General features: G+C 42.4%; 15 protein-coding genes and 2 long non-coding RNA genes across 20 annotated transcripts; 14 read left to right on the plus strand and 3 right to left on the minus strand.

The window, feature by feature from the left end:
• Positions 1 to 14950: 14950 nt before the first annotated feature.
• Positions 14951 to 23988, minus strand: il13ra1 (interleukin 13 receptor, alpha 1). Its single transcript, XM_029760207.1, has 10 exons — positions 23654 to 23988; positions 23075 to 23205; positions 22665 to 22815; positions 21379 to 21478; positions 20755 to 20930; positions 18368 to 18501; positions 17411 to 17549; positions 17037 to 17127; positions 16725 to 16806; positions 14951 to 16366 (listed from the first exon to the last, which is right to left on the minus strand). Exons 1-10 carry the CDS (start codon positions 23973 to 23975, stop codon positions 16265 to 16267), a joined length of 1428 nt encoding a protein of 475 aa, XP_029616067.1. The 5' UTR covers positions 23976 to 23988; the 3' UTR covers positions 14951 to 16264.
• Positions 23989 to 24197: 209 nt separating this feature from the next.
• Positions 24198 to 139292, minus strand: LOC115198315 (dedicator of cytokinesis protein 11). 3 transcript variants are annotated; one of them, XM_029760205.1, is made up of 55 exons: positions 139037 to 139292; positions 128160 to 128276; positions 127511 to 127600; positions 125701 to 125783; positions 123942 to 124008; positions 118634 to 118729; positions 115422 to 115556; positions 113918 to 114098; positions 105062 to 105141; positions 103318 to 103401; positions 102672 to 102812; positions 101718 to 101981; positions 96811 to 96933; positions 96380 to 96462; positions 96070 to 96192; positions 95594 to 95670; positions 95283 to 95467; positions 94069 to 94134; positions 92081 to 92173; positions 91151 to 91274; positions 90887 to 91008; positions 90641 to 90724; positions 90457 to 90546; positions 90217 to 90338; positions 89907 to 89976; positions 89535 to 89660; positions 88524 to 88595; positions 87655 to 87801; positions 87108 to 87191; positions 86698 to 86809; positions 85861 to 85899; positions 81463 to 81644; positions 79425 to 79535; positions 79151 to 79226; positions 78455 to 78543; positions 76467 to 76590; positions 75780 to 75846; positions 71914 to 71961; positions 67563 to 67705; positions 64795 to 64910; positions 64476 to 64613; positions 64037 to 64219; positions 63338 to 63451; positions 58755 to 58970; positions 47974 to 48031; positions 46262 to 46368; positions 41973 to 42095; positions 38256 to 38369; positions 36862 to 37008; positions 36395 to 36605; positions 29415 to 29605; positions 28482 to 28582; positions 28119 to 28257; positions 27021 to 27036; positions 26069 to 26154 (listed from the first exon to the last, which is right to left on the minus strand). In XM_029760205.1, the coding sequence occupies exons 1-54, from the start codon at positions 139136 to 139138 to the stop codon at positions 27031 to 27033; spliced, it is 6186 nt and encodes a 2061-aa protein (XP_029616065.1). In that variant the 5' UTR covers positions 139139 to 139292; the 3' UTR covers positions 26069 to 26154; positions 27021 to 27030. The 3 variants fall into 3 exon arrangements, with proteins under 3 accessions (XP_029616063.1, XP_029616064.1, XP_029616065.1); XM_029760203.1 differs by lacking the exon at positions 27021 to 27036 and having other exon boundaries at positions 24198 to 26154; XM_029760204.1 differs by lacking the exons at positions 27021 to 27036; positions 85861 to 85899 and having other exon boundaries at positions 24198 to 26154.
• Positions 27503 to 28112, minus strand: LOC115198317 (uncharacterized). The gene is made up of 2 exons (XR_003879207.1): positions 27750 to 28112; positions 27503 to 27615 (listed from the first exon to the last, which is right to left on the minus strand). It is a non-coding gene; the product is annotated as an uncharacterized LOC115198317 (long non-coding RNA).
• A 2324-nt stretch (positions 139293 to 141616) lies between the features above and the next one.
• Positions 141617 to 144785, plus strand: LOC115198336 (uncharacterized). The gene is made up of 6 exons (XM_029760226.1): positions 141617 to 141781; positions 141935 to 142303; positions 143049 to 143399; positions 143598 to 143732; positions 143941 to 143975; positions 144323 to 144785. The coding sequence occupies exons 1-6, from the start codon at positions 141652 to 141654 to the stop codon at positions 144458 to 144460; spliced, it is 1158 nt and encodes a 385-aa protein (XP_029616086.1). The 5' UTR covers positions 141617 to 141651; the 3' UTR covers positions 144461 to 144785.
• An 11308-nt stretch (positions 144786 to 156093) lies between these two features.
• LOC115198329 (immunoglobulin alpha-2 heavy chain-like) lies at positions 156094 to 158733 on the plus strand. The gene is made up of 6 exons (XM_029760221.1): positions 156094 to 156184; positions 156749 to 157117; positions 157269 to 157613; positions 157927 to 158043; positions 158192 to 158241; positions 158402 to 158733. Exons 1-6 carry the CDS (start codon positions 156166 to 156168, stop codon positions 158531 to 158533), a joined length of 1032 nt encoding a protein of 343 aa, XP_029616081.1. The 5' UTR covers positions 156094 to 156165; the 3' UTR covers positions 158534 to 158733.
• An 8105-nt stretch (positions 158734 to 166838) lies between these two features.
• LOC115198319 (uncharacterized) lies at positions 166839 to 169290 on the plus strand. Of its 2 annotated transcripts, XM_029760210.1 has the most exons (6): positions 166839 to 166898; positions 167058 to 167420; positions 167559 to 167909; positions 168106 to 168237; positions 168446 to 168480; positions 168826 to 169290. In XM_029760210.1, the coding sequence occupies exons 1-6, from the start codon at positions 166841 to 166843 to the stop codon at positions 168961 to 168963; spliced, it is 1077 nt and encodes a 358-aa protein (XP_029616070.1). In that variant the 5' UTR covers positions 166839 to 166840; the 3' UTR covers positions 168964 to 169290. The 2 variants fall into 2 exon arrangements, with proteins under 2 accessions (XP_029616070.1, XP_029616069.1); XM_029760209.1 differs by having other exon boundaries at positions 166871 to 167420.
• An 18705-nt stretch (positions 169291 to 187995) lies between these two features.
• LOC115198330 (immunoglobulin alpha-2 heavy chain-like) lies at positions 187996 to 189793 on the plus strand. The gene is made up of 5 exons (XM_029760222.1): positions 187996 to 188491; positions 188643 to 188993; positions 189104 to 189232; positions 189332 to 189381; positions 189514 to 189793. Exons 1-5 carry the CDS (start codon positions 188167 to 188169, stop codon positions 189628 to 189630), a joined length of 972 nt encoding a protein of 323 aa, XP_029616082.1. The 5' UTR covers positions 187996 to 188166; the 3' UTR covers positions 189631 to 189793.
• Positions 189794 to 194322: 4529 nt separating this feature from the next.
• On the plus strand, positions 194323 to 198589 carry LOC115199237 (uncharacterized). Its single transcript, XM_029761862.1, has 4 exons — positions 194323 to 194802; positions 194934 to 195290; positions 195490 to 195621; positions 198480 to 198589. The coding sequence occupies exons 1-4, from the start codon at positions 194436 to 194438 to the stop codon at positions 198587 to 198589; spliced, it is 966 nt and encodes a 321-aa protein (XP_029617722.1). The 5' UTR covers positions 194323 to 194435.
• A 5586-nt stretch (positions 198590 to 204175) lies between these two features.
• On the plus strand, positions 204176 to 206291 carry LOC115198326 (uncharacterized). Its single transcript, XM_029760218.1, has 6 exons — positions 204176 to 204229; positions 204384 to 204746; positions 204874 to 205224; positions 205515 to 205631; positions 205785 to 205834; positions 205995 to 206291. Exons 1-6 carry the CDS (start codon positions 204190 to 204192, stop codon positions 206124 to 206126), a joined length of 1053 nt encoding a protein of 350 aa, XP_029616078.1. The 5' UTR covers positions 204176 to 204189; the 3' UTR covers positions 206127 to 206291.
• Positions 206292 to 213440: 7149 nt separating this feature from the next.
• LOC115198331 (uncharacterized) lies at positions 213441 to 214582 on the plus strand. Its single transcript, XM_029760223.1, has 3 exons — positions 213441 to 213502; positions 213638 to 213979; positions 214192 to 214582. The coding sequence occupies exons 1-3, from the start codon at positions 213460 to 213462 to the stop codon at positions 214548 to 214550; spliced, it is 744 nt and encodes a 247-aa protein (XP_029616083.1). The 5' UTR covers positions 213441 to 213459; the 3' UTR covers positions 214551 to 214582.
• A 71-nt stretch (positions 214583 to 214653) lies between these two features.
• Positions 214654 to 215358, plus strand: LOC115198337 (uncharacterized). The gene is made up of 3 exons (XR_003879208.1): positions 214654 to 214778; positions 214887 to 214936; positions 215051 to 215358. It is a non-coding gene; the product is annotated as an uncharacterized LOC115198337 (long non-coding RNA).
• A 1338-nt stretch (positions 215359 to 216696) lies between these two features.
• On the plus strand, positions 216697 to 219633 carry LOC115198321 (uncharacterized). Its single transcript, XM_029760213.1, has 6 exons — positions 216697 to 216783; positions 216943 to 217305; positions 217443 to 217793; positions 217992 to 218123; positions 218335 to 218369; positions 219236 to 219633. Exons 1-6 carry the CDS (start codon positions 216726 to 216728, stop codon positions 219374 to 219376), a joined length of 1080 nt encoding a protein of 359 aa, XP_029616073.1. The 5' UTR covers positions 216697 to 216725; the 3' UTR covers positions 219377 to 219633.
• Positions 219634 to 225158: 5525 nt separating this feature from the next.
• On the plus strand, positions 225159 to 226045 carry LOC115198335 (T-cell surface glycoprotein CD8 beta chain-like). Its single transcript, XM_029760225.1, has 3 exons — positions 225159 to 225218; positions 225385 to 225729; positions 225896 to 226045. The coding sequence occupies exons 1-3, from the start codon at positions 225176 to 225178 to the stop codon at positions 225964 to 225966; spliced, it is 459 nt and encodes a 152-aa protein (XP_029616085.1). The 5' UTR covers positions 225159 to 225175; the 3' UTR covers positions 225967 to 226045.
• A 4278-nt stretch (positions 226046 to 230323) lies between these two features.
• LOC115198318 (uncharacterized) lies at positions 230324 to 232342 on the plus strand. Its single transcript, XM_029760208.1, has 6 exons — positions 230324 to 230440; positions 230576 to 230917; positions 231126 to 231476; positions 231585 to 231713; positions 231867 to 231916; positions 232032 to 232342. The coding sequence occupies exons 1-6, from the start codon at positions 230344 to 230346 to the stop codon at positions 232146 to 232148; spliced, it is 1086 nt and encodes a 361-aa protein (XP_029616068.1). The 5' UTR covers positions 230324 to 230343; the 3' UTR covers positions 232149 to 232342.
• Positions 232343 to 236224: 3882 nt separating this feature from the next.
• LOC115198323 (uncharacterized) lies at positions 236225 to 239073 on the plus strand. The gene is made up of 6 exons (XM_029760214.1): positions 236225 to 236284; positions 236444 to 236806; positions 236944 to 237294; positions 237876 to 238007; positions 238212 to 238246; positions 238593 to 239073. The coding sequence occupies exons 1-6, from the start codon at positions 236227 to 236229 to the stop codon at positions 238728 to 238730; spliced, it is 1077 nt and encodes a 358-aa protein (XP_029616074.1). The 5' UTR covers positions 236225 to 236226; the 3' UTR covers positions 238731 to 239073.
• A 21430-nt stretch (positions 239074 to 260503) lies between these two features.
• Positions 260504 to 263437, plus strand: LOC115198327 (uncharacterized). Its single transcript, XM_029760219.1, has 6 exons — positions 260504 to 260571; positions 260710 to 261078; positions 261230 to 261580; positions 261691 to 261819; positions 261921 to 261970; positions 262835 to 263437. Exons 1-6 carry the CDS (start codon positions 260532 to 260534, stop codon positions 262940 to 262942), a joined length of 1047 nt encoding a protein of 348 aa, XP_029616079.1. The 5' UTR covers positions 260504 to 260531; the 3' UTR covers positions 262943 to 263437.
• Positions 263438 to 270957: 7520 nt separating this feature from the next.
• LOC115198328 (uncharacterized) lies at positions 270958 to 273812 on the plus strand. Its single transcript, XM_029760220.1, has 6 exons — positions 270958 to 271044; positions 271149 to 271496; positions 272170 to 272520; positions 272710 to 272841; positions 273011 to 273045; positions 273406 to 273812. The coding sequence occupies exons 1-6, from the start codon at positions 271005 to 271007 to the stop codon at positions 273541 to 273543; spliced, it is 1044 nt and encodes a 347-aa protein (XP_029616080.1). The 5' UTR covers positions 270958 to 271004; the 3' UTR covers positions 273544 to 273812.
• Positions 273813 to 288358: the final 14546 nt, after the last annotated feature.

Below are 288358 nucleotides of genomic sequence, written 5' to 3' on the forward strand. Positions count from 1 at the left end.
AAAACTTTGGAGACACCTACTCATTCAAGAGTAGAAAATAATAAAAATAAAGAAAAACCCTACGAATGAGTAGGTGTGTCTAAACTTTTGACTGGTACTGTAAATATATATATATATATATATATTGTCACGTCCTGACCAGTAAAGAGGTTATTTGTTATTGTAGTTTGGTCAGGACGTGGCGGGGTTGTTTGTTTAATGTGTTTCGGGGTTTGTTGGGCAATGTTCTATGTTAGTCTATTTCTATGTCTGTGTCTAGATTATCTATTTCTATGCTTAGTTTATTGATTTGACCTTCAATTGGAGGCAGCTGTATCTCGTTGCCTCTAATTGAAGGTCCTATTTAGTAGGGGTGTTTTTTCATGGGTTTTTGTTGGTAGTTGTTCCAAGTGTAGCTGTGTGCCTCACAGGACTGTTTCTTCATCGTTGTTTTTGTTCAAGTGTTTTGTTTCGTTTCTTTAATAAAGAAGAAGATGAGTTTACACATTCCCGCTGTGCCTTGGTTCCATCTTTACGACGAACGTGACATATATATAATTACTATTATTATACAGTTGAAGTCGGAAGTTTACATATACTTAGGTTGGAGTCATTTAAAACTTGTTTTTCAATCACTCCACAAATATCTTGTTAACAACTATAGTTTTTGCAAGTCGGTTAGGACCTCTACCTTGTACATGACACTATTAATTTTTCCAACAATTGTTTACAGACAGATTGTTTCACTTATAATTCACTGTCACAATTCCAGTGGGTCAGAAGTTTACGTACACTAAGTTGACTGTGCCTTTAAACATCTTGGAAAAAATTATATCATGGCTTTAGAAGCTTCTGATAGGCTAATTGACATCATTTGAGTCAATTGGAGGTGTACCTGTGGATGTATTTCAAGCCCTACCTTCAAACTAAGTGCCTCTTTGCTTGACATTATGGGAAAATCAAAAGAAATCAGCCAAGACCTCAGAAAAATAATTGTAGACCTCCACAAGTCTGGTTCATCCCTGGGAGCAATTTCCAAATGCCTGAATGTACCACGTTCACCTGTACAAACAATAGTACGCAATAATAAATACCATGGGACCACACAGCCGTCATACCGCTCAGGAAGGAGATGCGTTCTGTCTCCTAGAGATTAATGTACTTTGGTGCGAAAAGTACAAAACAATCCCAGAACAACAGCAAAGGACCTTGTGAAGATGCTGGAGGAAGCAGGTACAAAAGTATCTATATCCAGAGTAAAACGAGTCCTATATCGACATAACCTGAAAGGCCGCTCAGCAAGGAAGAAGCCACTGCTCCAAACTGCCATTAAAAAAGCCAGACTTCGGTTTGCAATTGCACATGGAGACAAAGATCGTACTTTTTGGAGAAATGTCCTCTGGTCTGATGAAACAAAAATAGAACTGTTTGGCCATAATCACCATCGTTACGTTTGGAGGAAAAAGGGGGAGGCTTGCAAGCCGAAGAACACCATCCCAACCGTGAAGCACGGGGGTGACAGCATCATGTTGTGGGGGTGCTTTGCTGCAGGAGGGACTGGTGCACTTCACAAAATAGATGGCATCATGAGGGAGGAAAACTATGTGGATATGTTGAAGCAACATCTCAAGACATCAGTCAGGAAGTTAAAGCTTGGTCGCAAATGGGTCTTCCAAATGGACAATGACCCCAAGCATACTTCCAAAGTTGTGGACAGAACTGAAAAAGCATGTGTAAGCAAGGAGGCCTACAAATCTGATTCAGTTACACCAGCTCTGTCAGGAGGAATGGGCCAAAATTCACCCAACTTATTGTGAGAAGCTTGTGGAAGGCTACCTGAAACGTTTGACCCAAGTTAAAGAATTTAAAGGCAATGCTACCAAATACTAATTGAGTGTATGCAAACTTCTGACCCACTGGGAATGTGGTGAAAGAAATAAAAGCTGAAATAAGTAATTCTCTCTACTATTATTCTGACATTTCACATTCTTAAAATAAAGTGGTGATCCTGACTGACCTAAGACAGGTTTTTTTTACAAGGATTAAATATCAGGAATTGTGAAAAACTGAGTTAAAATGTATTTGGCTAAGGTGTATGTAAACTTCCAACTTCAACTGTATATAAAAAAATATTAACCCATCCACCACCCCCTCTTCAGAGGACACATATCTTGTTTGTTTTTTTTACAACTTTTCTGCTACATATACTGTACATACATTTTACATACAGTAGATATTATACATACACATTTTGCATACACATTTTGCATACATGGTACTTTTATATAAAGCAATCACATAATAATAATACATTACCAAACAAAGTCTTTAATCCCACCCCTCAGCCATTCTCAGCCCATCCTCCCTATCGCCATAGACCACCCTTGTTTGGTTTCCATGTGCTATATATTTTTCAATTGTGCTGTGATGTTTTAGACATTTTTGAATCTTTCTAATTGTATAGTATCTAACGATGAAACCTATCCTACAAATATTATTATATTATGTATTGACTGACTATGGCTTTCCAAATCGCCCAACACTGCTAATTGTAAGGTTCATTTTAAGTGAATGTTGTGATTTTTTTTACCATTCCTTTTTTACCGTGACCAGAAACAAGCTATATAGGGGCAATAACATAGTCTCTAATCAGAGGCAACGAGATACAGCTGCTTACAATTAGAGACCAATCCCAAACACTTCCAACCTAGACATAGACAACCTAGAATAAACATAGAAATAGACTAACATAGAACATAACCCAAAAACCCCAAAACACACACACCCTGCCACGCCCTGACCAAACTACAATGACAAATAACCCCTCTTACTGGTCAGGACGTGACAGGATGCACATAACTCTGCAATGTTGGGTTGAATTGGAGAGAGTCTCAGTCTTAAATCCTTTTCCACACACAGTCTGTGCCTGTATTTAGTTTTCATGCTAGTGAGGGCCGAGAAGCCACTCTCACATAGGTACACCCAGATAGGCTAGTCATGTGAGAAACTCGTCATCATGCAAGCGGTAAGACAAGTGAAAACTATGGTCAATAAAGAAAACGTTAAGCTCGTCTCTCAATTTTATAAAAACGTGTCAATACTTTGCCCTTTGATAACCAGCGCACTTCTGGATGTTGTAAAAGCGTTACATGATTGCTGCCCATATCATTGCATAATGCAGAAAATACACAAGAGTTCAGGGGCCTTGCTTTAACAAAGTTAACCATTTTCACTGTAGTGTCCAAAACGTATTTCAAGCTGTCAGGCATTCCTTTGGCAGCAAGAGCCTCTCGGTGGATGCTGCAGTGTACCCAAGCGGCGTCGGGAGCAACTGCTTACACGTATGTTACCACTCCACTATGTCTCTCTGTCATGGCTTTAGCACCATCAGTACAGATACCAACACATCTTGACCACCAAAGTCCATTTGATGTCACAAAGCTGTCCAGTACTTAAAAAATATCCTCTCCTGTTGTCTTGGTTTCCAGTGGTTTGCAGAAAACGATGTCTTCCTTAATTGACCCCCCATAAACGTAACAGACATATTGTCACGTCCTGACCAGTAAAAGGGGTTATTTGTTATTGTAGTTTGGTCAGGGCGTGGCAGGGGGTGTTTGTTTTGTAAGTTTCGGGGTTTTTGGTTTATGTTCTATGTTTTCTATTTCTATGTGGTTTTTCTAGTTTTCTATTTCTATGTTGGATTTGTTTGGGGTTGGTCTCTAATTGGAGGCAGCTGTATCTCGTTGCCTCTGATTAGAGACCATATTTAAGTAGGGTTTTTTTTCATTGTGTTTGTGGGTGGTTGTTTTCTGTTTAGTGTTTCATGTACCTGACAGAACTGTTTGGCTGTCGTTCGTTTCTTGTTTTGTTTAGTGTTCTAAAAATAAAGTTAATTATGAGCACTCAACCCGCTGCGCCTTGGTCTACTCCCTTCGACGGCTGTGACTGAACCACCCACCAAAGAAGGACCAAGCAGCGTGCCCAGGAGGAGCAAGGATCCTGGGCCAGGGAAAGAAAGGAGTGGAGGACGTCCTGGACATGGGAAGAGTTAATGGTAGGGGACAAGACCCTGCCATGGAAACAGGTGGAGACAGCGAGGGAGGAACGGCGACAGTACGAGGAGCGAGCCCAACGATGGAGGCACGAGAGGCACACGGGGAGTTGGGCAGAGTCAGGAGGGAGACCTGAGCCAACTCCCCGTGCTTATTATGGGGAGCGACGGATCAAGCAAGCACCCTGTTATGCTGAGTTACGCACCGTGTTGCCAGTGCGCAGCTATGGCCCGGTGCGGTCGATACGGGCTCCTCAGCGTTGATGTGCTAGAGTTGATATTCAGCCAGGGAGAAGTGCGCCGGCGTAGCACATCTGGCCACCAATACGTCTTCTAGTTCCAGCCTACCCTGCGCCTGCTCTACGCACGGCAGCCATCATTCCCCAGCACAGCCCAGTTCGCCCTGTGCCGGGCTATATTGACCATCCAGCCAGGACGGGTTGTGCAGGCTGTGCGCTCCAGACCTCCAGTGCGTACTCAAGACCCAGTGTATCCTGTTCCTGCTTCTCGCACTAGCCCTGCACTAGCCCTTCCGGCGACAGTTCCCCGTCCAGAGCTTCCGGCGACAGTTCCCCGTCCAGAGCTTCCGGCGACAGTTCCCCGTCCAGCGCTCCCGGCGACAGTTCCTCGTCCAGAGCTCCCGGCGACAGTTTCCCGTCCAGAGCTCCTGGCGACAGTTCCCCGTCCAGAGCTTCCAGCGACAGTTCCCACGTCCAGTGCTTCCGGCGACGTCCTACAGTCCGGAACCGACAGAGACGGCCCACAGTCCGGAACCGACAGAGACGGCCACAGTCCGGAACCGACAGAGACGGCCACAGTCCGGAACCGGCAGAGACGGCCCACAGTCCGGAACCGGCAGAGACGGCCCACAGTCCGGAACCGGCAGAGACGGCCCACAGTCCGGAACCGGCAGAGACGGCCCACAGTCCGGAACCGGCAGAGACGGCCCACAGTCCGGAACCGGCAGAGACGGCCCACAGTCCGGAGCCGGCAGAGACGGCCCACAGTCCGGGGGCCTGCTGAGACGGCCCACAGTCCGGAACCGCCAGAGACGGCCCACAGTCCGGAGCCGCCAGAGACGGCCCACAGTCCGGAGCCGCCAGAGACGGCCCACAGTCCGGAGCCGCCAGAGACGGCCCACAGTCCGGAACCGCCGGAGACGCTCCTCAGCCCTGAGTCTCCGGCGACGCACCTCAGCCCGAGGTCTCCGGCGACGCACCTCAGCCAGAGGTCTCCGGCGACGCACCTCAGCCAGAGGTCTCCGGCGACGCACCTCAGCCAGAGGTCTCCTGCGATGCACCTCAGCCAGAGGTCTCCTGCGATGCACTTCAGCCCGAGGTCTCCAGCGACGCACCTCAGCCCGAGGTGTCCGGCTCAGCCCAGATCCTTCAGCTATGGTCTACAGTCATGAGCCTTCAGCGGGGGTGAGCAGGTTAAAATGGGGACTAAGGCCGGAGCCAGAGCCCCCTCTGGGGTTGGAGGATTGGGGAGGGGGGGTGTAGCACGGGAGCCGTCGTTGACGGTGGCCACCCTCCCTTCTCTCCCTTTAAGTTTGGGGTTATTTTTGTACTTAGGTGCATTCGGGGTCTGCACCTTTGGGGGAGGGGGGTACTGTCACGTCCTGACCAGTAAAAGGGGTTATTTGTTATTGTAGTTTGGTCAGGGCGTGGCAGGGGGTGTTTGTTTTGTGTGTTTCGGGGTTTTTGGTTTATGTTCTATGTTTTCTATTTCAATGTGGTTTTTCTAGTTTTCTATTTCTATGTTGGATTTGTTTGGGGTTGGGCTTTAATTGGAGGCAGCTGAATCTCGTTGCCTCTGATTAGAGACCATATTTAAGTAGGGTTTTTCTTTCATTGTGTTTGTGGGTGGTTGTTTTTCTGTTTAGTGTTTCGTGTACATGACATAACTGTTTGGCTGTCGTTCGTTTCTTGTTTTGTTTAGTGTTCTAAAAATAAAGTTAATTATGAGCACTCAACCCGCTGCGCCTTGGTCTACTCCTTTCGACGGCTGTGACACATACCAGGAGCTGTGCCAGGCCCGCCACGTCTGTTGACTCTTCCAGCTGTAACGCATAGAATTCACTGGCTTGTATGCGAAGCAGTAATTTTTTCAAAACATATCCTGCCATGTCAACGATGCGCCGTGAAGCAGCGTTGTTTGATGAAGACATTGTCTGTATAGTTTTTGTGGGCCTTTTCCCCCAGCATTGTCCAAGCCATATCAATGGCAGCAGGAAGAATTAAGTCCTCCACAATAGTACGGGGCTTGCCTGTCTTAGCCACTCGGTAGCTCACCATATAAGACTCTTCCAGACCCTTCTTATTAATGGCATCTGTTGCTTTTATACATGTCTTACTACTCAATTCTCTTCATTTGCGGCTATGGAACCCTGACCTGTTCACTGTGATTGCTATTATTTGACCATGCTGGTAATTTATGAACATTTGAACATCTTGGCCATGTTCTGTTATAATCTCCACCCGGCACAGCCAGAAGAGGACTGGCCACCCCTCATAGCCTCGTTCCTCTCTAGGTTTCTTCCTAGGTTTTGGCCTTTCCAGGGAGCTTTTCCTAGCCACCGTGCTTCTACACCTGCATTGTTTGAGGTTTTAAGCTGGGTTTCTGTACAGCACTTTGATATATCAGCTGATGTAAGAAGGGCTATATAAATACATTTGATTTTGATTGAATTCTCACTCAAACAACTCCCGTGACTTATTTTTCAAATTGGCATGTTTTGTTTCTAAATGTCTGCGCAAGAGTGAAGGTTTCATTGAGTTGTGAGATAGTACTTTTGCACATGTAACACACTGTGGCTGAGGAAAAGCACTACTCCCAATATAAGTGAACCCCAAATCAATGTAGTTCTCATCATATTTGCGCCTCTTTGATGGTCCAACGTCCCTGTCGGTTGTTCGGTGCTTTCCCGGGTAACGGGGCAGTAGCTCTTCGGCTGCATCAGATTCACAACTGTCAGTGTCCATGCTAGCTGGGCTAACAGCAAATGTAGAATTACAGCAAATGTAGAATTACTGATGCTAGCATTGGATGTGCTCGTGGAGGCAGAACAACTTGTCGTCTACAGGTGCAGGTGTAGTAATGCTGGTAGTAGCAGTACTACCAGTAGAGCGGGTATGTGTCTCTATGGACGCGGGCCTTACTTTTATTTAACCATTTATCGGTTACTGTGATTGGATGTTAATTACTTGACTAGTCTACCTGTATTTGATAGGTAGACTAACGTTAAATGGTTTAATTAAATTTTTGGCAGTGAAACGAGGCTACTCAGGCGACAAAAAAAACTCACCCAAATGTATAGCCCCGTTGGAAAATATAAATGGACAGCTTGAAAATGTGAAGATTTGTATTTTTACAAAAAATTATATATATATATATTTAAAAAAAAAAATGTGAATAACATTTTTATTTGGCGTACCCCCGACGGCATTGCGCGTACCCCCGTTTGGGAATACTTGATGTAGAAGATTGTGATCTGCATTTTTCAGTTCTTGCTCCGACAGGCCTGTGTTCGTACCGATGTTGTTTTTGAAAATGACCCAGGAAACGTAGTGCAAGTGCGGTACAAAGTTTGTTGCACGACTGAAGGATGAGATTAAATTCTTGAGGAAATCAAAACCGATGATTACACATCACCCTCAGCAGATAAGAAGATCGCTTACTGGATTAGGCAGACAGAACAATGTAAGTCTGTGAGTATTTCTGTTTTTAGTTCACATTTCTGTTGGGATAATGGGATGCTATTCCTTTCAAATGCAATGGGATGTCATCACATATGAACAGGTCTCTCACATGAAATAGATTTGACCGATTTCAATTGGATCGTCTGTATAAATCAAGGATACTTGGATCAATTAATGATGCATGACTTATTACCACCCAATGAAGACTTGGACATGGAATAGGTTAGTAGTAGTTGAAGAATATCTACATAAGGACTTTATAACACATTAATTAAGCCCATGCACTATTTGGCAACAGTGTGAGATTTGCATACTGGCATGAGGCTTGGCTAACATATCCATGACTCACAGGCCTGCTTCCTTTTCCCCAGCAGAGTGCAGTCTTATAGTGACACACAGGAAGACTTCATGAGTCAATCTATGTGTTAACAGGGTGTACAATGTGTGTTCATGTAGGTGTGCAAGTGAGAGAGGCTAGTGATTATACAGTTCTCTGACACCGTGTTTTATAAACATCATTTCTCACATATTGCAGTACTGTTACTTACTGACATGCTCCAACATCAAATGATAAGCAGTAGATGAGTGTGTGTCTGTGTGTGTGTGTGCATCTGTGTGTGTGTGTGTGTGTGTGTGTGACCACTACAGCTGGTTTATGTGGACTCTGCCAGGAAGGAATGAATGGGAGTGAGATCCGGAAATCCAACATCAACTCAGACTGACTGCCAATAAAGACAATTTTGTGAGGTCCACAGTAGCGAGATTGGAGACAGACAATCTAACATGTGGGTGAAATGTAAGCAGTGTATAGTAAAAATTATAGTATTATAATTGTAAGATAGCAATGTATCAAACTCGCAAGATAGCAATGTATCAAACTTGCAGGCAAGAACACACAGGAATAAAACACAATGGTATGCAGCTTTCAAATAGGGGCTTAATGTCTCAATTCCCCTATTTGACTTCTGTTACGAATCCCTTTGGCCCAGCAGTCTAGGGCGGATGGATACGAGACCCGTAACATAAATCATGCAAATTATAATAGTGATAAAGAACACTGAGAACCAAAAACCACAGACAACTGAAATCTACCGTCAAACTCAAAAGGTTTATTTTAAACACACGGTAATGGGGTGTGAGAAAAGGGGCTGAGCTGGACCCAAGCAAAGAAACAATAACCAAAAACACCCCTAAGCTAGACTAGCCTATTTCCACAACAGCTAGCTAACTAACCAAAAATACAGTGGGTGGTCCGCCCAGTTCTAACTAGGGTACTTAGACAAAGTATTCCTACGGGTAATGTATGCCCATGGGCGACTTGTCTTAGTACCCCCTTTTCCCAACAAACAAACAGTCAACACTTTAACAAAATAATACTCACAGGTGGGATGGACAAAGTGACATGTAGTTGCAAAACGAGAGAGAGAGAGAGAGAGAGAGAGAGAGAGAGAGAGAGAGAGAGAGAGAGAGAGAGAGAGAGAGAGAGAGAGAGAGAGAGAGAGAGAGAGAGAGAGAGAGAGAGAGAGAGAGAGAGAGAGAGAGAGAGAGAGAGAGAGAGAGAGAGAGAGAGAGAGAGAGATTGAACACAAAGATTGATCTGGGGAGAAAACAACTGACTGGGTTTTTAAACCAAGGGAAAGGGGATGTGATTGGTTGAGGGAAAAGGAACAGGTGTCTTCTGATTGGGGACTGATTGATGACTGATTGGGGGAGTGATGATTGTCACCTGTTAGGGGAGAAGGAGAGAGAAACGAAACACACAAAGGATACATACAGGATACTCACACAGGATACCTGTATCCGTAACAACTTCCTTTAGTGTTTACCAGTTCTTCATAGTACACATTCTCTTAAGATATAATTATTTGAATCAAGAGTATCAAGCATCGACACGTCACTCACTCAGCTTGAGGGAGGATTTCATCACAGCATCCGTTTTGGGATTTCTCAATTCAATTCCAAATACAGCTACACCCTTCCAACTTTCTCCCATCATATCAGCCACTGTGCTTCTGCCTCTGCATTGCTTGCTCTTTGGGGTTTCACACTGGGTATCTTTTAAGCACTTTGTTGATGACTGCTGATGTAAAATGGGCCTCATTTACATTTGATGGATTGATATCATACTGACTATCTGTCTAAGGAATGGAACTAGATCCCCATGTAAATTCTTACTTCCGGATGCTGGAGTGAGTGGTCATGCTGCACCTCGCTCCGCGGGTAATATTACATTACATTGGAACGATTTGATTAGTGTATTGTTAGCTAGCTACATAGTTGTATCTGCCTTCTTTGTATCAAGGATAAAGGTGTAGCTCTGAGGAACTAACAAGGTTAGCTAGCCAGCTGTATTTGTTCGTTCGCGCCATTTTCGAAACGGCGTCAACACCATAACACCACAGCCACGGCTAGCTAGCCAACTTTACCAATTAGCAGTACTGTGGAAACTATATACATTACAACGGAACGATTTGACTAGTGTAATGTTAGCTAGCTACATAGTTGTCTTTGTATCAAGATAAAGGCGTAGTACAGAGTAACTATCGAGGTTAGCTAGCCAGCTACATTTTCTAACATAGTCTACAATGCGCCCACTGCTAGCTAGCTAACCCTACCAGCTAGCTGTATCATTTTTAGTCAATAAGATTTTTGCAACGTAAGCTTAACTTTCTGAACATTCGAGATGTGTAGTCCACTTGTGTAGCTAGCAGGACTGACTTTGTGTTAGCTAGCCAACGTTTAATTACTTCTGCGTTATGAACTAGACACGGACACGAATGATCCATTGGTAGCTTGTTGTTACCAAGTATTGGTGCTAACCGTGTGTTATAGGATGCTTGCATGCTAGTTAGCTAGTTAGCTACGGCGTCATAGGACACGGTGCACTAGGTGGGTTTTCACGGAAGAATACTGTACCAATATATCTAGCGGAATAAACTAAGTTTGAGCCTATTCCTGGAAACATTGAACCACTGTAGTTTACATCAATTTTAATTTCTAGTGGTAGCTAGAAAAGTTATATTTTAGCGTTTTAGTGTTTCAGTGAATTGTTAGTGAGAGAGGCCCTGCTCTCTCGCTTCCCCAGTTGTTTAGTTAATTTTTCATGCCAATCTCCTTTGCATTAGCGTAGTCTCTCCTGTAGCCTATCAACTATGTGTCTGCCTCTAACCCTAGGAAGCTCTTTGCCACCTTCTCCTCCCTCCTGAATCCCCCCCCCCCTCCCTCTCTGCGGATGACTTCGTCAACCATTTTGAAAAGAAGGTCGACGACATCCGATCCTCGTTTGTTAAGTCAAACGAGGATCACTGTTTACACTTCCGGTCCGGAGCGTGCAGTCGCACTTCGCTTCGCTCCACAGGTAATATTACAGTTCTTTACATTACAACGGTTTGGTTTGTTTGATCTGAGCAATTTTTTCTTAGCTATCAAAGATAATTGTGTAGTTTAGAGTAATTAGAGTAATTATCGAGGCCAGCTATTTTTTTGTCCTCCTAACGTAGTCAACACTGCTAGCTGCTAGCTGCTAGCTAGTCAACACCGCTAGCTAGCCAACCGTTACCGACTAGCAGCGCTGTAGATACTAATACATTACAACGGAACGATTTGACTAGTGCAGTGTTAGCTAGCTAGCTACATAGCTGTCTTTGTCATAGCTTGATAATTGTGTAGTTTAGTAATTATCGAGGTTAGCTAGGTTAGCTAGCCAGCTATTTCCGTCCCCCGCGACGCCATCGTTCCATACCTAGCCAACTATTACCGACGAGCAGCATTGTAGAAACTAAATACATTACAAAGGAACGTCTTGATGAGTGTTATGTTATGTTAGCTAGCTACAAAGTTGCTTTTGTATAATAGCCAACCTCTACCGACTAGCAGCACTGTAGAAACTATTACATTACAACGGAACGACTTGATTAGTGTAGTGTTGTGTTAGTTAGCTAGCATTTTCGTCATTTTAGTCAATAAGATTTTCGCAACGTAAGCTTAACTTTCTGAACATTCAAGACGTGTAGTCCTCTTGTCATTCCAATCTCCTTTGCATTAGCGTAGCCTCTTCTGTAGCTTGTCAACTATGTGTCTGTCTATCCCTGTTCTCTCCCCTCTGCACAGGCCATACAAACGCTTCACACCGCGTGGCCGCTGCCACTCTAACCTGGTGGTCCCAGCGCGCACGACCCACGTGGAGTTCCAGGTCTCCGGCAGCCTCTGGAACTGCCGGTCTGCGGCCAACAAGGCAGAGTTCATCTCAGCCTATGCTACCCTCCAGTCCCTAGACTTCCTGGCGCTGACGGAAACATGGATTACCACAGATAACACTGCTACTCCTACTGCTCTCTCCTCGTCTGCCTACGTGTTCTCGCATACCCCTAGAGCATCGAGCCAGCGGGGTGGTGGCACTGGAATCCTCATCTCTCCCAAGTGGACATTCTCTCTTTCTCCCCTGACCCATCTGTCTATCTCCTCATTTGAATTCCATGCTGTCACAGTTACCAGCCCTTTCAAGCTTAACATCCTTATCATTTATCGCCCTCCAGGTTCCCTTGGAGAGTTCATCAATGAGCTTGATGCCTTGATAAGTTCTTTACCTGAGGATGGCTCACCTCTCACAGTTCTGGGTGACTTTAACCTCCCCACGTCTACCTTTGACTCATTCCTCTCTGCCTCCTTCTTTCCACTCCTCTCCTCTTTTGACCTCACCCTCTCACCTTCCCCCCTACTCACAAGGCAGGCAATACGCTTGACCTCATCTTTACTAGATGCTGTTCTTCCACTAATCTCATTGCAACTCCCCTCCAAGTCTCCGACCACTACCTTGTATCCTTTTCCCTCTCGCTCTCATCCAACACTTCTCACTCTGCCCCCTACTCGGATGGTATTGCGCCGTCCCAACCTTCGCTCTCTCTCTCCCGCTACTCTCTCCTCTTCCATCCTATCATCTCTTCCCTCTGCTCAAACCTTCTCCAACCTATCTCCTGATTCTGCCTCCTCAACCCTCCTCTCCTCCCTTTCTGCATCCTTTGATTTTCTCTGTCCCCTATCCTCCAGGCCGGCTCGGTCCTCCACTCCTGCGCCGTGGCTCGACGACTCACTGCGAGCTCACAGAACAGGGCTCCGGGCAGCCGAGCGGAAATGGAGGAAAACTCGCCTCCCTGCGGACCTGGCATCCTTTCACGCCCTCCTCTCTACATTTTCCTCTTCTGTCTCTGCTGCTAAAGCCACTTTCTACCACTCTAAATTCCAAGCATCTGCCTCTAACCCTAGGAAGCTCTTTGCTACCTTCTCCTCCCTCCTGAATCCTCCTCCCCCTCTCCCCCCCCCTCCTCTCTCTCTGCGGATGACTTCGTCAACCATTTTGAAAAGAAGGCTGATGACATCCGATCCTCGTTTGCTAAGCCAAACGACACCGCTGGTCCTGCTCACACTGCCCTACCCTGTGCTTTGACCTCTTTCTCCCCTCTCTCTCCAGATGAAATCTCGCGTCTCGTGACGGCCGGCCGCCCAACAACCTACCCACTTGACCCTATCCCCTCCTCTCTTCTCCAGACCATTTCCGGAGACCTTCTCCCCTACCTCACCTCGCTCATCAACTCATCCTTGACCGCTGGCTACGTCCCTTCCGTCTTCAAGAGAGCGAGAGTTGCACCCCTTCTGAAAAAACCTACACTCGATCCCTCCGATATCAACAACTACAGACCAGTATCCCTTCTTTCTTTTCTCTCCAAAACTCTTGAACGTGCCGTCCTTGGCCAGCTCTCCTGCTATCTCTCTCAGAATGACCTTCTCGATCCAAATCAGTCAGGTTTCAAGGCTGGTCATTCAACTGAGACTGCTCTTCTCTGTGTCACGTAGGCTCTCTGCACTGCTAAAGCTAACTCTCTCTCCTCTGCTCTCATCCTTCTAGACCTATCTGCTGCCTATTGATACTGTGAACCATCAGATCCTCCTCTCCACCCTCTCCGAGTTGGGTATCTCCGGCGCGGCTCACTCTTGGATTGCGTCCTACCTGACAGGTCGCTTCTACCAGGTGGCGTGGCGAGAATCCGTCTCCGCACCACGTGCTCTCACCACTGGTGTCCCCCAGGGCTCTGTTCTAGGCCCTCTCCTATTCTCACTATACACCAAGTCACTTGGCTCGGTCATATCCTCACATGGTCTCTCCTATCATTGCTACGCAGACGACACACAATTAATCTTCTCCTTTCCCCCTTCTGATAACCAGGTGGCGAATCGCATCTCTGCATGTCTGGCAGACATATCAGTGTGGATGACGGCTCACCACCTCAAGCTGAACCTCGGCAAGATGGAGCTGCTCTTCCTCCCGGGGAAGGACTGCCCGTTCCATGATCTCGCCATCACGGTGGACAACTCCATTGTGTCCTCCTCCCAGAGTGCTAAGAGCCTCGGCGTGACCCTGGACAACACCCTGTCGTTCTCCGCTAACATCAAGGCGGTGACCCGATCCTGTAGGTTCATGCTCTACAACATTCACAGAGTACGACCCTGCCTTACACAGGAAGCGGCGCAGGTCCTAATCCAGGCACTTGTCATCTCCCGTCTGGATTACTGCAACTTCCTGTTGGCGGGGCTCACTGCCTGTGCCATTAAACCCCTACAACTCATCCAGAACGCCGCAGCCCGTCTGGTGTTCAACCTTCCCAAGTTCACGTCACCCCGCTCCTCCGCACACTCCACTGGCTTCCAGTTGAAGCTCGCATCTGCTACAAGACCATGGTGCTTGCCTACGGAGCTGTGAGGGGAACGGCACCTCCGTACCTTCAGGCTCTGATCAGGCCCTACACCCAAACAAGGGCACTGCGTTCATCCACCTTTGGCCTGCTGGCCCACCTACCTCTGCGGAAGCACAGTTCCCGCTCAGCCCAGTCAAAACTGTTCGCTGCTCTGGCACCCCAATGGTGGAACAAGCTCCCTCACGACGCCAGGACAGCGGAGTCAATCACCACCTTCCGTAGACACCTGAAACCCCACCTCTTTAAGGAATACCTGGGATAGGATATAGTAATCCTTCTAACCCCCCCCACGCCCCCAAAAATAGATATAGATGTACTATTGTAAAGTGGTTGTTCCACTGGATATCATAAAGTGAATGCACCAATTTGTAAGTCGCTCTGGATAAGAGCGTCTGCTAAATGACGTAAATGTAAATGTTCCAGGAAGAAATCCCTCTGTGAAAATAAAAAGGGAGGTATCACTCACATGATTCAGTAATTTGTTGATGGGTTTATTCTCTCAACGCCCACACTGGATTGATTTTCATCAAAGATTAGCAGGTACACAAGGCCTTGTTTGACATGCCCATTGGTTCATCTGTGAGCACGTTACTCGTATCTCTAGTTCAGAACAGACCAGATAACAGGTTTAAGCTGTTCAGCAGGTTTCTCATTCCAGGTTGTTAAAAAGGACTTGGCGATCTTTTCAAGGAAGAGTCTCTGCATGTATGGAGGTGTGATGTGAATGATACTCAATGAGTGAGTGTGTGTGGTGATATCAATGAATCATTAATGCAGAAGAATAAGGTTCCATAAGACAACATGCGAAAAAAATAAAATAATAATAATAATTTGTGTTGCACAAAACATTTCCTTAACACACAAAACTCAAAATATATATTTCACCAACATTTGTACATACTATAGATACACCTGCACAACCTATTTACACATAGCTATTACGTACAGGGAAGTTATCATTTTAAATAGCAATGCAGATTGATAACAATAGAGTCACAACAATCTAGCTCACATTAGCAGCATATAGCCCTTTATAGGCATTCTGCATTCACACTATACGTGTAGTGAATAGGGAGCCATTTGGGACACAACTACCTGCATGTCAATGCCCTAAAGCCCCTGCCTAGAGGTCTGGCCTTTTATGGCACAGGTAGTGCACTCATTTCACAGAGGGTCACAGCTTCAAGTACCTCTTTGTCCCCTAAATCATTACATGATCAACAGGGTTGATCAGTCAGATAAAGACTGTGGTGCTGCCTGCACATCTCTTCGGGCACTGCCCACCAATGTCCTATTTGGTCGGGGAGTGAGGTTTAGGAGTCCAGCCCCTCCTCGTTTCCTGCACTGGCTTTCTGATAACCTCTGACATTTGACCTAAGACCCCAAGCCTTGGATCGCAAGGGGTAGATGAGAACAGTTCTTGGTATCTGCCTACACACACACACACACACACACACACACACACGCACGCAATCCAGAACAATACAGGAGTCAGTGAGTCGATAAGTCCTGACAGTTCCAGGACAAACACAGGAAAAGGCGTCTCCATAGTCCATAGTCCACATACTCTCAGTCTGTAGCCAACTTGTTAAGGTCGTCCATCGACTGTGGAGCTCCAACTCCTGACACTCTTCAGCAGTACAGTTAGGGTCCACCTTAAGATAGCTTACTTTGAGGGCCGGTCAATGACACTGAAGTCACTTGGCTCGCAGGTCATACCGGGTCAGGTTGTAGCTGTATCTGTCTGTACAGTAGTAATCACTACTGGGTCAGTGTGTAGTCTCTCAGTGATCAGGCTGCATCATGGGAAGAGTATAGTCTTTCTCTAGGCTGATCTTACATTCCACCTCCTCCTCAACCGGGACATAGAGATTGCCTATGGAGCTCTGGAACGCAGAGAGAACAAGTTGGAGTGGCTTAGTGTGTGTTTAGTGTGTGTTTAGGTGTTTAGGTCTGAGAATGTGTGTGTGGAGGTGTGGGTGTGTCTGAGCATGCGTGGGTGTGGGTAAGGATGATGACTAGTAACATCTATTCCATGTTGGTTCAATGTCATTTCATTGAAATGACATGGAAACAACGTTGATTCAACCAGTATGTGCCTGGTGAGAAGTACTGTAAGAGAAGGTTTAGTATCTACTGCATACGCTGACGTTAACATTTCCAGTAAGTGAAGTTCAACAACAGCCCCTTGCTGTTAGAACACTACTAATAATAAAAGAGACCAGAGGATGTTGCTGTTCTAACCTTCAGTTCCTTATTGCTGTTCAGCATGTCCTTGAAAATCAGTGAGGGATGTGGTATCGTGGGGAAAAGCTTCTCTCTGTGCCTGGAAAAGAACCACAAAAGAATTAGCCCAACATTTCAACCCTAATCCCCAAAATGGCAATTCATTAAGTGAAAACACATTTGCTAGATATCTTCTGTCTATTAAGACATTCAGTCAATCTAAACCCAACACACACACACACACACACACACACACACACACACACACACACACACACACACACACACACACACAACGGAGACAAACGGATATAATGTATGTTTACTTACTTCATAAAGCAACAAATGAAAAGAATGAGGAATAAGAAGACTACAGCTGGAATGACGAAATCAAACACAATCGTCGACCAATCATCCACACCTGAAAAGAATACAAGCAAAAATATCAGTGACCCGGTCTAATTCTAATCTTGACAAGTCTGTTACATTTAGCCAACATTCAATACACAAGTCTGTTACAAACGACATATACTATTATACAGACTATAGACTACTGGTATATTAGATATGTTTTATTCTATTTGTCTTCTATTTTATTTGAAGGGGAAAGTTTCAACTATTTCAATGGTAACACAATTACAGTACATCACTGTCTGTGTTCTGAAAGAGGGAGAGAATGTAGAGAAAGAAAGAGGAGAAAGTACCATAGATTTCCTCTTCGCTCCAGTCGCTGCCTCCCTCCCCACACCATCTCGTATAGACTGCTTTAAGCTTGACTCTGTACTGGCATCTCTTGTCATATGAAACCTTCACTGGTACATGTTCCAATTGTATTTCCTTACTCTGGAAGAAACGTACACAGAACCATGAGTGGAACTCAAATAGTGGTACACTTAGAAAAAAAAGGTGCTATCTAGAACCTAAACGGGTTCTCCGGCTGTCCCCATAGGAGAACCCTTTGAAGAACCATTTTAGGTTCCAGGTAGAACTCTTTTGGGTTCCATGTACAACCCTTTCCACAAAGGGTTCTACATGGATACCAAAAGGAGTTCTACCTGGAACCAAAAATGGTTCTCCAATGGGGACAGCCATAGAACCCTTTTGGAACCTTTTTTTCTAAGAGTGTACTATTTGACTGACACACACACACACACATAAACAAACAGCAGATGTCCAATGCCCACTCATCCTAACACATTCAGTAGGTCTGTAAAAACAATGTAAACATCGTCCAGTGACTAAAGCTCTATTTTCATTGGTGTAATTCACATACGTGGCCTGTCTCATGTTGACAATAGCAGAACGGCCAACCCTTCATCTGACCCATATTATGTCTGCAGCCAGCTAAACTTAAGCCTCTTTATCTGGTTATAAATCATCAAAATGTATTTTATATCAGTGAGACTAACCTGTATAACAACGGCGCGACCGAGCGACGTAGGTGCAACCTATAATTAACTAACCTATAATTAATGCAACCTATAATTAACTTTAAATGAAATAGGAAACTATTGAAAACACTCTTCTGGGAAGCATAAAAACGGACGAAGAAATGCACTTGCCAGGTTGTCAATGTAAAATTAATTTGTTATGAACTAGTTTTCCTGGATAAATAAAGGGAGACATAAATAAATCTAAATATCCACACATCCAGGGCTTACCACAGACTCTTTACACTTGTCGTAGTTTAAGATGAAATTCCAGCAGTGGACAGCGCCTATGTCCGGAGGGTCCCAGCTCAGGATGAGATTCTGACCTTCCTCTGTGATCTTCACCTTAGGGGCTGGGGGCTTGACTGAAGAGAATCAGACATACAGTATAACATTAGATAAATTAGAGTATTGGTAATATCAACAATATTACATACTTGAGAGTTTAGTAGTATCGTGTAATTAGTCATTGGTTGTTCAATTGGAATTTACCTCCATAGCCTAGTGAGATGTTAAAACTGCAAGAATTTGAATTGTTGCAAAAAATTTATATTTATATATATTTTTGCAACAAATACAAATTCTTGCAGTTAATGATAATGGGACTGGGGTAGGGGAGAGAGAAAAACATGGGCCCCATTCTGCACGGAGAGCTCTCAGCTTTTGTAAGCGGTACGCTGAATAGGCTCTGATCTATTCAGTTGTGGGGGTTTGGAATCAGACGCGCTCTGCTGTACGATAAACAGTTTACTTTGAGTTAAATCAGGTCTCTCTCTCTCTCGGTCCCTCTCCCCTCTCCCATAGAGTGTGTTTCAAGTTTGGGGAGGTTCATTTTCACCATTAAAATTCTCCCTTATAATAAAGCATTCCATGCATCTATCATCGCATTTGCAGATTTACGCAAGATTGCCTACTATTCATAAGGTGATAAGTTGATTGGATAGTCACAATTTAGGCTATTAATATAATTGAATCACTGTTCACAAAAAAAGACTGCAGTGTTCAATGCATGGCTGAGCGTGTAGAGTAGGCCTAGGCTACAGGATATGTTTAACGCAATTCTACTATACTTTATGTTTTTAATATGACAACAATGACAGGGTAGTGTAGGCTACTGCTGACTCTGACAAACAGATCAATATAAACCACCTTGTCTGCAACCATCTAATCTGGCCTATGAACAGGGGAGACACAAATTGTACATTATGAAGTCCATCTAAGCTGAAGGAGGGAATTATTGTCCAAAAATAAAGTTTCAAGTGGCACTGACCCAATGATAAAGGGTGATGTGCACAGCGCACTCAATGGGGATATGACTGATGCTCTCAGCTGGTGCCAATAAGTTTGTTTACTGTTCGCTCAAATTGCGAATTTTGCTAATTAAAAGACAGATTAGAGTCTTTTCATTGTCTTCTCTTTACAGCAACAGGCATTTACTTTCCAAACTATGTTTTCCCACGATGAAATTGGGGGTAGAAGAAGGAAATACATGGGATATTCAAATATACACCGAGTGTACAAAACATTAAGAACACCTGCTCTTTCCATGACAGACTGACCAGGTAAATCCAGGTGAAAGCTATGATCTCTTATTGATGTCACTTGTTAAATCCACTTCAATCAGTGTAGATGAAGGGGAGGAGACAGGTTAAAGGTTAAAGAAGGATTTTTAAGCCTGGAGACATGGATTGTGTATGTGTTCCATTCAGAGGGTGAATGGGTGAGACAAAATATTGAAGTGCCTTTGAACGGGGTATGATAGTAGGTACCAGGTGCACCGGTTTGTGTCAAGAACTGCAACGCTGGTGGGTTTTTCACACTGAACAGTTTTCTGTGTGTATCAAGAATGGTCCACCACCCAAAAGACATCCAGCCAACTTGACACAACTGTGAAGCATTGGAGTCAACATGTGCCAGCATCCCTGTGGAACGCTTTTGACACCTTGTAGATTCCATGCCCAACAAATTGATGCTGTTCTGATTGCAAAGGGGGAGGTGAATGAAAACGATATTAAATTAGAAACATGGCATTCTCTCGCCTTCGGCTCGCGGGCCTGCTCCTGCTAATGTCAAACATGTAGGCTTACTAGCCCACTAAGCAACACAGTGCTGGGCATGTCCCACCCGTCGGTGCTGGGTTAAAGTTGAGCGCTTTTCTCCGCAATGTCTCGAAATAGCTGTCCATGGACCTGAAACCGTTTTAATATGCACAATCTTGTGTTTACTAATTTAATTACAACACCCCTCTTGTTTTCTCTCTCTCCCCCTCACACAACCGTTGTTATGCAGGAACCTACAAAGATATGCGCATTCTATTCACAATGGTTAATTATGTTTAGCAAACAGTCATGAGTTAAATTAATTTAGGCTGTACCAGTGACTACTGTTAACGAATCTTGTCCCAAATCTTGGCTACTCATCACATTAGGAATTGTATTTTGTTGTTAACCTGCAAATGCTTTGCTATAAAGGTGATTTTTTTTCAACTAACTCTTCCCCTCGCGGCTATGTTTACCTCCTGAGTTAAATTTGTTTGAATGGTTTTCAGATTATACCATGAGGATATCGTAAACATTTGTTATTAACTGTTAAAAAATGTGGTATGGAGTTATTCTTACCATGATATCTAGGAAGCACCAGGAAGTTATTCTGTACAGTTAAGCCATCAAGAGTCCCATTGACCTTGAAGTAGACGTCATATTGACGGAAGGATCCTTTCAGGTGACATCCTGTCCTCTGATCATCTCTGTACTGGTACTCACTGCATGCTGCTATGTGGGAGGGATCAAGGTATCTGAAACATAAGGGATGAGAGGGATGACAATCTGTCACTGCTCAGCTCAACCGACACAGCTCAACCGACACAGCTCAGCCGACACAGCTCAGCCGACACAGCTCAGCCGACACAGCTCAGCCGACACAGCTCAGCCGACACAGCTCAGCCGACACAGCTCAACCGACAGCTCAGCCGACACAGCTCAGCCGAGACAGCTCAACCGACACAGCTCAACCGACACAGCTCAATTGCCACAAATATTCTTTTTTTTAACAGCTGTAACTGGCGTTTCCTGCAATCTAGAGCAAAACATTGCCTTATATGATAACAAATGAAGTAAAAAATATAATATATATATTATTATTATTTACTTTTTACATAGTGGCACAGCCAGTACACAAGGTGCCATATCGCCTCTCTTCCATTCTTTGGGGAGAGCCCTGATTCATTTTAAAATAGTTCTCACCCATAGTAGAGCTGGAGGTCTGAGGCCTGATTGACTGGAAGCCAACTGCAGTTCATGGCCTTAGAGGAGTAGAGGGAACACTGGAAGTTCTTCACCAACTCTGTTATGAGAGAGAGAGAGAGAGAGAGAGAGAGAGAGAGAGGAAGAGAGAGAATTAAACATTGCCACGAGTCTAGACCACAAAAACAGTATCTAACAAAGACTGATGCAGATCTACATATTGTCCTGATAAAAAAGCAGGTTGGTATTTATTGAGATGACGCATGTACTGGAGGCAGCTCTGCAGAGTGGTCACTGGCTGGCACAGCCCCAAAGTCATAAAATCAGATTTTAACCATAACCACACTGCTAACCCTAATGCCTAACCCTAACCTTAATTTAAGACCAAAACGTTCATTTTTGTTTTCAGCTGGCCCACCTAGCGGAAACCGCTTAGTTTTGCCTCCAGGGCAAGAGTCATGACAATAAAAGCCAATCTGCAATAAAACATGTTAACACGAAGAAACGTTTCTATTCTCTATGGGAACACTTCACTGGGAATTGTGTTCAGCTTTAAGGTCATTTTTAAAATTTGCTGTATGCTTAAAACCCTTTGTTCAATACTTTGGATAGGCATATATAAAGTACAAATAAAAACAAGGGCATTTCAAACATGAAAAACAATATTAATTTCAGCACAATGTTTGTATTACAGTAGACACATTGGATAAAGTTCAGGAGTTCACAAGTCCCAATTCATATAGGGGCAAATTTTAACTTCCTCTTTAGTTAAAATGTTCACTTAGGGTGCGTTTGTAAATTCACGCTTGGCTATCTACATCGATTTCACACCACTCTCGTCTGAGTATTACAGAGCACACGACATCTGTTGAATTTGATCAGTTGTCAGTAAATGTCGGCAAAATAACGTAATTAAATTGTTGCCAGTAGCACAGTTACAGTCACCAACGCTCTGGATAACATGAAAACAGAACAACCGCATCTTCTAGGGCAAGTAAAATGGTCGGAGTGAGGCGTTCTCACATTTGTGTCTGGAAGTAGCTAGCAAGCTAGTCAGAACACTTGGATCAACCCTACTCCTCGGCCAGAGCGTCCAGTGTGCGCTCTGAACGCTCCGAGAGCGAAATGCTCTGAATTTACAAAGGGACAATCTGACAACGCTCTGAATTTACAAACGCCCAGAGTCAATGCTCCCTTAGTCATGCATTGATTTCAATGGGAGACTGAGTGAAAATTCGAACTTAGGGTCGGAAGTTAGGATTCGTCTCACAGTAATTGTTACCTACCTGTGGGTTTAGGTTTAAAGACGCTGACAGGTTTGCTTATGGTTCTGCCTGTACAGTTTTTGGGGTTTGTTTTCACTGTGTAATTCACTGCATCATTGGTGACATTATACTCTTTATACAAGTTGAAAGTTGTCATTAATGGAGCCTTCTCCTGTGAAAAAAAATGGAATCACTGTCATTTCACATTCTACAAAGTAGTAGTGTTAGGTATTTAATATGATGCGTATTATTATTGAATAATATAACTTTGTAACAGATGATTTTATAATAGTTTATGATCGTTTTATATGCATGAATAGGCTATGTTTTGCAATTCAGTCTGTGCATAAAAAAACTGTTCGTTTTCTAATTCCAAATGTATTTTTGTTTCATTTTCCCTTTCATGGGCCCGAGTGAAACAGTCGACTCACCTCTCCGATCCTTGTAATGATCATGTAGTTCACCTTGCATGATGCATCTAAATCCTCTGGTGCGTTCCACGACAGCTTTATACGGAATTCAGACTCCAACTTCAACGACAGGTTGAGCGGCTCAGGGAGAGCTGAAGAGGTGACAAAAGACGAGCAGTGTAAACTACTCTGTATGGCTATGTGATGACCAACTGCTATATATGCTATAACTATATACATCATCCTTGGTATGCCTGATCCACAAATCTGTTTGGTGTAGACCCTAGTTACAATTTCTGAACAGTATGACTCACCGGGGCAAAGTAACAAGGCCACACAACAACACTACATCAATAATAATCATAGTAAGTCAATGTCAAATGAAAACACGTTTTAATGTAGGCAGAAGTTACAAGGGAATCTCCAACATGTATTTTAAACAGATACTTTTCTCATTATCTAAACTTCTCATTCTGACGTCGGTTTCGGGAAATGGACAGGAAATCCTAGCTTTCCTAAAGTCTTGCCAACTGAAAATGACTAAACAACTGGTGTCATACGACCATTAAAGGTCATGTAAAGTAAATACAATAGCATTACCTTTCTCCGCTGCAACCTCTAGTGCGACCAAATTAATAAAGTATCGTAGAAACAAGAGAAATTCCAAATGTTTCAAAATCATGTTGTCTGGTGCGTAATTTCTGGCGGACTGCGCCTCCTCAAAATCGCCCGGAATTCCAAAGGTAAGACAAGAATTGTCGAGCAGTTGTCTCCCAAACAGAGCAAACAAATAGAAGTGCCTCACGTTCAGATCAATATAAACAAAAGCAAACACCGGATTTACACCCGCGAGGGAGTTATCAATACATTCATACGGTCTATGATGCCATTTGGTGTGACAGTGACGGCTTCTGTCGCGCATCGGACTGGCAAATAGGGCGGAGTTTGTATGGAGCAATAGCTCAAAGCTACGACAGTACAGAATAGGATATCCTTATCATTTTGACAGCGTCAGTCATTTGTTTTCTTCATTGGATAACATCCCCTATAATGCACCTCCTCCTGCTTATGAGTAGTGTGTGGGCTAGAACATCATAACAATAAAGTGAATAATAACTAAATTAATAAAGTTAATACAACTAACTTTTTCGCAAAACATTGTTTTTTATTGAAAAATGGCTTAACAAAGATATGTTGAACAAGCATCTGTACTTAGATACAGTGTAATTACAATGGCAAATCAAAATCAGACACAATCAGAGAAATACGACTATTCTCAAACCAATGCAACCATGTATTGGTCCAGAAACAGCACAAATATAAATATGTAGCTACACACACGCACGCCTTTCTTCTTTTACAGCAAAACATATTATATACATCTGCATATTATTATCATCTATCTGCTCATTTCAGTGTAGCACTTGTGAAATACTGTACAATCAGCATGTTTTGGAGTTGTATTATTACTTGAAATAGGACAGGAGACTTTTCTGAGGAGAGATGTAGGGACTAGTGGATCAATAGGTCCAGCCAGCTGATAGGTCCAGCCAGCTGATAGATCCCTCATATTCAAATCTGAACCTCAAAGTCAGTTCCACTGCTTTTTTGTTTTTTTTTACATTGTTCCCCTCTAATCAGGGACTGATTTAGACCTGGGATACCAGGTGGGTGCAATGAATGATCAGGCAGAACAGAAAGCCAGTAGTACTCCGGACCTTGTAAGGTAAGATTTGAATACCCCTGTGATAGAGACATCAATCAAAATCAACAGCCTGGTCCCACAATAATTGGTCTTTTGACCAATCAGATCAGAATTACGCTGCCTGTGTAAACGCAGCCTATGAGTTGGCAAGACAGCCCCAACAGATCTGGGACCAGGCTAATCAATCATCATTGACTTAATGTCAGAGAACACACCCCATATCAGAGCATACGACAACCGTTCAACAACTGAAGAAACTGTCTGAGCATTGGGTTATTACAGAGAGACTGACAATTTGACATCATAGAGTATACGGCATTAAACCTTACTGTACAGCTTTCTTATAGAGTAATACAGACAACCGATGGGTTACTGTTTGTTTGTTCCTAAAACATATAAGCCACCTTAGACCATTGCAGAATAGACTCCCAGCACTTAAGTGTAATGCGTTTGCTCTCTTTTGCAACCATTTGATGCAGTGTGCAAGGAAAACAACAGCTTTGCATTGATTATGGACAAAAGGCAGCCACTACCTGGGTCGTGTTCAGCAGGGCACACCGTAGCAAAATGGTTTGCAACGTAACACAATAATCTGTGTTTTTATTGGACAAATTCAGGTAGTAGTACCGCCCTGTTTCAAAACATTCCATCCCTGCTGAACACACCCAGATAATCCACATACCGTACGTGACTTATCTCTTTAGAAGGTAGGTAGGCTAATATCTGCAGTGGTAAAGTGTTAACACTATAGAGACCGTTTCTATTTGAATGGTCAACACTGCCTTTGATTGGAGAGATTAAGTCAATCTGCATAGAGCTTTGAGTTGCAACAGTCCAGAATTTAAACAAATAAAACATTACAAAATAACATCTCCCCCTAGCCATTAAAGAATACAAGTCATTCAATAATCTTGTAGTTGAAGAGAAAAAAGTGCAAGGTCACCTAATACATGACTCAACAGCAAGACCTGACATTTGATCAATTTCGTAATATCGGTAGTACATAATACATTCTCCAAATACTGCTAGCACACGGGTGAGCCAAGATATCAGAATATCTCGGCCGTCGTATCAGACATCTCGGTGAGCTCAGTTACGTAACACTATTCAGGAAGTTTGAGAAGGCAAATGGGAATAGCAAGGCCAATGTGCCAAGTCATACTGAACAGTGCTCATCCCAAAGTACATTATAAACAGGTTTCCAGTTTGTGGTGTGGAGCGAGGGAGTCGACAAGTCCAGTTTGGATCCAACTAGCAGAGGGTGTGTGTGTGTGTGTGTGTGTGTGTGTGTGTGGGGGGGGTCACTTTAGCCCAGGTCTGTAGACGTCCCACTGATGGCACGGAATACGTGTAAGGAGTTCTGGAGCAGTGAACGCATCATATCCTCCTGGAAGATCTAGGGTGACAGAGTCAGATACAACATCATACATCACTACCATCATTGGTCAACCAGTCATGTGATAGCAATACATGCGTCGCAGGAATACGCGCATATAATGGAGTTTTTGAAAATAAATGACAAATCCAGACGTTATTGCTGTCAAAATGGAGCCCAGGGCGTCTTGCCAGAACAGCATGGGGACACAGACCTGCGTTCAAATACATTGAGCGTTTGCTAAAGCCACCTGGAGTGATTGGAGGTTTGATGCGGACACACCCAGACAGACACATCGTTGCCACAAACACTGAGTGTACAAAACATTAAGAACACCTTCCTAATACTGAGTTGCACCCCCCTTTTCCCTACAAGGTGTTGAAAGCGTTCCACAGGGATGCTGGTACATGTTGACTTCAATGCTTCCCACAGTTCTGTCAAGTTGGCTGGATGTTCTTTGGGCGGTGGACCATTCTTGATACACACAGGAAACTGTTGAGCGTGACAAACCCAGCAGCGTTGCAGTTCTTGACACAAACCGGTGCGCCTGGCACCTACTACCATACCCAGCTCAGAGGCACGTAAATATTTTGTCTTGCCCACTCACCCTGTGAATGACACACACATACACAATGCATGTCTCAATTGTCTCAATTGTCTCAAGGCTTAAAAATCTTTCTGTATCCTGTTGCCTCCCCTTCATCTACACTGATTGAAGTGGATTTAACAAAAGACATCAATAAGGGATCATAGCTTTCAGCTGGATTCACCTGGTCAGTCTATGTCATGGAAAGAGCAGGCGTTCCTAATGTTTTGTCCACCCAGTGAATATCAACCCACAAACAGGAAATGAAAATGCAACATAACTCCAGAGGGTATCACATTACCTGGCATTTCTTAAATCTAAGGCGCAGTAAGGGGCAGCATAGACAGAAGAAAGGGACAAGTTAGTGCTATGGAATGAAAACATTAAGACACAAAAACACTTAATTTGCTACCAAAATACAGTCAGGAGAAAGAGATGTGAGAAAAATAGATTCAGGTCATGAGATATGACCTTGGTCAAAGAAAACCATTATTGCGGCAGGTAGCCTAGCAGTTAAGAGTGTTGGGCCTATAACCAACAGGTTGCTGGTTTGAATCCCTGAGCAGTCTAGGTTACAAAAATCTGCCGATGTTCCCTTGAGCAAGGCACTTAACCCTAATTTCTCCCGTAAATTGCTCTGGAGAAGAGAGTCTGCTAAATGACAAAGGGTTTGCTTGAGAGAAAGAGAGGGATGAGCACCTAGGGAGGAGGAGGAGAGGATGAGAGCCTAGGAGTGTGGTCAGGAATATTATGAGAGCCAGAGCCCAAAATAAAGAATTTCTGTTTGTCATCTTGTGTGCATCTGTATGTGTTTGTAAGGCTGACAGGGGCTATGATTATGGGGAGCCCCCCATGTCACCTGTTCATAGAAATCTGACATTCCTCCCCCATGTCACCTGTTCATGGATGTCTGACAGCTCCTCCGCTCCCCCCATGTCACCTGTTCATGGATGATGTCTGACAGCTCCTCCCCTCCCATGTCACCTGTTCATGGATGATGTCTGACAGCTCCTTCCCTCCCCCATGTCACCTGTTCATGGATGTCTGACAGCTCCTCCGCTCCCCCCATGTCACCTGTTCATGGATGATGTCTGACAGCTCCTCCCCTCCCATGTCACCTGTTCATGGATGATGTCTGACAGCTCCTTCCCTCCCCCATGTCACCTGTTCATGGATGATGTCTGACAGCTCCTCCCCTCCCCCCATGTCACCTGTTCATGGATGATGTCTGACAGCTCCTCCCCTCCCACCATGTTACCTGTTCATGGATGATGTCTGACAGCTCCTCCCCTCCCCCCATGTCACCTGTTCATGGATGATGTCTGACAGCTCCTCCCCTCCCCCCATGCCACCTGTTCATGGATGATGTCTGACAGCTCCTCCCCTCCCCCCATGTCACCTGTTCATGGATGATGTCTGACAGCTCCTTCACCATGTCTTTGAAGTTGCCCTTCAGGCCCTCGTGGTACTCAAACTGGTCCTCCTTGATCAGGCGCTCGTTGATGTCCAGCGCCATGCTGCAGACTTCCACAAACCTCCTGCATAGACAGTACAGACAAACAGATACACACACATACACCAACAGTTACATGGGGACAGAGGGTAGTGTTCAGCAAGTCATACTTCATCAAATATCAATACTAGTTATCCATTAAGGGGATGACATATTCAATGATTTGCTCCACAACTTGAGTGTGTGCTTTGCGGAGTAGCTGATATCTTGGCAAGGTAGTGCGTTGTCGGTTGGGTAGTCTACACGTACCTGAATATCTCCTTGAGCTCCATGGCTTTCTTATTGTTGGACTTGCTGGTTTTGGAGTCGTCCAGAAAGGCTCTGGCGTACGCCATCGGACCAGCGTTAACCTGTGGCACACAAGACAAGGGAATAAGTAACAATCTTTAAGAGTAATGAATATCTTGGGTATTCATCTTCACTCTCAGGTAGCGCTGGGTGACCACTATGCTGCCAATGTCGTCTAGAGCAACACGTAGCACAACTATAACATCATTGGCTACCGTCCTGTAGGTTTTAACCACGACCCTGTTCCAGGAGAGCTACCCTCCTGTAGGTTTTAACCCCGACCCTGTTCCAGGAGAGCTACCCGCCTGTAGGTTTTAACCCCGACACTGTTCCAGGAGAGCTACCCTCCTGTAGGTTTTAACCCCGACCCTGTTCCAGGAGAGCTACCCTCCTGTAGGTTTTAACCCCGACCCTGTTCCAGGAGAGCTACCCTCCTGTAGGTTTTAACCCCGACCCTGTTCCAGGAGAGCTACCCTCCTGTAGGTTTTCCATCCAACCCCAGTTGTAACTAACCTCATTCAACTTATCAACCAGCTAATTATTAGAATCAAGTGTGCTAGCTTAGGATTGGAGAGAAAACCTGCAGGACGGCAGCTCTCCAGAAACAGGGTTGGGCAGCCCTGGATTAGCGTGACCAACATACACACAACGAACGGAGTAACGCAAGAGAGGACCAAACCCTAAAATCAACACTACAAGTTCTGGCATGAAAACATGAATACCTGCATAAATGCGAAATGATCTGATAGGGGTTAGAAATAACAAACAGGAAGCACTAGCTGCTTCCTGTTTGGACCCCAGGGAGTGTAGCAGCTGCCTTGGCAGCAGCTAATTGAGATTCTAATGAAATACTAAACGAACACAGTGATGTGGCTACAGTAAGGTCTCGTCTACCTGTACAGAGACACAGCCCTGCAGTTTGAGCTGCAGCTGGATCATGTCCACCTCCTGGGAGGAGCAGAGTTTGGTCAGCTCGGCGGTGCGCGCCCGCATCTCGTCGATGGCCACGTCCACAGGCTTCAGCTCTACCTGCTTCTCCCCCAACACCTCCACACGCTTCTTCACGTACGGAAACGTGTTGGCCGCTGGACAGGAGAAATACACATAAATCAGCATATTCGCCCCCTTTATAACGAAACCGATTATCACAAATGTTTAGATCATTTCTCTAGCCTGGGGGGTCAGTCTGTTCCTGCTCTCTTGAGAACTTGGCTTGAAAAACGACGGCAATGGTGTTGGCAAGAGCACAAAGAGATTTATTCTTCGCTAAGGGCAGCGTGTTGGTCGCTGCCCAGGAGACTCACCACACACAGTCAGTTCTCATATAAACACACGATAAAGTTAATTCATTGTGATAACACCGGGTTATGTTTCCCATTAGTGTTTCCTTTATTCTCCTTGTATGGGAACGTGTTGGCAGGTCAGAGGAGAGTAAATAGCGCAGTTCCAGGTAGCTTTATTCTGGAGTCATTTTTCACCCAACTTTCACCTTCTCTTGGTTTTCTGAGAAACCACATCTTTAGGAAGCTAGAGTCTACTAACTGGCAGTCCGGGGTCAAACATACAAACAGGTCATCTGGTACCATCATTTTATAGCAACAACATTGAGTCAACATCCTTAAACAAACAAACCACACATGATAATGCTTTTACTGCATATTGGTCTATTTGTAACATCCTGTGTGTCAGGTCTGTGGGTAGCAATGTTGACAGATATTTGAGACAGGCAGGCCAGCTGTTGTTTAATGTCAGTGGTGACAGTGGGGTAATCATGAAATGGCCAATGACAATGGTCAATCAAAATGTCCATATCATCATGTGATAAAACAATTGCAGTGGATACAAGCCATTTAAATGGTCCTATAGCGCTTCAGTTATCAAATGTATCGTAATGCTGGTACCCTCATAAGCGGAATTAGCCAGTGGTTAGCTGTAAACGTTCTCTGTCAATTCTAAGGAATAATGTTTACTACTGTTAAAGGAAAAAGCCACTGAAAAACTATATTTTGGTATTTTATTCATTAGTCCTCTGTTGATACAGTCCCAAAATGTTTTGCATCACAGCAGTCAAGTTTTCAAGATATCGAGTCCAGGCCCTGTCGCAGCCGGCCGCGACCGGGAGACCCATGGGGCGGCACACAATGGGTCCAGTGTCGTCCGGGTTAGGGGAGGGTTTGGACGGCAGGGATGTTCTCGTCCCATCGCACACTAGCGACTCCTGTGGTGGGCCGGGCGCAGTGCACGCTGACACAGTCGCCAGGTGCACTGTGTTTCCTCCGACACATTAGTTCGGCTGGCTTCCGGGTTTTATTTTTTTATTTATTTATTTATTTTTTTTTTTTTTTCACCTTTATTTAACCAGGTAGGCAAGTTGAGAACAAGTTCTCATTTACAATTGCGACCTGGCCAAGATAAAGCAAAGCAGTTCGACAACATACAAAAACACAGAGTTACACATGGAGTAAAACAACATACAATCAATGATGCAGTAGAAAAAAGTAAGACTATATACAATGTGAGCAAATGATGTGAGATAATGGAGGTAAAAGCAAAAAAATGCCATGGTGGCAAAGTAAATAAAGTATGGCAAGAAAAAAAAAACACTGGAATGGTAGATTTGTAGTTTGAAGAAAGTTAAAGTTAAAATATAAATATAAATAATATGGTGCAAAGGAGCAAAATAAATAAAATAAATAAATACAGTAGGGGAAAAGGTAGTAGTTTGGGCTCAATTAAAGATGGGCTATGTACAGGTGCAGAGATCTGTGAGCTGCTCTGACAGCTGGTGCTTAAAGCTAGTGAGGGAGATAAGTGTTTCCAGTTTTAGAGATTTTTGTAGTTCGTTCCAATCATTGGCAGCTGAGAACTGGAAGGAGAGACGACCAAAGGAGGAGTTGGCTTTAGGGGTGACCAGAGAGATATACCTGCTGGAGCGCGTGCTACAGGTGGGTGCTGCTATGGTGACCAGTGAGCGGAGATAAGGGGGGACTTTACCTAGCAGGGTCTTGTAGATGACCTGGAGCCAATGTGTTTGGCGACGATGATGAAGTGAAGGCCAGCCAACGAGAGCATACAGGTCGCAGTGGTGGGTTGTATATGGGGCTTTGGTGACAAAACGGATGGCACTGTGATAGACTGCATCCAGCTTGTTGAGTAGGGTATTGGAGGCTATTTTGTAAATGACATCGCCGAAGTCGAGGATTGGTAGGATGGTCAGTTTTACGAGGGTATGTTTGGCAGCATGAGTGAAGGATGCTTTGTTGCGAAATAGGAAGCCAATTCTAGATTTCACTTTGGATTGGAGATGATTGATGTGAGTCTGGAAGGAGAGTTTACAGTCTAACCAGACACCTAGGTATTTGTAGTTGTCCACAAATTCTAAGTTAGAACCGTCCAGAGAAGTGATGCTGGATGGGCGGGCAGGTGCAGGCAGCGATCGGTTGAAGAGCATACATTTAGTTTTACTTGTGTTTAGGAGCAGTTGGAGACCACGGAAGGAGAGTTGAATGGCATTGAAGCTCGTCTGGAGGGTTGTTAACACAGTGTCCAAAGAAGGGCCAGAAGTATACAGAATGGTGTCGTCTGCGTAGAGGTGGATCAGAGATTCACCAGCAGCAAGAGCGACATCATTTATGTATACAGAGAAAAGAGTTGGCCCAAGAATTGAACCCTGTGGTACCCCCATAGAGACTGCCAGAGGTCCAGACAGTAGGCCCTCCGATTTGACACACTGAACTCTGTCAGAGAAGTAGTTGGTGAACCAGGCGACGCAATCGTTTGAGAAACCAAGGCTACTAAGTCTGCCGATGAGGATGTGGTGATTAACAGAGTCAAAAGCTTTGGCCAGGTCAATGAATACGGCAGCACAGTAATGTTTCTTATCGATGGCGGTTACGATGTCGTTTAGGACCTTGAGCGTGGCTGAGGTGCACCCATGACCAGCTCTGAAACCAGATTGCATAGCGGAGAGGGTGCGGTGGGATTCAAAATAGTCGGTAATCTGTTTGTTGACTTGGCTTTCGAAGACCTTAGAAAGGCAGGGTAGGATGGATATAGGTCTGTAGCAACTTGGGTCAAGAGTGTCACCTCCTTTGAAGAGGGGGATGACAGCAGCTGCTTTCCAATCTATGGGAATCTCAGACGACACGAAAGAGAGGTTGAACAGGCTAGTAATAGGGGTTGCAATAATTTCGGCAGATAATTTTAGAAAGAAAGGGTCCAGATTGTCAAGCCCAGCTGATTTGTAGGGGTCCAGATTTTGCAGCTCTTTCAGAACATCAGCTGAATGGATTTGGGAGAAGGAGAAATGGGGGAGGCTTGGGCGAGTAGCTGTGGGGGGTGCAGTGCTGTTGAATGCAGTAGGGGTAGTTAGGTGGAAAGCATGGCCAGCCGTAGAAAAATGCTTATTGAAATTCTCAATTATAGTGGACTTATCGGTGGTGACAGAGTTTCCTATCCTCAGTGCAGTGGGCAGTTGGGAGGAGGTGTTCTTATTCTCCATGGACTTTACAATGTCCCAGAACTTTTTAGAGTTGGAGTTGCACGAAGCAAATTTCTGTTTGAAAAAGCTAGCCTTGGCGTTTCTAACTGCCTGTGTGTATTGGTTTCTAACTTCCCTAAAAAGTTGCATATCGCGGGGGCAGTTCGATGCTAATGCAGAACGCCACAGGATATTTTTGTGTTGGTTAAGGGCAGTCAGGTCTGGGGAGAACCAAGGGCTATATCTGTTCCTGGTTCTAAATTTCTTGAAAGGGGCATGCTTATTTAAGATGGAGAGGAAGGCATTTTTAAAAAATAACCAGGCATCCTCTACTGACGGGATGAGGTCAATATCCTTCCAGGATACCAGGGCCAGGTCGATTAGAAAGGCTTGCTCGTTGAAATGTTTCAGGGAGCGTTTGACAGTGATGAGTGGAGGTCGTTTGACCGCTGACCCATTACGGGTGCAGGCAATGAGGCAGTGATCGCTGAGATCTTGGTTGAAAACAGCAGAGGTGTAATTAGAGGGCACATTGGTTAGGATGATATCTATGAGGGTGCCAGTGTTTGCGGCTTTGGGGTTGTACCTGGTGGGTTCATTAATAATTTGTGTGAGATTGAGGGCATCAAGCTTGGATTGCAGAATGGCTGGGGTGTTAAGCATGTCCCAGTTTAGGTCGCCTAGTAGCACAAGCTCTGAAGATAGATGGGGGGCAATCAGTTCACATATGGTGTCCAGAGCACAGCTAGGGGCCGAGGGGGGTCTATAGCAGGCGGCAACGGTGAGAGACTTGTTTTTGGAGAGGTGGATTTTTAAAAGTAGAAGTTCAAATTGTTTGGGTACAGACCTGGATAGCAGGACAGAACTCTGCAAGCTATCTCTGCAGTAGATTGCAACACCGCCCCCTTTGGTCGTTCTATCTTGTCTGAAAACGTTGTAGTTAGGGATGAAGATTTCACCGTTTTTGGTGGACTTCCTAAGCCAAGATTCAGACACAGCCAGGACATCCGGGTTGGCAGAGTGTGCTAAAGCAGTGAATAAAACAAACTTAGGGAGGAGGCTTCTAATGTTAACATGCATGAAACCAAGGCTATTACGGTTACAGAAGTCATCAAAAGAGAGCGCCTGGGGAGTAGGTGTGGAGCCAGGCATTGAAGGGCCTGGATTCACCTCTACATCCCCAGCGGAGCAGAGAAGGATAAGTATGAGGGTACGGCTAAAAGCTATAAGAATTGGTCGTCTGTGACGTCCAGAATAGAGAGAAAAAGGAGCAGGTATCTGGGGGCGATAAAATAGCTTCAAGGTATAATGTACAGACAAAGGTATGGTGGGATGTGAGTACAGAGGAGGTAAACCTAGGCATTTAGTGATTATGAGAGAGATATTGTCTCTAGAAATATCATTGAAACCAGAAGATGTCATAGCATGTGTGGGTGGAGGAACTGAGAGGTTGGATAAGGTATAATGAGCAGGGCTAGAGGCTCTACAGTGAAATAAGCCAATAAACACTAACCAGAACAGCAATGGACAAGGCATATTGACATTAAGGAGAGGCATGCTTAGCCGAGTGATCAGAGGGTCCAGTGAGATTCAGACAGCTAGCTGGGCCATAGGTAGCAAGCTGGTGGAAGATGGGAGGGAGGTCTGTTTTTAGCCGCCTCGTGCGTTTCCGTCTGTGGGTTAGTGGGGTTCCGTGTGGAAGGGGGGACCTGTCCAAGTTGGCAAAATAGTTAGTTATAGTGGCCCAAGAAAAGTGTCCGACAGACCTATTCAGATCACAGCCGAAAAGACAGCTAACGATTAGCTGGCCGCAGATGGGCGATCAGGTTACGTCGCGACGGAGGGGCCAGTTGGAACAACTCCCTCGGGCAGATAACGTCGGTGATCCAGTCGTGAAGACCCAATGGGGCTCCGCATCGGCAGTAAAACGGGTCAGGATAGGTGAGTTGTAGCCCAGGAGACACTTCAGCTGGCTAGCTCAGGAGTAGCCCACGAGTGGCTGACGGAATTCTTCAGCTGGCTAGCTAGCTAGCTCCGTAATTGTGTGTGTTAATTCCGAGACCGACGTTGCCAATAGTCACTCAGGTAGCAGCTAGTTAGCTGCAAGATCCAGGTGTAAATGTCCAGAGCCTGCGGTAGAAATCGAGGAAAGGAGAGAGAATAGGTCCGATATGCTCTGGTCTGAGTCGCGCTGTACAAAAACTGGCGATAGCTTTTCGAGCTAATGGATAGCTGAGGACAGCTAACCGTAGCTAGCTGAACTTCAACGTTAGCCTGTGAAAATAGCTAACCTCTGGCTAGCTTCTGTCGTGGAATTCAGATGAGGTAAATAATACTTTCTTTTTTTTTTTAAATTGATGAGGCGGGTTGCAGGAGAGTGCTTTGAGGTTGAGTATTTAGAATAAAAAAATGTAAAAAGATAAGTGAAGAAAAAAAATATGTAAATATATATATATATACACGGGACACGACAGGACGTCTGAACTGCTACGCCATCTTGGATTCAAGATGGTTAAGGGGGCATTGTGTCAAGAAGCAGTGCGGCTTGGCTGGGTTGTGTTTCGGAGGACGCACGGCTCTTGACCTTCGCCTCTCCTGAGTCTGTACGGGAGTTGCAGCGATGGGACAAGACTGTAACTACCAATTGGATACCACGAAATTGGGGAGAAAAAGGGGTAAAAAAAGAAAAGAAAAAACTTTCAAGAAGCAAACAAAGTGTCACCGGCCACATCATCATGATGATACAAAATGGACAAAAGAAACTATGGACTAATGAAAAAATGATCAAAAGATAGTTTTTGAGTGTAGTTTTCCTTTAAGGGTAATGTGGAACCGATGTCACCATAATTTCTTGTCTCTAGCCTAGTGCTTTAAAAAGTCGTGGTATGACGTCTGTGGGTTTCTGAACTTGCAGTAATTCTCAAATAGTTTAGATGTTAGTGTAGCTCATCTAATAAGAAATGAAACAAGCTGTGTGCACAGTGGATAAAGGTTTTAATTGAAAAGCTTGTATACTTCTTTGTCTCCAGTGCGCCACACAAACAGTGGTATTCTGTTTGTCTAAACAAGGTTGAAATATAGAGGTTTTGGTCATAGAGGTAATGTTTTTTTAAATAATGGTTTTAAATAGGTTTTACTAGACGGCTTCCACCCGGTTACGTAACCCTGCACCTTAGAGGCTGCTGCCCCATCTACATAGACAAATAACATTTTATTTGAAGAGGTTGTAAAGCTAACTAACTATTTGTAAGCGTTTTATTTGTTGTAAAAGAGGTTCAGTAGTTTTTAAGCTAACTGGTTTTAACTATGTTGGTTGTAATGAAGTTGCAAATCTAACCATTTTTTTTGAATGGTTTTAAAGAGGTTGTAAAAAGAGGTTGTGAAGCTAACTAACTTGTGAGTACGCTCCTCCTCTTGCATTGCTCCTCCACCCCACCATGTTTCTTCCCCGTCAGCGTGTACGGCGTTTCGAACACAAAGCGGTTGATGTTGTGGCACTTCTCAAAGTCTGTCTTCTTCTCTGGACAGTCCTTCTCGTCAAAGTAAGGCTTGACGAAGGTGACCTGGATGTAGGCAAACTTGGTGTCTAGGTCTTTGGGGTTGACCTGTTGGAGATAGGAGATTGGTATGGTTGGGCTTGTTAGATAGAACCGACTCGAGGGTGTTTCCAACTCCAATAAAGGAAGCAAACTATTTGTTTGTACTATTTACCCCTTTTAGGAACCTGTAAGCAGTGTCCTAAATGGCAGCATATGCCCTATATAGTAGACAACTTTTGACCAGGGCCTATGGGACTCTGGTCAAAAGTAGTGTACTAAATAGGGAATATGGTGCCATTTGGGACACCACCATAGTTACTACCTTGTTGGAGTCTTGGATGATCTTGACGCTTTCCGTTCCAAACTTGTCCCCGTAGAGCCCTAGAAGGCGCTGAGAGATCTCTGATAGGCCAGTGAGTTTGGGCTCCTTGTACACATACTCCTTTCCGTCCTCCTCCTCGAAGTAGCCCTGTCAACAACACAAAGTAGCCATTGGAGGCAGTGGGATGTTCATGCTGGTTTCATTACTAAGCAAGGAAAACAACAACAGCTGCAGCCTACTCAGGAGGAAAATACTCAGTCATAATTCAACTAGTCTCCCAAATGTGCAATAAATACATCAAATGTTTTTATATAGCCCTTCTTACATCCACTGATGTCACAAAGTGCTGTACAGAAACCCAGCCTAAAACCCCAAACAGCAAGCAATGCATTATATAACAAATGTATAATGCTCTCTGATATTTCCTGGAATATGTTGTAATATGGCTTTACAGCTGTGCTTTTCTCAAAATGTATAATATATACATTTTTAACAATATCTTTATTGGATTTTTTTTAATGTAGTGTACAGCGTCAGAAAACATTACAATTAAACATGAATTCATAATGTTCTAACATCCATCTATCTGAAACAAGGCTGTTTGTGATACTGTAAAGTAACTGAGACACTGGGCCTTAGGAATCGCCAAACAGCTCAAAATAAAAAGCATCACATATAGACTCAGATACACATCGTCCCTTATATATCTGAAGAGAGAAGTGAAACTTAATCTAAGCCTTCTAGGTGTTTTTTTTCTCTCCGGCGTTTAAGCCCTGTCACAACCGTCCTCCTCAGAGGCCACTAGCCTCTAAGGGATTGGTGTAATTCCACCTTCATCTAATCTCCATCTGTCAGGTAGGGAAGTTACCAAGAGAGAACACCACATTGTAGGGTTCACAGGCACTGGATGTGGACTGATATCAGATATGGTTAAAAGATGACCGCAGGTACCTCGATGATGCTACCAACAACATGACAGACCAGCACTATTGTTGTTATTTTCTCCCCCCCAAAAAAATAGAAGAGAGAGAGGAAGATAACACCTCAAAAATATGCAGCAAAAATGCATGGTCTCTTTTTAATGCGACGAGTTCCCCAAGTAACGGGCACTCCATCCCTGACAAGAGAAGAACCATTGGTTGAGCCAGCATACTAAACAATGATTATCTTATAATCTGATGTCCATACTAGCGTACCGGTTAATGCCCAATCCATTGTTTACTTAGAAGTGGTATGCTAGTGTGGATATCGGAAAGGAGCCAACGACTACAGTTCATCCCCAGTGTCTCTGTCTGAACCAGAATAAGTGTGTTTCACAGCTATAAAAAGAGAATGGGAAGGAAAACACAAGGTGAACTTGCGTCTTTCATCTTTTGTCCATAATGCCGACCCACCTGCCCGTAGAAGGCCACTCTGAAGTAGGTCCCCAGCAGTCTCCGGCCTGTATGCAGGACCTCCAGGATCTTATTGTAGGCTCTGTGCAGCGTGTCATACAGACGGCTCAGTTTCTGAAGGAAACATACACAAAACTGGGTATAAGTGTGTGTGTTTGTATGTGTGTTTGAGTGTATTTACTCATTAGTGTGCACGTCATTGTTGAGTGTATGTATGTGTGTGCATGTACGGTTGAAAAGTTACCAGTAATTTACTTAAGTTACTGGAATCTTCTGTAATGAACATAAAATATATATCGGAACGTTGGTAATTTATAGCTGAATAACTTTTAAAACTTATATCTGTGTCCATATTGTCCATGAGTTTCTAGTAGATAGACCATATGGTTCAAGAGAAAATAGCCTAATTAATTTAAAAAAAGCATTAATCAACAATGGCATTATTTTAAATGAACTCTGCAACTATTCGAGTTTTCTTCACAACTGCCACCAGTTTGGCGCTGAAACATTGACAACAAATACATTTGGACATAGTAAATAAATAAATAAGGATTTAAGAAAAATTGAAATATATTTCCCTGATATTAAACACGGATATTAAACACCAAAGGTATTCACTAAGTTAAAGGTTTATATTTAGGATAATATTTTACAGCTCTGGCATTCTATTTTTTATTATTTCATATACACTGAATAATAATATAAACACAACATATAAAGTGTTGGTCCCATGTTTCATGAGCTGAAATATAAGATCCCTGAAATTTTCCATATGCACAAAATCCTTATAACTCTCAAATTTTGGCTCAAATTTGATTACATCCCTGTTAGTGAGCATTTCTCATTTGTTTTGAGGGAGCGTGTAATTGGCATGCTGACTGCAGGAAAATCCACCAGAGCTGTTGCCAGAGAATTTAATGTTCATTTCTCCAATGTCGTTTTAGAGAATTTGGCAGTAAGTCCAACTGGCCTCACAACCACAGACCTCGCCCATGTACGGCGTCATGTGGGCGAGTGGTTTGCTGATATCAACATTGTGAACAGAGTGCCCCATAGTGGCGGTGGGGTTATGGTATGGGCAGGCATAAGCTACGGACAACGAACACAATTGCATTTTAGCGATCGCAATTTGAATGCACAAAAATACCGTGATGAGATCCTGAGGCACATTGTGAGGCCCATTTTTTGTAGGTATCTGTGACCAACATAGACATATTTGCAGGGGTGGAAAAAGTACCCAATTGTCATACTTGAGTAAAACTGAGATACCTTAATAGAAAATTACTTAAGTAAAAGTGAAAGTCAACCAGCAAAATGCTACTTGAGTAAAAGTTTAAAAGTATTTGGTTTTAAATATACTTAAGTATCAAAAGTTAATGTAATTGCGAAGATATACTTAAGTATCAAAAGTAAAAATATAAATTATTTCAAATTCCTTATATTAAGCAAACCAGACAGCATCTTGTTTTTTAAATTTACGGATAGCCAGAGGCACACTCCAACACTCAGACATAATTTACAAATGAAGCATCTGTGTTAAGTGAGTCTGCCAGATCAGAGGTAGTAGGGATGACCAGGGATGTTCTCTTGATAAGTGTGCGAATTAGACCATTTTCCTGTCCTACTAAGCATTCAAAATGTAACGAGTACTTTTGGGTGACAGGGAAAATGTATGGAGTACAAAGTACATCATTTTCTTTAGGAATATAGTGAAGTAAAAGAAAAAGTTATGAAAAATATTAATAGTAAAGTTACCCTAAAAAACGACTTAAATAGTACTTTCATGCATTTTTACTTAAGCACTTTGCACCACTGCATATCTGTATTTCCAATCATGTGAAATCCATAGATTAGGGCCTGATGAATTTATTTTGATTGACTGATTTCCTTATAGCATGTTGCTTTTATATTTTTGATCAGTATATTTTACATGTGATAAGGCCAGAGAGATGGCTAGAGATTATTTGAATTTCACATTTTTTATTTAACTAGGCAAGAACAAATTCTTATTTACAATGATGGCCGAGGAACAGTGGGTTAACTGCCTTGTTCAGGGGCAGAACGACAGATTTTTATCTTGTCAGCTCAGGGATTCGATCTAGCAACCTTTCAGTTACTGGCCCAACACTAACCACTAGGCTACCTGAAGTACCCAAAACGGTCAATAAATGTCTTAAAATAGATTACATAAAATCCTTGAAAGATACCAACATTTGTGTAGTTTACTGGTAAACTTTGAAAGTTCACAGCAATGTTCCATCTAATTCTTTACAGCACTGAGCAAATGTCAGGTCTGCTGTGTGCAAACTTGAATGTGAAGTTTACTGTGAACACTGAGGCTGTACCCACATTTTATGCTCGTAGGAACCAATCACTCCCCTATTACTGACTACAAATGATCTAGAACTGGGCTAATAACTCACTAACTAGCAAAGGACATGAACAACATGTGCACACGTTGCTACATGCAGCTCTTGCTTTGATCTCAAAACAAGAGCATCTACTCAGGACCACTGCTGTAAACACTGTCCAGTTCAAAGTAAATGGCACAGATCCATATATGGCAATGATCTATTTGCATATAGGCCTACTGCAGCTCTGATTGGTTATGCCACACTGGTCTGTGTAGAGTACGGGCTTAGTCATGCCAATAGAATCCTACTCCGATGCGTTCTGTCTACAACAAAAAGTTTGTTTTGTTATTTTGCATTGAAAGTGGCTAATATCACATTGATTAGATCACAATTGCCACAGTACAGGGAAACATTGATAGTGATCACTTTCAGGGAAAACTCCTCTCTCCCTGGGCTGATATTTCTTCTGCACTCTGTGCAGCAATCCTGGGGAGCTGTTCTGTCTGCGCAATTGCGCAGCTTAGAGGAAACGTTGGTTTCCAGTAATGTACCCTCCCTTTGCAACCCTGTGTGTGTGTGTGTATGAGTGCGTATGTGTGTGTGTGTGTGTGTGTGTGATATTTTCGGGAACTATTACACTGCATGACATGTACAGTAAATCAGCAGGAGGCTTATGTACCACCCTATTAAAACAAAATCTGTGTCTCACTCCTCAGAGTGTGAGTGAGAACAGAAATCGGCCACAGGAATGTGCCACTGGCAACAGACACAACACAGAGTCAGCATTCCAAATGGCACCCTATTCCCTATTTAGCGCACTACTTTTGACCAGGGCCTATAGAGGCTTTGGTCAAAAGTAGTGCACTACTTAAAAAAAAAAAGAAGCCAGATCCAAAGAGAAGACAGTCCTAGCATGAGAAGATGGCGAGTGGAACATGATTAGGGTAAACTTCTCATGGACAGTATTTTAGTTTGAGGACTTATTCCATAAACTGACTGGCTGAGCTTATTTATGCTGTATAAACACAAGGGACAGAGTATTGGAAAGCTTCACAGAGACAAACAGGAAGTAGTCAATATTGTCTGTGCCCTTTAATGTAATTGTCTCAATCTGACAATAGAATCCTTATTGTGGGATTCACAAAGTAGCCCTTTTCCCACGGACAACTGCATTCAATCACAGAATGGTTTTGGGTATTTTAAAAACTACTACTGCTACTACTAATTCAGCCAGATAGACTCCTCTCACAGCTGCTTCCAGTTTACAAAGACACTGCGTAAACATTGTTCTTGATGATTCAATTGACATTTCAGTCTTGTTTATGTGTGTATGGTTGTGTGTGTGTGTGTGTTTGGCTCGTACCTGGAACTCGTGGCGTTTCTCGTAGACAGGGATAATGAGCTTGGCGACGTGTGTAATCAGCTCGTATCTCTCTGCCTTCCACAGCCCCTCTACACAGAGCTCTAGACGCTCCACTAAGACCTCCTGTAGGGCAGACCAGGAAACACAGTCAGTGAAAACAGCCAGGGCCAAGCCAACATCAATAGGCATCAGCGGATTACAAGCTAGAGCCTGCTATATTGGTGTACAGTGACTTCAGAAAGACTTATTCCACATTTTGTTGTGTTACAGTCTGAATTAAAAATAGATTACATAAAACATTCTCACCTATCTAAACACAATACCACATCATGACAAAGTGAAAACATGTTTTTAGACATTTTTATAAATGTATTGAAAATGAAATACAGAAATATGTAATTTACATAAGTATTCACACCCTTGAGTCAATACATGTTAGAATCACTAATGGCAGCGATTACAGCTGTGAGTATTTCTGGGTAAGTCTAAAAGCTTTGCACACCTGGATTGTATAATATTTTCACATTATTCTTTAAAAAAAAATCTTCAAGCTCTGTCAAGTTGATCATTTCTAGACAGACATTTTCAAGCCTTTCCATTGATTTTCAAGCCGATAACAGGCAAAACTGTAACTAGGCCACTCAGGAACATTCAATGCCGTCTTGGTAAGCAACTCCAGTGTATATTTGGCCTTGCGTTTTAAGTTATTGTCCTGCTGAAAGGTGAATTTGCCTCCCAGTGTCTGTTGGAAAGCAGACAACCAGGTTTTCCTCTAGGATTTTGCCTGTGCTTAGCTCTATTTCGTTTATTTTTATCCTAAAAAAACCCCTAGCTCTTGTCGATGACAAGCATACCCATAACATGATGCAGCCACCATCATGCTTGAAAATATGGAGAGTGGTACTCAGTGATGTGTTGTGTTGGATTTGCTCATACATAACGCTTTGTATTCAGGACCTTTTTTGCTGTTTTACTTTAGTGTCTTATTGCAAACAGAATGCATGTTTTGGAATATTTTTTATTCTGTACAGGCTTCCTTCTTTTCACTCCAATTTGCATACCGCCCAAACAGATCCACAGATGATGCAATCTCTCTTGCACTCCACACTGCCCTTTCCCACCTGGACAAAAGGAACACCTATGTGAGAATGCTATTCATTGACTACAGCTCAGCGTTCAAATCAAAATCAAATCTATTTATATAGCCCTTCTTACATCAGCTGATATCTCAAAGTGCTGTACAGAAACCCAGCCTAAAACCCCAAACAGCAAGCAATGCAGGTGTAGAAGCACGGTGGCTAGGAAAAACTCCCTAGAAAGGCCAAAACCTAGGAAGAAACCTAGAGAGGAACCAGGCTATGAGGGGTGGCCAGTCCTCTTCTGGCTGTGCCGGGTGGAGATTATAACAGCACATGGCCAAGATGTTCAAATGTTCATAAATTACCAGCATGGTCAAATAATAATAATCATAGTAGTTGTCGAGGGTGCAACAAGTCAGTAACACAAGAGTAAGTGTCAGTTGGCTTGTTCATAGCCGATCTTTGAGAGTATCTCTACCGCTCCTGCTGTCTCTAGAGAGTTGAAAACAGCAGGTCTGGGACAGGTAGCACGTCCGGTGAACAGGTCAACACCATAGTGTTCAACACTCAAAGCTCATCACTAAGCTAAGGAACCTGGGACTAAACACCTCCCTCTGCAACTGGATCCTGGACTTCCTGACGGGCCGCCCCCAGGTGGTGAGGGTAGGTAGCAACACATCTGCCACGCTGATCCTCAACACTGGAGCTCCCCAGGGGTGCGTGCTCAGTCCCCTCCTGTACTCCCTGTTCACCCACGACTGCATGGCCAGGCACGACTCCAACACCATCATTAAGTTTGCTGACGACACAACAGTGGTAGACCTGATCACCGACAACAACGAGACAGCATATAGGGAGGAGGTCAGAGACCTGGCCGGGTGGTGCCAGAATAACAACCTATCCCTCAACGTAACCAAGACTAGGAGATGATTGTGGACTACAGAAAAAGGAGCACCGAGCATGTCCCCATTCTCATTGACGGGGCTGTAGTGGAGCAGGTTGAGAGCTTCAAATTCCTTGGTGTCCACATCAACAACAAATTAGAATGGTCCAAGCACACCAAGACAGTCGTGAAGAAGGCACGACAAAGCCTATTCCCCCTCAGGAAACTAAAAAGATTTGGCATGGGTCCTGAGATCCTCAAAAGGTTCTACAGCTGCAACATCGAGAGCATCCTGACCGGTTGCATCACTGCCTGGTACGGCAATTGCTCGGCCTCCGACCGCAAGGCACTTCAGAGGGTAGTGTGTACGACCCAGTACAACACTGGGGTAAAGCTGCCTGCCATCCAGGACCTCTACACAAGGCGGTGTCAGAGGAAGGCCCTGAAAATTGTCAAAAACCCCAGCCACCCCAGTCATACCCTGTTCTCTCTACTACCGCATGTCAAGCGGTACCGGAGTGCCAATTCTAGGACAAAAAGGCTTTTCAACAGTTTTTACCCCCAAGCCATAAGACTCCTGAACAAGTAACCAAATGGTTACCCGGACTATTTGCATTGTGTGCCCTCCCCCTGCCCCCCCTCGCTACTCTCTGTTTATCTTATATGCATAGTCACTTTAACTATACATACTACCTCAATAAGCCTGACTAACCGGTGTCTGTAGATAGCCTTGCTACTCTTATTTTCAAATGTCTTTTTACTGTTGTTTTATTTCTTTACCTACCCACACACACACACACACACACACATCTTTTTTTCGCACTATTGGTTAGAGCCTGTAAGTAAGCATTTCACTGTAAGGTCTACACCTGTTGTATTCGGCGCACGTGACAAATAAACTTTGATTTGATTTGACTTAGAGTAACTAGAATGTTGTTGATCTATCCTTAGATTTCTCCTATCACAGCCATTAAACTCTGTTTTAAAGTCACAATTGGCCTCATGGTGAAATCCCTGAGCGGTTTCCTTCCTCTCCAGCAAGTGAGTTAGGAAGGATGCCTGTATCTTTGCAGTGACTGGGTGTATTGATACACCATCCAAAGTGTAATTAATAACTTCACCATGCTCAAAGGGATTTTCAATGTCTGCTTTTTTTTTTACCCATCTACCAATAGGTGCCCTTCTTTGCGAGGTATTGGAAAACCTCCCTGTTTTTTGGGGTTGAATCTGTGTTTGAAAATTGCTGCCTGACTGAGGGACCTTAAAAAAGGTAGTCATTAAAAAAATCATGTTAAACACTATTATTGCACAGAGTGAGTCCATGCAACTTATGTGACTTGTTAAGCACATTTTTACTCCTGAACATATTAAGGCTTGCTATAACAAAGGGGTTGAATACTTACTGACTGAAAACATTTCACCTTTTCATTTCTTATTAATTTGGAAACATTTCTAAAAATATAATTCCACTCTGACATTATGGGGCATTGTGTGTAAGCCAGTAAATCTCAATTTAATCCATTTTAAATTTAGGCTGTAACACAACAAAATGTGGAACAAGTCAAGGGATGTGAATACTTTCTGAAGGCAAGGTAAACAAGATAAGCTAAATACGGCGGTTCTAATATTGAAAGAGAATAATAAAACATGAGCTCACACACAATCATTAGAATGACCATAGGACTTGGCAAGATAGCACAAACAGATCTGGGACCAGATCAGGAGATACAGTCAGGCCAAGCCAAAATAAACAGCTGTTATAATATGAAAAAACTATCAACCATGAACCAGAGATGAATCAACATGCTATATCAACCACCGGAGCCTTCTATTTACAGTTAATTAAAGGTAGAGTCAGCGATATGACGTAGATGCACAAAGTAAACAGCATAGTGGGTTACTGTCCGCAACATCTAAGAGCGTTACATTTACATTTTAGTCACTTAGCAGACGCTCTTATCCAGAGCGACTTACAGTAGTGAATGCATACATTTCATTTCATGCATTTTTTTGGTTTTTGTACTGGCCCCCCGTGGGAATCAAACCCACAACCCAGGCGTTGCACACACCATGCTCTACCAACTGAGCCACAGGGAAGACAGCGTTGGAGCCAGAGGCTAAACTTCTCCTCTGTTCTGATCCCATGGCTACCATGTTGTAAGAGCGTGAAACGAAACCGTGCACATGCACAGATACTGTGTGTGACTGTGAGAGCAAAGTCTTGCTGACTCTGCCGTTAACTATGTGGTTATAACCGTATGAAGATAAGATTGTCATTATATCATCGCACGCACGCACGCACGCACGCACACACACACACACACAACCTCTGTGTAGTAGACATCCTGCATTCCTGTGTCTTCCTTCATGGCGGCCTCCTCTTCGATGTTCAGAGTGATCCTCTTGAAGGCTGCCAGGCCACTGGGGAACATCTCTGAAAGAAAAACAACAGTGACCATAGCAACAAAAGACAGACCTCCAGTCCCTATATTTTACGTCATTCTTTCACCCAATATTGGGTGTAGGAGGGGAGTAGACCGCACTTCAGCCAACATGAGACGAGGCCCAGCACATTATTTAGGAGAGGCATTCTCAGACTGTGTTGCTGCTCCAAGTGACGTTCTTTATTATGGTGCCAGTGGTTGATGTATTAAAGGATTTCCAGTAAATATATGGAGCATGTATTAAATCATGAACAAGAAAAGCAATGACACTGTAGACGTTGTGATTATGATTCAGTTAAAGGTGTGTATTTATTTCGGACCTGTTGCTGGCCAGACTGAAAGATAAGATGTTGTTTTTCGTGCTGTGATATCATGCATCAGTTCCCTGTCGGCTCGCTTTGTTTGGAAATTAGTTAGACAGCTCCCCTCGGACTGCCACACAGAATAAATATGAGCCTGCGCCGAGAAGCACGAGATTAACACCACTCAACTTTCTACAGTTTTCCCCTTTAGTTAACACTATCAACATTTCACTCTACTGTGTAATATACCACAAAAAAACGAACTATGCAAGATTCACAGACTGGTGCGCCATAACCAATCAGAGCTGCAGTAGGCCTATATGCAAATAGCCATTGCCATATATGGATCTTTGCCATTCACTTTGAACTGGACTGTGTTTACAGCATGAGCGATCCTGAGTAGATGCGCTTGTTTTGAGATCAAAGTGAGAGCTGCATGTAGCCACGCGTGCACATTTGTTCATATTCTTTGCTAGTTAGTGAGTTACTAGCCCAGATATAGCTAATTTCTAGTCAGCAATGAGGGAGTGGTCGCTTCCTACAAGAACACAAAATGAGTACATTTCCATCTTTGAAAAGTGAGTCAAGTAAAGAGCTTTTTTATGTCATAAAGGGGCAGTGTTGTATTTTGAGAAGGCTTGAATGAGCTAAGTAGTCAATAGGCAGAGTGTAGCATATTTGTCAGATTCTCTGTAATAATGGTATGGCAATAAAAATAAATTGTATTTTGTAAAGGGGTTTCTTGCATCAAACAACAACATTTTCAGTCACCTCCTTGTCTGAAGGACAAGTGGATAAACAGGTTAATGTCAAGCCCGGCATGTTTTTATTTGTATTTATTTTTTAAATTGAAGTCTCATGGAATGTAGGCCTACATTGAACATGCGGGTACAGCCTCAGTGTTCACAGTAAACGTGCGACGGGAAGTTGCACAGAATATTCACAAAATTCAAGTTTGCGCATCAGCGCACCTGAAATTTGCTCAGTGCGGAAACAAATTTGAGGGAACATTGGGGACAGGGTTGTTAAGTACAAAGGATCCCGGCTGGACAAAAAATAAAGATCTTATAATAGGCTAATACAGGTGCCACGGCTTTAGTCCATTGTGGAGTAAACAGAATGCCAACATGCTGGTGTTTATAAAAAAAAAAATGTAATTAAGTTTTAACAAAAGTAATACCTCTAATAATCTCAAAAGACAATGTGAATTGACAATAATGTAACACTGTAAAGTGTTACACAAGTGGAGCGAAACGAGTTGCATAAATGGGAGGTGAGGAAAGACGGTCTTACTTTTCCTGTTGAGGTATTCTGCCACCAGTGCAGCAACATGGATGTAACACATAGCAGCCTGTGGAGACACACCAAACAGTGGTTACTGGGGTTAGGGTTGTTAAGCACTCAACTGATACAGGCAAAAACCTAGAGTACAACTTTACCCACACCCACATGTGAACACAAGAGAATGCAAAACACACACACACAACCTGTTTCATAACGTGTTGAGTCATCGAGAAGTAGGAAGACTTGGCCTTAACCATGAACCTGCCTGACAACAGAGGCTTTTAGACAAAGTTGACTGTCTGGTTACAGCGGTTCTAAACCCAGACGATTTTAGACCAAATTCACTGTCTGGCTACAGCGGTTCTAAAACCAGACGTTTTTAGACCAAGTTCCAGAAAACCATTACCTTCCTAGACTCTAACAAACACTTGGGAGAATTCCTGGATACTCCAACCCCCCGCCCCCCCATCTGCAATTTTTAAATAAAAAAGAAAGTTATGCTACTGTGGGTAGCGTTAATTAGCACTAGTCGGCTGTACCTTTGCCAAAACGCCGGTATTTTTCATCCTAGAACTTGTTCTCCATCTTCTTTTTAATAGTGAGCCAACAGGTTTTCAGCACTTTTATTTCCATGACTGATCAAAACTCATTTTTTCATGACTCTCTCTTGTCCCTCTGTAGCAGACATACAGTGAGCAATATGTGTGGAACATCAAATCGCAATAAAATTGCAGTACGGAATCTCAATACAATTGTAAGAATCACAATACATATCGAATCGGCACCTAAGTATCATGATAATATTGTATGGTGAGGTCCTTGGCAATTCCCAGCCCTAAAAGTCTGTGGTTGGAACGCTTTGCTACAGACACTTACATAGTGTACATATCAGATTCCTTCTGCACAGCATACAAACTTAAAAAAACAAAGTTCAAGTAGAGTGCTGGAATATTCAGTTCTAACTGCCACATGATGTAAGTCATTGGCGTTAACTCAAGCATACTGTATTTCCTAAGTATTTTCCACTGATACAATTATATGTGCCAATAAAGTGTTATTTCCTGAGCATGTTGAATCCTTTAGTCATATCGGTTGTGATCAACAGGCACCCTATTCTCTATATACAGTAGCTAGTGAACTACTCTTGACTATGGCCCTGGTCAAAAGTAGTGCACTATATAGGGAATAGTCATGTGAGGTCACCATCTTAGCTATGTTTATTTGAAACTAAATTCTAAACCAATATTGACAGTCAGACACTGGCACACAGCCACAGCAGTATGAGTCTTGGTTTACACTAACTGCTTAAGTATTCAGTATATGAAGAAGCCACAAACAGACAGACAGAGAGAGAGAGAGTGAGAGAGCGCAGGCTCCCTGATGGATGAACCTAATGTCAATAGTTCCTCAGGGCTGCAAATAAAAGGCATTGTACAAACCACCTCAGCATACAGCACAGTTACAACTTACAAATATATGCTTAGCAAAAGCTTTTATGCAAAGCGACACACAGTACAGTACAGTAAGCGCATCCATTATTAGTATGTGTATGTGACCCCTGCGGGAATTGAACCCACAATATAAAATGTTGTGCAACAAGAATGGGATTCGAACCAACACGTACAGAGAACAATGGATTAGCAGTGCATCACCTTAACCACTCAGCCACCTCGTCCCCTGAGCACTGTCCTAAAAAAAAGAGTTGGCTCATGCCCCAATGCCCTGCAGGACACAGTGTGGACTTTGTACTGACTCAGAGTCAGATATCTGTATTGTGTTTAGTGTTGCACGGTATAACTTGTGTACTTTTTAGATACTAGAAAATTAAAAACGGTTCAGTACTAGAATTTCTGTTACTTTCGGTACTTCTGTCAAATGTGTCTCACGGATCAACTCTGTCTATCATCACAGCTGATGTCCGCCTTATAGTGCAAAAGCACCGTGACTGCTCCACTTAACCTGTACTGGGTGTCTGGGCTGCATCATGTTAGTGCCCAACTCATGCTGCAGAAGTTAACAAACTTGAATAATGCGACAAGACATGTCGAAATGTTGAAACTGTTAATTACTGTTCGCAAAACAATGTCAAAGCTGATTCAAAGCTGATTGACACTTAAAATTGGTCTCTATCAGCCAAGCTCTACTGACTCAGCGAACTGACTTGCCTCGTATATGACGTCATTACTTGTTAAAGAGACAGCATAAACTTTATATAAAATAAGCTACTTCTATGCAAATGTTGTTGATTAGCACAATAAAATAAGTCTGAAATGGAAGGGAAAGAGATTGTTTGTCATATATTCAGTGTATTTGACAATACAGCATTATTATGATATATATTTGTTCTATAACACAATGCATGCATACACTCCTATTGAATATGCATTTAACCTGTATTGTGACTAGACCTAGTTACCATCTTGATTTACCCAGTTTATCAATAGAGATGTACCATTCAAATACATTATTACCATTATGTTGTTATGTAGTTAGATTGGTAAAAAAATAAAATAAATTGAAATCGAAAGTTTACATACATCTTAGCCAAATACGTTTAAACTCAGTTTTTCACAATTCCCAACGTTTAATCCTAGTAAAAATTACCTGTCTTAGGTCAGTTAGTATCACCACTTTATTTTAAGAATGTGAAATGTCACAATAATAGTAGAGAGAATGATTTATTTCAGCTTTTATTTCTTTAATCAAGTTCCCAGTGGGTCAGAAGTTTACATACACTCAATTAGTATTTGGTAGCATTGCCTTTAAATTGTTTAACTTGGGTCAAATGTTTCTGGTAGCCTTCCACAAGCTTCCCACAATAAATTGGGTGAATTTTGTCCCATTCCTCCTGACAGAGCTGGTGTAACTGAGTCAGATTTGTAGGCCTCCTTGCTCGCACATGCTTTTTTAGTTCTGCCCACAAATTTTCTATAGGATTGAGGTCAGGGCTTTGTGATGGCCACTCCAATACCTTGACTTTTTTGTCCTTAAGCAATTTTGCCACAACTTTGGAAGTATGCTTGAGGTCATTGTTCATTTGGAAGACCCATTTGCGACCAAGCTTCAACTTCCTGACTGATGTCTTGAGATGATGTTGCTTCAATAGTTTTCCTGCCTCATCATGCCATCTATTTTGTGAAGTGCACCAATCCCTCCTGCAGCAAAGCACCCCCACAACATGATGCTGCCACCCCCGCGCTTCACGGTTGGGATGGTGTTCTTCGGCTTGCAAGCCTCCCCTTTTTTCTCCAAACATAATGATGGTCATTATGGCCAAGCAGTTCTAGTTTTGTTTCATCAGACCAAAGGACATTTCTCCAAAAAGTACAATCTTTGTCCCCATGTGCAGTTGCAAACCGTAGTCTGGCTTTTTTATGGCAGTTTGGAGCAGTGGCTTCTTCCTTGCTGAGCAGCCTTTCAGGTTATGCCGATATAGGACTTGTTTTACTGTGGATATAGATACTTTTGTAGCTGTTTCCTCCAGCATCTTCACAAGGTCCTTTGCTGTTGTTCTGGGATTGATTTGCACTTTTCGCACCAAAGTACGTTCATCTCTAGGAGACAGAACGCGCCTCCTTCCTGAGCGGTATGATGGCTGCGTGATCACATGGTGTTTATATTTGCATACTATTGTTTGTACAGATGAACATGGTATCTTCAGGCATTTGGAAATTGCTCCCAAGGATGAACCAGACTTGTGGAGGTCTACAATTATTTTTCTGAGGTCTTGGCTGATTTCTTTTGATTTTCCCATGATGTTTGAAGGTGGGCCTTGAAATACATACACAGGTACACCTCCAATTGACTCAAATTACGTCAATTAGCCTAACAGAAGCTTCTAAAGCTATGACATCATTTTCTGGAATTTCCCAAGCTGTTTAAAGGCACAGTCAACTTAGTGCATGTAAACTTCTGACCCACTGGAATTGTGATACTGTGAACAGTAAACAGTTGTTGGAAACAGTTGTTGTAAAAATGACTTGTGTCATGCACAAAGTAGATGTCCTAACCGACTTGCCAAAACTATAGTTTGTTAACAAGAAATTGGTGGAGTGGTTGAAAAACGAGTTTTAATGACTCCAACCTAAGTGTATGTAAACTTCCGACTTCAACTGTATATACAGTACCAGTCAAAATTTGGACGCAGCTACTCATTCCAGGGGTTTTCTTTATTCATACTATTTTCTACATTATAGAATAATAGTGAAGACATCAAAACTATGTAATAACACATATGGAATCATGTAGTAACCAAAAAAGTGTTAAACAAATAAAAATATATTTTATATTTCAGATAATTCAAAGTAGCCACCCTTTGCCTTGATCACAGCTTTGAACACTCTTGGCATTCTCTCAACCAGCTTTCAATTAACAGGTGTGCCATGTTAAAAGTGAATTTGTGGAATTTCTTTCCTTCTTAATGCGTTTCAGCCAATCAGCTGTGTTGTGACAAGGTAGGGGTGGCATACAGAAGATAGCACAAGAACAGCTCAAATAAGCAAAGAGAATCAACAGTCCATCATTCATTTAAGACATGAAGGTCAGTCAATCTGGAAAAGTTCAACATTTTTGAAAGTTTCTTCAAGTGCAGTCACAAAAACCATCAAGCGCTATGATGAAACTAGCTCTCATGAGGACCGCCATAGGAAAGGAAGACCCAGAGTTATCTCTGCTGCAGAGGATACATTCATTAGAATTACCAGCCTCAGAAATGGCAGGCCAAATAAATGCTTCACAGAGTTCAAGTAACAGACACATCTCAACATCAACTGTTCAGAGGAGACTGCGTGAATCAGGCCTTCATTAGCGAACTGCTGCAAAGAAACCACTACTGAAGGACACCAATAAGAAGAGACTTGCTTGGGCCAAGAAACATGAGCAATGGACATTAGACCGGTGGAAATCTGTCCTTTGGTCTGATGAGTCCAAATTTTTGATTTATGGTTCCAACCGCCGTGTCTTTCTGAGATGCAGAGTAGGTGAACGGATCATCACCGCATGTGTGGTTCCCATCTTGAAGCATGAAGGAGGTGGTGTGATGGTGTGGGGGTGCTTTGCTGGTGACACTGTCCGTGATTTTTTTTTTAATTCAAGGCATACTTGACCAGCATGGCTACCACAGCATTCTGCAGCGATACGCCATCCCATCTGGTTTGCTCTTAGTGGGACTTCTTAGAAACTTTAGCACTGACCCATACACTAACACACACACACCAAACACACATACATACACTGAGTGTAAAAAACATTGAGAATGACTTCCTAATATTGAGTTGCACCCCCTTTTGCCCACAGAACAGCCTCAATTCGTTGGGGCATGGACTCTACAAAAAGCGTTCCGCATGGATGCTGGCCCATGTTCACTCCAATGCTTCCCGCAGTTGTGCCAAGTTGGCTGGATGTCCTTCGGGTGGTGGACCATTCTTAATACACACATGAAACTGTTGAGCGTTGTGGTAGCAGGATTACAAGATTATGTTATATTTATGCACCAAATGGTTGCTTTATGAAATAGAGTAAGGGTCTTAGGACTCTCTCTCTCCCTTTCTGAGTTAACTGAGAGAAGTCTTATGAAGCTTGGGCTGGCAACTATAAAGAGATCAAATCAAATTTTATTAGTCACATGCGCCGAATACAACAGGTATGCGCCGAATACAACAGGTATGCGCCGAATACAACAAGACCTTACAGTGTAATGCTTACTTACGAGCCCCTAACCAACAGCGTAGTTAAAAAAATATATGGATAAGAAAAGAGATAAAAGTAACAAGTAATTAAAGAGCAGCAGTAAAAAATAACAATATATACAGCGGGTGCCGGTACTAAGTCAATGTGCGGGGGCACTGGTTAGTTGAGGTAGTTTGTATACATGTATGTAGAGTTATTAACGTTGACTATGCATAGATGACAACAGAGTGGTGTGGAGAGGGGAGGGGGCAATGAAAATAGTCTGGATAGCCATTTGACTAGATGTTCAGGAGTCTTATGGTCTCTTGGACCTAGACTTGGCGCTCCGGTACCGCTTGCCGTGCGGTAGCAGAGAGAACAGTCTGTGACTAGGGTGGCTGGAGTCTTTGACCATTTTTAGGGCCTTCCTCTGACTGCCTGGTATCAAGGTCCTGGATGGCAGGAAGCTTGGCCCCAGTGATGTACTGGGCCGTTCGCACGACCCTCTGTAGTGCCTTGTGATCGGAGGTCGAGCAGTTGCCATACCAGGCAGTGATGCAACCAGTCAGGATGCTCTGTGCAGCTGTAGAACCTTTTGAGGATCTGAGGACCCATGCCAAATCTTTTCAGTCTCCTGAGACGGAATAGGTTTTGTCGTGCCCGCTTCATGACTGTCTTGGTGTGCTTGGACCATGCTAGTTTGTTGGTGATGTGGACACCATGGAACTTGAAGCTCTCAACCTGCTCCACTGCAGCCTTGTTGCTGAGAATGGGCGTGCTCGGTCATCTTTTTCCTGTAGTCCACAATCATCTCCTTAGTCTTAATCACGTTGAGGAAGAGGTTGTTGTCCGGGCACCACACGGCCAGGTCTCTGACCTCCTCCCTATAGGCTGTCTCGGTGGTCAGTGATCAGGCCTACCACTGTTGTGTCATCGGCAAATTTAATGATGGTGTTGGAGTCGTGCCTGGCCGTGCAGTCATGAGTGAACAGGGAGTACAGGAGGGGGCTGAGCACGCACCCCTGAGGGGCCCCTGTGTTGAGGATCAGTGTGGCGGACGTGTTGTTACCTACCCTTACCACCTGGTGGCGTCCCCTCAGGAAGTCCGGGATCCAGGTGCAGAGGGAGGTGTTTAGTCCCAGGGTCCTTAGCTTCTTGATGAGCTTTGAGGGCACTATGGTGTTGAACGCTGAGCTGTAGTCAATGAATAGCATTCTCACATAGGTGTTCCTTTTGTCCAGGTGGGAAAGGGCAGTGGATCTGTTGGGGCGGTATGCAAATGTGGTATTTGGTATTTTATTAGGATCCCCATTAGCTGTTGCAAAAGCAGCAGATACTCTTCCTGGGGTCCACACAAAACATGAAACATAATACTGAATGACATAACACAGAATATCACTAGACAAGAACAGCTCAAGGACAGAACTACAGTGGGTCTAGGGTTTCTGGGATGATGGTGTTGATGTGAGCCATGACCAGCCATTCAAAGCACTTCATGGCTACAGACGTGACTGCTACGGGTCGGTAGTCATTTAGGCATGTTACCTTAGTGTTCTTGAGCACAGGCACTGTGGTGGTCTGCTTAAAACATGTTGGTATTACAGACTCGGAAAGGGAGAGGTTGAAAATGTCAGTGAAGACACTTGCTAGTTGGTCAGCGCATGTTAGCAGTACACATCCTGGTAATCCTTCTGGCCCTGCGGCCTTGTGAATGTTGACCTGTCTAAAGGTCTTACTCACATCAGCTGCGGAGAGCGTGATCACACAGTCTTCCGGTACAGCTGGTGCTCTCATGCATGTTTCAGTGTTATTTGCCTCAAAGCGAGAAAATAAAGGAAAGCCGCACACTCTAAGAGCTCAGATGCAAAAATTTAATAACCAACGTTTCGACAGCGAAGCTGTCTTCATCAGGGTATCATCACAAACACTGCGAGATGAGTCATTTATATAGTGTCAAGAGACACACAGGTGTTTGTAATCATGGCCAAGTGTGGCCTAATATCATTGGTTAATTCAAATATTAAAAAAAATAATAATTTTTATAAAAAAATGTATTTGCCTCAAAGCGAGCATAGAAGTAGTTTAGCTCATCTGGTAGGCTCGTGTCACTGGGCAGCTCTCCTCTGTGCTTCCCTTTGTAGTCTGTAATGGTTTGCAAGCCCTGCCACATCCGACAATCGTCAGAGCCGGTGTAGTACGACTCGATCTTAGTCCGGTATTGATGCTTTGCCTGTTTGATGGTTTGTTGGCGAGCATAGCGGGATTTCTTATAAGTTTCCGGGTTAGAGTCCCGCTCCTTGAAAGCGGCAGCTCTAGCCTTTAGATCAGTGCGGATGTTGCCTGTAATCCATGGCTTCTGGTTGGGGTATGTACGTACGGTCACTGTGGGGACGACGTCATCGACTTATTGATAAACCCAATGACAGATGTGGTGTACTCCTCAATGCCATTGGAGGAATCCCGGAACATATTCCAGTCTGTGCTAGCAAAATAGTCCTGTAGCTTAGCATCTACTTCATCTGAACACTTTTTTATTGATCTAGTCAATGCTTCCTGCTTTAATTTTTGCTTGTAAGCAGGAATCAGGTGGATGGCAAAATAGCACCGACAGAGATGGTCACCTGGCTTCGTGTTCTAAGGAAACTATGCAGTATTTCGTTTTTTAATGTATTATTTCTTACATTGTTACCCCAGGAAATCTTAAGTCTTATTACATACAGCCTGGAAGAACTATTGGATATAAGAGCAACGTCAACTTACCAACATTATGGCCAAGAATACAACTTTCCCGAAGCAGATCCTCTCTTCGGACCACCACCCAGGACAATGGATCTAATCTTTTCAGCTGACCAAAAACAACGGCGACGCAGAAGGGGCAGACGAAGAGGTCCCTCTGGTCAGGCTTCGTAAACGGGCACATCGCTCACCGCTCCCGAGCATACTACTCGCCAATGTCCAGTCTCTTGACAACAAGGTAGACGAAATTTGAGCAAGGGTTGCCTTCCAGAAAGACATCAGAGATTGTAACATTCTCTGTTTCACAGAAACATGGCTCTCTCGGGATATGTTCGGAATCGGTCCAGCGACTGGGCTTCTCCATGCATCGCGCCGAAAGAGATAATCACCTCTCTGGGAAGAGGAAGGGTGGGGGTGTATGCTTTATGATTAACAACTAATGGTGTGATCATAACAACACACAGGAACTCAAGTGAGAGGCTGGTCAGTTTTGCCAAATGGAGGGTGAAGGAGAGCTTTGTATGCTTCTCTGTGTGGAGTATAGGTGGTCCAGGGTTCTTTTCCCTCTGGTTGCACATTTAACATGCTCAAGAAATTTGGTAAAACTGATTTAAGTTTCCCTGCATTAAAGTCCCCGGCTACTAGGAGCGCCGCCTCTGGGTGAGCATTTTCTTGTTTGCTTATGGTGGAATACAGCTCTTTCAATGCTATCTTAGTGCCAACCTCTGACTAAGGTGGTATGTAAACAGCTATGAATAATACAGATGAGAAATCTCTCGGTAGGTAGTGTGATCTACAGCTTATCATGATATACTCAACCTTAGGCAAGCAATAGCTCAAGACTTCCTTAGATGTAGTGCACCAGCTGTTATTTACAAAAATACATAGTCCGCTGCCCCTTGTCTTACCAGACGCCGCTGTTCTATCCTGTCGGTACATCGTATAACCAGTCAGCTGTATGTTGATATTGTTGTTGTTCAGCCACGACTCAGTGAAGCATAAGATGTTACAGTTTTTAATGTCCCGTTCATAGTTTAATCTTCCCCGTAACTCGTCGATTTTATTGTCCAAAGATTGCAAGTTTGCTAGCAGAATTGAGGGAAGTGGGGGTTTATTTGATCGCCTTCAAATTCTCAGAAGGCAGCCCACTCCCCGGCCTCTCTTTCTCCGCCTCCTCTTCTCGCAGATCACGGGGGTCGGGGCCTATTCTCGAGGGAGCCGTATATCCTCCGCCTCGGGCTCATCAGAGTCGTGAAAGAAGAAAAAGGATTATGCTAGTCCGTGGTGAGTAATCGCAGTCCTGATGTCTAGAAGTTATTTTTGGTCATAAGAGATGGTAGTTGCAACATTATGTACAAAATTTGTTTTAAAAAAAAGTTACAAACAATGCAGATAAATGAACAAAACAACACAATCGGTTGGGGGCACGTAAAATGTCTGCCTTCTGCTCCGGCGCCATCTTTCCACTCTAGCTTCCTACAGTTAGTCTAGGCGTATGGTCAAGAAAATGGGTTTTGCTAGGGATAGCTTGAGCTGACAATGGCTTGGTGATAAAAACCTAAAGTTGGCATTTCATAGACAAGATATGGTGTGTGTGACCCGTGATAGAGATAGCCTGGAAGAATTTAGAACAATGCCTCATTGTCTCATCTTCCTGGCATCTGGGAAACTAAGCCGGGTTGGGGGTAAAACACCATCCTGTGTACATAACCAAGGTGGCTTACGGGAGTTGGAACCAGTCTGACTAAGCATTTTTAGGTCCTATATAACATCAGTTTTTTCATTATCAGTTAAGCACTCGGCAACACACTTCAGAGTGTGGGTTCGACGGTTTCGTTATTGCAATAATTCATCAATATTAAATAAAGATGATTCTTTAAAGAAATGACCAAGTCGCTCTCAGTACTGAATTTCCACGACAGCGTGAAAAACCCAGCAGCGTTGCAGTTCTTGACACGAACCGGTGCCCCTGGCACCTACTACCATACCCTGTTCAAAGGCACTTACATCTTTTATCGCCCATTCACCCTCTGAATGCCACACATACACAATCCATGTCTCAATTGTCTCAAAGCTTAAAAATCCTTCTTTAACTTGTCTCCTCCCCTTCATCTACACTGATTGAAGTGGATTTAACAAGTGACACCAATAAGGGTTCATAGCGTTCACCTGGATTCACCTGGTCAGTCGTTGAAATGTCGTTGAAAGAGCAGGTGTTCTTAATGCTTTATACACTCAGTGCACATAAATACATGTTTATATATTGTACAACATTATTTGGGTAAAAGGTCAAAGGTGTTTGAGAGCATGTAGCACAGTACCCATAGACATACATACATATTCACATACAGATAGTCATACATATTTCCATACATCACTGACTGTACCTCTGAGAGATCTCCATTCTTGATGTGTGCCCGGGCCATGCTGTCCAGCCAGGTGCGTCGTAGCTCGGGGGTGGAGGCGTAGGAGCGTGCCAGGCTGTATTGCAGGTCCAGCAGCATCTCTGGGTCCTTCTCATGCTCCCTCATCTGGGCCGTGGCCATCAGCACCGTCCGGATACGCTTGGTCAGTCCCTTCACCTCCCCAGGGAACGCTGTCGACTGGACACACACACACAGAGTGAAGTAAGTGACATTTAAAAAAGGTCACTCCGTGATAAGTCACTGACTCAAAGCCACAAGAGGGTAGAACACATTTAAAAAGTTGCTTGTTAGGAGCAGGTAGTTGCAGGAATACAGAATGTATGCTATTGTCCCGACTGTTGATCTGGCTGTGTCAAAACTACAGTCAGATTTTATAGGAATACCTTGCTGATTTAAAACTTGTGCTTATTACGGGCAAAAACAGAATACATGTTGTTTTTAAACTCTCGTAAGAATGTTTCAGATGAACTAAATGTTCACTCATTAGATGGTTCTCCAATCGAATGTGTTCCCGCATATATTTACAGTACCAGTCAAAAGTTTGGACTTGTTCAAGAGTTTTTCTTTATTTTACAAATTTCTACATTGTAGAAGAATAGTGAAGACATAAAAACTATGAAATAACACATATGGAATCATGTAGTAACCAAAAAAGTGTTAAAATGTATTTTAGATTTTAGATTCTTCAAAGTAGCCACCCTTTGTTGCCTTGATGACAGCTTTGCACACTCTTGGCATTCTCTCAACCAGCTTCACGAGGAATGCTTTTTCAACTGTCTTGAAGGAGTTCCCTCATATGCTGAGCACTTGTTGGCTGCTTTTCCTTCACTCTGCACTCCAACTCATCCCAAACCATCTCAATTGGGTTGAGAAGGATAACAGGAGGAAATGTGGATGGTGATAGAAGGTTGCCTATAAGTTCTGGAGGAGAGCCACATTCATGGTTCGAAAAGCAAAATTATACTCTAAAGTTGTTTGAACATGATTTGTGTGTATTAGCAGTAGCAATAAGGAGAGAGGTTGGTTTATGCCCTATTGGGGTGGGGAACCGTGACATATTATGTGGAAATAGGAAGACAACTGTGAATAATTTTGCTAATGTGTGTTGTCAACAACAGGGATATTTGAAGCGTGACACTGGTATAAGTGTCACGTCCTGACCAGTGAAAGGGGTCATTTGCCTTAGTAGAATGGTCAGGGAGTGGCAGGGGGGTTGTTTTGTGTGTTTTGGGGTTTTAGGTTCTAGGGGAATTTGTTCTAGTTTTCTATTTCTATGTTTCGTTTTCCATGTTTGGCCGAGTATGATTGGAAACCAGAGGCAGGTGTCTTTCGTTGTCTCTGATTGGAAGCCATACTTAGGCAGCCTGTTTTCCTTAGGGTTTTGTGGGTGGTTATTTTCCGTTTAGTTATTGTACCTGACGGAACTTTTGGTCGTTTGGTTATTTTGTTTAAGTGTTCTCTTAAAATATATTAAGAATGAGCACTATCCACGCTGCGCCTTGGTCTGTTCAATACGACGCTTGTGACGATAAGACATTAGGTCTCCCGTATTCTCCAGTAGTAGATTGGCAGATGCTTCATATTGGTTGTAATACAAGGTATACGGTGCCTTGACCAATTAATAGGCACAAAGACCATAACTACTCCCCGGGGAAGTGGGTATCATTACTTTGGAAAATTGTTAATAGAGGGCGTGTGTTAGAGCCATGAGTGAGGAAATCTAAACACCCTAGACACCATCGAGAGCGGCACAGAAATAACCACCATTGAAATGGCATCCGTGGTTTCTGACACTCCGGTAAAAGGGGGAACAGAATAGGAAAACTATAGCAAAGCCATAGAGGCGCAATTTCAGTTTAATCCACCAGAAAAGACAGAACAAATAATACAACAAATATTGTGGTTAAACTCAAATATACTAATTGATAAAAAAAACGTTATTTTTCGATAACATTTATATAATCTTTGTAAATTATATCATAAATAGGACTGGTGGAGTTTTTAAAATTTATTTTACATTTATTTAACCTTTATTTAACTAGGCAAGTTAGTTAAGAAAAAAATCTTATTTACAATGACGGCCTACCAAAAGGCAAAAGACCTCCAGCGGGGACGGGGGCTGGGATTTAAATTTAAAAAATGTTTTATATACAAATGAATCTAAAAAAAATTGATGGGAGGGGTTGAATGGAGCTGAAGGGTGGGTCTAATAACAACAATATAATTATAAAATATATTGTGTCTGTAAAATGTATATAGGTTCAGAACTTTTGTGAAATAGCACAGTTACAAATATATGGCAAATAGAAATCAAACTGGATGGACATCAGAAATAGAGGAAGGCCAGGACTAAAAACAAACTAAATATAACTATTGTAAAATAGATTGTGTCCGTAAAATGTATATAGTATGTATAAGCTGGAAGTAGAAGCCTAAGTGTTGTTGTTAAATAGTTTACTCCAATTAGAGGAGAGGTGGTAGGGTTTGCGGGAAACAATAAAGGAACATATATTTAAAAATAATATGTATTTATATACACTACCGTTCAAAAGTTTGGGGTCACTTAGAAATGTCCTTGTTTTTGAAAGAAAAGCAACTTGTTTTTGCCCATTAAAATAACATCAAATTGATCAGAAATACAGTGTACACATTGCTAATGTTGTACATGAGTATTGCAGCTGGAAACGGCTGATTTTTAATGGAATATCTACATAGGCGTACAGAGGTCATTATCAGCAACCATCAATCCTGTGTTCCAATGGCACGTTGTGTTAGCTAATCCAAGTTTAGCATTTTAAAAGGCTAATTAATAATTAGAAAACCCTTTTGCAATTATGTTAGCACAGCTGAAAACTGTAGTTCTGATTAAAGAAGCAATAAAACTGGCCTTCTTTAGACGAGTTGAGTATCTGGAGCATCAGCATTTGTGGGTTCGATTATAGGCTCAAAATGGCCAGAAACAAAGCACTTTCTTCTGAAACTCGTCAGGCTATTCTTGTTCTGAGAAATTAAGGCTATTCCATGCGAGAAATTGCCAAGAAACTGAAGATCTAGTACAACGCTGTGTACTACTCCCTTCACAGAGCATCGCAAACTGGCTCTTACCAGAATAGAAAGAGGAGTGGGAGGCCCCGGTGCACAACTGAGCAAGAGGACAAGTACATTAGAGTGTCTAGTTTGAGAAACAGACACCTCACAAGTCCTCAATTGGCAGCTTCATTAAATAGTACCCGCAAAACACCAGTCTCAACGTCAACAGTGAAGAGGCGACTCCGGGATGCTGGCCTTCTAGACAGAGTTCCTCTGTCCAGTGTCTGTGTTCTTTTGCCCATCTTAATCTTTTTATTGGCCAGTCTGAGATATGGCTTTTTCTTTGCAACTCTGCCTAGAAGGCCAGCATCCCAGTTGAGGACTCCTCACAAGTCCTCAACTGGCAGCTTCATTAAATAGTACCCGCAAAACACCAACGTCAACAGTGAAGAGGCGACTCCGGGATGCTGTTTTATTGTTTGCATTATCTTTTACCAGATCTAATGTTATTATCTCCAACATTAATTTCACATTTTCCCAAACTTCAAAGTGTTTCCATTCAAATGGTATCAAGAATATGCATATCCTTGCTTCAGGTCCTGAGCTACAGGCAGTTAGATTTGGGTATGTCATTTTAGGCGAAAATTGAAAAAAAGGGTACAACCCCATTCTTCATAGTGCATTTGCATCGGAGTCATTTAGCAGGTGCTCTCATCCAGTGAGACTAAAATGTGTTCACAGGCAAAATCACAAGGCATCCAACCATGGTCATCTGCTCGACTCAAGACTGCATTAGCCCAATGAGCTAAAGCCTATGGATTAGGCTAGCTCTGGGAGCTAACACGAGTCTTAAACATCTCAGACACATATGCATTTCAACATATTACAGACTGCAGCAAGACTTCGATCATGTACACATCTTATGTTGAAATCTCTCTTTACAAGTCAACAGTAAAATTCATATCTGACAGAGGAACAACCCAAGAAGATAAACAAATTGCAGTATGACTCATGAAAGAACCACAGACAGTGCACTATATCTGTCTCATTGACTCACCTTTGAACCTCATTATGGAGAGTCCCACACGGTTCCTGTGGTTTTGACGCTGCCTACAGCAGGACTGTCTGTACTCTACACTAGGTTAGCTTCATCCCACAGCTGCTTTGTCACTGTTGGAGAACTAGTTGTTGAATGAAGATGGAAGAGGTACAGGGCGAAAAACACACCCAAGGGGATGAAACCCCCACAGTCCGACTCACCACAGTCCGAAGGAAAACAAACTATATTTGCACACAGGTCTGGTAGTTAGAAAGGGCCTAAAGCAGACCTCTGCTTACATATTATAATATCCTATTGTAGGGTTACCTTAAAAGGTTTCGTGACTGCTGTCCCTGTTGTTGACTCAAGACCATGCCTTACGAGATAAAGCCTAGCAATTACGTAACCCTGGGAGATAACTTAAGTCATAACCACCTACAACAAATATACATTCCAAGCTTTTCCTAACTGTTACCTTCATTGCTTTGTCGCTGTTGGCAAAGTTGTTGATGATGGAGAGGGACTCCTGGAAGCGGGAGCTGCCAGTCAGCGCCACGTCTGAGATCAGCTGGCTCACCGCGATGATGATCTGGACCAGGAAATAGGAAGAGTGGAGAGGGGAACAGATGTGAACACAACACCTCCATCAAATGGATGCATTATGGGATGGAAATTGGAATCAGTGACTAACTTCACCATGGATGATGTAGATATGAGTCCCGTGACACTTTGTGAAAGCATGGAGTAGGTCTCTGACACTTAACCGATTGTTAGTGGAGGTTAGGAAACTAAGCAGGCGGTCTGTATTTAATTCACATTCTTTGCTGAGATTATCAAAGCAATCTAAGTACTGTGATGTCAAATCTGCATTGACTTCAGTTTCCAGCTGTTCTATAGCCTTTCCTACTAACTGTTCATAGTAACTGTTTATGTTTGTGTGAACATTAAATATATTTGTGTGAGGGGAGTTTGTGCATGATTAATAGCTGAAACTGCACAGCGAGGACTAATGACCTTGGGGATAGTGTTTAGTTGAAGTGTTTTGATTACATAATCATAACAGTGATGGACTGCTGATGATACAATAACAGAATCAGCATTGCATTGTGCAGTTGACTAAACAATCAATGACAGTTGGCAGTTCCTTGCCGTTCAGGGGGATGTTGTATCTGACCTGTAGGTGAGTGCGTAGGAAGGTCTTCCTCTTGGTGTACTCATAGTTGTTCCTCATCAGCAGGTAGAGCAGAGCGGAGGCCTCGGCCCGCAGCAGACCCATCTTAGACACACAGCACTTCAGAACCTCGTAGCACAGAGCCGCACACAGAGTCACGCGGCCCTTGAACAACGCCGCTGGGAACTGCCAACAACAAAATACCAACGTTACGAGGCAAGCAGTATTTTGGTAATAATATCAATATTTATATACAGTATACATTGTATGTAGTAATGAAGTACATTAAAACAAACATTTAATAAGCCATAGCAAAAATCCATATTTAATCCATTATCAATGAGACTGCAAGTTGAGCACCTGGGGCTATTTTCCATCTATAAATCACCTGATTACTTATGTGATCTCCCGCCTTTAAAGTTATGAGACTTTTTGTTCCCACCTTGTTCATGAAAGCCCTGAGGGAGGCGAAGACGTGTTTGAGGGCAGCCTCTGATTGGCCGACTTTCAGAAAGTTCAGATAGATGTCAAAAACCTTCTTCATCAGGGGATTGTGGCCGTCGCTGTCCAGCAGCTGGTTCTGAGACAATCAATCAGTCAATCAATGGATCCACACAAAAAAATCGATATAGTTTTCAAATACCAACCAATCATTCACATGATCTGATGCTAACATCATTTGAATTTGAACTAGTCCATAACTAGGGCTTGGAATTGTTTTTGGTCAGGTCATGTGGTCAGTAAAGAGGTCTAGTACTGACCTTGAAGCACTGAGTGAAGTGTGAGAGGACGTCCAGTACACTGAGGCAGGCCTCGGTAGAAATATTACCCTCCAACAGAGCCTGGTGGTGGACCTCTGCCTCCGAGGGACCAGTCCCTGGGACCACACACCAGGAAGGAAGGAGGGGGGGAAAAGAAAGAAAAAGAGAGAGAGAGAGAGAGAGAGATAAAAAAAGAGAGAGAGAGAGTCAGAGGACATCTACAGGCCATATACTACAGTGGAATATTGGGATGGCTCAGTATCAAAATTGGGACGGTGAATTGTATATCAGAGTAGCACCTAAATAAGAGTGTAAGAGATGACAGTGGATAGTGAATATCATTATGTAACTAAATGATATTATGTAAACCTATAGCATATGTTTTGGAGGGCTCATAGTCAAGCTATAGCAGCGAGTGAACCACAATCGGGGCTTACAGGAGACGTTGAATATGGTGATTCTCCTTTAAGCCCAGGAAGCAGCCAGTCAACTTGCCATACTTACCAATGAATTCTGCTGAGCAACTATCGTCATTACTGCTGTTGCGCTCGGTATGTAGTTCCAAAAAAGGTCTAAATAAAAAGTTACATGCAACCGGATTTTTTTTTTGCAAGTGTCCATGTGCCAACTCCACCTCTTCTGCACCTCCAATAAAATCACTCATTACTGCCACGCACAGGTCATTGATTTGATCACCTACAACACTGTATGAATGTCATGTCAATCTGTTGTTTCACCCGCGTTACACAAAATGCAATAATAAATAGATTCAGTAGACAATATAGGGTGTTTTACAGTGATTGTATATTTATAGATAGGCTTTATTTAATGTATTTTAATTACATTACTAATATTGCTGGAGGTGCAGAAGAGCTGGCTCATGCACACCTGCTTAAAAAAAAATATTTTTATTCTTTCCAGACAGGCATTTTTTCAACTGCGTGTAACTTTTTATTTAGACCTAATGACGATAGTTGCTTAGCGAAAGTCCATTCTTTGGTAAGTACCGAACGTATTTTTGACATTATTTAGCTTGAAAAGCTGGTGAATGGAAAGTTTAAAGGAGAATCACCATATTCAATGGCTACTTTGCAAGCCCAGATTATGGTTTAAGCAGTAAGTACAGTATACAGTTGAAGTCGGAAGTTTACATACACCTTAGCCAAATACATTTAAACTCAGTTTTTCACAATTCCTGATGTTTAATCCTAGTAAAAATGACCTGTCTTAGGTCTGTCATGATCACCACTTTATTGTAAGAATGTGAAATGTCAGAATAATAGTAGAGAGAATTACTTATTTCAGCTTTTATTTCTTTCATCACATTCCCAGTGGGTCAGAAGTTTACATACACTCCATTAGTATTTGGTAGCATTGCCTTTAAATTGTTTAACTTGGGTCACAGCCTTCCACAAGCTTCCCACAATACATTGGGTGAATTTTGGCCAATTCCTCCTGACAGAGCTGGTGTAACTGAGTCAGGTTTGTATTGGCCTCCTTGCTCGCACAAGCTTTTTCAGTTCTGCCCACAAATTTTCTATAGGATTGAGGTCAGGGCTTTGTGATGGCCACTCCAATACCTTGACTTTGTTGTCCTTAAGCCATTTAGCCACAACTTTGGAAGTATGCTTGGGATCATTGTCCATTTGGAAGACACATTTGCGACCAAGCTTTAACTTCCTGACTGACGTCTTGAGATGTTGCTTCAATATATCCACATAATTTTTCTGCCTCATGATGCCATCTATTTTGTGAAGTGCACCCGTCCCTCCTGCAGCAAAGCACCCCCACAACATGATACTGCCACCTCCGTGCTTCACGGTTGGGATGGTGTTCTTCGGCATGCAAGCCTCCCCCTTTTTTCTCCAAACATAACGATGGTCATTATGGCCAAACAGTTCTATTTTTGTTTCATCAGTCCAGAGGACATTTCTCCAAAAAGTACAATCTTTGTCCCCATGCAAACCGCAGTCTGGCTTTTTTATGGCGGTTTTGGAGCAGTGTCTTCTTCCTTGCTGAGCAGCTTTTCAGGTTATGCCGATAAATGACTTGCTTTACTGTGGATATAGATACTTTTGTACCTGTTTCCTCCAGCATCTTCACAAGGTCCTTTGCTGTTGTTATGGGATTGATTTGCCCTTTACGCACAAAAGTACGTTCATCACTAGGAGACAGAACGCGTCTCCTTCCTGAGCGGTATGATGGCTGTGTGGTCCCATGGTGTTTATATTTGCATACTATTGTTTGTACAGATGAACGTGGTACCTTCTGGCGTTTGGAAATTGCTCCCAAGGATGAACCAGACTTGTGGTCTACAATTTCTTTTCTGAGGTCTTAGCTGATTTCTTTTGATTTTCCCATGATGTCAAGCAAAGAGGCACTGAGTTTGAAGGTAGGCCTTGAAATACATCCACAGGTTCACCTCCAATTGACTCAAATTATGTCAGTTAGCCTATCAGAAGCTTCTAAAGCTATGACATAATCTTCTGGAATTTTCCAAGCTGTTTAAAAGGCACAGTCAACTAAGTGTATGTAAACTTCTGACCCACTGGAATTGTGATACTGTGAATTATAAGTGAAATAATCTGTCTGAAAACAATTGTTGGAAAAATGACTTGTGTCATGCACAAAGTAATTTGTGGAGTGGTTGAAAAAACGAGTTTCAATGACTACAACCTAAGGGTATGTAAACTTCCGACTTGAACTGTATGTGCAAACTTACAGTTTGAGAGAGGGAAGTGGGAAGGGATAGCATCATATTTATGTACCTATGTTGAGTGTGAGAGAGGTATCCATGGTGCTGAACTGCTGAAGCCTGCTCTGCATTAGGCCGGCTCTGCAGCGCATCACAGGCATGGTCTGGGACTTCCTGTCTGAAGAGAACAGCTTGGACACCCAGGCATCCTGACTCCTATACACACACGCCGCCGACACGCACACACACACGCGCACACACACACATCACTATAAGATGGGTGGAGAGAGACAATGACTATGATATAATGTATTGGCAGGGAACCCCCAGGTGTCTTGACTAGGGCTGTGGCGGTATATAAAGAAAATGTAGTCTATTTCAGAAGAACAGAATAGTATACTTTGAGTTGTCCTTATGTTAGGTCCTCATCTGGCTATGCCATATGGCTGTGGGCTACACTAGTTCATTTAGCAGACAAGATTTGCATAGAAGTCCATGGCATTATTTTATAGTATGAAGAATACATTTGAACGAAGCTGAATAAAATTGAAAGGATATTTTCTCCAAACGATCTGAGGGAGTGTGCACATGCGGCTATTCTGTGTTGAGCAGTTAACAAAGAAATAGGTACTCTTAATTTATAGTTATTAATTTAACTTTAGTTATTCTACAAACGTTGGGCTATATGTGTTGATTTTTAATAAATGCATAATGCGACTCTAATGATGATTTGAAGTAAGTCGCATGAAAGACATGAGCTCTGCTTTGTTTTTTTTGCGCAGGCTATACACACTACACCAGTCACTTATTCACAATTTGACAAGCACTTGATAATGCCTCGAATTTCACGGCAGGATCCCCTTTGTGTAGCCGTAATGCCCCTGGAAAAAATCCATGCCTTTTGCGGCCAGTGGCCGTTGTGCCCTTAGGCTGAATATTATAATTAGAATTCCCTTCTCCCTGAGTGCTGCCTGCTCCGAAGCACCTCTCACTCACATGGCTCTCCATCATGTGATCAGGTCTTTCTCACAGGCCACAAGTGAAGACAGACACATCAGGGATGCAACTGCGCTCGTCCTTATCCAATTCCGAAGTGCATATTAAAGATATTGGAAGTACTGTCCACATTTACTTTTCGTCAGCCAACAAGATGAGTAAGCCTAACGAACAGCAAAAGCACGAGCAAAAGTTGACCTATTCTATTCTGTGCGCAGTCTGGGACAGTTGTGGGATGCAATAGATCCCAAATTAATACAACCACTAGCATCAAAAAAACTTTTTTACACAATGAGGCTGACGCAACAGATCGAACATTTAGCTTAAAATGTTGACAGCCTAAGAGTTTATTTCTTCACATTATAAGCGCAGCAATGCGCACACAGCAGGAGGCTATAAGCGCAAACGTTCCATTAGCGGGAAAACACCATTATCAAAAGGGACTGCAAATGCGATTATGCATGTAATGCTTTTATTATAAAGGTGCATTCTTATGGTGAAAATTATCTTCCCCAAACTTGAAACTTTACACGCTGCTTATGTATGCCAGTTAGGCTTTACACCAAATCAAGTCAAATTTCATTGGTCACATACAGTACACATGGTTAGCAGATGTTATTGCGAGTGTAGCGAAATGCTTGTGCTTCTAGTTCCGACAGTGCAGCAATATCTAACAAGTAATATCTAACAATTCCACAACAAATACCTAATACACACAAATCTAAGTAAAATAATGTAATAAAAACATATAAATATATGGATGAGCAATGTCAGAGCGGCATAGACTAAGATGCAATAGATAGTATAGAATAAATATGAGATGAGTAATGCAAGATATGTAAACATTATTAAAGTGGCATTATTAAAGTGACTAGTGTTCCATTTATTAAAGTGGCCAATGATTTCAAGTCTGTATGTAGGCAGCAGCCTCTTTGTGCTAGACATGACTGTTTAACAGTCTGATGGCCTTGAGATAGAAGCTGTTTTTCAGTCTGTTTTTCATTCCCCAACAACTACCTAATGCACACAAATCTAAAGGGGTGAATGAGAATATGTACATATAAGTATATGGATAAGCGATGGCCGGGCGGCATAGGCACGGTGCAGTAGATGGTATAAAATACATTATATACATGTGATATGAGTAATGTAAGATATGTAAACATGATTAAAATTGCATTATTTAAAGTGGCGTTGTTTAAAGTGACTAGTGATCCATTTATTAAAGTGTCCAGTGATTTGGTTTCAATGTATGCAGCAGTCTCTCTGAGTTAGTGTTTGTTGTTTAGCAGTCTGATGGCCTTGAGATAGAAGCTGTTTCTCAATCTCTCGGTCCCAGCTTTGATGCACCTGTACTGACGCCTTCTGGATGGTTGTTGTCCTTGATGATATTTTTGGCCTTCCTGTGACATCGAGTGCTGTAGGTGTCCTGGAGGGCAGTTAGTTTGCCCCGATGATGCATTGCGCAGACTGCACCACCCTAATGGAGAGCCCTGTGGTTGTGGGCGCGGTGCAGTTGCAGTACCAGGCGGTGATACAGCCCGACAGGATGCTCTCAATTGTGCATCTGTAGAAGTCTGTGAGGGTTTTAGGTGACAAGCCAAATTTCTTCAGCCTCCTGAGGTTGAAGAGGCGTTGTTGCGCCTTCTTCACCACACTGTCTGTGTGGGTGGTCCATTTCAGTTTGTCAGTGATATGTACGCAGAGGAACTTAAAACTTTCCATCTTCTCCAATGGTGTCCCGTCGATGTGGATAGGGGGCTGATCCCTCTGCTGTTTCCTGAAGTCCAATGTCATATCCTTTGTTTTGTTGACGTTGAGTGAGAGGTTATTTTCCTGACACCACACTCATCTCCTCCCTGTAGGACGTCTCGTCGTTGTTGTTAATCAAGCCTACTACTGTTGTGTCGTCTGCAAACTTGATGATTGATTTGGAGTGAGTAAAGTGGATTAATGTGCTTAATTAATGTGCTTAACTTATTTCTTATTTGTCCACTTAAGCTGTGATACAAACCTTGTATCACAGCTTAAGTGACTATGATTAGAAAAAGTTGGGAGAGAAAAAAAAGGCATTGTTTCTTGCCTTACGCTGGGCATCATTCACAAGTGATAATATATAATTCACAAGTTATAGGCTAATATTGTCACCCATCGACTATTCTTGATTTAACCTTGTCTTTACATATACTAATTAATATCTGTGTGAAATTTGTTTTGATTTAGAATGGACCATTATCATGCACCTGTCTCGAAACAGGGGAAACCAAACTAAAATTTGTGCAATTATCAAGTGATTACGGTCACCGTAACAGCCCTAGTCTTGACTCCCACAAACAGACGTACAAACAGAGACACAACAATACACTCCTCTGAACTTAAACAACTAGGGAGTTAACTACTCATGTAATGGACTAGCAGGAAACCCAAACCAGACTCAGAAACACACGTACACCTAAAGTGTAGATGCATTAACAATCATTTATTAGGCAAAAAGGATAACGGTGGCCAAATGCCAGAGGGGTTGAATCATACAGAGGAGTTACTATGTGTGTGACGTAAGGTTGTAACCTGTATAAAGAGTGTGTGCCAAGACTGGAAAAGTAGTTTTCATGAACCAGGTCGGTTTTTATTATATTGTAATAAAAGTCTATTTGTACTCACAGGCTCCGGTATTTGAGAAATATTACTGACTGAATATTTCCACGACAGCTGCTGTCCCATACACATAGACTTGAAGTCACCGCAAAAACATCTGCTAAACATGTGTATGTGACATAACATTTGATTTGATTTATAGAAATGTTGCGCAACATGGGCTCTTGGGCTCTCATGAAGTGTTTTGCATTGACGTCAGAATGATTAGAGGGAAAATATAGTGCGGAGTACCAGGCAGTTAGCAGGTTTGCTAGGCTACTAATGACCAGCAGCAGCATCAGAGCTTTGAGAAGACTCAATTTGACTGGCTTAATGACTCGTGACCACCAGTGTGGCGGCAATACAGTCACGGCAACAGCCCTAGTCTTGACTCCCACAAACAGACGTACAAACAGACACACAACAATGCACTCCTCTGAACTTAAACAACTAGGGAGTTAACTACTCATGTAATGGACTAGCAGGAAACCCAAACCAGATAAACCAGACTCAGAAACACTCGTACGCCTAAAGATAAGTGTAGATGCATTAACAATCATTTATTAGCAATAACAAACAAAAAAATAACAACCTTTGACAACCAAGCCTAAAGATGTGTGGGGGACAATAATTATAATACAATCTATTAGACTAGCGAGGAACCTTAGGTTGGACATCCAAGCATTCTTACTCCTACAAATACACACAGAGACACACACGTACCACGTACCTGTTTAGGACAAACTTAGTAGCCCTACCTTTTAGTGCCGCACGTAATCCAAACATCATCCTACCTGCCAATGTTTCTCTTTCCAACGTAACGGAACTGCACCAGGCATGTCCTGAAAGAGATTTACGAGGTCCGGATTAATAACGGTTAAGCTCATAGATGTTATTTGCGAATAATAGTCTTGTACATCACACAGTTGACTAAGTGGTATGCAAATAGGACAACAACGTCAATCCCTTGATAATTGATTGTTATACAGTGGCAAGAAAAAGTATGTGAACCCTTTGGAATTACCTGGACTTCTGCATAAATTGGTCAGAACATTTGATCTGATCTTCATCTAGGTCACAACAATAGACAAACACAGTCTGCTTAAACTAATAACACACAAACAATTATACGTTTTCATGTCTTTATTGAACACACCGTGTAAACATTCACAGTGCAGGGTGGGGAAAGTATGTGAACCCTTGGATTTAATAACTGGTTGACCCTCCTTTGGCAGCAATAACCTCAACCAAACGTTTTCTGTAGTTGCGGATCAGACCTGCACAACGGTCAGGAGGAATTTTTGACCATTCCTCTTTACAAAACTGTTTCAGTTCAGCATTATTCTTGGGATGTCTGGTGTGAACTGCTCTCTTGCCATAACATCTCAATCGGGTTGAGGTCAGGACTGACTTGGCCACTCCAGAAGGTGCATTTTCTTCTGTTGAAGCCATTCTGTTGTTGATTTACTTCTGTGTTTTAGGTCGTTATCCTGTTGCATCACCGAAGTTCTGTTGAGCTTCAATTGGCGGACAGATAACCTAACGTTCCCCTGCAAAATGTCTTGATAAACTTGGGAATTAATTTTTTCGGCGATGATAGCAAGCTGTCCAGGCCCTGAGGTAGCAAAGCAGCCACAAACCATGATGCTCCTTCCACCATAATTTACAGTTGGGATGAGGTTTGATGTTGGTGTGCTGTGCCTTTTTTTCTCCACACATAGTGTTGTGTGTTCCTTCCAAACAACTCAACTGCAGTTTCATCTGTCCACAGAATATTTTGCCAGTAGCGCTGGGGAAAACATCCAGGTGCACTTTAAAACTTCAGACGTGCAGCAATGTTTTTTTTGGACAGCAGTCGCTTCTTCTGTGGTGTCCTCCCATGAACACCATTCTTGTTTAGTGTTTTACGTATCGTAGACTCGTCAACAGAGACGTTAGCATGTTCAGGACATTTCTGTAAGTCTTTAGCTGACACTCTAAGATTCTTCTTATCCTCAGAGCATTCTGCACTGTGCTCTTACAGTCATCTTTGCAGGACGGCCACTCCTAGGGAAAGTAGCAACAGCGCTGAACTTTCTCCATTTATAGACGATTGTCTTACCGTGGACTGATGAACGTTAAGGCTTTTAGAGATACTTTTGTAACTCTTTCCAGCTTCATGCAAGTCAACAATTCTTAATCTTAGGTCTTCTGAGATCTCTTTCGTTTGAGGCATGGTTACTATCAGGCAATGCTTCTTGTGAATAAAAAAACTAAAATTTTGTGAGAGTTTTTTTATCGGGCAAGGCAGCTCTAACCAACATCTCCAATCTCATCTCATTGATTGGACTCCAGGTTAGCTGACTCCTGACTCCAATTAGCTTTTGGAGAAGTCATTAGATCAAATTTGATGAATAATTTATGCAGAAATCCAGTTAATTCCGAAGGGTTCACATACAGTGCCTTGCGAAAGTATTCATCCCCTTGGCGTTTTTCCTATTTTGTTGCATTACAACCTGTAATTAAAATGGATTTTTAATTTGGATTTCATGTAATGGACATACACAAAATAGTCCAAATTGGTGAAGTGAAATGGAAAAAGTTGTTTAAAAAAATTATAAAAAAATTTAAAACAGAAAAGTGGTGCGTGCATATGTGTTCACCCCCTTTGCTATGAAGCCCCTAAATAAGATCTGGTGCAACTAATTACCTTCAGAAGTCACATAACTAGTTAAATAAAGTCCACCTGTGTGACATCTAAGTTTCACATGATCTCAGTATGTATACACCTGTTCTGAAAGGCCCAAGCAAGCGGCACAATGAAGACCAAGGAGGTCTCCAAACAGGTCAGGGACAAAGTTGTGGAGAAGTACAGATTTGGGTTATAAAAAAATATCTGAAACTTTGAACATCCCACGGAGCACCATTAAATCCATTCTAATTTTTTTTTTAAAGAATATGGCACCACAACAAACCTGCCAAGAGAGGGCCGCCCACCAAAACTCACGGACCAGGCAAGGAGGGCATTAATCAGACAGGCAACAAAGAGACCAATGATAACCCTGAAAGAGCTTCAAAGCTCCACAGCGGAGATTGGAGTATCTGTCCATATGACCACTTTAAGCCATTCACTTCACAGATCTGGGCTTTATGGAAGAGTGGCCAGAAAAAAAGCCATTGCTTAAAGAAAAAAATAAGCAAACATGTTTGGTGTTCACCAAAAGGCATGTGGGAGACTCCCCAAACATATGGAAGAAGGTACTCTGGTCAGATGAGACTAAAATTGAGCTTTTTGGCCATCAAGGAAAACGCTATGTCTGGCGCAAACCCAACACCTCTCATCACCCCATCCCCACAGTGAAGCATGCTGGTGGCAGCATCATGCTGTGGGGATGTTTTTCCATCGGCAGGGACTGGGAAACTGGTCAGAATTGAAGGAATGACAGATGGCGCTGAATACAGGGAAATTCTTGAGGGAAACCTGTTTCAGTCTTCCAGAGATTTGAGACTGGGTTGGAGGTTGATCTTCCAGCAGGAAAATGACCCTAAGCACACTGCTAAAGCAACACTTAAGTGGTTTAAGGGGAAACATTTAAATGTCTTGTAATGACCTAGTCAAAGCCCAGACCTCAATCTAATTGAGAATCTGTGGTATGACTTAAAGATTGCTATACACCAGCGGAACCCATCCAACTTGAAGGATCTGGAGCAGTTTTGCCTTGAACAATGGGCAAAAATCCCAGTGGCTAAATGTGCCAAGCTTATAGAGACATACCCCAAGAGACTTGCAGCTGTAATTGCTGCAAAGTGTCTCTACAAAGTATTGACTTTGGGGGGGTGAATAGTTATGCACGCTCAAGTTTTCAGTTTTTTTGTCTTATTTCTTGTTTGTTTCACAATAAAACATATTTTGCATCTTCAAAGTGGTAGGCATGTTGTGTAAATAAAATGATACAAACCCCCCAAAAATGTTTAAGGCAACAAAATAAGAAAATGCCAAGGTGGGTGAATACTTTCGCAAGAAAATGTACTTTTTCTTGCCACTGTAGGTTACAGTAGCCAGATGAAAGGGTAAGGGAGTAAAACCGCTTCAGTATGTGTCAACAACACAACAGAGCATTATGGAAAGTCAGGGTGGAGTTCAAATGAAGGCCAAATACTCCCAAGACTGCAATTCCAAATCAAATTCGATTGGTTGCATACACATATTTAGAAGACATTATTGCGGGTGTAGTGAAATATTTGTGTTCCATCGAATCCACCTAGGAATATTTTACATAGTGGCTGTGTTTAAAAATGATTGCCTGTGCGTGCACACACACACACACACACACACACACACACACACACACACACACACACACACACACACACACACACACACCTTATTCTGACATTAACAACTAGTTTAAGGGCTAGAGCTCAGGGTTTGTCCTGGCTCTAATCCTGCATCCACAGAATATAACCTATTATATTCTAATCCTACATCCACACAAGAGAATATAACCTATTATATTCTAATCCTGCATCCACACAGCGAATATAACCTATTATATTCTAGTCCTACATCCACACAAGAGAATATAACCTATTATATTCTAGTCCTGCATCCACACAGATGTTCTCTGGATTCACTCCAGTAGACTAACTAGAACCTATTTTATTGTGATCTTGTACTCACTCCAGTAGACTGAGGAAGTTGATGATGTCCTGAGGGTTGACCTTGTTCCAGTAGGCCAGCAGGGTGTCTAGAGACAGAGACACAACAGGAGAGTGACAGACACTGAGACAGCTTCTGTAGCAGGCCAACAGGCAGAAACACCCAGAAGATTACACAATGTCCAGGTCTGCGTCCCAAATGACACCATATTGCCTTTGTAGTGCACTACTTTTGAACAGGCCCTGGCCAAAAGTAGTGCACTAAGTAGCACATCGGTGTCTGCTAAAACCGCACAACAGTAAAAAATTCCACGGATGAGGCCAATGAAAATATTGGCCTAAATATGATCCCCAATCAGAGACAATGAAAAACAGCTGCCTCTGATTGGGAACCATACCAGGCCAACAAAGAAATAGACAACCTAGATTACCCACCCTAGTCACACCCCGACCTAACCAACATAGAGAATAAAAGGCTCTCTATGGTCAGGGCGTGACAGTGTCAGGGTTGGGGCCAATTTCATTTAAATTCCAGCCAATTCAGGAAGTACACTGACATTCCAATTCCAGTTCTCTTCAATGCTTTTTAATGAGGAAAATGTAGAATTGGAATTTGGTTTACTTTCTGAAATGACTGGAATTGAAATCAAATTGACCCCAACCCTGGTATGTGTTCTAAATGGATGTAATATTGTGTTGCTGTACTGACCGTCTGAGACGGTCCTGACGATGTGAAGGAAACACAGAAGCAGTCCTTTGATCTCATAGTGGCCCAGTCTGCCTATGGGAGGGAGAGTAGTACTGCTGCTCATAGTGGAGCCCCGCCGGTGGAGCTGGAGGACAATACACCATAGAGGAAGAAAACATGGTGTCAGAAACAGTGGCAGGGAGGGACACGACAGAGTAAGAAAACATGGACGTATGGTCCCTCCCCTCTGTTAAATAAAATCCTAACTATAAACTTTCAACTAAAAACTTATATATGTTATATTTTTGAATAACAAATCTAAATGACCAAACATCAATATCTGACGGGGAACAAAACTCATATGATATCAGGCTCTCCTTGTCTGTCTGTCTGTCTGTCTGTCTCACCTCAGAGCCCCTTCTGTGGAGCTGTGGTGAGAAACACCACAGAAGAAGAAAACAGTGGCATTTATTCATACCACCAAAAAGAAAGACAATTATTTGAAGCAGTGGCACTTAGTCCTACTATATGACAGGGGTTCAAACTTTTTTGTCCCGTGACCTAATTTTGATATCAAAGCAATTTCGCGACCCCCACTGTGCAAAGAAAAAGGTGATATAATCAACAGCCAATGTTAACTTCTTTATTTGGGGCTATGACAGTGTATTACACATCAGTCTGACAGCTTTCATTGACAATGTTCTTTTTCCCCCGGTCTGATTTGTGGCCTGGTCCTGTCCACTCTATTCTAATGAGTCCTGTGGCGGCTTGTGAGCATTGTACGTGTTCCCGAGACTCTTAGCTTTCAGGATTGGGGTCATAACAGCTTATACTGTAGCTCCAACCGTTCAAAAGTTAGATCCACGTTTGTAGGGAGAAAACAGACATTTTTTTTAAACAACCAAGCGGAATTTTTTATTTTTTTGTCTCCGAGTTTCTCTCGCGACCCCACTTTCAAATCAGCTGACCCCACATGAGGTCGCAACACCTAGTTTGGGAAAAGCTACCATCTGAGTAAGAAAAAGGATGATTAAAATGATGTCTTATTACATTATTAATGTAATCAATTATGCTAATCCTCATCTCCATCACAATCCAACGTGTGGTTTCTACACTGATTGTACAAAACATTAAGAACACCTGCTCTTTCCATGACAGACTGACCAGGTAAATCCAGGTGAAAGCTATGATCCCTTATTGATGTCACTTGTTAAATCCACTTCAAATCAGTATAGATGAAGGAGGAGACAGGTTAAAGAAGGATTTTTAAGTCTTGAGACAATTGAGACATGGATTGTGTATGTGTGCCATTCAAAGGGTGAATGGGGAAGACAAAAACTGTAAGGGCCTTTGAACGTTGTATGGCAGTAGGAGCCAGGCGCACCGGTTTTTGTCAAGAACTGCAACAGTGCAGAGTTTTTCCATGGTCAACAATTTCCCGTGTGAACCAAGAATGGTCCACCACCCAAAGGACATTCAACCAACTTGAAACAACTGTGGGAAGCATTGGAGTCAACATGGAGCAGCATCCCTGTGGAACACTTTGACACCTTGTAGAGTCCATGCCCCGACAAATTGAGTCTGTACCGAGGGCAAAACAGGGGGTGCAACTCAATATTAGGAAGGTGTTCCTAATGTTTGGTACACTCAGTGTATATCGCTACAATAAATAATAAAGGCTTGCAAGTGTTGGAGAAATGACCCAAAGGAAAAACAACAAATAAGATTTATCAGTTCATATCATGGTTATTTTTTTATGGAACAGGATGTAGAACGTCATATTCAATTTGACTGTTCCGCTACGATGTGCTCTACTGAACTTGACTCATGGCGTTCCCTCTGGTTCTGTCCCAAATCACACCCTATTCCCTACATAGTACACTACTTTTGACCAGAGCCCTATGTGCCCTGGTCAAAAGTAGTGCACTATATATAGGGAATATGGTGCCATATTCTCTTTTTTTTTATATTTGTATTGGCCCATCCACCACTCTAACTCTGTCTCTTACCTCAGAGCTATCTGGAGTGCTGGGGTCCATGAACAGAGATCCTCTGGAGTCCTCCCTCCTCACCAAGTGGCCGTTCTGAGCTACTGGGCCTGGGGAGTACAGAGACACATGTTCACATAGCTTCTCAGATGTATTTGGGGGAGGGGGTGGGTAACAGTAGTTTAGGTAGCCAAGAGGTTAAAGATGTGGATCAGTAAAGGATTCAGAAAGGTTGCTGGTTCAAGTCCCAGGCCAGGAAATACAGAAGAATGACCACCATTACTGTTGTGGCCTTGAGCATGGCACTTAACCCCCAAAGATATCTATCTAGAGGCGCTAACCCGCGGTTGACACCATGCCTCTCAGTGTGTGTGTGTTGCACAGGTGGCGTCTGAATTGGGGAGGACGGGATGGATGGAATGGTATCAAACACATGGGAACCATGTGTTTAATGTCCTTTGGTTTACTTACTCCATTCCACACGTTCTGCCCTCACCAGCCTCCTGTGGTGTGTGGGTTTGGGAAAATGGCAGACGGAGAATTTCCGTTCTAACCAAATGGACAATAAAACACCTATTTTACCGCCAGTTCCCAAACATCAAAGCAACATTTTGATGGGATATTACAATTCTAACGTCCCTTATTTATCTTTATGAATAATTTCCTGCTCCTACTGTTGGCAGTGGTTAACACATTGAGGACAGACGTCACACTAACCGTGGTCTTTATCGATGGCCGTGCTGGTCCTGCGGCTGTCCATCAAGCCGGTTGATCTCAAGTCATCTCTGGAGCCCTGGAAGAGCACAGAACAATCACAAGGGTAGGGGTCCATTCTATTTCAATTCAGTCAAATCAGGAAATAACTCCAATTCATCATTTCCATCCAAACTCGAAAACGCCAATATATGACTGATTTACTCCTGGTTTACTCTATCTGGTCGATAGAGTAAACCAGGACCTCCGGGGGGTAGAAGGTAGGTGGGGGACTCACGGTGAAGCCCAGGCCAGGGCTGGAGGTGTGATGCTGGGCAGACAGCTGTTTGAGGTTCTGGTAGAGCAGCTCCAGCAGTGGCAGGTACAGTAGACAGATTCGGGCCTGATTCTGACATACGGGGGGGGGGGGGGGGGTGTAACAAGTTAATGTCTTTTTCCAACAATCTTTATTGTTGTTTCATTTGCATACACAGTGTGCCAACGGGATCTGTGTGGTCTATGGAACAGTGGCCCATAACAAACAGTACAACACTACTGTGTGAGACTGTCCCAACCAAAACAACTATTATCTACTGTATCATTAGAGAAGGGCTATTCGAAAGCTGGCCTTTCTATCAATACAATCCTCCGCTGCCAGCGACAATTTGGATCTACAGTGTGGATTTGCATAACCGATTTCTTCTTATCTTGGGTCTGTGGAAACTAGTCTAGTTATTCATTTACTATCCTCTATTTTCCAAAACAGCAACAGCGACTCCGACTGTTTCCCCTGCTGCTGTATGAACACGGTTCATTTCCCTTTATAAACCTATATTAAAAAGTACAGATGTAGGATGTTAATTTGATCACCCGGTTGCAGGAGAACTTTGCTGCAATCCAGGAAATGTTTTACTTGTCGTGTTTGAGGTTTAAAAAGGCTTCTGAATTTTTCCCCTCTCTCTCCCCCTCACCTTTCTGCTTTACTATTAAATATTCCTTTAGAAAAAGCCTATAGCCTTTTATTGTTTTACAGGGTGATGTTTCTTTACCTATAATGAGCTCTCTCTCTCACTCACTCTTTCTGTCACTCACTCTCTCTTTCTGTCACTCACTCACTCACTCTCTCTTTCTGTCACTCACTCACTCTCTTTCTGTCACTCACTCTCTCTTTCTGTCACTCACTCACTCACTCACTCTCTCTCTCTTTCTGTCACTCACTCACTCTCTTTCTGTCACTCACTCACTCACTCACTCACTCTCTCTTTCTGTCACTCACTCACTCACTCACTCACTCTCTCTTTCTGTCACTCACTCACTCACTCACTCACTCACTCACTCACTCACTCACTCACTCACTCACTCTCTCTTTCTGTCACTCACTCACTCTCTTTCTGTCACTCACTCTCTTTCTGTCACTCACTCACTCACTCACTCACTCACTCACTCACTCTTTCTGTCACTCACTCACTCACTCACTCACTCTTTCTGTCACTCACTCACTCACTCTTTCTGTCACTCACTCACTCACTCACTCTCTCTTTCTGTCACTCACTCACTCACTCACTCACTCACTCACTCTTTCTGTCACTCACTCACTCACTCACTCTCTCTTTCTGTCACTCACTCACTCACTCACTCTCTCTTTCTGTCACTCACTCACTCACTCACTCACTCACTCACTCTTTCTGTCACTCACTCACTCACTCACTCTTTCTGTCACTCACTCACTCACTCACTCTTTCTGTCACTCACTCACTCACTCTTTCTGTCACTCACTCACTCACTCATTCTTTCTGTCACTCACTCACTCACTCACTCACTCACTCACTCACTCACTCACTCACTCACTCACTCACTCACTCACTCACTCACTCACGTTGTACTGGTGTAGCAGTCTGTCTGTCTCCCCCCTCCTCATGTTGTAATGGTGTAGCAGTCTGTCTGTCTCCCCCCTCCTCATGTTGTACTGGTGTAGCAGTCTGTCTGTCTCCCCCCTCCTCACGTTGTACTGGTGTAGCAGTCTGTCTGTCTCCCCCCTCCTCATGTTGTACTGGTGTAGCAGTCTGTCTGTCTCCCCCTCTCCTCACGTTGTACTGGAGTAGCAGTCTGTCTGTCTCCCCCCTCCTCACGTTGTACTGGTGTAGCAGTGTCTGTCTGTCTCCCCCCTCCTCACGTTGTACTGGTGTAGCAGTCTGTCTGTCTCCCCCCTCCTCACGTTGTACTGGTGTAGCAGTCTGTCTGTCTCTCCTCCTCATATTCTATTGGTGTAGTGGTCTGTCTGTCTCTCCTCCCTATATTCTATTGGTGTAGTGGTCTGTCTGTCCCCTCCTCCTCACCTTGTACTGGGTGTAACGGTCGTCCATGGCGTGTTTGATGAGCAGGTTCTTCAGGACGGCCACAGCCAGCTGTCTGACCTCTGGTGACCCCTGCAGGGCCTCGGCCACCTCCCTCAGCAGCAGACCAACCAGGAAGTGGTTCTTACAGTAATCCTCCGTCAGCGCAGACTCCAGGCTCTGATCTGGGGTCATAGGTCAACATGGTTAGGTCATGCCCTAAATCACACCCTACCCTATTCACTGGCCAAAAGCAGTGCACTATATAGGGAATAGGGTGCTCCGGTGAAAAGAAGGGCACTACAAAGGGAACACATACGGGTACTAGCAGCAGGTGCAGACTACCCCGCTGTAATATAAAGGGGTGCATCTTTGACTTCAATCTGACTGGTAGCATTCAAGTGACATGGAAGATATCCTGTTGTTTCACTCATGGAACGATGTGTCTGACAAATTCCAGGGAGGAATGCGACAACATCACATGTTGAACACACTGACTCAGCATCCTTTTTCTCCAATGCAAAACACTACCACCTCCAATGAGGGAAATGAGAGAAACACCACCACCTCTAATAAGGGAAATGAGAGAAACACCACCACCTCCAATGAGGGAAATGAGAGAAACACCACCACCTCTAATGAGGGAAATGAGAGAAACACCACCACCTCCAATGAGGGAAATGAGAGAAAGACCACCACCTCCAACGAGGGAAATGAGAGAAACACCACCACCTCTAATAAGGGAAATTAGAGAAACACCACCACCTCCAATGAGGGAAATGAGAGAAACACCACCACCTCTAATAAGGGAAATGAGAGAAACACCACCACCTCCAATGAGGGAAATGAGAGAAACACCACCACCTCTAATGAGGGAAATGAGAGAAAGACCACCACCTCCAATGAGGGAAATGAGAGAAACACCACCACCTCCAATGAGGGAAATGAGAGAAACACCACCACCTCTAATGAGGGAAATGAGAGAAAGACCACCACCTCCAACGAGGGAAATGAGAGAAACACCACCACCTCTAATGAGGGAAATGAGAGAAACACCACCACCTCCAATGAGGGAAATGAGAGAAACACCACCACCTCTAATAAGGGAAATGAGAGAAACACCACCACCTCCAATGAGGGAAATGAGAGAAACACCACCACCTCTAATGAGGGAAATGAGAGAAACACCACCACCTCTAATAAGGGAAATGAGAGAAACACCACCACCTCCAATGAGGGAAATGAGAGAAACACCACCACCTCTAATGAGGGAAATCAGACAAACACCAACCACCTCTAATGAGGGAAATGAGAGAAACACCACCACCTCTAATGAGGGAAATGAGACAAACACCACCACCTCTAATGAGGGAAATGAGAGAAAGACCACCACCTCCAATGAGGGAAATGAGAGAAAGACCACCACCTCCAATGAGGGAAATGAGAGAAACACCACCACCTCTAATGAGGGAAATGAGAGAAAGACCACCACCTCCAACGAGGGAAATGAGAGAAACACCACCACCTCTAATAAGGGAAATTAGAGAAACACCACCACCTCCAATGAGGGAAATGAGAGAAACACCACCACCTCTAATAAGGGAAATGAGAGAAACACCACCACCTCCAATGAGGGAAATGAGAGAAAGACCACCACCTCCAACGAGGGAAATGAGAGAAACACCACCACCTCTAATAAGGGAAATTAGAGAAACACCACCACCTCCAATGAGGGAAATGAGAGAAACACCACCACCTCTAATAAGGGAAATGAGAGAAACACCACCACCTCCAATGAGGGAAATGAGACAAACACCACCACCTCTAATGAGGGAAATGAGAGAAAGACCACCACCTCCAATGAGGGAAATGAGAGAAAGACCACCACCTCCAATGAGGGAAATGAGAGAAACACCACCACCTCTAATGAGGGAAATGAGAGAAACACCACCACCTCTAATGAGGGAAATGAGAGAAACACCACCACCTCTAATGAGGGAAATGAGAGAAACACCACCACCTCTAATGAGGGAAATGAGAGAAACACCACCACCTCTAATGAGGGAAATCAGACAAACACCAACCACCTCTAATGAGGGAAATGAGAGAAACACCACCACCTCTAATGAGGGAAATCAGAGAAAAACCTGTGAGAGCATGAACCCCAAAGAAATAAACCACGAGGCAGAACAGCTTCAAAGCATCTTGGCATAGATTCTACAATTGCCTGGAACTCTATTGGAGGGATGCGACACCATTCTTCCATGAGAAATTCCATAATTTGGTGCTTTGTTGATGGTGTTGGAAAACGCTCCAGAATCTCCCATAAGTGTTCAATTGGGTTGAGATCTGGTGACTGAGACGGCCATGGCATATGGTTTACATCGTTTTCATACTCATCAAACCATTCAGTGACCACTCGTACCTTGTGGATGGGGGCATTGTCATCCTATGGGGGCATAGCCATGGTAGCCAAAATAATGGCCTGCCCAGCATTTTATACATGACCCTGAGCCAGCAGCGGTTCTAGACCATTTCAACTGGGGAGGCCAAGCCGGGGCCAGTTGTACTGTTAGAGGGGCCAGTTACATTAGACGCTATTGTTGTTCTTCACTGCATTAGCAGGCAAAAGACCATGTTCATAATCATCATCGTTGCCACTCTAACAACGGATGTAAAAAAAGAACGATAGCAAAAATGTGTTATGTAAAAATGATTTCATACTCCACATTTAGGGGGGCGACAAGGGGTTCCAAAATTGTTGTCACAGGGGCACTGCCCCCCCCCCAAGAATTGCTAGTCCCCTGAGCATGATGGGATGTTAATTGCTTGATAAACTCAGGAACCACACCTGTGTGGAAGCACCTGCTTTCAATATACTTTGCATTCCTCATTTACTTAAGTGTTTCCATTATTTTGGTAGTTACCTGTGTATATCAAATGTAAAAATGTATATACCACGTTTAGAGATGTAGGCTTTATGTGTAGGTTTAGGCCAAAGATATCTCTCCACTACAGTAAAATATAAGGTATGAGTGTTATTGATTAAATATTGTGTGTTTAAGAACGTTGTTTAAATAATCCCACACAAGTTGTTTTCTGATTTCCCCTCAGGTTCTCTCTGAGCTGTTAATGCTGCTTTACTACAGTCAGACAGGACTAACAAGACTAACAAGAGATGTGGAATGATAGACAGAGAGAGAGAGAGACAGACAGAGAGAGAGAGAGAGGAGAGAAGGCAGAGAGAGAGTGAGAGAAGTGAAGGCAGAGAGAGAGAGAGAAGGCAGAGAGAGTGAGAGAAGTGAAGGCAGAGAGAGAGAGAGAGAGAGAGAAGTGAAAGCAGAGACAGTGAAAGAAAGAGAGAGAGTGAGAGAAATAAAGAGAGAGAGAAGGCAGAGAGAGAGAGAAGTGAAGGCAGAGAGAGAAAGAAAGAGAGAGAGGAGAGGAAAAGGCAGAGAGAGAAGTGAAGGCAGAAAGAGAGAAAGAAAGAGAGAGAGGAGAGGAAAAGGCAGAGAGAGAAGTGAAGGCAGAAAGAGAGAAAGAAAGAGAGAGAGGAGAGGAAAAGGCAGAGAGAGAAGGTAGAGAGAGAGAGAAGTGAAGGCAGAGAGAGAGAGAGAGAGAAGGCAGAGAGAAAAGGCAGAGAGAGAGAAGTGAAAGCAGAGAGAGTGAGAGAAAGAAAGAGAGTGAGAGAAAGAGAGAGAGAGAGAGTGGAGAAGGCAGAGAGAAAAGGCAGAGAGAGAAAGAGAGAGAGGGAGAGAGAGAGGAAAAGGCAGAGAGAGAAAGAAAGAGAGTGAGAGAAAGAAAGAGAGAGAGAAGGCAGAGAGAGAAGTCAGAGAGGGAGAAGTGAAGGCAGAGAGAGAGAGAAGGCAGAGAGAGAGAGAGAAGTGAAAGCAGAGAGAGTGAGAGAAAGAAAGAAAGTGAGAGAAAGAAAGAGAGAGAGAGTGGAGAAGGCAGAGAGAGAGAGAGAGTGTGAGAGAGGAGAAGGCAGAGAGAGAGAGAGAGAGAGAGAGAAGTGAAGGCAGAGAGTGAGAAAGAGAAAGAGAAAGAGAGAGAGGAGTGAAGGCAGAGAGAGAGAAAGAATGCAGTAGTCCCACAGGCAGAGGCAGCATGAAAGACTCTCCCCTCATCTTTCAAGTCTGAAATCATCAATCAAAACATTCAAGAGAAGAAAATTCATTTGATTTCCACGATCCAAGCCAGCAAGAAGTGTGACAAACTCCAGGCCACTACAAAGCATTGGCCAAAGCAGGTAGTATGGAGGATGTTAGCAATCATGAAGAGTGAATTAATGAGTGTCCTGGATAGACGGGGCTAGCAGACATGAGTTGGTTAGTGGCGTGCGGTGTCAGCTGGCGTTCAAACTGCAAACGTGTCAGTTGATGTTGTGGAGGCATCACCTACCTACTGCGCCAAAAATCTCCGTCGCGTACGAAATAAAATCTAACGACCACAAGCAAAACAAAACAAAAGGGAGGAGAAAAATTAGGAAATTAAATGAACATACCATGCATTATTATTATCAGAACACACTATGGCTGTGGTGGGGTGAAAAACATTCATAGAATTCCTTTTTACAACCCTCCTTTTGCTGGACTTCACATGGTCTGCTCTGTAATAGACTTGTGTGAGAACTGGTGAGTGGGCCAAACCATTGAGGCAGATTAGTGGGGGGGGGGGGGGGGGGGTTGTGGTTTGTAGGTGAGGGTGATGTAACAAATCATAGGAGCACAGCTTTGGTCTTCGTAGTGTATACTGGTTTTTGCAATTCAGTTACAATAATTGATACATTAAAGGGAAATTTCACCACTTTTCAAACTCGTACCGGTACCCCCTGTATATATAGCCATGCTATTGTTATTTTACTGCTGCTCTTTAATTATTTGTTACTTTTATTTCTTATTTTTTACTTATCCATATATTTTTTTAACTTAACAGGTATTTCTCTTAAAACGGCATTGTTGGTTAAGGGCTTGTAAGTAAGCATTTCACTGTAAGCTCTTCTTCACCTGTTGTATTCAGCACGTGACAAATAACATTTGATTTGATATCGAGGATGAATATTAGGTTGAAAAGTGGTGAAATGTCCCTTTAAGTGACCAGGACAAAGGAAAACCAGCAGCAATGCAGAACAGGAAGGCCTAATTTGTGCCTCCCAGGTTTACGTGTGTGGCAGTGGCAGGGAGCAAATGCAGGTAGGGAGTTGACAGGACAGAGACGCATGGAGTGAGAGCAGCTTACCCTGAACTCTCTGCAGCTTGGTGCGTCCAAAAGCCATGGGCAGGTTAAGCGGGATGTAGTGCTCGTGGTTACACACCGTCATGAGGAAGTCAAACTTCATCTCGGTCAAGACCTGTCGATCAACAAACAACTCCAGTATTACAAAACGAGATTAAACAAACAAGATATTATTTTCTCATCCTAAAAATAAAAGATTACAGGATTTCCATCGACATTTCCATAAAATGTTGTGTTGATTTTAATCAGTTAGTCAAATACGCTGAAGCATATATTTGACTACCAGTGTCACAAACACCACATGTACTGTCAACAGAGGCCTGTATACAGGGCTGTGTTGTTGTTCCACTGTTGCATTAAGAATACATAATCAGACACGGTAGAGAAGAGGGGTTGTTGCTATTGTCCAGTACCTTGGGGTCTTTAAGGGTGAAGCCACACATGTAGTCGTTGATCAGGCTGAAGCCAAAGCCTCTGTTCATGAAGGTGAGACAGCGCTGTGGAAGGGGACCACAGATTAGGACTAACCAAGACCAGGACTAACCAACTAAGCACACCAAGACCATCTTTCATATACAGTGCTTGACTTGCAGTACGCGGAGTTCAGCACACATTACCGTTGCTATCGGAAGGGAGTTTGGTGTTCGACCGGGACCTTCAATATCAACCCCAGCAGGCCGCCGAGGGGAGGACGGCTCATAATAACGGCTGGAGCGGAGCGAACAAAATGGCATCGAACAACATGGAAACCATGTGTTTGATGTATTTGACACCATTCCACTGATTCCGCTCCAGCCATCACCAGGAGCCCGTCCTCTCCCAATTAAGGTGCCACCAGCCTCCTGTGATATTAACAGTAAATTCCTTTTTTCCCCCGAGCAGCGATAATGTATTTGGTATTATTTCTGTCCTGTGTGGTTCAGGTAATGTATGGGGGCCTGTAGTGTATGGGGGCCTGACCTTGATGAAGCCAGCCAGGCTGAGGTTGACACAGCGGGCCTCCTCGGGAATCTCAACATGGCGGATGGTGATGTGAGGCATGATGGACAGTAGTAGGGACTGTAGGGCCTGGTGGAAACTGTCTGGAAACCTCTGGGCACGGGGCATCTAGTAAAACATATTCAGTTCAATGAGACCAAAGTAAAAGATATATATATATATATTTTATTACCTAATAGGAAGTGTGCTCTTCTACTCATTGAGAAACAGGTTTCTTTCCCAACAGAAGGCTGGCTAAACAGTGAAACTCTCTGAAATGTGTACAGCTTGTAACATCCTCAACTTTGCCAGAGAACGTTCTATCAATTGTATTATTACTGTGCTCTATTTCAGCAACCTTAGCTTATCTTAGAGGTGCTGCAGTAGAGGCCATAGTCTGGATGTTACTGGGACTGCCTAGAAACGGTTGGCAAGATAAGAGTGTGACTAAGAGCCTCCCCATCACCAACTCAACGAAAAGTTAAAAACTTTCCGGGAAAAAAAAAGGAGAACAGAAATACTTGTGTGGGAGTGGAGGCTGGAGGGTTATTTCTGGGAAGGTGTAAGTGTGGTGTGTGTGTGTGTGTGTGTGTGTGTGGTGCACAAGAGACACAAGCATGTCGAATGAGGAAGAATGTGTTGCCACATTTCCACGGTGAGGAAAGAGAGACTGAACTGAAACGCCCTGGCACTCGACAGAGAAATATTTGCATGTACTAGACAGAGAACTCTCGAATCTTCGTAACCACACTTGAGGGAGTGCCGGTGACAGCTGGCGTGCGCCTGCCTGTACACCGTACATCATGGGGGACACAAGATAAACCCTTCATCAGAGTAGAACATTTGCTGACCTTGATCCTGTTGCCCTCCTGCAGGTACTGGACCATGGACTTGGCCATGGTCTCGAAGAAGAACCAGGAATACTGGAAAAGAGGATGAGAGACAGAAGACGTTGGAACTACTCCTCAATTGTGAAGCCTTTAGAATGCGTCCCAATTCGGCCACCATGTTCCCTATATAGTGCACTACTTTTGACCAGAGCCCCGGTCAAAACTAGTGCCCTATAAACGGAACGCGGTGCCATTTGGGACGGACACTTACTAAGAGAGATCATATCAACAGTCTGGCGAAAGTCAAAACACCACTGGGCTCTGTAATATGGGCTTAGTGTCCAATAATCCTGGGTATAATGATAATAGATAGAAAACTGCATTTGAAAAGGTTTGTCAAAACATTTTTAGTGGTGGTGACATAATAATGTTGGGAATTCTCATTCAAAGAACAAGTGGCTGGTGCCACCTGCTGGTCAGTATGGGAATCGCAATTATCTGATTGAGCATGCACACTGGCTTGCACACACACACACACACATATGTTTTACTATCCTTATGGGGAACTAACATTTATTTCCATTCAAAATCCTATTTGTCCTAACCCCTAACCTTAATTCTAAACCTAACCTTAACTGCTAAGATTATTATAGCCTTTTTCCTTGTGGAGAATTTTGGGGGATTTCCAAGTACCCACGCACACCCACAAACACACGCCCAGACACGCCCACACACAGGCCCACACACAGGCCCACACGCCCGCCTACACGCCCGCCCACACACAGGCCCACACGCCCGCCCACACACACACACACACACACACACGTTTTACTATCCTTATAGGGAACTAAAGTTTATTTCCATTCAAAATCCTATTTGCCCTAACCCCTAACCTTAATCCTAATCCTAACCCTAGTTGTAATCCTAACCCTTAAGCTTATAATAGCCGTTGTCCTTGTGGGGACCTGGGAAATGTCCCCATGACAGAGAATTTGGGGGGATTTCCGGTAAAACACACACACACACACACACCTTGAGCAGCTTGTTGCTGGTGTTGAAGTCCGCTGTCTGTTTGAGGATGGCTGTGACGGCGGTGGCCAGTACCTCATGAGTGGTCCCAGAGTTCCCAGACACTGGGCTGTTGTTCACAAACACATACTGGGGACACAACACAAACACAGCCGTTAATACACAACCTTTACATGACCACTTTTCATGGTCTGAAAAAAATAGATCCAAGTTCAACATTATCCCCAAAAAGAAACGCGTGAACTTTGGAATTACTTTCGACTGAAAATGCATCAGCCATCTTAATAATCCTAGCTAAGGCAAGGACCAGACCTTGATCCTAGGCTTGATTCTAGTCACTAGTGACTGTCTTGTGTGTGATGCCTGGCGTTATACCTTGAGGAAAGAGCGCAGGTAGTTTTCCAGTCCCTCCTCGTGGCACCGGGAAACGATGTGTATAATCACACTGAAGGAATAGAACATTATCATTGTAAATAATACATTTGTTCTTAACTGGCTTAGTTAAATAAAGGTTAAATCAAAAATACAATTCTAATAATTACGTAGCGCAGCAAATATCCATTGAATTCATGTTTCCCCCCAAAAATGCAGTTGTAACTCACTTTCACAAACCATGACTATGTCTATGTCACTACGTCATGGGGTCAGACCATGATGATGTCACAGGGTCAGAGGTCAGACTCACCGGGTGGAGTTGACAGCGATTTCGGTGGCCTCTTTGGTTGCTGTGTTGAGGACCTCAAACAGCTGCATCAGCACGGTGGGGAGGAACTTAATAATGACCTTGGTCTCCATGGCATGCAGGCACTGAGAGGGAGGGAGGGAGGGAGGGAGGGAGGGAGGGAGGGAGGGAGGAAAAGTCAGAGAGAGACAGCAATACAAAACGGCGGTGTAAAACACTCCACAGCAGGAGTGTCTCTCTCACCTTCAGATACTTGATGAGTTCTGCTGGGTTGCCCTCTGAGGAGGACCTCATCAGCTGGCAGTGCTGGAAGAACTTGTGGAGGTGCAGATCCTACACAGGGAAACACAGGACACAGCTGTCTGATGGCGTGTTTGTCACAACAGCTTGGCCAAGTGGTTTCAATGTTGGCAGGTAGAAGACATACCTGGGGGTATATTGTTGACGCTACATTGGTCTTCGCTTTGAACAGTGGCTTGTTGTTTTCTACCCATTTTATATCGGGTGCTGACTGTAAGGGTGGCAACACACAAATACAACAATGTGATCGTAGTCGTCTGCATTTTTTTTCTCACTCTTTTCCGCCAAATGTTTTCATATTTTCTATCATTTGTCACTAGAATACAAGCAGGGGATAGCTCTTCCCTGACCCCAAGTGAACAGAGGGTTGTACCTTCTTGACATCCTGGGTCTTGTCATAGAGGTATCCAGGGGGCAGGGTGGCAGACACGGGCAGCTGTAGCTCGATAGACTGCATCCTGCCGTCCTTCAACAGGGGGGCCCAGGAGTAGCCCACTGTTACAGAGGGAGGGATGAACAGGTAAGGTAATGGAGGAAGATGCACGCACACACACACACACACACACACACACACACACACACACACACACACACACACACACACACACACACACACACACACCGCTCTTAGTCTTACCCAGGGACTCCACTCCCTCTCTCTTCTTGGTGCTGGTCTTGGTACTGATCTCACAGCTGATGTGGTAGAAGGTAAAGAGGATGTGGTGTTTCTCATGTACATGGACCGGCAGCTCAATCTTTACCTGCACAGATGGACACACGATCAACATGGACGTTAAGTGTTTTCAAATTCTCATCTCACTTGACCCAAGATTTTAAAGTAAAAAGTCCTTCTTGAACTGCCATTAGAAATACCCCAGAACGAGTCACAAACCTATCATTCTAGATACAACCATACATATTTCTCACTGTCAGAAATAGTACGACGAAGCCAAAGCAAAACGATTCCTATCTTTACAACTAGAGGGCAGCAAGAGTGAGTAGTGGAATGTTCAGCCTGCCTGCACATGTGCTCTGTGTCAGAGGAAATGACACACGGTGAGCCTAGCCAATAACGTTCGCTTCTTTCATTAAACTAATTCCAACCTGGGGTCTAGTATGACTTGGTTATGTGTCACAACGAATAGTGTGCTCCTTTCCCTTAAAATCTTGTTGAAACAGGGCTCCCTGATGAAGTAACTCGTTACCAAAGCAGCAGTCCAGAGAGATCAGAGCAGTGAAGGGGTCTCGGATGGTGTGCGTGGGGTTCTAATCCTTATGCCATAGACCAGACGGCCCCCAGTCCCAGCCAACGTCTCTGTGTCTGTGACAGTGTCCTGATCTCACCTCTCTCTCTCTCTCCCTCCCTCCGGTGGGTATCAGACCAGCCCAGTGTGAGCCAGTCCAGAGCCCCTGCTCTGGGCTAGATTATAGGATTAACGAAGCCCTAATGACTGGACTTTGGCCACTGAGGACTTCAACAGTAACAGTAACAATTGCAGGGAGTAATTGATGTAGCACAGCAAATCAGGGGAAAAGGCCAGGTTTATTACGCAAATTGTTCTCTGACCTCGTTGTAAAACTCAGGGCTCTGGTTGTGGTGGAGGACGGCCGCACAGGCACTGGTGGTGAAGAGTGTCTCTCCTGGCTTTCCGTAGATACACTGAAACACACACACACAAACACACACATTATTATTAATCTACTGCTCATCTGCTGATGTTGCATGGGCATGTCAGTGAGTAAGACGACAGCGATCTGTGAGCAATGCGAAATAATTAGACCGAAATGCTGTTTAAACTGTACGATCACACCTCAAAAACTTGCAACACAAGCAAACCGCGGCTACGAACAACGGGGAAAACGAGCTTGTTCACCAGTGTACGTTAGTTAGAGGTGAGAATGTAGTACGTAGGAGGTGAGAGTTTAAACGGAACTAAACTTAGTGGAGTGGAGACCCCAGGAGAGGGAAGGAGGGGGCCGGGCTGAGCTGCCCAAACCCGGGCGTGTGATGTGGCCCTGACCTAGATAGATCCTCTGACCCTGGGCTGGATGGAAAGGCCTTTTGTGGGGTAAGGTACTGAGGGTAAAACTCAATGCTAGTCCAGGCAGAGGTCTAGATAATTGATCCTGACAGGGCGGACACAGTGAGGAGGAGGAGAAGGGGGGGGAGGGAGGGTCATTAAATGCAGTAATTACAATGTTGATTCCTTGGGCCATTCTCTAATTGACCAAAGTATGAGAATGTGAAGGAGGCCCTTAGAAAGGACAGAGCTCAAATGAGCAGCTTAGTCTGAAGGGGAATGTTTGATCATTCCTAATTATCAGTACTGTCGCAAAAGTAAACTGAGAGGACATGCCGAGTGGCAGAGGTCCTTAGAAAGGACAGAGTGAGCAGAGCTCAAATGACCAGCCCCGGTCTAAGAGATAGTTGGCCTCTTTCCAGAGGAGAATACGCTGTTTCAGATCATGTGATTACGGGTTGTGTACCAAGCATGGAAAAAGTAGAGCCTTCAGAACCCTGTTCCCGCGGCAACAACATGCTGAAGTGTGGTCTGATGATTACACAGTGAGGGTGTAGGCCCCGGTCCCTGGCTAGAAGGGCCGACTGGAATCTTCAGTCTTTTCTGCAGTCTGGGCTGAGAGACATCTCTGCTCCTACATTTTAAGCATAGAAGTCCACGGTGCAAAACTAGAGCGCAACACACAACAAGGCAGACGCTCACTATTGGCGGACCAAAATGAATGAAGCCTTTGGGCTTCAGTGTGTTCATCCTTGACACAGTCGTTTTGAATGCGCTATATGTAATGTCTCCACCTGAAGCAGTTTCTTTGTGTTTTTAATGATCAAATAAATATAGTCATGAATTCATACAGCTCCGGCAACCTACAGCACAGTGTGACATAGGTTATCGCTCCTTCTATTTGAGCCGGTGTAAAGTCCAGGAACTTGCTAGTTGGTTTCCGCCGTGTGCTAAATGGAGAGGGGTGCTGTGACGTTGGCCCGACCCTGCTGTCTGTAAACACTTTCTTATGCCCGAGAAAAGACTTTGTTCCTAGCCAGACTGTGTGATAGATAATCTCTCTCACAGGTTCTGTGGAAGCCTGTTTGAGTGCAGTGAACAGTGAGGGATTCTGTCTGGTGGAAAAAACTATTCCATGGTCGTCGAATGGAGGTTTCCACCCACAAATATTCGACGTGTGCGGATGTTCCTCAACGAGAGAGAGAGAGAGAGAGGGAAAAAGAGAGGGAAAAGAGAGAGCGAAGGAGAAAGAGAGCGTGAGAAAGAGGGAAAAAGAGAAAAAGAAAGAGAGAAAGAGAGAGAGAAAGAGAGAGCACGAGATAAATAGAGTGAGAAAGAAAGGAGAGAGAGAGAGAGAGAGGAGAGAGAGCTCTCATTATCTCCCCTTGCCAGCTGTAATAACTGGCTAAGCTTCAGTAAGAGGCCTTTTCTCTCCTCTGCGACTCCACTGTAGTTTAACTTGAACTTTGTCAACTCCTGGGGATCCCAGTCATTTTCAGTAGATCAGACGTTACAGTATCATCCAAACGCTCACCTTTAGAGGGGCCGCGCCTTCTTCGTCAGAGTCTCTGAACTGTACACACACCGCTACGTTTCTTGCCTGGAAGGATAAAAGACACTTCAGTCAATACAATAACTCAACCCAGGAAGGACGACAGTCGGTGAATTATAATGTGAGCTGTAAACCCAATGACCCACTGAACAAAAATATAAACGCAACATGCAACAATTTCAACGGTTTTATTGAGTTACAGTTCATATAAGGAAATCAGTCAATTGAAATAAATAAATTAGGCCCTGATCTATTGATTTCACATGACTGGGTAGGGGCGCAGCCATGGGTGGGCCTGGGAGGGCATAGGGGCCCCTACTTGGGAGCCAGACCCAGCCAATCAGAATTTAAAAAAAGCCCACAAAAGGGCTTTATTACAGACAGAAATACTCCTCAGTTTCATCAGTTTCATCAGCTGTCTGGGTGGCTGGTCTCAGACAATCCTGCAGGTGAAGAAGCCGGATGTGGCTTCTTCACCTGACCAGAGCAAAAGCTCTGGTCAGCATGCCAATTGCACGCCCCCTTCAAGACTTGAGACATCTGTGGCATTGTTTAGTGTGACAAAACTGCACATTTTAGAGTGGCCTTTTATTATCCCCAGCACAAGGTGCACCTGTGTAATGATCATGCTGTTTAATCAGCTTCTTGATATGCCACACCTTGTTACGCGGAATGACGCTGTTGAGACGAAGCAGGTACGGGGAGTAAAACATTTAATTATAACGGACAGAGACGAGACAGGAACAGCGTCAGAATCAAATACAAAGACAATACAACACAGCAGCAGGGAACAGAGCTAGGGAACTGACAAATATAGGGGAGGAAATAAACAGGTGATGAATGAGTCCAGGTGAGTCCAATATCACTGACGCAAGTGACGAGGGAGGGCAGGTGTGAGTAATGGATGGCAGGAGCGTGTGATGCAGGGTAATCTGGTGCCCTCAAGCGCCAGGGGAAGGGAAGAGCGGGAGCAGACGTGACACACCTGTCAGGTGGATGGATTATCTTGGCAAAGGAGAAATGCCCACTAACAGGGACGTAAACAAATTTGTGCACAACATTTGAGAGAAACTCGTTTTTTGTGCGTATGGAACATTTCTGGGACCTTTAAATCAGCTCATGAAACATGGGACCAACCCTTTACATGTTGCGTTGTTGTTATTTACACACACATCTCCCTCCCTCCTTTCCCCCACCTTTGCGAAGGTCTTCTGGTTGTCGTACTTCAGCTGCAGGGGATAGACATACAGGTGGTTCTTGTAGACAGTGAAGGGGTAGTTGTACTTGGCCTCCTCAGGGAGGAACTCCTCCATCTCCACTGAGACCCTCTCACACTTCTCCTCAAAGGGCTTGACTGGGATGTATGACGAGGTCACCGTGTCTGAGGGAGAACAGTGACACTATCAACCAATGAAATGGGTTATATGGCGCGATTGCCAGTCAGCCGTTCAATATTTTTCAGTCAGATGTAAACAGCGGACGAGGCAAAATAGGGGAAACTACCCACTTGAGAAGTCCGGAGGCACACACTCGATGGTGACATTCAGCTGTCCAGGGATAGTCTGCAGCTTGCTCTTCTCTGGCCTGTAGGGGTGAAAGTGTATGAAACAGTCATAACAGTATAAGTATGTACGCCTGCAGTGCCAACAGACACTAGGATGCCGACTAACATGTACGTAGTGCAGCAAGCACACCAAACCACCTATACTGTACACTCTTAGAAAAAAGGGTTCCAAAAGGGTTCTTCGGCTGTCACAATAGGAAAACCCTTTTTGGCTACAGGTAGAACCCTTTTGGGTTTCATGTAGAACCCTCTGTAGAAAAGGTTCTATGTGGAACCCAAAAGGGTTCTACCTGCAACCAAAAAGGGTTATTCAAAAGGTTCTCCTATGGGGACAGCTGAATAACCCGTTAAGGTTCTAGATAGCACCTTTTTTTCCTAAGAGTGTACAGTCACAACCATCACATGTCTTATTGACTCACTTCCTGATATCAGCCAGCATCTTGATGAGGTCATCGGTGGAGATCTTGCTGCTGTCCTGGCGATAGAGAGGAGAGAACTTCCCGTCCATGTCCAGACTGCCCTGGGCATCTTTAAACACTTGCCTGGTCCAACAGAGACAGGATCATGTGTAAGGAGGATGTACATAGTAAAACGCAGGTGAATATTCAAACGAAGACGCCTGAGGTCGCAAATAAATCATCACCGCACTGCCAGTAAACCGTATTTCCCAAATAGTCAGTGAATTATTCCACAGTTTTCCATCTGATGTGTATGAGAGCTGTGTCTTACTTGGCAGCCCAGGCGAAGGGCATCCTGTACTGGCCCAGGCGCTGACACGTCTGCTTGGCAGCCTTCAGCACCTTCTGGGCTGTCTGGAGGGGAACACACACGTGTAGAATGAGTCCGATGTAACAGTAACAGGTTAATGAAAAGGTAATCACGTGATTTATAACAGTGGCACAGCTACTCAAACAATCATGATGGAAACAAGACCAAAATAGGCAAAACATGGGAGGCAATTCAGTTTTTAAAAAAGTTAAACAAGACACTTTAACATGACATAATACACACAACCCAGACAGACACTCTACTCAAACTTTTAAACAGTGGTTTTGGGGGGGTTATGCTTGTCCTGTGCCTGACTCATGGTCTATTAATAGCAATAGAAGTAAGTGTTGGTAGAAGACCTTGTTGATGTCTGAAGGGACACACACACACACCTTGTTGATGTCTGAAGTCTTGATGTAGGGCTCAGCACAGTGTGTAATGCCGTTCTGTAGGACCTTCTCCACTCTGGCAACCAGGAAAATATCAGCATGGGGGTTGGTCACTGAGAAGATACCCTGGAGGAGAGATGAGGAAGACAGGAAAGATGGAGTAGAAGGAAAATGGAGGGATGAGGAAGAAAGATGGAGAAGACTGATGAAGGAAAAATGACTCTTTGAGACGGCTAGGCCTAATGACTGCTGCTCTTTAATTATTTGTTACTTTTACTTTTTATGTATCTATTTTTTTTTACTTAACACTTCTTTTTCTTAAAACTTCATCGTTGGATAAGTACGCATTTCACTGTAAGGTCTACATCTGTTGTATCCGGCGCATGTGACAAATAACATATGATTTGATTGATTTGAACTTTGCCATTTATTGTTTTTCTGTTTGAAACTGCCATTAGGACTTCAGTAGCTCCTAGTCATTGTATGAGGGAGAGTTTATCAACTGTCTCCTGGACAGGGCCTGCAGCTGGGAAGTGGTTGGCTGTCTGTTAGTGGCTGAAGTTATACAGGAAACCCAAACAGAGCTGGAACTATTTTTGGGTCAGTGAGATGAAGCCAACCGTGGCTCTTACACAGAGCGTCACACACACACACACACACACACACACACACACACACACACACACGCAAAAACATGTTCTTCTGTGAGTGGCAGCAAAGTAAGAATGGAGTTCGTGACACATTTGGAACACATTAAAAACACATCAGCTTCGACATAATCCGGACGACAAGTTGCATTACGTTGCTCTCGCAAGGGGTCTAGCTAAAGATTCTGCTACCAGAAACAGATTTACATGGGAGATACCCATGTAAATCGCAATATAAAGCTGGCACTGAGTGAGATGGAGGGGAGCCTGCTAGCGCCCGTACTAGTGAGACACACCCTGACTTCAGTTGTGCAGTAGAAAGATGAGGACAGGCTGTCCTTGGACTACACCCAAACAGCACCTCAATTACACTGTGATCTGCTGGTGTCCAAGGCTATAATCAGACAGTAATCATAGAGGAAGGCCATTATCTATTTCTCTGTGCCCTGGTGGACATTGCTAGGTTCACACACGGCAAGAGCCTACTTTAAAAAAAAAAAACTTTACTTAACTAGGCAAGTCAGTTAAGAACAAATTCTTACTTACAATGACGGCCTACCAGGGAACAGTGGGTTAACTGCTTTGTTCAGGGGCAGAACGACAGATTTTTACCTTGTCAGGTCAGGGATTCGATCCGGCAACCTTTCGGTTATTGGCCCAACGCCCACTAGGCGACCTGCCACCCCAAATCAAGTTCTGTTTTTTTGTGTCAACGAGAGTGAGAATGACCAATGTCTTGACTGATTCTATTCTGTTTGATACTCTCCGTTTCCACTCTGTTCTTCGCTCTGTTTCTGGGTCCAGATATTTTATTACAGAGTATTTCCATTCCACCTCACAGGACTTTCTGCGTCCAGAGAGAGGGAGAGCTCTGTCGTGTTTCCATGTTGTCTGGGGATGGGAGGTGCAGCACTGTAGGCAGTGGGGAATGGCGCTGTCTCCAACAGAACATTTTAAAAACCCTCCTCTGGTCCACAGAGAAAACACTTTGCTGTTTTAAAGTTTTGACGTTGGGCGGCTAAAAAATGTTACAGTTTTAAAAGCTAGTTTCCTGCAATTCTACACATTTTGCAATGGGGCCGAGAGAAAATGTGCAGTTTTAAAGCTAATCATACACACTTTTCAATTTGCTTTTGCCGTGTTCTTATGCTATCTGAGTGACTCAAGCGTTATAACAAAATCAACGCGGGCCCCATGTCAAGAAATGTTTTGTATTTTAGATTCTCCCTGACCGTCTTTTATTTTGGGGTGATTGTTAGTTCTCAAAGATGATCTTATTAAAAAAGATATTTCTCCATTCTCGTTTTCTACATACTTTATGTCTGGTTTTAGTCGTTTAAGTTCATACTGACAGGGGCATATGTCTACAAGCTAGCTAGCTAATTACCTTAGAGGTTTCCCCGGACGATCTGACGTTGTAACGCCTCACTTTGATCTTAAAAGCGCGTCACGCTGCACCACTGCTAAATAAATATGGGGGAAACACGGGTACTGTGATTTACTGCTGGGTACCACCGCTACTGAGGCCGGGTCATCCTGTAACTGTAAATGGGACCAGCAGCAGTTTGTGTGTGCGTGCGCGGGTGTGTTGGGACATCCCACCGGCTGCGGGAGTTAACACCGCACGCTACAGCTAGCACCCAAGAGAAACACACACCATGCTGAAACTGGACTGTTCTTTTCAAGTCGACTGGCTTCAAACTGTTTAGCAAAACAGTGAGAGTCGGGCAAGGGAAGGGTGGATTTCCCTGCTACTAGAGCAACTTTGATATTGCAGTTTGATATTGCAGTTAGCCTTTGAAACGGCAATACTAGCTATATACAGTGGGGGGAAAAAGTATTTGATCCCCTGCTGATTTTGTACGTTTGCCCACTTACAAAGAAATTATCAGTCTATAATTTTAATAATAGGTTTATTTGAACAGTGAGAGACAGAATAACAACAAAAAAATCCAGAAAAACGCATGTCAAAAATGTTATAAAATGATTTGCATTTTAATGAGGGAAATAAGTATTTGACCCCTCTGCAAAACATGACTTAGTACTTGGTGGCAAAACCCGTGTTGGCAATCAGAGGTCAGACGTTTCTTGTAGTTGGCCACCAGGTTTGCAAACATCTCAGGAGGGATTTTGTCCCACTCCTCTTTGCAGATCTTCTCCAAGTCATTAAGGTTTCGAGGCTGATGTTGGGCAACTCGAACCTTCAGCTCCCTCCACAGATTTTCTATGATATTAAGGTCTGGAGACTGGCTAGGCCACTCCAGGACCTTATTGTGCTTCTTCTTGAGCCACTCCTTTGTTGCCTTGGCCGTGTGTTTTGGGTCATTGTCATGCTGGAATACCCATCCACGACCCATTTTCAATGCCCTGGCTGAGGGAAGGAGGTTCCCACCCAAGATTTGACGGTACATGGCCCCGTCCATCGTCCCTTTGATGCGGTGAAGTTGTCCTGTCCCCTTAGCAGAAAAACACCCCCAAAGCATAATGTTTCCACCTCCATGTTTGACGGTGGAGATGGTGTTCTTGGGGTCATAGGCAGCATTCCTCCTCCTCCAAACACGGCGAGTTGAGTTGATGTCAAAGAGCTCCATTTTGGTCTCATCTGACCACAACACTTTCACCAGTTGTCCTCTGAGTCATTCAGATGTTCATTGGCCAACTTCAGACGGGCATGTATATGTATTCTTGAGCAGGGGGACCTTGCGGGTGCTGCAGGATTTCAGTCCTTCACGGCGTAGTGTGTTACCAATTGTTTTCTTGGTGACTATGGTCCCAGCTGCCTTGAGATCATTGACAAGATCATCCCGTGTAGTTCTGGGCTGATTCCTCACCGTTCTCATTATCATTGAACTCCACGAGGTGAGATCTTGCATGGAGCCCCAGGCCGAGGGATATTGACAGTTCTGTCGTTTCTTCCATTTGCGAATAATCGCACCAAATGTTGTCACCTTCTCACCAAGATGGTTGGCGATGGTCTTGTAGCCCATTCCAGCCTTGTGTAGGTCTACAATCTTGTCCCTGACATCCTTGGAGAGCTCTTTGGTCTTGGCCATGGTGGAGAGTTTGGAATCTGATTGATTGATTGCTTCTGTGGACAGGTGTCTTTTTTATAGGTAACAAGCTGCGGTTAGGAGCACTCCCTTTAAGAGTGTGCTCCTAATCTCAGCTCGTTACCTGTATAAAAGACACCTGGGAGCCAGAAATGTTTCTGATTGAGGGGGTCAAATACTTATTTCCCTCATTAAAATGCAAATCAATTTATAACATTTTTGACATGCGTTTTTCTCAATATTTTTGTTGTTATTCTGTCTCTCACTGTTCAAATAAACCTACCATTAAAATTATAGACTGATACTTTCTTTGTTAGTGGGCAAACATACAAAATCAGCAGGGGATCAAATACTTTTTTCCCCCACTGTACAATACATATAGATTAAAGTGAACATATTTCATAGCTGCTGTTCTCATTTACCCAATTACTGTATAATGAGGAGTTAAGGTTAAGGAGATACACTTTGAAGCGTTGAGATATTCAACAGATTATTAACACGAAAATCCTCTGGTCAAAATCCTACAGCGTTGCATGGTAGTACTGGCTGTAGCACTGGATGGTGGAGTTATGTCGTGTGTTTACGACCACGCGGACAACAGGCTCAGTAAACAGCGTAGCATCAGCCTGAATCTTAACGAGCTTTGAATAAAAAGGGGAAATCAACTGTATCATTCGGACTATGTCCTGGTTCATAGTAGCGCCAGCAGAATCCCCCAGACACCAGAGGTAGTCCAGTGAAATCAGGAGAATCAGTCAATTGCTCTCTCTCACACACACACACGCTGCATTGTGGGTAAATGCATGGATGTGCAGTATTGTGGCACCGCATCGACTAGGGTGTAAGACGAGAGGACAGCCACTGTCGAGCAGCACCGCTGACGACAACACCTTGCAATCCCCGACGGGAGTGTCTCATCTCTGGGTGTCTAATGCCTGCTGACCGGTTCGTTGTGGGTCATCAGGAAAAAAAATGCATTTACAAACAAAACTCAAGCCATCTTCACATCCCTGTCCTAACCAACTGATCATCTTAAGCAATCATGTCAAATAAGGGAGAGACTTAGTTTGCAATCTTAGGATTCTGTGATGCCGCCATCATTTCTACAGACACACAAGCACGATTTTGTCTGCGTGTGTGCTTGTGTGTAAACAAACACAACACAACACACAGAACATACTATATAGGTCAGTTAAGGTCACTATGGTCCTACCTGAGTGGGGTATTGCAGCAGAGACTCAGCCACCCTTTGTAGAACGGGAAGACCATTCCCTTTCCCTGCATCCCCGTTCACTCCTCCATTCACCCCTCCTCCTCCTCCTCCTCCTCCTCCTCCCTCTGATGTAGGGGAGAGTGGAGAGGTGTCGGTCAGCATCTCTCGTACACAGGGAGGGTTGAGGTCCACGTGGAAGTCAGAAGAGATCTTACAGCTCTTAGACACGTCAAACAGGGCCAAGCTGATGAAGAACGGCTCCACCTGGATAACAGAGAGAAGAGAGAGCGTGCGTATGTGCGTGTTTACGAGGTACAAACAAAAGAGAGCGTGTGTGTATACGAATGTATTTCCACTGTAGACATAAGCATATTAGCTTGAATGATGGCGACCCCACTCCTTCCAGGAACCATGACGCCTATGTGAGTTTGAGTGCAACGAGGTCCCTCCATATAAATCTCGGCCAACCTCCCTTATTCCCCTCCCCAGACCCTATAAATGCTCTAGTGGGAATGTAGTTATTTATCACGGTGTTTTATGTCTAGAATAATCCACTCTGAAGGAGGGAGAGAGGGAGGACTCAGTAGTGTGTTCTATACTGCTGGCTCATGCCAAAGAGGCTCTGCATTCGTCTCACACTCCAAACAGGAAGCTAACTTCCTTCATCAGGGAATCTGAATGCGGATAATGACTTAGGTCTCTATACAGCAATTTGGGAATCTATCTTGAGGTATTTCAAACGTGCAATATTTTAGGAAAAAACATAACTCCCGGAAATTCTAACCATAATTCTTTATACTTGAAAGATCAAAAAGTGATCTGAAAATAAGTTGAATATACAACATAAACACAAATTCTGATGTCGTTTTTGGATCTGTTGTGCCCTGTTGTACGTTACTCCTATAGGACTTACGTTGGAGCAGGAGGATAGGGTGTGTGTGTGTGTGAGCTTACGTTGGTGAGGACCCCGTCCCCCCTCTCGTTGGCACAGCCCTGCAGGCTGAAGGTGAGATCATGGCAGCTGACGGCGATGCGCCGGCCAAAACGCTCCTCAAACGGCTTCACATCAGGCTCTATACCCGAGAAGTCCAACCTCTGGAGAGAGGAGGGGTGAGTGGAGACGTGGGGGGAGGGAGGAGGAGAGGAAAGAGGTGGGAGGAGAGGGAGGAGGTGGGAGGGATGGGTGAGGAGAGGAGGGAGGGAAAAAGATGGAGAGAGGGGAAGGAGGAAGAGGGGGAAAGGAGAGTGGAGGAGAGAGGTGGAAGAGGAAGGAGGGGAGAAAAGGGAGGAGGGAGGTGGAGGAAGTAAAGAGGGAGGAGAGGGAGGTCAGGAAGAAAGATGAAGGAGAGAGGAGGGAACGGTGGTTAGCTTCTGGCACCCATCCCCATGGAAACATACAATATGCAAACACAGACATTCTCTAACTGAGAGGTTCACTCGATGCCAGTTGAGCCAGCAGCCCTGGGACTGCCCAGACAGACAGGGTATATCATGCATTGATACACCTATACACTGCATACTACAAGCCTGATCTAATAGACTTAAACAACATTAACAAACATATTGGGAATGAATAGAGTAAAACACAGACGGTTCTAACCTGTGTTTCAGGGTCCAGGGAGAAAAGCTTTTGTCTCCCCTCGTTCCTGTTCATTTTATTGAGCTGGTCTGTTTCCCTGGCATACTGCCGAGAGAGAAAGGAGAAAAACAGACAAAGAACAGCCTCAGGTCACAGTGAGATCTCCATCCTCCCTCTCTCCTCTCACACCATCCAATCCATCCATCCATCTCCAGAGAGAGACTGTAGAGTTAACCAGGAAGAGGAGCGCTGGGACATCTCAGACCAGACTGCTCTCTCTGTTCTCCTTGTGCTGTTCTGGGTTTATAGGCACATTCAAGCAGTTGAGGTGGTCTCTATGGGATAAGCATCAGCTTCATCCCAAATGGCACCCTGTTCCCTCTAACGTGCACTACTTTTGCCATGGGCCCATAGGGCTCTGGGCAAAAGTAGTGCACAATATAGGGATTAGGGTGCCATTAGGGCCGCAGCCATTGACTAGAAACACATTGCTTATCAATAATCTATCTGCTAGAACCTAAAAAGTGTTCTTCAGCTGTCGTCCATAGGAGAACCCTCCTACATGGAACCCAAAATGGTTATACCTGGAACCAAAAAGGGTTCTCTTATGGCAACACTCGAAGAACCCTTTTTTGAATAAAACTTTCCTTTCTCTCCGATCGAAACAGGATACGCTCTGTCTGAATGACCCTATTAAAACCTCTCCACCATGTGGCTAGAATCACTACCACGTGTGTGTGTGTGTGTGAGGAATATCCACACTGCTAGAATAAAGCACCGCTGCTAATGAGGCCAGAGGTGAAGAGAGCAAGTCAGACTGAAACGTACTGCCAACATCCACCAGGCTGGATCAATCAGCAACGGGGTTTACACACTACGCGTAAGAGGAGCGCGCAGACGGCTACATTACGTATCAGATGCTTAGTAAAACCTTTCAAAAATGAACAGTAGGCCTACTTTATGGGATTCCTCTGCAGTGTGTGATCGATGCTGATAACAGTAACACCATGCCCAAACCGCGTGTGCCATCGTGCGCAAATTGATTTTGTCCCCCCACACCAAACGTGATCACGACACGCAGGTTGAAATATCAAAACAAACTCTGAACCAATTATATTAATTTGGGGACAGGTCGAAAAGCATTAAACATTTATGGCAATTTAGCTAGCTAGCTTGCAGTTGCAAGCTAATTTGTCCTATTTAGCTAGCTAGCTTGCTGTTCCTAGCTAATTTGTCCTATTTAGCTAGCTAGCTTGCTGTTCCTAGCTAATTTGTCCTGGGATATAAATATTGGGTTGTTATTTTACCTGAAATGCACAAGGTCCTCTACTCCGACAATTAATCCACACATAAAACAGTCAACCGAATCGTTTCTAGTCATCTCTCCTCCTTCCATGCTTCTTTTTCTTCTTTGGACTTTATATGGCGATTGGCAACGAACTTTCATAATAAGGTGTATTACCATAACCGACCTCAGTTCATTTTTCAATCACCCACGTGGGCACATGTTCCTAAAAAACAATGAGAAGATAGCACGTGGGTAAATGCTTCCAAAAACCAATGAGGAGATGGGAGAGGCAGGACTTGCAGCGCGTTCTGCGTCACAAATAGAATCAACTTCTATTTTAGCGCCTGGCAACGCAGACGCTTGTTGGCGCACGCTAGCAGTGTGGGTGCAATGATTGAATAACATGTATGTGTACATTTATTTTGCAACACTCACGCACGCGACACGACCGGTGTGGTCAGCATGTAACAGCATTACCTTGATGAGTTCAGGGTGAAGGCTCCTCCCCAGACTCTCCAATAGGCTCTCTCCTTTCCCCTGGCTGCTGCTGTCCTCATCTGATTGGACGAGAGAGGAGTCAGTCAAAAAGAGTACTGACCATAGAGCCTCATGTATGATTGGGATGAGTATAACAGCATCTGATATTAGAGCACCTTTTCCTTCCTCTGATCCTCCTAGAGTTGTGTACTTGGATGTTCATCTGCACAAAGCTACTGGATGATTCTACTCAGTTGTGGAAAAAGTACCCCAATTTTCATTCTTGAGTAAAAGTATAGATACCTTAAAAGAAAATGACTCAAGTAAAAGTCACCCAGTAAAATACTACTTGAGTAAAAGTAAAAAAGTATTTGGTTTTAAATGTACGTAAGTATCAAAAGTATAAATAATTTAAAATGTCTTATATTAAGCAAAGCAGATGACACAATTTTCTTGTTATTTTAATTTAAGTATAGCCAGGGTCACAGTTCAACACTCAGACATAATTTACAAATAAAGCATTTGTGTTTAGTGAGTCTGCCAGATCAGAGGCAGTAAGGATGACCAGGGATGTACCCTTAATAAGTGTGTGAATTAGACCATTTTCCTGTCCTACTAAGCATTCAAAACGTAACGAGTACATTTGGGTGTCAGGGAAAATGTAAGGAGTAAAAAGTACATTATTTTCTTTAGGGATGTAGTGGAGTAAAAGTAAAAGTTGTCAAAAAATATAAATAGTAAAGTACAGATACCCCCAATAAACTACTTAAGTAGTACTTAAAAGTATTTTTACTTAAGTACTTTACACCACTGATTCTACTTCATGAGCTTTTCCTACTAACTCTGCTACGTGTCTGACTTCATTTAGTGTGCTGCAGGGGGAACTGGCGACCAGCCAGGCTAACTGACTCCCACAGCTTTCTGCTGTATTAGCCAAATCTCTCAGTATCTCAGAGGCATATGAGAACTTACTGTACTTGTTTTTAGAGGGACATTTGAGGAGAGAGGGTCTACCCTTATGAGAAAATGAATGTCCCCAACTGTCAATTGCTCGAAGGCTGTGCACACAGGCATACATGCAGACACACACACTCGTGCGCGCAAAAACGCACAGACAGACACCTATGCATGCAAAGACACACGTGACCGATTCCAGTGAAGTTTGAAATGGGAACTAAATTCTAGAGGCAGATACCAGTGAAACTAGCAATACAATGCTGCCTTGCTGACCAACTGTTGTATATCATCCTGTAATTGACTATTTAGGCTTTTCAGTGTGCGTTTACAGGTTAGGGGAAAGGATTTGAAACTCCTAGAGGAGAAGACTGTGTTGAAAGACAGGTGCAACTTTTCTTTGGGAAAAAATGGCAGGAGTGGAGTAGCTAAATACAGTTTTTTACAATCACTTTGGCACTAATTTCAGAACCTTCATGTCACTTTTCAAAACTCTAGACACAATACGCACAACCGATGATCAAAATGGACATTTTTCAAAACTCTTAACACTTTTTCCAATTGCTTGGATACAATACACATAAAGCTAAAATCACCTGTTTAAAATGACACAACTTAACATCAAAGTATTACAATTTCAAAATGCAATTCACACATTACATCTGAGATGACTGTCTATTCACTTCATTACAATGATCTAACTATCAATTGATACAACTGCTCAAAATGATAAGTAAAAATGTTTTCGTTTTATGGAAACTGATGAACAATATTCCATGTTTAGATCACGAAAGTTTCAGGATAACGAGATCCATTGACACCAATTACCGTGGAACATGAAACAATTGGACTACATTATCTATGGATGTAATATTTCATCATCATTCTTTATCAGACACTGTTTCTATGGTCTCATGTACCACTTTTCCAGACCATGTTTTCAGATTTGACATTACTTTATTAGGTACACCTATCTAGTACTGGGTAGGACTCCCATTTGCCTACACAACAGCCTGAATTATTCATGGTGTTGTACGTTAAGAGATGCCCTTCTGCACACCACTGTTTTAAACGGCCTTTCTGTTAGCTTGAATAAGTCTGGACATTCTGCTCTGACCTCTCTCATTATTAACAAGGTGTTTTTGCCCGCAGAACTGCCGCTCACTGAATGTGTTTTTTTTTTATCGCACCATTCTCTGTAAACTCTAGAGACTGAAGTCAGGGCAGCTGTTTCTGAGATGCTGGAACCACCATGTGTGGCACCAACAATCATACCACGGTCAAAGTTGCTTAGATTACGCATCTTACCCGTTCTAATGTTTGGTCGAACAACAACTAAAGCTCTCTACTCTATATACTCTATATATTGAGTTGCAGGCATCCACATGATTCGCTGTTCGAAGGAGCAGGCTATTTGCGTTAACATGCAGGTGTACCTAATAAAGTGGTCAGTGAGTGTATGTATGCAGGCCCTTGTAATTGCTTTTCCAATACTGCCAACTCATTACTGATGATTGACTTCACATTGTGGTACGAGTATATAGTGAAATGAGTGGTATCCATCTACAACAACATAGCGATAACATTGGAGCCGGCAGGTGATCCAGGTCACAATAGAGGTCAAGCAGTGGGAGGAGGAAGACGTGGCGGTCAAAGGAATGGCAGGAGACAAGCACCCCTTCTGAGAGGTGGTCGTGGGCCTCGTTTGAGAGATGTGGTGAAACGTGGTAGAGAACAAGGCCACGGACCAAGACAGCGGCAGCAACAGCAAAGAGTGTCCAATGAAATCGGAGCAATCGTTGTAGACCATGTCGTAAATCATGGCATGAAAATGACTGAGGCAGCTACAATGATTCAACCAAACCTCAGTAAATCAACCGTGGCCTCAATCATCAGAACTTTCCGCAATGAGAACCGGTAAGTCTGCAGCATGCACTAAACATTAGGCTACTCTCAATTGTCAAATGATTGTACAGTGGTTCGTTATTTGAAAGTTGCAGCATACTGTAGCACAGCTTGCGTGGTGCCGCAGAATTCTATGGCACGTTATTTAAGTGCCAACCACTGGTACCATTAATGTTAGTTAGTGCTAGTTTGACCACCAGAGGGCATCTTTGAGAAGCATTTGATAGCCTTCAAAAGTGGCTGTACTAGAGAATTTAAAACATTTCTTTGTAAGAACATAGTATATGGGACAGATTTTAAGACATTTTGCTTAATTAATTTGCTTAATATTATGGTGTTTCTATTCCAAGAAAAACTAAAAACCCTCTGGGTTTCCATTAGGATGGAACGGAAAATATGGCGCTGTACAACGTGACGGTCGGGAGTAGGCTACAGTACAGGACTATTTAGCTAAAGAATCCCTGTGTTTTGCGGGCATGCGGGAGACCGGGATTCCATTTCCCAATGGGGAGGAAGGAGTATCCTTGTAAATAAGAATTTGTTCTTAACTGACTTGCCTAGTTAAATAAAGGTTACATAACATTTCTACACCATAATTGTAGTCTAACCAATACCCAAACAGAGATTCAGTCAAAATAAAAATCTCATTGCTTTATCAAGACCAGTCCCCATGCTTGTCTCAGAGCAGCGTGAAACGGTGCTAAAATAGTTGTAGGCTATTGCTTAAAATCCTATTGCTTCTAACTTCAATATGCTCTTTAAATAAATAAGACCTACACCACTTTTAACAGCACATTAATCAACACTTGTGAGACTCATGTCGCCTATGGTAGGCCTACAGGATATCGAAAAATATGACGTGACTCTCTGCCAATAATTACATACAGAGGACTGGAGGATTCTAAATTAAAACCAAAAGCCGTCTCATGGGTCTCATGAGGGGAACGGCACCTCCATACCTTCAGGCTCTGATCAGGCCCTACACCCAAACAAGGGCACTGCGTTCATCCACCTCTGGCCTGCTGGCCCCCCTACCTCTGAGGAAGCACGGTTCCCGCTCAGCCCAGTCTAAACTGTTCGCTGCTCTGGCACCCCAATGGTGGAACAAACTCCCTCACGACGCCAGGACAGCGGAGTCAATCACCACCTTCCGGAGACACCTGAAACCCCACCTCTTTAAGGAATACCTGGGATAGGATAAAGTAATCCTTCTAACCCCCCCCCCCCTTAAAAGATTTAGATGCACTATTGTAAAGTGGTTGTTCCACTGGATATCATAAGGTGAATGCACCAATTTGTAAGTCGCTCTGGATAAGAGCGTCTGCTAAATGACTTAAATGTAAATGTCTCCCGGTGGCGGACTGCACGGGTATCTGTTGCAACGCATTTTGCATTGCGATGCGGTGACTTCGACAGCTGCTCCATTGGGGAGCCCCCATCCACAAAGTATCAAAATACAGAAAGGTGTTGGTAAAAGTACAGTTGATGTCGGAAATTTACATACACCTTAGCCAAATAAATTTAAACTCAGTTTTTCACAATTCCTGACATTTAATCCTAGTAAAAATTGATTTAGAGAATGATTTATTTCAGCTTTCATTTCTTTCATCACATTCCCAATGGGTCAGAAGTTTACATACACTCAATTAGTATTTGGTAGCATTGCCGTTAAATTGTTTAACTTGGGTCAATCGTTTTGGGTAGCCTTCCACAAGCTTCCCACAATAAGTTGGGTGAATTTTGGCCCATTCCTCCTGACTGAGCTGGTGTAACTGAGTCAGGTTTGTAGGCCTCCTTGCTCGCACATGCTTTTTCGGTTCTGCCCACATTTTCGATAGAATTGAGGTCAGGGCTTTGTGATGGCCACTCCAATACCTTGACTTTGTTGTCTTTAAGCCACAACTTTGGCAGTATGCTTGGGATCATTGTCCATTTGGAAGACCCATTTGCGACCAAGCTTTAACTTCCTGACTGATGTCTTGAGATGTTGCTTCAATATATCCACATAATTTGTTTGTTTCCTGCTGTTTCCTCCAGCATCTTCACAAGGTCCTTTGCTGTTCTGCGACTGATTTGCACTTTTCGCACCAAAGTACGTTCATCTCTAGGAGACAGAACGCGTCTCCTTCCTGAGCGTTATGATGACTGCGTGGTCCCATGGTGTTTATACTTCCGTACTATTGTTTGTACATATGTACATATGAACATGGTACCTTCAGGCGTTTGGAAATTGCTCCCAAGGATGAACCAGACTGCACAAAGTAGATGTCCTAACCGACTTTCCAAAACTATAGTTTGTTAACAAGAAATTTGTGGAGTGGTTGAAAAATGAGTTTTAATTACTCCAACCTAAGAGTATGTAAACTTCCGACTTCAATTGTATATTGTCCTGCTAATAGCCCATAATGGGCTGTTATAATACTGTACGTGGTGTCCAGGTCAGGATAACCAAAACATTTATTTATTAAAGACTATCAGAAAGAATGTTGGTACTTATTTATTTTGATCCAAAGCCATGAATGAGTGAGTCACTCAGCTTTATGTAGGTGCTGCTTTATGACTGTGCCATCAACTTGATAATATATAATGATATTTTGGAGGTTATTTTGTTTCCAAAAAAGCGAAAGTGAGAGATTGTAATCTGAATAAAGGTCAAAATAATATTTGTAAAGGCCAAAACATTTATTTCTGTTTAAAGAGGGTGAGAAATGCTGGGCCAATTGTACCGCCCTATGGGACTCCCAATCACGGTCGGATGTGATACATAATACATTTTGTGGTATTATTTGTTGTCTTTTCTGGTGGATTAAACTGAAATTGCAGCCAACCTAACTTCGAAATACAGCTGACGATAGAATTCTCTCCCTACCCTGCTTCTAGGCAAGTCTATTGTCCAGCTACCTGCTAATAGCCATAATGGTGCTGTACAACATGACTGTGTGTGTTTGAAAGAGTATTTTCCAGTAAGCAACAATTTGTTTACCTTCATTAGACAACTTTGTCCCAATATTTCTGCAATTCAGTGATGTTTATTCTCATAGTAACTCGTTATGGAGCCATAACTAAATAAACATTGGCATTTTGAAAGAGTATTTTTATCATTATTTTATTGACGAAAGCATAAAGATGCCATTATTAGTTACATTGTTTTAGTTTGAACGTGCAGACTGGCACTAAGAACAGAGGGAACGTTTCCCTAGTCAGCGCTATTATTAGTGCAATGCCCCTGGAAGTGTTGCTCTGTGCTACCCAGTGGGGTAGCCCAGTGCCCACCTTCCTCCTCCTCCCTTCCCCATGGGCTAGGTCCGTCCCGTGCCCCCCTTCCTCCTCCTCCCTTCCCCATGGGCTAGGTCCGTCCCGTGCCCCCCTTCCTCCTCCTCCCTTCCCCATGGGCTAGGTCCGTCCCGTGCCCCCCTTCCTCCTCCTCCCTCCCCCATGGGCTAGGTCCGTCCCGTGACCCCCTTCCTCCTCCTCCCTTCCCCATGGGCTAGGTCCATCCCGTGCCCCCCTTCCTCCTCCTCCCTTCCCCATGGGCTAGGTCCGTCCCGTGCCCCCCTTCCTCCTCCTCCCTTCCCCATGGGCTAGGTCCGTCCCGTGCCCCCTGCCCTCGTGCCTTGAACCTCACGCGCTTTCAGTGGATACAGCTGGAGAACAATATATATTGTCCTGCTAATAACAGGGTTAATAATATATCAGTGAGAATATCTAAATTAATAAGAATAACTCTAAATTAATAAGAATAATAAGAATAATCGCTTTGTTTAAAAAATAACAATATTTTGGAGATCATTTTGTTTTCAAATAACATCAAATGAGCAACAAAAAGGCCATTCTTGAACACGGGGTGAGACATTGTTACTAATTTGTAAATAAAGCCAGTTTGTTATTTAGAATTATTTATTTCTGTTTTAAGAGGGAGAGAAACCAAAAACCTACAGTTATCTCATGGGTCTCCCAGTCGAAGCCCGGCACAGGTATTGAACCAGCATCCGTAGCAACGCCGCTTGCACTGCTATGCAGTGTCTTAGACCGTTGCACCACTCAAGCACTGTACAACGTGACCGGTCGGGAGTGGGCTACATTACAAAATAAATAATAAAAACCTTAGTGTAACAACAGTTTTAGTAAGTAATACTGAAGTTGTGCACAATTATCAGATCCTATTTAGGTTTATGTCGCCCATTCATTGTCAGTTAGAGACACAGTAGGACCCGAAAGAATAATCAGTGCTCTAACTCCCCCTTGTGGTGGTCTGGAGCAATGAAGTGGTGACGCAGGGTACCGTACTAAATTACCTCTAAGTACTGCAGCATAATCGCAAAACTTTTAGTGGGGCAACCACTGTATACTGCATGCCGATGTGTACCACAGAGTAGGTGATGTGACTAAATGTGTTCTTACTGTCATTTTCCCTGCAGAATTGAGACTAGGCCAAATATGGGAGGCAGAGGCAAAATTCTGACTGACCAACAAGAGCGGGCTGTGGTCAATTTGGTTCGGGCCAGAAATGATATTCGCCTTACAGAAATTCGGCAGCACATCTTGGACACTGACGACATGTACAACAATGTGGAAGCCATACGTTTGCCGACTATTGCACGCATGCTGAAAAGGCACCAGGTGTCTCTAAAACAGCTACACCGTGTGCCTTTAGAAAGAAATGCAGACAGAGTGAAGCAACTGAGGACTGAGTATGTTCAGGTATGTTCAGTTTCAAGATGCCTGTTGTGAAAAATTCCCCCAAAATTCTACATCATTGTAATCAGTAATTCTCTTTCCAAAACGTCTTTTTAGAGGGTGATGAAGCTGGATGCTGACGAAAACCATCACAAATTCCTCTTCTTGGATGAGGCAGGCTTCAACCTGGCCAAGACAAGGAGGAGAGGTCGGAATTTCATTGGCCAACGGGAAACCATCCAAGTACCTGGACAACATCACCATGTGTGCTGCTATATCGGAAGATGGTGTGGTGGGACGCAGACCTCGTATTGGATCATATAACGCAGCTCTCCTTGTAACCTTCCTTGATGAGCTAAATCAGGTCTCTAGAGCTGATGGCGTGACCTATGTCATTGTGTGGGATAATGTCAGGTTCCACCATGCTCAAATGGTTTCAGGCCCATCCACAATTTACCACCCTGTACTTACCCCCATACTCTCCTTCCCTTAACATGATTGAGGATTTTTTTCTCCACATGGAGGTGGAAGGAATATGATAGGCGCCTTCACGAACAAGCCACCCTTCTCCAGGCCATGGATGACGCATGCAATGATTCGCCATGCCCGAAGATTCTTCCCAAGATGTTTGGCTAATGAAAACATCCATTGTGATGTGGCTGAGAACCTGTGGCCAAATCCACAAGACAGGGTTGATAGAAGTACAGTAATCAATCCTTTGGTTTGCTTTTTACAGTAAGCCAGGTGAGGAATACTGCAGTTGACGTTTTACTGTATTTTTTATATTTTTTTGTAGCTAATTATTTTTGCTTTGATTCAAAGAAACCTATGTTGTGATTTTATTGTATTTCATCAATACATTTCAGATTTTGTTCAATGATTCCACTGTGTCTGTAGTATTCTCTCTACTAGTCCTTTTACAGTGATGTATTTACGCGTAGTACCATCATGAAACAATTTTGTACTACAATATTTAATGATTGTACGAACAACTACACAGTATCTTGTGTGTGGGTGATCTAAATGAATGTTCCTATGGTATTTCATGATAAATTAATTATTTGAACCAATGATTCTGCAAGTGCAAGGTTTCTTTAAAGATATGAATGCACAATGCAATGTTTTGAACATTGGACAGCCTGTGTTACAAGTGATGACCGTTTTGAGTTTTGCGTCTAGAGTTTTGAAAAATGACCACAAGGTTCTGAAATTAGTGCCAAAGTGATTGTAAAAAACTGTAAGATGTTGAACTGCAGGTCTAGGAGAGTACACAGTGTGTGTGTGTGTGTGTGTGTGTGTGTGTGTCCAGTCCATCCTCACCCAGGGCACAGTCTAGGCTGTCTCCTCCGTTCCTCCTGTCTCCTCCCTCAGTGCTGCTCTGCAGGGCCTGTTTCAGGGTGACCACCCACTCCTCCATCTCTGCCTCGCTGTCCGCAGACAGGAAATGGCTGTAGCGCTCCTGCATCTTCAGCTCAAAGCCGTTCCGGCGCATCTTAGGACACTGGAGAGAGGGGGGGGGGACAGGGAACAGAGGGTTGGTTGGAGTCATTTAGTAACATCATCTTAAAGCAGTTCCAACCAATCTTAGGGCACCTGGGGTGAAAATATAGACGTTTGGTTGGAGTCATTTAAACATTGTGGCTCAAAGCTCAAAGCTGTTACGGTGCATCTTAGGGCGCTGGGGAGGAGAGAAAGAGAACAGGTCTGGTGGGATCAGCATATAACCTAATAACACTCGGCCCAACACTCAAACGTGCTAGTGAGTAGACAGCTAATATTTACATTTCAAGTTTAGCCAACTTGGATCTAATTGCTAGCTAGATAACGAGGCAGAGCAGTAGAATTGTTATGAACACACCCTTCTGTCTGTCTCCAACTGTTGAAACGGCATGCTAGCCTGTCCACTTTGTTCAAACAATACCTTATTTCTCAGAATGAGAACGAGTTGCCAATTCCCTATATTGTGTTTTATGCTTATTGCACATTTATAAAACACAGACTAGACAGCTAGTATAACAGTCATGGTTAAAATGCTGCTAGGTACCGATTTAGGCCTAAATCTTTATTAGCAACTAATCCCACTGGGCACAGATGTCATTTGAACGTGTAGATTGGTTTACAATTGGTGGAGTTGTCAACTAACGTGAAATCAACAAAAAATGTCACCATATTGGATTTAGGTTAAAAGTTGGGTGAAAAAAAGACTAAATTCCCTTACGTTGATGACTTTTGCAAATCCAATCAGTTTTCCAAGTCGATCCAACGTCATCATATTCTTTGTTGAAAGGACGTGGAAACAACGATGATTCAACCAGTTTTTTCCCATTGGGCTGTTGTGTTAAAAGCCGGATTCTGAGTGTGCTGCTGCTATTTCTGCCTCTTTAGAGTCCAGAGATTGATTACCTATTAATTGTATTAGCATACAATGATCTATTTGATTATCACAGACTTCCTGCCATGGCTGGCAGGAGGAAAGTCTACTGTCTAGGACAGACAAGACAATATATTTAGATTTGTCTGTCTCCATAAAGCCCAGAGCGGATGATGTGCCTCTGTAAGCAAATGGTCAATCTATTCACGGGGCACATTAGGAACAAACATTAACCATATACAAAGATATACTGTACTGTATTATTCACAACAACCACACGACGTCAATGATTTTCAAGTCAAGGTGAAATAAGGGGCCGTATTCAATGAGCATCTCAAGGTAGCTGATCTAAGACGGGGAGTCCATTTAATCTAATTGTGATCTAAAAGACCAAACTGATCATAGATCAGCACTCCTACTCAGAGACTCTTTGTGAATAAGGGCCCAGGTCACCTGAATGACGTCTATACAGGAGTCCAGGTAGATGGATCCTTTGGTGTCCTTGCAGTTCTTCTCATCCTTGTAGGAGTTGAGGATGTAGGAGCCGTCTGGCAGCTGGGACAGGTAGAAATACCTCCTCTTAAACACCTGATAATCAGAAGAAGGGTTCCAATTCAAAATCATCCAATAGCCACGCAGCTTTTATTTCTAATAGTGTCCATCTGCTGTACAGTTTAGTAGATGTGTGGGTACAAAGGTAGATAAGGCTGGTGATCAAACGTATTGTTGTGGCACTCAAATATAGTTGTAGATACTTTTTTTGATTAGCTGAGTCAGGTAGGGCCCTATCAAATCCGCGATGCGGAGAACGCGGACGGAATCACGGAATCCAGACATTCAAACGGAATTCAACAATATTCAAAAATGCATTTAATTTATTTGAAAATTAATTAGCTCAGGATTATCATAAAACAGCTCTGGATTATTATAAAACATGAACAAAATGCATCACTGATTCTTATTTTCCTTCTTTCTTTATTTCTGAAGAGGCAACGTGGGAATGGTCCTGTCCGTGTGTGCGTGTTTGTTTGTCTACCACTTTGTGTAGCCGTTAGCGATGATGCTAATGATAACCGTCTTACGGTAGATGGAAAGGCTTTCCCAAAAAACATCTAAATTAAAATGTTAACGACAAAGTAGCCTATGCCTACCTGCATAATGATATTATGATTATTTGGTGATTTGTGATTAGCAAACTCTACAATCAGAAATAGAGCTAAGCAAACACGTCTCTTGCTGGTGCACACCTGAATAAAAGGTTATGTAAACCCCAAAATAAAAATGTACTCGAAGTCCTCAAGTGGTCTCCTGATGTGGTTTAAGCATTGTTATGGACTCAAAACATCCAATTGTGTTGTTTTCATATTTAAAAAAATTATTTTGAGAGCGAAAACCTGAAAAAAATGGGAAAAAACTGAAACCTGGGAAAACAAAACGGAAGAAAATGAATATTTATATATAACTGATTTTATAGGGCCCTATTCAGGTATGTTAGTGCTGAACAAAAGCCTGCACAGTCCTTTTGTGGTACATGATCTACGTCATTTCTTGTACATCTACAGTGCATTCGGAAAGAATTCAGACCCCTTGACTTTTTACACATTTTATTTCGTTACAGCCTTATTCTAAAATGGATTTAAAAAATGTTTTCCTCATACCCCATAATGACAAAGCAAGACAGGTTTTTAGAAATTTTTGCAAATAAAAAAAGATCACATTTACATAAGTATTCAGACCCTTTGAAGCATTTTTGGCAGCGATTACAGCCTTGAGTCTTCTTGGGTATGACGCTACAAGCTTGGCACACCTGTATTAGGGGTGTTTCTCCCATCCCTCTCTGCAAATCCTCTCAAGCTCTGTCAGGTTGGATGGGGAGCGTCGCTGCACAGCTATTTTCAGGTCCCTCCAGAGATGTTCAATCGGGTTCAAGTCCGGGCTCTGGCTGGGCCATTCAAGGACATTCAGAGACTTGTCCCGAAGCCACTCCTGCGTTGTCTTGGCTGTGTGCTTAGGGTCATTTTCCTGTTGGAAGGTGAACTTTCGCCCCAGTCTGAGGTCCTGAACACTCTGGAGAAGGTTTTCATCAAGGATCACTCTGATCTTTTCTCTGTTCATCATTCCCTAGATCCTGACTAGTCTCCCAGTCCCTGCCGCTGAAAAACATCCCCACAGCATGATGCTACCATCACTATGCTTCACCGTAGGGATGGTGCCAAAGAGTTCAGTCTTGGTTTCATCAGACCAGAGAATCTTGTTTCTCATGGTCTGAGAGTCCTTTAGGTGCCTTTTGGCAAACTCCAAGCGGGCTGTCATGTGTCTTTTACTGAGGAGTGGCTTCTGTCTTCCGGCCACTCTACCACAAAGACCTGATTGGTGGAGTGCTGCAGAGATGATTGTCCTTTTGGAAGGTTCTCCCATCTCCACAGAAGAACTGTCAGAGTGACCATCAGGTTCTTGGTCACCTCCCAGACCAAGGCCCCTCTCCCCCGATTGCTCAGTTTGGCCGGGCGGCCAGCTCTAGGAAGTCTGGGTGGTTCCAAACTTCTTTAATTTAAGAATGATGGAGGCCACTGAGTTCTTGGGGACCTTCAATGCTGCAGAAATGTTTTGGTATCCTCCCCAAGAGCTCTACGGACAATTCCTCCGACCTCATGGCTTGGTTTTCGCTCTGACATGCACTGTCAACTGTGGGACGTTATATAGACAGGTGTGTGCCTTTCCAAATCATTTAGTTATGACATTTGTGTTTCTTTACGTAATATGTAATTGTTGTACTGTATAGTTTTGTTCAATATTTTGTTAGTGTACATAAGTCGTTTTGTCTGAAACTTTGTTCCCCCTGCTGCTGTTGCACCAGGTCTCTCTTGAAAAATAGATTTTATCTCAATGACAAAAACCTGTATAGGTTAAATAAGGTTAAATTAAAGAAAATCATACAAATATCCAATCAATTGAATTTACCACAGGTGGACTCCAATCAAGTTGTAGAAACATCTCAAGGATGATCAATGGAAACAGGTGTCACGCCCTGGCCATAGAGAGGGTTTTGTTCTCTATTTTGGTTAGGCCAGGGTGTGACTGGGGTGGGCGTTCTATGTTCCCTTTTCTATGTTTTTGTATTTCTTTGCTTTGGGCCGAGTATGGTTCCAAATCAGAGGCAGCTGTCTATCGTTGTCTCTGATTAGGAATCATACTTAGGCAGCCTTTTCCCACCTGTGCTTTGTGGGATCTTGTTTTTGTGTAACTGCATGTGAGCAGCCCAGAACGTCACGCTTCGTTTTCGTCTGTATTGTTTTGGTGAGTTTCATATTTATTAAACATGTGGAACTCTAAGTACGCTGCGCCTTGGTCTACTCCTTTAGACGATCGTGACAACAGGATGCACCTGAGCTCAATTTCGAGTCTCATACCAAAGGGTCGGAATACTTACATAAATAAGGTGTTTTTGTTTTTTATTTTTAATAAATGTGCAAACATTTCAAAAACCTGTTTTCGCTTTGTCATTATGTGGTATTGTATGTAGATTGAGATTTTTTTTTTTTAAATCAAATTAAGAATAAGGCTTTAACGTACATTTTTGGGGAAAAAGTCAAGGGGTCTGAGTACTTTCCGAATGCACTGTATAGTCAGTAGACAAGGATGGTGGGTGAGCTGTTCTGACTCACCCTCATGGAGACAGACAGGCTGCTGTTGATGTTGGCTTTCTGCAGCCAGCCCTGCTTCATGATACCCCCTCTCTGAGAGCACAGAGATGACGAGTCCTGGTGACACACACACACACAGGAAGGAGAGATAGTATTGATAATGGGTATGGATATACAATCAATAGGCTAATACACACACATCACACACACCCACAGACAACACACCCACAGACAAACACACAGATACATGTTTGCACAGATACACAGACAAACACAAACCCACGCAATCACACAAACAGAAATAATAACCACACATTCACAAAGAAAATAACTTTTGTCACTGAGTCTAACACACACACACAATGTGCCGAGATATACATCATTCATACAGATATGGAGAGAATTTCTCTGCTTCCCATGAATGGGTCGGAGTCATTTAACCCATTTAATCACAACCATCACTTCACCAACTCAACTAATTTGCAGTGAAAATCTCCATGAGACCATTTATCCCAACATTAATATCCATAACAAGGACATTGCCACTCAAAGGACAGACACTTACAAACACAGTAAATATGTATCCCAATCCAATACCTAATCCTCTTACTGCTGTTGGGATATACAGAGAAACCACATGCATACAGAGAAATGCCATACTGTAGCTAACACACACACACACACACACACACACACACACACACACAGCTCAGTTAACAAATTGAAGTGGCACTATCCTTTGCGCTCGTCTGATCGTAAGTACGCCTCTCTCTAGCTCTGTCCTGTAATCCAATTGGCTGAGGTCTCTCCTCTGTCCTCCCTCATCACTCCCACCCTTCCCATGCTCTGAGTGGTGCTCTGAGAAGCTCCTTCATTCCTCTATCCCCCCCTCTTACTATATCATTTTGTAGTATAAAGTAGAATACTATAGTAAATACTGCAGTATGCTACAGACTGCAAAAACACTACAGTAATTACTACAATAATGTCTCCAAAAACACTATAGTTCGCAAAACATTACAGTAATTGCAATAGTATATTATACTACAGTTTTAATTTGCATATACCCTGCCCATTTTCCTCCCCCAAATCCCAATTTGTGCCACCCATGTGAGAAACCTAAATGTCACGTATAGACTACATATTGTGTTCCCTACAGGTTATAGATCTCAGTCCTACCTAATTTACATACAGGTTATGGAAAATTTGCTCTTTGACTATTTTGTCAAGTAGGTTTCCTCCGGGAGAAACCCCTACTGTTATATTAAAGATAATAAAACTACAGTAATTTCCGCAAAAACACTACAGTAAATACTACTGTATACTACAGTCTGCAAAAACACTACAGTAAATACTACTGTATACTACAGTCTGCAAAAACACTACAGTAATTACTATAGTATATACTACGAAAACAATTACTACGGGATTTATCCTATAATAAATTACAGTCATGTCTGCAACACTACAGTATTCTCTGTAATGTTTTTGAGGACTTCAGTGAATACTCTGAAGTCCGCAAAAAAACTACAGTGAATAATATAGTATTTTTCATGTGGAAATCCTCACCAATCTCCCTGATTGCATTATCATTGATTAATTCTTATGTCTCTCTCTCTCTCTCTCTCTCTCCCTCTCTCTCTCTCTCTCTCTCTCTCTCTCTCTCCCCAGTGGTTATAAAAGTAGGCTGGGATAAAAGGAGTAGGCTACATATAGATCTATAGTATCCTGATTCCTGCTGACAACCAAAAGCAGGAATTACCAGTGACTTGCTCAATAAGGAAGTGGTCAGATGATGCAGATGCTAAGCTACAGGACTGTTTTGCTAGCACAGACTGAAATATGTTCTGGGATTCTACTGATGGCATTGAGGAGTACATCAGTCACTGGCTTCATCAATAAGTGCATCGATGACGGTGTCCCCACAGTGACTGTACGTACATACTCCAACCAGAAGCCATGGATTACAGGCAACATCTGCACTTAGCTAAAGGGTAGGGCTGCCGCTTTAAAGGAGCAGGACTCTAACCCTGACACTTATAAGAAATCCTGCTATGCCCTCTGACGAAACATCAAACAGGCAAAGCGTCAATACAGGACTACACCGGCTCTGACGCTTGTCGGATGTGGCAGGGCTTGCAAACTACTACGGACCACAAAGGGAAGCACAGCCGCGAGCTGCCCAGTGACACGAGCCTACCAGACGAGCTAAATAACTTATATGCTCGGTTCGAGGCAAGCAACACTGAAGCATGCATGAGAGCATTAGCTATCCGGATGACTATGTGATCACCCTCTCCGTAACCGATGTGCGTAAGACCCTTAAACAGGTCAACATTCACAAGGCCGCAGGGCCAGACGGATTACCAGGACATGTACTCTGAGCATGCGCTGACCAACTGGCACGTGTCTTCACTGACATTTTCAACCTGTCCCTGACCGAGTCTGTAATACCAACATGTTTCAAGCAGACAACCATAGTCCCTGTGCCCAAGAACACCAAGGTAACCTGCCTAAATGACTACCAACCACTCACATCTGTAGCCATGAAGTGGCTAACATCAACATCATTATCCCAGAAACCCTAGACCCACTCCAATTTGCATACCGCCCCCAACAGATCCACATATGACGCAATCTCTATTGCACTCCACACTGCCCTTTCACTCCTGGACAAAAATAACACCTACGTGAGAATGCTATTCATTGACTACAGCTCAGTGTTCAACACCATAGTGCAGTCAAAGCTCATCACTAAGCTAAGGACTGTGGGACTAAAGAACTCCCTCTGCAGCTGGATCCTGAACTTCCTGACGGGCCGCCCCCAGGTAGTAAGGGTATGTAACAACACTTCTGCCACGCTGATCCTCAACATGGGGGCCCCTCAGGGGTGCGTGCTCAGTCCCCTCCTGTACTCCCTGTTCACCCACGACTGCATGGCCAGGCACAACTCCAACACCATCATTAAGTTTGCCGATGACACAACGTGGTAGGCCTGATCACCGACAACAATGAGACAGCCTATAGGGAGGAGCTCAGAGACGTGGCAGTGTGGTGCAAGGATAACAACCTCTCCCTCAACGTGATCAAGACAAAGGAGATGATTGTGGACTACAGAAAAAGGAGGACTGAGCACGCCCCCATTCTCATTAACGGGGCTGTAGTGGAACAGGTTGAGGGCTTCAAGTTCCTTGGTGTTTACATTTACATTTTAGTCATTTAGCAGACACTCTTATCCAGAGCAACTTACAGTAGTAAATGCATACATTTCTTCTCCGTACTGGTCCCCCGTGGGAATTGAACCCACAACCCTGGCTTTGCAAATACCATGCTCTACCAACTGAGCCACACATCACCAACAAACTATCATGGTCCAAACACACCAAGGCAGTTGTGAAGTGGGCATGACAACACCTATTCCCCCTCAGGAGTCTGTAAATATTTGGCATGGGTCCTCAGATCCTCAAAAATTTCTACAGCTGCAGCATCGAGAGCATCCTGACTGGTTACATCACCGCCTGGTACTTTGGAACTGCTCGGCCTCCAACCGCAAAGCACTACAGAGGATAGTGCGTACGGCCCAGTACATCAATAAGGCCACGCTTCCTGCCATCCAGGACCTCTGTACCAAGCGGTGTCAGAGGAAGGCCCTAAAAATTGCCAAAGACTCCAACCACCCTAGTCATAAACTGTTCTCTCTGCTACCGCACGGCAAGCAGTACCGGAGCACCAAGTCTTGGACCAAAAGGCTTCTACCCCCAAGCCATAAGACTCCTGAACAGCTAATGAAATGGCTACCCAGACTATTTTATTGTCCCCCCCCCCCACACATTTGTATGCTGCTGCTACTCTCTGTTTATTATCCATGCATAGTCAGTTTACCTCTACCTACATGTACATATGACGTCAATTACCTCAACGAACCTGTGCCCCTGCACATTGACTCTGTACCGGTACCCCTTGTATATAGCCTCGCTATTGTTATTTTATTGTTGCCCCGTAATTATTTCTTATTTTTCAATTTTTCTTCTTTATTTTCATTTTTTTATTTCATTTTTTTTGTATTTTTTACTTCAGTTTATTTGAGCAAATACTTTCGTACACTTCTTTTTCTTAAAACTGCATTGTTGGTTAAGAGCTTTCACTGTAAGGTCTACACCTGTTGTATTCGGCGCATGTGCCAAAACTATTTGATTTGATGCACTATTACTGCTCTCTCCCTCTGAGACAAGATGTCTGGGGTGTAGCAATAAAGGACATTGTAAGACATTAGCCAGCCTCTTTTTGTGCTGCCTGGATTGATAGATGGCCTCTGCTCTGCTCTCTTTCTCCCTCTCTCTTCAGTACTTTGCTGTATTTAAAATGGCAGCCTATTTCCCTGTATAGTGCACTACATTTGGGCCCAGGACCCATAGGGCTCTGGTCAAAGGTAGTGCACTATATAGGGAATAGGGTTCCCTTGTAGCCGCAGCCCTGGAGTGATTCAGTGATAGCCTCTGCTGTCTGCTCTGTGCTCTCAGCAATATGTCTGGCAGCTGTTTATTTTTCCTTCAATCGTTCAATTACAACCCTTTTTAATGTTAAGTTTATCCACATCCGGCCAGGCCGATGAGGGCGGGGGGGGGGGGGGGGGGGTCGATGAGAACTATTTTTAGAAAAGTAGAGTTCTGGTTTCACTGCTAAAGAGGAGTGAGGAGGACTTAGGCTCATTAGGCGAGCGAGCTACTGGCTGGCTGCAGTAGCCTGGTCCCAGATCTGTTTGTGCTGTCTTGCCTACTCCTAATGTGACAATGACCACAGGCGTAGGCAAGATAGCACAAACACATCTGGAAACAGGCTGTGGCTGTAGACCCTACTGAGTACAGCTGCAAATGCTCTCCCGCCACAAAACCACATCATAGTGGCACAGTGGCGGTTAGGGTTTCTGGATGTAAGCTACGGTATCTCTATTGAATTACTGTTATTTGATGCATTGTATTGTATTGTTAGCATCTTTTCTAAAATGCTTTGGGGGGATGCAGCAATGTGTTGATGTTATGCTGAAACTCAAAAGGGTATTTTAAACATGACCCCCACCAAGCCAACCAGGCCTAGAGGACGTGAGTGAACTGGCCACACAAAAGACCCTTGAGCATACCAGACCACTCAACATCGTCTGATAATCAATGTCTCTCTCTCTCGCGCGCGCGCAAACATGTACGTAGGCGCGCAAACATGTACGTAGGCGCGCGTGCACGCACACACACACACACACACACACACACACACACACACACACACACACACACACACACAGGTCCATCACCCCCAGGCCTAACATTCCACTCACCTCATCTTTAGCGTCTTCATCGATCTCAAACACGTGAGCCGGCAGCTTGTCCATCTTCAGGCCTTTACTGTGAAAACACATGTCGTGTGAGAGAGAGGGTTGTTGTGTGAGAGAGAAGGTTGTTGTGTGAGAGAGAGGGTTGTTGTGTGAGAGAGAAGGTTGTTGTGTGAGAGAGAGGGTTGTTGTGTGAGAGAGAAGGTTGTTGTGTGAGAGAGAGGGTTGTTGTGTAGAGAGGGTTGTTGTGTGAGAGAGAGGGTTGTCGTGTGAGAGAGAGGGTTGTCGTGTGAGAGAGAGGGTTGTTGTGTGAGAGAGAGGGAGGGTTGTTGTGTGAGAGAGAGGGTTGTTGTGTGAGAGAGAGGGTTGTTGTGTGAGAGAGAGGGTTGTCGTGTGAGAGAGAGGGTTGTTGTGTAGAGAGGGTTGTTGTGTGAGAGAGAGGGTTGTTGTGTGAGAGGGAGGGTTGTGTAAGAGAGAGGGTTGTTGTGTGAGAGAGAAGGTTGTTGTGTGAGAGAGAGGGTTGTTGTGTGAGAGAGAAGGTTGTTGTGTGAGAGAGAAGGTTGTTGTGTGAGAGAGAAGGTTGTTGTGTGAGAGAGAAGGTTGTTGTGTGAGAGAGAGGGTTGTTGTGAGAGAGAGGGTTGTTGTGTGAGAGGGAGGGTTGTTGTGTGAGAGAGAAGGTTGTTGTGTGAGAGAGAAGGTTGTTGTGTGAGAGAGAAGGTTGTTGTGTGAGAGAGAAGGTTGTTGTGTGAGAGAGAGGGTTGTTGTGTGAGAGGGAGGGTTGTTGTGTGTCAGCAACCCAGAACTATATACTCAATACATCAACTCCTTTCTACTGTATCTTGGTTCTGGTCATTTCAACAGTGTGTATTTGTACAGTATCAAAAGCTAGGCTGTATCCTCAATGGATCAAAAGCTAGTCTCTATCTTCAATGGATCAAAAGCTAGGCTATATCCTCAATGGATCAAAAGCTAGTCTCTATCCTCAATGGATCAAAAGCTAGGCTATATCCTCAATGGATCAAAAGCTAGGCTATATCCTCAATGGATCAAAAGCTAGGCTATATCCTCAATGGATCAAAAGCTAGGCTGTATCCTCAATGGATCAAAAGCTAGGCTATATCCTCAATGGATCAAAAGCTAGGCTGTATCCTCAATGGATCAAAAGCTAGGCTATATCCTCAATGGATCAATAGCTAGTCTATATCCTCAATGGATCAAAAGCTAGGCTATATCCTCAATGGATCAATAGCTAGTCTATATCCTCAATGGATCAAAAGCTAGGCTATATCCTCAATGGATCAAAAGCTAGTCTATATCCTCAATGGATCAAAAGCTAGGCTATATCCTCAATGGATCAAAAGCTAGGCTATATCCTCAATGGATCAAAAGCTAGTCTCTATCCTCAATGGATCAATAGCTAGGCTATATCCTCAATGGATCAATAGCTAGTCTATATCCTCACTGGATCAACAGTTAGTCTAAATCCTTAATGAATCAACAGCTAGGTTATAACCTCAATGGATCAAAAGCTAGTCTATATTATCAATGGATTAACAACTAGTCTAAATCCTCAATGGATCAACAGCTAGTCTAAATCCTCAATGGATCAACAGCTAGCCTATATCGTCAATACATCTACGCCTTGCTTCCTATCTACAATCTGGTCATTTCTATGCTGTTTCTTTCTATCAATGGCTTTTCTTTTCCAGATTTATAGCACCTTGGAAGCATGCGTGTATCAATAGCTTTTCTATTCTAGACTTACGTTGGGAGCATGCGGAAATCTCCCGAGTACGCTTCATATTTGTAGTTGATGACATGCCAGTCCGTGTTGTAAGTCTTGATGCACTGCCAAACAGGTCAACATTAGAGCTCAATTAGTAACATTACAACACCAGGGGACCAGGGTAATAAAGAGGTCACAGTTCACACCATGCCAGAAAAGTGTGATTTATGTCAAGTTTAGAGGTCGACCGGCATGGCCGATTAATTAGGGCCGATTTCAAGTTTTCATAACAATCGGTAATATGGCATTTTTGGACGCAGATTATGGACAATTACATTGCACTCCACGAGGAGACTGTGTGGCAGGCTGACCACTTGTTACCAAGGAGCCAAGGTAAGTTGCTAGCTAGCATTAAACTTATCTTATAAAAAACAATCAATCTTAACATAATCACTAGTTAACTACACATGGTTGATGATATTACTAGTTTATCTAGCTTGCCCTGCGTTGCATATAATCAATGCGGTGCCTGTTAATTTATCATCGAATCACAGCCTACTTCGCCAACGGGTGATGATTTAACAAGCGCATTCGTGAAAAAAGCACTGTCGTTGCACCAATGTGTACCTAACCATAAACATCAATGCTCTTCTTAAAATCAATACACAAATATATTTTTTGAAACCTGCATATTTAGTTAATATTGCCTGCTAACATGAATTTATTTTAACAAGGGAAATTGTGTCACTTCTCTTGCGTTCTGTGCATGCAGAGTCAGGGTATATGCAGCAGTTTGAGCCGCCTGGCTCGTTGCGAACTGTGTGAAGACCATTTCTTCCTAACAAAGACCGTAATTAATTTGCCAGAATTGTACATAATTATGACATAACATTGAAGGTTGTGCAATGTAACAGGAATATTTACACTTAGGGATGCCACCCGTAAGATAAAATACGGAACGGTTCCGTATTTCACTGAAATAATAAAAGTTTTGTTTTCGAAATTATAGTTTCCGGATTTGACCATATTAATGACCTAAGGCTCATATTTCTGTGTGTTTATTATATTATAATTAAGTCTATTATTTGACATTTGATAGAGCAGTCTGACTGAGCGGTGGTAGGCAGCAGCAGGCTCTTATGACTTCAAGCCTATCAACTCCCGAGATTAGGCTGGCAATACTATAGTGCCTATAAGAACATCCAATAGTCAAAGGTATATGAAATACAAATGGTATAGAGAGAAATAGTCCTATAATTCCTACAATAACTACAACCTAAAACTTCTTAACTGGGAATATTGAAGACTCATGTTAAAAGGAACCACCAGCTTTCATATGTTCTCATGTTCTGAGCAAGGAACTTAAACGTTAGCTTTTTTACATGGCACATATTGCACTTTTACTTTCTTCTCCAACACGGTGTTTTGCATTATTTAAACCAAATTGAGCATGTTTCATTATTTATTTGAGACTAAATAGATTTTATTGATGTATTATATTAAGTTAAAATAAAAGCATTCATTCAGTATTGTTGCAACTGTCATTATTACAAATATATATATATAAACATTTATTAATCGGTATCGGCTTTTTTGGTCCTCCAATAATCGGCACCGGCGTTGAAAAATAATAATCGGTCTACCTCTGGTCAAGCTGTCAAGTTTTTGCTTTAGGTATGGTGCTCGCTGAGTAACAGTTAACAGGTCAACATCTCTCCATTGGGACCAACCAGCAGTTTGTTTCTGGTCAGGCATCGAAGTTCCTATTGATTCCTATTACGATATAGGCTTGTCAAGTTTTCTCTACAGGCATTTATTTGTTGTGTACTAGTGTTGACTGAATGAGAACCTCTTTGGCAAACAGGCTCTTGGCGTCCCTCTCTGCATTCTGGGGCACGGAGGGAACCACGGTCCTCCTCTGACGAGAGATCTGAGACTCCTACAGAGAGGGGGGGAGGGGGGGGGTTGGAAAGAGATGAGGGTGAACAGTCGTTTAGGCTTTTACTGCTTTGAGTCTCCTGATCAGAACCACGTGTGTTTGAATAATGTGCATTTGAAAGAGTCCCAATAATCTGTCAGTGACTGAGTTAAACTGGACTGGCTGGGTCGCTTGGTTTTAACTAATAAATATGTCCCTCCTTGCAGGGGAGAACAAGGCTGTGAACTGGTGGCTAATGGGGGAAAGACACCTTTTCGTAGAAACAGAAATCTATAAGAACGCCCTCCCTGAGTCAATTATCACAGAATTTGCTGATCTTGGTATAAAATAAACCACTGTTCCTGCAGTTTTTTCTGGTATTGATATTATATGCTACTGTGGGGATGTATGTCGCAATGCTGTCGCTAGCTTCCCTACAAAATGTGGGCCTGGTTATCCAGTGTTTCTAGCAGCATATTTGAAAGAGTATTGTCACTTTTATAAATATTCTTAAATAAAACATTGAATTTGAACAAACTAAACAAATGTTTCCTGTGTGTGTGTGTGTGTGTGTGTGTACCGAGATGTCGTCGACAGGACACTGCAGCAGGTCTCTGTGAGGGTCACTGTGGATCTGGGCTTTCCTCTGAAACACCACGTTCTCATAGTCCAACGGCTCAATGATCTTAGGCTGCTCCTGTAGAGAAACATAGACGGTCAAGTTACCAAGAGACACACAGATAAGCTAACCACACATTTACATGACATTTACATGACATTTACATGACATTTCGGTCATTTAGCGGACGCTCTTATCCAGAGCAACTTACAATGAGTGCAGGAAGGTAAGCCAATTACAGTCACTGCAAGTAAAAACCTTTGTTCAATAAAGCAGCTATCAGCTAAATCAGTGCTAACGAGAAAAGGCAATGCAAATTCAGACAGACACATAAACACAAAGGCACATACCCTCACCCACTCCTTCACATAAACAGGGGGATACGTTGGATAGATTCGCTTTGTCATTTATGCTATTTATTTCCCATATGTATTTGCCACGTCTTACTTAAAGCACTATGTTGTTTATTGTGACAATATTTGTTAGCAGCAAGCTAAAGTAAGCCTGAGTGTACAAAACATTAAGAACACCTTCCTAATATTGAGTTGTACCCCCGTTTTGCCCAAAGAATAGCCTAAATTCATCGGGGCATGGACTCTGCAAGGTGTCGAAAGCGTTCCACAGGGATACTGGCCCATGTTGACTCTAATGCTTTCCACAGTTGTGTCAATTTGGCGTGATGTCCTTTGGGTGGTGGACCATTCTTGATACACACAGGAAACTGTTGAGTGTGAAAAAAACAGCAGCGTCGCAGTTCTTGACACACTCAAACCGGTGCGCCTGGCACCTACTACCATACCCCATTGAAAACCATATCAAGAAGCTGATTAAACAGCATGATCATTACACAGGTGTCTGTAATAAAGCCCTTTTGTGGGGTAAATCTCATTCTGATTGGCTGGGCCTGGCTCCCAATTGGGTGGGCATATCCAATTGGGAGCCATTTTTTTTTCAGATGTTTTCCATTGGTAGGGCTACCCATGTGTCTCTCCTGACTCAGAAAGCCTGCTCACTGATGTCAATACCAAAGCTGATAATTGTGACTTGATTGAATTGGAATGTGAATAATAATAATGATGATGATGGTGAGAACCCAGTATAACCTAACCTAACCCTTTAATCATTGGCTATTGTTACCTTGTGTCTCTAAAATCACTATGTTTCCATTTTTATGTGACAAAGACTTTATTTTTTAATTAAAACGTACACATTTTCACCTTTTTCCACATTAAATGTTTCATTTTCATAACTGATCAACATTTGGTATGCTATAGTCTATAGATAATATTCTGCCCATATGAACACATTTATTTAGTCCATATAAAGAACAGCTATTCATGATTTCATGAAAATCAGCAAACAGACGCGACATTGTTTCACATTCTTTAATAAAATACTAAAACAGAAACAGGCAACAGGCTATACAGCTGGTTTCACAGTTTCCCTGCCAAACAGGCCTACAGCGAAACTCAACGTATATCAACAACGTTGAGTGCGCCAGGGGGGTCTGTGTGCTGCGTAGTACCTTCCACAAAAAGACACGCGTTTGGGACGATGCCCAAGACTGACCAATAAAGTCCTCCTAGCTACTGAATCCTGAGCTCTCACGGTGGTGTCATTGTGAAAAAGCACAGTGCGTTTCATCTCTCCCCCTCAATATGATCCGTAGAGGGGACAGAGTATCATTGGGGTGGCTGTGGACCGGGTACAAAACAGACCAGAGTCCCAGACGAGTAACACAACGCACTAACAGCATGGTGTAATTCTGAAAAAAAGCACAGTGTGTTTCAGCTTTCCTCTGTCTGGGCAGTTGTTTGAAAGCTGAAACCGAAAAACATCTCTGCTCTTTTCCCACCTGATCTGTTCTGCTCTGCTGGACGAGAGATTTGTCAATGTGACAGAGAGAAGCTACTCTCCCTGAACTAAAGATGTCTGAGGTTAGAGGGCAGAGATCACAGAGAGACACAAAGTTCAGAGGGCGGCTGCAGAGCATGAAAAGAGAGAGACTCGCTCATTTTATTATCAAAATCTAGAAAAGAGACGTTCAATTCTACAACCACCTAAAAGGAAGCGATTCCCAAACCTTCCATAACAAAGCCATCACCTACAGAGAGATTAACCTAGAGAAGAGTCCCCTAAGCAAGCTGGTCCTGGGGCTCTGTTCGCAAACACAAATAGACCCCACAGAACCCCAGGACAGCAACACGATTAGACCCAACCAAATCACCAGAAAACAAAAACATAATCACTTGACACATTGGAAATTATTAACCAAAAAACGGAGCAAAATGGAGCACACAGTGGCAGGATACCTGACCAGAATGTCTGACCACTGTGACTGACCCAAAATGAAGGAAAGCTTTGACTATGTACAGACAGTGAGCTTAACCTTGCTATTGAGAAAGGCCGCTGTAGGCAGACAATTAGGTGGAAACTGAGTTTAGATTACAGACCCACAAATAATTTGAAAACAAATCCAATTCTAATAAACTCCCATATCTATTAGGTGAAATATCACAGTGTGCCATCAAAGCAGCAAGATGTGTGACCTGTTGCCACAAGAAAAGGGCACCCAATGAAGCACAAACACCATTGTAAATACAACCCATATTTATGTGTATTTACTTTCCCTTTTGGACTTTAACTATTTGCCCAACGTTACAACACAGTACATAGCCATAATATGACATTTGAAATGTCTCTATTCCTTTGAAACTTTTGTGAGTGTAATGTTCATTGTTCATTTCTGATTGTTTATTTCACATGTTTCCCATGCCGATAAAGCCCTTTGAATTGAATTTAACTGAATTGAGAGAGAGAGAGAGTGAGTGAGTGAGTGAGTGAGTGAGTGAGTGAGTGAGTGAGTGAGTGAGTGAGTGAGTGAGTGAGTGAGTGAGTGAGAGAGAGAGAGAGAGAGAGAGAGAGAAATAAACAATAACCAGAGAAGGACAGAGAGAGCATGAACAGAGGGAAAGGCAGCTGTGAAAAATATTAGGGTGACTGCTGGACTGGAGGAGATCTTTACAGCAGCTGGAGGATCACTCAAAACATTGAGAGGATTGTGAACACACGGCACAGTAGTCTAGTTCATCAGAATGCCCTTTGAGGGGTTGGAGTCCAACACTGACACCAGAGGTTGGCTGTGTTAAATGGTCCCTTCTGAAGTACTCTGTAGAGGGGTTAGGCACTGCACAGGGTTCTAATAATGCCTTATAACCTTTGACCTTAGGGTCTTAGTTCCTGGCTACTGTTTCTTTTTTTGACGACAGGGTTCAGAGGGGGGTTGCTTGCTGCAGTGAGTGAAAATTAGCGTAGCAGGGCACAAGTTATTGCCGGAGTTCTAACTTCATCAGCCATTGGAGAGTGGCTCAGTCTGACATGTTACCAAGGCAACACAATCACAAAACAAAGATGGCTGCTCCACCACATCGCTGGTGTGATATCACTGCATCCTGTTGAGAGTTTCATAGAGAAGTGAATGATTTCATATCCTATATTCAAAGACATTTTCAGAGAAAACAGGCTAAGTCACGTGAATCAGTCCAGGACAAAGCAAGTCAGCCAAGGAGAAGCAACTAGGAAAAGTTAATAATTATTCATTCCAACAATAGTGCAAGGCTCAGCAGAAGCAGGCGAAAATATGACATAGGATAAGCCTTGCTTGAATACAATGTAATCTGTTCTATGTAAGGTAATAGACTCCTGGGCCTGAGGGCAGTTTCATGCAGCCCAGAATGTGGTAGAGCTCTATCCATATTAGAGGAGACTGTTCTGCAGTGACCACTGAGCAGTGGCCAAGGACTTTGGGAAAAGACTCAAGGGAGAGAGAGAGAGAGACACAGTCAGCTAACATCTCAGAGAACCACCGGGCCCCTCCTCTCTAGGACTCCCGGCTCAAACGCCCTGCCACAGTTCAGTGCACAGCTGTAAGTGTGTCCCACCTGGCACCCCGAGGGTCTGCTGTACTGCTGCCCAGGGAATTAGGGAGTGTGGGGAGAGGACATGCTGGTGCACAGTGATTCTCCCTCTCTTTCGCACTCCTCCCCTCCCCCAGTCATTGTTCTCTGTCTCACACACACACACCCACACGCATGTGTATTCATGTGCAGTTGAAGTCGGAAGTTTACACACACTTAGGTTGGAGTCATTAACTCGTTTTTTAACCACTTAACAAATGTCTTGTTAACAAACTATAGTTTCGGCAAGTCGGTTAGAACATTTACTTTGCGCATGACACAAGTCATTTTTCCAACAATTGTTTACAGAAAGATTATTTCACTTAAAACTCACTGTATCACAATTTCAGTGGGTCAGAAGTTTACATACACTAAGTTGACTGTGCCTTTAAACAGCTTGGGAAATTCCAGAATATTATGTCATGGCTTTAGAAGCTTCTGATAGGCTAATTGACATAATTTGAGTCAATTGGAGGTGTACCTGTGGATGTATTTCAAGGCCTACCTTCAAACTCAGTGCCTCTTTGCTTGACATCATGTGAAAATCAAAAGAAATCAGCCAAGACCTCAGAAAACAAATTGTAGACCTCCACAAGTCTGGTTCATCCTTGGGAGCAATTTCCAAACGCCTGAAGGTACCACGTTCATCTGTACAAACAATAGTTTGCAAGTATAAACACCATGGGACCACGCAGCCATCATCCCACTCAGGAAGGAGACGCGTTCTGTCTCCTAGAGATGAACGTACTTTGGTGCGAAAAGTGAAAATCAATCCAAGAACAACGGCAAAGGACCTTGTGAAGATGCTGGAGGAAACAGGTACAAAGGTATCTATATCCACAGTAAAACGAGTCCTATATAAACATAACCTGATAGGCCGCTCAGCAAGAAAGAAGCCACTGCTCCAAAACCGCCAAAAAAAAGCCAGACTACGGTTTGCAACTGCACATGGGGACGAAGATCGTACTTTTTAGAGAAATGTCCTCTGGTCTTGTCACGCCCTGACGTGAGAGAGACGTTTTATTTCCTCTATTTTGGTTAGGTCAGGGTGTGATGTGGGGTGGGCATTCTATGTCATGTATTTCTTTGTGTTTGGCCGAGTATGGTTCATAATCAGGGGCAGCTGTCTATCGTTGTCTCTGATTGGGAATCATACTTAGGCAGCCTTTTCCCCACCTGTATTTGTGGGTAATTATTATTTTCTGTGTGTGTTTTGTGTGCGCCTCAGTTGCGTCACGTTCAATTCTGTTTACCTGGTTTTTGTTTTGTTCAGTTTCACTTCAATAAAAGAATGTGGAATTACCGGCACGCTGCGCCTTGGTTAATTTACGACAGGGAATTTGAAGATAGCGAACGTGACAGAATTACCCACCACAAGAAGACCAAGCAGCGTGCGCCTACGGGGAAGATGAGGTGGACATGGGAGGACATCCTGGATGGCAAAGGATCCTGGACATGGGAGGAGATCCAGGCCGGAAGGGATCACCTCCCATGGGAACAGGTGGAAGCAGCGAGGGAGGAACAGCGACGAGATCGGGAGGCATGGAAACGACGGAAGCCCGAGAGGCAGCCCCCCCAAATTCACGGGGAGATTGGCTAAGTCAGGGTTCAGACCTGAGCCAACTCCCCGTGCTTACCGTGGGGAGCGTGTGACTGGTCAGGCACCGTGTTATGCGGTGATACGCACGGTGTCGCCGGTACGCCTTCACAGCCCAGTTCGTCCTGTGCCAGCGCCCCGCACTTGCCGGGCTAAACTGAGCATCCAGCCAGGACGGTTGTGCCAGCCATACGCTCCAGACCTCCAGTGCGTCTCTTTGGCACAGGATATCCTGCGCCAGCTCTACGCACGGTGTCGCCAGTACGCCTTCACAGCCCAGTTCGTCCTGTGCCAGCGCCCCGCACTTGCAGGGCTAAAGTAAGCATTCAGCCAGGACGGGTTGTGCCAGCCCTAAGCCCCAGACCTCCAGTGCGCCTCCACGGCCCAGTATACCCTGTGCCTGCTCTACGCACCCGATCTCCAGTGCGTCTCCCCAGTCCGGTGAGACCTGTTCCAGCTCCACGTAAGAAGCCTCCAGTGATGATCTATGGTCCGAAGCCTCCAGTGATGATCCATGGCACGAAGCCTCCAGTGATGATCCATGGCCCGGAGCCTGTAGTGATGATCCATGGCACGAAGCCTCCAGTGATAATCCATGGTCCGGAGCCTCCAGTGATAATCCATGGTCCGGAGCCTCCAGTGATAATCCATGGCACGAAGCCTCTAGTGATGATCCATGGCCCGGAGCCTGTAGGGATGATACATGGCACAAAGCCTCCAGTGATGATCCATGGCCCGGAGCCTGTAGGGATGATCCATGGCACGAAGCCTCCAGTGATAATCCATGGCCCGGAGCCTCCAGTGATAATCCATGGCACGAAGCCTCCAGTGATGATCCATGGCCCGGAGCCTCCAGTGATGATCCATGGCAAGAAGCCTCCAGTGATGATCCATGGCACGGAGCCTACAGCGAAGTCCCCCGGTCCGGAGCCTCCAGCGACGTCCCCCAGTCTGGAGCCTCCAGCGACGTCCCCCAGTCTGGAGCCTCCAGCGACGTCCCCCAGTCTGGAGCCTCCAGCGACGGTCCCCAGTCCGGAGCCTGCAGCGACGGTCCCCAGTCTGGAGCCTCCAGTGAAGGTCTGCAGTCCAGAGTCTTTAGCGGTGGTCTGCAGTCCAGAGTCTTCAGCGACGGTCTGCAGTCCAGAGTCTTCAGCGACGGTCTGCAGTCCAGAGTCTCCAGCGGCGGTCTGCAGTCCAGAGTCTCCAGCGGCGGTCTGCAGTCCAGAGTCTCCAGCGGTGGTCTGCAGTCCAGAGCCTCCGGTGATGATCCACAGTCCGGTAAGACAAAAGCGGAGGGATCAGCGGGCGGAGCAGGGGCTACGCCCCGAACCTGAGCCACCACCATGGGTAGATGCCCACCCGGACCCTCCCCTATAAGTTCAGGTTTGCGGCCAGGAGTCCGCACCTTTGGGGGGGGGGGGGTACTGTCACGCCCTGACCTGAGAGAGACGTTTTATTTCCTCTATTTTGGTTAGGTCAGGGTGTGATGTGGGGTGGGCATTCTATGTCATGTATTTCTTTGTGTTTGGCAAAGTATGGTTCCTAATCAGAGGCAGCTGTCTATCGTTGTCTCTGATTGGGAATCATACTTAGGCAGCCTTTTCCCCACCTGTATTTGTGGGTAATTATTATTTTCTGTGTGTGTTTTGTGTGCGCCTCAGTTGCGTCACGTTCGATTCTGTTTACCTGGTTTTTGTTTTGTTCAGTTTCACTTCAATAAAAGAATGTGGAATTACCGGCACACTGTGCCTTGGTTAATTTACGACAGGGAATTTGAAGATAGCGAACGTGACAGGTCTGATGAAACAAAAATAGAACTGTTTGGCCATAATGACCATCGTTATGTTTGGAGGAAAAAGGGGGAGGCTTGCAAGCCAAAGAACACCATCCCAACCGTAAAGCACGGGGGTGGCAGCATCATTTTGTGAGGGTGCTTTGCTGCAGGAGGGACTGGTGCACTTCACAAAATAGATGGCATCATGAGGGAGGAAAATTATGTAGATATATTGAAGCAACATCTCAAGGCATCAGTCAGGAAGTTAAAGCTTGGTCGTAAATGGTTCTTCCAAATGGACAATGACCCCAAGCGTACTTCCAAAGTTGTGGCAAAATGGCTTAAGGACAACAAAATCAAGGTATTGGAGTGGCCATCACAAAGTCCTATAGAACATTTGTGGGCAGAACTGAAAAAGAGTGTGTGAGCAACGAGGCCTACAAACCTGACTCAGTCACTGAGTCTCTGTCAGGAGGAATGGGCCAAAATTCACCCAACTTATTCTGGGAAGCTTGTGGAATGCTACCCAAAATGTTTGACCCAAGTTAAGCAATTTAAAGGCAATGCTACCAAATACTAATGGAGTGTATGTAAACTTCTGACCCACTGGGAATGTGATGAAAGAAATTAAAGCTGAAATAAATCATTCTCTCTACTATTATTCTGACATTTCACATTCTTAAAATACTGACCTAAGACAGGGAATTTTTACTAGGATTAAATGTTAGGAATTGTGAAAGACTTAGTTTAAATGTATTTGGCTAAGGTGTATGTAAACTTCCGACTTCAACTGTACATGGTAAACAACATAGTCGCTGGGCCTCACAATCAGCTACTGTAGGTAGGCTCTGCTGCCTGCTTAATTCATTACTTCTAGCAGCTCAGAGGAGAGCAGCAGCTTCCTGTCATGTGCAACAGGTTGGGCAGCAGTGGAACCACAGAACCAGAAGATACAGTTCCATTGCGACAGATCGTGTTACAGAGAGAGAGAGAGAGCGAGAGAGAGAGATAGCGAGAGAAGGGGGAGAGAGAGAGAAAGCGAAGAGATAGAGAGAGAAGGTGGGAGAGAGAGAGTCATAGGAGAGATAGAGAGAGAAGGGGGAGATATAGAGAGAGAGGAAAAGAGAGAGAAAGAGAGAGAGAGTTCTGGCTCAGCTCCTTTAGAGAAGAACAGCCTGGGAGAGAAAGAAAACGAAAGAGAGAAGAAGAAACACAGAGGAAGAAAGGAGGAAGAGGGGGTTAGTTCTGGTTGGGGCGTAGCCGCCTGCCTGCTACATTCACCCATATATAGTCACTTTCTCATCTCTTTATGGGACTTTACTGTACGTCACACCGCTTTTTCAACTCAGCGATCAATCTGGCCCCGGACACTCCAAACACCATCACTGGCTTTGGCTATAATGTCAGTGAGAGAAGTACTTTTCCAGATTGCTGTGCGTCTTATACAGTTCAGTGGAAAGACAGAGGAGAAATCTATCTCTAGCAGATGGGCTTTACTACTGCCGTTTATGTGTACACACGCACGCATGCACCAACACACACACACACACACATGCACCAACAATTCCAATGTCCTCCCCCTGACCCCAGTAAGTACTTCAGTCTGTGTGTTTACTGAGAACACAGACTTCCCATGACCCACAACCCTTGACCTGACTTGAATTGAGTAAATACACAATCTTACATGTATATCGTTCCTCTAGATCAAAACAACACCTCTTGTGACTCTTCAGGAGCTTCCTTAAGATCTAAGAGACCCTAGTCAATTACAGTATGTTCATTTCAGCTAACATTCAAAACGTCTCAATGTCTTATGAGCTGAAACTAGGTTAAGGCTTTTAATTGAGCTTTCAGATCACAGAGAATGGAGCCCAGAACAAAGGAAATACCTACTCCTTGAAATGAATGTAGGAAAGGTCATTTCTAGACACACTAACTGAGAGATACAGGAATATGGAAAGAGCAGAAAACTGTTAATTCCAGGAAGGAGAATAAGACAAGCAGCCCCATTGACATAAGTGACACACACACACACACACACACACACACACACACACACACACACACACACACACACGCACACGCACACGCACAAACACACACAGGAAGCATGGTTGGATCATGCCTCCAGGGAATCCCCATGTGAGAATGCCGGCTCTGCAACCTCCACAAAACAGGGCTTGTCCTCCATTACCATGGCGACCATTACCTTGAGGATCATCCGCTCAACCAGACACAACACACTTCGGGACCTGTGTTGCCTAGCACACGTCAGTCAGTGTCAAACCTCATCACAAGATTGCTATGTCTGATTGACTTCACGTGACTGGAGATATTTGGGAATAAAAAGATCTGGCCTAAGAGGTCTGCAAAAGTCCACTGAATGTTTTCTTGGCTGGGATTTTGCATCATATGAGAAAGAGAGAAATGTTTAGCGAATCAGATGACATTGACAGTGTGGGAGAGTTTACAGTGGAGAACTATCATGATGACAAATCATGAGGTCAAACAACCCTAGAGGTCGCACACACACACACACACATACACACACACACACACACACACACACACACACCACATAGAACCAAAAGGAGCCCTGTGTGAGGGATTAAATCGCAGTGCCTCTTCAGCATTATATGCAATTTATCTCAAGCCATACCCTGCATCATCAAAGTGTTTCAGGCCAATACTACACACAGTCCAACTGTAACACAAACCCCGACCAGTACACAAATCATGATCCATGATACAGCACTTACTATTGCCCTTTCAACAAAGAAAAAGGAAATGCTTCTATAGAGACTGAACTCTTACTGTAGGCCTAGCTATAATCAAAGACCACCAGGATAAATAATGATACTTTACATGCCTGGAACATCAAATATTCAGTACTGGGGAAAAGAAAGGACCAGGCTACAGGACAGGGAAAAGGGATAGCTAGGCAAATCATGCAGTCTAGCTGCACATTCAACCTCAGAACTGGCACTGCTCAATTCTCAAGCACACAAAAGCCGCCGCTGGAGCTGAAGCCAAGAGAAATGGAATACCATGTGTTCTCTCTCTTCTGATCTGCCTGAACAATGTCACACCACTATCCACAGGGAAAAGACACAAACACGACACTTCCTTTATATGGACACTATCCCGTTGCAATACGGTCATTTTCTGCTAACCGTCACTGCTTAATTACCAGCGGATTACGACGTAATACGCATTTTTTAATTGAAAGAGGTAGCTTGTGTCCTAATCAAATGTAGCAAGCTCTGCTCAGTGGGTGACGAATAGGAAATGGTGAGACGCTGACACGCTTCTTCGATAATAACTGGGGGGGGAAAAAAATGTCTTTCGACATTCAGACATTCAAGTAACGTTATGAACTAAAAGTACACATAGGCTTTTCTGGATTAAACAGAATAAATGGACCGGACCCTCGGGCTATGGTTTCGTGAGCGGGTTTGGACGGCAAGGCAGGCTACCGTTAGCTAGCTAAAGAAGAGATCATCATACTAACCACAATCACCGATGTCCTCACAGCCTCGGAGACGCTTTGCCTGAGTTCCGCTGCCGTTCCTGGTTTACTCAACCTTTTGGTAAATTTCCGTACCTCCGACATAGCTCTCTTTCTCGTGAAAACCTCCACCTAAATCCCGGTATAACTGAGGGCATGCCACGGAGCTCAAGCAGCTGCAGACAGTTGTGACAGATGCGGATGGACCAGGCAGGCAGCGTTGGCGTAGTGAGGCGGGGCTGGAGCGTGTGAAGAGGACCGAGAAGGATTCTCGAGCATCTCGCGCGCCTCCTGCCTGTTCCCCCTCATTCGATAGGGGATCAGGTACACGCCTCAAATACCTGACCAACCACTGTTAAAAAATAGTAACCTACCAAATTGCATGAACACCTATACTAATATTCATGTGATAAATTCATAGAACAGTTGATTTTTGTAATAATTTTTTTTATTTATGTTTTGTCTCCTATGAATTGGAGATGATAAGTATTTTGTGTAGATTATAGGTGGGAATTCTTATTAGATGGTTTGGTTGTTTAGCAACAAACTATGGGGCAAAACAGATAGAGTTGGTTTAGGTTGTTGCTAACATTTAAACTATATTTCGTCTCCAATGTTTATTGAAAACATAAATAAATGTGCACAATGAGCACTTCTTGTCTCTCAAATACACCCTTGCAGCACATTTTCGCCATATTTGACATGAAACCAGTCAAAACACCTCAAAACAAGACATTGTATCAAGAACAAGATGCAACTAACTGCAAAGGGCGTCTTACGATTCCCCACATGTCAGTTTCTTGTCATTGTTGCTATCTTTCCATCCAGAAAGCACAACAGACAAACTGCTGCCACATTAAAGCGTGCGCATCGTTTTCGTGACGTCGTCAGCAATACCTATCCAAAGGTGAAATATGAGAGAATGCCGCGCTCTAGTGGACAATGATGAGAACCACAGCAGGTCATCAAGTTCAGATTCTGTAGGGATTTGAACAATTTCTATTTTGTCTTTCATACCCCCAAATTATAAATAAACAAGTTTCGTTGATTTGCACTCATAAATTTAAAAATAAGAGTCAATGTTTATATGTAATATAATGATGATAGTAATGATGATGATACAATTGTCATAAGGGGCCAAACCACATGTCTTACTCTCCAGTAAACAGATTAGATTCCAGAACACAGGGCCTGTTGTTCTGAGTTAGCCTGCGTCAGATTAGCCACCATTAAAGTCAAGGAAACCAATACACAAACAGTTTGTTTCTGGATAAAATGATTCAGAGAAGTTTGTGAGCCACAACCAGTGGTGTGAAGTACTTCAGTAAAAATACTTTAAAGTACTACTTAAGTCATTTTTCGGGGTATCTGTACTCTACTTTACTACTCATATTTTTAACAACTTTTACTTTTACTTCAGTACATTACTAAAGAAAATGATGTACTTTTTACTCCATACATTTTCACGGATACCCAAAAGTACTTGTTACATTTTGAATGCTTAGCAGGATAGGAAAATGGTCCAATTCACACACTTATCAAGAGAACATCCCTGGTCATCCTACTGCCTCTGATCTGGCGGACTCACTAAACACACATGCTTCATTTGTAAATTATGTCTCAGTGTTGGAGTGTGCCCCTGGCTATCCATACATTAAAATAACACGAAAAGGGTGCTGTCTGGTTTGCTTAATATAAGGAATTTTAAAATATTTATACTTTTACTTTTAACTATATTTTAGCAATAACATTTACTTTTGATACTTAAATATATTTAAAACCAAATACTTTTAGACTTTTACTCAAGTAGTATTTTACTGGGTGACTTTCTCTTTTACTTGAGTCATTTTCGATTAAGGTATCTTTACTTTTACTCAAGTATGACAATTGTGTACTTTTTCCACCACTGGCCACAACCAAATTCTGATTCCATCGAGCCTTGTCATCATCCATCCATCTATTTATATCTGTGGGCTGACTTAGCTAGATAATGAATCTTACTCGGGGTATAGTAGGTTCCTACCCACCCAAACCATGTATTTGAAAAAAAAGTGCACTATACAGCCACTGGGCAACAAGCAGTGAAGTGTGGGTAAGTTATGAGATCTTACACTAATCGAGAGGTCTTGGGTATTTTCCCTATTTGTTCGATCTAGGCACACTTTTAGATAGGGTAAACTCATATGATGTCATAACCACATATGTGTTTATTAGCCACCTAGGGGCCTAGGATGAAAACCAAGATCATGCTGGATATGCAGTTTTTATGCTATGGTGGGTAAATTCCCATTGAGGGTTAGTTCAACATCTGCTGGACACAGTAGTACCTGAGGTACTAGCTGTAGAAAAGCGGAATGAGACCCTTCTCTGTTTCCTGTCCAAACATCAAAACTGATGTTTTGAACTGATTTTTGATTAACTGATTTCAGTAAAGGTTTCATTTCTCAAAAAAAAGAAGCAGCCGTATCAAGCCAATATTTGATTTGCAGAATCCAGTAACTCTGACTTACTTACAATGTCTTCTTTAAACGTTTTTAAACTATGGTAAGCCAGAGGACACACTTGTAAGATTGTAGTCAGCCAATAAAATCTGTCATTTCAGTGTTCCCTCCTACTGTATGACGGCTCCATGTGAAGTGTCATCACATATAAGGTGCCCCACTGTCAGACCCCACACACTATGCAGTGCAGAAGTGACTGATGTAAAAATGGTGGTCAGACACTTGTTTTTGTTTTACATCAACTTGGGTAAGTGTAAGACGTTTTAATTGAGTTCCTTTTTTAATCATTTGAAGTATGTCGTTTTAATATGATAAGTTAGGTGGATGTTCTGTCTGTAATGATAGAAATGGTTTATCCATGTCTTTGTCTTTGATCCATTTTGTTTGTTTGCTTTGACAGTTTGTGCTTTTACCAAACCAAACGTAATCCAACCAACCCCTGTGATGGTTACTGAGCTGGGAGGCACTGTGACTCTCACTTGCTTTTGTCCGAAAGTGTCGGTGACCAGGTTTCATTGGTTCAAGCAGAGTTTTGGACAGAAACCCCTCCTCATGGCATCATCTCTTTATGTTGGCCAAGATAGTTATTATTCCAACAACTTTAATAAGGACTTTACTGAGACCAAACGTTTGGGTGTGAGGAGAGGACTATACAGCTATAACTTGACCATATCAAAGACAGAGCCAGAGGACTCAGCTACATACTATTGTTTTACTTCAGCCATCTATGAGCTCACATTTGGAGAGGGAACTGTTTTAATTGTCAAAGGTAACTAAACATTTGTTTCTTCAATTTCAAAATGTTCAGTGGTGTAAAGTACTTAAGTATAAATACTTTAAAGTACGACTTAAGTTGTTTTTTGGGGTATCTGTACTTTACTTTAACATTTATATTTTTGACAACTTTGGCTTTTACTCCACTACATTCCTAAAGAAAATATTGACTTTTTACTCCCATAAATTTTCCCTGACACCCAAAAGTACTCGTACATTTCGAATGCTCAGGCAGGACAGCAATATGGTCCAATTGACGCACATACATTTATCAATATAACGCATTGTCATCTCTACTGCCTCTGATATGGCGGACTCACTAAACACAAGTACTGGGTTTGTAAATGATGTCTTGAGTGATGGGAGTGTGAGAGTGTGCCGTCTAGTTTGCTTAATAGAAGGAATTTGATGTATAGCGTTCACTTGACATTTGAGTACTTTTCCCCCAAGTGTACTTAAGTACATTTAAAACCAGATACTTTTAGACTTTTTACCCAAGTATTATTTTACTAGGTGACTTTCACTTTTACTTGAGAAATGTTCTATTAAGGTATCATTACTTTTACTCAAGAATGACATTGAGGACTTTTTCTACCATTGCAAATTTTGTGGCCCTGTATGTTGATATGTTGATGTTCGTACAACTGTTTAATCAAATGCTACTGATGAATACATGGCTTGTAATATTTTTCACCCATACACCTTACTTTAGTCTTACTTTAGTTACTCACTCTATTCAGACTCAGAGTCCAACAGCATATCTGTGCTCCAGCAGCCTGTGTCTGAGTCCGTCCAGCCAGGAGACTCTGTGACTCTGAACTGTACAATACACACTGAGACCTGTGTAGGAAAACACAGTGTCTATTGGTTCAGACGTGGCTCAGGAGAATCCCGTCCAGGAATTATTTACACCCATGGAGACAGGAGTGATCAGTGTGAGAAGAGCCCTGAGGCTGGGTCTCCTACACAGAGCTGTGTCTACAACCTCCCCAAGAGGAACCTCAGACTCTCTGATGCTGGGACTTACTATTGTGCTGTGGCCTCATGTGGGGAGATACTGTTTGGGAATGGAACCAAGCTGGACATTCAAGGTAAATCCCATTTCATCTGTAAATTGCCACAGCAATACTGTATATTCATGCAAACGGCCTACCTCAAAACGATCCCATACATCTACCTCAACAAGCTATACAATATCAACATCAGTTTTTGATGTCATACTTTACTGTTTGATGATCTTCCTAAGCGCTCATGAATACAACATGAATTCTCTGATACCCTTTCCACAGTTCCAGAACATGATTCTCCATTTGATCATCTGAGTCCTACTGTTCTGGCCTTGGTCGTCTCCAACATCGTTCTGGGGATAGTGACCCTTCTACTTGTCTGGGCGCTGTGCAAGACTCTGAACAGAGATAGCAGAGGTATTACTTTATATCTAATGTATCCAATGTATGTGATGTTATAGCTGATGTATCTAATGTTACATGCATCTCTATGCAATGTACCTTCTTGAAATGTCAGTTAAATAATCAAAGTATAAGCATTGTTAATTAACTACATGAGGTTAAAAAGAGATAAACTGTCATAAAAAATAATAGCTGCCCTTCCTCTATTTAAATCTCTTTGAAGGGAGGATAGATGTCCCAACCTCCCAGGGCAATCAGGTAAATTTGTCAACATTTATAAATACAGTATATTTTCAGTTTTTACAAGAAACTGCAATTACATCTTCCTTACAGCTAGTATTCAGCTTATTTGTGCTTTTTATGTTATAAACATTTATTGGAAGTAATAGGTCACTGTACTAGATGTAACCTACTTATCTTTTTTCATTTTTCCATGGAACTTCTGCCTGTAACTGTTCCACTGACTGTCAGGTCATTGTAGTGGGTGTACAGTCTGAACAGTCATTTCTTTTGTAGAGTGTTTTCTTCCACAGGAGAATAGAAACATTATATAGTAGATCATGATGTCATCATAATGGTTTTCCTCATGGCTCCACCCCCCTCAGAATCAAGACAGTGATGTGTTGAACTACGCAGCTGTGAGTTTCACCCCCAAGAACAACTCCTCCTCTAGAAGAGTGAGAGAGAAGACCAGCAGAGAGGATGCAGTGTACTCTGATGTCAGATACCTTCAGCAGCAGTGAAATATATCACCACTGTCACAAAGACACCAAGAAGAAATATTACTATTTGTAGCCAAATAGAACTGCTTTTAGTAACTGAAAATAGTATGGAATTTTCAATGTAACAAAGAAACTGTTATTTTAACATTGCCTTCATATTAGATGTATATAATGATTCTGTAATGATCAATAAATAGCCATCACTTTTTACAGCTTTTTATTGAAAGAAATCATCTGATAGAGAATCCCAATTTTTGCTGTATGAATCCCAATTTTTGCAGTGTGTAGAGAATCCCAATTTTTGCTGTGTGTTTTTAACATAATAAACCATATATTTATACACTCCGAACATCTCTATTCTCTGTCTACAGAACATCTCTGCCACCACAATTACAAATATACAATATAATTAAAGTAATAGCAGTTTAGCTGAATATGTGTCAGGCTCCATCACACCATTAAAAATGGAGGAACACAAACACACATCTATTTCTTATAACAGAAGAGGTGCTTTTTTATTTAACTGTTATTTAACCAAGTTTAGAGTTGCTGAGATACAAATACATTTTTCAGGAGAGACCATGAGTATCTCTCTGACTCCACATACCAGACACAGATATACACGTATATGATTTACAATAAACGCTGTCTTTGTAAGAAGTGCAGTGTTGGTTTATACACCTACCAGGCAGTAGTGGTGTGTGGGTACAATCACCAGAGAAGCCAAGCCATATTACAACCTATGTGTTGTGATAATTGCGTTGTTTTTTCTATAACCTGATAATTCATATGCCTTGCGACCGTGATATATAGGCCTAAAGGCCGAGACAATAAGAAGACACAGTGGCAGAATAAAGTCAACCTCACCTTTGTTAAATCACAAAACCGGATAGCAACCTCTGTCCAGTGAAGTCCACAAAGAGAGTTACTTCAAGTCGCACAGAAAACAGGAGCCGCCTCCACTATTCCAGCACCATTTCAACTTCAACATTTCAACATGATCAAATCACCTCTACTTAGTCTAATACAGTGACAACTAAAAGATACCAAAAACTGTTTAGTCCAATCAACGTAAACTAAATATGATGTGGCTGTCCATGGTTCTGATTTCTGTGTGCGTGTGTGTGTGTGTGTGTGTGTGTGTGTGTGTGTGTGTGTGTGTGTGTGTGTGTGTGTGTGTGTGTGTGTGTGTGTGTGTGTGTGTGCGTGTGCGTGTGCGTGTGTGTGTGTGTGAGTGAGTGAGTGATCGTTTGTGCAAGTAGAAAAACATGTTGACTAACCTTACTTGTAGAGAAACGCCATCCTCCTCTCTTTCATGTTTACGAAACGGTCTATCACTCTGTCATACAGTACACGCTGTAATCTTTTGTTGTCCTACTGAATGCTACCTGGCTAAAATGCTTGCTCGTTAGCCTAACTTCCATTCATGGGCAACGTTAGCTAGTTAACATTAGCCTTCTACATCTATCTACATATTGAACTTCCATCCTCTCAGGCCAGGGGCACAACGATGTATGAATTAATGGTTGGATCAGAATTGCCGTTATAATCATTGGCCAGTACGGATAATTAAGTAAAACCACAAGTCCAAATCCCTATCTCCATCCATGGCTAATTTCTGGAAAATGACCATTTTAGCTGGCTAGGTAGCAACAGGAGGCCAACAACACAACGAGATGTAACAATTCAAGTTTTTCTGTCAATCACGTATACTCTCAATAGGATTTGATAGAAGTGACGACAAATCCAAAGTGGCTTCCCTTGACACTTTATTTTGGTGCACCAGGACCACACAGAGTTGAGCTCGCTCAGTTTAGCTCAAAGCTGAATGGCTCGGATGCTTTCTCCTGTGAGATACATTCAGCCTCTTGCGAATTGAAGGAAAATTATGAAACACGGAGAGACGAAAGATGCATTTTACTTGTCAATTTTATGGTATCCATGAATACCAATGAATACCATACCATGAATACACACCACTGCTACCAGTAAGGGTGTTATTTGATGTATCGCCCACCAATCAGAGAAAAAAGGTTCCTTTCTCTGTAACTGTCAGGCAAGAAGCCTACTGATCACAGTACTGCACCAGTCCATTTGGTTCAGGGCAGGCGAGAGTAACCACTCAGGATGGACTGCAAGATGACCCCACTATTCATCTGTATGTACTCTATGTGAATATCTAGACTTCCTAGTCCATTTCTCCTCTGTTTCAGTAGCTATTTACTGTAAGATAAGTGACATTTCCCTCTTCCTTGGCTCAACTTATTGACATGGCTTTACTGTAACTCTTATGCAAATGAGGATGTGAATTGATACATTTTAAACCTACATCTATTAGCCAAACATGAGCCCTTTACCTCTAAATAATTTACACCATGGGCAAATACTCCTCTCCAATTATATACTCCGTCATGTGTGTTCTAGATGGTACCATGCATCCCATTGTATCTCAGTCTGTGCTGACAGATTGGATGCCCTTAGGGGGATCTGAGACTCTGGAGTGCTTCTCCACTGTAGACTCAGTGTTATCCTGGATACGGCTGAAACACACACCGGGACATGGACTTGTATCCATGTAACAGCCTACTATGAAAAAGTCAGATTCCAGGGAGATTTCGCAAAATACGTCTCGTATTGAACTGCGAATAATTTGATCCTATGGTATGTTGCCCATACTGATGTTGAATCGTACCATTGTGGAATATTCTGGTATAATGAATACTATTTTGGAGATGGTGTGTATCTCATGATTCAAAGTATGTAAAGAAACAGAAAGTTTAGTAGCAAACTCTGTTTCATGTTTTAATTTCTAAATGTCAAAATGTTGTGTGGTTCTCTTTAGCCTATTAATCAACTCAAGTGAACAGAACCAGGCTGGACATTGAGGGTTAGACCTTGTAAGAGCTGATTATAATTAATGTATTATTTTTACTAATTCTGCAAAGTATGTCGTCCTCACACAGGGCACAAAATGTAGGTACAGGTATAATACATTATTTGACGGGGTTTCTGGTCAGCAACCTGAAAAATTCCCTCCTTTTAAATATATGTATTTTTCTCCTTCTCAAGAGAATCAAGCCGGATTGCTAAACTACATAACATTTATTTTGGTTGTTATCGTTATTATCCTGATGGCAACACACATTTGGAGGAGAACTCTGCAAAAAAGTAAGTAGTGTGATTAACTTTGACTTTGTTATACTTTATACAAAATATATGATATATGAATGCCATGTATTAATGTAATGAATTAATATTATATCATGTATGAATGCCAAACAAGAATATACAAAAAATATATGTTTTGTTTTTTAATTAGGGGTGACCATGGACTCTTCATCCACAGTCAAAGTGAGTAATTTGGCCACCTATTTTTTTCTTGATGTTATACTACTTCACATTGACAATAAAATCTCATGCTTCATATGGATCGCTGGGGTAATTTAGTAATTGTGGATGACGTACGTATCTCTCGTTCTTTATTTCAGACTCTGACAGAAAATGACACTGTGCAGAGCTTCTCAATAAACAAATCAGAGCGTGGATGGGGGAGAGTGCAGGGTGGAGAAGTTGTGTATGCTCCCAGAAAGCAATAACCATGAAATACTTCCCATCAGTCTTGTTTCAGTATGCTAACATATCATACTGTATCTATCAGTATTGAATAAAAAATGGCATTTTCAATAAAGATTCATTTATTTATTGAAAGTCTGAACAGAAATATCAAAAAGTATTACAAGTGAATCTGCATCATCAACATGTGGGCATTTTAACTTGGCATTGTCAACTAAGCTGACGAGCACTGAAACATTTTAACAGACAGTAAACCACATTTGTGTTTGTAACAGCTGAAGGATTGTGAAACTGAATCATTGAATGAATCTATTTTCTGACGAGGTAGATGATGAAGATGATGGTCAGACAGCAGAGGAGAATATCAGTTCTTATGATGGAGAGGAGGACAAGGATCCTCATATCTGCTTCAGTTGCCACTTGAATGTCCCCACCTAAAATAATTAAACCTTTCAAATGTCCAATTTTTGGTATCATTGTATATAATATAGTATTGGCTATCCTGGACGGGATTCTCCTGAGCCATGTCTGAACCAATAAACACTGTGTTCTCCTGCACAGGTCTCAGTGTGTATTGTCCAGTTCAGAGCACAGTCTCCTGGCTGGACTGACTCAAACTGTCCCATTGAACCAGTTGTAGTTGCCAAGGTCTTAGTGATGAAGCATTCCAAATTAACTGTGTCTCCATGGATGAAGGTCTTCAAACATCAGACTGAGCAAAAGTAAGAGACAAAGCTGAAAAAGATAAATGTTTGGATTAATTTTTGAATTCAGATTTTTTTTTATTTCACCTTTATTTACCAGGTAGGCCAGTTGAGTACAAGTTCTCATTTACAACTGCGACCTGGCTAAGATAAAGCAAAGCAGTGCGACAAACGCAAAACAACACAGAGTTACACATAAACAAACGTACAGTCAATAACACAAAAGAAAAAAAATGTATGTACAGTGTGTGCAAATGTTGAAGAGTAGGGAGGTAGGCAATAAATAGGCCCTCGAGGTGAAAATAATGACAATCAAAGACTCAATCTCAATCTAGTCCATGCATGTTCAGGTACTCTGCTGAAAATTGTTACAAAGTGTAGTGTCGGAAAACATATATTTCCATCTTAAATACATAGGCATGATCCTCCGTTTCAATAGTACGTTTGCACTACTACAGCTGACTCTAACTGCTCCAAATGACTGAGAGATGGCCAGGGAGAGTTTTGTCATTGTCCTCCGTAGATTGATTCCCATCATGTGGAGGCAGTGAATTAAACAAATAAATCCATTTTAGATAAAACTATATGAAATATTTTCTCATGACACCAAATAATTGATTAATACACACTATTTTGCAATGAAGTTCTACAGTAGTCTCTGCAGCACTCTGTCAGGCAGCACTATTGTGTAGCTGCAGGACAGCTTGCTTCTCCCCTCTTCTGGGAACATTGACTTGAATACAAAACCTTGGAGGCTCATGGTTCTCACCCCCTTCCATAGACTTACATAGTAATTACGACAGCAAAAGAGAGAGAGAGCTAGCTATATTTCGAAGTATATATTTTTCACTTTCACTTACTTAGATAGCACCGAGTGCAGCAAGCAAGTTTAGCCTACTCAAACACCCGGCTCAAACGGAGAGGGAGGCTATGTTAGCTAGCTGGCTATGGTTATCCAACACGGGAACTCTTCCAGTCAAGGTTTAACCACCTGGGCCCACCAGTGTATCAGCTAAACTGCTTGCTGCTGAGTGTACACACTCTACTACATTTTTATAGCGGGTTAACGCGTTTGTTCTAGTAGCTATGTTGACTATGAAGTTAGATGATATGGTGACAAAGATGTAGGCTGTGTGCAGCGGTTAGCGGTCATGATATGAAGGTTTGGCTTGGAAAGATTTCTTCTCCTAGTCACAGACAGCTGATGTGTTGTGCACTGATGTCCACAAGCAAAGGGAAAAGGTGAGAGGAGGAGAGCGTGTAGAGAGGAGAAGTAATTATATGTACAACAAGGTGTTTATATGTGGCTGCAATGAAAGTTAACTATGTTTGCGTGCGATCAGGGGTGTATTGATTGCGCTTATTCTGTTGGAAAACGTTCCTAAATGGAAGCAAATGAAACTAAACGGGGATAAACATACCTGAATTTGTCCAATAAAACCTCTCCTTTGCAACTATTGGACTAATCATTACATCCAGGATCAGCAAGATTTACATTTTCATTTTAGTCATTTAGCAGACGCTCTTATCCAGAGCGACTTACAGGCAAGAGTGTGCAAGTCGGTATTGAATGTGTCACTGTCTGTCACCTTGATTACAAAAAATTATCTCGACCTGTGCATCTACGTTGTAAACTTTCATTCATAGGCTAGGTTGTAACAACCTCATGATGGGTACAGGGAAAATTTGAGTAACATGTAGTAGCCTAAACCTATCAATGTTACATTGAGCTGGGTGAATGGAATATGAATGCTGTAATAGAAATAAGGCCATGTTCATAAAAAAACATTATCATCCGCCCTTAAACGGCACCGACTGCCTCTGGTATATACTACTCGTTCTGTTTGTTAGAGTGAGAGGCAGGGGATTGGCTGTCTTTAAACCTGTTACGGCTATACGTGAAATCCGGTGAAATTGCAGAGCGCGAAATTCAAATTACATTATTTGAAATATTTAACTTTCATAAAATCACATGTGCAATACACCAAAATAAAGCTTAACTTCTTGTTAATCCAGCCACCGTATCAGATTTCAAAAAGGCTTTACGGCGAAAGCAAACCATGCGATTATCTGAGGACAGCACCCACCATACAAACACATGAAAATCATATTTCAACCAAGCAGGTGCGACACGAAAGTCAGAAATAGCGATATAATTCATGCCTTACCTTTGAAGATCTTCTTCTGTTGGCACTCCAATATGTCCCAGAAACATCACAAATGGTCCTTTTGTTCGATAAACGCCTTTTTTATATCCCCAAAATGTCCATTTATTTGGTGCGTTTGATTCAGAAAAACACCGGTTCCAACTCGCCCAACATGACTACAAATGATCTAATAAGTTACCTGTAAACTTTGTCCAAACATTTCAAACAACTTTCCTAATCCATCCTTAGGTATCCTAAAACGTAAATAATCGATACAATTTAAGACGGAATATACTGTGTTCAATAGCGGATAAAATCTAAGTGGAGCGAGCTACAGGTCGCGCGCCCCAAACAAAAGAGTGCACTTGGCTTGACTCTCATTCTGAATAGCCGTACTTCTTCATTTCACAAAGGAAAAACATCAACCAATTTCTAAAGACTGTTGACATCTAGTGGAAGCAATAGGAACTGCAACCAGGTGCCTCATAAATCTAGTTCCCCATAGAAAAGCTATAGAAAACACAGTCAACTCAAAAAGAAAAATCCTTGGTTGGTTTGTCCTCGGGGTTTTGCCTGCCAAATAAGTTATGTTATACTCACAGACATTGTTTTAACAGATTTAGAAACTTTAGAGTGTGTTCTATCCAAATCGAATTATATGCATATCCTAGCTCCTGGGCCTGAGTAGCAGGCAGTTTACTTTGGGCACGCTTTTCATCCGGACGTGAAAATACCGCACCCTATCCCAAAGAGGTTTTAAATGGCTGGAATGATGGTCCCCAGGGCTGATTGGCTGTTCTGGGACCAGCAGAGAGAAAGAAGAGGACAGCCTACTGTATCATCAGTCCTGCTTCTAACAGTGAACTCTGATGTTAACCAGTCTGGGAACCTGGGACGCTTGCGTCCCACCCTAGTCAACAGCCAGTGGAATCGCGTCGCGCGAAATACAAATACCTCATAAATGCTATAACTTCAATTTCTCAAACATATGACTATTTTACACCATTTTATAGATACACCTCTCCTGAATCGAACCACGCTGTCCGATTTCAAAAAGGCTTTACAGCAAAAGCAAAACATTAGATTATGTTAGGAGAGTACCCTGCCAAAAAAAATCACACTGCCATTTTCAAAGCAACTAGCATGCATCACAAATACCCAAAACACAGCTAAATGCAGCACTAACCTTTGACAATCTTCATCAGATGACACTCCTAGGACATCATGTTACACAATACATGATTTTGTTCGATAAAGTTCATATTTATATATAAAAACAGCATTTAACATCGGCGCATGACGTTCAGAAAATATTTTCCCTCAAATGCTTCCGGTGAATCAGCGCTACAATTTACAAAATTACTATTTGAAAACATTGTTAAAATGTAATATTGACATTCAAAGAATTATAGATTAACATCTCGTGAATGCAACCGCATTGCCAGATTTAAAAATAACTTTACTGGGAAATCACACTTTGCAATAAACGAGGTGGTATGCTCAGAAAAATAGGCTAGGCGATACAGATTAGCGCCATCTTGGAACCATCTAAAATCAAATATACTATTGTAAATATTCCATTACCTTTGATTATCTTCATCAGAAGGCACTTCTAGGAATTCCAGGTCCACAACAAATGTAGTTTTGTTCGAAAAAGTTAATAATTTATGTCCCAATAGCTCCTTCTTGTTAGCGCGTTCCGAAGGCTACTCATAATGTACTGTAGCGTGCGGGACTTGTCGCCACGAAAGAGCAAAAAAAATATATTTACGTTCGTTCAAACATGTCAAACGTTGTATAACATAAATCTTTAGGGCCTTTTTCAACCAGAGCTTCAATAATATTCAAGGCGGACGATTGCATTGTCTTACTAAACATTTCGGAAGATGAGGCTACCCATGGGTGCCCGCATCATAGTAGTAATGGCCCTCCCCATGTGACCAACTTTCCAAGCCTCTCTTTCGGTCAGTTTCTACCATAGAAGACTCAAACCACTTTGTAAAGACTGTTGACATCTAGTGGAAGCCTTAGGAAGTGCTAAATGAATCCTAACTCCCGGTGTTTCTCATAGGCAAAGTGTTGAAGGTGATTACACAAATCAGATTTCCACTTCCTGCATGGAATCTTCTCAGGTTTTGGCCTGCCATATGAGTTCTGTTATACTCACAGACACCATTCAAACAGTTCTAGAAACTTTAGAGTGTTAATTATATGCATATTCTAGTTACTGGGCAGGAGTAGTAACCAGATTAAATCGGGTACGTTTTTATCCGGCCGTGCAAATACTACCCCCTATCCCCAACAGGTTAAAAATCCGTCTCACAGTAATTTTGACAGTTTTTTAATCTGAAGGAAGTATGGTTTGAAGTGACTGAAATGCATTAGAAAGGTAGTTCAGAAGATCATCAGGCAATAAAGTTGTATGATCTTTTGTGTAGAAAAGAATGTCATCATGGATGATGTCCCCCCCAACACATACGTGTTCTTAAGTGTATTATCTTTCAGGGATGGGGTCATAATATTTTTTTTTACTTAAACCGTTCAAAAGATTGAGACACATTTTTAGGAAGGAACAGAAACCGCTCTGTTTATTACAACTGCAACTTGCGTCTCCCGGAGGTTACTGACGTAACCCCGGTTCTATGAACCAAGAGCGATTTTGTACATTTTATTTCAGATTTTTTCTCGTGACCCTATTTTTAAATCAGGGGACAGACACTACATGGGGTCACAACCTTTAGACCTATATGAACCCAACCGAATCCAAACCCCTATTTCCATTTAGATTTAACACAAATATGCTGCATTTCTGTTTTCACACTCCACATAAAACGTCTTTGTCAATTCTGCTTGGTATTGTGTTCCAATACCAACTACCATGCCCCCTACCAATGAAATCCACTTTGATCTCACTCTGAATGAAGAGGTGTTCTCTGATTCACAACCAGACAGAGCAGAATAGATCTACACACAGAATGGCTAGAACCTTCCTACCAGCTCTACTGCTCTATGGATTGAGTAAGTAAGCTACTGCTGAATCTAACATGAAGACAGAGTAAGATTGACTGCATCCATCAAGTATAACCAGAATGTTCAGTGCAGCACTTCTTCCTGATACATTTTTTTGAAATAATTTATTAGCCGTTTTCGTGGTATCCAATTGGTAGTTGCAGTCTTGTCTCATCGCTGCAACTCCCATACGAACTCGGGAGAGGCAAAGGTTGAGAGTCATGCGTCCTCCGAAACACAACCCAACCAAGCCACACTGCTTCTTGACACAATTCCCACTTAACCCGGAAGCCAGCCGCACCAATGTGTCGGAGGAAACACTGTGCACCTGGCGACCATATCATATTCAGGACCTGATTCTGAAAGACAACCACAAAATGATCAGGTAAATACTGTATGATTAAATACTGTATGATTAAATACTGAAATATAAGCAGTTCAGAAATCGTGGAAATAACATATGTTAGTTATGTCATGGTGTTTGCAAATCTACAGAACCAAGACCCAGATGCATTGAATTATGCAGCTCTGAATTTCACCTCCGAGAAGAGGAAGATGGAGAGGAGAAGAGAGAAGGAGCTGGACCCCCATGTAGTGTATGCTGCTACAAGATGATAAAGTGGAAGAGGATGGAAGAGGAGGAAAATTAGTTGGTCATATCTTTGAGTACATTGATTTGCCATATCTTTGAATAAAAGTTGAAATCTTGCTATATTGTATATTTTTTTGTTAAATTAAATGTATTGAAATGTAAATCAGTAAATATCTCTGTAGTGTTGGAGTTGTACCACAGTGCTACTGTAGCCCTCTCCAACAAGTTAGGTCACACAGCTCAGTGGTACAGGGTGTGGTTAGAGAGGAGGATGTAGAAGTCAAAACACAACTGTTTAATGGTGGCAGAGGAGCAGTTGCATCTTTTGGCCTCTCTTAACTTAGATCTCTGTTGTGTGTGTCAGTTTTGGTTATTTTTTTACAGGGTGACCCTGAGGGTCAAAGTACCCAGGAGTAGACAATTGCTTTATACTGATCACTTATGAAGACAAATAAAGAGTTAAACCAAAATTGCCTTTGTCATGACTAGTATTTCCTGTCTTGGCTTTGCACTAATCACAGCCCCCTATTCCGAGAAGCACCTTATAAGGAGACTATGAATGTGGTCTGAAGTAGAGGAGGGGCCAGTGAGGGTACGCATCACTTCCTGTGGTGTGAGTGACAGGAAGTAGCAGCTCAGTGTAGAGTGAGACCTGCTGAGGTGAACATCACTGGGTCTCTCATAGACTAACACTGGGGGATGAAATGTCCCTTATGCTTTCTCAATGTCTCGCCAGATTTTCAGTCCACCTGCCGACAGATGGTATGGGGAAAATATTTGTGTGTAAGAGTAAATGCCTGGGTGAGGGCGGGGGTGGGGGGGCTCTTTACATACCTCTCTTCATCTGGACGGTAAACACCAGACCCCTGCCGCTCAGTTAGATGTACAATGCCAAGAATACAAACCACAAGCTAAAAGCATTTTCCAAACCCTAAACTGTGCAGGGTTTCTTAAACTATGGGTCATGAGTTATGAGAATACATCTGTATAATCACACTGTCTTATTTTGGGTCGTTGGAGGTTGACTTGGGTCCCAGGAGGACGGTCAATTTCTCATTTGGGTCTCGAACTGAAAAAGTTTAAGAGGCCTAAAGCATTCAACAAGAGGACAAAGTGCAGATAAAGATTGGGTGTCTCAATACTTGTCATCTTTTCCTTCATGAAAAAAAAGTATTGTTAACAAATTAAGCCAACTATCAGAACTCAGTATAAGACCCAGATGCAGACAGCCAGAATCACAGATGTGTATTGACCCAAGCTGGGGGCAGGCAAAAGACAGGTCAAGGGCAGGCAGAGGTCCGTAATCCAGGGCAGAGTCAGAAAGGTACAGAACGGCAGGCAGGATCGGGGTCAGGGCAGGGAGAGGTTTGTAATCGAGTCAGAGTCGGGCAGGTACAAAATGGCAGACAGGCTTGGGGTCAGGGCAGGCAGAATGGTCAGTACCGGGGAAACTAGGAAACAGAAACTTGCGAAAACAGGAAGACGGGAAAGAACACTGGTAAGATCTGACTAGACAAACTGGCAACAGACAAACAGAGGAAGATGGGCAACACCTGGAGGGGGGTGGGGACAAGCACAAAGACAGGTGAAACCAATCAGGGTGTGACACCAACAAAAACATATATTATTCAACGCAATTGCGGTTACAACTAATATTAGTATTTATTTGTGGAGGCTTATGATGAAAATCAAGAGCCAGGAATGCAGCTTTTATGCAGTGGTGGGTAAATTTACATTATGGATTACCTTAACCTTTGGGCTGGGCTGGGTTGGGTCGGTAGTATTAGCAGCACCAAAGATCATTCACTGTTTCCTTTACAAACATCAAAAGATAAATAATTTGATTGGCTTGATCCAGTAATTGAACTTCTTTATGTTGTCTTCTTAAAAAGTAATTCCTGAGAAACTCAAACTATGGTAAGCCAGAGGACACACTTCTAAGATTGCAGTCAGCCATTAACATCTCTCATTTCAGTGTTCCCTCCTACTGTATGATGGGTACATGTAAAGTGCCATCATATATAGGGTGCAAATAAAGTGTCCCACTGTCAGACCCACACACTATACAGTGCAGAAGGAACTAATGTTACAATGATGAATAGAGAAGTATTTTTGTTTTACATCAACTTGTGTAAGTGTAAGACATTTTAATTTAGTTCCTTTTAAAATAATTTGTAGTATGTAGTTTGAATATGATAAGTGGGGTGGATGTTCTGTCTGTAATGCTAGAAATGGTTTATCCATGTCTTTGTCTTTGATCCATTTTGTTTGTTTGCTTTGACAGTTTGTGCTTTTACCAAAACAAACGTAATCCAACCAACCCCTGTGATGGTTACTGAGCTGGGAGGAACTGTGACTCTCACTTGCTTTCGTCCTAATGTGTCAGTGACCAGGTTCCATTGGTTCAAGCAGATATTTGGACAGAAACCCCTCCTCATGGCATCATCTCTTTATGTTGGCCAAGATAGTTATTATTCCAACAACTTTAATAAGGACTTTACTGAGACTAAGCGTTTGGGTGTGAGGAGAGGAGACTACAGCTGTAACTTGACCATATCCAAGACAGAGCCAGGGGACTCAGCTACATACTATTGTTCCACTACAGCCATCTATGAGCAAACATTTGGAGAGGGAACTGTTTTAATTGTCAAAGGTAACTAAACATTTGCTTATTCAATTTAAAAATGTATGGCCCTTTATGTTGGTATGTTTGTACAACTGCTTCATCAAATGCTAGTGATGAATACATGGCTTTTCATGTTTTTCACCCACTTAGTTTTACTTTAGTTACTCACTCTCTTCAGGTTCAGAGTCCAACAGCATGTCTGTGCTCCAGCAGCCTGTGTCTGAGTCCGTCCAGCCAGGAGACTCTGTAACTCTGAACTGTACAATACACACTGAGACCTGTGTAGGAGAACACAGTGTCTATTGGTTCAGACATGGCTCAGGAGAATCCCGTCCAGGAATCATTTACACCCATGGAGCCAGGAGTGATCAGTGTGAGAAGAGCCCTGAGGCTGGGTCTCCTACACAGAGCTGTGTCTACAACTTCCCCAAGAGGAACCTCAGCCTCTCTGATGCTGGGACTTACTGTGCTGTGGCCTCATGTGGGGAGATACTGTTTGGCAAAGGGACCCAGCTGGACATATGTGATACTTCTGACATTCTGTTTTATAATAATCTACATAATCAAAGTTCTTTAGATTGCAGGCAAGATATCATTCAGATACTTTTGTTTTTCTATATCATTCAGATATCTTTGTATTTCTATATCAGTCAGATATCTTAGTTTTTCTATATCATTAAGATATCATTGTTTTTCTACATCATTCAGATATCTTTGTATATGAGAGAAGAAAGTTTGACTCTCAGATCAGGCCGAGTCTTGTTGGTGTCTCTAACATTGTCATAGCTTTATTCCTCAGTGTCTCAGTGTCTCGATCCCTATTTGATATTTCACAGATGGTTGTAAGGAGGACCATCTTCTGTTCATGTGTTGCCTTGGTGTAGCGTTGGGTCTGTGTGTCCTCCTCATTATTGTCCTTACTTGTGTTTTGTACAAGATGAGCAAGTGCATAGGTAAGCAATATTATTGTGCAAGATACAGTATGCTTATCAATTGTTGGTACAGTTACATTAGTTGAAATGTTTTTGTCAAAATTGGTCATAAACGCTCTTCATTGTATTATGATAATGATTGTATTAATTATTTGTGTTTGATTAAAAGGAACGCACCCTCAGCCAAGTGCTCCTGCAGTCTCCAGTCATGATAACCAGGTAACCTGACCTAACACTTGTTTAGCTGTTGCTGAATCAATGTGTTTTTCCTTCAATCAAAATATGAAAATATGCATTTTATTAGAGGATTGTTTCACTATACCGCAATATTTAGTATAATACCAAATATTTGGATTTTCATTTTTGTTATTCCTCTTAGGATCAAGAACCTGTTACTCTCCATTACGCCGCTCTGAACGTCGTCCACAAGAAACCAAAGGCCTGGAGACAGAGGAGCGCCATGGAGACAGACACTATGTACTCTGGTGTGAGACGCCAAAACATGGACTGAAATGTCAACTTTTCCTCTTTAATAACTTGCATTGATTCTGTGTTTTCTACACTATATGTTTGACTATGGCTTTTACATTGTAAGTTACAATTACTTTACAATTACTTACAGCTTCTTTTTACATTGATTCTGTTGTTCAATTTTGATCAAATTAAACATTAAACTGCTTTCATATAAAGGTATTGTTTAATTTTCATCCATATTTTTCTCTTTCCTTAAATTTGTAAACACTTTCACCCACAGATTCAGTGTGCAACAACCATATCAAGCGTATGCTCAATGTAAAACATATGGTTGGTTGCAAAATAACTGTAAATATATATCTATTGCTGGTGTTTTAGCCTCTCAAACTGTCTTCTTTTAGCTGTATCCTGTATCACAGCTCTCTGTGGTGTTCTGACTACCCTGAATAGATTTTCCACTCACGTAAACTCAACTCTAACCCCCAGCAATGACCATCAGTCCTCACCACACTCACTTTTCACACACCATCAAAACCACAAACATCAATGTCACTAAGAGCTCAACTCTCTCTCTCCATAAGAAAAGGCTGAACTAAAAATGTACTTCTTAGCTAAATATATTTTGAACAGAATTGATATGGTTGAGAGACTGATTTCAAATTTGACGATATTCATTTTGTAACAGAAGTATTCACAAACTATTGACAAAATGTGAATATGTATAATTGCACTTTGCAGGACTGCAATCCATTTGTCTTTCAACAGGGTGCAGCAGTGAACATGGAAGTCCCCAGAACTGCCTCAACAGTAGAGCTGGCAGCAACTTGTAGAAGTGTTCAAAATGTCCACAAATTTGATGAAGTATCATTGACAACGTGCCTTTCTGTGAAAGTTCATGTGTCTAGCTGAAATAGCAGTCAAACAAATGCCAAAAAAGACAATGTGTATCTATGAAGAATCTATAACAAGGTAATATAGTTATTACACATCTATAACATGTTAGAAATCATTTCCAGCGTATTTAAATAGCAGCTACCAAACAGGCCAGACAGTCATCATCACTGGGTCATTACTACTAACCTCAACATAGTTATAATAAAGTGTAGCTTAGTAACAAGGAGCAACAATCACTCAAAATGAAACAGGTAGTAGAGTGATCTGTATGATGAAGACAATGACTCGTGTACTAGAGCGTGTCATTTTTTAACCTTTTTTAAAAAAAAGTCAGGAATGTCTTGAACTAGTTTTAGATGTGTTGATAGCATGACACTCACATCCCCCCACACACAGCTAACAAGTTCACAGGTACTTGCGGTCTGCTCTAAGTACGAGGCTATATCTATTCTTTGGTCAGGCCTGCTGGCCTTGTACACACAGGACCCTCCTACCTGCTCTCTGTATCTCTGTGGTTTTCAGCAGGATGTCTATCTGGTGTCAGTCAGTTGTTTTCACATTTGTTACTGTTGTTTATGTTCCTACTGACAGCTTGCAGTCACAGCAAACCAGTTCTTTGTAAACTTACTCGGATATAAATGATCTGAACTCGGTTACAAACCACAAAGAACTGGTTATAAACTCTATTGAACTCTCCAAGTTAAGCATCTCATGTCATAATACAGAACCATCTATTCTACATCTATGGGCTCAGGGTGAGGGGTCATTTTAATATGATGTCATGGGAGATCTAGCACGTTCTCAATCAGACAAGTGTTCTAGGACTACTGCAGGGTTCTCAGTAAGGAGACCAATAGAGGAGGATCCTCCTTCTGATAGATTGCCTCCTATGAGAACAACACCAACCAGAGAGTGATACAGAGTGGATAAAGTGTGTCATGTGTATTAGTTACATTAGGCTGGGGTGTCCAATCAGTGATGCACTCACAGGTGTTACACTAAAGTTAATGCATGTTTCTGTGAATGATAGGGAATGAGACTGACATACAATTTAATTGTTTTATTCTGTACGTGTTTATCACCTGCTATATTGTAATTATTTCGCCACTATGGCCTATTTATTGCCTTACCTCCCTTATCCTACCTCATTTGCACACACTGTATATAGATTTTTATATTATATTATTGACTGTATGTTTGGTTATTCCATGTGTAACTCTGTGTTGTTGTTTGTGTCGAACTGCTGTGCTTTATCTTGGCCAGGTCGCGGGTGTAAATGAGAACTTGTTCTCAACTAGCCTACCTGGTTCAATAAAGGTGAAATAAATAATAACATATACACTCTCACTGCTCTACCCCTGTTCACTCTTATTCATTTACATGTTAGTCATTTAGAAGAGGCTCTTATGCAGAGAAACTTACCGGAGCAAGTGGGGTTAAGTGCCTTGCTCTAGGGCACATCCACAGGTTTTTCCCTTAGTCGGCTCAGGGATTCAAACCTGCAACCTTTTGGTTACTGGCCCAATGCTTTTAACCACTAGACAAGACATGTTCAACGTATTACAGCCCTCCTATGGGTCATCTGGAGTACTGTAACTGTTGATAATAATAATAGTTTTCTTTTAAATACTTTAGGTACATGTGGTTTTGCTTGTTTCCTGCAATGGAGGCAAGATAAATCAAGTGTAACTAAAGTAAGTTTGAGAAAACAGAGAGGTGAGAAAACAAACAGCCTACTATTTTGACGCAGGTGAGAAAACAAAGCCTACTATTTTGACCCAGGGCTGTCCAGAGAGGTGAGAAAACAACAAACCACCAAACAAGTAAAACCTTCAAGACAATTACTTGCATTTTACAGCACCCGGTGTCTCAGTGAGTCCAGCCAGTAGACTGTGTGACTCTGTAGGTTGCAATAGACCACAAGACCATGGTCTTCTGAATGAGAAGTCAACAAAGATTGGGTCCAGTTCAACCAATCACCCACTAGCCCATTGTTGGACACTTGGGTAGACATTTTCCAGTCAATATTTTATATTCAAAGATGGTGTCACTGTTTACGATATTTCTAATTCTCAAACAAATGGGTAAGATATCTAACTTTACCAAGGACTTAACTGGGACTAAACATCTGAGTGTGAAAAGAGGAGTTGACAGCTTTAACCTGACCATCTCGAAGACACAGTTAAGGGACTCAGCTGCATACTACTGTGCTGCTATTGAAGTGGACAAAGTCACATTTGAAGAAGGAGCTGTTTTGATTGTCAAAGGTAACCTAACTTAGTTCTTTATTTTAGATTTTCATTTTGTAGCCATGAAATTCTAAATATACATTAGAAATTGTCAATAGATACATCTAGCAGGACAATACCATTTACACACCATAATCTTAATTTTCACTCAATTCAGATTTAGAGTCCAACAGCAGTACAGCAGCATTTGTCTGAGTCAGTCCAGCCAGGAAACTCCGTGACTTTGAACTGTACAATACACACTGAGACCTGTGCAGGAGAACACCGTGCCTATTGGTTCAGGCATGGCTCAGGAGAAACCCGTCCAGGAATCATTTACAGAATATCCCCACTAGGAACCTTCGACTCTCGGATGCTGGGATTTGCTACTGTGCTGTGGCCTCGTGGGGAGATACTGTTTGGGAATGGGACCAAGCTGGACATTCAAGTTAGGTGATGTGGCTTGCTTCTTTGTATATATTTTACAAATCTACTGTGTAGAACATACATTTACTTGCTATTCTGAGCGTCCTCTATCAATGTTTGAATGTCCACAGGCCATAGGGCAGACCCTCTTCTCTTGGTGTAATGCCTGGGTGTAGGATTGGCTTTCTCGTTAATCCTGATCATTGTCCTTGCTTGCATCATGTACAAGATGAATCAGAGAAAGTGTCTGCAGTGCAGAGGTATGTGACTCCCTTTTAGAAGTTGCTCTTCTTTAATATCACCATCTACAGATGTATCTGCAGTGGAAGAAGGAGTTGCATCTTTATCTTTGGGGTGTTGCTTTTCAGGATCCGTCTCTCTGACAGCATGTCCAGCAGTCTCTTCTCCGGATGCAGAGGTAAGTACAATTCCTCACATTTTGTATGACCATAAAAATATGTATGAAAATGTTTATATTGAATAATAATATATGGTATTATTTCCTCCTCCCCTTTATAATTGTTTCTCACAGGCCCAAGATGCAGACCATCTCCATTACGTAGCTCTGAATCTGAGCAACAAGAAGAACAGGTCTAGACGATAGAGAGGTCACATGGAGACAGTGGTGTACGCTGGAATCAGACAGTAGAACTGGATGAATGAAACAGTCCAATGAATTCTCTTTTTATCAACTTGTAACGGCTGTCTTCTGAAATGAACCAAGGCGCAGCAGGTATGTGAATACTCATCTTTAATTAAAAATTAGGAGTAAAGCATCCACTTAACACAAAAGGGTGACACCAGTGACAGTTCTGCAGGCTATAAACGCAGTGCAAAAAACAACCACCCACAACCCCAAAGAAAAACACACACACCTATATAGGACTTCCAATCAAAGGCAACTCAACACACCTGCCTTCAATTGGAAGTCCCAAATCAACAATCAAACATTCACATACACAAAAACTGCCACGTCTTGTCCCCAACACTAAAACAATAGCTCCATCTGCTGGTCAGGACGTGACAGTACCCCCCGTCAAGGTGCAGACCCCGGAATGCACCTACCAACAAAAAAACCCAACACAAAACCCATAAACAATAACCCTAAAACAATAAGGGAGGGAAGGGAGGGTGGCTGCCGTCACCGACGGCACTGTGCTACACCCTCCCTCCCCAACCCACCTATCCTGGAGGTGGCTCAGGTGCAGGGCGTGGACCTTGCTCCACCTTCGGCGTAGCCCACTTCGGTGGCGCTGCTAGCTGCGCCGGGCAGATGGGCCACTTGGGCTGACCCTGGCAGACGGACCACTCGTGCTGGGCCGGAGGGCAGGAGGGCCACTCGGGCTGGGCCGGAGGGCAGGAGGGCCACTCGGGCTGGGCCGGAGGGCAGGAGGGCCACTCGGGCTGGGCCGGAGGGCAGGCAGGGCACCCTGGCAGATCCGAGCAGGCGGGCACCTCTGGCAGATCCGAGCAGGCGGGCACCTTTGGCAGAACCGGGCAGTCTGGCCACTCTGGCAGAACCGGGCAGTCTGGCCACTCTGGCAGAACCGGGCAGTCTGGCCACTCTGGCAGAACAGGGCAGTCTGGCCACTCTGGCAGAACAGGGCAGTCTGGCCACTCTGGCAGAACAGGGCAGTCTGGCCACTCTGGCAGAACAGGGCAGTCTGGCCACTCTGGCAGAACAGGGCAGTCTGGCCACTCTGGCAGAACAGGGCAGTCTGGCCACTCTGGCAGAACAGGGCAGTCTGGCCACTCTGGCAGTTCAGGGCAGTCTGGCCACTCTGGCAGTTCAGGGCAGTCTGGCCACTCTGGCAGTTCAGGGCAGTCTGGTGACTGTTGACTGGCGGGCAACTCTGGTGACTGTTGACTGGCGGGCAGCTCTGGTGACTGTTGACTGGCGGGCAGCTCTGGTGACTGTTGACTGGCGGGCAGCTCTGGTGACTGTTGACTGGCGGGCAGCTCTGGTGACTGTTGACTGGCGGGCAGCTCTGGTGACTGTTGACTGGCGAGGCTGGGCTGACGCACTAGATTCCTGATGCGTGGGGCTGGTATTGGATGTGCCAGCCTGGAGACACGCACCTCCATGCTAGTGCGTCTAGCGGGAAACACCGGACCGAAAGGGCGCACTGGCGGTCTTGAGTGCAGGGTTGGCATCACCCCTTCTGGCTCGATGCTCCCCTTGCCCTGGCACCTGCGGGGCGCTGGTACTGGGCGAACTGGGCTGTGCGTCCGTATAGGCGAGATGGTGCGTACCACAGTGTAACATGGCGCCCTCCACCTCATACGCACCTCCCTGTAGTCACGGGTAGCTGGCTTACAGCTCTTCCCTGGCCTGGCCAAACTACCTGTGTGCCACCCTCCAAAAGAATCTTGGGGCTGCCTCTCGGGTTTCCTACCCAACCGTGTTCCAGCAAAACGTTCCCGTTGGTTCCTCTGTCCAGCTGCCTCCACTCTCCTGAGTGCCTCCACCTGTTCCCATGGGAGGCGATCCCTTCCGGCCAGGATCTCTTCCCAGGTGTAGGCTCCCTTGCCATCCAGGACGTCCTCCCATGTCCATTCCTCCTTCTCTCCTGTGGCTTCCTCCTCTTCTGCTGCTTGGTCCTGGTTTGGTGGGTGGTTCTGTAACGGCTGTCTTCTGAAATGAACCAAGGTGCAGCAGGTATGTGAATACTCATCTTTAATTAAAAATAAGGAGTAAAGCATCCACTTAACAACACAAAAGGGTGCCACCAGTGACAGTTCTGCAGGCTATAAACGCAGTGCAAAAAACAACCACCCACAATCCCAAAGAAAAACACACACACCTATATAGGACTTCCAATCAAAGGCAACTCAACACACCTGCCTTCAATTGGAAGTCCCAAATCAACAATCAAACATTCACATACACAAAAACTGCCATGTCCTGACCCCAACACTAAAACAATAGCTCCATCTGCTGGTCAGGACGTGACACAACTCTCCCTTTATTAACATTATTATCTGTATTACTGTAACATATAATTACTGTAGCTACTTGAATTAAGTGTATTGCTTCTCTGCCAAACTCATTTTAAATGGACTTGCTTGTGATAAGATGAATAAAGCATTTAACAGTCAAGACAAAGGAAGTTGAATGTATTTATTTAGGCCAAACTCAGGATCTTTAAAGGTGCAATATGCAGAAATCGCTACGCCATTTCCTGGTTGCTAAAATTCTAATAGTTCACCTAGTTTCAGTTTAGGTGATAAAACAAGCAATGCATAGTGTAGAGAATCATTGTACCATCTAAACCCCTGAGAAATATATTTTGAATAACCAAAAATATTGTATTTTCAGCTGTTTAAAGCTGGTGTACAAAACCAAAGTAAAAGACGCAAAAACTCAACTTAAGAACGGGAAGTTTAGAAATGGAGACCATAGAACAGATATACCACTTCTTAGACTTGCTTTCAGTGAGAATTAAATATAACCCACATTTCTATGTGAATTTGGTCGGTTCACACAAAAAATCACACATTGTTGATTTAAGAGCAGGAAGCATTGGTATAGCGCACTTATAACAGATCTACCGCTTCTTAATTTTGCTGTCAATGAGAATGACAGATATATAACTCACATTTCTATGTGAATTTGGTCAGTTTGCTAAAAAGTTACGTATTACAGCTTTAATTTGTAGTGTTAAGCCGTTCTCATGCCACTAACATGCCCTCAAACAAACAGCAGCCTATTTACAATTACTCTGCGGTTTGTGATGAACACAAGATGAGGATGTATCTACACTTTGTTAGAGCCTGTTGGCTTTGTACACAGGACCCTCTACTCTCTCTCTCTCTCTCTCTCTCTCTCTCTCTCTCTCTCTCTCTCTCTCTCTCTCTCTCTCTCTCTCTCTCTCTCTCTCTCTCTCTCTCTCTCTCTCTCTCTCTCTCTCTCTCTCTCTTCTCTCTCTCTCTCTCTCTCTCTCTCTCTCTCTCTCTCTCTCTCTCTCTCTCTCTCTCTCTCTCTCTCTCTCTCTCTCTCTCTCTCTCTCTCTCTCTCTCTCTCTCTCTCTCTCTCTCTCTCTCTCTCTCTCTCTGTGGTTTTCAGCCGGATGTCTCAGAACTCTTAGCTCTCTCATACTGTAGGCTATACTAGTTGCTCTTCAAGTTGACCATTTAACAACATTAAACCAACTCTTTTGATGAGGCATCTTATCTATACATAGTCGACTGAAATCTGTGAAAAAACATAATAAGCTATTTATTAGGTAATTTCACCTGGAGCTGCAGTTCTTAGTCAAACACAACACTGTTTTAACTGTGAAGTATTATATAGGCCTAGAGGAATCTGCCTCCTCAATAACAAAATCATGGGAAGGGATTCTATCCATCCAATCCAATTGAGTGTAAGTCCTGAATTTTAGATATTTTTTCAATTGATATTTTTTTTGTGAGGGGAAGTGACTGTCGTGATAGAAGCCCTAGTGGATGACAGTGTCATTGCATGCATGTTCCCAAAAAGGTCACAACTATCAGTCTCTTGACATAGACAACAGTAGCTGTAGTGGTAAAGAATAAGGAATGCCAAACTTGAATGATTATACCTACATTTGTCCTAATTAAATAAGGATAAGAATATACCTATAATAAAATATTTCTGTCTGATTCAGTGCAGCCAGGAGACTCTGTGACTCTGTACAATGTGAAGAAGATTGTCGTAACGGAATAAGGCGTCAACAAAAATGATGTGACCAGTTCGACCAATCACCTGCAACTCCATTGTTGAAGTGTTTTCTACATAGGTGGACTTTTTCCACTCAAGACAGGTTGTGAGGAGGATGACACCGTCAAAGAGGATCACACTGTGTCTGATATTTCCACTTCTTGTAGAGATGGGTAAGTCCAACTTTTATATTTCTCTGCTTATGAGATGTCCGCCCTTGATTTTGATGCATGAGATATCACATGTAATACTTTACAGACACTTTGAATATTCTAAGTTGTATTTGGGGTATGTAACAGAAAATATACTATGTTGTTCATGTTTCTTAATAGATGTAGTAGCTGGTAATGAATCCTCATCCATACTTCAGGACAGTGGTTTCATATCAGCCAACGTTGGAGACGCAGTGACTGTGCACTGCTTCTATGAAGGCCACATGGACATGCATTTCTCCTGGTACAAGCAACCCTTGGGAGATAAGCTTCAACTCTTCTCAACCGTCTTTAAGATTGACAGGAACGCAACATTTTACCATGAGTTTAAGGATAACCCTCGATTCTCAGTGGAAAACGGCCAAGAAAAGAATCACCTAAGGATCTCAGACATGCAGCTCTCTGATTCAGCCACATATTACTGTGGAAGCTCTTATGGCAACAAGGTGGAGTTTGGAGAAGGAGCCATTCTCATAGTAAAAGGTATGTTTTTGTAAACCTAAATGTACATATATGCAGTGTAAATATGAGATATTATCTTAATCAGATGAGAGGTTGAGTTTGAACACTTTCTACAGTAATACTCCAGAGATTCAATGGGTTTATTGAAGTTCTTGTCAGGTTCAGGGTCCAGAAACATGACTGTGCTCCAGCAGCCTGTGTCTGAGTCCGTCCAGCCAGGAGACTCTGTGTCTCTGAACTGTACAATACACACTGAGACCTGTGTAGGAGAACACAGTGTCTATTGGTTCAGACGTGGCTCAGGAGAATCCCATCCAGGAATCATTTACTCCCATGGAAACAGGAGTGATCAGTGTGAGAAGAGCACTGAGGCTGGGTCTCCTACACAGAGTTGTGTCTACAACCTCCCCAAGAGGAACCTCAGCCACTCTGATGCTGGAACTTACTACTGTGCTGTGGCCTCATGTGGGGAGATACTGTTTGGGAATGGGACTAAGCTGAACATTCAAGGTAAATCATTTAATCTGTAAATATCCCCAACAATACAGTATATTCATGCAAGCAGCCTACCTCCAAATGATCCCATTCATTTGTGTCAACAAGCTATACAATATCACCATCAGCTTTTGATGCCATACTTTACTGTTTGATGATCGTCCTAAGCGCTCATGAATACAATATGAATTCTCTGATACCCTTTCCACAGTTCCAGAGCATGATTCTCCATTTGATCTGAGTCCTACTGTTCTGGCCTTGGTCGTCTCCAACATCGTTCTGGGGATAGTGACCCTTCTACTTGTCTGGGCGCTGTGCAAGACTCTGAACAGAGATAGCAGAGGTATTACGTTATATCTAATGTATCCAATGTATCTAATGTTATAGCTGATGTATCTAATGTTACATGCATCTCTATGCAATGTACATTCTGTAAAGATCAATTAAATGTCCAAAATATAAGCATTGGTAATTAACTACATGAGGTTAAAAAGAGATGGATTGTCATAAAAAATAATAGCTGGCCGTCCTCTATTTCAATCTCTTTGAAGGGAGGACTGATGTCCCAACGTCCCAGGGCAATCAGGTAAATATGTTAACATTTATAGATATAGGATGCTTTCAGTTTTTACAAGAAACAACCATTTAACTTTCTTTACAGCTAGAAGTCAGCTTATTTGTACTTTTTATGTTAAGTTTTCTTGGAAGTAATACGTCACTGTACTAGATGTAATCTATCTTTGTGATCGCTGTTCATTTTTCCATGGAACTTCTGTCTCTGTTCCACTGACTGTCAGGTCATTGTAGTGGGTGTACAGTCTGAACAGTCATGTCTTTTGTAGAGTGTTTTCTTCCACAGGAGAATAGAAACATTATATAGTAGATCATGCTGTCATCATAATGGTTTTCCTCATGGCTCCTCCCCCCTCAGAATCAAGACAGTGAGGTGTTGAACTACGCAGCTGTGAGTTTCACCCCCAAGAAGAACTCCTCCTCTAGAAGAGTGAGAGAGAAGACCAGCAGAGAGGATGCAGTGTACTCTGATGTCAGATACCTTCAGCAGCAGTGAAATATATCACCACTGTCACAAAGACTACAAGAAGAACCATTTTACTATTTGTAGCATAATTGAACTGCTTTTAGTAACTGAAAATAGTATGGAATTTTCAATGTAACAAAGAAACTGTTATTTTAACATTGCCTTCATATTAGATGTATATAATGATTCTGTAATGATCAATAAATAGCCATCACTTTTTACAGCTTTTTATTGAAAGAAATCATCTGATAGAGAATCCCAATTTTTGCTGTATGAATCCCAATTTTTGCAGTGTGTAGAGAATCCCAATTATTGCTGTGTGTTTTTAACATAATAAACCATATATTTATACACTCCGAACATCTCTATTCTCTGTCTACAGAACATCTCTGCCACCACAATTACAAATATACAATATAATTAAAGTAATAGCAGTTTAGCTGAATATGTGTCAGGCTCCATCACACCATTAAAAATGGAGGAACACAAACACACATCTATTTCTTATAACAGAAGAGGTGCTTTTTTATTTAACCGTTATTTAACCAAGTTTAGAGTTGCTGAGATACAAATACATTTTTCAGGAGAGACCATGAGTATCTCTCTGACTCCACATATCGGACACAGATATACATGTAGATGATTTACAATAAACGCTGTCTTTGTAAGAAGTGCAGTGTTGGTTTATACACCTACCAGGCAGTAGTGGTGTGTGGGTACAATCACCTGAGAAGCCAAGCCATATTACAACCTATGTGTTGTGATAATTGCGTTGTTTGATCTATAGCCTGAATTCCACAAAGAATATTGAATGTTCAGTAACAGACATGACCTACAGTATGCTCAAGCAAGTTAATGTTTCTGACATTTACGGACCACTAAACAGCTACTGATTTAGAACCACAGAGAGTTACCGCAAGTCGCACAGAAAACAGGAGCTGCTTTCACTATTCCGGCACCATTTCAACTTCAGCATTTCAACATGATCAAATCACCTCTGCTTAGTCTAATACTGTGGCAACTAAAAGATACCAAAGACTATTGTGTCCAATCAACATAAGCTACATTAAATATGATGTGGCTGTCCGTGGTTCTGATTTCTGTGTGCGTTTGTGTGTGTGTGAGTGCGCGTTCGTGCAAGTACAAAAACAAGTTGACTGACCTTGTAAAGAAACGCCAATGCCATCCTCCTCTCTTTCATGTTGATGAAACGGTCTATCACTCTGTCATACAGTACACCCTTGAATTTGTTATTGTCTTATGCTACCTGGCTAAATGCTTGCTCGTTAGCCTAACTTTCATTCATGGGCAACGTTAGCTTGTTAACATTAGCCTTCTACATCTAGCTACATATTGAACTTCCATCCTCTCAGGCCAGGGGCATAACAATGTATGAATTAATGGTAGGATTAGAATCGCCGTTATAATTATTGGCCAGTACGGAGATTTAAGTAAAACCACAAGTCCAAATCCCTATCTCCATCCATGGCTAATTTCGGAAAGGGACCATTTTAGCTAGCTGGCTAGCTAGCAACCGGAGGACAACAACACATCAAGACGCAACAATCAATGACGTATACTCTCAATGGGATTTGATAAAAGTGACGACAAATCCAAACTGGCTTCAGCCAGGCTTCCCCAAAATATGGACTATTAAAATGTATCTTTCGTCTCTTGGTGTTTCATCATTTTCCTTCAATTCGCAAGAGGCTGAATGTACCTCACAGGAGAAAGCATCCGAGCGAGCGAAACAGTGCCCCTCTGTGTCTGTACGGCCTTCCTTGGTATCCATGAATACACACCACTGCTACCAGGAAGGGTGTGATTTAATGTATCCCCCACCAATCAGAGAAAAAAAGGCTAATTTCTCTGTAACTGTAAGGCAAGAAGCCTACTGATCACAGTACTGCACCAGTCCATTTGGTTCAGGGCAGGCGAGAGTAACCACTCAGGACGGACTGCAAGATGACCCCACTATTCATCTGTATGGTGATTCTGCATCTCACTTGTACAGTAAGTACAGTGTGTGAATATCTAGACTGCCTAGTCCATTTCTCCTCTGTTTCAGTAGCTATTTACTGTAAGTTAACTGATGTTGTCCTCTACCTTGACTCAACTTATTGACATGGCTTTACTGTAACTCTTATGCAAATTGGGATGTGACTTGACACATTTACATCAATTAGCCAAACATGAGCCCTTTACCTCTGAATGATTTACACCATGGGCAAATATTTCAATCTTCAACTATGTCCTCTGTCCTGTGTGTTCTAGATGGTACCATGCATCCCATTGTATCTCAGTCTGTGCGGACAGAATCGGTGCCCCTAGAGGGATCTGTGACTCTGTAGTGCTTCTCCACTGTAGACTCAGTGTTATCCTGGATATGGCTGAAACACACACCGGGACATGGACTTGTACCCATGTAACAGCCTACTATGAAATGTGCAATTCCAGGGAGATTTCGCAAAGATGTCTTGTTATGAGCTGCAATGGATGATTTGAGTTTTAATTTGACTCTTTGGAATGTTGCCCATACTGATGTTGAATCATATCGTTGTGGAATATTCTGGTATAATGAATAATATTTTGGAGATGGTGCATATCTCATTATTCAAGATAAGTAAAGAAACAGAAAGTTTTGTAATGAACTATGTTTCCAGTTTTAATTTCTGAATGTCAAAATGTTGTGTGGTTCTTTTTAGCCAATGAATAAACTCAAGTAAACCGACCAGGCTGGACATTGAGGGTTAGACCTTGTAAGAGCTGATTACAATTCATGTTTTATTTTTACAAATTCTGAAAAGTATGTCCTCCTCACACAGGGCACCAAATGTAGGTACAGTTATTATACATTTCATGTCCGGGGTTTCTAGTCAGCAACCTGAAAAATTCTCCATTTAAATGTATTTTTCTCGTCAAGAGAATCAAGCCGGATTGCTAAACTACATAACATTTATTTTGGTTGTTATCGTTATTATCCTGATAGCAACACACATTCTCTTGTGGAGGAGAGCTCGGCAAAAAAGTAAGTAGTGTGATTAAGTTTGACTTTGTTATACTTTATACAAAATATATGATATATGAATGCCATGTATTAATGTAATCAATGTATATAATATCATGTATGAATGCCAAATAATAATACACAAAAAAAATATATGTTTTGTGTTTTAAATTAGGGGTACAATGGACACTTCACCCACAGTCCAAGTGAGTAATTTGGCCTCATATTTTTTTCTTGCTGTTATGCTACTTCACGTTCTCAATAAAATCTCATGCTTCAAATAGGTTGCTGGGGCAATTTAGTAATTGTGGATGAAGTACGTATCTCTCTTTCTTTACTTTAGAATCTGACCATGGACACAGAAAATTATGCTGCACTGAGCTTCTCAATAAACAAATCAGAGCGTGGATGGGGGAGAGTGCAGGGTGGAGAAGTTGTGTATGCTCCCAGAAAGCAATAACCGTGAAATACTTCCCATCAGTCTTGTTTCAATATGTTAATATATCATACTGTATCTACTGTGTAATTTTGTCAATATTGAATAAAAAATTGTATTTTCAATAAAGATACATTTATTTATTGAAAGTCTAAACAGAAATATCAAAAAAGTACTACAAATGAATCTGCATCATCAACATGTGGGCATTTTACCTTGACATTGTCAACTAAGCTGACGATCACTGAAACATTTGAACAGACAGTAAACCAAATTTGTGTTTGTAACAGCTGAAGGATTGTGAAAATGAATCATTGAATTAATCTATTTCCTGGTGGTGTAGATGATGTAGATGATGGTCAGACAGCAGAGGAGAATATCAGTTCTTATGATGGAGAGGATGACAAGGATCCTCATATCTGCTTCAGTGTCCTCACCTGAAATAAGTAAACCTTTCAAATGTCCAATTTTTGGTATCATTGTATATAATATAGTATTGGCTATCCTGGACGGGATTCTCCTGAGCCATGTCTGAACCAATAGACACTGTGTTCTCCTGCACAGGTCTCAGTGTGTATTGTCCAATTCAGAGTCACAGAGTATCCTGGCTGGACTGACTCAGACTGTCCTATTGTCACTTTGAACCAGTTGTTGTAGTTGCCAAGGTCTTAGTGATGAAGCATTCCAAATGCTCTGATTAATCGAAGACCTCAATCTCAATCTAGTCCATGCATGTTCAGGTACTATACTGAAAATAGTTGCAAAATAAAGTGTCGGAAAACATATATTTCCATCTTAAATACATAGGCATGATCCTCCGTTTCAATAGTAAGTTTGCACTATTACAGCTGACTCTACCTGCTGCAAATAACTGAGAGATGGCCAGACAGAGTTTTTTTGTTGTCCTCTGTAGATAGATCCCCATCATGTGTATACCAGTTGAGGCTCTTTGGAGGAGGAAGGGGAGGACCATCCTATTCAGTGAATAAAAAATAACTGTAATTGTGAAACATTAAAAAAGTTATCCTTTTCAGATAAAATTATATTAAATATATTGTCATGTCACCAAATAATTGATTAAAACACACTGTTTTGCAATGAAGTTCTACAGTAGTCTCAGCAGCACTCTGTAGGGCAGCACTATGGTGTAGCCGGAGGACACCTAGCTTCTCTCCTCTTCTGGGTACATTGGAGGCTCATGGTTCTCACCCCCTTCCATAGACTTACACAGTAATTATGACAAGTTCCGGAGGACACCCACCAACCTATCAGAGCTCTTGCATCATGAAATGACATGTTGTCCAACCAATGAAAGGATCAGAGAATTAATATAGTACTGAAAGCATAACCTACAGTTAGCTAGCAATGCAGTGCATACAATGTGGTCAGTAGTTGACTCAAAGGTAGAGAAAGACAATAGTTAAACCGTTTTGAACAAATTAATTTCTTTCTTATGCAACACTGGAACTCTTCCAGTCAATAAATGTTTTACCACAAGGGCCCAGTGTAACAGATAAACTACTTGCTATTGATTGTACACACTGTGCTACATTATTGTAGCTAATTTTCCCCTAACATTGGACATCTCCTAACTTCGGACACTCTCTAGCGGTTTGACGATTAAATCACCTCGAGTTCAACATTTAAATGGCCTGGAAAATAAAGACACACTTCTAGCTAACTGACCACTGAATTTCATTGCAATTTATGTAAGTTAAGTTTTGAGAGTTTTCAAAAAAGTAATATTATATACACTCTAGGACACTCTGTATATTGTAAAATTTGACTGGGTGACAGACCACACATCATTTAATATCCAACTTTTTACCTCTGAAATATAGCTGATTCCAGGTAAGTATTTTTTTAACCGGGTGGCTAGCCAACTAGTCAACTATCTAGTAAACACTTTGGACACGAGGTTGGTGTCTCTTTTTTAAACAAAATTAAATGGATATGTCTTATAATTGATCTAAATAGTAAGGCGGCATATAACTGGGGACCATATGTCGATAATACGGGATGTATTTTTTTGCTAAACCGCTTATCAAAAAGCTTTTTTCTCCTGGTCACAGACAGCTGATGTGTTGTGCACAAGAGAAGGGAAAAGACGAGAGGAAGAGAGTGTGTAGATAGGAGATGGAATTATATATACAACAAGCTGTTTGTATGTGGCTGCTATGAAAGCTTACTGTGTTTGCGTGCGATCAGGGGTGTATTGATTGGGTTCTTAAATGGAAGCAAACGGAACTAAACGGGGATAAACATACCTGAATTTGTCCAATAGAAACTCTCATTTGAAACTGTTGGACTAATGATTACACCCTAGATCAGCTAGATGCAGGCAAGAGTGTGCAAGTCGGTATTGAATGTGTCACTGTCTGTCACCTTAATTAATAAAAATTCTCTCGACCTGTGCACCTACGTTGTAAACTTACATTCATAGGCTAGGTTGTAGCAACCTCATGATGGGTACAGGGAAAATTTGAGTAACATGTAGTAGCCTAAACCTATCAATGTTACATTGAGTTGGGTGAATGGAATATGAATGACAGTCATCCAATATCCTGTAATAGAAATAAGGCCATGTATATTAAAAAAAAGTAAACAGCACCGACTGCCACTGGTATATACTAGTCGTTCTGTCTATCAGATTAGTGAGACGCAGGGGATTGGCTGTCTTAAATGCCTGGAATGATTGTCCCTCGGCCTGATTGGTTGTTCTGAGACCAGCAGAGAGAAGGAAGAAGACAGCCTGCTGTATCATCAGTCCTGCTTCTAACAGTGAACTCTGAAGTTAATAAAGTCCTGAGTAATCAGATGATGATCAACATTCTTATATGTTTTAGATTCTTACACTATATCTAAAATATTTTGTACATTAATGAACAATCTTTTCAAGTTAACTGAAATAGAAAAGTAATTATTACATGCCTATGTGTGATCGGTCGCTTCAACCGCAGCATGGTGCGGCATCAGAGTTTGACTCAAACGTGAAAAGAGACGTCTATAGGTGTCAGTTAATTCCCATTTCCTGCAGTTTGTTTCTAACTGACATTAGAAAGGTGACAAGTGCATCAACCACAGTGTCAGGTGATAGGAACTACTGTACAACGCTGGAGCCAGTGATGACCTGATATTATTGGTTAGTAAAGCGTTTCCCAAAATATGGGTCGCCTGATTTGGGATCGCCTGACTGTAAAATGGGGTCGCAAGAAAAACTCTGAAATAAAATAAAAACAATTGCGCTTGGTTCAAAGAACCGGGGTTACGTCAGTAACCTCCAGCAGCCGCTAGATGGGGTTTTAATAAATAGAGCTGTTTTAGTTTTCTATCAACAGATTTGGCTTTATATTTGGAATGGTTTAAACTACAAATTATTATGACCCCATTACTGAAGGATAATACTCTCAGGAACACGTATGTATCTTCGGTTTCCCTCTACAATTCTCAGAAACCAGAACAGAGTGGGCAAGACCAGGCACTAACTCAGACAGGGGGAAAATGAATGTCATCAAAATTATTGCCTGGTGATCTTCTGAACTTCCCAATACCTTTCTGATGCATTTCAGTCACTTCAAATCATATTTCCTTGAGATTGAAAACTGTCAAAAGTACTGTTAGACTGATTTATAATAGACTGTCATGGCTCCAATTATAAAAGTAAACATTGGTCATTGATTACATAACTTGTTTTACATGGTGGGGTCGCAAAAAATGTTTGATATCAAAATGGGGTCTTCATGCTATGATCATGATCTAAAAACAAGTATGGGTAGCTGCAGCCCAATATGGTGACAGGAGTATGGGCGAGTGGGTGTGTCGAAAGGAGTGGGTGTATGGAAAGTGAATCAGCTAATTTGGCAGATTTGTTGCCACTCAAGTCCGTTTTGCATGGCTGATTTGGTTGAATGATGAGTCGATAAGCTGGCGGCCAGTGCACCGATGTTGTATCGACCTGTCTGCCTACCCAAGGTGCTTCTTACTGGGGAGCTGTATCACAGTCGTGTCGCCAGCGGTAGCTAACGTGGCAATTTTTTACCATCCCATTATCTTTTCTCAAGTAGGATAGCAGCATACACAATAACCAATATTGAAAACCATCTAGATGTGACCTTAATACATACAGTACGGGTCGGTAGCGTAGCCTAGTGGTTAGAGTGTTGGACTAGTAACCGAAAAGTTACAAGATCGAATCCCGATCTGACAAGGTACAAATCTGTCATTCTGCCCCTGAACAAGGCAGTTAACCCACTGTTCATAGGCCATCATTGAAAATAAGAATTTGTTCTTAACTGACTTGCCTAGTTAAATAAAGGTCAAATAAAAAAGTACACTCAGTCTACTGCTCAATGGGGAGGGCACGAACAGCAACAACATAGGGACCCAGTGCCCTTTGCTCCCGTTTGTTAAGCACTAATGTCTGGCAACAGTGTGGGAAGTAGCTACCTACTGTATTAGCCATTATCAGGGTCACAGTAAGCACACATGTACAATGCAATAAGTAACAGTACATCCACCATCAGTACTTTTAATAAAAAATAACAGTTGTCAGTTTTATAATTCAAAATGTACAGTTATTTGTGTAAAACTAACAGAGAAATACGACTCAGGCGGGCTTGCATGGGCTTCAAAACAGATGTACAAACTCTTGCGGTATGGTAGCTCAATGTATCGTAGCTGCGTAGTTAGGAACTGAAGAAAAAAAATACAGCTCAATCAAAACAGTCTAACTTATATCAGAGTGCTTTTGACACACTAACTCCTTTCCACATGCCCACTACTTCCCTTTCGACACACCCACTCGGCCATTCTCCAGTCACCATACTGGACTGCAACTACCCTTCTCACAATAACTCCTGTCTCTGAAAAGACTTGACTACCTTTGTAGCTGTATCTACAGTCAGGCTAGGGTTAGGCTAGGGTTACGGCTAGGACTAGGGTTAGGCTAGGGTTACGGCTAGGACTAGGGTTAGGCTAGGGTTACGGCTAGGACTAGGGTTAGGGCTGAGGTTAGGGCTTCAGAACTGTCTGCATCTGGGTCTTCTCCTGAAACGTGATAAAAATATATTTCATATTTGAGATTCTTAAAAGTAGCCACCCTTCGCCTTGATGACGGCTTTGCACACTCTTGGAATTCTCTCAACCAGCTTCATGAGATTGTCACCTGGAATGCATTTGAATTAAGAGGTGTTCCATGTTAAAAATTACTTTGTGGAATTTCTTTCCTTCTTAATGCGTTTGAGCCGATCAGTTGTGTTGTGACAAGGTAGGGGTGGTATACAGAAGATAGCCCTATTACGTCAAGTCCATATTACGGCAAGTCCATATTACAGCAAGAACAGCTCAAATAAGAAAAGTGAACTGAAAGTCCTTCATTACTTTAAGACATGAAGGTCAGTCAATACGGAAAATTTCAAGAACTTCAAACATTTCTTCAAGTGCAGTCGCAAAAACCATCAAGCGCTATGATGAAACTGGCTCTCAAGATGACTGCCAAAGGAAAGGAAGACCCAGAGTTACCTCTAAGTTCATTAGAGTTAACTGCATCTCAGATTGCAGCCCAAATAAATGCTTAACAGAGTTAAAGTAACAGACACATCTTAATTAACCTCTTCGGGCTAGGGGGCAGTATTTTCACATCCGGATGGAAAGCGTGCCCAAAGTATACTGCCTGTTACTCAGGCCCAGAAGCTAGGATATGCACATATTTGGTAGATTTGGATAGAAAACACTCTAACGTTTCTAAAACTGTTAAATGTCTGTGAATATAACAGAACTGATATGGCAGGCGAAACCCCGAGGACAAACCATCCCAAAAAAAGAAAAATTCCGCTTACCTCTATTTTCAATGGCTAGCACTATAATTATAAGCCCCTGTCCTCCCAAATTGCAGTTCCTAGGGCTTTCACTAGATGTCAACAGTACTTAGAAAGAGTTTCATGCTGGTTTTTGGAAAAATGACCCAGAAATTGTAGTTTTTCTAGGTGGCTCCCATTTTGGCTTGTAGTGTTTCCTTGCGCATGGACGAGTGTGCGTTCTTTTTGTTTATCTCCGGTAAAGACAATAACGATTCTCCGTCTTAAATTTGATTGTTTATTTGCGTAATAGGATATCTAAGGTTTGATTATAAACGTTGTTTGACTTGTTTGGAAAAGTTTACTAGTAACGTTTGGGATTCATTTTGTATGCGTCTTGACGGAGGGAAACTGAGTGAATTTTTGACTGAAGCGCGCCAGCTAAACTGAGTTTTTATGGATATAAAGACGGACATTATCGAACAAAAGGATCATTTGTGATGTAACTGGGACATTTTGGAGTGCCAACAGAAGAAGATAATCAAAGGTAAGGCATTTTTATATCGCTATTTCTGACTTTTGTGTCGCACCTCCCTGGTTGAAAATTATTTGTTATGCATTTGTATGATGGGGCGCTGTCCTCAGATAATTGCATGGTTTGCTTTAGCCGTAAAGCCTTTTTGAAATCTGATATGGCGGCTGGATTAACAACAAGTTAAGCTTTAATTTGATTTATTGAACTTGTGATTTCATGAAAGTTTAATATTTATATTCATTTAATTTGAATTTGGCGCTCTGCCATTTCATCGGATGTTGTCGAGGGGTTCCGCTCGAGAACAAATCAATGTGAGGAGGAAGATGTTCATTCTCCCCTGTCCTCAGTGATTCTCTTCAGTGATTCTCTCCTGTGATTCTCTCCACAGAACAAAGGGACAGGATGTAGTTTTATAACCCAGCCCAAGACTGTGGTCGACCAATCAGAATTCCTTGCAATAAAACTGGGCCAATGGCCAAATAACAAGTATCCTATTTCAGGTTCAATGTATAAACAATTTGGACCAATGAGAACTTGCCATGTAGCCATGAGTCCTGGACTGAAATTCCTCCCATGTCTCTGACCCATTGATATTGCAAAAAAAATCACTATTTCCATTGATTGTTAGTACTCTATTGATCTCTCATCCTCTGCGTTGTGTATTTATCTTCAAAATATTCTTACAACACCAATAAGAAGCAGAGTCTTGCTTGGGCCAAGAAATACGAGCACTGGATATTACACCGGTGGAAATCTGTCTGATGAGTCCTGGTCTGACAACCACCGTGTCTTTGTGAGATGCAGAGTAGCTGAACGGATGATCTCCACATGTGTGGTTCCCACCGTGAAGCATGGAAGAGGAAGTGTGATGGTGTGGGGGTGCTTTGCTGGTGACACTGTCTGTGATTTTGTTAGAATTCAAGGCACACTTAATCAGCATGGCACACTTAATCAGCATGGCACCACAACATTCTGCAGCGATACGCCATCCCATCTGGTTTGCGCTAAGCAGGACTAACATTTGTTTTCAACAGGACAATGACCCAACACACCTCCAGGCTGTGTATTGGCTATTTGACCAAGAAGGAGAGTGATGGAGTGCTGCATCAGATGACCTGGCCTCCACAATCACCCGACCTCAACCCAATTCAGATGCTTTGGGATGAGTTGGACCGCAGAGTGAAGGAAAAACAGCCAACAAGTGCTCAGCATATGTGGGAACTCCTTCAAGACTGCTGGAAAAGCATTCCAGGTCAAGTTGGTTGAGAAAATGCCAAGAGTGTGCAAAGCTGTCATCAAGGCAAATGGTGGCTACTTTGAAGAATATAAAATATAAAATATATTTTGATTTGTTTAACACTTCTTTGGTTACTACATTATTCCAAATATTTTGCTTCATAGTTTTGATGTCTTCTCTACTATTCTACAATGTGGAAAATAGTACAAAAATAAAGAAAAAACATTGAATGAGTAGGTGTGTCTAAACCTTTGACTGGTACTGTATAATCCATCTGTTGTGTGTAGCCTTGTGGTCCTCTATGAGCCCCACCAAACCCAAACACCTAAATCTGTTGCTCCCATACTTTTTTGGCCCTGTGACCCGATTTTGAAATCCAACATTTTTCAAGACCCCACCATATAAAAAGTGTAATGTAATCAACGGCCAATGTTTACTTTTTAATTGGTCTAGTACAAGTCAGTCTGAAGTACCTTTGACAGAATTTCAATTTGAAGGAAGTGTGGTTTGAAGTGTCTGAAATGCATCAGAAAGGTATTGGGATGTAGAGAATATCAGCAGGTAATAAAGTTGTATGTTTTTTTTGTGTAGAAAAGAATGTCATCATTGATCATGTCCCCCCCAATCTTATCTTATTTAGAGCCTGGTCTTGTCCACTCTGTTCTAATGAGCCCTGAGTGCTTGTGGGCATTGTTGAGGGAAACAGGACACACACACATATTCCTTAGAGTCTTACCTTTCAGGGATGGGGTCATAATATTTTGTAACTGAAACTGTTCAAAAGATAGCTATGTTTATTACAACCGCAACTAACAGCTAAGAGTGATTTTGTAAGTTTTATTTCAGATTTTTTTCTCATGACCCCATTTTTAAATCAGTGGACACCACATGGGGTCGCAACCTTTGGTTTGCAAAACGCTGACCTATATGAACCCAACCGAACCCTAACACCTATCACCATTTTGATTCAACGCAAATATGCTACACTTCTGTTTTTACACTCCACATAAAATGTCTGTGTCAATTCTGCTTTCTGTAAATAGACATTGTGGTCCAATACTAACTACCACCCCCCTAACCAATGAAATCCCTTTTGATCTCACTGTGATCTCAGCGTGAATAAAGAGGTGCTCTCTGATTCACAACCAGACAGAGTGGAAAAGATCTACACACAGAATGGCTAGAACCTTCCTACCAGCTCTAGTGCTCTATGGATTGAGTAAGTAAGCTACCGCTGAATCTAACATGTAGACAGAGTAAGATTGACTGCATCCATCAAGTATAACCAGAATGTTCAGTGCAGCACTTCTTGCTGATACATTTTTTGAAATCATTTATTACCCTGTTTTCATGGTATCCAATTGGTAGTTGCAGTCTTGTCTCATCGCTGCAACTCCCATACGAACTTGGGAGTTGCTTCTTGACACAATGTCCACTTAACCCGGAAGCCAGCCACACTAATGTGTCAGAGGAAACACTTTGCACCTGGCGACCATGTCAGCGTGTACTGCCCCCATTCTGCCACAGGAGTCGCTATTGCACGATGGGACAAGGACATCCCAGCCAGCCAAACCCTCTCCTAACATGGACGACGCTGGGCCAATTGTGTGTCGCCCCTTGGGTCTCCCGGTCGCGAACCCAGAATCTCTAGTGGCACAGCTAGCACGGAGATGCCATGCCTTAAACCACTGCACCACTGCCCTTCTTCCTGATTTCTAACATGTACACGTGATAACAGCGATTATAGTCATTAACTTCCTTCTATGTGTTTCAGGTTTGGTCTCTGTTTTGGTTTCTCAGTCTCAGACTATGGTGGTCCGTACTGGGGATACCATCACCTTGCAGTGCTCCAATGTTACAACGGCTGTGGGACACACAGCATGGTTCAAGCAAGTCAACGGATCAGAGCCTGTGTGTATCTCGTCTATGTACGTCTTTAATTCAACACTTGATCGCCACAATGGTTTTCAAAGGAGCCATTTTGAAATGTTCAACAGCACCACCATCTTCCTCAAAATCACAAAAGTGAAAATAGCTGAATGTGGCCTGTATTTCTGTGGATTGTATCCATATAGTCACATGTTCTTTGTCAACGCAACAGTTCTAAAAATTCACCATAAGTTTTCAGCTTTGAAAAAAAGATATACTTCTCTATTATTACTAATCGCAATGCTATAGGGCACAACGGAGGTGAGGAAACACCAGAGTCACCTAAAGAGAGTCATGTAGATGAAAAACATGACAAAATGTTTAGGTCTGTCATTAAAGGATCACCAACTGTGGCTCAGTTTGTAGAGCATGGTGTTTGCAACACCAGGGTTGTGGGTTCAATTACCACGGGGGGCCAGTACACACACAAAAAAAATGAAATGTATGTATTCACTACTGTAAGTTGCTCTGGATAAGAGCGTCTGCTAAATGACTAAAATATAAAAAATGATTTAATAAAATGTCATCTAATAGGACATTGTAATGGAACTATCAGTCTAGTAGGACAGGATGATGATGGAACCATGTACCTCCTTCCCCTGGTTGTGATCCTGGCTGTTGTGACTGCTGTTCTACTGATAGTCATCCTCATCCTGGTCCTCAAGATCAGATGAGACGCAAACAGACACAATACAGGTAGGATTCCACTTCATGATAATATTGGTCCTGTGAACTACACCTTTAATGTAGATGTTTTTCCCATGACATCGATCAGAAGAGTCAGTGAGTTCACTAGAATGGAATGATCCATTAATCCGTTCTCTTGTCTCTTTTATATCAAATTCAGGACCTGCTTCTCAAAGACAACCACAAAATGATCAGGTAAATACTTTATCATTAAATACTGACATATAAGCATTTCAGAAACTGTGAAAATGTAGTCTGACATGGTGCTTGCAAATCTACAGAACCAAGATCCCGATGCATTGAATTATGCTGCCCTGAATTTCACCTCCACGAAGAGGAAGATAGAGAGGAGAAGAGAGAAGGAGCTGGACCCCCTGTATAGTGTGTAAGGTTCTAAATTAACAGAGTAAAAACACACGGATTATTATTAAAGCTCAAACCAAGTTTATCACCTAATGGGTCAGACAGCTGAAGAGACAAAGACATGTTCACACCAGCACAAGTATACATACCCCAATTATGGTGAAGTCTCCTCCTTCCCTCAAAACATGACATCTTTATTGTCAGGCAGGAAGTTAAGTGATGTGGGCAATAAACTGTTCCTTCTCCCTTAATGTGACCTGACCTCGGCCTCCATTCCTCACTAATCCACAGCTCTTCATCTTTATCAGTGACCGCAACCATGTGATTGCCTTTCCCTTAATCAGTAACATTTCAAACCCCTGGCTCATATTCAACCTTAATTGACTCCACCATATACATTCCTCCTACAGATAACCATTAACCTTTGGTGTAGCATCCAGACTGTGGCTCTTCTCCTTTCCATAGGATACCTGATGATTAACAATCTTTCAAGTTTAGAAGTCAGAACCCATGTAGTGTATGCTGCTACAAGATGACAAAGTGGAGGAGGATGGAGGAGGAGGAAAATTGGTTGTCCATATCTTTGAATACATGTTTAAATCATTCTATATTGTATGTGTAGTTAAATAAAACGTATTGAAATGTAAATCAGTAAATATCTCTGTAGTGTTTGTTAGTTGTACCTCAGGGCCACTGTAGCCCTCTCCAACTCAGTTAGGCCACACAGCTCAGTGGTACAGGGTGTGGTTAGAGAGGAGGAGTTAGAAGTCAAAACACAATTGTTTAAGAGCCGCAGAGTAGTTGCGTCTTTTGGCCTCTCTTAACTTAGATCTCTGTTGTGTGTGTTAGTGATTTGGTTATTTTTTTATAGGGTGACCCTGAGGGACAAAGTACCCAGCAGTAGACTATTGCATTATACTGATCACTTCTAAAGACAAATGAAGAGTTAAACCAAAATTGCCTTTGTCATGATGTTATTCCCCCTTAGTATTTCCTGTCTTGGCTTTGCATTGGTCACAGCCCCCTATTCCGAGAAGCACCTTATAAGGAGAATATGATTGGGGTCTGAGGTAGAGGAGGTGCCAGTAAGTGTACGCATCACTTCCTGTAGTGTGAGTGACAGGAAGGAGCAGCTCAGTGTAGAGTGAGACCTGCTGAGGTGAACATCACTGGGTCTCTTATAGACTAACACTGTGGGATGAAATGTCCCTCATGCTCTCTCTCTCTCTCTCGCTCTCTCTCTTTCTCTCTCTCTCTCTCTCTCAGTATGTCTCATCACATTTCAAGTCAACCTGCCAAAAGATTGAATGGGCAAAATAGTTGTGTGTAAGAGTAAATGCCTAGGTGACTTGAGGGCGTGAGGGGACTCTTTTCACACCTCTCTTCATCTGTTCATCTGGACGGTAAACACCAGACCAGTTCCTCACAATCAAATGCCGACTGTACTATCTCCCAAGGGAATTCTGCTTTCATTATTGTCACAGCCGTGTATATCCCCCCTAAAGCCGATACCATGACGGCCCTCAAAGAACTTCACTGGACTTTATGCAAACTGGAAACCATATATCCTGAGGCTGCATTTATTGTAGCTGGGGATTCTAACAAATAAAATTTGAGAACAAGACTGCCTAAATTCTATCAGCATATTGACTGTAGCACTCACTGGATCACTGCTACTCTAAATTCTGTGATACATACAAGTCCCTCCCCCACCCTCCTTTCGGCAAATCTGAAGACGACTCCATTTTGCTCCTCCCTTCCTATAGGCAGAAACTCAAACAGGATGTACCCGTGCTAAGGACTATTCAACGCTGGTCTGACCAATTGGAATCCACGCTTCAAGATTGTTTTGATCACGCGGACTGGGACATGTTCCGGGTAGCCTCAGAGAATAATATCAACATATACACTGATTCGGTGAGTGAGTTTATAAGGAAGTGCATAGGAGATGTTGTACCTACTGTGACTATTAAAACCTACCCTAACCAGAAACCGTGGATAGATGGCGGCAAAACTGAAAGCACAAACCACCGCATTTAACCATGGAGAGGTGACTGGGAATATAGCCGAATACAAACAGTGTAGTTATTCCCACTGCAAGGCAATCAAACAAGTGAAATGTCAGTATAGAGACAAAGTGGAGTCACAATTCAATGGCTCAGACACGAGATGTACTGTATGTGGCAGGGTCTACAATCACGGACTACAAAAGGAAAACCAGCCACGTCACGGACACCGACGTCTTGCTTCCAGACAAATTAAACACCTTCTTTGTCCCCTTTGAGGATAATATAGTGCCACCAACGCGGCCTGCTACCAAGGACTGTGGGCTCTCCTTCTCCATGGCCGACGTGAGTCTGACATTTAAACGTGTTAACCCTCGCAAGGCTGCCGGCCCAGATGGCATCCCTAGCCACATCCTCAGAGCATGCGCAGACCAGCTGGCTGGTGTGTTTACAGACATATTCAATCTCTCCCTATCCCAGTCTGCTGTCCTCACATGCTTCAAGATGGCCACCATTGTTCCTGTACCCAAGAAGGCAAAGGTAACTGGACTAAATTACTATCGCCCCGTAGCACTCACCTCTGTCATCGAGAAATGCTTTGAGAGGCTAGTCAAGGATCATATCACCTCGGTCTTACCTGCCACACTAGACCAACTTCAATTTGCTTAATGCCCCAATAGGTCCACAGACGATGCAATCGCCATCACACTGCACACTGCCCTATCCCATCTGGACAAGAGGAATACCTATGTAAAAATGCTGTTCATTGACTATAGGTCAGCAGTCAACACCATAGTACCCTCCAAGCTGATCATTAAGCTTGAGGCCCTGGGTCTCAACCCGGCCTGTGCAATTGGGTCCTGGACTTCCTGACGGGCCGAACAACATATCCACTTCGCTGATCCTCAACACTGGGCCCCCCACATGGGTGCGTGCTCAGCCCCCTCCTGTACTCCCTGTTCACCCATGACTGCGTGGCCATGCACGCTTCCAACTCAATCATCAAGTTTGCAGACGACACACCAGTAGTAGGCTTGATTACCAACAACGACGAGACAGCCTACAGGGAGGAGGTGAGGGCACTTGGAGTGTGGTGTCAGGAAAACAACCCTTCACTCAACGTCAACAAAACAAAAGAGATGATCATGGACTTCAGGAAACAGCAGAGGGAGCACCCGCCTATCCACATCAATGGGACAACAGTGGAGAAGATGAAAAGTTTTAAGTTCCTCGGCATACACATCACGGACAAACTGAAATGGTCCACCCACACAGACAGTATGGTAAAGAAGGCGCAACAACGCCTCTTCAACCTCAGGAGGCTGAAAAAATTTGGCTTGTCACCTAAAACCCTCACAAACTTTTACAGATGCACAATTGAGAGCATCTTGTCGGGCTGTATCACCGCCTAGTACGGCAACTGCACCGCCCACAACCATAAGGCTCTCCAGAAGGTGGTACGGTACACATCGCATTACCGCAGGCAAACTACCTGCCCTCCAGGACACCTACAGCACCCAATGTCACAGGAAGGCCAAATATCATCAAGGATAACAACCACCCGAGACACTGCATGTTCACTCCGCTACCATCCAGAAGGCGAGGTCAGTATAGGTGCATCAAAGCTGGGACCGAGAGACAGAAAAGCAGCTTCTATCTCAAGGCCATCAGACTGTTAAACAGCAATCCCTAACACAGAGAGGCTGCTGCCTACATACAGACTTGAAATCATTGGCCACTTTAATAAATGGATCACTAGTCACTTTAGTATTGCCACTTTAATAATGTTTACATATCTTGCATTACTCGTCTCATCTGTATACACTACCGGTCAAAGGTTTTAGAACACCTCCTCATTCAAGGGTTTTTCTTTATTTTTTACTATTTTCTACATTGTAGAACAATAGTGAAGACATCAAAACTATGAAATAACACATGGAATCTAGTAGTAACCAAAAAAGTGTTAAACAAAACAAAATATATTTTATATTTGAGATTCTTCAAGTAGCCACCCTTTGCCTTAATGACAGCTTTGCACACTCCCAGCATTCTCTCAACCAGCTTCACCTGGAATTATTTTCAAACAGTCCGTCATAAGCGTCGTTGAAGGGAGACCAAAACGCAGTGGTCTCTTCTGAACAGTTGATGTTGAGATGTGTCTGTTACTTGAACTCTGTCAAGCATTTATTTGCGCTGCAATTTCTCTGAGGCTGGTAACTCTAATGAACGTATCCTCTGCAGCAGAGGTAACTCTGGGTCTTCCTTTCCTGTGGCGGTCCTCATGAGAGCCAGTTTCATCATAGAGCTTGATGGTTTTTGTGACTGCACTTGAAGAAACTTTCAAAGTTCTTGAAATGTTACGTATTGACTGACCTTCATGTCTTAAAGTAATGATGGACTGTCGTTTCTCTTTGCTTTTTTTTAACAACTAATATTAGTATTTAATGTTGTGGGCTTATGATGAAAACCAAGAGCCAGAAATTCAGCTTCTATGCAGTGGTGGGTAAATTCACATTATGGATTACTAGTTGGGTTGGGGTTGGTTGTATGAGCAGCACTAGAGATATTTCACTAAAGATATATAGTTTCCTGTCCAAACATCAAAAGAGAAATCATTTCAGTAAATATTTAATTTCTCTCAGAAAATAAACAGCAGTATTGTAGGCCGTTATTGTACATGATAATTTGTTCTTAACTGACTAGCCTAGATAATAAAGGTTAAAAATACATTTTAAAAAATCAAGCCAATATTGATTGCCTTGATCCAGTAACTCTGAATTGCTTTATAATCTCTTAAATGTAATTCTCGGGAAGCTCAAACTATGGTAAGCCAGAGGACACACTTCTAAGATTGCAGTCAGCCAATAAACTCTCTCGTTTCAGCGTTCCCTCCTACTGCATGAAAGGTACATGTAAAGTGCCATCATATATAGGGTGCATGTAAAGTGCCCCACTGTCAGACCCACACACTATACAGTGCAGAAGGGACTAATGTTACAATGATGAATAGAGAAGTATTTATGTTTTACATCAACTTGGGTAAGTGTAAGACATTTTCATTTTGTTCCTTTTTTAATCACTTATAGGATGTAGTTTGAATATGATAAGTGAAGTAGGATGTTCTATCTGTAAAGGGTAGAAATGGTTTATCCACGTTTTTGTTTTTGATCCATTTTGTTTGTTTGCTTTGACAGTTTGTGCTTTTACCAAACCAAACATAATCCAACAAACCCCTGTGATGGTTACTGAGCTGGGAGGAACTGTGACTCTCACTTGTCTTTGTTCAGATGAGTCAGTGACCAGGTTTATTTGGTTCAAGCAGAGTTTTGGACAGGAACCCCTCCACATGACTTCATCTCTTTATTTTGGCCAAGATAGTTATTATTCCAACAACTTTAATAAGGACTTTACTGAGACTAAGCGTTTGGGTGTGAGGAGAGGAGACTACAGCTGTAACTTGACCATATCCAAGACAGAGCCAGGGGACTCAGCTACATACTATTGTTCCACTACAGACATCTATGAGCTCACATTTGGAGAGGGAACTGTTTTAATTGTCAAAGGTAACTAAACATTTGCTTATTCAATTTCAAAATGTGTGGCCCTTTATGTTGGTATGTTTGTACAACTGCTTCATCAAATGCTAGTGATGAATACATGGCTTTTCATGTTTTTCACCCACTTAGTTTTACTTTAGTTACTCACTCTCTTCAGGTTCAGAGTCCAACAGCATGTCTGTGCTCCAGCAGCCTGTGTCTGAGTCCGTCCAGCCAGGAGACTCTGTGACTCTGAACTGTACAACACACACTGAGACCTGTGCAGGAGAACACAGTGTCTATTGGTTCAGACATGGCTCAGGAGAATCCTGTCCAGGAATCATTTACACCCATGGAAACAGGAGTGATCAGTGTGAGAAGAGCCCTGAGGCTGGGTCTCCTACACAGAGCTGTGTCTTCAACCTCCCCAAGAGGAACCTCAGCCTCTCTGATGCTGGGACTTACTACTGTGCTGTGGCCTCATGTGGGGAGATACTGTTTGGGAACGGGACCAAGCTGGACATTGAGGGTATATGATACAGCTTATATTTTTGTTTATATCTACTGTATAGTCTACTGTGTAGAACATACACTTACTTGCTATTCTGGTTTCTTCTATTACTGTTTGAATTTCAACAGACCATAGAACAGATCCTCTTGTCTTGGTGTCCTGCCTGGGTGTAGCATTAGGTGTCACGTTCACCTTGATCATTGTCCTGGTTTGCATCATGTACAAGATGAACAACACAACATGTGTGCAGTGCAGAGGTAAGTTACTATCCTTTGCTACATTGATGTCACCATTTGTTGTTGTTTCAGCAGTGGAAGAAGTAGAAGTATCCTAATCTTTTGTGTCATTCTTTTTAGGACTCGTCTCTCAGACCAGAGGTCCTGCAGTTACCCAGTCAGATGCAGGGGTAAGCAGAAATAATTGTATTTTGTTTGAAGTCTATTGTGAAGCCTGTCTTTAACCAACTTCACTATTGTGGGTAAAAAAAAACTACATTTAAAATAATTGAATGTCAACAATGCTATTTTGTGCTTCACAGGACCAGGATGGAAACAGTCTCCATTACGTAGCTCTGAATCTGAGCAACAAGAAGAACAGGTCTAGAAGACAGAGAGGTCACATGGAGACAGTGGTGTACGCTGGAATCAGACAGTAGAACTGGATGAATGAACCAATGATCCTTTTATACTAGATACCTCTTTAATAACTAGTTCTAGCTTCCTTAACTATCTATGAATGCATAAGCAGTCAAATGTGATGAAAACAGTGGTCATAGCTTTTTTGTTATTCAAAGTTGAAATAATAGAATGCATTGCTTCTCTGACAAAATTTGTTTTTTTAAAAATAATAATAATAATAATAACAATAATAATAATAATAATAATTAGGGGGGTGCTTATATTTGTCTTGGTAGACAAGTGTGTAATGGAACTGTTATTTTTTTACTAACCCCAACTCCCCCTGAGACACCCACAGGGAGTGGGTTCACAGCCAGGGTCACCATTGTACAGCACCCCTAGAGCAATTATGGTTAAGTGCCTTGCTCAAGGGCACAGCGACCGATTGTTATTATTTTTATTGTATTTGTTGTGCCTATTTAAGCAACAGTAAACTAGTTGATTGTGTAAAGAAAAATAAAGTGTTTCCAACTGTTTGAATTTGAATCAGGTGAACTCAATGCATACTATGATGATATGGCGCGTTGTACAGACGGATGCTCTTAACTGTCTCAGACATTATGGTCTGTTTACAAAGCTTTGTGGTGAAGGTGGAGGTGTTGCAGTAACTTTCCACTGATGGAAACTAACCTCTTATAGACATTTAACACAGGAAGACTGACCTGCACCCACAATACTCTCTACTTTGTCCCTTAGGGCCCTGTATTGTTCACACCCCTTGGTGTGAAACAGACCCTTAGTGCTACACAAACGTTTAGGTCAAAATCTAGCAGTTCCATATCATGCTCGGGTAAATTATTTAGGCCGCTTGCAACAGAACTACTCATAGTGAAAGTTGCACAACAGCCACCACCACAGAATGAGGACAGGCTATAGTTAGGCCTCATTCTGTTGTAATGTTATTTTTTTGTTTTTTTTGTTAAGACAGACCTATTGATTACAGGCCTACTGATTACAGGCCTACTGATTTCATGCCAGACACGCACTCACATACACAGCAACCTATTTACAGGTAGGCTGTGGTCTGCTATGAACAAAACACAAGGTTGTAGCTAGCTATACTTTGGTGAGGCCTGCTGGCCTTCTGCACAGGACCGACCGAACATCTCTCTGTCTCTCTCTCTCTTTCTTTCTCTGTCTTTCTCTCTCTGTCTTTCTCTCTCTCCCTCTCTCTCTCTCTTTCTGTCTCTCACTCTTTCTCTTTCTTTCTTTCTATCTTTCTTTCTTTCTTTCTTTCTTTTTTTCTCTGTCTTTCTCTTTCTGACTCTCACACTCTCTTTCTCTCTCTCTCTGTCTATCTTTCTCTGTCTTTCTTCATTGACTTTCTCTCTATGTGGTTTCCAGCAGGATGTCTCAGTGGTGTCAGTCAGTTGTTTCACATACTCTATAATTGCTCTTCAAGTTGCCCATTTTAGCAGCAGTAGACCACTATTTTCATGAGGCAGCTTGATATCTACATATATATTCAACTGAAATCTGTGAAAAACCACAATGAACTTTCTATTGGGTCATTTGACCTAGACTTCTGAAGTACTTTGCCCCACACACATGACAGTTTTAAGTGTGATGTAAAGTATCATCATCATCATCATCTGGGACAAGAAGAATGAGTTTCCTCATATTTATATCATGGGAGGGCTTTTATCTGTCCAGACGTTGGAGAATAAAATGTATATGCGATATTGCTGGCTAAGCAAAGACTATTATCATGTTTTCTGTAGATGTTTCTCTGTGTTATGAAGTGACTGTGTGGTGGTCATAGAAGCCCTCGAGGATGACAGGGTCATAAAATGTGGCCAACAAGGTCACAACTACTGTATGACTCCCATGGACCACAATGGCAAGAACAACAGATGAAGTAAAGTGATCCATTGATGCTTGTGGTTATGTCTTATACGTTCAGGTGGACAAGCCCTCAGGTGGACGGCTGTAGTACATAGTATTGTAGACAGTATGATCTGTATTAGGTATAATAAAGGATAAATCCACACTAGTCACATTCAGTTTAAAAAATAAAAATAAACAGTCATATTCAGACTTGCAATGTGATAAAGTTGTGCAACACATGTTCAAGCTGTACAACAACATGAATGCACAGTGTTTGTTGCATTCATGACCTACCGGCCAGCCAATCAAATCTGACCATCCAGATCAGACGTACCGGAGATCAACCAATGAAAGCAAAGGCAAGTTTCCTTTCTCTTCTGTTCTGTAGAGAGACTGCATTTCACACAGGCCAATATCATCACTTGAAGGAACAACCCAGATGAACCAACTCTTCATCTTTCTTTTCATCTGGAAAGCTTGTAAGTAACATCTAGCTCAATATACTAATCTTATAACTGTTAAACATACATTACAGGTTCTTACTATATTTGGTACATGTGTTTTCAACATGGTCCATTTATTATTTAAATTCAGGTACATCTCAAACACAAATCATTGTTCAGCGTGTTTCTTTCCAGAAGGAGGCAATGTGGCTATTGATTGCCACATGACCAGTGAGAACATGAACTACATGATGTGGTACAAACTCACCAATGGCATGGTGCTTCAATACATTGCTAAATCTTCCAATTACCAGAGTGATGTACAATTCCACAATGAATTCAATGATGGGCAATTCTCTGTGTTGGCTGGCAAAAACGCATTTCACCTCAACGTTTCTGACACAAAACAAGAGGACATTGGGAACTACTTTACATACAGTATGTCCTCTGAATATTTGTAATTAGTTATTTTATCACATTTTATCTGTTATTTAACTTTGTTATCAGGCACAACTTCAAAGAGAAAGAATTTTATCCAGCAACCTGTGTCTGAGTCAGTCCAGCCAGGAGACTCTGAACTGTACAATACACACTGAGAACTGTGCAGGAGAACACAGTGTCTATTGGTTCAGACATGGCTCAGGAGAATCCCGTCCAGGAATCATTTACACCCATGGAGACAGGAGTGATCAGTGTGAGAAGAGCCCTGAGGCTGGGTCTCCTACACAGAGCTGTGTCTACAACCTCCCCAAGAGGAACCTCAGCCTCTCTGATGCTGGGACTTACTACTGTGCTGTGGCCTCATGTGGGGAGATACTGTATGGGAACGGGACCAAGCTGGACATTCATAGTAATTTCTTTCACTTCGTTTTTTTTGTGTCATGTTACCTGAAGAAATGATTATTACTATATTCATTTACTCTTGTATTGCTAGATAATGAGCATAATAAATAATGTAATTCTTTGGTTTCAGAGTATGATTTCCCCCTGACTCCCACTGCTCTTGCGCTGGTCATATCAAACATTGTGGTTGTGATGGTCGTCATTCTATTGACATGTTGGATATGCAAGGAAAGGACCAGAGGACCTGAAAGTAGAGTCAGGCTTACTGTTGTTTTGCATGTTTCCTGCATATGACTAGTTATACTAATATACTTGCTGTTGTTTTGCATGTGTCCTGCATATGACTAGTTACAGTAATATACTTGCTGTTGTGGAATTTTTCATTGACTATCATTTTTTACAATGTCCAAACCATATTGATTGTTTTAGTGTGATAGCTTGTATACGTAACAAGTTATTTTCTTCTTGTTTTTAATTTGAAGATGCAACTGATAGATTACCAACCCCACCAGTCAATCAGGTAAACTCTTTGTTGTATCACGTTTTTCTCCATCTCAAAAGGGTTTGTCTAGGAGATGTGACCAGTATAATGTCTTGTTATGGCTCCACCTCTCTCACACAGAACCAAGACAGTGACGTGGTAAACTATGCAGCTGTGAGTTTCACCACCAACAAAAGCTCCTCCTCCAGAAGACAGAGAGCCCAAACCAGCAGAGAGGATGCAGAGTACTCTGAGGTTAGGTACCTTCAGCAGGAGAGAGATATGGGAAGAACCTCACCACATTGAACTGAAACCACATCCATATACATTAGAGACAACTTTGAAGGCCTTGTGATGACTGGTAAAATAACAGCTTTTTGGATGTAAATAATAGCTAAATAAAATAGGAAATAGCTCTACTTGTAACCTAGAAAAGCAACATGTATTTGAATATTCGTTGAGTAGGCTTTCATTGTTTCTCCAATGTCTTAAATATGCAAATGACCTCTTAACTGAATAAATGTTGCTGATCAAAAATCACAGCTTAATTTATGAGTTTGTTGTTACATTCAAGTGCATTTTCATCACATGTTATATGTTAACGTTTAGATATATTAAACTGTCAAAAAAATGTACCCTGAAGTTTTTACATTTACATTTAAGTCATTTAGCAGACGCTCTTATCCAGAGCGACTTACAAATTGGTGCATTCACCTTATGATATCCAGTTGAACTGTAAAGTCAAAGTGAAGACAGGAAAGTCCCTAAGTAGGTTTGAGTTTCCTTACTCACAACATAGGTCTGATCCAAACATCATATTTTCAGGTTGTATTTTCTTGTGTCCTGTCTCGCAAAGTGACACTGATTCAAACTTCATAGAAGGACTGTTTCTGTTCCACATATGACCAACTGAACAGCAAATCAGATGTTCAGCTGAACACATTTAATAGACCAATCAGACCCCACCTAGATCTAACCAATCAGACCACAGATCTGGTGATTCAATGTCTTTTTACAAGTTGCACACTACAAATCACCCCTGCTCCAGAAAAGCTAGGAGCGAGTACAAGATGGTTGAGCTCTTGGTCTTTCTTCTTCTCTGCAACTCTTGTAAGTGACACATTTCCTAAGATAGTCTACTTTCCATCTGAGTTCAATAATATGTGTTTGGTATACAGTCTTTTTCTCAATGGAAATACCTGATTTTGTTTCAGATGTGACCAAATCATCTGAGATTTCTCAGCCTGCTCCATTCCTTGCAGCAAAGTTGGGGGACAACGTGACAGTTGAATGCCATGTAACCAGTAATGTTGATCACATGGTGTGGTACAAGATGACCACTGGCAAGGAACTCCAGTGTGTGGCAAAGGCAGAGATCTTTTACAAACATGTACATTATTTAGGTAACTTCAGAAACGGGCGTTTTGGTGTATTGATAAAAGTAGGGATATTTCCCCTAAATATATCTTCAACAAAGCAAGAGGACATTGGGATGTACTACTGTGGAGTTTTGCGCTTAAACTTCATAGAGTTTGGAATTGGAACTGCCTTGATGCTTATAGTTAATGCAATTACATGTTTGAAGAAAACAAAGCTTGAAGTCATACACTGAATAATGATATGCTGAAATATAATATGTGACATGATTTAAAAAATATTCTTTACGATAAATCAATTAAATTTAATTTCAAAGGTGAAGAGTTGAATGGTAATGCTGTTGTCCAGCAACCTGTGTCTGAGTCAGTCCAGCCAGGAGACTCTGTGACACTGAACTGTACAACACACACTGAGACCTGTGTAGGAGAACACAGTGTCTATTGGTTCAGACATGGCTCAGGAGAATCCCATCCAGGAATTATTTCCACCCATGGAAACAGGAGTGATCAGTGTGAGAAGAGCCCTGAGGCTGGGTCTCCTACACAGAATTGTGTCTACAACCTCCCCAAGAGGAACCTCAGCCTCTCTGATGCTGGGACTTACTACTGTGCTGTGACCTCATGTCGGGAGATACTGTTTGGGAAGGTAACCAAGCTGGACATTCAAGGTAATTCCCAATTAATATGTAAATATCCACAAAATATACTGTATATTCATGCAAACGGCCTACCTCCAAATGATCCCATACATTTGTCTGAACAAGCTATACAATATCACCATCAGCTTTTGATGCCATGCTTTACTGTTTGATGATCTTCCTAAGCGCTCATGAATACAATATTAATTCTCTGATACCCTTTCCACAGTTCCAGAACATGATTCTCCATTTGATCTGAGTCCTACTGTTCTGGCCTTGGTCGTCTCCAACATCGTTCTGGGGATAGTGACCCTTCTACTTGTCTGGGCGTTGTGCAAGACTCTGAACAGAGATAGCATAGGTATTACTTTATATCTAATGTATCCAATGTATGTGATGTTACAACTGATGTGTCTAATGTTACATGCATCTCTATGCAATGTACATTCTTTAAATATCAGTTAGATGTATACATGTATATATGCATTGTTAATTAACTACATGAGGTTAAAAAGAGATGGATTGTCATACAAAATAATAGCTTATAATAGCTTAACCTATAACTTGTTATATGCCTTGAGACCGTGATATGTAGGCCTAATTACCGAGACAATAAGAAGACACAGTGGCGGAATAAATTCAACCACATCTTTGTTTTATCACATAACCAGACACAAACCTCTGTCCAGTGAAGTCCACAAAGCATATTGAATGTATAGTATCAGTTAGTTACATGACCTACAGCATGGTCAAGCAATGTTTCCGACATTTTTGAACCACTAAGCAACTACTGATTTAGAACCACAAAGAAAACAGGAGCTGCCTCCACTATTTCAGCACCATTTCAATTTCAACATTTCAACATCATTAAATCACCTCTGCTTAGTCTAATACATTGACAACTAAAATATACAATAAACAATTTAGTCAAATTAACGTAAACTAAATATGATGTGGCTGTCCATGGTTCTGATATCTGTGTGCATGTGTGTGTGTGTGTGTGTGTGTGTGTGTGTGTGTGCATGCATGTTTGTGCAACTAGAAAAACATGTTGACTCATTCTACTTGTAGAGAAACGCCAATGCCATCCTCCTCTCTTTTATGTTGATGAAACGGTTCATCACTGTCATACAGTACACACTTTTATTTTTTGTTGTCCTGGCTAAAATGCTTGCTCGCTAGCATAACTTCCATTCATGGGCAATGTTAGCTAGTTAGCTAGTTAACATTAGCCTTCTACATCTAGCTACATGTTGAACTTCCATCCTCTCAGGCCAGGGGCACAACAATGTATGAATTAATGGTTGGATCAGAATCAAGGTTATAATCATTGGTCAGTACGGAGAATTAAGTAAAACCACAAATCCAAATCCCTATCTCCATCCATGGCTAATTTCAGAAAGGGACAATTTTAGCCAGCTGGCTAGCTAGCAACCGGAGGAAAACAACACATCGATGCAACGATACAAGTTTATCTGTCAATGACATATCCTGTCAATTGGATTTGATAAGTAGTGATGCCAAATCCAAGCTTGCTTCCCTTGACACTTTATTTTGGTGTGCCAGGACCATTCACAGTTACGCTTGCTCAGTTTACCTCAACGCTTATTGGCTAATTTTGTAGACTTTTTTTGTCAAGGGAGTTCAGATGCTCGCTGGCTTCTCTTGCCTTCAATGCTATGGGCAGCAACAATGTCGTACTCGTTTGGACCAGACAGTATCAGATAGAGGGCCTACAAGTAGAGAGACAGAGGGCCGCTGTTTTGCTCGCTCGGATGCTTTCTCCTGTGACATACATTCAGCTTCTTGCGATTTGAAGGAAAATTATGAAACACAAAGAGTCAAAAGATAAAAGAAAAACATTTTTATTTTTTAAAGTCTACACTGTTACCCTGGATATGGCTGAAACACACACCGTGACATGGACTTGTATCCATGTATCCACATACCATGCAAAAGTGCAATTCCAGGGAGATTTCGCAAAGATGTCTAATTTTGAGCTACAACGGATGATTTGAGTTTTAATTTGGAATATTCTGGTATAATGAATACTATTTTGGAGATGGTGCATCTCTCATGATTCAAGGTCAGTGAAGAAACAGAACATTTAGTAGCAAACTATGTTTCCAATTAGAATTTCTGAATGTCAAAATGTTGTGTTGTTCTCTTTAGCTAATGAATGAATTAAAGTGAACGGAGCCGAGCTGGACATTGAGGGTAAGACCTTGTTTATATATATCTGTATGTATTTTTTTTACAAATTCTGAGAGGTATGCATTCTACTCACACGGGGCACCAAATGTACTGTAAATTATATGTGGGGGGCTTCTGGTCAGCAACTTTAAGAATTACCCCCTTTAAAACATATGTATGTATTTTTCTTCTTCTCAAAAGAACCAAGCCGGATTGCTGAACTTCATAATGTTTGTTCTGGTTGTTATCATCATTATCCTGGCAGCAACACACATTCTCTTGTGGAGGAGAGCTCTGCAAAAAAGTAAGCAGTGTGATTAAGTTTGACTTTGTTAAACTGTATACAAAATATATGATATATGAATGCCATATATTAATGTAATCAATGAATACTATATCAGGTATGAATGCCAAACAATAATACACAAAAAATATATTTTTTTTTAATTAGGAGTGACCATGGACACTTTTCTTGAAGTTATACTGCTTCATGTTCTCAATAAAATCTCATGCTTCATATAAGTCCCTGGGGTAATTTAGTAATTGTGGATGAAGTACGTATCTCTCTTTCTTTATTTTAGAATCTGACCATGGACACAGAAAATTATGCTGCAGTGAGCTTCTCAATAAACAAATCAGAGCGAGGAAGAGGGAAAGAGCAGGGTGGAGACATATCTGAGACAAGTTGCGTATGCTCCCATTAAGCAATAACTGTGAAATACTTCCCATCAGTCTTGTTTGAGTATATTAATATATCATACTGTGTCTACTGTGTAATTTTGTCAGTATTGAATAAAAAATTTAATTTTCAATTAAGATTTATTTATTGAAAGTCTGAACAGAAATATAAAAAAAGTATTACAAGTGAATCTGCATCATCAACATGTGGGCATTTTAACTTGGCATTGTCAACTAAGCTGACGATCACTTAAACATTTGAACAGACAGTAAACCACATTTCTGTTTGTAACAGCTGAAGGATTTAGAAACTGAAACATTGAATTGATCTATTTTCTTATGAGGTAGATGATGAAGATGATGATCAGACAGCAGACGAGGGCTTCGGTTCTTATGATGGAGAGGATGACAAGGGTCCTCATATCTGCTTCAGTCACCACTTGAATGTCCCCACCTGAAAGAATTAAACCGTTTATATTTCCTATTTTTTAATCATTGTATAGTATTGGCTCTCCTGGACGGGATTCTCCTGAGCCATGTCTGAACCAATAGACACTGTGTTCTCCTGCACAGGTCTCAGTGTGTATTGTCCAGTTCAGAACACAGAGTCTCCTGGCTGGACTGACTCAGACTATCATTGCCACCTAGGACCAGTTGTAGTAGTTGCCGAGGTCCCCAGTGATGAAGCATTCCATATTAACTGTGTCTCCAGGGACAAAGATCTTCAAACATCAGACTGGACAAGAGCAAGAGACAAAAAATATACATGTTTTGATTAATCGAAGACCTCAATCTCAATCTAGTCCATGCATGTTCAGGTACTATACTGAAAAGTGTTACAAAGTGTAGTATTCAGACCCCTTGACTTTTTGTAAATTTCGTTATGTTAAAGCCTTTTTCTAAAGTATATAAAAAATATGTTGTCACCAATCTACACAGAATACCCATAATGACAAAGCAAAAACATATATCTATTTTTTTTTTAATAATACCTTATTACTTAAGTATTCAGACCCCTATGAGACTCGAAATTGAGCTCAGGAGCATCCTGTTTACATTGATCATCCTTGAGATGTTTCTACAACTTGATTGGAGTCCACCTGTGGTAAATTCAGTTGACTGGACATGATTTGGAAATGCACACACGTGTCTTTATTAGGTCCCACAGTTGACAGTGCATGTCAGAGCAAAAACCAAACCATGAGGTCGAAGGAATTGTCCATAGAGCTCCGAGACAGGATTGTGTCGAGGCACCGATCTGGGGAAGGGTCCCAAAAACATTCTGCTGCATTGAAGGCCCCCAAGAACACAGTGACCTCCACCATTCTTAATTGGAAGAAGTTTGGAACCACCAAGACTCTTCCTAGAGCTGGCCGCCCGGCCAAATTAGGCAATTGGGTGAGAAGGTCCTTGGTCATGGATTTAACCAAGAACCTGATGGTCACTCTGACAAAGCTCCAGAGTTAATCTGTGGAGATGGGAGAACCTTCCAGAAGGAAAACAATTTGTGCAGCACTCCACTAATCAGGCCTTTATTGCAGAGTGGGCCGACAGAAGCCATTCCTCAGTAAAAGACACATGACAGCCCGCTTGGAGTTTGCCAAAAGGCAGGGACTGGGAGACTAGTCAGGGGACTGGGAGACTAGTCAGAGTCAAGGGAAAGATTAACGGAGCAAAGTACAAAGAGATCCTTGATGAAAACCTGCTCCAGAGCGCTCAGGACCTCAGACTGGGGTGAAGGTTCACCTTCCTACAGGACAAAGACCATAAGCACACAGCCAAGACAACGCAGGAGTTGCTTCAAGAGAAGTCTCTGAATGTCCTTGAGTGGCCCAGCCAGAACACGGACTTGAACCCGATTGAACATCTCTGGAAAGACCTGAAATTAGCTGTGCAGCGTTCCTCCCCTTCCAATCTGACAGAGCTTGAGAGGATCTGCAGAGAAAAATGGGAGAAACTCCCCAAATACAGGTGTGCCAACCTTGTAGCGTCATACCCAAGAAGATTAGAGGCTGTAATCGCTGCCAAAGGTGCTTCAACAAAGTACTGAGTAAAGGTTCTGAATACTTATGTAATATTTCAGTTTTCATTTAATTTTTTTTATAGATCTTCAGAAATGTCTAAAAACCTGTTTTTGCTTAGTCATTATTGGGTGCTGTTTGTAGATTGATGAGGAAAAAAATACATGTAATCCATTTTAGAATAAGGCCGTAACCTTCCGAAATGTGGAAAAAGTCAAGGGTTCTGATTACTTTCCGAATGCACGGTATATTTCAATCTTAAATACATAGGCATGATCCTTTGTTTCAATAGTAAGTTTGCACTATTACAGCGGGCTCTGTCTGCTCCAAATAACTGAGAGATGGCCAGACAGAGTTTTGTCATTGTCCTCTGTAGATAGATCCCCATCATGTGTATACCAGTTGAGGCTCCTCAGAGGAGGAAGGGGAGGACCATCCTACTCAGTGAATTTCATTAAAAATAAAATAATGAAACAATAAATAAGTTATCCTTTTTACATACAACTATACTAATACTACAACTATATTCACCTCACCAAATAATTGACTAAAACACACTGTTTTGCAATGAAGTTCTACAGTAGTCTCAGCAGCACTGTAGGGCAGCACCATGGTATAGCCGGAGGAAAACTAGCTTCTGTCCTCCTGTGGGTACATTGACTTGAATACAAAACCTAGGAGGCTACACCATAAATAGAGCTGTTTCTGTTTTCTTCCTACAAATGTGGCTCTATCTTTGGAATGGTTGAAACTACAAAATATTTTGACCCCATTAGAGGAGGATAATACTCTCAGGAAGCCAGAACAGAGTGGACAAGACCAGGCACTAACTCAGACTGGGTGAAAAAAGAACATAATTAATGATGATGTTCTTTTCTACACAGAATATCATACAAAACTATTGCCTGGTAATCATCTGAACTTCCCATTGCCTTTCTGATGCATTTCAGTCACTTCAAACCTAACTTCCTTCAGATTGAAAACCTGTCAAAAGTACTGTTAGACTGATTTGTAATAGACTGTCATAGCTCCAATTATAACAGCAAAATTGACCTTTGATTACATGGGTTTGTGGCAAAAACAGTTTGGGAATCCCCGGGTTAGTAGCTCTTATACCCAGAGAGATCTACATGCTATGATTATGAGCTAAAAACAACTATCGGTAGCTGTAGCCTAATATGGTGACAGGAGTATGGGGCGAGCGAATCAGCTAATTGGGCAGAGTTTTTGGAACTCAAGACCGTTTCGCTGAATGGACTGAATGACAAGTCGATAAGCCGGCGACCAGTGCACCGGTGTTGTATCAAAGTGCCTGCCGACCTGAGGAGCTTCTTAGTGGGAAGCTATATCACGGTCGTGTCGCGACGGTAGCTAATGTGGCGATGTTTTACCATCATTATTTTATTTCAAGTAGGAGAGCAGCATACACAAAACTAATATTGATTAATCTAGATGTCACCTTGATAGATACATACATACAGTATATTACTCAATGGGGAGGGAATTACCGGCAACAACACCGGAAAACAGTGCCCTTCGCTCCCCCAAGCACTACTGTCTGGCAACAGTGTGGGAAGTAGCTACCTAGTAGCCAATTTCAGGGTGAAAGTCACAGTAAGCACATACACACAACACATGAAGTAACAGTACACCCATCATCAGTACTTTTAATAAAAAATGAACAATCGTCAGTTTCATAACTGAAAATGTACAATTATTTGTGTAAAACTAACAGTAAAATATGTCTCAGAGTCATGCTCTGGCTTCAAAACAGACGTCCAAACTCCTGCGGTATTGGTAGCTCAATGTATGGTAGCTGCGTGGTAAGAAACTGATGAAAAAAACACACCGATCAATCAAAACAGTCTAACCCATAGCAGATCGCTCCAGTCACCAGATTGGACTGCAGCTACACCACTTTTCGCAAAAACACCTGAAAAGACCTGTCTACCTTTGTAACTGTAGCTTTAGTCAGGCTAGGGTTAGGGCTAGGACTAGGGTTAGGGCGGAGGTAAGTGCTATGGTCAGAGTTAGGCTAGGGCTGGGGTTAAGGCTTAGGGCTGGTGGATAGTTAGTTTGAACATGTATAATCCATCTGAAGGGTGAAACCTTGGGGTCATCTATGAGCCCCACCAAACCTAAATCAGCTGTTCCTAAACTTTTTTGTCCTGTGACCCCATTTTGATATCCAATATTTTTCGAGACCCCACCATGTTAAAAGAGTGATGTAATCAACAGCCAATGTTTACTTTTTAACTGGTGACAGTCTAGTACAAATCAAATCAAATGTTTTTTTTGTCACATGCGCCGAATACAACAGGTGTAGACTGTGAAATGCTTACTTACAAGCCCTTAACCAACAATGCAGTTTTAATAAAAATGTAATGTAAGAAAATATTTACTAAATAAACTAAAGTAAAAAAATAAAAGAGCAACAAGAAAATAACAATTACGAGGCTAAAAACAAGGGGTACCGGTACCGAGTCAATGTGCTGGGGTACAGGTTAGTCGAGGTAATGAAGGTAATATGTACATGTAGGTAGGAGTAATGTGACTATGCATAGATAATAAACAGAGAGTAGTAGCAGCGTAAAAAAAGGGGGCGGGGTATATGCAAGTAGTCCGAGTAGCCATTTGGCTGTTAAGGAGTCTTATGGCTTGGGGGTAGAAGCTGTTAGAAGGCTTTTGGACCTAGACTTGGTGCTCCGGTACCACTTGCCGTGCGGTAGCAGAGAGAACAGTCTATGACTTGGGTGGCTGGAGTCTTTGGCAATTTATAGGGCCTTCCTCTGACATCGCCTGGTATATAGGTCCTGGATGGCAGGAAGCTTGATCCCAGCAGGAAGAATTAAGTCCTCTACAATAGTATGTGGCTTGCCTGTCCTAGCCACTCGGTAGCTCACCATATAAGACTCTTCTAGCCCCTTGTTATTAATGGTATCTGTTGCTTTTATACATGTTTTACTACTCGAAAGTTGTCCTTATTCTCGCTCAAAAAACTCCCGTGGCTTATTTTCTAATTGTCATCTTTCGTTTCTAAATGTCTGCACAAGAGTGAAGGTTTCCCGCTTGAGAGTAACAGTAAATGCTAAATTGTAATTATTTTGCCTCTTTACATACCTCTCTTCATCTGGATGGTAAACACCAGACCCCTGCCTCTCAGTTAGATGTACAATGTCAAGAATACAAACCACAAGCTAAAAGCATTTTCCAAACCCTAAACTGTGCAGGGTTTCATAAACTATGGGTCCTGAATTATGAGAATACATCTATAATCACACACTATTTCTTCTTATTTAGGGTTGTTGGAGGTCGAATTTGGGTCATGGGAGGACAGTCAATTTCTCATTTGGGTCTCGAGTTGAAACCGTTTAAGAACCCTAAAACATTCAACAAGAGGACAAAGTGCAGATTCAGATTGAGTGTCATCTCAATTGGTTTGTTACCTCTTCCTTCATGAAAAAAATAAGGTATTGGAAACAAACAAAGGTTTGAAATTAGGCCACCAAAAATATATATTATTCAATGCTATTGCTCATATAACTAATATCAGTATTTAATGTTGATGATGAAAATCAAGAGCCAGAAATGTGGCTTCTATGCAGTGGTGGGTAAATGTACATTATGGATGATTACTGTAACCCTTGGGCTGGGCTGGGTTGGGGTCGGTAGTATTAGCAGCACTAGAGATCGTTCACTGTTTCCTGTCCAAACATCAAAAGAGAAATCATTTTAGTAAATCTTTCATTTCTCTCAAAAAATAAACAGTTGTATTAAGCAAATATTTGACTGCGTGATCCAGTAACTCTGACTTACTTTATAATGTCTTCTTAAAAAGTAACTCCCAGGAAGCTTAGACTATGGTAAGCCAGAGGACACACTTCTAGAATTCTCGTCGGCCAATAAAATCTCTTGTTTCAGTGTTCCCTCCTACTGTATGATGGGTACATCTAAAGTGCCGTCATATATAAGGTGCATATAAAGTGTCCCACTGTCAGACCCACACACTATACAGTGCAGAAGGGACTAATGTCACAATGATGAATAGAGAAGTATTTATGTTTTACATCAACTTGGGTAAGTGTAAGACATTTTAATTGAGTTCCTTTTTTAAACATTTGTAGTATGTAGTTTGAATATGATAAGTTAAGTGGATGTTCTCTCTGTAATGGGTAAAAATGGTTTATCCATGTCTTTGTCTTTGATCCATTTTGTTTATTTGCTTTGACAGTTTGTGCTTTTACCAAAACAAACGTAATCCAACCAACCCCTGTGATGGTTACTGAGCTGGGAGGAACTGTGACTCTCACTTGCTTTTGTCCGAAAGTGTCGGTGACCAGGTTCCATTGGTTCAAGCAGAGTTTTGGACAGAAACCCCTCCACATGACTTCATCTCTTTATGTTGGCCAATATTATTCCAACAACTTTATCAAGGACTTTACCAAGACCAAACGTTTGGGTGTGAGGAGAGGAGACTACAGCTGTAACTTGACCATATCCAAGACAGAGCCAGGGGACTCAGCTACATACTATTGTTCCACTACAGTCATCTATGAGCTCACATATGGAGAGGGAACTGTTTTAATTGTCAAAGGTAGCTAAACATTTGCTTCGTCAATTAAAAATTGTGTAGCCCTGCATGTTGGTATGTTTGTACAACTGCGGCTTTTCATGTTTTTCACCCACACCTTAGTCTTACTTTAGTTACTCACTCTCATCAGGTTCAGAGTCCAACAGCATATCTGTGCTCCAGCAGCCTGTGTCTGAATCCGTCCAGCCAGGAGACTCTGTGACTCTGAACTGTACAACACACACTGAGACCTGTTTAGGAAAACACAGTGTCTATTGGTTCAGACATGGCTCAGGAGAATCCCATCCAGGAATCATTTACACACATGGAGACAGGAGTGATCAGTGTGAGAAGAGACCTGCGGCTGGGTCTCCTACACAGAGCTGTGTCTACAACTTCCCCAAGAGGAACCTCAGCCTCTCTGATGCTGGGACTTACTACTGTGCTGTGGCTTCATGTGGGGAGATACTGTTTGGCAACGGGACCCAGCTGGACATTGACTGTATGTGATACCTCTGACATTCTGTTTTATAATAATCTACATAATCAAAGTTCTTTAGATTGCAGGCAAGATATCATTCGGATACTTTTGTTTTTCTATATCATTCAGATACTTTTGTTTTTCTAGGTCATTAAGATATCATTGTTTTTCTACATAATTCAGATATCTTTGTATATGAGAGAAGAAAGTTTGACTCTCAGATCAGGCCGAGTCTTGTTGGTGTCTCTAACATTGTCATAGCTTTATTCCTCAGTGTCTCAGTGTCTCGATCCCTATTTGATATTTCACAGATGGTTGTAAGGAGGACCATCTTCTGTTCATGTATTGCCTTGGTGTAGCGTTGGGTCTGTGTGTCCTCCTCATCATTGTCCTTACTTGTGTTTTGTACAAGATGAGCAAGTGCATAGGTAAGCAATAATACTGCGCAAGATACAGTATGCTTATCAATTGTTGGTACAGTTACATTATTTGACATGTTTTGGTCAAAATTGGTCATAAAGTCTCTTCATTGTAGGATGATGATGATAATGATTGTATTGATTAATGTGTTTGATTAAAAGGAATGCATCCTCAGCCAAGTACTCCTGCAGTCCCCAGTCATGATAACCAGGTAACCTGACCTAACACTTGTTTAGCTGTTGCTGAATCAATGTGTTTTTCCTTCAATCAAAATATGAAAATATGTATTTTATTAGAGGATTGTTTCACTATACCGCAGTATTTAGTATAATACCAAATATTTGAATTTTCATTTTTGTTATTCCTCCCAGGATCAAGAGCCTGATACTCTCCATTACGCCGCTCTGAACGTCGTCTACAAGAAACCAAAGGCCGGGAGACAGAGGAGCGCCATGGAGACAGACACTGTGTACTCTGGTGTGAGACGCCAAAACATTGACTGAAATGTAAACTTTTCCTCTTTAATAACTTGCATTGATTCTGTGTTTTCTACACTGTATGTTTGACTGTGGCTTTTTCATTGTAAGTTACAATTACTTACAGCTTCTTTTTACATTGATTCTGTTGTTCAATTTTGATCAAATAAAACATTCAACTGCTTTCATAGAGAGGAATTGTTTGATTTTCATTCATATTTTCCTCTGTCGTTACATTTCTACAACACTTTCATCCACAGATTCAGTGTGCAACAACCATATCAAGCCTATGCTCATTGTAAAACATAAGGTTGGTTGCAAAATAACTGTAAATAGGTATCTATTGCTGGTGTTTTAGCCTCTCAAACTGTCTTTTTTTAGCTGTAACCTGTATCACAGCACTATGTGGTGTTCTGACTGCCCTGAATAGATTTTCCACTCACGTAAACTCAACTCTAACCCCCAGCAATGACCGTCAGTCCTCACCACACTCACTTTTCACACACCATCAAAACCACCAGCATCCATGTCACTAAGAGCCCAACATTCTCTCTCCATAACAAAAGACTGAACAAAAAATAAATTTGTTAGCTAAATATACTTTGAACAGAATTGATATGGTTGAGAGACTGATTTCAAATATGACCATGTTCACATTGTAACTGAGCAGTTTTCACAAACTATTGACAAAATGTGAATATGTATAAGTGCCCCTTGCAGAACTGCAATCCATTTCTTTTTCAACAGGGAGCAGCAGTGAACATGGAAGTCCCCATAACTGCCTCAACAGTAGAGTTGGCAGCAACTTGTAGAAGTGTTCAAAATGTCCACAAATTTGATGACGTATCATTGACAACGTAACTTTCTGTGAAAGTGCATGTGTCTAGATGAAATCGCAGTCAAACAAATGCCAAAAAAGACAATGTGTATCAATGAAGAATCTATAACAAGGTAATATAGTTATTACACATCTATAACATGTTAGAAATCATTTCCAGCGTATTTAAATAGCAGCTACCAAACAGGCCAGACAGTCATCATCACTGGGTCATTACTACTAACCTCAACATAGTTATAATAAAGTGTAGCTTAGTAACAAGGAGCAACAATCACTCAAAATGAAACAGGTAGTAGAGTGATCTGTATGATGAAGACAATGACTCATGTGTTTGAGTGTGTAGTTTTGTAATTCAGTTCCAGGGAGTCTTTGCATAAGTAAGGCACACAACCTATTGTTTTAAAGTCATATCTCCAATGAAATGTCTTGACCTTCTTTTAGACGAGTTGATAGCGTGACACCCACATCCCCCCACACACATCTAACAAGTTCACAGGTACTTACGGTCTGTTCGAAGTACGAGGCTATATCTATTCTTTGGTCAGGCCTGTTGGCTTTGTACACACAGGACCCTCCTACCTGCTCTCTGTGTCTCTGTGGTTTTCAGCAGGATGTCTATCTGGTGTCAGTCAGTTGTTTTCGCATTTGTTACTGTTGTTTATATTCCTACTGACAGCTTGCAGTCACAGCAAACCAGTTCTCTATAAACTTACTCAGATTTAAATAGTTATCTGAAATCAGTTACAAACCACAAAGAACTGCTAATGAACTCTATTGAACTCTCCAAGTTAAGCATCTCATGTCATAATACAGAACCATCTATTCTACATCTATGGGCTCAGGGTGAGGGGTCATTTTAATATGATGTCATGGGAGAACTAGTACATTCTCAATCAGACAAGTGTTCTAGGACTACTGCAGGGTTCTCTGTAAGGAGACCAATAGAGGAGGATCCTCCTTCTGATAGATTGCCTCCTATGAGAACAACACCTACCAGAGAGTGATACAGAGTGGATAAAGTGTGTCATGTGTATTAGTTACATTAGGCTGTGGTGTCCAATCAGTGATGCACTCACAGGTGTTACACTAAAGTTAATGCATGTTTCTGTGAATGAGACTGACATAGAATTGACTTGTTTCATTCAATAGGTGTTAATCCCATATTCACTCCCACTGCTCTACCCCTGGTCACCCTTATACATTTACATGTTAGTCATTTAGAAGATGCTCTTATCCAGACCAACTTACTGGATTAAGTAGGGTTAAGAGCCTTGCGCAAGGGCACATCCACAGATTTTTCACCCAGTCAGCTTGGGGATTCGAACCAGCGACGTTTTGGTTACTGTCCCAATGCTCATAACCGCTAGACAAGACAAGACATGTTCAATGTATAGCAGCCCTCCGGGAGTACAGTAACTGTTGAATGGCCTGTTCAAAATAAGAATAGTTTTCCTTCAAATACTATAGGTACATTTGATTTTGGTTGTCTTCTGCAATGGAGAAAAAATAAATAAAGTCCAACTAAAGTAAGAGTGAAAAAACAAATAGTCTACTATTTTGACCCAGGGCTGTCCAGACAGGTGAGAAAACAAATAGTCTACTATTTTGACCCAGGGCTGTCCAGACAGGTGAGAAAACAAATAGTCTACTATTTTGACCCAGGGCTGTCCAGACAGGTGAGAAAACAAATAGTCTACTATTTTGACCCAGGGCTGTCCAGACAGGTGAGAAAACAAATAGTCTACTATTTTGACCCAGGGCTGTCCAGATAGGTGAGAAAACAAATAGTCTACTATTTTGACCCAGGGCTGTCCAGACAGGTGAGAAAACAAATAGCCTACTATTTTGACCCAGGTTTCTCCAGCGAGGTGAGAAAGCAAATTGCCTACTATTTTGACCCAGGGCTGTCCAGAGAGGTGAGAAAACCACAAACCACCAAACAAGTAAAACCTTCAAGACAATTACTTGCATTTTACAGCACCCGGTGTCTCAGTGAGTCCAGCCAGTAGACTGTGTGACTCTGTAGGTTGCAATTGACCACAAGACCATGGTCTTCTGAATGAGGCATCAACAAAGAAGATTGGGTCCAGTTCAACCAATCACCCATTATCCCATTGTTGAGGTGTTGTATACATGGGTAGACTTTCTCCACTCAATATTTTATATTCAAAGATGGTGTCACTGATGATGATATTTCTAATTCTCAAATAAATGTGTAAGTTATATAACTTTACCAAGGACTTAACTGGGACTAAACATCTGAGTGTGAAGAGACGAGTTGACAGCTTTAACCTGACCATATCCATGTCACGTGCTGACCATAGTAAGATGCTATTTTCTTTGGTAGAGTAGGTCAGGGCGTGACAGGGAGTGTTTTGTGTTTTTCTATGTTTTCTATTTCTAAGTTCTTGGGTTCTAGTTTTTGTATTTCTATGTTGGTTTGTTTGGGATGATCTCCAGTTGGAGGCAGCTGATCCTCGTTGTCTCTAATTGGAGATCATACTTTAGTAGGGGTTTTTCTTCCTGGGTTTTGTGGGTGATTATTTTTGAGTAGTGTTTGTTTCTCCTCTGTGTCACGGTTTGTTGTTTTGTTGATTCAGTTTATTTATGCATTGCAAAGTTTCACAGATTAAATAAAATGTGGAACTACAAACACGCTGCACTTTGGTCCCCTCTCTACGACAGCCGTGACAGAATCACCCACCACCAAGGGACCAAGCAGCGTGATATGGACCTGTGGACATTTGAAGAGACAAGGAGGAGTATATCCAGGGCTTTGGAGGATTTAGGGGCAGGAGAAGAGCGCCTCCCAGGGGAACAGGTGGAGGCAGCAAGAGCGCGGCAAAATCTTTTTGGTGGGGGGCACACGAGGAGATTGGCAGAGTCAGGTTGGAGACCTGAGCCAACTCCTCGTGCATACCGTGAGGTGCGTGTTACCAGTCTGGCGCCACCTATGCCAGCACCACGCATCAGGCCTCCAGTGTGTCTTCCCAGTCCAGAGCTTCCGGCAACATCCTCCAGTCCGGAGCCTCCAGCGACGTTCCCCAGTCCGGTGAGACCAGTTCCGGCTCCACGTAAGAAGCCTCCAGTGATGATTCATGGTCCGAAGCCTGTAGGGATGATCCATGGCACGAAGCCTGTAGAGATGATCCATGGCCCGGAGCTTGTAGGAATAATCCATGGCAAGAAGCCTGTAGGGATGATTCATGGCGCGGAGCCTACAGTGACGATCTATGGCATGGAGCCTGTTGCGACAGTCCCCAGTCTGGAACCTCCTGAGACAGTCCCCAGTCTGGAACCTCCTGAGACGGTCCCCAGTCCGGAACCTCCTGAGACGGTGCCCAGCCAGGAACCTCCTGAGACGCTCCCCATCCCGGAACCTCGTGAGACGGCCCGCAGCCCGGAACCTCCTGAGAGGGCCCGCAGCCCGGAACCTCGTGAGAAGGCCCGCAGCCCGGAACCTCCTGAGACGGCCCGCAGCCCGGAACCTCCTGAGACGGCCCGCATCCCGGAACCTCCTGAGACGGCCCGCAGCCCGGAACCTCCTGAGACGGCCCGCAGCCCGGAACCTCCTGAGACGGCCCGCAGCCCGGAACCTCCTGAGACGGCCCGCAGCCCGGAACCTCCTGAGACGGCCCGCAGCCCGGAACTTCCTGAGACGGCCCGCAGCCTAGAGCCTCCGGCGATGATCTACAGTCCGGTGGTACTGAAGCAGAGGGATCAGCGGGTGGAGCGGGGTTTATGCCCTGAACCGGAGCCGCCTCCTCTGCTGGAGGATCCGCTGGAGGATAAGGTTATGTGGAATGCACTAGAGCCGCCATAGCCAGGAGTTACCCACCCTACCCTCCCTTTTGTTTTTTTTTGTTTTTTTTGGGGGGGGGGTTTGTTGTTGTGTTTAGGTGCGGTCGGAGTCCGCACCTATGGGGGGGTACTGTCACGTCCTGACCATAGTAAGATGTTATTTTCTATGGTAGAGTAGGTCAGGGCGTGACAGGGGGTGTTTTGTGTTTTCTATGTTTTTTATTTCTATGTTCTTAGGTTCTAGTTTTTGTATTTCTATGTTGGTTTGTTTGGGATGATCTCCAATTGGAGGCAGCTTGTCCTTGTTGTCTCTAATTGGAGATCATATTTAAGTAGTTTTGTCATATTAAGTAGTTTAGTTTTGTGGGTGATTATTTTTGAGTAGTGTTTGTTTCTCCTCTGTGTCACGGTTTGTTTTGTTGATTCAGTTTATTTATGTATTGCAAAGTTTCACAGATTAAATCAAATGTGGAACTACAAACACGCTGCACTTTGGTCCCTTCTCTATGACAGCCGTGACAATCCAAGACACAGTTTATTTATTTTTATTTAAAATGTATTTAATTAGACAAGTCAGTTAGGGGACTCAACTACATACTACTATGCTGCTATTGAAGTGGGCAAAGTCAAAGGTAACCTACAATTTAGTTCTAGATTTTGGATATTCATTTTGCATCCATGAAATTCTAAATATACATTATAAATTGTATATTGTAATTGTAAATAAATCTAGCAGGACAATACAATTTACAGACCATAATATTAATCTGTCACTCTTTTCAGATGTAGTCCAACAGCATGTCTGTTGTACTTTGTCTGTTGTACTTTGTCTGAGCCTTTGTCTGAGTCAGTCCAGCCAGGTGACTCTGTGACTCTGAACTGTACAATACACACTGAGACCTGTGTCGGAAAACACAGTGTCTATTGGTTCAGACATGGCTCAGGATAATCCTGCTCAGGAATCATTTTCACCCATTGAGACAGGAGTGATCAGTGTGAGAAGAGCTCTGAGACTGGGTCTCCTCCACAGAGCTGTGTATACAACCTCCCCAAGACGATCCTCGGCCTTTCTGATGCTGGGACTTACTACAGTGCTGTGGGGAGATACTGTTTGGGAACGGGACCAAGATGGACATTCATAAGAACCGGAAAGGAAAAGCAGCCAACAAGTGCTCAACTTGTGTGGGAACTCCTTCAAGACAGTTGGAAAATCATTCCAGGTGAAGCTAGTTGAGAGAATGCCAAGAGTCTGCAAAGCTGTCATCAAGGCAAAGGGTGGCTACTTTGAAGAATCAAAAATATTTTGGTTACTACATGATTCCATATGTGTTATTTCATAGTTTTATGTGTTCATTATTATTCTACAATGTAGAAAATAGTAAAAAATAAAGAAAAACCCTTGAATGAGTGTGTGTGTCCAAACCTTTGACTGGTAGTGTATATCAGTAGATTAAACTGCTCTTCTGAAATCTCTGCTTATGTTGCTACTTTTAGCATTAATAAATATACACTGATATATTAAACAACTGATACTGACTAAAATAGACTTGTCCCTTCTCCTGTGTTCTGTACATACAGTATGTTTGTATAAATGTGTGCAGAGTGCTTCTGCAGAACCAACCTACTGAGAAATGCTAAACCCACCCGTTCATGCACCGACACAGCGAGATGTTCACAGGTACCTGCACACTGTGGTCTGCTGTGAGCACAAAACAAGTCCGTCTCTACGCTTTGGACAGGCCTGCTGGCCTTTTACACACCCTGTGTCTCTATGTGGTTTTCAGCAGGATGTCTATGTGGTGTCACTCTGTTTTCTCTCTTTCTTTCAATGTTGTTCACAACCATGACAATTAGCATCAAAGTCCACTTATATACTGTATGCCATCTTGCCTGTATCTTGCCACTTAAAAGGTCATAGGTTTAATTAATTCAAACTGCAATAATTTCTTTACAGAGTTTAAAGCAGAAATTGTATCAATGTACACTAAGCTACAGTGAAGAGGCCTACCCACCGAGGTACACCCATACCAAACGCTCAGCTAGTAGCCTAAACTTGAGTTAGTACATGAATGACAGGGATAAGACTGACTTTCATTCTGTAGGTGTTTCCCCCATATACCCTCACAGTAATGCTCCACCCCTGTTCACCCTACAAATCAGGATATGTTCTATGTATAACAGTCCCCCTATAGGCAATCAGGAGTACTGCCTGTAACTGTTACATGGGGTGGGGCTAAATCTATTTAAAGCACACACCTTTGATACCAAGAGCATGGAGTTACATGTATGTGTAATGCATAATTTAAAATGTACTGCATACTTACCAGATAACATTATACTTTCAACCCACTTTAATGAAGGACATAAATATATTCTCTTTAAACACTGCCTCAGTATTTGACATCTTTGATTCAGCTGGTGCCTAAATAGCAAACCATACAATGTTTAAAAACATATATTTATCATCTAGACACCGCAAAGTGTGTATGCTTCACCCACCCTCTCCAAAATATCCTATACAGTAAGCATTGGTTCACTTTGCATGGACTATATGAGTGATTTTCAGTTACGAAGACCATGGTTGGCTGAATAAGGTGTTAACAAAAATGACGCGTCCAGTTCGACCAATCACCAATAACCCCATAGTTGAAGTGTTGTCTGCATACAGTAGGTGGACTTTTTCCACTCAAGACACAGGTTGTGAAGAGGACATCTTCAAAGATGATATCACTGTGTCTGATACTGGCACTTCTTGTAGAGATGGGTAAGTCCAACTTTTATATTTCTCTGCTTAAGGGATGTACACTCAGGTACTTTATAGATGCAATTCATATATGTATGTGTTGGGTATATAAAGGACTTGTGGAAGTAACGGATCATGTCTCTGTGTATATTCTAGCTGCTGCACAATCCTCAGAAATGGATCTTGTTACAGCCAATGTTGGAGAAACAGTGACTTTGCACTGCTTCTATAAAGGCAACATGGCACGGTACTTTATGTGGTACAAGCAAACATTGGGTTACAATCCTCAAATCTTATCAACCTTTTACAAGTATAACAAGAATGCAACATTTTACCATGAATTTATGGGTAACACTCGCTTCTCAGTGCAAAGCGGTGAAGGAATGAATCACCTAAAGATCTCAGACATGCAGCTCTCTGATTCAGCCACATATTACTGTGGGAACTCTTATGCCAACCAGGTGGAGTTTGGAGCAGGAGTCATTCTCACTGTGAAAGGTAAAACATCTGAATTTAGAGAGAAAAGAAATAGTAACTAATGTTCTGCACCTAGAATGTTAATAAGGGATTTTTCCACATTACGTTTTGGATACCATGGCTTAAATATGCTGTATTCGCATGATCAGATATGACTGTGAATGATTTCAACAATGATACGATTTGACACAACATTGGGGACAGATTTACTGACTTATAAACTTTCTTGTCAGGTTCAGGGTCAAGAAACATGACTGTGCTCCAGCAGCCTGTGTCTGAGTCAGTCCAGCCAGGAGACTCTGTGACTCTGAACTGTACAATACACACTGAGACCTGTGCAGGAGAACACAGTGTCTATTGGTTCAGACATGGCTCAGGAGAATCCCATCCAGGAATCATTTACACCCATGGAGACAGGAGTGATCAGTGTGAGAAGAGCCCTGAGGCTGGGTCTCCTACACAGAGCTGTGTCTACAACCTCCCCAAGAGGAACCTCAGCCTCTATGATGCTGGGACTTACTACTGTGCTGTGGCCTCATGTGGGGAGATACTGTTTGGGAACGGGACCAAGCTGGACATTCAAGGTAGGTGATACGGCTTGTATCTTAATTATATTTTACTAATCTGCTGTGTGGAATACACATTGACTTGCTGTTTTGAAGGTCCTTTATCAATGTTTGAATGTCCACAGGCCATAAGGCAGACCTTCTTCTCTTGGTGTACTGCCTGGGTGTAGGATTGGCTTTCTCGTTAATCCTGATCATTGTCCTTGCATGCATCATGTACAAGATGAGTCAGAGAAAGTGTCTGCAGTGCAGAGGTAAGTGACTTTTTCTTTGAGGTTACTCTTCTTAAATATCACCATCTACAGATGTATCTGCAGTGGAAGAAGGGTCTGTATTTTTATCTTTGGGGTATTTCTTTTCAGGATCTGTCGCTCTGATGACATGTCCAGCAGTCCCTTCTACGGCTGCAGGGGTAAATACAATTCCCTACATTTTGTATGACCATAAAAATATGTACGGAAATGTTTATGTTAAATAATAACATATGGTATTATTTTCCCCTCCCCCTTATAATTGTTTCTCACAGGCCCAAGATGCAGACCATCTCCATTACGTAGCTCTGAATCTGAGCAACAAGAAGAACAAGTCTAGACGACAGAGAGGTCACATGGAGACAGTGGTGTACGCTGGAATCAGACAGTAGAACTGGATGAATGAAACAGTCCAATGAATTCTCTTTTTATCAACTCTCCCTTTATTAACATTATTATCTGTATTACTGTAACATATAATTACTGTAGCTACTTGAATTAAGTGCATTGCTTCTCTGCCAAACTCATTTTAAATGGACTTGCTTGTGATGAAATGAATAAAGCATTTAACAGTCAAGACAAACGAAGTTGAATGTATTTATTCAGGCCATACTCAGGATGTTTAAAGGTGCAATATGCAAAATCGCTACGCCATTTCCTGGTTGCTGACATTCTTATAGTTCACCTAATTTCAGTTTATGTGACAAAACAACTAATATGTAGAGAATCATTGTACCATCTAAACCGCTGTGAAATATCTTTTCAATAAGCAAAAATATTGTATTTTCAGCTGTTATAAACTAGTGTACAAAACTGAAAGTAAAAAATGCAAAAACTAAACTTAAGAACAGGAAGCTTAGAAATTGAGCGCCTAGAATAGATCTACCGCTTCTTAGACTTGCATTCAATGAGAATGAAAGATCTATCACTCACATTTCTATGTGAATTTGGTCTGGTCGCCCAAAACGTTACATATTGCAGCTTTAATTTGTAGTGTTAAACCGTTTTTAAATCTCTTCTCGTGCCACTAACATGCCCTCAAACACACGCAACCTATTTACAGTAAGTCTGCAGTCTGGGATGAACACAAGATGAGGATGTATCTGCGCTTTGTTAGAGCCTGTTGGCTTTGTACACAGGACCCTCTTCTCTCTCTCTCTCTCTCTCTCTCTCTCTCTCTCTCTCTCTCTCTGTGGTTTTCAGCCGGATGTCTCAGAACTCTTAGCTCTCTCATACTGTAGGCTATACTACTTGCTCTTCATGTTGACCATTTAACAACATTAAACCAACTCTTTTGATGAGGCATCTTATCTATACATAGTCGACTGAAATCTGTGAAAAAACACAATAAGGTATTTATTAGGTAATTTCACCTAGAGCTGTAGTTCATAGTCAAACACAACACAGTTTTAACATTGAAGTATTATCACCTATAGGCCTAGAGGAACCTGCCGCACCAATAACAAAATCATGGGAAGTGATAGAGTCCCTAATTGAGGAGGGATAGAATCCCTTCCCATGATTTTGTTATTGAGGAGGTAGATTCCTCTAGGCCAATAGGTGATAATACTCAGTCCAACTGAATGTCCTGAATTAGAGATTGTTTTCCATAGATGTTTTTTAGTGAGGTGAAGTTCACAACTATGAGTCTATTGACGTAGACAACAGTATCTGTAGTGATAAAGAATAAGGGATTCCAAACTTGAATGATTATACCTAAATTTGTCCTAAATATTTATGGATAAGAATATACCTATAATAAAATATTTCTGTCTGATTCAGTGCAGCCAGGAGACTCTGTGACTCTGTACAATGTGAAGAAGATTGTCGTAACGGAATAAGGCGTCAACAAAAATTACGTGACCAGATCGACCAATCACCTGTAACTCCATTGTTGAAGTGTTTTCTACATAGGTGGACTTTTTCCACTCAAGACAGGTTGTGAGGAGGATGACACCTTCAAAGAGGATCACACTGTGTCTGATATTTCCACTTCTTGTAGAGATGGGTAAGTCCAACTTTTATATTTCTCTGCGTATGAGATGTCCGCCCTTGATTTTGATGCATGAGATATCACATGTAATACTTTACAGACACTTTGAATATTCTAAGTTGTGTTTAAGGTATGTAACAGCAAATATACTATATTGTTCATGTTCCTTAATAGATGTAGTAGCTGGTACTGGGTCCTCATCTATACTTCAGGACAGTGGTCTCATATCAGCCAACGTTGGAGACGCAGTGATTGTGCACTGCTTCTATAAAGGCCACATGGACATGTATTTTTCCTGGTACAACCAACCCTTGGGAGATAAGCTTCAACTCTTCTCAACTGTCTATAAGTTTGACAGGAACGCAACATTTTACCATGAGTTTAAGGATTACCCTCGATTCTCAGTGGAAAATGGCCAAGAAAAGAATCACCTAAGGATCTCAGACATGCAGCTCTCTGATTCAGCCACATACTACTGTGGAAGTGCTTATGGCAACAAGGTGGAGTTCGGAGAAGGAGACATTCTCATAGTAAAAGGTACATTTTTGTATAACTTAATTTACATATATGCAGTGTAAATATGAGGTATTATCTTATTCAGATGAGATGTTGAGTTGGAAAATGTCTACAGTAATATTCTAGAGATTCAATGGGTAAATTGATCTTCTTGTCAGGTTCAGGGTCCAGAAACATGACTGTGCTCCAGCAGCCTGTGTCTGAGTCAGTCCAGCCAGGAGACTCTGTGTCTCTGAACTGTACAATACACACTGAGACCTTTGTAGGAGAACACAGTGTCTATTGGTTCAGACATGGCTCAGGAGAATCCCTTCCAGGAATCATTTACTCGCATGTAGACAGGAATGATCAGTGTGAGAAGAGCCCTGAGGCTGGGTCTCCTACACAGAGTTGTGTCTACAACCTCCCCAAGAGGAACCTCAGCCTCTCTGATGCTGGGACTTACTACTGTGCTGTGGCCTCATGTGGGGAGATACTGTTTGGGAATGGGACCAAGCTGGACCTTCAAGGTAAATCTCATTTAATCTGTAAATATCCCCAACAACACAGTATATTCGTGCAAGCAGCCTACCTCCAAATGACCTCATTCATTTGTGTCAACAAGCTATACAATATCACCATCAGCTTTTCATGCCATACTTTACTGTTTGATGATCTTCCTAAGCGCTCATGAATACAATATGAATTCTCTGATACCCTTTCCACAGTTCCAGAGCATGATTCTCCATTTGATCTGAGTCCTACTGTTCTGGCCTTGGTCGTCTCCAACATCGTTCTGGGGATAGTGACCCTTCTACTTGTCTGGGCGCTGTGCAAGACTCTGAACAGAGATAGCAGAGGTATTACTTTATATCTAATGTATCCAATGTATCTAATGTTATAGCTGATGAATCTAAAGTTTCATGCATCTCTATGCAATGTACATTCTGTAAATATCAGTTAAATGCCAACGTATATGCACTGTTAATTAACTACATGAGTTTAAAAGAGATGGATTGTCATATCAAATAATAGCTTGTAATAGCTTCCTCTATTTCAATCTCTATGAAGGGAAGACAGATGTCCCAACGTCCCAGGGCAATCAGGTAAATTTTACAACATTTATAAATATAGTATATTTTCATTTTTTTCAAGAAACTGCCAATTAACTTTCTTTATAGCTAGTATTCAGCTTATTTGTGCTTTTTATGTTATTAAGCTGTCACATCTGCTCCTGCACTGCTCATCCTGTGTCTCCGTGACCTGCCGCCACTCCCCCTGTACTCTCTCCCTCTCCCTCTCTCTCTGTGTGTTTGATTGTGTTGGCGGAGACAGGTGTGCTGGAGTCAGAGCAGATCCCCACCAGCTGCAACCTGTTCCATAATCAAAACCTCTACAAATACGCAGCCCTGCCACTTCCACACTGCCAGATTGTAATCTCTGCTCACTCTGCCCGCTCTGACTCTGGTCCCTGTCTCCTGTCCCACATCTCGTCATCCTGCTTCTCTGTCCTGGATTCCCCGCTCTACTACTCCCTTGGATTCCACCCCAGACCTGCTTACCCTGTCTCAACCCCTCTCGCTCCAGCCTCAGCCTCCACACCTGGTTGCAGAACCCGCCTGAGTTTCCCCTGACCTGCACTCCATCTCCCCCCTGTGTTTCAATAAATGCCTTGGTTACTTCATCCCCTTCTCCTCATCTGAGTCTGCTCTTGGTTTCCCCTGTTCCACTCAGCGTAACATAAGCTTTCTTGGAAGTAATAGGTCACTGTACTAGATGTAGCCCACTTATCTTTGTGATCATTGAACGTCTGTCTGTCACTGTTCCACTGACTGTCAGGTCATTGTAGTGGTGTACAGTCTGAACAGTCATTTCTTTGGTAGAGTGTTTTCTTCCACAGGAGAATAGAAACATTATATAGTAGATCATGCTGTCATCATAATGGTTTTCCTCATGGCTCCACCCCCCTCAGAATCAAGACAGTGATGTGTTGAACTACGCAGCTGTGAGTTTCACCCCCAAGAAGAAGTCCTCCTCCTCTAGAAGAGTGAGAGAGAAGACCAGCAGAGAGGATGCAGTGTACTCTGATGTCAGATACCTGCAGCAGCAGTGAAAGATATCACCACTGTCACAAAGACTACAAGAAGCAACATTTTACTATTTAGTAACTTAAATTACTTTGCAATTTACAATTCAACAAAGAAAATGTAACTTTAACATTGTCTTTATGTTAGATTTACATAATGATCCTGTCCAGCCTTAAATAGCCATAACATTTCACAGCTTGTAAGAAATCTTCTGATAGAGAATCCCATTTTTTGCCGTATGACTGTGTGTTTTAAACATAATAAACAATTCATTTATACACTCCGTACATCTCTATTCTCTGTCTACAGAACGTCTCTGCCACCACATATACAAATATACAATATGATTAAAGTAATCTCAGTTTAGCTGAATATGTGTCATGCTCCATCACACCATTAAAAATGGAGGAACACAAACACACATCTATTTCTTATCACAGAAGAGGTGCATTTTTTATTTAACTTTAATTTAACTATGTTTAGTCTCGTTGAGATACAAATGCATTATTCAGGAGAGACCATGAGAATCTCTCTGACTCCACATACCGCACATAGATATACACTTTGCTTTGTAAGAAGTGCAGTGCCGGTTTACACACAAACCAGGTGGTAGTGGTGCGTGGGTAAAATCACTGGAGCCATATTACAACCTACAGTATGTTTTGTGATAATTGCATTGTTTTCTCTATAACCTGTAAATTCATATGCCTTGAGACCGTGATATACACGCCGAAGGGCAGAGACAATAGGAAGAGACATTGGCAGTATGAATTCACATTTTCAGACCACTAAACAACTGTTGATTTAGAACCACAGAGAGTTACCGCAAGTCGCAACAAAAACAGGAACTGCCTCCACTATTCCAGCACCATTTCAACTTCAACATTTCACCCCCAAGCCATAAGACTCCTGAACAGGTAATCAAATGGCTACCCAGACAATTTGCATTGTGTGCCCCCCTTCCCCCAACCCCTCTTTTACGCTGATGCTACTCTCTGTTTACCATATATGCCTAGTCACTTTAACTATACATTCATGTACATACTACTTAAATTGCGCCGACCAACCAGTGCTCCCGCACATTGGCTAACTGGGAAATCTGCATTGTGTCCCGCCACCCACCACCCGCCAACCCCTCTTTTACGCTACTGCTACTCTCTGTTCATCATATATGCATAGTCACTTTAACCATATCTACATGTACATACTACCTTAATCAGCCTGACTAACCGGTGTCTGTATGTAGCCTCGCTACTGTATATAGCCTGTCTTTTTACTGTTGTTTTATTTCTTTACTTACCTATTGTTCACCTAATAACTTTTTTGCACTATTGGTTAGAGCCTGTAAGTAAGCATTTCACTGTAAGGTCTACACCTGTTGTATTCAGAGCATGTGACAAATACACTTTGATTTGATTTGATTTGATCACCTCTGCTTAGTCTAATACCGTGGCAACTAAAATATAACAAAAACGATTTAGTCCAATCAACATAAGCTAAATATGATGTGGCTGTCCATGGTTCTGATTTCTGTGTGATTCTGCATCTCACTAAGTACTGTACTGTATGTGCATATCTAGACTGCCTAGTCCATTTCTCCTGTGTTTTAGTAGCTATTTACTGGAAGGTAACTGATAATGTCTTCTACCTTGACTCAACTTATTGACTTGGCTTTACTGCAACTCTCATGCAAATTGTGAATTGATTGATTTATGTCTACATCAATTAGCCAGACATGAGCCCTTTACCTCTGGATGATTTACAGCATGAACAAATATTTCCCTATCCAACTATGTACTCTGGCATGTGTGTTCTAGATGGTACCATGCATCCCATTGTATCTCAGTCTGTGCTGACAGATTGGATGCCCTTAGGGGGATCTGAGACTCTGGAGTGCCTCTCCACTGTAGACTCAGTGTTATCCTGGATATGGCTGAAACACACACCGGGACATGGACTTGTACCCATGTGACAACCTACAATGAAAAAGTCAGATTCCAGGGAGATTTAGCAACTAGGTCTCATTTTGAGCTGCATAGGATGATTTGAATTTTAATTTGACCCTTTGGAATGTTGCCCATACTGATGTTGGATCGTATATGATGTGGAATATTCTGGTATAATGAATAATATTTTGGAGAAACAAAGTTTAATTTCTGAATGTCAAAATGTTGTGTGGTTCTCTTTAGCCAATGAATCATCAACTCAAGTGAACAGAACCATTCTGGATATTGAGGGTAAGACCTTGTAAGAGCTGATTATAATTTCTTTACTTTTTACAAATTCTTTCAAGTATGTCCTCCTCACACGGGGCACCAAATGTAGGTACAGTTATTAGAAATTATATCTGTTTTTTGGGGGGTCAGCAACCTTGAAACGCTTGGACTCAGGAAGCAGGCACAAGAATGTGAGTTCAAAGGTATGAAAAGGCAGATAAAGTGAAAGTGATAAGCGCACTGAACATGGACAAAACCAGTATTGCCTGACTACTCAGGCGATGGAGGGCTAAATAAAGGGAGCGTAATCAAGGTGATGATGAGGTCAAGGTCTGCGTAACGATGGGGAGCAGGTTAAGCCAGGTTAAGCCTTTCAATTCTTAAACCTTAAGAATTCCATCTCTTTAAACGTACTGTAGGTATGTATTCTTCTCCTTCTCAAGAGAATCAATCCGGATTGCTGAACTACATAATGTTTGTTCGAGTTGTTATCATTATTATCCTGATTGCAACACACATTCTCTTGTGGAGGAAAGCTCTGCAAAAAAGTAAGCAGTGTGAATAAGTTTGACTTTGTCATACATTATACAAAATATATGATATATGAATGACAAATATTAAAACTTTTTCAGGATTGGTGGGTCCCCTGCGGGACAGTTGAGCTAACGTAGGTTAATGCGATTAGCATGAGGATGTAAGCAACAGGAACATTTCCCAGGACATAGACATTTCTGATATTGGCAGAAAGCTTAAATTCTTGTTAATCTAACTGCACTGTCCAATTTACAGTAGCTACTACAGTGAAAGAATACCATGCTATTGTTTGAGGAGAGTGCACATTTTTGAACATGAAAAGTTATTAATAAACAAATTAGGCACATTTGGGCACTCTTGATAGAAAATGTTTAACATAAATGCAATGGTTCATTGGATCAGTCTAAAACTTTGCACATACACTGCTGCCATCTAGTGGCCAAAATCTAAATCGCACCTGGGCTGGAATAATACATTATGGCCTTTCTCTTGCATTTCAAAAATTATGGCACAAAAAATATATTAAAAAAGGTTGGTTTTTCCTTTGTCTTATCTTTTACCAGATCTAATCTGTTATATTCTCCTACATTCCTTTCCCATTTCCACACACTTCAAAGTGTTTCCTTTCAAATGGTACCGAGAAAATGCATAACCTTGCTTCAGGGCCTGAGCTGCAGGCAGTTAGATTTGGGTATGTCATTTTAGGCAACATTTTTAAAAAGGGGTGGATACTTAACATACTCAAACTCAAACGCTAGATGCGGTTGTAATAAATAGAGTGGTTTCAGTTTTCTTCCTACAAATGTTACTCTATCTTTAAACTACAAAATATTATGACCCCATCACTGAAGGATAATACTCTCAGGAACACATATGTGTCTTCTGTTTCCCTCTACAATTCTCAGAAACCAGAACAGACTGGACAAGATCAGGCACTAACTCAGACTGGGGGAAAAATAACATCATCAATGATGATGTTCTTTTCTACACAGAATATCATCCAAAGTTATTGCCTATCATCTGAGCATGCAAATACCTTTCTGATGCATTTCAGTCACTTCAAACCCTACTTCCTTCAGATTGAAAAACTGTCAAAAGTACTGTTTGACTGATTTGTAATAAACTGTCATAGCTACAATTCATAAATGTAAACATTGGCCTTTGATTACATAACTTTTTTTTACATGGTGGGGTCGCGAAAAATGATGATATCAAAACGGAGTCGTTGGGCAAAAGGAAGGGGTGTATGGAAAGCGAATCAGCAAATTGGGACGATTTTTTTGGCACTCAACACCGTTTTTCTTAATGGGCGGAATGACCAGAGGTTTTACTTATTGGGAAGCTATATCAAGAGATTGCGTCACCAGCGGAAGCTAACGTGGCCATGTTTAACCATCCCATTATTTTATTTAAAGTAGATTAGCAGCATACACATTGACTAATATTGATAACATCTAGATGTCACGTTGATACATACATACATACAGTCTACTACTCAATGGGGAGGGCATGAACGGCAACAACACCGGGACACAGTGCCCTTTGCTCCTGTTTGTCAAGCACTACTGTCTGGCAACAGTGTGGGAAGTAGCTACCTAGTAGCCAATATCAGGGTGACAGTCACAGTAAGCACATACACACAACACATGAAGTAACAGTACACCCATCATCAGTACTTTTAATAAAAAATAAACAATCGTCAGTTTCATAACTGAAAATGTACAATTATTTGTGTAAAACTAACAGTGAAATATGACTCAGAGTCATGCTCTGGTTTCAAAACAGATTTCCAAACTCTCACGGTATTGGTAGCTCAATGTATCGTAGTTACGTGGTAAGAAACTGAAGAAAAAACCACACCGCTCAATCAAAACAGTCTAACCTATAGCAGAGAGCTTTCAACACCAACTCCTTTCCACACGCCCACTACTTTCCTTTTGACACACCTACTCGGCCATTCTCCAGTCACCATACTGGACTACAGCTACCGCCTTCTTGCAAAAATACCTGAAAAGACCTGTCTACCTTTGTAGCTGTAGCTTCAGTCAGTTTAGGGTTAGGATTAGGCTAGGGTTACAACTAGGACTAGGGTTAGGGCTGAGGTTAAAGGTTAGAGTTAGGCTAGGCCTGGTGTTAAGGGTTAAGGCTGGTGGATAGTTCATTTGAACATGTATAATCCATCTGTAGGGTGAAGCCTTGCGGTCATCTACGAACCCCACCAAACTGAAACACCTATGTCAGCTGTTCCCAAACCTTTTTGGCCTATGACCCCATTTTGATATTCAACATCTTTTGAGACCCATCATGTAAAAAAGGGATGGAATCAACTGCCAAAGTAAATTTTTTAGTTGTTGACAGTCCAGTACAAATCAGTTTGACAGTATTTTTGACAGTATTTCAATCTGAAGGAAGTATGGTTTGAAGTGACTGAAATGCATCAGAAATGTATTGGGAAATTCAGAAGATCATCAGGCAATAAAGAAAAGAATGTCAACATTGATGATGTTTTTCCCCCCCAATCTTATTTAGTGCTTGGTCTTGTCCACTCTGTTCTAATGAGTCATTGGTGCTTGTGGGCATTGTTGAGGGAAACAGAAGAGTTTTATCTTTCAGGGATAGGGTCATAATATTTTGTCACACATTTGTAGGAAGAAAACTGAAAGCGCTCTGTTTATTACAACCGCAACTCGCGGCTACAGGAGGTTACTGACGTAACCCCGGTTCTATGAACATGGAGCGATTTAGTACATTTTATTTCAGATTTTTTTCTCATGACCACATATTTAAATCATGGGGTCGCAACCTCTAGTTTGGGAAACGCTGACCTATATGAACCCAACCGAACCCAAACACCTATTTCCATTTTGATTCAACAAAAATATATTACATTTCTGTTTTTACAATCCACAGAAAATATCTGTGTCAATTTTGCTTTCTATAAATAGACATTGTGGTCCAATACTAACTACCACGCCCCCAAACAATGAAATCCCTTTTGATCTCACTGTGATCTCAGCGTGAATAAAGAGGTGTTTGATTCACAACCAGACATAGCAGAATAGATTTACACACAGAATGGCAAGGACTTTCCAACAAGCTCTACTACTCTATGGATTGAGTAAGTAAGCTACTGTTAAATCTATCATGGAGACAGAGTAAGATTGACTGCATCCATCATGTATAACCAGAATGTTCAGTGCAGCAATTCTTCCTCATTTCTAACATGTAAATGTGATATCAATGATTCTAATCATTAATATAGGACTTTGTTCTCTGTGTTTCAGGTTTGGTCTCTGTGTTGGTTTCTCAGTCTCAGACTATGGTGGTCCGTACTGGGGATACCATCACCTTGCAGTGCTCCAATGTTACAACGGCAGTGGGACACACAGCATGGTTCAAGCAAGTCAACGGATCAGAGCCTGTGTGTATCTCGTCTATGTACGGCTTTAATTCAACACCGAAACTCCACAATGGTTTTCATTGGAGCCATATTGAAATGTTCAGCAACAACACCACTTTCTTTCTCAAAATCACTGAATTTGAAATAACTGATTGCGGACTGTATTTCTGTGGATTGTATCCACATAGCCACATGCTCTTTGTCAATGCAATAGTTCTAAAAATTCAAGGTAAGTGTTCAGCTTTTTATCTGTCTTTTGAACCATTTGAAAATATTTATAGAGCCTTGTTAGGAGTTAGTCATGAAACAAGGCAAACCATTGCTGGACATCTTTTTTAATATTATAATTTTGAGAAAAAAATACTTCTTTAAATGTACTTATCTCAATGCTATAGGGCACAACGGAGGTGAGGAAATACCAGAGTCACCTAAAGAGAGTCACATAGATGAAAAAATATCTACATGACAAAATGTTTATGATGATGACCACCAATCATCTAAAGAGAGTGACTTTATCTTTCTTTCTCATGTACATTTAAAAAAAAGAATAATTAAGAAACAATAACGCAACATTTTTTAATAAAATGACATCTAATAGGACATTGTAATGGAACTATCAGTCTAGTAGGAGAGGATGATGATGGAACCATGTACCTTCTTCCCCTGGTTCTGATCCTGGCTGTTGTGACTGCTGTTCTACTGATAGTCATCCTCATCCTGGTCCTCAAGATCAGATGAGACGCAAACAGACACAATACAGGTAGGATTCCACTTCATGATAATATGGGACCTGTGAACTACACTTCAAATGTGGATGTTTTTCCCATGACATACTGTACACAGATGATCAGAAGAGACAGTGTGCTCACTAGAATGGAATGATCCATTACTCCGTTCTTTCGTCTCTCTTTTATATCATATTCAGGACCTGATTCTCAAAGACAACCACACAATGATCAGGTAAATACTGTATGATTAAATACTGAAATATAAGCAGTTCAGAAATTGTGGAAATAACATATGTTAGTTATGTCATGGTTTTTGCAAATTTACAGAACCAAGGTACAGATACATTGAATTATGCCGCCCTGAATTTCACCTCCAAAAAGAGGAAGATGGAGAGGAGAAGAGAGAAGGAGCTGGACCCCCATGTAGTGTATGCTGCTACAAGATGACAAAATGGAGGAGGATGGAAGAGAAGGAAAATTAGTTGTCCATATCTTTGAATATAAGTTTACATCTTGCTATATTGTATCTGTGTAGTTATATTAAATGTATTGAAATGTGAATCAATCAGTCTCCGTAGTGTATCTTTGTTAGTGGTACCTCAGTTGTACCTTCTGCAAATTAGTTAAGCCACACAGCTCAGTGGTACAGGGTGTGGTTAGAGATGAGGAGCTGGAAATCAAATCACATCAAATCAAATCCAATTTCATTGGTCACATACACATGGTTAGCAGATGTTATTGCGTGTGTAGCAAAGTGCTTGTGCTTCTAGTTTCGACAGTGCAGTAATGTCTAACAAGTAATCTAACAATTCCACAACAACTACGGTACCTAATACACACAAATCTAAGTAAAGGGATGGAATAAGAATATATACATATAAATATATTGACGAGCGATGACCGAGCGGCATAGGCAAAATGCAATAGATGGTATAAAATACAATTAGATGAGTACTGTAAGTGACTAGTGATTCATTTATTAAAGTGACCAATGATTTCAAGTCTGTATGTAGGCAGCAGCCTCTCTGTGTTAGTGATGGCTGTTTAATAGTCTGATAGAAGTTGTTTTTCAGTTTCTGTCCCAGCTTTGATGCATCTGTACTGACCTCGCCTTCTGAATGGTAGCGGGGTGAACAGGCAGTGGCTCGGGTGGTTGTTGTCCTTGATGATCTTTTTGGCCTTCCTGTGTCATCGGGTGCTGTAGGTGTTCCTGGAGGGCGGGTAGTTTGCCCCGGTGTTGCGTTGTGCAGACCGCACCACCCTTTGGAGAGCCCTGCGGTTGTGGGTGGTGCAGTTGCCGTACCAGGTGGTGATACGGCCCGTCAGGATGCTCTCTTCACCACATTGTCTGTGTGGGTGGACCATTTCAGTTTGTCCGTGATGTGTACGCAGAGGAACTTACCACCTTCTCCACTGCTGTCCCGTCGATATGGAGAGGGGGGTGCTCCCTCTGCTGTTTCCTGAAGTCCACGATCATCTCCTTTGTTTTGTTGATGTCGAGTGAGAGGTTATTTTCCTGACCCAACACTCCCAGAGCCCTCACCTCCTCCCTGTAGGCTGTCTTGTCATTGTTGGTAATTAAGCCCACTACTGTTGTGTCGTCTGCAAACTTGATGATTGAGATGGAGGCGTGCATGGCCACGCAGTCATGGGTGAACAGGGAGTACAGCAGGGGGCTGAGCATGCACACTTGTGGGGACCAGTGTTGAGGATCAGCGAAGTGGAGATGTTGTTTCCTACATTCACCACCTGGGGGGCGGTCCGTCAGGAAGTCCAGGACCCAATTGCACAGGATGGGGTTGAGACACAAGGAAGTAACAACTGTTTAATGGCTGCAGAGGAGTAGTTGCCTCTGTAACCGATGTGAAATGGCTAGCTAGTTAGCGGGGTGCGCGCTAATAGCTTGTTCCCCTTGCTCTGCAAGGGCCGTGGCTTTTGTGGCGCGATGGGTACCGATGCTGAGGGTGACTGTTGTCTGTGTGCAGAGGGTCCCTGGTTCGAGCCCAGGTAGGGGATAACTTAGATCTCTGTTGTGTGTGTTAGTGATTTGGTTATTTTTTTATAGGGTGACCCTGAGGGACAAAGTACCCAACAGTAGACAATTGCATTATACTGATCACTTCTAAAGACAAATAAAGAGTTAAACCAAAATTACCTTTGTCATGATGTTATTCCACCCTTAGTATTTACTGTCTTGGCTTTGCACTAATCACAGCCCCCTATTCTGAGAAGCACCTTATAAGGAGACTATGATTGGGGTCTGAGGTAGAAGAGGGGCCGGTGAGGGTACGCATCACTTCCTGTGGTGTGAGTGACAGGAAGGAGCAGCACAGTGTAGAATGAGACCTGCTGAGGTGAACATCACTGTCTCTCAGATTAACACTGGGGGATGAAATGTCCCTTATGCTCTCTCAATGTCTCGACAGGGTGTTAGTGCACACATTCTTTTCACACCTCTCTCTTTTTCTGTTCATCTGGACCGTAAACAAACAGTTATATGTGCAAAGTATGTCAAGAATACAAACCACAAGATAAAAGCATTTTTCAAACCCTAATCTGTGCAGGGTTTCTTAAACTATGGGTCCTGAGTTATGAGAATACATCTATAATCTCACACTATTTCTTCTTATTTAGGGTCGTTGGAGGCCGAATTTGGGTCATGAGAGGACAGTAAATTTTTAATTTGGGTCTCGAGTTGAAAACGTTTAAGAACCATACAGCAGTCAACAAGAGGACAAAGTGCAAAGTGCAAAAAAGACTTCTTCATCTCAATAGTTTTGTCAACTCTTCCTTTATCAAAAAAAGTTATTGGTATCAAACAAAGGTTTGAAATTAAACCAACAAAAACATATATTATTCTTTTTAATGAACTGTGACCTTGTTTAAAAAGTTGTATGTCAGTTGATTAAATTGCTCTTCTGAAATTCCCTGTATATGCTGCTTCTTTTAGCATTAATAAATATCCATTTAAACAACTGATACTGACTAAAATAGACTTGTCCCTTCTCCTGTGTTCTGTACGTACAGGATGTCTGTATAAATGTGTGCAGAGGGCTTCTGCAGAACCAACCTACTGAGAAATGCTAAACCCACCCATGCATGCACCCACACAGCGAGATGTTCACAGGTACCTGCACACTGTGGTCTGTTGTGAGCACAAAACAAGTCCGTCTCTACGCTTTGGACAGGCCTGCTGGCCTTTTACACACCCTGTGTCTCTATGTGGTTTTCAGCAGGATGTCTATGTGGTGTCACTCTGTTTTCTCTCTTTCTTTCAATGTTGTTCACAACCATGACAATTAGCATCAAAGTCCACTTATATACTGTATGCCATGTAGCCTGTATCTTGTCACTTAAAATATCATAGGTTTAATTCATCCAAACAACAATAATTTCTTTACAGAGTTTAAAGTAGAAATTGTATTAATGTATACTAGGCTACAGTGAAGAGGCCTACCCACCGAGGTACACCCCTACCAAACGCTCAGCTAGTAGCCTAAACTTGAGTTAGTACATGAATGACAGGGATGAGACTGACTTTCACTCTGTAAGTGTTTCCCCCATATACCCTCACAGTAATGCTCCACCCCTGTTCACCCTACATATCAGGATATGTTCTATGTATAACAGTCCTCCTATAGGTCATCAGGAGTACTGCCTGTAACTGTTGCATGGGTGGGGCTAAATCTATTTAAGGCACACAACTGAGTTTGACAACAAGAGCATACTGGTACATGTATGTGTAATGTATGCTTGAAAATGTACTGCATACTTACCAGATAACATTATACTTTTAACCAAATTAAATTAAGGATATTCATATATTCTCTTTAAACACTGCCTCAGTATTGGACATCTTTGATTCAGCTGGTGCCTAAATAGCAAACTAAACAATGTATAAAAACAAAATAAACATCCTCTGGACACCACGAAGTGTGTATGCTTCACCCATCCTCAACATAATATCCTATACAGTAAGCATTGGTTAACTTTGCATGGACTATATGAGCGATTTTCCGTTACGAAGACCATGGTTGGCTGAATAAGGTGTTAACAAAAATGACGCGTCCAGTTCGACCAATCACCAATAACCCCATAGTTGAAGTGTTGTCTACATGGGTGGACTTTTTCCACTCAAGACACAGGTTGTGAAGAGGACATCTTCAAAGATGATATCACTGTGTCTGATACTGGCACTTCTTGTAGAGATGGGTAAGTCCAACTTTTATATTTCTCTGCTTAAGGGATGTACACTCAGGTACTTTATAGATGCAATTCATATATGTATGTTTTGGGTATATAAAGGACTTGTGGAAGTAACGGATCATGTCTCTGTGTGTATTCTAGCTGCTGCACAATCCTCAGAAATGGATCTTGTCACGGCCAATGTTGGAGAGACAGTGACTTTGCACTGCTTCTATAAAGAAAACCTGGCACTGTACTTTATGTGGTATAAGCAAACAATGGGTGACAATCTTCAAATCTTATCAGTCTTTTACAAGTATAACAAGAACGCAACATTTTACCATGAATTTAAGGGTAACACTCGCTTCTCAGTGCAAAGCGGTGAAGGAATGAATCACCTAAAGATCTCAGACATGCAGCTCTCTGATTCAGCCACATATTACTGTGGGAACTCTTATGCCAACCAGGTGGAGTTTGGAGCAGGAGTCATTCTCACTGTGAAAGGTACAACATCTGAATTTACAAAGAAAGGAAATAGTAACTAATGTTCTGCAACCACAATCTTTAGTTTTTTTTCGACTTTATGTTTTGATACAATGGCATAATTATGCTGTATATGCATAATCAGATATGACTGTGTATGATTTCAACAATGTTAACTTGGGACACAACATTGGGAACAGATTTACTGACTTATTGATCCTCTTGTCAGGTTCAGAGTCAAGAAACATGACTGTGCTCCAGCAGCCTGTGTCTGAGTCAGTCCAGCCAGGAGACTCTGTGACTCTGAACTGTACAATGCACACTGATACCTGTGCAGGAGAACACAGTGTATATTGGTTCAGACATGGCTCAGGAGAATCCCATCCAGGAATCATTTACACCCATGTAGACAGGAGTGATCAGTGTGAGAAGAGCTCTGAGGCTGGGTCTCCTACACAGAGCTGTGTCTACAACCTCCCCAAGAGGAACCTCAGCCTCTCTGATGCTGGGACTTACTACTGTGCTGTGGCCTCATGTGGGGAGATACTGTTTGGGAACGGGACCAAGCTGGACATTCAAGGTAGTTGATATGGCTTGCATCTTTTTATATATTTTACTAATCTGCTGTGTAGAATATTAATTTACTTGCTTTTCTGAGTGTCCTCTATCAATATTTGAATGTCCACAGGCCATAGGGCAGACCCTCTTCTCTTGGTGTACTGCCTGGGTGTAGGATTGGCTTTCTCGTTAATCCTGATCATTGTCCTTGCTTGCATCATGTACAAGATGAATCAGAGAAAGTGTCTGCAGTGCAGAGGTAAGATACACCCACTCAAAGTTTCACTGGAAGACCTGTACAATATAAAGAAGATGAATCAGAGAAGTTGCTATTCTTTAATATCACCATCTACAGATGTATCTGCAGTGGAAGAAGGAGTTGCATCTTTATCTTTGTGGTATTTCTTTTCAGGATCCGTCTCTCTGACAGCATGTCCAGCAGTCTCTTCTCCGGATGCAGGGGTAAGTACAATTCCTTACATTTTGTATGACCATAAAAATATGTATGAAAATGTTTATGTTAAATAATAATATATGGTATTATTTCCCCCTCCCCCTTTATAATTGTTTCTCACAGGCCCAAGATGCAGACCATCTCCATTACGTAGCTCTGAATCTGAGCAACAAGAAGATCAAGTCTAGACGACAGAGAGGTCACATGGAGACAGTGGTGTACGCTGGAATTAGACAGTAGAACTGGATGAATGAAACACTCCAATGAATTCTCTTTTTATCAACTCTCCCTTTATTAACATTATTATCTGTATTACTGTAACATATAATTACTGTAGCTACTTGAATTAAGTGCATTGCTTCTCTGCCAAACTCATTTTAAATGGACTTGCTTGTGATAAGATGAATAAAGCATTTAACAACAGTCAAGACAAAGGAACTTGAATGTATTTATTTAGGCCAAACTCAGGATTTTTAAAGGTGCAATATGCAGAAATCGCTACCCCATTTCCTGGTAGCTAAAATTCTAATAGTTCACCTAGTTTCAAGTTTAGGTGACAAAACAAGCAATGCATAGTGCAGAGAATCCTTTTACCACCTAAACACCTGTGAAATATCTTTTCAATAACCAAAAATATTGTATTTTCAGCTGTTTAAAGCTGGTGTACAAAACCAAAGTAAAAGACTCACAAACTAAACTTAAGAACGGGAAGCATAGAAATATAGACCGTAGAACAGATCTACCACTTCTTAGACTTGCTTTAATTGAGAATGAATCAAATCAAATACATTTTATTTGTCACATGCGCCGAATACAACAGGTGTAGACCTTACCGTGAAATGCTTTGTCATGACGTTGGCCTGTGGGTAAGGTTTATGACCCCCCCCCCATAAATACCTTTCTCCCTTCTTCTCTCTGACCCTACTGAAGGACTTGAATAGCCTGTGTTAAATATAGAGTCTGGGAACATCAAACAAATGGGGAAAGGAACCATATTTTGGTAATAAAACCAGTTGGAAATATTCTTTGGAACGTAATGAGTATGGATGTCAGTTCGTTGTTATCTGAGACATTATGACTGATGACAGGACGACATAAACTGTACCTGAGAAAGTATACACCCTCTAGTTATCAGAGTAACATGGAATTGTTATGCAATTGAAATGTTTGATATTGGAATTGTTTGTTAGGAGATTAAATGTAATTTTAGCTTCCAAATGAGAGAATTGGGTTTTCATAAGGAAAGTGCCCTGCTTGATCAGTGGCCCACCCCTGTGAAGAGACAGGGGTTATAAACGATGAAACACATCCCTCCCCCTCTCCACTATATAAGCCTTTGACGAAAAGATAACCACGTGGTTCCAGTACGGGAGGTCTGCAGCCTCTACGTTAGAAGGACACACATGTCAAGGACAGAACTAAGCCAACCTCGGCGTGAGCTATGGTATGAACTGGTATGAACTTTGAGCTTATTCACTACAGAAGTGCTACTTCCTAGCCGTTGAGTTAGCAGCGGCCGCTGTAGACGTGGGCTAGGAAAGGACGGACGACGGATCCAGTCTAACAGATGGACGAAGATACCACCACGTATCTAATTTACCACCAGAGACATTCTTCCGAGTACGTACAGGAAGATCTGTTGGCTGACCCGGCCAGCATCTATGACCAATCTACCGAAGCGCAGCTCAGAGTAAATATTTATTGCATTTTCCTTTTCCAAATGGGCGGTAATTTAGAATGCATAAGATAATGTATTTACGATAGCATAGCTGCTGTTTCTTCGTTCTTAAATCTTCCCGCTCTTTCATTCAAGCCCAACCCCCTTTCCTTTGTGTAACCAGCTTTCATACAGGTTCCGTCCACCAGGACGTTTTCTGTATGACATCATTTGTATTCTGTGTATATGTAATTCTGTGTGATTAGTTTAGGTATTTAGTAAATAAATAATTAAACCCAATTTTGTATTGCTGATTCAACTTGTTAGCCAGGGTTCATGAAGATAGCCAAGAATTTACAACTTTCATTATGAGACTGAAAATAAGATAAGGGTTAATATTGACTGCTATCGATGTAAAATATTACTAAGTATTTTAAGAGTTTATTCGGAAGATAACGGCTCTATAAACGTTCTTCCGTGGTGCCCCGACTTTCTAGTTAATTACATTTACATGATTAGCTTAATCAGGTAATATTAATTACAGAGAAATCATTTTATAAGTTAGCATGTCATATCACTTAATCCGGCAAAGCCAAAGACACGACAGCTTACTTACAAGCCCTTAAACAACAAGGAACTTGAAGCTCTCAACCTGCTCCACAACAGCCCTGACGATGAGAATGGGGGCATGCTCGGCCCTCCTTTTCCTGTAGTCTACTATCATCTCCTTTGTCTTGACCACGTTGAGGGAGAGGTTGTAGTCCTGGCACCACACTTCCTGGTCTATGACCTCCTTCCTATAGGTTATCTCATCGTTGTCGGTGATTAGGCCTACCATTGGTGTGTCGTCGGCAAACTTAATGATGGTGTTGGAGTCATGCTTGGCCATGCAGTCATGGGTGAACAGGGAGTACAGGAGGGGACTAAGCACGCACCCCTGAGTGGCCCCCATGTTTAGGATCAGCGTGGCAGATGTGTTGTTGCCTACCCTTACCACCTGGGGGCGGCCCGTCAGGAAGTCCAGGATCCAGTTGCAAAGGGAGGTGTTTAGTCCCAGGGTCCTTAGCTTAGTGATGAGATTTGAGGGCACTATTGGGTTGTACGCTGAGCTGTAGTTAATGAACAGCATTCTCACGTAGGTATTCCTTTTGTCCAGGTGGGAAAGAGCAATGTTGAGTGCAATAGAGATTGTGTCATCTGTGGATCTGTTGGGGCGGTATGCAAATTAGAGTGGATCTAGGATTTCTGGGATGATGGTGTTGATGTGAGCCATGACCAGCCTTACCAAAGCACTTCATGGCTACAGACGTGAGTGCTACGGGTCGGTAGTCATTTAGGCAGGTTAACTTGGAGTTATTGGGCACAGGGACTATGGTGTTCTGCTTGAAACGTGTAGGTATTACAGACTTGGCCAGGGACGGGTTGAACATGTCAATAAAGAAATATCTATAACTCAAATTTCGATGTGAATTTGGTTGGGTCGCACAAAGTTACACGTTGTTGCTTTAAGAACGGAAACATAGAAATAGCGCACTTAGAACAGAACTACCGCTTCATAGACTTGCTTTCAATAAGAGTGACAGATCTATAACTCACATTTTTATGTGAATTTGGTCAGGTCGCCAAAAAAAGTTACGCATTACAGCTTTAATTTGTAGTGTTAAACCATTCTCATGCCACTAGCATGCCCTCAAACACACAGCAACCTGTTTACAGTTACTCTGCGGTTTGTGATGAACACAAAATGAGGATGTATCTGAGCTTTTTTAGGGCCTGTTGGCTTTGTACACAGTACCCTCTGCTCCCTCTCTTACTCTCTGCTCTACTCTTTCTCTCCTCACTCTCTCTCTCTCTCTCTCTTTCTCTCTGGTCTCTCTCTCTCCCCTTCTCTCTCTCTCTCGCTCTCTCTCTTTCTCTGTTTCTCTCTTTCTGTGGTTTTCAGCCGGATGTCTCAGAACTCTTAGCTCTTTCATACTCTAGGCTATACTACTTGCTCTTCAAGTTGACCATTTTAACAACCGTAAACCAACTCTTTTGATGAGGCATCTTATCTATACATAGTCGACTGAAATCTGTGAAACACTGAGCTATATATTAGGTTATTTCAACTAGAGCTGTAGTTTTTAGTCAAACACAACACAGTTTTAACTGTGAAGTATTATCATCACCTATAGGACTAGAGGAATCTGCTTCCTCAATAACAACATCATGGGGAGGGATTCTATCCATCCAATCCAAATGAGTATAAATCCTGAATTAGAGATTTTTTTCCATTTATGTTTTTTAGTGAGGTGAAGTGACTGTGTGGTGATAGAAGCCCTAGTGGATGACAGTGTCATTCTATGCATACTCCCAACAAGTTCACAACTATGAGTCTCTTGACGTAGACAACAGTAGCTGTAGTGATTAAGAATAAGGGATGCCAAACTTGAATGATTAATACAGCATTTTTACTAAATCTATAAGGATAAGAATATAATACAGTCGTTGTGTTTCTGATTCAGTCCAACCTGTGACTGCACAATGTGAAGAAGATTGTCCTTCCTGAATAAGGCGTCAACAAAAATGATGCGTCCAGTTCGACCAATCACCTGTAACTCCATTGTTGAAGTGTTGTCTACATAGGTGGACTTTTTCCACTCAAGACAGGTTGTGAGGAGGATGACACCTTCAAAGAGGATCACACTATGGCTGATATTTCCACTTCTTGTAGAGATGGGTAAGTCCAACTTTTATATTTCTCTGCTTATGAGATGTCCGCCCTTGATTTTGATGCATGAGATATCACATGTAATACTTTACAGACACTTTGAATATTCTAAGTTGTATTTTGGGTATGTAACAGCAAATATACTATATTGTTCATCTTCCTTAATAGATGTAGTAGCTGGTAATGAGTCCTCATCCATACTTCAGGACAGTGGCTTCATATCAGCCAACGTTGGAGACACAGTGATTGTGCACTGCTTCTATGAAGGCCACATAGCCATGCATTTCTCCTGGTACAAGCAACCCTTGGGAGATAAGCTTCAACTCTTCTCAACTGTCTATAAGTTTGACAGGAACGCAACATTTTACCATGAGTTTAAGGATAACCCTCGATTCTCAGTGGAAAACGGCCAAGAAAAGAATCACCTAAGGATCTCAGACATGCAGCTCTCTGATTCAGGCACATACTTCTGTGGAAGTGCTTATGGCAACAAGGTGGAGTTGGGAGAAGGAGCCATTCTCTTAGTAAAAGGTAAATTTACAGATATACGGTGAAAATATGAGTTAATATCTTAATCAGATGAGATATTTATTTAGAAAATGTTGAGTTTGAACACAGTCTACAGTAATATTCTAGAGATTCAATGGGTTAATTGATCTTCTTGTCAGGTTCAGGGTCCAGAAACATGACTGTGTTCCAGCAGCCTGTGTCTGAGTCAGTCCAGCCAGGAGACTCTGTGACTCTGAACTGTACAATACACACTGAGACCTGTGCAGGAGAACACAGTGTCTATTGGTTCAGACATAGCTCAGGAGAATCCCGTCCAGGAATCATTTACACCCATGTAGACAGGAGTGATCAGTGTGAGAAGAGACCTGCGGCTGGGTCTCCTATACAGAGCTGTGTCTTTAACCTCCCCAAGAGGAACCTCAGCCTCGCTGATGCTGGGACTTACTACTGTGCTGTGGCCTCATGTGGGGAGATACTGTTTGGGAATGGGACCAAGCTGGACATTCAAGGTAAATCCCATTTAATCTGTAAATATCCCCAACAATACAGTATATTCATGCAAACGGCCTACCTCCAAATGATCTCATTAACTTGTCTCAAAAAGCTATACTGTCACGTCCTGACCAGTATAAGGGGTTATTTGTTATTGTAGTTTGGTCAGGGCGTGGCAGGGGTGTGTTTGTTTTGTGTTGTCGGGGTTTTTGGGTATTGTTTTATGTTTTGTATTTCTATGTTCTTTCTGTGTTGGCCTGGTATGGCTCTCAATCAGGGACAGCTGTACATCGTTGTTGCTGATTGGGGGTCATACTTAGGTAGCCCTTTTTCCACCTGTCTTTTGTGGGAGTTGTTTTTGCACTGCTGTGGTTTGCCTGTAAACTGTCTAGCTGTCGTTCATTTTTTTCTTGTTTTGTGTAGTGTTCAAATAAAGTTAAGATGAGCATTCACATACCCGCTGCATTTTAGTCCAATCACTACGACGATCGTGACATATACAATATCACCATCAGCTTTTGATGTCATACTTTACTGTTTGATGATCGTCCTAAGCGCTCATGAATACAATATGAATTCTCTGATACCCTTTCCACAGTTCCAGAACATGATTCTCCATTTGATCTGAGTCCTACTGTTCTGGCCTTGGTCGTCTCCAACATCGTTCTGGGGATAGTGACCCTTCTACTTGTCTGGGCGTTGTGCAAGACTCTGAACAGAGATAGCAGAGGTATTACTTTATATCTAATGTATCCAATGTATCTAATGTTATAGCTGATGTGTCTAATGTTACATGCATCTCTATGCAATGTACATTCTGTAAATATCAGTTAGATGCCCAAAGTATAAGCACTGTTAATTAACTACATGAGGTTAAACATAGATTGTCATAAAAAATAATAGCTAGCCTTCCTTTATTTCAATCTCTATGAAGGGAGGACTGATGTCCCAACGTCCCAGGGCAATCAGGTAAATATGTTAACATTTACAGTATATTTTTTGTTTTTACAAGAAACTGTCATTTAACTTTCCTTACAGCTAGTATTCAGCTTATTTGTGCATTTTGTGTTATTAAACTTTTTTGGAAGTAATACGTCACTGTACTAGATGTAACCTACTGATCTTTGTGATCGCTGTTCATTTTTCCATGAAACTTCTGTCTCTGTTCCACTGACTGTCAGGTCATTGTAGTGGGTGTACAGTCTGAACAGTCATGTCTTTTGTAGAGTGTTTTCTTCCACAGGAGAATAGAAACATTATATAGTAGATCATGATGTCATCATAATGGTTTTCCTCATGGCTCCTCCCCCCTCAGAATCAAGACAGTGACGTGTTGAACTACGCAGCTGTGAGTTTCACCCCCAAGAACAACTCCTCCTCTAGAAGAGTGAGAGAGAAGACCAGCAGAGAGGATGCAGTGTACTCTGATGTCATATACCTTCAGCAGCAGTGAAGGATATCACCACTGTCACAGACTACAAAAATACGTTTTACAATTTGTAGCATAATAAAACTGCTTTTAGTAACAAAAATTACTATGGATTGTTCAATGTAACAAATAAACTGTTGTGTTAACATTGTCTGTATGCTAGATGTATATAATGATCCTGTAATGCTTTTTATTGTAAGAAATCATATGATACAGAATCCCATTTTTTCTCTATTACTATGTGTTTTAACATGATAAACCATACATTTTTACGTTCTGTACATCTCTATTCTCTGTTTACAGTAAATCTCTGCGACCACATATACAATGTGATTAAAAGGAATAGCAGTGCCTTTTTATTTGACCTTAATTTAGTTATGTTTTGTCTTGTTGATATACAAATAGATTTTTCAGGAGACCTGGTTCTCGCAGACCGTGAGAATCTCTCTGACTCCACATACCGCATAGATATACATGTACATGTAATACCCTTGTTTGAACCAAGTATTGAGTTTATTTGTTATAATTAATTGGTATTATATTTAAAAGATGATTGAATTGCTCCTAAACTGTAATGTTGTTAATGCATTATGCTTTTTAAAGAAATATTTATTTAATGTATAAGTGAATAGTTTGTTTTACTTTGAAGTTTAAGTTTTGACCAATAAGGTCGCTTGTTAAGTTGTGGCCAATGGGAGTTGACCTGGTTAACGGGACGCCTGGGAAAAAAAGAGGGAAAAGACATTGATAAAAGGATGGACGTTTTACATTAGGACGGTTGGTGAAGAAAAATTATAAAAGACGACAGAACTAGAACAAAAACCATACCTACTAAGACATGAAGGGAAATACATATTTTATTTTATAAAAGAGTTGTCATAATTTTGTTAAAACTTAGTAAAGACTGAAGCTACCATCTCGTCGTGGAGGTATTTGCCAGCCTTGAGGTTAGCCTAGCATCGTGTGACACTGGGAGATAATTGCTTGGGAAGCTTAATGAGTTCGTGTTCCCATGGGATATTGGTTACGGCTAAGGAGTACTGTCTGCATGGGTAGCTGTGCTTGCCTTGGACTTTGTGAGGAAACCTGCATGGAACTGCCATACTTCACTGAGGGAATATCTACCAAGTAGTGAGTAACCACAACGTGAGGTGCTTCTGGATATTTTTGGGTGTAGTCATTTTTTTGGAGCTCCAACGTGCGCCAACGGTTTATTTAAGCAAACTTGAAATAATTTGGACACGGATTGTGCACGACTCATTGGGGTTTATTGTTTTTTATTTCTTTTGATGTTGTCTGAAAACGTATTTGTGTTTGAAAATGTTTTAATACACATATGGAACGTTATGTATGTTGCCTTGGTGGAGTCATTGATTGTTTCAATTTAATTTAATGCATGGGATGGTTTATCCTGATTCAATAACAGAAACCTATAATCATTTCATCTGAAGTTAATACCCTATTGTCATAACCCTAGATAGTTTACAATAGGAATTCTTATTGGAGATGTCCTTCTCACCTAACATCCCATTCTGTTGAGGCACTCTATATAAGTTAATATTGTGAGAGTCATATTCGAGCCTGGTGAGAGAGTTACATACAGTTGAAGTCGGAAGTTTACATACGTACACCTTAGTGAAATACATTTAAACCCAGTTTTTTACTGTTCCTGACATTTAATCCCAGTAAAAATGTCCTTTCTTAGGTCAGTTAGGATCACAACTTTATGTTAAGAATGTGAAATGTCAGAATAATAACAGAGAGAATGATTTATTTCAGCTTTTAGTTCTTTCATCACATTCCCAGTGGGTCAGAAGTTTACATACACTCAATTAGTATTTGGTAGCATTGCCTTTAAATTGGTTAACTTTGGTCAAACGTTTCAGGTAGCCTTCCACAAGGTTCCCACAATAAGTTGGGTGAATTTTGGCCCATTCCTCCTGACGGAGCTGGTGTAACTGAGTCAGGTTTGTATGCCTTCTTGCTCGCACACGCTTTTTCAGTTCTGCCCACAAATGTTCTATAGGATTGAGGTCAGGGCTTTGTGATGGCCACTCCAATACCTCGACTTTGTTGTCCTTAAGCCATTTTGCCACAACTTTGGAAGTATGCTTGGGGTCATTGTCCATTTGGAAGACCCATTTGCAACCAAGCTTTAACTTGTTGCTTCAATATATCCACATCATTTTTCCCACTCATGATGCCATCTATTTTGTGAAGTGCACCAGTCCCTCCTGCAGCAAAGCACCTTCACAACATGATGCTGCCACTCCCGTGCTTCACGGTTGGGATGGTGTTCTTCGGCTTGCAAGCCTCCCCCTTTTTCCTCCAAACATAATGGTCATTATGGCCAAACAGTTCTATTTTTGTTTCATCAGACCAGAGGACATTTCTCCAAAAAGTACAATCTTTGTCCCCATGTGCAGTTGCAAACCGTAGTCTGGCTTCTTTATGGCGGCTTTGGAGCAGTGGCTTCTTCCTTGCTGAGCAGCCTTTCAGGTTATCTCGCTATAGGACTCGTTTTACTGTGGATATAGATACTTTTGTACCTGTTTCCTCCAGCATCTTCACAAGGTCCTTTGCTGTTGTTCTGGGATTGATTTGCACTTTTCACACCAAAGTACGTTCATCTCTAGGAAACAGAACGTGTCTCCTTCCTGAGCGGTATGACGGCTGCGTTGTCCCATGGTGTTTACACTTGCGTACTATTGTTTGTACAGATGAATGTACCTTCAGGTGTTTGGAAATGTATCCCAAGGATGAACCAGACTTGTGGAGGTCTACATTTATTTTTCTGAGGTCTTGACTGATTTCTTTTGATTTTCCCATGATGTCAAGCAAAGAGGCACTGAGTTTGAAGGTAGGCCTTGAAATACATCCACAGGTAGACCTCCAATTGACTCAAATTATGTCAATTAGCCTATCAGAAGCTTCTAAAGCCATGCCATCATTTTCTGGAATTTTCCAAGCTGTTTAAAAGCACAGTCAACTTAGTGTATGTAAACTTCTGACCCACTGGAATTGTGATACAGTGAATTATAAGTGAAATAATCTGTCTGTAAACAATTGTTGGAAAAAATACTTGTGTCATGCACAAAGTAGATGTCCTAACCGACTTGCCAAAACTATAGCTTGATAACAAGAAATTTGTGGAGTGGTTGAAAATCTATGTGTATGTAAACTTCCGACTTCAACTGTATACGATTTACATTAAATGCTCTCTTTGTAAGATGTGCAGTGTCAGTTCACACACCTACCAGGAAGGGTGTTATTTGTTGTATCTCCCACAAATCAGAGAAAAAAGGTTCCGTTCTCTGTAACTGTCAGGCAAGAAGCCTACTGATCACAGTACTGCACCAGTCCATTTGATTCAGGGCAGGCGAGAGTAACCACTCAGGATGGACTGCAAGATGACCCCACTATTCATCTGTATGGTGATTCTGCATCTCACTAAGTACTGTACTGTATGTGCATATCTAGACTGCCTAGTCCATTTCTCCTGTGTTTCAGTAGCTATTTACTGTAAGATAACTGACGTTGTCCTCTACCTTGACTCAACTTATTGACATGGCTTTACTGTAACTTCTACGCAAATTTCAAATGTATTAATTTATGTCTACATCATTTTGCCAAACATGAGCCCTTTACCTCTGGATGATTTACACCATGAGCAAATATTTCCATCTCCAACTTTGTCCTCTGTCCTGTGTGTTCTAGATGGGACCATGTATCCCATTATATCTCAGCCTGTGCTGACAGAATTGGTACCCCTAAGGGGATCTGTGAGTATGGAGTGCTTCTCCATGGTAGATACAGTGTTACCCTGGAAATGGCTGAAACACACACTGGGACATGGACTTCCATCTAGTAGGTGTACAAATAAATGTGCAGGGGTATTTTTGTGCAACGTCTATTTGCGCCTCTTCAGGATGGAAACTACAAGTGTAACGGCTGCGCTTAATGCAATGGCACTTACAAATGTAGATCCTTCAAACACCCCCAAACAGGGAAACAGATCCCAATCAAAGGTGTTATCACGTGCTCCATTAAGGCAGCTTTTTTATCTTATAACTTGTCCTTGTGGTAAAAATGATGTGGGTAAAACCAAGCGCTGCATGATTTACAACTGTCCCGTTGACGGAACGCCAATCCTTAAACCCTCACTCCCTGAACTTGCTTCCCGACTCTCAGCTCACATTGTTACATTATACCCTGATGAAGACAGCCTGTCTGTCACGTTGTATAATGATAGGAGACAGGCTCTGAAATACAAACTTGTTTTTTTTCTCTCCCCAAAATACCGTACGTCATGAACATGACGGAGACGTAGCTCAAAACAAACACGTGTGTATATATATAGATAACATAGGGCTGTAATCCTAACAAAGAGAGAAGTGTAAACCTCTAATAAATACACATCCAGAGCTGGTGAACGGAATGAGCAGCAGTACCGGGAGAATCCATGACATTGTCTGTCAAAACGTTGGTTATTAGGTTATGAAATTATTGAGTGCGAGTCTTTCCTTTTCTTTTTCAAGTGTTCTACTCAGCTAGCCAGCACCACACCCTAAAAAGGTGTGCGTTTCTTTCGCCTCCAGATTGTATATTGTTAATAAACAACAGTAATAGACTTACCATGAATGTCCACCTTGGTCCATTTCCTGAACAGTATCTCCCATACATGAGGCCACAGCACAGTAGTAAGTCCCAGAATCAGAAAGGCTGTGGTTCCTCTTAGGGAGGTTGTAGACACAGCTCTGTGTAGGAGACCCAGCCTCAGGGCTCTTCTAACACTGATCACCACTGGCTCCATGGGTGTAAATGATTCCTGGATGGGATCCTCCTGAGCCATGTCTAAACCAATAGACACAGTGTTCTCTTGCACAGGTCTCAGTGTGTATTGTCCATTTCAGAGCACAGAGTATCCTGGCTGGACTGACTCAGACTGTCCCATGTTCACATTGAACCAGTTGTAGTTGCCAAGGTCCCCAGTGATGAAGCATTCCAAATTAACTGTGTCTCCAAGGATAAAGGTCTTCAAACATCAGACTGAGCAAAAGCAAGAGACAAAGCTGAAAAAGATAAATGTTTTGATGAATCGAAGACCTTCAATCTCAATCTAGTTCATGCCTGTTCAGGTACTATGGTGAAAATGTGTCGGGCAACATATTGTGTCGTTTCAATAGTAAGTTTGGACTATTAGAGACAGCTTTAACTGCAAATAACTGAGAGATGGCCAGACAAAGTTTTGTCATTGTCCACCTCTGTAGATACAACCCCATCATGTGTATACCAGTGGAGGCTCTTCAGAAGGAGAGGACCATACTCCTAAGTTAATTTTATAAAAATACAAATAACGAAACTTTAAAAAGTTATCATTTTTTTTATAAAACTATATTAAGCATAGTCACGTCACCAAATAATTGAGTAAAACACTGTTTTGCAATGAAGGCCTACATTAGCCTCAGCAGAACTCTGTAGGGTAACACCATGGTGCAGCCGGAGGCCAGCTAGCTTCTGTCATCCTCTGTGTACATTGACTTCAATACAATACCTAGGAGGCTCATGGTTCCCACCCACTTCCGTAGACTTACACAGTAATTATGAAAACTTCCGTTGGATGTCCAGCAACCTATCAGAGCTCTTGCAGCATGAACTGACATGTTGTCCACCCAATCAAAGGATCAGAGTCAGTGATGGGGTACTGAAAGCATCTGGTACTGAAAGCATAAGCTACAGCTAGCTAGCACTGCAGTGCATAAAATGTGGTGAGTAGTTGACTCAAGGAGAGAGAAAGACAACAGATGAACAGTTCTAAACAAATTAATTTCTTCCAAAAGTAAGGAGATGTGAGAGAGAGAGAGCGAGAGAGAGCGCGCAAGAGAGAGCTAGCTATATTTCGTGATATGTATTTTTATGCAGAATCGAATGCAGCTAGCTAGTTTAGCCTACTGAAACACCTGGCTCTAAAAGAGAGGGATGCTATTTGAGAGGAAGAGAGTGCATAGATAGATGCGAGAAGGAATTATGTATACAACTAGCTGTTTCTTTGTGGCTGCTCTGAAAGTGAATTGTGTTTATCTGTGATCAGGGGTGTATTCATTGCGCCAACTCTGTTGAAAAACTTTCTTAAACAGAAGCAAATGGAACAAAATGGGGATAAACATACCTGAATTGGTCCAATAGAAACTCTCGTTTGCAACTGTTGGACTAAAGATTATACCCTTGATCAGCTAGATGCAGACAAGAGTGTGCAAGGCAGTATTGAATGTTTCACTGTCTGGCACCTTGATTACTCAAAATTCCCTCAACCTGTGCACCTATGTTGTAAACTTTCATTCATAGGCTAGGATGTAGCAACCTCCTGATGGGTACAGGGAAAATTCAAGTATCACGTTGTAGCCTAAACTTATCGACGCTACATTGAGCTGGGTGAATGGAATATAAATGACAGTCATCCAATATGCTGTAATAGAAATAAGGACATGTTCATATCTTCAACGGCACTGACCGTCACCGGTGTATACTAGTCGTTCTGTCTGTCAGATTAGATTGAGAGGCAGGGGGTTGGCTGTCTTACATGACTGAAATGATGATCCCTAGGCCTGATTGGCTGTTCTGAGACCAGCAGAGAAGGAAGAGGACACCCTACTGTCAGTCCTGCTTCTAACAGTGAAATCTGATGTGAATAAAGTAATGAATAATCAGATGATTAACATTCTTATATGTTTTAGATTTGTACACTGTATCTACACTTCTATGTACTTCAATTAACAATATTTTCAAGTGAAATGAAACAGAACAGTAATAATTACTAAACGTTTTCTCCAAAGTCCACCTTGAACAACATGCCTATCTATGTGTTATCAGTCTCTTCAACCGCAGTATATTGTGGCATCACAGTTTGATTCAAACATGTGCAAAGATTCCTCTATAGCTATCAGCTAAATGGCCATTTCCTGCAGTTTGTTTTTTACCTAACATTTGAAAGGTGGCATGTGCATCAACCACAGTGTGAGGTGACAGGACCTGCAAAATATTATGACCCCATCACTGAAGGATACTACTCTCAGGAACACGTATAAAATAAAAATAAAACATTTGCGCTTGGTTCATAGTACCGGGGTTACGTCAGTAACCTTCGGTAGCCACTAGATGCGGTTGTAATAAATAGAGTGGTTTCAGTTTTTTTCCTACAAATGTTACGCTATCTTTAAACTACAAAATATTATGACCCCATCACTGAAGGATAATACTCTCAGGAACACGTATGTGTCTTCTGTTTCCCTCTACAGTTCCCAGATGCCAGAACAGACTGGACAAGACCAGGCACTAACTCAGACTGGGGGAAAAAGAACATCAATGATGATGTTCTTTTCTACACAGACGATCATCCAAATGTATTGCCTGGTGATCTTCTGAACTTCCAAATACCTTTCTGATGCATTTCAGTCACTTCAAATGATACTTCCTTCAGATTGAAAAACTGTCAAAATTACATAAATATAAACCAAAGTTCCAAAGGCTGGGTCTAATATAGTATATAAGAGATCATACAAGAAGTTTTGTAGTGATTCATATGTTGATGATGTAAAGAATATTTGCTGGTCTGTGGTGTGTAATGAGGAGCAACCAGACGCTGCACTTGACGCATTTATGAAACTACTTATTCCAGTTACTAATAAGCATGCGCCCATTAAGAAAATGACTGTAAAAACTGTTAAATCCCATTGGATTGAAGAAAAATTGAAAAATTGTGTGGTTGAGAGGGAGGAGGCAAAAGGTATGGCAATTAAGTCTGGCAGCCCAACTGATTGGCAAACGTACTGCAAATTAACAAATTAAGAAAAAAAAAATTCTAAACAAAAACAAAAAAAACTACACCATGAAACAAAGATAAATTATATAAAGAATGATCGTTAAAAGCTTTGGGCCACCTTAAATGAAACTCGGCTCCTTCATTTATTGAATCAGATGGCTCATTCATCACAAAGCCCTGTGATACTGCAAACTGCTTTAATGACTTTTTCATTGGCAAGATAAGCAAACTTAGAGATGACATGCCAGCAACAAACACTGACACTACACATCCATGTATATCGAACCAAATTATGAAAGACAAGAATTGTACTTTTGAATTCTGTAAAATCAGTGTGGAAGAGGTGAAAACATTATTGTTGTCTATCAACAATGACAAGCCACCAGGGTCTGACAATAGAGATGGAAAATGGCTGAGGATAATAGCAGACGATATTGCCACTCCTATTTGCCCCATCTTCAATTTAAGCTTACTAGAGAGCGTGTGCCCTCAGGCCTGGAGGGAAGCTAAAGTCATTCCGCTACCCAAGAATAGGAAAGCCCCCTTTTGCTGGCTCACATAGCCGAACAATCAGCCTGTTACCAACCCTTAGTAAACTTCTGGAAAAATTGTGTTTGACCAGATACAATGCTATTTTACAGTAAACAAATTGATAACTTAATTTCAGCATGTTTATAGGGAAGGACACTCAACAAGTACAGTACTTACACAAATGACAGATGACTGGCTGAGAGAAATTTATGAGAAAATTATTGTGGGGGCTGTCTTGTTAGACTTTAGTGCAGCTTTTGACATTATTGATCATAGTCTACTGCTGGAAAAACTTATGGGTTATGGCTTTACACCCCCTGCTATAATGTGGATAAAGAGTTACTTGTCTAACAGAACACAGAGGGTGTTCTTTAATGGAAGCCTATCAAATATAATCCAGTTAGAATCAGGAATTCCCCAAGGTAGCTGTTTAGGCCTCTTGCTTTTTTTCCATTTTCACTAATGACATGCCACTGACTTTGAGTAAAGCCAGAGTTTCTATGTATGTGGATGACTCAACACTATACACGTCAGCTACTACAGTGACTGAAATGACTACAACACTCAACAAAGAGCTGCAGTTAGTTTCAGAGTGGGTGGCAAGGAATAAGTTAGCCCAAAATATTTCTAAAGCATTGTATTTGGAACAAAACACTCACTTAACCCTAAACCTCAACTAAATCTTGTAATAAATAATGTGGAAATTGAGCAAGTTGAGATGACTAAACTGCTTGGAGTAACACTAGATTGTAAACTGTCATGGTCAAAATATATTGATGCAGTAGTAGCTAAGATGGGGAGAAGTCTGTCTATAATAAAGTGATGCTCTGCCTTCTTAACAACACTATCAACAAGACAGGTCCTACAGGCCCTAGTTTTGTCGCACCTTGACTACTGTTCAATTGTGTGGTCAGGTGCCACAAAAAAGGACTTGGCTCAGAACAGGGCAGCACGGCTGGCCCTTCGATGTACACAGAGAGCTAATATCAATAATATGCATGTCAATCTCTCCTGGCTGAAAGTGGACGAGAGATTGACTTCATCACTACTTTTATTTATGAGAGGTATTGACATGTTGGATGCACAGAGCTGTCTGTCTAAACTACTGGCACACAGCTCGGACACTCGGACACCCTCTTCACAGTCCCCAAGCCCAGAACAGACTATGGGAGGCACACAGTACTACATAGAGCCATGACTACATGGAACTCTATTCTACATCAAGTAACTGACACAAGCAGTACAATTAGATTTTTAAAAAACGATTAAAAAAACACCTTATGGAACAGCGAGGACAGTGAAGCAACACAAAGATTGGCCCAGACACATGCGCACACACACACACACACACACACACACATACGATAACACACACATACGATAACATACGCACTACACATACTACATGGGGTTGCAACCTTGAGTTTGGGAAACGCTGACCTATATGAACCCAACCGAACCCAAACAAAATCTCCATTTTGATTGAACACAAATATGCTACATTTCTGTTTTTACATTCCACGTAAAACGTCTGTGTATATTCTGCTTTCTGTAAATAGACATTGTGGTCCAATACCAACTACCACTCTCCCTACCAATGAAATCCCCTTTGATCTCACTGTGATCTCACCGTGAATGAAGAGGTTTTCTCTGATTCACAACCAGACATAGCAGAATAGATCTACACACAGAATGGCCAGAACCTTTCTACAAGTTCTACTGCTCTATGTATTAAGAAAGTAAGCTACTTACTGTTAAAGCTAACATGGAGAGTAAGATTTCCAGCATCCGGCAAGTATAACCAGAATGTTCCTTCCAGCAGTTCTTCCTGATTTCTAACATGTGCATGTGATGTCAGCAATTATAATAATTAACTTTGTTCTCTGTGTTTCAGGTTTGGTCTCTGTTTTGGTTTCTCAGTCTCAGACTATGGTGGTCCATACTGTGGATACCATCACCTGATCAAAGAAATGATCAGTCTATCATTTTAATGGTAGGTTTATTTGAACAGTGAGAGACAGAATAACAACAACAACAAAAAATCCAGAAAAACGCATGTCAAAAATGTTATAAATTGATTTGCATTTTAATGAGGGAAATAAGTATTTGACCCCCTCTCAATCAGAAAGATTTCTGGCTCCCAGACTCTGAAAGGGAGTGCTCCTAATCTCAGTTTGTTACCTGTATAAAAGACACCTATCCACAGAAGCAATCAATCAGGTTCCAAACTCTCCACCATGGCCAAGACCAAAGAGCTCGCCAAGGATGTCAGGGACAAGATTGTAGACCTACCCAAGGCTGGAATGGGCTACAAGACCATCGCCAAGCAGTTTGGTGAGAAGGTGACAACAGTTGGTGGGATTATTCGTAAATGGAAGAAACACAAAATAACTGTCAATCTCCCTTGGGCTGGGGGTCCATGCAAGATCTCAACTCATGGAGTTGCAATGATCATGAGAACGGTGAGGAATCAGCCCAGAACTACACTGGAGGATCTTTTCAATGATCTCAAGGCAGCTGGGACTATAGTCACCAAGAAAACAATTGGTAACACACTACGCCGCGAAGGACTGAAATCCTGCAGCGCCCGCAAGGTCCCCCTGCTCAAGAAAGCACATATACAGGCCCGTCGGAAGTTTGCCAATGAACATCTGAATGAATCAGAGGACAACTGGGTGAAAGTGTTGTGGTCAGATGAGACCAAAATGGAGCTCTTTGGCATCAATTCAACTCATCGTGTTTGGAAGAGGAGGAATTCTGCCTATGACCCCAAGAACACCATCCCCACCGTCAAAATTGGAGGTGGAAACATTATGCTTTCGGGGTGTTTTTCTGCTAAGGGGACAGGACAACTTCACCGCATCAAAGGGACGATGGATGGGGCCATGTACCGTCAAATCTTGGGTGAGAACCTCCTTCCCTCAGCCAGGGCATTGAAAATGGGTCATGGATGGGTATTCCAGCATGACAATGACCCAAAACACATGGCCAAGGCAACAAAGGAGTGGCTCAAGAAGAAGCACATTAAGGACCTGGAGTGGCCTAGCCAGTCTCCAGACCTTTATCCCATAGAAAATCTGTGGAGGGAGCTGAAGGTTCGAGTTGCCAAATGTCAGCCTCGAAACCTTAATGACTTGGAGAAGATCTGCAAAGAGGAGTGGGACAAAATCCCTCCTGAGATGTGTGCAAACCTTGTGGCCAACTACAAGAAACGTCTGACCTCTGTGATTGCCAACAAGGGCTTTGCCACCAAGTACTAAGTCATGTTTTGCAGAGGGGTCAAATACTTATTTACCTCATTAAAATGCAAATTATTTTATAACATTTTTGACATGCGTTTTTCTGGATTCTTTTGTTGTTATTCTGTCTCACACTGTTGAAATAAACCTACCATTAAAATTATAGACTGATCATTTCTTTGTCAGTGGGCAAACGTTCAAAATCAGCAGGGGATCAAATACTTTTTTCCCTCACTCTACCTCCTTCCCTTGGTTGTGATCCTGGGTGTTGTGCTGATAGTCATTCTCATCCTGGTCCTCAAGATCAGACGAGACACAAACAGACACAACACAGGTATGTGTTGTGTCTGTTTGTTTCATGATAAATCAAATCAAATCAAATCAAATTGATTTATAAAGCCCTTCTTACATCAGCTGATATCTCAAAGTGCTGTACAGTAACCCAGCCTAAAACCCCAAACAGCAAGCAATGCAGGTGTAGAAGCACGTTGGCTAGGAAAAACTCCCTAGAAAAGCCAGAACCTAGGAAGAAACCTAGAGAGGAACCAGGCTATGAGGGCTGGCCAGTCCTCTTCTGGCTGTGCCGGGTGGAGATTATAACAGCACATGGCCAAGATGTTCAAATGTTCATAGATGAACAGCAGGGTCAAATAATAATAATCACAGTGATTGTCAAGGGTGCAACAGGTCAGCACCTCAAGAGTAAATGTCAGTTGGATTTTCACAGCCGGTCATTCAGAGTAGCTCTATCGCTCCTGCTGTCTCTAGAGAGTTGAAAACAGCAGGACTGGGACAGGTAGCACGTCCGGTGAACATGTCCTGGTTCCATAGCCGCAGGCAGAACATTTGAAACTGGAGCAGCAGCACGGCCAGGTGGACTGGGGACAGCAAGGAGTCATCAGGCCAGGTAGTCCTGAGGCATGGTCCTAGGGCCAGGTCCCCTGAGAGAGAAAGAAAGAATTAGAGAGAGCATACTTAAATTCACACAAGACACCGGATAAGACAGGAGAAATACTCCAGACATAACAGACTGACCCTAGCCCCCCCAACACAAACTATTGCAGCATACTTCCGGTTTGGAGCGAGCAGTCGCACTACGCTTCACTCCACAGGTAATATTACACTTCACTACATTACAACGGTTTGATTTGTTTGATCCGAGCAATTATTTTCTTAGCTAGCTACATAGCCGTCTTTGTATCAAAGATAATCGTGTAGCTTAGAGTAATTATCGAAGTTAGCTATCTTCGTCCTCCTAACGTAGTCATCACTGCTAGCTAGCTAGTCAACACTGCTAGCTAGCCAACCAGCCAACTTCCACCGACTAGCAGCACTGTAGAATCTATTACATTACAACGGAACGACTTGACTAGTGTAGTGTTAGTGAGCCAGCTACATAGTTGTCTTTGCATCTAAGATAATTGTGTAGTTTAGAGTAATTATTAGTAACTAGCCAGCCGCGACGCCAGACTTAATCAACACACCTAGTCTTCATTAACCCACTGCTAGCTAGCTAGCCAACAGCTAGCCAACCGTTACCGACTAGCAGCGCTCTAGACACTAATACTTTACAACGGAACGACTTGATTAGTGTAGTGTTAGTGAGCCAGCTACATAGTTGTCTTTGCTGTCTTTGCATCTAAGATAATTGTGTAGTTTAGAGTAATTATTAGTAACTAGCCAGCCGCGACGCCAGACGTAGTCAACACACCTAGTCATCATTAACCCACTGCTAGCTAGCTAGCAAACAGCTAGCCAACCGTTACCGACTAGCAGCGCTGTAGATACCAATACTTTACAACGGAACGATTTGACTAGTGCAGTGTTTGCTAGCTAGCTACATAGTTGTCTTTGTCATAGCTTGATAATTGTGTAGTTTAGTAATTACCGAGGTTAGCTAGCCAGCTATTGGCGTCCCCCGCGACGCCATTTTTTTTTCCAAACCCAGCCAACTAGTAACACTGTAGAAACTAAATACATTACAAAGGAACGTCTTGATTAGTGTTATGTTAGCTAGCTACAAAGTTGCTTTTGTATCATGACAAGGTGTAGTACTGAAACTATCGAGGTCACCTAGCCAGCTACACCTAGCCAGCTACACGGTCAAACAAAGTCAACAACGCAGCCACTGCTAGCTAGCCTACTCCACCAGCCAGCAGTACTGTATCATTTTCGTCATTTTAGTCAATAAGATTTTTTGCAACGTAAGCTTAACTTTCTGAACATTCGAGACGTGTAGTCCACTTGTCATTCCAATCTCCTTTGCATTAGCGTAGCCTCTTCTGTAGCTTGTCAACTATGTGTCTGTCTATCCCTGTTCTCTCCCCTCTGCACAGGCCATACAAACGCTTCACACCGCGTGGCCGCTGCCACTCTAACCTGGTGGTCCCAGCGCGCACGACCCACGTGGAGTTCCAGGTCTCTGGCAGCCTCTGGAACTGCCGGTCTGCGGCCAACAAGGCTGAGTTCATCTCAGCCTATGCTACCCTCCAGTCCCTAGACTTCCTGGCGCTGACGGAAACATGGATCACCACAGATAACACTGCTACTCCTACTGCTCTCTCCTCGTCTGCCCACGTGTTCTCGCATACCCCTAGAGCATCGAGCCAGCGGGGTGGTGGCACTGGAATCCTCATCTCTCCCAAGTGGACATTCTCTCTTTCTCCCCTGACCCATCTGTCTATCTCCTCATTTGAATTCCATGCTGTCACAGTTACCAGCCCTTTCAAGCTTAACATCCTCATCATTTATCGCCCTCCAGGTTCCCTTGGAGAGTTCATCAATGAGCTTGACGCCTTGATAAGTTCCTTCCCTGAGGATGGCTCACCTCTCACAGTTCTGGGTGACTTTAACCTCCCCACGTCTACCTTCGACTCATTCCTCTCTGCCTCCTTCTTTCCACTCCTCTCCTCTTTTGACCTCACCCTCTCACCTTCCCCCCCTACTCACAAGGCAGGCAATACGCTTGACCTCATCTTTACTAGATGCTGTTCTTCCACTAATCTCATTGCAACTCCTCTCCAAGTCTCCGACCACTACCTTGTATCCTTTTCCCTCTCGCTCTCATCAAAAACTTCTCACTCTGCCCCTACTCGGATGGTATTGCGCCGTCCCAACCTTCGCTCTCTCTCTCCTGCTACTCTCTCCTCTTCCATCCTATCATCTCTTCCCTCTGCTCAAACCTTCTCCAACCTATCTCCTGATTTTGCCTCCTCAACCCTCCTCTCCTCCCTCTCTGCATCCTTTGATTTTCTCTGTCCCCTATCCTCCAGGCCGGCTCGGTCCTCCCCTCCTGCTCCGTGGCTCGACGACTCACTGCGAGCTCACAGAACAGGGCTCCGGGCAGCCGAGCGGAAATGGAGGAAAACTCGCCTCCCTGCGGACCTCGCATCCTTTCACTCCCTCCTCTCTACATTTTCCTCTTCTGTATCTGCTGCTAAAGCCACTTTCTACCACTCTAAATTCCAAGCATCTGCCTCTAACCCTAGGAAGCTTTTTGCTACCTTCTCCTCCCTCCTGAATCCTCCTCCCCCTCCCCCCCTCCTCCCTCACTGCGGATGACTTCGTCAACCATTTTGAAAAGAAGGTTGAAGACATCCGATCCTCGTTTGCTAAGTCAAGCGACACCGCTGGTCCTGCTCACACTGCCCTACCCTGTGCTTTGACCTCTTTCTCCCCTCTCTCTCCAGATGAAATCTCGCGTCTTGTGACGGCCGGCCGCCCAACAACCTGCCCACTTGACCCTATCCCCTCCTCTCTTCTCCAGACCATTTCCGGAGACCTTCTCCCCTACCTCACCTCGCTCATCAACTCATCCTTGACCGCTGGCTACGTCCCTTCCGTCTTCAAGAGAGCGAGAGTTGCACCCCTTCTGAAAAAACCTACACTCGATCCCTCCGATGTCAACAACTACAGACCAGTATCCCTTCTTTCTTTTCTCTCCAAAACTCTTGAACGTGCCGTCCTTGGCCAGCTCTCCTGCTATCTCTCTCAGAACGACCTTCTTGATCCTAATCAGTCAGGTTTCAAGACTGGGCATTCAACTGAGACTGCTCTTCTCTGTGTCACGGAGGCTCTCCGCACTGCTAAAGCTAACTCTCTCTCCTCTGCTCTCATCCTTCTAGACCTATCTTCTGCCTTTGATACTGTGAACCATCAGATCCTCCTCTCCACCCTCTCCGAGCTGGGCATCTCCGGCGCGGCCCACGCTTGGATTGCGTCCTACCTGACAGGTCGCTCCTACCAGGTGGCGTGGCGAGAATCTGTCTCCGCACCACGTGCTCTCACCACTGGTGTCCCCCAGGGCTCTGTTCTAGGCCCTCTCCTATTCTCGCTATACACCAAGTCACTTGGCTCTGTCATATCCTCACACGGTCTCTCCTATCATTGCTATGCAGACGACACACAATTAATCTTCTCCTTTCCCCCTTCTGACAACCAGGTGGCGAATCGCATCTCTGCATGTCTGGCAGACATATCAGTGTGGATGACGGATCACCACCTCAAGCTGAACCTCGGCAAGACGGAGCTGCTCTTCCTCCCGGGGAAGGACTGCCCGTTCCATGATCTCGCCATCACGGTTGACAACTCCCTTGTGTCCTCCTCCCAGAGTGCTAAGAACCTTGGCGTGATCCTGGACAACACCCTGTCGTTCTCCACTAACATCAAGGCGGTGACCCGATCCTGTAGGTTCATGCTCTACAACATTCGCAGAGTACGACCCTGCCTCACACAGGAAGCGGCGCAGGTCCTAATCCAGGCACTTGTCATCTCCCGTCTGGATTACTGCAACTCGCTGTTGGCTGGGCTCCCTGCCTGTGCCATCAAACCCCTACAACTCATCCAGAACGCCGCAGCCCGTCTGGTGTTCAACCTTCCCAAGTTCTCTCACGTCACCCCGCTCCTCCGCTCTCTCCACTGGCTTCCAGTTGAAGCTCGCATCCGCTACAAGACCATGGTGCTTGCCTACGGAGCTGTGAGGGGAACGGCACCTCCGTACCTTCAGGCTCTGATCAGGCCCTACACCCAAACAAGGGCACTGCGTTCATCCACCTCTGGCCTGCTCGCCTCCCTACCTCTGAGGAAGCACAGTTCCCGCTCAGCCCAGTCAAAACTGTTCGCCGCTCTGGCACCCCAATGGTGGAACAAGCTCCCTCACGATGCCAGGACAGCGGAGTCAATCACCACCTTCCGGAGACACCTGAAACCCCACCTCTTTAAGGAATACCTGGGATAGGATAAAGTAATCCTTCTAACCCCCCCCCCCCTTTAAAAGATTTAGATGCACTATTGTAGAGTGGTTGTTCTACTGGATATTATAGGTGAATGCACCAATTTGTAAGTCGCTCTGGATAAGAGCGTCTGCTAAATGACTTAAATGTAAATGTAAATGTATAAATACTGGAGGCTGAGACAGGAGGGGTCGGGAGACACTGTGGCCCCGTCCGACGATACTCCCGGACTGGGCCAAACAGGCAGGATATAACCCCACCAACTTTGCCAAAGCACAGCCCCCACACCACTAGAGGGATATCTTCAAACACCAACTTACCATCCTGAGACAAGGCTGAGTATAGCCCACAAAGGTCTTCGCCAAGGCACAACCCAAGGGGGGCGCCAACCCAGACAGGAAGATCACGTCAGTGACTCAACCCACTCAAGTGACGCACCCCTCCTAGGGACGGCATGGAAGAGAACCAGTAAGCCTGAGAATCCCAATGGAGAGAGGGGAACCGGCCAGGCAGAGACAGCAAGGGCGGTTCGTTGCTCCAGTGCCTTTCCGTTCATCTTCACACTCCTGGGCCAGACTACACTCAATCATAGGACCTACTGAAGAGATGAGTCTTCAGTAAAGACTTAAAAGTTGAGACAGAGTCTGCGTCTCTCACATGGGTAGGCAGACCATTCCATAAAAATGAAGCTCTATAGGAGAAAGCCCTGCCTCCAGCTGTTTCCTTAGAAAATCTAGGGACAGTTAGGAGGCCTACATCTTGTGACGTACGTGTAGGTATGTACGGCAGGACCAAATCGGAAAGATAGGTAGGAGCAAGCCCATGTAATGCTTTGTAGGTCAGCAGTAAAACCTTGAAATCAGCCCTTGCCTTAACAGGAAGCCAGTGTAGAGAGGCTAGCACTGGAGTAATATGATCAAAAAAAAATTATAGTCAAGATTCTAGCAGCCGTGTTTAGCACTAACTGAAGTTTATTTAACGCTTTATAGCCGGAAAGTAGAGCATTGCAGTAGTCTAACTTAGAAGTGACAAAAGCATGGATTAATTTTTCTGCGTCATTTTTGGACAGAAAGTTTCTGATTTTTGCAATGTTACGCAGATGGAAAAAAGCTGTCCTTGAAGCAGTCTTGATATGTTCTTCAAAAGAGAGATCAGGGTCCAGAGTAACGCCGAGGTCCTTCACAGTTTTATTTGAGATGACTGTACAACCATCAAGAATAATTGTCAGATTCAACAGAAGATCTCTTTGTTTCTTGGGACCTAGGACAAGCATCTCTGTTTTGTCCGAGTTTAAAAGTAGAAAATTTGCAGCCATCCACTTCCTTATGTCTGAAACACAGGCTTCTAGCGAGGGCAATTTTGGGGCTTCACCATGTTTCATTGAAATGTACAGCTGTGTGTCATCTGCATAGCAGTGAAATTTAACATTATGTTTTCGAATGACATCCCCAAGAGGTAAAATATATAGTGAAAACAATAGTGGTCCTAGAACGGAACCTTGAGGAACACCGAAATTTACAATTGATTTGTCAGAGGACGAACCATTCACAGAGACAAACTGATATCTTTCCGACAGATAAGATCTAAACCAGGCCAGAACTTGTCCATGTAGACCAATTTGGGTTTCCAATCTCTCCAAAAGAATGTGGTGATCGATGGTATCAAAAGCGGCACTAAGATCTAGGAGCACGAGGACAGATGCAGAGCCTCGGTCTGACGTCATTAAAAGGTCATTTACCACCTTCACAAGTGCAGTCTCAGTGCTATGATGGGGTCTAAAACCAGACTGAAGCGTTTCGTATACATTGTTTGTCTTCAGGAAGGCAGTGAGTTGCTGCGCAACAACTTTTTCTAAAATTTTTGAGAGGAATGGAAGATTCGATATAGTCATATGTACACTGATGATAATGTGGAAGATAGGCAACACCTGGAGGGGGGTGGAGACAGGCTCCAAAGACGGGTGAAACAGATCAGTGTGTGACAGTACCCCCCCTTTAGGGGCACCACCTGGCGTCCTACCTGGGCGCATACCTGGGTGACCGGGGTGCCGGCATTGGAACTCAGCGATGAGGCCTGAGTCCAGGATGTCCCTGGTGGGGACCCAGCACCTCTCCTCTGGGCCATAACCCTCCCAGTCAACCAGGTACCGAAATCCCCTGCCCCACTGTCAAACCTTCAGGAGGCGACTCACCGTGTACGCCGGTTGGCCGTCGATGAGACGGGGAAGAGGGGTGGGCCTAGAAACAGGAGACAAAGAGCTGCGAGATCATAGGTTTAATCCTAAACACATAAAAAGTGGGATGTATACAGTACAGGGCAACAGAAGACAAACAGAAAAGGGGCTAATGTTCTTGGAAATGGGGCAAGGGCTGATAAACCGGGGGGGAAGTTTGCGGGACTCCACCCGGAGGGGAAGGTCTCGAGTGGACAGCCATACCCTCTGCCCGAGACAATGCCGGGGAGCCGAGGGTCTGGTGGCGGTTCGCTTGACGTCGATACCTGGAGGTGGTCTTGAGAAGAGCCGACCGGGCTGTCTTCCAGGTATGGCCACAGCGGCGGACAAACATCTGGGTCAAGGGGATGCCGACCTCTTCCTCCAGGAAGAGCGGGGGATGATAACCCAGGGAACACTCGAAAGGCGAGAGTCCAGTGGCAGTGCAGAGGAGGGTGTTACGGGCATGTTCAACCCACACTAGTTGCTGGTTCAAGGTGGTGGGGTTGGCGGAGACAAGGCAGCGAAGAGTCGTCTCCAGGTCTTGATTGGCTCGCTCTGACTGGCCGGAGGCGTTCGGGGACGTCGGGGACTTCCGTGATGCCTGGGAGGCGAGTTGGAATTCTTGGGCGGGAGAGTGGAATTGGACCTCCTCTCCTTCTTACGTTCCCGTAGCCACCCATCGATCTGGATGGTCAAGGCAATGAGCGAGTTGAGATCCATCGGTAGTTCCCGGGCTGCTAGTTCGTCCTTAACCTCCTCCGATACTCTGTACAGGAATGTGTCGAACAGCAATTCCGGGTTCCAGGCACTCTCAGCTGTCAATGTGCGGAAATCCACCGCATAGTCTACCACACTGCAGGAGTCTTGCCGAAGCTTCCGGTCAGCCTCTCTCCCGGATAATTGAGAATCAAAAACCTTCTTCACCTCCGCCACAAACTCCTCCAGACTGAAGCATACGGCCGACTGTTGCTCCCACACGACCGTAGCCCAGGCGAGAGCCCTCCCGGACCTCAGCATGATGAGGTACGCTATCTTCGAGAGATCCGAGGGGAAGGAGGAGGGCTACAGCTCGATGATGAGAGAACACTGCATGAAACGCACGATAGGTTCCCGACTCTCCAGCGAAGTGTTCCGGGAGAGCTAAGCAGGGCTCTTGAGAAACTGAGAGGCCGTTCTGCTAACAGCCCAGGTTACCATTTTGTAGCTCTGTGTCTCTGCTTTAATCCAACGTAAAAATAACAATTTCTAATTTTGCGAGATAAGATCGAATCAAGGCGGTCAGTCATATTTGGTATTTTTTTTATAGGATGACCTTGAGGGGCAAAGTACCCAATAGTAGACTATTGCATTATACTGATCACTTCTAAAGACAAATAAAGAGTTTAACCAAAATTGCCTTTGTCATGATGTTATTTGCCTCTTAGTATTTCCTGTCTTGGCTTTGCACTGATTACAGCCCCCTATTCCGAGAAGCAACTTATAAAGAGAATATGATTGGGGTCTGAGGTGGAGGAGGGGCCAGTGAGGGTACGCATCACTTCCTGTGGTATGAGTGACAGGAAGGAGCAGCTCAGTGTAGAGTGAGACCTGAGGTGAACATCACCGAGTCTCTCATAGATTAACACTGGGGGATGAAATGTCGCTCTCTCTCTCTCTCTCTCTCTCTCTCCCTCTCTCTCTCTCTTTCTCTCTCTCTCCAGATTTCCAGTACACCTGCCAAATGATAGAATTGGCAAAATATTTGTGTGTGAGTGTAAATGCCTGGGTGATTTGAGTGCGTGGGGGGGGGGGCTTTACACACCTCTCTTCATCTGTTCATCTGGACAGTACACACCAGACCCCTGCCACTCAGTTATATGTGTTATATGCAAAGTATGTCAAGAATACAAATAACAAGCAAAAGCATTTTCCAAACGCTAAACTGTGCAGGGTTTCTTGAACTATGGGTCCTGAGTTATGAGAATACATCTATAATCACACACTATTTATTTTTACTTTGGGTCATTGGAGGACGATTTGGGTCAAGGGAGGACAGTCAATTTATCACTTGGGTCTCAAGGTTAAAATATTTAAGAACCCTAAAGGATTAAACAAGAGTAGAAAGTGCAGATAAAGACTTAGTGTGATCTCAATTTCTTTCTTTTTCATGAAGGAAGAGTTGACAAAACTATTGTCAACTCTTCCTTCATGAAAAAGAAAGAAATTAAGCCAACATAAACATATATTATTCAATGCTAATGCAGTTACAACAAGTATTAGTATTGAATGTTGGAGGCTTATGATAAAAACCAAGAACCAAAAATGCAGCTTTTAACAGTGGTGGGTAAATGTGCATTATGGATGATAACTGTAACCCTTGGGCTGGGCTGGGTTGGTGTCGGAAGTATTAGCAGCACTAGAGATCATTCACCATTTCCTAGTCAAACCTTTATTTTCACTAGGCAAGTCAGTTAAGAACAAATTCTTATTTACAATGACGTCCTATTTCAGTCAATGTTTCATTTCTCTCAAAAAAGAAGCAGCCGTATCAAGGAATTATTTGATTGCCTCGATCCAGTAACTGACTTGCTTTAAAATGTATTTTTAAAAAGTAATTCCTGAGAAGCTCAGATTATGGTAAGCCAGAGGATACACGTCAAAGATTGTAGTCAGCCAATAAAATCTCTCCTTTCAGTGTTCCCTCCTACTGTATGATGGGTACATGTAAAGTGCCGTCATATATAAGGTGCATATAAAGTGTCCCACTGTCAGACCCACACACTATACAGTGCAGAAGGGACTAATGTTACAATGATGAATAGAGAAGTATTTATGTTTTACATCAACTTGGGTAAGTGTAAGACATTTTAATTGAGTTTCTTTTTTTAATCATTTTTAGTATGTAGTTTGAATATGATAAGTTAAGTGGATGTTCTCTCTGTAATGGGTAGAAATGCCTTTGATCCATTTTGTTTGTTTGCTTTGACAGTTTGTGTTTTTACCAAACCAAACGTAATCCAACCAACCCCTGTGATGGTTACTGAGCTGGGAGGCACTGTGACTCTCACTTGTCTTTGTTCAGATGAGTCAGTGACCAGATTTAATTGGTTCAAGCAGAGTTTTGGACAGGAACCCCTCCACATGACTTCATCTCTTTATGTTGGCCAAGATAGTTATTATTCCATCAACTTTATTAAGGACTTTACTGAGACCAAACGTTTGGGTGTGAGGAGAGGAGACTACAGCTGTAACTTGACCATATCCAAGACAGAGCCAGGGGACTCAGCTACATACTATTGTTCCACTACAGTCATCTATGAGCTCACATATGGAGAGGGAACTGTTTTAATTGTCAAAGGTAACTAAACATTTGCTTCTTCAATTTCGAATTGTGTGACCCTGCATGTTGACATGTTCATAGACATGCTTCATCAAATGCTAATGATGAATACATGGCTTTTCATGTTTTTCACCCACTTAGTTTTACTTTAGTTACTCACTCTCTTCAGACTCAGAGTCCAACATCATGTCTGTGCTCCAGCAGCCTGTGTCTGAGTCCGTCCAGCCAGGAGACTCTGTGACTCTGAACTGTACAATACACACTGAGACCTGTGCAGGAGAACACAGTGTATATTGGTTCAGACGTGGCTCAGGAGAATCCCGTCCAGGAATCATTTACACCCATGGAGACAGGAGTGATCAGTGTGAGAAGAGCTCTGAGGCTGGGTCTCCTACACAGAGCTGTGTCTACAACCTCCCAAAGAGGAACCTCAGCCTCTCTGATGCTGGAAGTTACTACTGTGCTGTGACCTCATGTGGGGAGATACTGTTTGGGAACGGGACCAAGTTGGACATTGACGGTAGGTGATACAGCTTACATTTTTCTTTATATCTACTGTATAGTCTACTGTGTAGAACATACACTTACTTGCTATTCTGGTTTCTTCTATTACTGTTTGAATTTCAACAGACCATAGAACAGACACTCTTGTCTTGGTGTCCTGCCTGGGTGTAGCATTAGGTGTCACGTTCACCTTGATCATTGTCCTGGTTTGCATCATGTACAAGATGAACAAGACAACATGTGTGCAGTGCAGAGGTAAGTTACTATCCCCTGCTATTCGTTGATGTCACCATTTGTTGTTGTTTCAGTAGTGGAAGAAGTAGAAGTATCCTAATCTTTTTTGTAACTCTTTTTAGGACTCGTCTCTCAGACCAGAGGTCCTGCAGTTACCAGGTCAGACGCAGGGGTAAGCAGAAATATTTTTATATTGTCTGAATCAAATCAAATCAAATGTATTTATATAGCCCTTCTTACATCAGCTGATATCTCAAAGTGCTGTACAGAAACCCAGCCTAAAACCCCAAACAGCAAGCAATGCAGGTGTAGAAGCACGGTGGCTAGGAAAAACTCCCTAGAAAGGCCAAAACCTAGGAAGAAACCTAGAGAGGAACCAGGCTATGAGGGGTGGCCAGTCCTCTTCTGGCTGTGCCGGGTGGAGATTATAACAGCACATGGCCTAGATGTTCAAATGTTCATAAATGACCAGCATTGTCAAATAATAATAATCATAGTAGTTGTCGAGGGTGCAACAAGTCAGTAACACAAGAGTAAGTGTCAGTTGGCTTTTTCACAGCCGATCTTTGAGAGTATCTCTACCGCTCCTGCTGTCTCTAGAGAGTTGAAAACAGCAGGTCTGGGACAGGTAACACGTCCGGTGAATAGGTCAGGGTTCCAGCAGGTCTGGGACAACTGGTCTGGGACAGGTAGCACGTCCGGTGAACAGGTCAGGGTTCCATAGCTGCAGGCAGAACAGTTGGAACTGGAGCAGCAGCACGGCCAGGTGAACTGGGGACAGCAAGGAGTCATCAAGCCAGGTAGTCCTGAGGCATGGTCCTAGGGCTCAGGTCCTCCGAGAGAAAGAAAGAAAGAAAGAGAAAAAGAGAAAATGAGAGAGCATATTTAAATTCACACAGGACACCGGAAAAGACAAGAGAAACACTCCAGATGTGACAGACAGACCCTAGCCCCCCGACACTGAAGTCTATTGTGAAGCCTGTCTTGAACCAACTTCACTAATTGAATGTCAACAATGCTATTTTGTGCTTCACAGGACCAAGATGGAAACAGTCTCCATTACGTAGCTCTGAATCTGAGCAACAGGTCTAGAAGACAGAGAGGTCACATGGAGACAGTGGTGTACGCTGGAATTAGACAGTAGAACTGGATGAATGAACCAATGATCATTTTATACTAGATAACTCTTTAATAACTAGTTCTAGCTTCCTTAACTATCTATGAATGCATAAGCAGTCAAATGTGATAAACAGTGGTCATAGCTTTTTTGTTATACAAAGTTGAAATAATTGATTGCATTGCTTCTCTGACAAACCAATTTTTACATTTGAATAATAATAATAATAATAATAATAATAATTTGAGGGATGCTTATACTTGTCTTGGTACAAAACTGTGTAATGAAAATATTTGTTGTTGTTGTTACCCCAACTCCCCCTGAGGCACCCGCAGGGAGTGGGTTCACAGCCAGGGTCACCATTGTACAGCACCCCTGGAGCAATTATGGTTAAGTGCCATGCTCAAGGGCACAATGACAGATTGTTCTTTTTTGTATTTATTTGTTGTGCTTATTTTAGCAACAGTAAACTTGTTGATTGTGTAAAGAAAAATAAAGTGTTTCCAACTGTTTGAATTTGAATCAGTTCAACTCAATGCATACTATGATGATATGGCATGTTGTACAGACGGATGCTCTTAACTGTCTCAGACATTATGGTCTGTTTACAAAGCTTTGTGGTGAAGGTGGAGGTGTTGCAGTAACTTTCCACTGATGGAAACTAACCTCTTATAGACATTTAACACAGGAAGACTGACCTGCACCCACACTACTCTCTACTTTGTCCCTTAGGGCCCCTTACTGTTCACACTACTTAGTGGGTGTGAAACAGACCCTTCGTGCAGCAAAGGCCAATCAACACAAATGTGTAGGTCAAAGTTTACTTAGTTATGTGAAGTCTAGCAGTACCACATCATGTTACGGTAAATGATTTAGGTCTCTTGCAATAGATCTACTCATAGTGAAAGTTGCACATCAGCCACCACCACAGAAGGAGGACAAGCCATCGCCAGGCATCATTCTGTTGTAGCTTGTTTAAAAAAAAGTTTTTTTTAAGACATAGGCCTATTATCATCCTACACACCCCCTCACATACACAGCAACCTATTTACAGGTAGGCTGTGGTCTGCTGTCAACAAAACACGACGCTGTAACAAGCTACACTTCGTGAGTCCTGCAGGTCTTCTGCACAGCACCCTCTGTCTCCTGTCTGTCTGTCTGTCTGTCTGTCTGTCTGTCTGTCTGTCTGTCTGTCTGTCTGTCTGTCTGTCTGTCTGTCTGTCTGTCTGTCTGTCTGTCTGTCTGTCTGTCTGTCTGTCTGTCTGTCTGTCTGTCTGTCTGTCTGTCTGTCTGTCTGTCTGTCTGTCTGTCTGTCTGTCTGTCTGTCTCAATTCAAATCAAGGGCTTCATTGGCATGGGAAACATATGTTAACATTGCAAAAGCAAGTGAAGTAGGTAATAAACAAAAGTGAAATAAACAATAAAAATCTCTCTCTCTCTCTGTCTCTCAAATCAAGGAGCTTTATTGGCATGGGAAACATATGTTAACATTGCCAAAGCAAGTGAAGTAGATAATATACAAAAGTGAAATAAACAATAAAAATGAAAGGTAACATTACACTCACAGAAGTTCCAAAAGAGTAAAGACATTTCACATGTCATATTATGTATATATACAGTGTTGCAATGATGTGCACATGGTTAAAGTACAAAGGAGAAAATAAATAAACATATGGGTTGTATTTACAATGGTGTTTGATCTTCACTGGTTGCCATTTTCTTGTGGCAACAGGTCACAAATATTGCTGGTGTGATGGCACACTGTGGTATTTCACCCAGTAGATATGGGAGTTTATCAAAATTGGGTTTGTTTTCAAATTATTTTTTAATTTTATTTCACCTTTATTTAGCCAGTTGGGCAAGTTGAGAACAAGTTCTCATTTACAACTGCGACCTGGCCAAGATAAAGCAAAGCAGTTCGACACATACAACAACACAGAGTTACACATGGAATAAACAAAACATACAGTCAATAATACAGTTGAAGAAAATCTATATACAGTGTGTGCAAATGAGATAAGAAAAGAGAGTTACGGCAATAAATAGGCCATAGTGGCGAAGTAATTACAATATACCAATTAGACACTAGAGTGATTGATGTGCAGAAGATGAATGTGCAAGTAGAGATACAGGGGTGCAATGGAGCAAGATAAGTAAATAAATACAGTATGGGGATGAGGTAGTTGGATGGGCTATTTACAGATGGGCTATGTACAGGTACAGTGATCTGTGAGCTGCTAAGACAGCTGGTGCTTAAAGCTAGTGAGGGAGGTAAGAGTCTAGAATAGAGAGATATACCTGCTGGAGCATGTGCTATGGGTAGGTGCTGCTATGGTGACCAATGAGCTGAGATAAGGCGGGGCCTTACCTATCAGAGACTTGTAGATGACCTGAAGCCAGTGGGTTTGGCGATGAGTATGAAGCGAGGGCCAGCCAACGAGAGCGTACAGGTCGCAGTTTTGGGTAGTATATGGGGCTTTGGTGACAAAACGGATGGCACTGTGATAGATTGCATCCAATTTGATGAGTAGAGTGTTGGGGGCTATTTTGTAAATGACAGGATCGGTAGGATGGTCAGTTTTACAAGGGTACGTTTGGCAGCATGAGTGAAGGATGCTTTGTTGCGAAATAGGAAGCCGATTCTAGATTTAATTTTGGATTGGAGATGCTTAATGTGAGTCTGGAAGGAGAGTTTACAGTCTAACCAGACACCCAGAGTAGTGATGCTGGGCAGGCGGGCAGGTGTGGGCAGCGATCGGTTGAAGAGCATGCATTTAGTTTTACTTGTATTTAAGAGCAGTTGGAGGCCACGGAAGGAGTGCTGTATGGCATTGAAGCTCCTCTGGAGGTTAGTTAACACAGTGCCCAAAGAATGGCCAGAAGTATACAGAATGGTGTCATCTGCGTAGAGGTGGATCAGAGAATCACCAGCAGCAAGAGCGACATCATTGATGTATACAGAGAAGAGTCGGTCCGAGAATTGAACCCTGTGGCACCCCCATGGAGACTGCCAGAGGTCCGGACAACAGGCCCTCCGATTTGAAACACTGAACTCTGTCAGAGAAGTAGTGAGAAGTAGAGGTAGTGACCCAGGCGAGGCAGTCATTTGAGAAACCAAGGCTGTTTAGTCTACCAATAAGAATGTGGTGATTGACAGAGTCGAAAGCGTTGGCCAGGTCGATGAATACGGCTGCACAGTAATGTCTCTTATCGATGGCAGTAATGTCTCTTATCGTTTAGGACCTTGAGCATGGCTGAGTTGCACCCATGACCAGCTCTGAAACCAGATTGCATAGCGGAGAATGTACGGTGGGATTCGAAATGGTCGGTAATCTGTTTGTTAACTTGGCTTTCGAAGACCTTAGAAAGGCAGGGTAGGATGGATATAGGTCTGTAGCAGTTTGGGTCTAGAGTGTCTCCCCCTTTGAAGAGGGGGATGACCGCGGCAGCTTTCCAATCTTTGGGAATCTCAGACGATACGAAAGAGAGGTTGAACAGGCTAGTAATAGGGGTTGCAACAATTTCGGCAGATCATTTTAGAAAGAGAGGGTCCAGATTGTCTAGCCCGGCTGATTTGTAGGGGTCCAGATTTTGCAGCTCTTTCAGAACATCAGCTATCTGGATTTGGGTGAAAGAGAAATGGTGGGGGCTTGGGCGGGTTGCTGTGGAGGGTGCAGGGCAGTTGACCGGGGTAGGGGTAGCCAGGTGGAAAGCATGGCCAGCCGTAGAGAAATGCTTATTGAAATTCTCCATTATAGTGGATTTATCGGTAGTGACAGTGTTTCTTAGCCTCAGTGCAGTAGTCGTTCAGTGCAGTAGTCGGCTGGGAGGAGGTGCTCTTATTCTCCATGGACTTCGTTGTGGATCTGTGTAATCTGAGGGAAATATGGGTCTCTCACTCTCTTTATTTTTCTCTCTCTTTCTTTCTTTCTTTCTCTCTGTCTTTCTCTCTCTCTGTCTGTCTGTCTCTCTCCCTCACTCTCTCTTTCTCTGTCTTTCTCTCTGTCTTTCTCTCTCTTTCTCTTTCTTTATCTCTTTCTCTTTCTTTCTCTCTCTCTCTTTCTCTTTCTCTCTCTCTCTTTCTCTTTCTCTCTCTCTGTCTCTCTCTCTCTCTCCCTCTCTCTTTCTTTCTCTGTCTTTCTCTCTCTGTCTTTCTCTCTCTCCCTCTCTCTCTTTCCCTCTCTCACTCTTTCTCTTTCTTTCTTTCTTTCTTTCTTTTTTTCTCTGTCTTTCTCTTTCTGACTCTCACACTCTCTCTCTGTCTATCTTTCTCTGTCTTTCTTCATTGACTTTCTCTCTCTGTGGTTTCCAGCAGGATGTCTCAGTGGTGTCAGTCAGTTGTTTCACATACTCTATAATTGCTCTTCAAGTTGCCCATTTTAGCAGCAGTAGACCACTATTTTCATGAGGCAGCTTGATATCTACATATATATTCAACTGAAATCTGTGAAAAACCACAATGAACTTTCTATTGGGTCATTTGACCTAGACTTCTGAAGTACTTTTTCTAACACACATGACAGTTTTAAGTGTGATGTAAAGTATCATCATCATCATCATCTGGGACAAGAAGAATGAGTTTCCTCATATTTATATCATGGGAGGGCTTTTATCTGTCCAGACGTTGGAGAATAAAATGTATATGAGATATTGCTGGCTAAGCAAAGACTATTATCATGTTTTCTGTAGATGTTTCTCTGTGTTATGAAGTGACTGTGTGGTGGTCATAGAAGCCCTCTAGGATGACAGGGTCATAAAATGTGGCCAACAAGGTCACAGCTACTGTATGACTCCCATGGACCACAATGGCAAGAACAGATGAAGTAAAGTGATCCATTGATGCTTGTGGTTATGTCTTATACGTTCAGGTGGACAAGCCCTCAGGTGGACGGCTGTAGTACATAGTATTGTAGACAGTTTGAACTGAGGCCTAATAAAGGATAAATCCACACTAGTCACATTCAGTTTCAAAAACAAAAATATTCAAACGTGGAATGTGATAAAGTTGTGCAACACATGTTCAAGCTGTACAACAACATGAATGCACAGTGTTTGTTGCATTCATGACCTACTGGCCAACCAATCAAATTTGAACATCCAGATCAGACGGTACCGGAGATCAACCAATGAAAGAAAATGCAAGTTTCCTTTCTGTTCTGTAGAGAGACTGAATTTGTGTCACGGTTGTCGTACGGTAAAGCAGACCAAGACGCAGCAGGGAAATGTGCACTCATCTTCTTTTTATTTAAACGGACAAAGAAGGTAAACCAAAATAAAAACGTACACAACAAAAACACAACGACTAATACCAGGCCGGTAAGGCAACAAAGCTATACCTAGCCCAATCTCCCACAAATACTAAAACAAACACATACCTATTTATAGAACCCTCAATCAGAGGCAACGAGAAAACACCTGCCTCCAATTGAGGGTTCAACCCCCAATTAACTAAACATAGAAATACAAATAACTAGACTGAACATAGAAATACATAAACATAGAATAGTGCCCAAAACCCGGAATACAAAATCAAACACCCTACAACTAACACAACCAGCCCGAACCACATAATACAAATACCCCCTGCCACGTCCTGACCAAACTACAATAACAAATAACCCCTATTACTGGTCAGGACGTGACAACAAGTTTCCTTTCTCTTCTGTTCTGTAGAGAGACTGCATTTCACACAGGTCAATATCATCACTTGAAGGAACAAGCAAGATGGACCAACTCTTCATCTTTCTTTTCATCTGGAAAGCTTGTAAGTAACATCTAGCTCAATATACTAATCTTATAACTGTTAAACATACATTACAGGTTCTTACTATATTTGGTACATGTGTTTCCAACATGGTCCATTTATTATTTTAATTCAGGTACATCTAAAACACAAATAATTGTTCAGCGTGTTTCATTCCAGAAGGAGGCAATGTGGCTATTGATTGCCACATGACCAGTGAGAACATGAACTACATGATGTGGTACAAACTCACCACTGGCATGGTGCTTCAATACATTGCTAAATCTTCCAAGTACCAGAGTGATGTACAATTCCACAATGAATTCAATGATGGGCCATTCTCTGTGTTGGCTGGCAAAAACACATTTCACCTCAACGTTTCTGACACAAAACAAGAGGACATTGGGAACTACTTTACATACAGTATATCCTCTGAATATTTGTAATTAGTTATTTTATCTGTTATTGAACTTTGTTATCAGGCACAACTTTAAAGAGAAAGACTGTTATACAGCAACCTGTGTCGAAGTCAGTCCAGCCAGGAGACTCTGAACTGTACAATACACTCTGAGACCTGTGCAGGAGAACACAGTGTTTATTGGTTCAGACATGGCTCAGGATAATCCTGTTCAGGAATCATTTACACCCATGGAGACAGGAGTGATCAGTGTGAGAAGAGCCCTGAGGCTGGGTCTCCTACACAGAGCTGTGTCTACAGTCTGTCCAAGAGGAACCTCAGCCTCTCTGATGCTGGGACTTACTAATGTGCTGTGGCCTCATGTGGGAAGATACTGTATGGGAACTGGACCAAGCTGGACATTCAAGGTAATTTCGCTTAGTTTTTAATGGAAAACATGTTTAGATTTGGGTATGTCATTTTAGGCGAAAATGTTTAAAAAATGGGGCGGATCCTTAAGAGGTTAATTAAAAACATGTTTGTGTCATGTTACCTGAAGAAATTATTATTACTATATTCATTTACTCTTGTATTGCTAGATAATGAGCATAATAAATAATGTAATTCTTTGGTTTCAGAGTATGATTTCCCCCTGACTCCCACTGCTCTTGCGCTGGTCATATCAAACATTGTGGTTGTGATGGTCGTCATTCTATTGACATGTTGGATATGCAAGGAAAGGACCAGAGGACCTGAAAGTAGAGTCAGGCTTACTGTTGTTTTGCATGTTTCCTGCATATGACTAGTTATACTAATATACTTGCTGTTGTTTTGCATGTGTCCTGCATATGACTAGTTACAGGTATATACTTGCTGTTGTGGAATTTTTCATTGACTATTATTTTTTACGATGTCCAAACCATATTGATTGTTTCAGCGAGATAGCTTGTATATGTAATACGTTTTCCTTCTTGTTTTTAATTAGAAGATGAAACCCCACCAGTCAATCAGGAAAACTCTTTGTTGTATCACGTTTTTCTCCATCTCAAAAGGGTTTATCTAGGAGATGTGACCAGTATAATGTCTTGTTATGGCTCCACCTCTCTCACACAGAACCAAGACAGTGACGTGGTAAACTATGCAGCTGTGAGTTTCACCACCAACAAAAGCTCCTCCTCCAGAAGAGAGAGAGCCCAGACCAGCAGAGAGGATGCAGAGTACTCTGAGGTCAGGTACCTTCAGCAGGAGAGAGATATGGGAAGAACCTCACCACATTGAACTGAAACCACATCCATATACATTAGAGATAACTTTGAAGGCCTTGTAATGACTGGTAAAATAACTGCTTTTTGGACGTAAATAATAGCTAAATAAAATAGGAAATAGCTCTACTTGTAACCTAGAGAAGCAATTTGTATTAGAATATTCGATGAGTAGGCTTTCATTGTTTCTCTAAAGACTTAAATATGCTAATTGAATAAAGGTGTCTGATCAGAAATCACTGCTTCCTTAAGGAGTTTGTTATTACACCCTAGTGTATTTTCATCATGTTATATGTTACGTTTAGGTATATTAAACTGTTAAACAAATTACCCTCTAGGTGAACTGTGAAGTCAAAGTAAAAACAGGGTAGTCTCTATGTAGGTTTGAGTTTCCTTACTCACAACATGGGTCTGATCCAAACATCATATTTTCAGGTTGTATTGTCTTGTTTCCATTCTTGCAAAGTGACACTAATTCAAACTTCATAGAAAGACTGTTCCTGTTCCACATATGACCTACTCGGCAGCCAATCAGATGTTGAGCTGAACATACAAATCTGACAGACCAATCAGACGCCACCTAGATCTGACCAATAAGACATAAGATATGTGAGTCTGTGACTTGTTAAGTACAGGATGCACTTAACAAATCACCCCTGCTCCAGAAAAGCTAGAGGCGAGGACAAGATGGTTGAGCTCTTGGTCTTTCTTCTTCTCTGCAACTCTTGTAAGTGACACATTTCCCAAGATAGTCTACTTTCCGTCTGTGTTCAATAATATGTGTTTGCTATACAGTCTTTTTCTCAATGGAAATACCTGATTTTGTTTCAGATGTGACCAAATCATCTGAGATTTCTCAGCCTGTTCCATTCCTTGCAGCAAAGTTGGGGGACAACGTGACAGTTGAATGCCATGTAACCAGTAATGTTGATCACATGGTGTGGTACAAGATGACCACTGGCAAGAAACTCCAGTGTGTGGCAAAGGCAGAGATCTTTTACAAACATGTACATTATTTAGGTAACTTTAGAAACGGGCGTTTTGGTGTATTGATAGAAAAAAGAAAATGTCACCTAACTATATCTGCTACGAAGCCAGAGGACATTGGAATATACTACTGTGGACTTCTGCGCTTAAACTTTGTAGAGTTTGGACCTGGAACTGCCTTGATGGTTAAAGGTAATGATAGCACAGTATTTACAACGAGTACGTTTACATGTACACTAATAATTTGTCATTAAACTGATTATGGCAGAAGCCTTAGTACGGTGTTAGTCATGTAAACACCTTACTCTGCTTATCTTAATCGGCGTAAGGTCGCGATCGTAGTAAGCATACGCCGATTAAAACACCTGGTTATCTGAGAAATCCGTAGAATTATGAGGACATGTCATCACCTTAATTGGCGTTCCGGTGGTTTATTTGATCCGTGCATGTGCTAGCACCAGTCGAGCAAGTCGAGCCCTTTAGCACGAGGAAAGTCAGTTCGGAACAACTGAACGTATGCGTCTTAAAAGTTGTTTTCACATAGCTACAAACTTTGTATGTCCTAACTCAGAATGAACATGCTCCTTCTGGTATACATTTTATTTTGATTGCCAATTTTCTGCAGCCTGATTTCAGATGTGTCCATGTAAACAGGATTATTAGGAAAATCGTTTTTTTCTTGCAAAGCATATAAACATTTTAATCTAACTACTATATTACTCTGACAATCCACAATAATCACATTATTGTGTGCATTTGACCATAGTATTAGGTGAATCAGTTGTAAGAGGAAAACAAATGCCGGTAAATTAAAACACATTTATTTGTGGATGTAATATTGAATAATGAATTATTAATTTCAAAGGTGCTCAGTTGAACAGTGATACTGTTGTACAGCAGCCTGTGTCTGAGTCAGTCCAGCCAGGAGACTCTGTGACTCTGAACTGTACAATACACACTAAGACCTGTGTAGGAGAACACAGTGTCTATTGGTTCAGACATGGCTCAGGAGAATCCCATCCAGGAATCATTTACACCCATGGAGACAGGAGTGATCAGTGTGAGAAGAGCCCTGAGGCTGGGTTTCCTACACAGAGCTGTGTCTACAACCTCCCCAAGAGGAACCTCAGCCTCTCTGATGCAGGGACTTACTACTGTGCTGTGACCTCATGTGGGGTGATACTGTTTGGGAACGGGACCAAGATGGATATTGAAGGTAATTCCCATTTAATCTGTAAATGAACACAATGATATATTCATAAGAATTAACCTAAAAAAAAGTACATACTTTTGTCACAACAAGATAGAGCTGTACCACCATTAGATTATTGGTGCATTATTTTATTGTTTGATGGTCTTACTACTTAGGGTTAATTAATACAAAATACCAGTACATTCTCCACAGTTCCAGAGCTTGATTCTCCATTTGATCTGAGTCCTACTGTTCTGGCCTTGGTCGTCTCCAACATCGTTCTGGGGATAGTGACCCTTCTACTTGTCTGGGCGCTGTGCAAGACTCTGAACAGAGATAGCATAGGTATTACTTTATATCAAGTCTAATGTTTCATGTCAATAAAATGTACATTCTGCAAACATCAATTCAATTTCCAACTTATAAGCATAGTTAACTAACTACATGAGGTTAAACAGAAAAATGTATTGTCTTCAAATTAATTGCTGGCATTCCTCTGTTTCAAACTTTCAAGGGAGGACAGATGTCCCAAAGTCCTTTGGCAGTCAGGTAATTTTGTCAATATGTATAAATACAGTATATTTTCAGTTTTTACTAGAGTGTTTCTTTACAACTGCTATTTAACTTTCCTTACAGCTAGTATTCAGTTTATGTGTGCTTTTTATGTTATTAAGCTTTTTTGGAAGTAATACGTCACTGTACTAGATGTAATCTATCTTTGTGATCGCTGTTCATTTTTCCATGAAACTTCTGTCTCTGTTCCACTGACTGTCAGGTCATTGTAGTGGGTGTAACGTCTGAACAGTCATGTCTTTTGTAGAGTGATTTCTTCCACAGGAGAATAGAAACATTATATAGTAGATCATGCTGTCATCATAATGGTTTTCCTCATGGCTCCACCCCCCTCAGAATCAAGACAGTGACGTGTTGAACTATGCAGCTGTGAGTTTCACCCCCAAGAACAACTCCTCCTCTAGAAGAGTGAGAGAGAAGACCAGCAGAGAGGATGCAGTGTACTCTGATGTCAGGCACCTTCAGCAGCAGTGAAAGATATCACCACTGTCACAAAGACACCAAGAACTGTTGGTAGCCTAATAAAACTGCTTTTGGTAACTGACATTAGTATGGCATTTTACACACAACAAAGAAACTGTAATTTGAACATTGTCTATATGTTAGATTTATATAATGATCCTGTAATGCCTTAAATAGCCATCACTTTTGACAGCTTGTAAGTAATCATCTAATAGAGAATCCTATTTTTGTTGTATGACAGTCTGTTTTTAACATAATAAACCATTAATTTATTCATACTGTACATGTGTTTATACACGCTGTCTACAGAACATCTCTGCGACCACATATACAAATATTTAGGAGAGACCTGGTACTTGCACACCATGAGAATATCTCTGACTACACATACTGCATAGATATACATATATATTATTTACAATAAATGCTCTCTTTGTAAGAAGTGCGGTGTCTGCTCACCCACCTACCAGGAAAGGTGTGATTTGATATATCTCCCACCAATCAGAGAAAATAGACTTTCTGCTCTCTAACTGTCAGGCAAGAAGCCTACTGATCACAGTACTGCACCAGTCCATTTAGTTCAGGGCAGGCGAGAGTAACCACTCAGGACGGACTGCAAGATGACCCCACTATTCATCTGTATGGTGATTCTGCATCTCACTTGTACAGTAAGTACAGTGTGTGAATATCTAGAATGCCTAGTCCATTTCTCCTGTGTTTCAGTAGCTATTTACTGTAAGATAATGACGTTGTCCTCTACCTTGACTCAACTTATTGACATGGCTTTACTGTAACTCTTATGCAAATTAGGATGTGAATTAATTAATTTGACATCTACATCAATTAGCCAAACATGAGTCCTTCCTCTATGAATGATTTACACCTTGGGCAAATACAGGTGGACTGGGACCAGAATCTGACAATCTGACAATCCAGATTTTTCTTCCTCGAGGACCCCATTATTAGCCAGATAATTATCATTTAGCAAAAACCCAAGTTAGACAGGCACACTAGGCAATAAATATACCAGCACATCTGGCATTTGGCCAAAATGCCAGATGGCCAGTCCTCACCTGGGCAAATATTTTCCTCTCCAACTATGTCCTCTCTCCTGTGTGTTCCAGATTGGACCATGCATCCCATTATATTACAGCCTGTGCGGACAGAATCGGTGCACATAGGGGGATCTGTGACTCTTGAGTGCTTCTCCATGGTATACTCAGTGCTATCCTGGATATGGCTGAAACACACCGGGACATTGTGCAATTCCAGAGAGATTTTGCAAATACATCTCGTTTTGAGCTACATAAGGATAATTAGAGTTTTAATTTGACCCTATGGAATGTTTCCCATACTGATGTTGGATAATATCATTGTAGAATATTCTGGTATAATTAATACTATTTTGGAGATGGTGTGTATCTTGTGATTCAAGGTAAGTGAAGAAACAGAAAGTTTAGTAGAAAACTATGTTTCTAATTTGAATTTCAGATTTTCTTCCATCAGAATGTCTAAATGTTGTGTGGTTCTCTTTAGCCAATGAAGGAACTCAAGTTAACGGAACCAAGCTGGACAATGAGGGTAAGACAGTGTAAGAGCTGATAAAAAATGATGCACACATTTTATAGAATAAGAAAATGACGTATTCTCCTCACACGGGGTGTGATAGAAAAAATATATATTTACCTGATTTGTTTGATATTAATAGTTAAGGATTATATACTTAACAAATAGTAGGACATTTTTGTTCTGTTTAATTCTGTGTATCTGTAAAGATATGGTTTCCACTCTAGCTTCCTGCAGTTAGTCTAGGCGTATGGTCACGTTAATGGGTTTTGCTAGAGATAGCTTGAGCTGACAATGACTTGCTGATAAAAACCTAAAGCTGGCATTCCATAGACAAGATGTGGTGTGTGTGACCCTAGATAGAGATAGTCTGGAAGAGTTCAGAACGATCTCTCGTTGCCTCATCTTCCTGGTGTAACAGTTTAGCTTCTGTCCCTCTCATCGCCCATACCTGGGCTCAAACCAGGGACCCTCTGCACACATCAACAACTGCCTCCCACGAAGCATCATTACCCATCACTCCAGAAAAGCCACGGCCCATGCAGAGCAAGGGAAACAACTACTTCAAGGTCTCAGAGCGAGTGACGTCACCGATTGAAACGCTATTATCGCGCACCCCGCCAACTAGCTAGCCATTTCACACCGGTTACACTGGCATCTGGGAAACTAAGCCGGTTTTGGGGTAAAACAACATCCCGTGCAGATAACCAGGAGATGGCCCAAGGTGGCTTATGGGAGGGGTGGAACCAGCCCTGACTCAGCATTTTAGGTCCTATATAAGATCTGTTTTTTTATTATCGGTTACGCTCTGGGCCCAAAAGTCAAGACTGTTGTGTTGACTAGTCTCATTATTGCAATAATTCATCGATATTGAAAAAATATGATTGTTTGAAGAAACGACAAAGTCTCTCTCACTTGATTAGAATATTCCACAACAGGGGCACCAAATGTAACTACAGTTATTATAATTTATATATTGGGGATATTCTGGTCTGAAACCTTAAGAATTCCCTCCTTTCAAATGTATGTATGTATTATTCTCAAGAGAATCAACACGGATTTATGAACAACATAACATTATTATCCTGATAGCAACACACACTTTCTTGTGAAGGAGAGCTCTGGATATCTTGTGAAGGAGAGCTCTGGATAAATGTGTGCTAACGTTTGACTTTCTTATACTTTATACAAAATATATTATATATGAATGTAATATATCAATGTCATTAATTAATATTACACCAAACAAGAATACACAAAAAATATATGTTTTGTTATTTATTAGGGGAGAGCAAGGACACTTCACCCACAGTCCAAGTGAGGAATTTGGCATTATATTTTGCCTGACATTATACTGCTCCACATTTATATAGGTTTCTGGAGTAATTTAGTAATTGTGGATGAAGTACTGTCGTGGAAAGGGTAGAGAAGCCCCACCAACAGCTGTCTATAGGCAATACTGGGAATTGTCTATGTGGTCTGGCACCACTATGGTCTGGGACCACTGTAGGCTGGGACTACTGTAGTATGGGACTATTGAGTTTGTTTGGGAATAGTATTAAGTGAATGTGGATGTGAGAGCTCCTGACAGACGTGTACTACTTGGTGCATTACGTTTCTTGGAACCTTTCCATCTTGCTGATAATAAAGAATGATTCATTTAAGTTTGACTTCAGGTGTCTGTCACAATGGGTGGCTTGAGGAAGCAGGAGAGGTGGAGTCAGGCGCAGCAGACAGATGATTCCGGGAATAATACTTTTAATAAATATTTGTACGGAAAATACAAGCATGGAGTGCAGGGTGTGCAAAATCGAAGGCACCACCCTCTACGACAGAAAACTAGGGACACAGCCCAACAATAATTTCGTGGAAAAACACAGACCCTCACAAGCAACATCAGCCCAGACAATTAACAATCCCGCACAACCCACAAACCTAACTAGCTAGCCTAAATACCCCTTCCCACTAACAACTAATACAAAACAGGTGCGTAACTAACCTAGACCTAACTAACAGAATGTGAAACAGAGATCAGTGGCAGCTAGTAAGCCGGCGACAAGGACCACCGAGCGCCGCCCGGCCGAGGATGGTCGCCACCTTCCGTAGGTGTTGTGACAGTGTCCCTGGTGTTGAATTTCCACGACAGTATGTATCTCTCTCGTTATCTCTTCTCCTTTTTTCAGATATGAACATGGACTCAGAAAATGACGCTGCACTGAGCTTCTCAATGAACAGATCACAGCGTGGATGAGGGAGAGGGCAGGATGGAGACATTTCCGAGACACTTTGTGTAAGCTCCCATAATGCAATTGCAGTGAAATACTTCGTCTTGTTTGAGTATGTTACCATATCATACTGTAACGATTAACTTATTAATTGAAAGTTTGATAAAGTATTATATGCAAATCTGCATCATAAACATGTGGGCATTTTACCTTGACATTGTCAACTAGCTGACGAGTACTGAAACATTTGACCAGGCAGTAAACCACATTTATGTTTGTAACAGCTGAAGGACTGAGAAACTGAATCATTGACTTGATCTTTTTCCTGACAAGGTAGATGATGAAGAAGATGACAGCAAAGGAGAATTTCAGTTCGTATGATGGAGAGGAGGACAAGGATCCTCATATCTGCTTCAGTTGCCACTTGAATGTCCGCACCTAAAATAATGTAACCTTTTATATTTCCACATTTTTATAATTGTATATAATACATTATTGGCTAATACAGTACAATAACTAAGGTTCATGTTTGTATATTGTTAATAAACAACCATATTGTATTTACCATGAATATTCAGCTTGGTCCCGTCCATATTTACATACAGCACAGTACTATATCACCATGTTTAATGGCCTGGCATCTGAATTGGTCAGCCCAAAACTGGTTACACTCTTCCTTGTAGCAAAGCAAAATTGTTAAACTCTCCAAAGAACGTTGCAGTGTTGGAGTGAGCATACAGAGATTAGATCAACACTGGAAGTTGCCCCATTATCACTTTGAACCAGTTGAAGTAGTTGCCAAGTTTCCCAGTGATAAAGCATTCCAAATTAACTGTGTCTCCAGCGAAAAAGGTCTTTCAAATATCAGACCTAGCAAAAGCAAGAAACAAACCATAAAAAGATACATGTTTTGATTAATCAAAGACATCAATCTCTATTTCAGTAGTAAGTTTGCATCATTACAGCTGGCTCTACATACTGCAAATAACTGAGAGATGGCCAGACAGTGTTTTGTCATTGTCCTCCTCTGTAGATAGATACCCATTGTGTGTATAACAGTGGAGGCTCTTCAGAGGAGGAAGAAGAGGACCATACTCCTCAGTGAAATTCATAAATACTAGTCCTTCTGTCTGACAGATGAGAATGGAATGATGGTCCCCAGGCCTGATTGGCTGTTCTGAGACCAGCAGAGAGAAGGAAGAGGACAGCCAACCGTATCATCTGTTCTACGTCTAACAGCGAACTCTGACGTTACAGTGGGGGGAAAAAGTATTTGATCCCCTGCTGATTTTGTACGTTTGCCCACTGACAAAGAAAGGATCAGTCTATAATTTTAATAGTAGGTTTGTTTGAACAGTGAGAGACAGAATAACAACAAAAATATCCAGAAAAACGCATGATCATTAAACTAACCTTTAATGATCTTCATCAGATGACACTCCTAGGACATTATGTTATACAATACATGCATGTTTTGTTCAATCAAGTTCATATTTATATCAAAAACCAGCTTTTCACATTAGCATGTGATGTTCAGAACTAGCATACCCACCGAAAACTTCCGGTGAATTTACTAAATTACTCATGATAAACGTTCACAAACAAAACATAACAATTATTTTAAGAATTATAGATACAGAACTCCTTTATGCAATCGCTATGTCCGATTTTAAAAGAGCTTTTCGGCGAAAGCACATTTTGCAATATTCTGAGTACATTTGACACCAACCAAGTTTGGGGCTCACTAAACTCAGAATTACTATTAGAAAAATTGGATTACCTTTGCTGTTCTTCATCAGAATGCACTCCCAGGACTTCTACTTCAACAAAAAAATGTGTTTTGGTTCCAAATAATCCATAGTTATATCCAAATACCTCCGTTTTGTTCGTGCGTTCAGGTCACTATCCGAAGGGTAACGCGCGAGCTCATTTCGTGACAAACAATTTCAAAATATTCCATTACCGTACTTAGAAGCATGTCAAACGCTGTTTAAAATCAGTTTTTATGCTATTTTCTTGTAAAATAGCGATAATATTCCAACCGGGCAACGTTGTATTCATTCAAAGGCTGAAAGAGAAAAATGGAGAAGTCTCGTGAACGCGCATCTCAGTCTCACTGTCCCCAGGCTGACCACTTACAAACTCTGCTGCTGCACTTTGCCCAGAGACAGCAGACACCCCATTCCACTTTCTGGCAGCTTTAGAGAGCCTATGGAAGCCTTAGAAAGTGTCACGTTACAGCACAGATGCTGTAATGTCGATTGAGATGCAACAGAAGGACAACAAATTGTCAGACAGGGCACTTCGTGTATGGAATCTTCTCAGGTTTTGGCCTGCCATATGAGTTCTGTTATACTCACAGACACCATTCAAACAGTTTTAGAAACTTTAGAGTGTTTTCTATCCAAATCTAATTATATGCATATTCTCGTTTCTGGGCAGGAGTAGTAACCAGACTAATTCGGGTACGTTTCTTATCCGGCTGTGAAAATACTGCCCCCTATCCCAAAGAAGTTAACTAATTATGTGACTTCTGAAGGTAATTGGTTGCACCAGATCTTATTTAGGGGCTTCATATTAAAGGGGGTGAATACATATGCACGCACCACTTTTCACTTGTCTTTTTTTTTTGAATTTTTTGAAACAAGTCATTTTTTCGATTTCAATTCACCAATTTGGACTATTTTGTGTATGTCCATTACATGAAATCCCCCCCAAATAATTTTAAATTACAGGTTGTAATGCAACAAAATAGGAAAAACGCCAAGGGGGATGAATACTTTTGCCAAGCAAAGTACAGTGCATTCGGAAAGTATTCAGACCCTTTGACTTTTTCCACATTTTGTTACATTACAGCCACATTCTAAAATTGATTAAATCATTTCCCCCCTCATTAATCTACACATAATACCGGATAATGACAAAGCAAAAACTGGTATTTGGAATTTGAAGCAAATGCATATACAGTTGAAGTCTGAAGTTTACATAGACCTTATCCAAATACATTTAAACTCAATTTTCACAATTCCTGACATTTAATCCTAGTAAAACTTGTCTTGTCTTTGGTCAGTTAGGTTCACCACTTTATTTTAAGACTGTGAAATGTCAGAATAATATTAGAGAGAATGATTTATTTCAGCTTTTATTTCTTTCATCACATTCCCAGTGGGTCAGAAGTTTAAATACACTTAATTAGTATTTGAAAGCATTGTCTTTAAATTGTTTAACTTGGGTCAAACATTTCGGGTAGCCTTCCACAAGCTTCCCATAATAAGTTGGGTGAATTTTGGACCATTCCTCCTGACAGAGCTGGTGCAACTGAGTCAGGATGTAGGCCTCCTTGCTCGCACACACTTTTTAAGTTCTGACCACACATTTTCTATACGATTGAGGTCAGGGCTATGTGATGGCCACTCCAATACCTTGACTTTGTTGTCCTTAAGCCATTTTGCCACAATTTTGGAAGCATGCTTGGGGGCATTGTCCATTTGGAAGACTCCTTCCTTGCTGAGCGGCCTTTCAGGTTATGTCGATATAGGACTTGTTTTACTGTGGATATAGATACATTTGTACCTGTTTCCTCCAGCATCTTCACAAGGTCCTTTGCTGTTGTTCTGGGATTGATTTGCACCTTTCGCACCAAAGGATGTTCATCTCTAGGAGACAGAACGCGTCTCCTTCCTGAGTGGGATGACGGCTGCGTGGTCCCATGGTGTTTATACTTGCGTACTATTGTTTGTACAGATGAACGTGGTACCTTCAAGCATTTTGAAATTGCTCCTAAGGATGAACCAGACTTGTTGAGGTCTACAATTTCTTTTCTGAGGTCTTGGCTGATTTCTTTTGATTTTCCCATGATGTCAAGCAAAGAGGCACTGAGTTTGAAGGTAGGCCTTGAAATACATCCACAGGTACACCTCCAATTTACAAGCCACATTTCTTCAGCCTCCTGATGTTGAAAAGGTGCTGTTGGAGCTTCTTCACCCCACTGTCTGTGTGGGCGGACAATTTCAGATTGTCAGTGATGTGTATGCTGAGGAACTTGAGGAACCACCTTCTCCACTGCGGTCCCGTTGGTGTGGATAGGGGTGTGCTCCCTCTCCTGAAGTCTACGATCATCTCCTTTGTTTTGTTGACGTTGAGATAGAGGTTATTTTCCTGGCCCCACTCTGCCAGGGCCCTCACCTCCTCCCTGTAGGCTGTCTCATCATTGTTGGTAATCAGGCCTACTATTGTTGTGTCAATTGCAAACTTGATGATTGAGTTGGAGGTGTGCGTGGCCACGCAGTCATGGGTGAAAAGGGAGTACAGGAGGGGGCTGAGCACGCACCCTTGTTGGGCCCCTGTGTTGAGGATCAGCGAAGTGGAGGTGTTGTTTCCTACCTTCAACCCCTGGGGCGGCCCGTCAGGAAGTCCAGGATGCAGTTGCACAGTCAGACCCAGGCCCCCGAGCTTAATGATGAGCTTGGAGGTTACTATGGTATTGAAGGCTGAGATATAGTCAATGAATAGCATTCTGATGAAGGTATTTCTCTTGTCCAGATGGGATAGCGTGGTGTGCAGTGCAATTGCGATTGCATCGTCTGTGGATCTATTGGGGCAGTAAACTAATTTAAGTGGGTCATGGGTGTCAGGTAAGGTAGAGGTAATATGATCCTTAATCCATAGAGCAGTAGAACTTGTAGGAAGTTTCTGGCCATTCTGTGTGCAGATCTATTCTGCTCTGTCTGGTTGTGAATCATTCACGTTGAGATCACAGTGAGATCAAAGGGGATTTTATTGGTAGGGGGCATGGTAGTTGGTATTGGACCACAATGTCTATTTACAGAAAGCAGAATTGACACAGACATTTTATGTGGAATTTAAAAACAGAAATGTAGCATATTTACATTCAATCAAAATAGAGATAGGTGTTTGGGTTTGATTCGGTTGGGTTCATATAGGTCAGCGTTTCTCAAACTAAAGGTTGCGACCCCATGTAGTGTCTGTCCCCTGATTTAAAAATGGGGTTACGAGAAAAAATCTGAAATAAAATGTACAAAATTGCTCTTGGTTCATAGAACCAGGGTTACGTCAGTAACCACTGGTAGACGTGAGTTGTGGTTGTAATAAACAGATTGGTTTCTGTTTTCTTCATACAAATGTGTCTATGTTTTGAACGGTTTAATATTCAAAATATGATCATTTTTTATTGAACCTTAATTTAACTAGGCAAGTCAGTTAAGAATAAATTCTTAATTACAATGACTCTGGGCCAATTGTGCGCCGACCTATTAGACTCCCAATCCCCGCCGGTTTTGATACAGCTTGGAATCGAACCAGGGTCTGTAGTGACGCCTCTAGCACTGAAATGCAGTGCATTAGACCCCCATGCCACTCGGGAGCCCAATTATGACCCCATCCCTGAAAGATAAGACTCTTAGGAACACGTATGTGTCTTCTCTTTCCCTCTAGAATTCCCACAAGCACCCAGGACTCATTAGAACAGAGTGGACAAGACCAGGCACTAAATAAGATTGGGAAGGAAAAAAACATAATCAATGATGATGTTCTTTGCTACAAAAAAGATCATACAACTTTATTGCCTCGTGATCTTTTGAACTTCCCAATACATTTCTGATGCATTTCAGTCACTTCAAACCATACTTCCTTCAGATTGAAATACTGTCAAAAGTACAGTCGGACTGATTTGTACTAGACCAATTAAAAAGTAAACATTGGCCATTGATTACATCACTCTTTTTGCATGGTTGGGTCTCAAACATTTTTGGATATCGAAATGGGGTCGCAGGCCAAAAAAGTTTGGGAACAACTGATGTAGGTGTTTGGGTTTGGTGGCATTCATAGATGACCACAAGGCTTCACCCTACAGATGGATTATACATGTTCAAACTAACTATCCACCAGCCCTCACCCTTAACCCCAGGCGTAGCCTAACTCTAACCCTAGCCCTAACCTCAGCCCTGACCCTAGTCCTAGCTGTAACACTAGCCTAACCCTACCCTAACCCTAGCCTGACTGAAGCTACAGCTACAAAGGTAGACAGGTCTTTTCAGGTGTTTTTGCGAGAAGGGGGTAGCTGCAGTCCAATATGGTGACTGGAGAATGGCCGAGTGGATGTGTCAAAAGGAAAGTAGAGGATGTGTGGAAATAAGTTGGTGTGTCAAAAGCTCTCTGCTATAAGTTAGACTGTTTTGACTTAATTTTCTTACCACACAAATATGATACACTGAGCTAACAAACAGTAAGAGTTTTAGACGTCTGTTTTGAAGCCAGAGCATGGCTCTGAGTCGTATTTCTCTGTTAGTTTTACACAAATAATTGTACATTTTGAGTTAAAAAACTGAGGATTGTTTATTTGCTATTAAGAGTACTGGTTATGGGTGTACTGTTGCTTCATGTGTTGTATGTGTGTGCTTACTGTGACTGTCCCCCTGATATTGGCTACTACAGTAGGTAGCTACTTTCTACGCCACTGAGTAGTATAGTGTATGTATTTATCAAGGTGACATTATTATGGTTATCAAAATGAGTTATTGTGTGTGCTTCTATCCTACTTGAAATACAATAAAAGGATGGTAAACCATGGCCATGTTAGCTACCGCCGGCACATCGATACAACACCAGTGCACTGGTCGCCGGCTTATCGCCTCGTCATTCAGCCAAATGGCAACAAATCTGCCCAATTAGCTGATTTGATTTCTATACATCCACTCCTTTCAACACACCCACTAGCCCATATTCCTGTCGCCATATTGGGCTGCAGCTACCCATACTTGTTTTTAGCTCATGATCATAGCATGTAGATCTGTCGGGTGTCAGAGCTACAAACCCAGGGGTTCCAAAACTTTTTTTGCCCGCAACCCCATTTTGATATCAAAACATTTTACGACGCCACCATGTAAAAAAAGTAATGTAATCAAAAGCCAATGTTTACATTTATGAATAGGAGCTATGACAGTCTATTACAAATCAGTCTAACAGTAGTTTTGACCGTTTTGCAATGTGAAGGAAGTATCATTTGAAGTGACTGAAATGCATCAAAAAGGTATTGGGAAGTTCAGAAGATCACCAGGCAATAAATTTGTATGATATTGGGTTTAGAAAAGAATATCATTGATGTTCATTTTCCCCCAGTCTGAGGTAGTGCCTGGTCTTGTCCAGTCTGTTCTGTTCTGGCATCTGGGAATTGTAGAGGGAAACACAAGACACATACGTGTTCCTGAGAGTATTATCCTTCATTGATGGGGTCATAATATTTTGTACTTTAAATCATTTCAAAGATAGCGCCACATTTGTAGGAAGAAACCTGAAACCACTCTGTTTATTACAACCATCATCTAGTGGCTACCGAAGGTTACTGACGTAATCTCGGTACTATGAACCAAACGCAAATGTTTTATTTTTATTTTATACGTGTTCCTGAGTATTATCCTTCAGTGATGGGGTCATAATATTTAGTTGTTCCTATCACCTCACACTGTGGTTGATGCACATGTCACCTTTCTAATGCCAGTTAAAAAACAAACAGCAGGAAATGGCCATTAGCTGACACCTATTATCAGGAATCAAGGTAAGACCCAAGTGCAGTCTGTGTGAAGTAACAATGTTTATTGTAACCACAGGGGCAGGTCAAGGCATGCAGGGGTCGATAATCCAGGATGGCAGGCAGGCTCAAATCAGGCAGATGTCGGTAATCCAGAGGCGGAGCAAAGGTACAGGACGGCAGGCAGGCTCAGGGTCAGACACAGGAAGTGGTCAGGCGGGTGGACTAGAAGTCCGCTCCGAATACCTCTTCTCCGCCGGGCGGTGACTTGGAACAGCCTCTGGGATAAGTTAAATTGCCCTGGGGGGTACAAACAAAGGATCCAATTCGGGAAAGTCGTAATCCTGGTCGTAATGCTGTTAAGTTACCGCCACTCTGATATCCCAAAGTGTGTAATAACACAAAAAATTTTCTGGGCTAATAATATAAGAAATAACGCATAAAAAACAAAACACTACAAAGTTGCTTTGGAGCTAGAAGCAGAGCTGCCTTTTCTGTCAGCGCCATCTTACTATCTAATAGCTGTCATACTAATATCTGTCATCTTTTTCAAAACCAGTGTCTTGAGTGGAAAAGTCTACCTCTGTAGAACAACCCTTCTCAAATTACATTATTTAGTTCCTGAGATTAATTTTATGTGAGCAGCGAGGACAGCTAAGTGGTAGGCTAAGTGCCCCTGTGGATTGACCTAACCCAGATTACAAAAGACCGGATGGGCAGAGCTGAACGTCCTGTTGGGCTAAAATTATTGTGTTTGATCTAACTATTCTTTCAAATGTAGTGCAGCGAAACTCAGAATGCCACTTTTTGGACGAAGAGTGGTTTAGCAAAAGCCTGGCCTTTATTTTGAAAGATTATCAGATAATGTTATTTGAACAACCCACACCCCTTTAAGTTATACAATGGGTGAAGAACAAATCCCTGCTCCTGCCAGGGGCGGACTGGGACCAGAAATCATCCCTGGCGTATCAAACACACCAGCCTATTTACTTCCATGAGGCCCCTACACCAGCAATTATTTTTATTTGAGGCCCCAATTTAGAATGTAGTATTTTATTAGGATCCCCAATTAGCTGCTGCCAATAAATCAATCACTCAAATGTATTTATAAAGCCCTTTTTATATCAGCAGATGTCACAAAGTGCTATACAGAAACCCAGCTTAAAACACCAAACAGCAAGCAATGCAGATGTAAAGGCACGGTGGCTACGAAAAACTCCCTAGAAAGGCAGAAACCTAGGAAGAAACCTAGAGAGGAACCAGGCTCTGAGGGGTGGCCAGTCCTTTTCTGGCTGTGCCAGGTGAAGATTATACGAGTACAGTGGTTGTAGAGGGTGCAACAGGTCAGTACCTCAGGAGTAAATGTCAGTTGGCTCTTTATAGCCGAGCATTCAGAGATCAAGACAACAGGTGCGGTAGAGAAAGAGAGAAAGAGAGAGAGAGTCAACAGGTCTGGGACAGGTCCGGGACGTGGTAGCGCGTCCGATGAACAGTTCAGGGTTCCCTAGCCGCAGACATAACAGTTGGAACTGGAGCAGCAGCTCGACCAGGTGGACTGGGGACAGCCAGGAGTCATCAGGCCAGGTAGTCTTGAGGCATGATCCTAGAGCTCAGGTCCTTAGGGAGGGGAGGGAGAGAGGGAGACAGAGAGAATTAGAGGGAGCATAGTTAATTTCACACAGGACAGGATAGGAGAATTACACTAGATATAACAGACTAGCCCCTCGGCACACAGACTAGTACAGCATAGATACTTGAGACTGAGATGGGGGTGGGTCGGGGGACACTGTTGCCCCGTCTGACTATACCCCCAGACAGGGCCAAGGCAGGATATAACCCCAGCCACGTTTCCAAAGCACAGCCCCTACACCAATAGAGGGATATCAACAGACCACCAACTTACTACCCTGAGACAAGGCTGAGTATTGCCCACGAAGATATCCTCCACCGCACAAGCCCGAGGGTGCGCAAAACCGGAAAGGAAGATCAAGTCTGTCACTCAACCCACTCAAGTGACGCATCCCTCCTAGGGAAGGAATGGAAAAGCACTAGTAAGCCAGTGTCTCAGCCCCCGTAATAGGGTCAGAGGCAGAGAATCCCAGTGGAGAGAGGGGAGCCGGCCAGGCAGACAGCAAGGGCAGTTCGTCACTCCAGTGCCTTGCCGTTCACCTTCGCACCCCTGGGCCAGACTACACTCAATCACAGGACTTACTGAAGAAATGAGTCTTCAGTAAGGACTTGAAGGTCAAGACTGCATCTCTCACATTGATAGGCAAATCATTCCATAGAAATGTAGCTCTACAGGAGAAAGCCCTTCCTGAAATTCTAGGGACAATAAGGAGGCCTGCGCCTTGTGACCGTAGTGTAGGTATGTACGGCAGGACCAAATTGGAGAGATAGGTAGGAGCAAGCCCATGTAATGCTTTGTAGGTTAGCAGTAAAACCTTAAAATCAGCCCTAGCTTTAACAGAAGCCAATGTAGAGAGGCTAGCACTGGAGTAATATGATCACATTTTGGGGTTCTAGTCAGGATTCTAGCAGCTGTGTTTAGCACTAATTTAAGTTTATTTAGTGCTTTATCCTGGGTAGCTGGAGAGTAGAGCATTGCAGTAGTCTAACCTAGAAGTGACAAAAGCATGGATGAATTTTTCTGCATCATTTTTGGACAGAAAGTGTCTGATTTTTGCAATGTTACGTAGATGGAAAAAAGCTGTCCTTGAAACAGTCTTGATATGTTCGTCAAAAGAGAGATCAGGGTCCAGAGTAACGCCGAAGTCCTTCACAGTTTTATTTGAGACGACTGTACAACCATCAAGATTAATTGTCAGATTCAACAGAAGATCTCTTTGTTTCTTGGGACCTAGAACAAGCATCTCTGTTTTGTCCGAGTTTAAAAGTAGAACATTTTCAGCCATCCACTTCCTTATGTCTGAAACACAGGCTTCCAGCGAGGGCAATTTTGGGGCTTCACCATGTTGCATCGAAATGTACAGCTGTGTGCCATCCGCATAGCAGTGAAAGTTAACATTATGTTTCTGAATAACATCACCAAGAGGGAAAATATATAGTGAAAACAATAGTGGTCCTAAAATGGAACCTTGAGGAACACCGACATTTACAATTGATTTGTCAGAGGACAAACCATCCACAGAGAAAAACTGATATCTGATGATGCTGTCTGTGATTTATTTAGAATTCAAGGCACACTTAACCAGCATGGCTACCACAGCATTTGCAGCGATACGCCATCCCATCTGGTTTGGGCTTAGTGGCACTATAATTTGTTTCTCAACAGGACAATGACTCAACACACCTCCAGGCTGTGTATAGGCTATTTGACCAAGAAGGAGAGTGATGGAGGCTGCATCATTTGACCTGGCCTCCCCAATCACCCGACCTCAACCAAATTGAGATAGTTTGGGATGAGCCGGACCGCAAAGTGAAGGAAAAGCACCCAACAACTGCTCAGCATATGTGGGAAGACCTTCAA

The sequence above is a fragment of the Salmo trutta genome, chromosome 8, assembly GCF_901001165.1.
Source record: "Salmo trutta chromosome 8, fSalTru1.1, whole genome shotgun sequence".
Taxonomy (NCBI): Eukaryota; Metazoa; Chordata; class Actinopteri; order Salmoniformes; family Salmonidae; genus Salmo; species Salmo trutta.

What these genes read in the sequence shown, in the direction of transcription:
- il13ra1 (XM_029760207.1), bottom strand. Translation starts at nt 23,975, where the DNA reads ATGCGCGACAGAAGCCGTCACTGTCACACCAAATGGCATCATAGACCG. An exon ending in TCATTACAAGGATCGGAGAG is followed by an intron (nt 22,816 to 23,074) that starts GTGAGTCGACTG and finishes TTTTTTTCACAG; the next exon opens with GAGAAGGCTCCATTAATGAC. An exon ending in CTTTAAACCTAAACCCACAG is followed by an intron (nt 21,479 to 22,664) that starts GTAGGTAACAAT and finishes CTCTCATAACAG; the next exon opens with AGTTGGTGAAGAACTTCCAG.
- LOC115198315 (XM_029760203.1), bottom strand. Translation starts at nt 139,138, where the DNA reads ATGTCGGAGGTACGGAAATTTACCAAAAGGTTGAGTAAACCAGGAACG. An exon ending in GCCTGGCTGGCTTCATCAAG is followed by an intron (nt 87,192 to 87,654) that starts GTCAGGCCCCCA and finishes CCCCTTCCACAG; the next exon opens with CGCTGTCTCACCTTCATGAA. An exon ending in GCCCTGGCCTGGGCTTCACC is followed by an intron (nt 79,227 to 79,424) that starts GTGAGTCCCCCA and finishes GTGCTCTTCCAG; the next exon opens with GGCTCCAGAGATGACTTGAG.
- LOC115198336 (XM_029760226.1), top strand. Translation starts at nt 141,652, where the DNA reads ATGACGGCTCCATGTGAAGTGTCATCACATATAAGGTGCCCCACTGTC. An exon ending in TTTGTTTTACATCAACTTGG is followed by an intron (nt 141,782 to 141,934) that starts GTAAGTGTAAGA and finishes TTGCTTTGACAG; the next exon opens with TTTGTGCTTTTACCAAACCA. An exon ending in CAACCTCCCAGGGCAATCAG is followed by an intron (nt 143,976 to 144,322) that starts GTAAATTTGTCA and finishes CACCCCCCTCAG; the next exon opens with AATCAAGACAGTGATGTGTT.
- LOC115198329 (XM_029760221.1), top strand. An exon ending in AACTGTTTTAATTGTCAAAG is followed by an intron (nt 157,118 to 157,268) that starts GTAACTAAACAT and finishes CACTCTCTTCAG; the next exon opens with GTTCAGAGTCCAACAGCATG. An exon ending in TCTCCAGTCATGATAACCAG is followed by an intron (nt 158,242 to 158,401) that starts GTAACCTGACCT and finishes TATTCCTCTTAG; the next exon opens with GATCAAGAACCTGTTACTCT.
- LOC115198319 (XM_029760209.1), top strand. Translation starts at nt 166,895, where the DNA reads ATGGGTAAGTCCAACTTTTATATTTCTCTGCTTATGAGATGTCCGCCC. An exon ending in GACTAAGCTGAACATTCAAG is followed by an intron (nt 167,910 to 168,105) that starts GTAAATCATTTA and finishes CCCTTTCCACAG; the next exon opens with TTCCAGAGCATGATTCTCCA. An exon ending in TCTGAACAGAGATAGCAGAG is followed by an intron (nt 168,238 to 168,445) that starts GTATTACGTTAT and finishes ATCTCTTTGAAG; the next exon opens with GGAGGACTGATGTCCCAACG.
- LOC115198330 (XM_029760222.1), top strand. Translation starts at nt 188,167, where the DNA reads ATGGTTACTGAGCTGGGAGGAACTGTGACTCTCACTTGTCTTTGTTCA. An exon ending in AACTGTTTTAATTGTCAAAG is followed by an intron (nt 188,492 to 188,642) that starts GTAACTAAACAT and finishes CACTCTCTTCAG; the next exon opens with GTTCAGAGTCCAACAGCATG. An exon ending in GACCAAGCTGGACATTGAGG is followed by an intron (nt 188,994 to 189,103) that starts GTATATGATACA and finishes GAATTTCAACAG; the next exon opens with ACCATAGAACAGATCCTCTT.
- LOC115199237 (XM_029761862.1), top strand. Translation starts at nt 194,436, where the DNA reads ATGGAAATACCTGATTTTGTTTCAGATGTGACCAAATCATCTGAGATT. An exon ending in AATTGGAACTGCCTTGATGC is followed by an intron (nt 194,803 to 194,933) that starts TTATAGTTAATG and finishes TTAAATTTAATT; the next exon opens with TCAAAGGTGAAGAGTTGAAT. An exon ending in AACCAAGCTGGACATTCAAG is followed by an intron (nt 195,291 to 195,489) that starts GTAATTCCCAAT and finishes CCCTTTCCACAG; the next exon opens with TTCCAGAACATGATTCTCCA.
- LOC115198326 (XM_029760218.1), top strand. Translation starts at nt 204,190, where the DNA reads ATGATGAATAGAGAAGTATTTATGTTTTACATCAACTTGG. An exon ending in TATGTTTTACATCAACTTGG is followed by an intron (nt 204,230 to 204,383) that starts GTAAGTGTAAGA and finishes TTGCTTTGACAG; the next exon opens with TTTGTGCTTTTACCAAAACA. An exon ending in CAAGATGAGCAAGTGCATAG is followed by an intron (nt 205,632 to 205,784) that starts GTAAGCAATAAT and finishes TTTGATTAAAAG; the next exon opens with GAATGCATCCTCAGCCAAGT.
- LOC115198331 (XM_029760223.1), top strand. Translation starts at nt 213,460, where the DNA reads ATGATATCACTGTGTCTGATACTGGCACTTCTTGTAGAGATGG. An exon ending in GGCACTTCTTGTAGAGATGG is followed by an intron (nt 213,503 to 213,637) that starts GTAAGTCCAACT and finishes TGTATATTCTAG; the next exon opens with CTGCTGCACAATCCTCAGAA. An exon ending in AGTCATTCTCACTGTGAAAG is followed by an intron (nt 213,980 to 214,191) that starts GTAAAACATCTG and finishes CTTTCTTGTCAG; the next exon opens with GTTCAGGGTCAAGAAACATG.
- LOC115198321 (XM_029760213.1), top strand. Translation starts at nt 216,726, where the DNA reads ATGACACCTTCAAAGAGGATCACACTGTGTCTGATATTTCCACTTCTT. An exon ending in TCCACTTCTTGTAGAGATGG is followed by an intron (nt 216,784 to 216,942) that starts GTAAGTCCAACT and finishes GTTCCTTAATAG; the next exon opens with ATGTAGTAGCTGGTACTGGG. An exon ending in CAACGTCCCAGGGCAATCAG is followed by an intron (nt 218,370 to 219,235) that starts GTAAATTTTACA and finishes CACCCCCCTCAG; the next exon opens with AATCAAGACAGTGATGTGTT.
- LOC115198335 (XM_029760225.1), top strand. Translation starts at nt 225,176, where the DNA reads ATGGCAAGGACTTTCCAACAAGCTCTACTACTCTATGGATTGA. An exon ending in TCTACTACTCTATGGATTGA is followed by an intron (nt 225,219 to 225,384) that starts GTAAGTAAGCTA and finishes TCTGTGTTTCAG; the next exon opens with GTTTGGTCTCTGTGTTGGTT. An exon ending in AATAGTTCTAAAAATTCAAG is followed by an intron (nt 225,730 to 225,895) that starts GTAAGTGTTCAG and finishes TCAATGCTATAG; the next exon opens with GGCACAACGGAGGTGAGGAA.
- LOC115198318 (XM_029760208.1), top strand. Translation starts at nt 230,344, where the DNA reads ATGGGTGGACTTTTTCCACTCAAGACACAGGTTGTGAAGAGGACATCT. An exon ending in GGCACTTCTTGTAGAGATGG is followed by an intron (nt 230,441 to 230,575) that starts GTAAGTCCAACT and finishes TGTGTATTCTAG; the next exon opens with CTGCTGCACAATCCTCAGAA. An exon ending in GACCAAGCTGGACATTCAAG is followed by an intron (nt 231,477 to 231,584) that starts GTAGTTGATATG and finishes GAATGTCCACAG; the next exon opens with GCCATAGGGCAGACCCTCTT.
- LOC115198323 (XM_029760214.1), top strand. Translation starts at nt 236,227, where the DNA reads ATGACACCTTCAAAGAGGATCACACTATGGCTGATATTTCCACTTCTT. An exon ending in TCCACTTCTTGTAGAGATGG is followed by an intron (nt 236,285 to 236,443) that starts GTAAGTCCAACT and finishes CTTCCTTAATAG; the next exon opens with ATGTAGTAGCTGGTAATGAG. An exon ending in CAACGTCCCAGGGCAATCAG is followed by an intron (nt 238,247 to 238,592) that starts GTAAATATGTTA and finishes CTCCCCCCTCAG; the next exon opens with AATCAAGACAGTGACGTGTT.
- LOC115198327 (XM_029760219.1), top strand. Translation starts at nt 260,532, where the DNA reads ATGATGAATAGAGAAGTATTTATGTTTTACATCAACTTGG. An exon ending in AACTGTTTTAATTGTCAAAG is followed by an intron (nt 261,079 to 261,229) that starts GTAACTAAACAT and finishes CACTCTCTTCAG; the next exon opens with ACTCAGAGTCCAACATCATG. An exon ending in TTACCAGGTCAGACGCAGGG is followed by an intron (nt 261,971 to 262,834) that starts GTAAGCAGAAAT and finishes TGTGCTTCACAG; the next exon opens with GACCAAGATGGAAACAGTCT.
- LOC115198328 (XM_029760220.1), top strand. Translation starts at nt 271,005, where the DNA reads ATGGTTGAGCTCTTGGTCTTTCTTCTTCTCTGCAACTCTT. An exon ending in TCTGAACAGAGATAGCATAG is followed by an intron (nt 272,842 to 273,010) that starts GTATTACTTTAT and finishes CAAACTTTCAAG; the next exon opens with GGAGGACAGATGTCCCAAAG. An exon ending in CAAAGTCCTTTGGCAGTCAG is followed by an intron (nt 273,046 to 273,405) that starts GTAATTTTGTCA and finishes CACCCCCCTCAG; the next exon opens with AATCAAGACAGTGACGTGTT.